Below are 288,358 nucleotides of genomic sequence, written 5' to 3'. Positions count from 1 at the left end.
CTCTTTTATGGAATTTTAGTGCCCTCCTGGTGCATGTAGTTTCAGTTGTAAAGTCATTGTCTTGGTCATATAATGTATCGGTGCCCGCCTCCATGGTGTTGAAAGTCTATGCCAAGTGTATGTTTAGTTTGTTGAGAATTAGAAATGAGAACTTGGTGTCTTGTTTCAATGCCAAATGTGTGCCAAAGGGAAATGAGGGACTGTGGCAAAAATGAGACAGTGGGAACAATGAAGTCTTGCCAAGTGGTAGTTTTCCCTTTGACAATTTGACAAACTTTGGAGGAGGGGACAACCACTGAATGTTGGAGTAACTTGGGATTTTACAAATGAGATGGGGAAATAGGAATGATAGGGAATTATGTGACTTAGGGATAGGAAAAAGGGGCTTAGGAGTGAATGAGGGAGCTTTAGGGTTAAGAGCTAGGGTTTGGGATAGTGGGAGTTTAGGAATATAGGGTTAGTGAATTTAGGGATATGGGAATTAGGGATATGGGGATGAAACTAGAAAATGAATGTGGGAAATAAAGAGTGTAGAAGTGAGGGAATGGAATTTGGCAACAAAACACCAACTACAAACACTAAGCACTTGTTTGTGAGCACAAATTGCAAGGTATTAGGGTTTGAATTTTGTTTTACACAACCACCATAAATTGCATGAAAAACTCCTTCACTAGCAAGGAATAGGGCTTAAATTACTTGCACACTAGAAGAGTTGAGTGATTTTAGAAATTTGAGGGAGTTTTTGAGAGAAATCAGGCTTTTTAGCCCAGTGCACCGCGCCTTCCCAGTGCACCACGCCAGTGTAAATTTACACTGGAAATTACTGCCCAATGCGTGGCGCCTTCCTAGTGTGCTGCGCCTTTTTCCAGGCGACCTTTGAAGGCCTTGCCGGTGTCCAAATTGGGTGCATGATAGCTCGTTGGAAATTTCTTTGAGTCTACTTTCCAACCCAACTGGAATTTTTCAATTTGGAGTTCATTTTCCCTATCAAAAATCAAATCTCCCAAGACTTGTCAAAATGTGCCAAATGAGGTTTTCTCAAGGCAGAGTGCTGTTGCAGTCAACTTTTGAATGCCTTCCTCAACTCCAAATTGAGCTCATGATAGCTCATTGGAAATCTCTTTGTGTCTAGTTATCATTTGACTCATCAAACAAGTCATTTGGCCAACCAATCTAGGAGAAAACTTGATTTTCCCAAGGTCACTTCAGAGGTGCATCAATTCTCCCAAGGAAATTGTATTTTTGACATTTCTCTAAAACCATGACACCTGTGTAAAAATTGAAGGAATTTTTTCTTTCTTTGCCTATTGTGGAAAAAAATCTCTCTCACTTTTTCCAAATTCATCTTTCCTTGCTCAGAAACATCATTTGAGTAAAACCTACCCCAATGTGTGGAACAGGGGATTTTTCAAATGAAACGAAATGAAGGGGATAAGGGGCTTCTAAATTCTTGAGAAACAATTTCTAGGTGGGGAGGTATGTTAGGAAGCAGGGGAAAGTGGAATTTCATAGATTGAGTGAGGGGAAGGGGTCAAAAATGGCAAAACACAGGTCTAGCCTAGAAAATTGCCAAGTTATAGCAAGAAACTAGGGTTTGTGCAAACATGAAGAATTTGAGGGATCTCAGTGAGGGGAAGTTTTTAATAAGGTACATTAAGGATAGGGGAAGGTGTATGAACATCAGGATACAAGTTTTGCAAATGATTTTACCATCCAAGAGAAATTAGCTTCAAAACCCTAGGAGAGGGAAATGACCTTACCTAGGCACAACTGAAGCATGAACAAGATGTAAAATGACCCATTGGAACTTGACATGATGATAAAAACCCTCTGAATGATGGTACACTCAGCTGAATGATGACATGGACCGACATTTGGACAACTTTGGAAAGATTGAAAACAAACCCTAGACCTAACACCTAGTGACCAAATTTTACTTGAAGACTCACTGAAATGATAAAATTTGACCTTGACACCTTAAAATCACTTTGTAAGAGCATGTTTGATCACTGGAGGAAGGTTGGAAAGACTGACACTAACAACAGTCTCTTACCATGAAATCTCCTGCATCATATTTCCATAAACACATCGCTGTGAGTGCATATATAAACATAACAATACATGATTTACCTTACCTTGTTGTGCCAAGCACGTTTCTTGCAACTAAACACATCCATGCCATCTCTTAAGGGACTCCAATCCTTTGAAAAATCTAGCCATAACTAGAACTAGATGTTATACCTGTCAAATACATATTTATGAATATAACACATATCGTCATAATGTCAAACAAATTCAAGGATAATAAGACTTCTTATATGCAAATAATTCATTCGTTTGGAATTGTGGTTTCCGAACATATCCAAAGTAATTTTCACCCAATTCCTTTATTTTTCTTTTCCCTTACTAAAATTGAGTCATACTATGCACTAAAACATCGCCCGAATGTTAGTTATATAAACACATCAACTATTACCTTGTCAAGCTAATACCAAGCATGTTTCCTTGCAACTGCTCACACATGTCAGTATCACGTTCCAAAGATCAAGACATCCTATATATTAATTTGAATTCAACCTTTACCAAGTCTAACAACCATGTCATACTCAACAAACAACTCACATTCATCATTCATAAGATATAATGCTACATTTTTCACCTACTTACACTCAATTACATATCAGCTATTTCAACACATATGTATTAGTACAAACATCTTAAAACAATATCTTTCGGAAAGAAATCTTATAGACACATACTCATATCATGCATTTAATCAAAATTCAAACAAACTCTAACTCACCATCTTAGATAATTCACCTAGATGACATAATAAAACACTCACACACCAATAGATGACTTAATCAAACAGTCAAGTACCACGTATACAACATAAACAAAATCATAAATTGATGTATCTCAGGGGAGGTTATCTTGTCTACATGATCAATCCATATTAGCACGATATAACTTTACAACATATTAGCTCGAACATAAATAAGGTCATGATATCCATACTAGTCACTAGCTAACATGTTCACATCATAAACTCATAAAAAATTATCATTCGTACATAATAATCAAGTCTGCACAATCATTCTATATTAGTATGACATAATATCACATCACATCAACTCATACCTTAATTTCATAACCCTAACCATTTGGATAGACCAATCCAACTTAGTATGATACATATAACATCAAGATCTTAATGTAACAACCCCAATCATCAAGTTACTAGTGTATAACAACAACAAGTTATTTATCATGCTCATCAACAACATATAACCTAATCATCAAGCTAAATGTCATATAACAAGAGCAACTTAACCTATAACATACTCATGAATAACATATAACATAAGCATCAAGTTATCTTACCTAAAACAACAATAGTAACGCATACCACCACAGGTTACTATCATTCATGACTATTTGACACATGAGCATATGGCTACACTAATCAACTAAAATCTATTATGTATGCAACCATAACATTAATAGAATGAAAGAAATACACATAACCATCATGCATATAACAATCCTTAACCTACAAACCTGCATGCCAAACACACAATACCTATATGACGATCTGCTCTTATCCGCAAAGTCCATTGTTGTAACTTCACTTTAATGATCTTCATCTCCTACTCTATCTCATCCAACACATTAGCATCATAACATACCAATATCATCATAATGACCTAATTGCATATAATGACCTGGAAATGGATCTCTAACCTACTATACATGCAAAACCCTAACCATGACAATGCATGTAGAACAACATATAGACACCAATATGCATAAAAAATGCATATACAACCATACACTCATGATGACACATCCCACAACAATGCCATCAACCTTCACATGGAAACATCACTATAACCATGATCAACACCATGCAAATGCAACAAACACATGTACTACAAGCATATGGAACACATATGCAACCTAGATGAATGCATGACCAACACACTGCCCATCCAGTTTGAGGAGTGACCCATGCTCTGATACAACTCTGTGATATATAACACCCAAAGTGAACATAAAATAAATACCACCCAAAGAGAACGAAACTAGAAATCCCCCAAAGAGAAAGGAGCCCAATCTGATAACATTTTGTGGTATCAGATATGACCCAAAGAGAGTGCAACTTGGCTCTGATACCACTCTGTAATACCCTCATTGCACATCTACGCAAGTAATTGGTCAAACAGGGTAAACATGCGATGGGAGGCTACTATAATGGGATTCAGCCTCGTAGGTGACCTTAAGGAAGTGGAATCGACAGAAAGACACCACACATACCTTCCAAATCAAAAACAGAACTCCTCGGAGCCAACCCAACCACTCAGGTAACCAGCCCTTAAGACCAACCAAAGTTTTAGAAAATTAAACCCCTCGACGCTCCCTTCATATGGGAAATCATGTGTTGAAGAGGCTTCAGATGCTCCCATAACATGGGTATGCATGCGTCCAAGGACTTTTTTTACCAATGTTGTGCCTCTCTCTCTAGGATTTGAGCCACTTTTTAAGGCCCAAAGCCCAGGTCATTGCCCAGAACTCAATGACAATTTCAAAACTGAAAGATAGTAATAGAATAAGGATTGAAATGCAATTACTTGAACAAGAACTTTACTGGACCCTTACTAGACATGATAGGAATTTCATCAAACATGTCACAAATGTGTAATTTGCACGTTGAAACAACATATCTGAGCATAGGGGTCTCATACTTATCTGAGAATTGCTAAGAAACATTTCTCCCTTATATTATTAGCTGCATTATCATCTATTAGGTAATATATGCATTGTTCATTCATTTACAAATCAAAACATGAGGAGAGCCATACATCATCATTGTCATAATACATGTTTATAACCAATATAATAACAACAAAAATATCAAGGATGCATCAGCCATAGAATCCACATATAAACCTGTACATTTACACATAAGTTATCAAGGAAAGAACCTCTTACTAATGAATGCAAAAGCCAATCCAGTATGGGACTACCACATTCCACCCAACCATAGATTGGCTGACCTAAATATCTCTTCAACCAATCGCCCCCATGTCATATTCCAAGCATGAATGTGGGACTCAAACCAAAAGAATCAACTAGGGCATCTTGAGTCTAAACAACCCCACCCTCATCAATAGAAACCAGACTTTACCACAATCCACACCAGATCACTAGGCCAAAAAATAAACATGTAATAGCAAGCTTTAATATTATCTCCACCAAATCACTAGGCCAAAACAAGAACGGACACCACTAGATTTCTCCACCTACACCATGAGGAATTTTCTTGTCTCCTAGTCTCTTAGGCTTTACCACAATCAATAGTCTAATCTAGGGATCAATAGGCCCTAAACCGAGACTGCACCCTCTAGGATTTACCATATATCTTGCCATTCATCGGCAAGGATTCTTAGCCCTAATCAAGGGCAACCATGTATAGGCTTTATCATATATCATGCCATTCACGGGTCGAGGATTCCTAGGTCCATCGACACAACTCAAAATCCAGCTTTACCACAACCCACAGTTTGGTTTAGAGGTTACTAGGCCAATGGATTTATTTCATTCCCTAGTTTGCTTCAAGGATCACTAGGCCATGTGTTCTTTCTTTCAGAGACCCACCTCACTCAACCTCGAATCCATCCGAAATTCCAGCTCAACCAAAACATGAGAGCCCCCTCACACCATGGCTATCTAAAAATGGAAAGGCTAGGATGAAATCACTATCACACCTAGAAAAACCCATGCCATAATAAGAAAGAACCACATGCAATACCATGCATGCCAAATATATTAAGGAAAACACACATGAAAATCGATACCTATAAAGAATCATGTTGTAGCTTCTTGATCTTGCTCTTCCTTGCTTGCTCCTTCCTTCTTGTTGCCTATTTTGCCTTTCTTGATCTAATACCAAAGTACTACATGAAAAATCTAAGTGTCCAAGAGTGAGAGAGAGAGAGAGAGAATAATGAGAGAGCTCCAAAACTGAACTGAAAAAAGGTACTGATTGATCCTAAGAAACCTTTTAATAAATAAGGGTTGTATTTCTTCTTTTTCCATTATTTTCCTTCAATTTCCTCCTTGCATGAAACCTATGACCTTTCACCTTCCTTTTCTCCTAATTTCCATTAATTTCATAAATAAATGTGCCAAAAATGTTATTTTTCCTTTCCAAATCCCCTTCCATTGCCTTTCCAAGTTTCATTTAGCCATAATAACTGAAATGAACACCCACTAGGATGTTTTTCCCACCATTCATCTTGGAATATGTTTACCATGACTGTGGTATTATATATTTTTACATGGATTTTTAACCATAACTATTACATAGGGCATTAGCTCTTGCTCCTCATAGCCTACCATTACAACAAAATTTCCATCCTAATGTAACACCGTTGGTAAAAAAACTCATGTAAATAAAGTTAATAAGGAAAAATAATAACCAAGGTCATGGGGCACGTATTCCAAGATGAATGTTGGTAAAATCACCCTAATGTGGGTGTTCATTTGGTTTATTATGGCTAAGGAAATTGACAAAGGTAATGGAAAAGGCTTTGGAAAGGCATGAGACATTTATTAACATTTATTTATGAAAATAATGGAAAATAGGAGAAACGGAAGGTGAAAGGTCACAGGTTTCATTTGAGGAGGAAAATGAAGGAAAATAATGGAAAATGAAGTAAATAAAATCCTCATTAATAAAAAGGAGTCTTAGGATGAGTTGGTACCATTTTATCAATTTACTTTTGGAGCTCTCTCTATTCTCACTCTCTCTCACACTCTCGGACACTTAGAGAATTCATGGAGCACTCTAGCATTGGATCAAGAAAGGTAAAGGAAGGAAAAAGAGGGCAAAGGGAAGCAAAGATCAGCCAAGGAAGAGAGGGTTCAAACAACTATAGCAGAATTACTTGTGTGAAAATTTCAAGGTAAATTCTATTAAAACAACTTGTATTATTTCTGTTGGAAATAATACTGAGAGGGGGGGTGAATCAGTATTATCAAATTCTTTTCAAGATTTATTCTTTAATTGATTCTTCAGATATTGATCATTAACTTGTAGGTCAGTACCATATAATAATGAACAAGAAAATGAAAAATATACAGGCACACAAAAGAACACCAAATATAAGGTGGAAACCCAATGTGGGTGAAAACCACCTGCTGCAATATGTCTCTATCTTCTTTCAATTAGAAACTTACTTTACAAGGATTTTGTACTGGTGCAGTCCTTTACCAGTACGCAGGCTGCAACCTGCAGAGAGCTACAACTCTCTCTCGTTTTCCAGTCTCTCTTGGAAGGGAGCTACAACCCCCTTTGCTCTTTTACTTCTTTAAGGACCACGTTTCATTAATTTTCAGACTGGATCCAAGAAGATCAAATAATCATCAAGTACATGAGAATCACCCAATCTCCTTATACAATCAACCAATAAATCACGAACTTCTCAGAATGTTGTAAACAGAAAAGAATACCAGAAATCCAAACCTAGAAATCTGCAGTAATAGATAAAAGACAGCCAGCAAATGTTTCAAGATAAGTCCGCAACTTCACCAAGCAGGGCCTGCGAGTATCCGCAGTTCTTTTGTGTCTAACGTGCGTAGATGCGCACTGGTTTGTTCTCTGCTATGCGTACCTCCGCACAGCTGGTTCTGCTTCCCTGCGTGCCTCAGCTTAGATCCGCACCTACGCTGTCCATCTAACAGCGCACCTCCGCAACTGGTTCTTCTGCTTCCCGACGTATCTCCACACTGTGCCTTCTTCTGCACTGCGTACCTCACACTGTGCCTTTTGTTGTACTGTGTACCCCCGCACTGTGCCTTCTTCTGCGTTGCATACCCCCGCACTTGCGCCGTGAATCACCTGCGAACCTCTGGTTAGGGCCAAATTAACAGTCCTCCAATGTGCCACAGACAGTGAGATCCACAGATCTGATCATGTGCCCGAGAGATCACGAATTATCAACAGATTCGCCTTGAGATTACTCCTCGATTTAGATCTAGCTTTTAAAAACAATAACCCAATATTTCAGATCTAAAGATATTCAGATTTCACAAGTGTCTAGCCAAGTGATTTCCTTTCCTTTTTATAGGCAAGCCCTTATGAAAACCATGAACGAAAACCATAGAGAGCGAATACAAGGGACCCAAAACCCGGGGGCTCAATAATTTAGATCTTATACCACAAACCAAAACCATAGGATCATGAATGATGGGCTAAATACCATGGGCCAAACATGAGAAAACCCCACGTGAGCGCGCTTCTCTGCATTGGAGTGAGTGAACTGGGGTCCGCACCTTCTGAACGGGGAACCTACAGGTATGTCCGCACCTGTTGGTCAGGGTACCTGCGGGTCCGCACCTTTTGAACTATGCACCTGCGTACCTCTTATTTTCCATCATTTTGAGAGCCTGATCAGAGTTTTGCCACTTGAATGAGTTGCCATCAAGTACAACACTTGTACCATAGAGCCAAACCAGAATCATAATGCCAACAATCTCCCCCTTTGGACTTGATGGCAACCTCAAGATCCTCAATGTCATTCTCCCCCTTTGACATCAAGGGCAAAGGGTTATGCTCCCCCTGAGAACATGCTCCCCCTGATTATAGACCAGATCTGCAAAAGAATAATCATAATCCACCAAACACCATAAATGACCATGAAAGAGATAGAGACATATTGTAGCAATATTTAGATCAGCATCTATGATCTCCTTTTGCACTTCCTCCAAGATCTTCTACCATAATGCCAACAATGCATTATATGCTCCCCTGAACCTATGCTATTCGATCTTCGACCAATCCATAAACCAGAAAATGTACGTGTATACCCCATATGAACCTCACGTACAACCAACAATCTCTGAAACAGATGAGATTCAACAACAAGATGATGCATCAACAACCCCCAGCTTTTGCCTGAGGTATTCAAAGGTCTCCCTTGGCAATGTTTTGGTGAGTATATCAGCAACTTGTTCCTTAGAAGGAACATACTCCAACTTGACCTTTTGTTCAAGCACTTGTTCCCTGAGAAAGTGATACTTGATCGGTATGTGCTTGGTCTTTGAATGCATAACTAGGTTATTTGAAATGCTGATTGCACTTGTATTATCACATAAGATGGAGATAGGTGGTGTACAAGTGATTTGAAAATCCTGCAAGGTCTGCATCATCCAAAGGAGTTGAGTGCAGCAAGATGCAGCAGCCACATATTCCGCTTCAGCTGTAGATAAAGCAATCGAACTTTGTTTCTTGCTGAACCAAGATACTAATCTGGAACCCATAAAGAATGCACCACCACTTGTGCTCTTCCTATCATCCACGCTTCCGGCCCAATCTGCATCTGTATAAGCATGAAGAGTGAGATCTGTATCTCTAGGATACCATAAGCCATAGTTTTGAGTTCCTTGAAGGTACTTAAAGATTCTCTTCACTGCCTGAAGATGAGTTTCCTTTGGATTTTCCTGAAATCTTCCAACTATTCCCACTGCATGCATGATGTCTAGTCGGGTACCTGTCAAATAAAGTAGACTTCCAATCATAGATCTATAGGTTGGTTGATGAACAGCTGTTGATTCATCATTCGCACTAAGACTGCATCCTGTAACCATAGGGGTACATACTAGTTTTGAATCTTCCATGCCATACTTCTTCAGAATTTGCTTGAGGTACTTGGTTTGAGACAAGAAGATACCGCCTTCATTTTGTTGGATTTGCAATCCAAGAAAGTATGTCAGTTCTCCAAGCAAGGACATTTCGAATTCTTTCTGCATCTCCAAGGCAAAGCTTTGACTCATAGCTTCTTCGTTGCTGCCAAAGATAATATCATCTACATACACAACAAGTATTAGAAATTTGTCATTTTCAATTTTTATATAAAGATTGCTATCTGCTGATCCTTTTGAAAAACCTTGTTGATGAAGGTATTTGTCCAAACGGTAGTACCAAGCCCTTGGAGCCTGTTTAAGACCATAGAGAGCCTTCTTTAGTCTGCATACAAGATTTGGATCATTCCCAAGAATGGAACCGTCTGGCTGCTCAATGTATACTTCTTCTTCTAAGTCTCCATTCAGAAAGGCTGATTTTACGTCCATTTGAAATACTTTAAATTTTTGAAAGCTTGAGAGAGCAAGGAACATTCGGATGGCCTCAAGTCTTGCAACAGGAGTAAAAGTTTCTTCAAAATCTATTCCTTCTTGTTGGGCATACCCTTTATAAACAAGTCTAGCCTTGTTTCTAATTACTCCCCATTTTCATTAAACTTATTTTTGAAGATCCATTTTGTCCCTATGACATTCTTATCCTTTGGTCTAGGAACCAACTCCCAAGTGTTGTTCTTTTCAATCTGCTCAAGTTCTTCATCCATTGCTTTGACCCAACATTCATCTTTGCATGCCTCTTTTGCATTTTGTGGCTCAGTGGAGGAGAGCAATGCCAAATAGCTTGAGGCTTCTGCAATTGTTCTTCTTGTTTGTACACCTGCCTCTTTTTGCCCCAAAATCTGAGATTCTGGATGATTCTTCTGAACGTACCTGGATGGAGTCTTTTCTTCTATCCTTATCTGTTCCTCTGGTGCTTCTTGAGGTTCTTCTTCATCATCAGTCTGTATTTGAGGGTAGTCTTCATCCTCTTCGATATTTTCATGATTTACTTGCCTAGGAATGTATCCTTTTTCATCAATCACTACATCAATGCTGTCAACAATTCTTCCAAGCCTTTTATTGTAGCACTTATATGCTTTGCTGTGGGGAGAATAACCAAGAAGAATGCCTTCATCTGCTCTAGGTTCAAGTTTTCCAAGTTGTTCATCATTATTCTTAATATAGCATTTACTCCCAAAAATTTTGAAATGCTTTACTGAAGGAGTCTCACCATACCAGAGCTCATGAGGAGTTTGAGTGCTGTTCACTCGGACATTTGTTTTGTTGAGAATAACAACTGCAGCAAAAGCAGCTTGTCCCCAGAAGGTTGCGGGAGTTCCAGACTCATCAAGCATAGCACGAGCCATTTGTTGAACCATTCTGTTCATCCTTTCCACCACTCCATTTTGCTGAGGAGTCCTAGCTGTAGAGAATTCCCTTCTTATTCCATGCTCTTCACAGAAATCGAAAAATTCATTTGAGGTAAACTCCCCACCTCTGTCAGACCTAAGGCACTTAATTTTGTGATCTGATTCATTTTCAACCAAGGCTTTGAAGGATTTGAATTTTTCGAATGCTTCGTCTTTGTGCTTCATGAGTCCTAGCCAAACCATCCTGGAGAAGTCGTCAATGAATAATATAAGGTATTCCTCTCCTCAAGGTGTCCTTGTCCTAAATGGACCACATACATCTGTATGGACAAGTTTGAGAGGCCTGCTGGTTGATCCTTCCTTCTCAGGGAAGTTAGTTCTGGTTTGCTTACCAAATTGACATGATTTGCATATGGCGTTGTCTGGAATTTTGATATCTGGAAGACCACGAACTACCTGGTATTTGCATGCTTTCCTTATTTGTGTAAAACTTAGATGCCCTAACCTTCAGTGCCATAACCAGTGTTCATCATCCTTGCTCAAATAGCATTGTTGTTGACCTTCTTCAAATATGCATAGATTATTTGGAGTTCTTCTGCCTTTGATCACTGTTTCTCCTGTATCAAGATCACGAACTCTGCATCCATTTGATCGAAATATTACCTCGGTTCCTTGATCGCACATCTGACTGACACTCAGTAGATTATGCTTCAATCCATCAACATACAAAACATTTCCAGCTTTGACCTTTTCTTTCAACTGAGCAATACCTTTTCCTTTTATGGCTGCAGGAGTATCATTTCCAAAAGAAACTTTCTTTCCCTTTTCTAAAGCAGTATATGATTCAAGTTTTTCTTTATCACCTGTCATATGTTTCAAACATCCGCTGTCGATGTACCATTGATTTTCCTGTCCTTCTGCATAAAAGGCTATTCCACATTTCTCTGGTCGAGGTTCCTTTATTCTCCATGTTCTGGTGCTTGATGTTTGTTCCTTTGTCTGTCAAAACATGCTCCTGCATTCAGAATCTTCATGACCAAAGTTATTACAAATAGAGCATTCAATTTCATTTTCAAGGGAAGAAAAGTTGTTATAGGTCCTTTTCGTAATCCCAGTCATACTTCTTTGTTTTTGAGCTTCTCTAGTCATGATTGTCTTATAGGCAACACATTGAGCTGCTTTGTGACCAAAGTTATGGCAGGAAAAACATTGGCCATTGAAGAAACTTCTGCGATTATCAAAATTTCCAGCCATATGATTGTAGTTTCTATTGTCATCCATTCTTGAGGCAAATTGAGAAGATCTTACCTTGTTGTTCGCCCTTAAGGTGAATTGTCCCTGATTTACCTGGTAGTCTTTGTTTATTCTTGATGGAACTTGTCCTTGTTTTACTTGGTGATCTCCATTTGGCTTTTGTTCATATCTCCTTGCTGCATCGAGATAACTCTTTGAGGTGGATGCTTGAGATGCTTCTCCATTATACCCTAGAGTTGTCTTGATTAGTGGAGAGAGCTGTACATTGATGATCTCATCCAAAGTTTCAGATCCTTTAACAAATTTAATATTAAGGGCCTTTGTTTTCTCAATTTCTTTTCGAAGCCCAACAATTTCACATTCTAACTTTTCAAGAGATTGTTCCTTTTCATCAAGTTGGATTTGCAAAGAGTCAATGATCATATTCTTTTCTTCTAAACATGTTTTGAGTCTAGAAATCTCTTCATAAAAACTATCCACATCAATAGCATCCATGTAATCATCATCTTCAAAAGCCATTAAAATTTTGTAGTCATTACCTCGTCTATCTTCATCACTATTAGATAGTCCATCACTGTCTTCATGAGTGTAATAGCTTTTCTTATGTGCATTCTGTTTCTTGTTCCATCTAACAGGTTCCTTTCCTTTGTCAATTTTATCCTTATGAGGACATTTGGCAGCATAGTGACCTACTCTTCCACAAGCAAAACATTTGAAAGGCAACTTACCTCTGAATCTTCCAGTACCCCGTTGAAGATTTCTGACAAAGTTTGATTCTTCTTCTTCTTCTAACTCATAGTATTCTCCTTTGCCTGAAGCCTTGAAGGTAGCCTCTCTCCTGTCTGATGGACCTCCTTTCCTCATTTCATAAGCGGTTAGAATTCCGTGCAACTGTGACATTTTAAGGTTTTGGAGATTCTCTTTTTCTTCTATAGCAGAAACTTTAGATTCAAACCTAGAGGACAAAGATCTTAGAACTTTTTCAACCACAACAGCCTCTTTTATTTCTTCACCCAAATTTTTCATACAGTTAACAATCTCATCTACATGAAGAAAATAGTTAGCCACACTTTCATCATTATACATCTTGAGATTTTCATACTGAATCCTGAGGGTTTGAAGTTTTGCTCATTTTACCTGATCATCTCCTTCATAGCTCAGAACAATCTTGTCCCATATTTCTTTTGCGGATTTATACTGCGTAACTTTGACAAATTCTGATTGCGATAGACATCCCAATAGAGTATTGACCGCCTTTGCATTTGTTTCATATTTCTTCTTCTCAGCCGGATCTGTAGGAGTTGCTGCCGGAAAAGTATACCTTGTATCTATGATATCCCAGACTTATGTACCCAGAGATTGAAGATAGGCAGTAACTCTTACCTTCCAATATACGAAGTTTGTCCCATCAAAAAACGGTGGCTTGATTGATGCTTCCCTCTCGTAGTTGCTCATGATGAAAGATCTTCCTTTAAGCGATCAAGCTTCTTCAGAAGGACCTGCTCTGATACCAATTGTTGGAAATAATACTGAGAGGGGGGGTGAATCAGTATTATGAAATTCTTTTCAAGATTTATGCTTTAATTTCTTCTTCATATATTGATCATTAACTTGTAGGTCAGTACCATATAATAATGAACAAGAACATGAAAAATAGACAGGCACACAAAAGAACACCAGATATAAGGTGAAAACCCAATGTGGGTGAAAACCACCTGCTATAATATGTCTCTATCTTATTTCAATTAGAAACTTCTTTTACAAGGATTTTGTACTAGTGCAGTCCTTTACCAGTACGTAGGCTGCAACCTGCAGAGAGCTACAACTCTCTCTTGTTTTCCAGTCTCTCCTGGAAGGGAGCTACAACCCCCTTTGTTCTTTTACTTCTTTAAGGACCATGTTTCATTAATTTTCAGACTGGATCCAAGAAGATCAAATAATCATCAAGTACATGCAAATCACCCAATCTCCTTATACAATCAACCAATAAATCACTGAACTTCTCAGAATGTTGTAAACAGAAAAGAATACCAGAAATCCAAACCCAGAAATCTGCAGTAATAGATAAAAGACAACCAACAAATGTTTCAAGTTAAGTCTGCAACTTCACCAAGCAGGGCCTGCGAGTATCCACAGTTCTTCTGTGTCTGACCTGCGTAGATCCGCACTGGTCTGTTCTCTGCTCTGCGTACCTCCGCACAGCTGGTTCTGCTTCCCTGCGTACCTCAGCTTAGATCCGCACCTGCATTGTCCATCTAACAGCGCACCTCCGCAACTGGTTCTTCTGCTTCCCTGCGTATCTCCGCACTGTGCCTTCTTCTGCGCTACGTACCTCGCACTGTGCCTTCTGTTGTACTGCGTACCCCCGCACTGTGCCTTCTTCTGCGCTGCGTACCCCCACACTTGCGCCGTGAATCGCCTGCGAACCTCTGATTAGGGCCAAATTAACAGTCCTCCAATGTGCCACAGACAGTCAGATCCACAGATCTGATCATGCGCCCGAGAGATCACGACTTATCAACATATTCGCCTTGAGATTACTCCTCGATTTAGATCTAGCTTTTAAAAACAATAACCCAATATTTCAGATCTAAAGATATTCAAATTTCACAAGTGTCTAGCCAAGTGATCTCCTTTCCTTTTTATAGGCAAGCCCTTACTAAAACCATGAACCAAAACCATAGAGAGCCAATACAAGGGACCCAAAAACCTGGGGCTCAATAATTTAGATCTTATACCACGAACCAAAACCATAGGATCATGAACGATGGGCTAAATACCACGGGCCAAACATGAGAAAACCCCACGTGAGCGCGCTTCTCTGCATTGGAGTGAGTGAACTGGGGTCCGCACCTTCTGAACGGGGAACCTGCGGGTATGTCCGCACCTGTTGGTCGGGGTACCTGCGGGTCCGCACCTTTTGAACTATGCACCTGCGTACCTCTTATTTTCCATCATTTTGAGAGCCTGATCAGAGTTTTTCCACTTGAATGAGTTGCCATCAAGTACAACACCTGTACCATAGAACCAAACCAGAATCATAATGGCAACAATTTGTTCTAACTGATAAATTACTTATTCAGTTTATTTCTATGGCAACATCAAAATAAACATACTGGAACCTTCACAAATAAAATTTTGTGGAAAACAAATAGTGCTAAAAATTGGGAAAATACTAGCACACACACATAAAATTGACACCGTTATTTTTGGACAATTGTCCCCTCAAAAACCAAACTTGGGAAAATCATTACAATAGTAAGGGCTTTTATTATTATGGAGCAATGCAAATCTGAGTACAATCTAGATGCCTGAAACTGGCAATCCACAACAAGAAAAAAAATAAGTGTAAAATTATCCAAGGGAATTACCCTTCCTCCACAAGCAATCTCGACAAAAATTCTCGTCAGAAAACTTGTCCTCCTGGAAACTTTGCGTCAGCCTTTGCACTTCTTTGTGTAGACCCTATGACATCAAGCCCCCAATCAGTTTCTAATGAAGTTGTTATTCCTACATCTACTGATGAAATCATCTCTTCAACACTGTCGATCCTATGCTCGGCCTCTGGAGCTGAGAAAAAGGTTTTTCTCAAATAAATCAAATTGCCTTTATGAAATAACTGTATAGTCCTTTGCACTGCCTCACTGGGAATAACTTGACCATCTTGTTGTTGCCTCTCTGGATCTAGAAAACTTCCACTAGATCATTGTGCCTACTAATGGGCCTCTAAATTAGACACAAATTAAGGTCCATCTAACCTTTATTAAGAACTTTAAGGCTATATTAAACTTCTCCTTATACACTTAATATTTTTTTTTGCTTTAATATGTTCTTAGGAAGGTTTAGTGATGATTGCATATTATGTGCCTAACAATTTTATTTTCAAGCATATTGTGGGAATATAGGGCAGATTACGAAGATTTGGAGGAGACGATATAGGTACTTTCTCCCTACGACAGGAGGATCAATATTGGATAATAAATGAACAAAATATCATGAAATGATTGACAAATTTTGTAGCTCCAGTGATTGAGAAAATATAGGAATTTGTTCCCTATCATTCAATGCAGATTCTTAGTGTTGGGAACCAAATCCACTATTTGATGGATTTTGGAGGGGAAATATTTTCAAGGATAATTCTTCCTCATCATTTTTTATAAGTACCAATTCGAAATTTCCTCTAGAGGTAGGTATTTCTTACTCTTCTTGTGGAGAAAACGTGTATTTTTGCAGGTCCACTTTCATTTCTAGCAGGGATGTACTTGGATTGATTCAAATAATGAATTTTGGTGTAATTTTCAGCTTCTAAACCTTGGTATCCTTCATAGGAATCTAAGTATCCTTTGGCTTGGCCATCCCAAGATCCTCAAGGCCCTTTTTTATAATTTTGTTTTCTTCTTTTTAGTTCTTATTCTCATACATCTCTTATTCTTGTTTTTCCTATTTCTGCATTTAGTATTGATGCTTATTTTGAGGTAGAATTGGGTTAAATGATTGAAGTAAGTTATTTTGTAGGTTATTTAAATATTCAAAAGCATGATGCATCCTTAGAACAGCTCTGAAAATTCATATTCATCAATGAGCTACTTGGATTGATTTACTAGTTAACGAATCTAGAATTTCTGGAAGTCCCTTATAACAAAATAGTAGTAATTTTATGCCATTTTTTAGAATATTTTAATGAGATTAATTTGAGTTGATTCCACTTGTATTGGGACATAATTAAATTAAATTAAATATCAAAATTCACCGCTATGAATTTTCACTTAATTAGGTTAGGAATTTGATAGGTTAACTAGCTCACTAGTTCTTGAATTTCCAGTTTTTAGAGTAGTAATTTTCTGCTATTTTTTAGTGCGTACTAACAAGGGTATTTTGGAGTGCCACTTGATATGGAGACCCAAGAAATCCTAATTAATAAATAAAAAAATTCATCCTATAGAATTACTTGGGAATTCAACAATATTCTCGATCTTTTATAATTACAAGCCTCCTATAGCAATTACCTGTAGCAAACATGTAGCATCCCTTTCCTTCACCGGTTTTGATCCCCACTGCAATTTTGACATTGTCTAGATGAATAATGACCACTATGATATAAATAAATGATTGGGGAAGACTAAATACCACTTAGGAGTTTCCTTTTTACCCTTGCAACACATCTAAACAGTTTAGGTTAATAGACAAATTTATGAATTAGATAGCATAATAATGATTTCCTTGATTGTGACATGAAGTATATAATGAACTCTTTCAATGGATCTAACCACTCTGGAATGAAGTGATTGATTACATTATCTTTCGTTCATGCATGCTAGATTACTTGACTTTCTTTATTCTTAAGTTAATACTGGGTTAACTTTTCAATGCAACTTTTACATCCTGCAATTAGGCTAGTGTTTAATTTTCATTTCGGAAATTAGGATTAGTGTTGCATTTGAGAAGGTAGAATTTCCATTTCTACAATTAGCTTAGATTAGAATACATGATATTCACTTCATTGCATCAAATGAACGAAAGAAGGACACATTTCATGTTACACATATAGTGTCAACACCTCTCAAGTTTGTACAAACCCCGACTTGATAATTTAAGTTGGTAGCCTTTGGAGTTGCAACATTCTTGTTGCAATACTAGGGCTCATAACCTACCCCTCACTATCTATTTTGCCTCACTAAAGCTCAAACTCTCTAGCAACTAATTGTTTCTACTATAGAAAATTGAATTCTCCAAGTGACTTTAGTGCATTCTCCATCACCACATCGATCCATTCTTATGTCTTCCTATTGGGACTTCAACATCCCCGATTAAATCTTAATAAATTACTTAGATAATTTATGGATCAATCCATGTTAGTTTCTATATTATTCTCACCTTATCTCAATTAATAGAATTAATTAAACATATTCCCTAAGTTTAGACTTAGGAAATATTTAAAAATCAGTTAATAATCTAATTGAGACACTTCTAGCTGGAATTTCCAGAAATGGCTTCTGAGTTTTATAGATATCATGTATTCTAGCCTCTCCACTAAATTTAGTGGCTAAAACACATACGATGCTACAAAAACTAACACTCTCTCTTAGTGATGAATGTGTTCTAGTGTTGTACATCCTATCACAACACTATGTCACTGTACCATCCTATGGCACATTGTCAATCTCTAGCCATAATTCCCATAAACCACTGCACAAATATGAAGCTGCATATGTGTTGTTGTTGACTCTACTATATTGCTACCAAAACTGTATCTTCACTGCAGCTGTGTTGCTGTTGCAACAAAAAACATCCAAAATATTGAATCAATTGTGTTAAGTATGATGCATATGTCCTCTGAGAATATGATTGCTACTAGAATTTGCACCATCACTGAAGAATATGCATCATTGTTGACTCCACAATGTGCCACCTACACTGCTTCTTGCACTGCACTCCCCAACATCAAACTTCTACTAGTCTCTATAATTGTCAATATGTCATCCGACTACATCAACTACCACTGATCCATCTTCCTACTAAAAAGTGTTGTCCCCCCATAGCTAGGTAATGATCCAAGAGGTGGACTCCTCAAGGACCCTACCCAAACTCTATAGCTCTATGGGTCTACAACTCCAATTCACCCCGCCTCACTCCTTGATGTATGTGGGAAATCATAACAAAGTCTTCCTCTAACTTGGAGAACAACCTATATATCTCTGCTTGAGTTGCCACTTGGTCCTATTTCTTCTCTTTTTCCTTCTTCCTGAGAGGACACTAGGTACTATAGTGGCCAAAATCGCCACACTTGAAGCACTTGACCTTGGATAGGTCATTATTCTTCTTTCTTTTCTCCCCTTGCCCCTGACTGGGACCCTTAGATGTGAGGGCCACATTCTCCTCCTCCGTTACGATCTTTTGTCCACTGCTACTACTTCCACTGATGGAGCCCTTTAACAAATATCATCTCAACTCCTCTTGTTGCAAATCTTCCCACATTTTGTCCCTTCCTGGTAGTGTGTCTTTTCCTAATATACTTTGGATGAAGACTTGCCAATCCTCAAAGACATTATTGAGTTCCAATCGTACTAGATCTAAAGTTTGAGGTGCTACACCAACAACTAACATCTGGTCTTGGACCTCCTCAATCTTGATAAGGAAGGGATATATGCCTCCCCCCTTCTACATATTGATGCATCTCAGGTTCTCCTCTAGGAACATGTTTTGCTACTCGGGAGTACCTTGTTATAACATGGAGAGAGCATCCCACATCTCTTTGGTCATTCCCCTGGCCACTATATGTGAGAATATATGGTTTTGGAATCCATATAGGATCAATTGCTTCACCCATTCCATCTCCTTCATATATTCCTTTAGTTGATCTCCATCTTGAATAACTTCCACTACATTATCAATGTAGGCTTTCAAGCCATATTCATCTAGAAGGAAGGACCTCCTAGCGTTCCAGATGACATAGTTGGAATATCCTGTTTTGATATTTAAGTCCCATAGTTTCCATCTCTAAATTTGTTGAAAACTCCCTCCTTCCATGTGCTTGGTTGTTGTTCTTCTATTCACACTCCTTTCTAGAATGTGTGACTTATCTAGTTGCTAATTCTAATTTGCAACTGGAAATTTGAACTTTCGCAACTCAAAGTTCCCTCAGGAAAATTTTCCATCACTGTTTGTGCTTTTCCCTTCCACCTGATGTAGATTCTGCTTCTGCAACCTGCAACAAAACCCTCTATTTCTAACCAAGGAGTATGCTCAGTGAAAATTTGAGTTGCATCTGCTCCCTCTCACTACTAGAATCACAAATCTGGACAACTTGATTTTTTTTCCATCCTATAACTAAAAATCGAACGGTTTCCCCAGCAACTTGGCCTACTTGCCAATGGACTACACCGTCCCTAGAAATTTTGGTTTGATGCTCTCATTGAGCAATGAAATCCCTTCTCCACTTCTAAGTTTCTTAGCTGATCACTTTCACTATGATACCATGTGAAAATTTCAAACTAAAATCCCATTGCGACAACTAGTTTTATTCTTCTAATCGATAAACTAATTATTTAGTTTATTTCTATAGAAAAATTGAAATAAACACACTGCAACCTTCACAAATAAAATTCTACAAAAAATAAATAGCACCCAAAACCCATAAAATACTAGCACACACACATAAAATTCACACCATTATTTTTGGACAATTGTCCTCAAAAAAAACCAACTTGGGAAAATTAGTGTAGCAATGAGGGTTTTTATTATTATCCACCAGTGAAAATTTGAGTACACTATAGATACCTAAAACTAGGAATGCACGGAAAGAGAAAAATATCTGGGAAAAATTATCTAAGGGAACTATCCTTCCTCCACAAGAAATCCTAGCACAACTTCCCTTCATAAATCTCAGCCTCTTGGACCCTTGGCATTAGCCTCTGTGCTACTTTTTCACAAACCCTAAGATGTCAAGCTTCCAACCAATCTCTGATGAATTCATTCTTCCTACCACCACTGAGGAAATTGTCTCTCCGACACTATGGACCCTCTGCCTAGCCTCTAGATCTCAGAACGATTTTTTGCTCAGTCGAATCAAACTACCTTTCGGAATTAACTGCGAAACCCTCTATGCTGCCTCACTGGGAATAACTCGGCCCTCTTGCTATTGCCTCTCTGGATTTGGAAAGCTTCCTCCAAATCACATTCGCTACCCCTCACAATCTCTATTGCATCACTGAAACTTGAACTCTCTTGCAACTAATTGCTACTACATAGGAAAATTGAATTCTCCAAGTGACTCTAGTACATTCTCAATCACCATAATCGATCCCTTCTTATGTCTTCCTGTTGGGATTCCAATTGCCAAGATTAAATCTTAATCAATGGCTCAGATCATTTATGGATCAATCCATGTGAGGTTTTAGACTATGCTCACCTTATCTCAATTAATATTGATTAATTAACCATATTCCCTAAGTTTAGAATTAGGAAATATTTAAAAATCAATTAATAATGTAATTGAGACACTTCTAGGTGGAATTTCCATAAATGATTTCTGGGTTTCGGAGATGTCATGTACTCTAGCCTCTCCGCCAAATTTTGTGGCTAGAACGCATCCAAGGCTACAAAAAATAACATCTTTTAGATATCCATTTAAATGTGTGATTTCCTTGCTAGAGTTGGCATGCATGGTACATGCATCTCTGGTTTTGGTTCTCTTGTTGTCTGCTAGGATAAAATTCCACCCCCCTAGTTAATTTTTTCTAGGTATTCCTCTCTCTTAAATTTAAATCATAGGGTAGGAGACCCTTTGTAAAGAGTGATCATGTATACAAGGCATATCTCGGTTAATTGAAGATCAATGTCTAACAATCGGCCATTGCACCCAAACTAATGCGTTATTTCCCTTCTTGAAAATCCCTGAGGTGCTTAAGTTTCACTCAATTTCCCAATCGATCGTTAGAAAAGATCTGATCTAACCTCTCACAGGTGCACTCATGGCATGAATAACATGCATGTTAAACATGGTTGTTTAACCCTATCATCCTCCACTATTTGATAGCTTTGATTCGACAGCTTTTTGGACCTACTACACTCAGACATGCCTGTGAGTTAATGTTACCTCATAGACTTAAGGATGTGACATTCATTGATCACCTCTAGATCAATGGTCTTCACACTTGTACCTGCGCGCTACTTAATCATCGAGTCGCATGTGATGAGCGGGACCCACCTTCTGAAGTTGGTGGCTCAACCAATGAGAATAAGACACTTACGTGGTGCATTAATTATCTTACTAATTTCTCCTTAGACCTATTTCCCACCATTATTTTTCCATTCTCCATCACTGGTTTAGCTTTCTGGACACTCTCTCATGAAATGCAGCCATGGTTGTTTTGAAATTGCAGGGAAACTCTCTGGTCAATGCACTCGCCATTGTTGGTCGATAAGTCATTCCTTCTATCCACTTATTTTTACACCTGCAATATGATCCTACTGATAGTTATGGCTGAGCCACAAAGAAAGGAAAACCTAGTGAATGAGATAACAGGGGTTCAGGACACTAAGGTGTGCCTGATCGACATCCTGACATTGAAGACGACACTTACCCCTTCAATTGCCATGAAGACTAACGACCTATGCCTTCTAAGAACTAGGATTTTCCATGCAACTCTCCCTCTAGACTATTTCGACCTTGACTCGATTATGTTATTGGTCGAGAATTTTGACTCAAAACAACTAGTGATTTACTTTAAAAATAGTCGTGCATTGTTTCTTAGGGTAGATGAAGGGGTACTAGCTAAGGCGTTGGCTATCCCATCCCAAGGTGCTAACATAGCAGAGAAAGGATTAGACATTGAATTTGTAACTTGGGCTGAAGAGGACAAGCTTGAGTTCCTTAATACCCTCTTTGGAACCCATGACCTTGAGCTGAAATTAATCTTTCCCATTTCTACTTTGTTGCTTAAAACTTTGTACCAAACCCTGAATTCCCTCCTTTATGTCATTTTTGGTCTCGCGGACGATTCCCAGTTGGAAGATTCGATGTTTTTGGCCATTCATCTTATCACCCTTCATCTTGACCAACAAACCATATATTTTACAAAATACTTAGCCTGCACCCTTACAATAGACTTATCGAATGCCCTATGTATTAATTCCTACTACCACTGTTCTTACCTTCTAAATTTGGTCCTTTACAATTACCCTGCATATTTCATGAGCCTTAAACTTGTTCTGTGCACCACCGACACTAATGGTAAAGAGAACGAGGTATTTCATTTGACAGATGAAATCTACCCTCAACACCTCCCTTTAGCTTATTCTTAGTATGTTGATTGTTTTTCTTACCTCGTAAAGGCAAAATTAACGGAAAAAAATGTAGGTAGAATTTCTGAAGAGCAGAGCAAAATTATAAGATTGACTAAAAATAAAGCACTAGGAGCTGGTTCTTATTTCGTAATTATACAACGTTACTCCTGTATGAATTCGATAAGCCACCTTACCAGTTACCTAAGTATGTTTCTCCTTTGCTATTTTTGTATGAAGTTTTAAGGAAAAAAATTTGTAGTTAATGAATTTTATTTTGTTTCCAAAATGAAGGGAGAACTATTTAGTTATCCTTATGTTATTTCTCCTTCAATTACTAAGAATAAAAGTGACATTGATACTTTGGAAAGGGAGATCTCTTATTTTGGATTTCGTGCAAGATTACTGGTGGCACTATGACCCCTTGGGTTTCATTTCACAGCTTAAGAAGTTTTTCTTGTTATCAACTTACATTCACAAAAGCAGGCCCAAGTTGGAAAAGCTTGCAAACTTAACAGTACTAGCTAAGGAAAATTTATAGCTAGCGTCATCTACATGGATGACTAAGATAGTTCCACAAATTGACTCTAGTCAACCCCAGATTCAAAGAGGTGTTGAAGAAATCTAACCCATGGTGTTGTGTTGTATTTTTTCTTCCATCAAATGAAAATCTGAAGGCATGACTCAGTTTGATATGATTTGGTGGGTGAAGCACAAGGAAGGTGATGTAGATGTCAATGTGTTTGACCAAGGGGTCCAACAGTTGGATGCAAAAATCATGCAGAGTTTGAATGGTGTCAAACCAAAAGACTCAGGGGCACTATCCCTAACCATCCAACACTCATTCATAGAGTAGAGGTAAGTGATAGCTTATGGAGCATAATTGACCATAGTTCAAGAGTAATCTCCATCCACCGATACCACACACTTAGAGAAGTGTTACCTGTAATAGGTCCTTGTTTTGTCTCAACTACTAATTTTAAGGAAAATGTCTTAAATCTTAGAGTGGTTAAGCCCGAGATAGGGGGGAACCAATAGATGTTTGGATCCAAGACTGGCGCACTAACTATAAACTTGGGAAAGTTATCAGATATTGTGTTGATATATTTACATAGATAGGAAAGTGAAATAGTGGCGCATAGAGTGCTAGACTCTTCAGCAGGAAACACGAAAATGCAATCTATGCTCGAAAAGGTATCTTAACAGTTGCATATAGCTTGGTTAGCCTTACCTACCAAAACCAACTGGATAATAGAATTGGAATATATCATCATGTGTCAATCTAGAGAGCCCCAAGATACTTCTCCTCTAAAGCAATTACTGGAGGAGAGGGATAAGGGGATCAAAGCACTACAGCTGATCCTTAATATCCTCAACCATGATCCTCATGTCCTAATACAAGATTTTGAGAGGAGGGACGATATCAAAACTAGTCTCTGATAAATGGAGGTCTCCTTGTAGATTAAGGAAGAAGAGTGATAAGATGTTTTCAAATAGTTAGAGACTCTCAAGACAGAATCTTATGAAAAAGAAGAGTGACACCTGCAGTTAGAATATCCCAAGTTACCACATGTAAATATCACACAATTAGAGAAGGATCTATGAACACACAAAAGAAAGGGCATAGGTGAATCTTAGGGCTGAAGCCGCAGCAAGGCAAAAGAATGTCAAACTTGAGAAACTTCAAGCTACTCTAAAAGATAAACATAATGAGGTAAAATATTTGTAGGAAGTCCTTCATGCCACTATGACATGAAATAATATACTCGTACGAGCCAAAAAGGAGATATGGAGAGAGATTTGGTAGAATATCATTATGGTTGAGGCATACATGAGGATTCCTAGGGACTGTGAAAAAGCCCTAATAAAAAGTGTTATACTGGAGGCCAAATATAAAAATGAAACTCTAGATAAAAGACAAGAGCACCTTGATGCCATTATAGATGTGGCTAACACCTTAGAAGATGATTCCTTAGAACAAATGGGATTACCTACTACATATAACTGCATCTATTCTATGTGTACGTTAAAAGAAAAATGGATTGCTTTCTAGGTTATGTGAGGCAAATTTGATAAAGCAACCAAGGAGATAGATCATTTAAAAATTGAGTGGAACTACCTAGTAAGATTCAGTGTGACTTCATTCTGGAATAAATAAAATTGGGTGATGTCCTGACAGACTTTCTCTGATCAACTGAAATTAACAGAACATGATTTAGGTTGTTTGAACATGCTGGGAGAAGAGAGAATCAACCGTTCCATATTTGTCAGTGGTCTTTGATGAGACTTTACTATTCTAGCTAGGATAAACAAAATGATAAAAAACCTACCCACTACCAAGTACCAGATAATGTCGCGTTCGGTAGTAGTGATCACCAAATACAAAACAGTTCCTTGGTTAACTACTATCGAGTGGGACAAACTAGTAAAATTAAAGAATAGCTTCAAACACAACATCGCAATAGAGCAACTCACTACTACCTCACATTCTGCTAAGCTTGTTCAACCTATGCAGTCTGTTACAAACCAACCTAAGGATTGGGATGAAATCCCCTTGATTAAAACACATTGGCCAACTATCAGGATATGAGGGCACACACACTCTCTCCTATGGGGTTCACTAAGAAATCCAAAGCTCCAAAGTCATGATGATTCAAAAATGTTTAATTATTTTATTCCCAGTATTTCATTTTATTTTATTTTATTTTATGAAATTTGAATGTCGGTTGTTTACATAAATATTGTTACAAAAAATAGTTATATTTTGAAGATTATTATAAAAATCCCTATTTCCCATTATGATGGTGTTGTTGGCAGAAGAGAGAACTTATTTTATACAAAAGTTAATTGTACATGTTACATGCTTTTTACTTTCAAAAATGAAATTCTATTCTGGTGATATAGTGTTTCTTTTTCTTGTTATTTTAATTTACAATCACAAAGAACTAAATCCAAGGCTTTCCCTCATTTAGACATTAGATTTTTTAATTTTTGTGTTCTGATATTTATACTATCGGAATAAATGCTAAATGATCAACCATGAGTTATGGATAAGTAAAGGTCGAATTTTCATTTTACATAATTCATGTCTCCTTTGTGCTTGTAGAGTTGTTTATTACGTTCTTTATTTTTCTAAACGTGTTTTATTAGTATGCCTTTGTTGTTCTCCAAAATCATGAAATTCTGCTTTTCTATTAGCACTGCCAGTCATGATATTTACTATTTACTATTTTTGTTTACAAACTAAAGAAAAATAATGAATATGCTTGTACTTGATGCACAGGTTATGGTTTAAGCTTGGTGAACAATCTCCATGCTTCTATTCTCCTATTTTAGCTTTTCTTTCTTTCCCTTTCTTAACGACCGCTATTATTGCTTCAGTCCAAATTTATAGTTACCCTTTATGATCGCTCAAATTATGATATTAGAATTGAGATCCATTAAGTTGTGTTCCTCTCTTCTGTTAATGACATCCTTTATTACAATAACTTATTATCTTGATCTGGCCTAATTCTATTTGCCAAATGAAAATTAAATATTTCATATTCCCAGGTTACCCCCTATAGTGTGCTAGAGATCAGCAGTGACACCTAGAGTTGGAGGATTGATTAGTCCTCAGTGAATGTGTACTTAAGTCATTTATGTGGGAATGATTTAAGCACCAACATTCTTTTGGCACCGTTTGTGGGGAATATTAGCATAAGGTTGTGGATGACTAATTCTAACATGTTCAACCACACATTTTATTTGGTTTAGCTTATGAATGAAATGTCCTTAATGGATTATATGAACTGTCATTGCGGGTTTCCTAGAATCATCTAGAATTACAATAACCCTAGGAGGTCTTAGAACAAGAAGACGAATGGGCCTAACCAAACCCTAATGTCCCTAGACAATGAAAACCTTGTAGAGTCTAAAGGTTACTACTGAAGTGCACATCTGTCATTGGTGAGGTACTCTATTAGATTTATGATTGTATTTTTTATGAATTAATTAGAAGTTGATTTATCAATGGATGTAGTTTAAAAAATTATTTGTTTCCCCTTTTATTCTTTCTAAACCTGGATACTCCTTCAAGGTTAACTAGATTGACATCTTAGATCAATGGCCCTCTTTTAGATGACCCCAAAGTGCTTGTTACTATCACAAATAGGATGAAACATCTTGACAAATTCAAATATAATTTACCATTTTCCCCTAATCCTTAAGCGACTAGAATTTCTAACCCGCCGCGTTCAAGTTGTCAAGATGCAACTTCATCATCTTCCTCTCAGCCTAATTTTTTGATTTCTCTTGCACCATCCAAGCCTTTGAATAGTCCACCTCCTCCCCCTAACCAGTCTCAATCTTCAACTCCTATTCTTCTTGTTCCTCCACCGCCTCCAGTTATAAATTCCTGGGTTAGTGCCCAGTATAAACCCCTCGATTTCCAAGGGGTTTTACACTATTTTCCCCCAAAATATGATTGAAACCTCCCACAATTCGATAACAAAGGTGATTGAGCCATCGAGGATCATGTAATCAAGTTTCAATATTATTGTGAAAATTTAGGTGTTGAATATGATGATCTTTGCATGAGAATGTTTGTACAAATCCTTGAAGGGGAACCTCGCAAGTGGATTAGAACCCTCGCTCCAAATAGCATTAAATCCATGGACAATTTGGTTTCATTATTTATACAACAATATCGGGTTAAAAAGAGTAATTAACTTTGACTTACAAAATTTTCACTTTCAAATTGAGATTAAATGAATCTGTGTCAGATATTAATAAAATATTTATTGTGTTATAACCACCTCCCACTTGCAATTCTCCTTTTCGATATTTCCGCAGTCATGGCATTCACTATTGCACTAGACAATGACCTGTCATAGACTCTAGGAGGAAAAGAGCTTGCGACATTAGTTGATGCATAAGTTGAATCTTACGTTTGTGAGGGAAATATCATCGCTAAGAGAAAAAGGTTTTCCCTAGATACTAACTCTGAAGGTAAGAAAAATGGTACAGATGCCTCCTAGCATCTCTCTGCCTCTTCCTCTTTACAAGAATAGAAGCTTGAGGAAATGTCAAAACTTATTAAATCCCTTAACAATAAGATTCAAGGCTTACAAGTGGGAAACAAACCTGTTCCCCCTCCACCTACAAATCGTTTGGTTTAACCAAATTTCCATCCCAATTCGTGGAATCATAATCCAAATTTTCCCCAGCGCAACCATGCTCCTTTTAACCATCCTCATCTGCAACAAATGTTGCAACGAGGACAAAAGCCTCATGAGACCCCATGAAGAAATAATGCTAATCTTATCGAATAATATGATGATGACGTAATAAGCCAGCTAATGAACTTGGAAGAAGGAGAACACCCCAATCCAGATTCTATTAATTCCTTTGACATAGCATCCCTCAATTCTCTTGAGTACCTAGAACCAGAATTCTGGGATCCCCATCTTCGATGATTTGCGGAACAGTTGGAGGCTCAAATTCAGCATAAATATAATCTTAGGCCTAGGAAGGGGCCACTACCTCATAAGGAAATCAATCCTCAGCCTCCAATGGCTAAGCCTAGTACCACCTTCTAAGAAAAATGCTTCTTTTTCTTTTAAACTAAATTTTGAAACAACCAATAATATTGCCAAGTATGAAGCTCTACTCCTCACATTAGAAACTACACACAAACTTAACATCAAGAATTTATCTATATTTGGTGACTCATAATTTTGAATTAAGCAGGCGAAAAACAAATTTCATACCAAACACCCTCATTTGTGTGCCTATAGCAATCAGGTTTGGGACTTAGTTGCTAATTTTTTCTTAGCAATTAATCAACTACGGTCCCCCGCGAAAAAAATAAATTAGCTGATGCTTTGGCTATTACGACAACCACTTTTGTCCCACCACCTAGACTTAAGATTAAGTTTGAGATAGAGGTCCTTTATAGAGCCTTCATACCTAACAACATCAAGCATTGGTAGGTGTTAGGGCCTAAATCTACCTCAGGCTGAGAAAGGTGGGTCTAGGGTAACATCAAACCATGCTTAACCTGGTAGCTAGCCCTACTAGGACGGGAGAGGGCTCTCTCCTTGTCAGTCTCAATGAAAATTTATCAAGGAAGGCTTGAGATGACTGATATAAAAACTAATTTTAGGTTAGGTATGCTTTCTCATAGGAATTTGATTGAATTTAATGGTTGGGTTGCTGGATCAGATGGGGAAGGCAGCTTTGGGTCCGGGAAATGAACACAGATTTGCAGAGGTTGTTGTGGGGCGAGGTAGGAAAGTGTTTTAGCACTTTGAAATGGGTGTAATGGTGAGTTTAAATACTAGTGAGGAGCTGGAGAGGGCATGCAAGTGTCATGAGTCCTCTTCAAATAGTAGAAAACATATAGAACTAAACAAACCCCAAGGTAGAGCATTGAAATACCAATGAATTCTACCTTTTCAAACTTGATTCATTTAGCTATGCAGAAAGAGAGAGATAATGGCATACATAAACATAATATCACTGAATAACTGAGAAGAACATAATGCTAAAGCACATTACCACAAGAATCCCACAAAATGCTGCAAAACCTTGGTTTATTTCCTTGCCAAACTACAGAAATGATGTACAATAGAGCTCAATGCATCCATAAGAGTCCAACCTTGACAAATGACTGAAAAAACACATGATATAGACCTCCAAACCACCTATGATATCCATCAGGGGTTGAAGCCATGAGAAGAGGGCCGGTTTCAACCATACCTAAACTAGGAACACAAAAATCGACAGTGGAACAACTTGCCTCTAAAACCTAGGAAACTGATTCGTTCAACTCTAAACTACCTACAACTGATGTATCTACCTTATCAAGTCAATTTTTATTATTTTTAAATAATAGTACATCAATTTACATCATTTCACATCATGAATTTGACCATAAGAGAGAAAAATTCAAACTAGAAGAAAACTAGGCGAAAAACAGAATTTTTGAGCAAAATTGGCACTTTTTCATCCTGTGCATAGCGCCATTTTTTCTGTGCGTAGCACTTTTTCCAAGCTGAATTCGGAGGCCTTCCCCTTCACCAAATTTTCTCCAAGATTTCTTGTTGGAAATCTCTATCTGTCTACTTTCTATGAAAAGTGTACCTTTTGAATTTAGTGTCCATTTGCTCCTCCAAAATTGCAATCTCCCAAGACTGCTTCATGTGCGGCCAAAAAGTGGCAGAAAGGGCATTTTTGAGGTGTTTTTAACTCTTTTGGAGACCCAAAACTTGTCAAAATTTCCTAGTAATTTCTAAGCATGCATAACTTTTCATAAGGAATCCAAAAATGCCAAGATTTCCTCAAATGGAGGTCCCTGTCGAAAGCGAGCGTCGGAGGTGCTAAGCACCTGCCGGAAAAACCTGTTTTTTGCCTGAAAAATTCAAAAATGCCAAAAAGTTCTCCAAATTTCTTGAAATTTGGCATGAGTGATCTATGTTAGGTGCTATGCTGGGCCAATGAAGCTTCAGCCAAGATTTTGAGCTTATCTTGCTCTTTCTTGCTCCTCAAAGTTCTCCTTAACTTGGCTTTTAGGCTTCTTATTCTCGTTTTACAAATTTTGTTCTGGGCCAAATAATGATGAGCCATGTGGCACAACATATTTTTCTCCTTGTTGGCCTTGTCTAGAAACTTTTCAAGGTGAATATTGACTCTTTCCAACCATGATTCTCAGTCGGCCTCTATTTCTTGCTCTAGTGAAGTTAGCTTGATTTTCCTCTTCTTTGCCAATTGCCCATTTTCTCTTATGTTTTGTAGCTCCATGATTGTTTGTCTGTCTTCTAGTTGTTTGTTCCATTGCTCAAGGTAATTAATAGTCCATTTAGCACTCTCAATTTTAATTGATAGGCTTTTTATCTTAGTTTCCTACTCCTTGATGATCTCATCCTTGAGTGAGCCCAAATCAGTGTCCTTGTCCTCAATCAAAATGAAATCCTTGTCTTGGCTTTCAGAAGGCCCTTCATCATGCAATGGTTTCTTTCCTCTATCCTGTATCTACTCTCCTAAATAAGAAGGCAAAGCCCCATTCACCCGGGGTGAAGATAGCATTTGCCTGTTGTCTAGTGAAGGAAACGAGACCCCTTCCACCCAGGTGGAGATAATACTCGTTTGGCAACTACAAATAATCTCCTTGTGCCTTTTTCATAAGTAACAAATACTGGCACTCCTGTAGCTTGAGTCTTATGAACCTATAGCTGATTTGAAGGCCCTCCTTCCTCTTGAAACACTGATGGGGTCACCTGAGGGCCTTTGAAAACCTCATGTGAAATGAAGGTATCCCAAGAAATATTCAGCAAGCTCAACTGATGCAAAACAACAATTTTGATCAATGAAAAATGATAAATGCTATTAAATTGTTGAGGAGGAGGTTTCCTTTGCACCAATGTAGCCATCTTCTCAATATTTCTGCATATGAAATAGGGGAGGTTCATCATCCTCACTCTAGTAAAGTGCATCAACAATCTAACATGGTAAGTGTACAAGCAAGAAAACCTCCCTTCACAGGTGAAATATTTGATAATGAGCTTCATGAGCAGAGCATAAGTGTCCTGTAGGTATCTGAAAGGAAAGACCCTATTGATTTGCTTTTGATAACTAGCCTTGACATAAGGCTCATAATACTCTTTGCCCACAAGCTGTCCTTTGTTCCACTGTTCACCCACATTTGGAATACCTGTTGCTGCAGCTATGGTTTCAGGTGTCAAAGTGAAGGAAACACCTACTATGTTCACCTGGCCATTGTGAAGATGAAGGACAAATAGCCTGGCAAGTTCATGGTGGTATTTCACCCTCTCCACCATCTCACAAAACTAGTAGCAAGACTGATGTTTAAAACATGTTACTACAAGAGGACAAGCTAGTAACTTTGTGAGTGTGGTGGGCTCCTCCCGGATGTGTTTTCCTCCCTTATGTGGTTTTCTTGGTGCATGAATCTCTTGGGAGGAATCACTCATAGTCTCCTCATCCCTTTCATAAGCTGAATTTGTTTCCATATTTGCCAATGTATGGTGTAAAATGATGAGTATGAAGAGATGATTGTTGTTTTCTCCTTTGGGATTTGATGAGTGGACTGAAAATATAAGTGGAAAGGAAGGTTTTGATGCTGGCTGTAGGGTTACTAGGGAGTGATAGGGTTTTGGGAATGAAGATTAGGGTTTGGGAATAGTGGGAATTAGGTGTAGGGCTTAGGGTTTGGGGATAGGGGGTAGGATGAGTGTCAATGAGAGAGGGAAAGGGGAAGAAAATTAGGGAAATGTAGTGGAGAGGGATGGGATATGGAAAAATTGTGCAAGGGATTATAAACAGCAAGAATGACAAAAACCCTACAAAACCCTAGACAGTTTTGCAAGACAACTGTGCAGCAATTTAGGGTTTGAATTTTCACCTTTCAAAACACCATCAAGGATGACTAAATCTCTTTTTATGGAAAATGGGAGGGTTTACTTACTTGAAGGGATGGTATTTGCAAAATTTGGAGCTTTAGAAAGTCGATTGAATGAGTTTTGAACTTGGTTGACTGGTGCGTCGCACCAACGCCCAGGTGCATAGCGCTTGGCAGGTGCGTCGCGCCCATTAGAAATCCTTTGTAAATCCTACGCCTGGTGCACCGCACCTAGCAGGTGCGCCGCGCCAATGCCTAGGTGCGTCGCGCCAAGGAAAAAACTTGAAATTTGCTGCGATTTGTCCTTTCTCTCCTCAAACACGATTTTCCTCCTATTCTTTCTTTCCTTTGCACAAAATGATGTCTTCTACACAAATGATCTCTTTATATACAAGTGACTTTAATTTTTCATTTAGAAAACCCACTTTCTAAAGTTTGCTTTTCACTTTGTTTTTTTAAAAACTCTGTTTTGCAGTTTGGCTCTCTTTTTTGTCATTTGATGGACTCATGCTTGGATTTTCTTGTCTCTTTTGCAGGAGCTAGAGTGCTGGAGTTTGGCAAGATAACCCAAGGCTGCAGATGATGCTTTATTACATATGAAACATTAAAATTACATAAATTTGTACATGAAAATAGAAAAACTATGTTTTCACCTAAAATGCATGAAAAAGGAGAATTTGATCACTGATGGAGGAATTAAGATACCGACACTAATAGCATGTATTTGAGGATGAGTAAGAAATTAATAAGTTTATCCAATTTATTGGAGAATTTTTAGACCATTGCATTGATGAAGATGATGAGGTTAATATGCCTCCAATGTGTGCCTCTAATTTACATTCTAGGATTGAAAACCATGATGTTGTTCAAATAAAAAATAATTGCATCCTAAGAGGATTGATTCCTTTGGAGAAAACTTTTGATCATAATGACGTTGTTTCTTGTCCAACCCTTAATCCTCTGAATATTGAAGTAGAGGTTGTTGACATCTCTGCTACATCTGAGAGAAAAATCATTAATTTATCTAAGCTCCTCCTGTCTCATATGAAAGAATGTTATATTCATCTTCTCTCAAAATTTGTTGATGCTTTTTCCTGGTCGTATGATGACCTCAAGGCTTATGACCAGAATATAATAGACCATCAGATTCCCTAAAAGAGGGAGCTAAGCCTTTTAGATAGAAGCTTCGTCATGTTAACCCCCTTTTACTTATGACTATTGAGAAGGAAATAAAAATGCTGATAGATGCCAAGATTATAGTTCCCTTGTGATATTCCACCTCAGTCGCAAATTTAGTACCCATCACAAAGAAAAGTGATGAAATTAGACGTTGCATAGATTTCAGGAATCTAAATAGAGTGTCCTTGAAAGATAATTATCTCCTCCTAAAAATGGAAACCATTCTATAATGAGTAGTGGGCGCTTCTCACATCTCCATGATGGACAAATTCTCCGGTTACAACTAGATAGTTGTCCATAGGGATGGCATGTATAAAAATACTTTCACTACTCCTTGGGGTATGTTCATGTACTAGAAAATGCCTTTCATGTTAATGTATGTTGAAGCAATTTTTCAGTGGGCGATGGATATTGCTTTTGATGATGAAAAGGGTTGGTTCCAGGGTCATCTATTTATATGACATGGCTTCCTTCTCTTTCGATGAGGACCAACACCTTAGACACCTAGAGGTTCTCTTCCAGAAGTATCGCAGGTTCCACTGGTTGCTAAATCTAAATAAATCATTCTTTTCGATGACAGAAGGGAAGATATTGGGGCATATAGTATCTTGCTATGGCATTAGGATTGATCCCGAAAGAGTACAGGAAATTCAAACTATTTACTTCCCTCACACTAAGAAAGAAGTCCAGGAATTTCTGGTGAAAATAAATTTTGTGAGAAGATTCATTCCCAATTTCGCAAAAATAATCAAGAATATTACTCGTATGCTAAAAAAGGGTAATGGTATTCAATGACATGAAGCATCAAATCATTCTTTCCAATAAATTAAAAGAGATATTATGGAGGCTCATTTTATCATCAGCGAAAATTACATGAAGGATTTCATGATTTTACCATTCACTTTCGAGCATACTATCATTGTAGTCTTGCTGAAAAAGAGCCAAATATGGGTATGAACAGCCCATTGCCTTTTTCTGTAAGTCCCTCCAAAATGCTGAGTTGAAATATAATATTATAGAAAAGAAACCTTACACCCTTGTAAAAACCCTTAAGGAATTCAAAGAATACATTATGCTAGCTAAAAATAGTATATCTCCCTCACCCTGCTATATAAGATATACTCGTACAACATGACACCGATGGGAGAAAGGGAAAATGGATTGCTAAAACCCAATAATAAGATCTAGAATTAAAACTTATTAAAATCATCAAATGACATAGGTTATCTAAGTTACTAATGGAGGAAAAATTTGATGCATTCAACATCAATTTTATTGCTCTTGAGAGTTTGGTTGCAGAAAGGGAAGGTCAATAAGATAAGCAATCATGGTTGCTGCTACCTCAACCAAATCCTACTATCATTCGTTCTAAGCCAAGTGGTACAAGGATATTATTAGTTACCTTCAGACTATGGAGTTGCCTAATTCCTTGAGAAAAGCTGTGAAATTTTCTCTTAAATTAAAATCTATTAGTTATTGTATTATAGATGGTAGTTTATACTCGAAACATCCATCAGGTATCATGTTAAACTATGTTCTCTCATCTGAGGTCGATTATCAAATCACTCAACATCACTACAAGGTGTGTGGTGGCCACTATGCTTGGTGGGCTATGACCCATAAAATTTTAAGAAGTTACCTTTATTGGGCCACCATTTTTCATGATCTAAATAGGAAAGTAAGGTATTTCCGCCAATGGCAGATTTTTGCAGGGAAGCAAAACCTTGCGGCACTGCCCCTTAAGCCTATCATAACAGAGGCACCTTTATAGTAATCGGGTCTAGAATTCCTTTGGGAAATTCACTCCCCTTCTAATACTCAGCACCATTGGATCATCACCGCAACTGATTATTTTACAAAGTGGGTGGAAGTTGCATCATTGAGAAAGATTAATGATAAGGCCGTAATGGAATTTTTAACTGAGAATATCTTCTCTCATTTTGGCTGCCCCCAGAAAATTATAGCTGAAAATGCTAAGCCCTTTTGTTTAGCCACATTTCATAATTTTTGCAATAACTACGAAGTTAAATTGGGGCACTCGACAACTTATTACCCTAAGGGGAATGGGCTCACTGAATCCACCAATAAGAATATCATTAAAATTTTGAGGAAGTCCTTGCATTCAAAAAAATGCAACTGGCATGTGGGACTTAAATATGCAGTCTGGGCTGATAGGATCAGCACCAAAAAGTCCATTGGTACTTCTCCTTTTCAGCTTGTTTACGGGCTAGATGATGTGTTCCCCTTGTACCTAGGTACTAAAGTTATGAAAATCCTCCAAATGATTAATGAGGAAGCCAATGACATGTAGCGATGAATTAATCAAATGATCCGACAGTAGTAAGAGAGAGAGAGATCTGGTCTTTGAAAGAATAAATCAACATCAGTATAGAGTCAAATGGTATTTTGAAAAACAGGCTAAGAACAAATTTTTTTTCCCTCGTGACTGGGTTCTAAAATGGTACAAAAGGAATGAAGAGCCCGGGAAACAAGGGAATTTTGATAACCTATGGATAGGACCATTTGTTAATGATAGAGTTGAGGGGGAAAACTCATTCTCCCTTAAGAAATTTGAAGGAGAGGAAGTTGGTCGTGCCATCAACGGTCAATTCCTCAAACATTACATTACCTACTGAAGCTTTTCCTTTAAAAAAATAAAATAAAGAAATAAATGGATATATATATATATATATATATATGAAATATAAATAAAAAATAATAGTAATAATAACTACAAGAAAGAGTATTCAATACATGACATATATATTAGGATAGAATGCGTATATAAACCAAATTGAAAACAATAATGAGAAATAACGAGGAAATGAAATAGTTATAATCAGATAATTCTTAACTAATAATAGTTGAGATGTAGGAACAAAACTGTAAACCTTATAAAATCTGAAAAATACTAAGAGAAATTTTTAAAATCATGTGACTTTTCTTTTTCACATTTAGAAGTAATTAAGTGTTGAATTTTCTATTGTTGATCTATTCATGGTTACCTAGGTGGTTCTTAAGGACAATCAACTTTAATGTTATGTGATTTGTACACAAAACAAATCTGGATCCCAGTTGATCCCTTGCCTTGTGCCACAGAGATAACCTTATACGTATGCATATTTGTAAGTCCTTTGAGACCCTTTTATGTTGGAAACATCAATAACACAAGTCGATAAAGAAAAATATTTTCCTCTTGCACGAAAAAAAATTGTCACGGTCTGTTCTCACTAATATTTAGCCCACCTTCTTAAGGTGGGGTATGCTGACAACTTCATCGGCTCTATAGACGCTCGCTGGTAGCAGAGCAAGGTCAATGGTATTGAGGAATTAAAAGCGCAACCTACCCATTCCCTACATTTTGGTTAAAGAAGGGTATGTTGATGACTTCACTGGGGCTATAGACGCTCGCTGATAGCGAAGTGACATCAATGGCATTGGAAACCTCCAATGTGGTTCTTCCCACTATCTCATACAAATGGAAATCTATGAAAGAAATCAGTTGAAAATATGATAGACCTTAACGGTTTGGACAAATAAGAAGCAAAGGTAAATCTTACTAGCGAGGCAACGAATGACTCTGTCGGGGCTATAGACACTTGCTAGCAGCAAAGAGAATTTCGATAGTAACTTTTATACACGGGTGTCCTAAATATTGTATCTTAATTTTTTCCTTGTCTCGATATCTATATCTTTGCAATATGACAGTCACCTCATAGGAAATATTGTTACATAAACTTTTATCAAATCTCGGCGAGACAAAATTCGCCTTTCGTATCCCCTTTTATCTCTTCAAATTTTGTTTTTCATCACCTAACACATAAAAGTTGGTTTGTGAAGGGCTTTGGGGTTACCAATAACAAAATCGTTGTTCATTTGGCATACACATACATAAGGGAAAAATAAATATACCTTAAAATAGATTAAATAATTATTTATGTCCGAGAACATTGAAAAGAAATTGAAACGATAACATAAGGTTGCATCTCAAGCTTCCTTTCCATCCGACATATTTTAAGAAAGTAAAATGAGAATTAACCATTTCATTTTAATAAAATTGAGACTTCTACATTTCATCAGGTTAATTATATAAATATGAGTAATACTTAGTCCACAAACATAGCCACAGAGCCTTCGTGCTCTGCAATACTTAAAAGTTGTACACAATGATACTTCTAGCAGGCATCTGGTCAAAATTGAGTTAATTACCTTATTATAACTAGCTATCAGAAACCTGAATTATTTCCTTAATAGGGTTGGAAGATCCTGCAAGATGAACACTGCCAGTTGGCTCCCGTGATCAGATACTATCCATTCCTTGATAAATTCTTCATAGCAGTGCTAGTTGACCTTAAATTCATTCTATACACATCTCCAAGACTCTTAGAAAGTGTATAACCCTATCTAGTTTGTCCTGAAGAGTCTCACAATGACCCTTGTTACTGCTTTCCAAACTAGCCATTGCAGCTAGCTCTTTGTCGCAGATGGTCTAGGGAATCATTATGAGTTTCCCTATGGTGGTGATTATATCCTTTAATTAAATCTCATCGATTCTTCATTTATTTTCCCCTTTAATCAATCACATCACAAATATTACCCCTATGTTGTGTCTATATGGAACTACCTTGTTGGGAGCCTACGCCGTCGATTAGTTGCGACTCCATAACCGAACCAGAAAAAGTACCTAGCACAGATTCTTGGGTCCTCGCATCGAGAAGCCATCCCCAGATGGAGCCAATGTTGGGATAGAATCTCACCCCCTAGTTAAATCTTTCTAAGTATTCCTCTGTGTCGAATTTAAATATGAGGGTAAGAGACCCTTTGGAAAGAGCGATCAAGTATACAAGGTGAATCATGGTTAATTGAAGATTGATGACTAGCAATTTCCCAACGCATCCCATCTAATGCGTTATTTCCCTTCCCAAAAATCCCCAACATGTTTAACACTTGCTCAATTTCATGATCGATCATTGGCAAAGATTTGATCTAAAATCTCATAGGCTTGCTCAAAGCATGAATAATACATGCATTAAACGTTGTCTTTTAACCGGATCATCCTCCACCATTCGATCCCTTTTGATACGAAGACTATTTGGGCCTATTGCACTCACACATGCCTGCCAATTAACATTACCTTGTAGAAATGAGGATGTGACAGTCATTAATCACCTCCAGATCAATGGTCATCACACTTGAGCCTGCGTGCTACTTAACAATCGGCTCCCGTGAGATGAGCGGGATCCGCCTTCTGAAGTTGGTGGGTCAACCAATAAGAATAGGGAAATTACCCACCACATTAATTATCTTACTAATTTCCCCTTAAACCTCGTGTTGTCCATATTTTTGTCATTCTCCCTCAGTGGTTTAGCTTTTCGCATGCTCTCTCATGAAGCATGACCATGGTCGTTTTCAAATTGCATGGCAACACTTTGGTCGACGCACTCACCATTACTAGCTGATAAGTCATTCCTTCTATTTGCTTGTTTTTAAAACTGCAATTTGACCCTACTAACATCTATGGCCGAGCCACCAAACAAGGAAGGTCTCATGAACGATTTGGTTTGGGTTCAAGACACTAAGGTGCGATTGACCGATATCCTAACGTTAAAGTGGACCCTTACCCCTTTAACCGCCATGATGACTAAAGACCTATGCCTGCTTAGAACCAGTATTTCGCATGTAGCTCTCCCTCCATTCCATTTCGACCCTGACTCGATTATGCTATTCATCGAGCATTTTGAATCACATTAACAAGTGATTTACTTTAAAAATAGTCAAGCATTGTTTCTTAGGGTAGACGAAGGGATATTGGCTAAGATGTTGGGTATTCGAGCCCAAGGTACTGATATAACGGAGAAAGTATTAGACAAGGAATTTATCACTTGGGGTGAAGAGGACAAGTTCGAGTTCCTTAAGACCCTCTTCAAAACCCCTAACCCTGAGTTGAAATTACTCTTTCCCATTTCTACTCGATTGTTTAAACCTTTCTACCAAACCTTGACTTCCCTCCATTCTATCATTTTTGGTCTCGTTGACGATACCCAATTAGGCGAGTCAGTATTTTTTTCCATTCATCTTATCACCCTTCATCCCAAATAGCAAACCATAAATTTTCTAAAATACTTAGCTCACACCCTTACAATAGACTTATCTACCACCCTTCCTTTTCGTTCTTGCCTCCACAATTCTTACCTTGTACATTTGGTCCTTTACAATTACCTGTATATTTCATGATTCTTAAACTTCTTCTGAGCAACACCGACATGGATGGTAAAGATAATGAGGTATTCCATTGGACAAATGCAATCTACCCTAAGCACCTCCCTTTATATTATTCTCAGTATATTTATTTTTTTGCTTACCCCCTGAAGGCTAAAATAACGGAAACAAATGTGGGTATAATTTCTGAAGAGAAGAACAAAATTTTAAGATTGATTGAACAAAAAAGCACCAAGAGCTGGTTTGTATTTCCTGATTATATAGTGTTATGCATGTATGCATTTGATAAGCCACCTTACCAGTTACGTAAGAACATTTCTCCTTTATTATTTGCTTATGATGTTTGAAGTCAAAAAATTGCAGTTAATGAATTTCATTTTGTTTCCTAAAAGAAAGGAGCATTGGTTAATTATCCTTATGTTATTTCTCCTTTAATCGCTAAGAATAAAAATGCAATTGATACATTGGAAGGGGAGATCTCTTCTTTTGGATTCATGCAGGATGACTATTGGCACTCTGACCCCTTGGGTGTTATTTTACCACTTAAGAAGTAAGCTAGGTTAAAATCTTACATTCACGAAAGAAGGCCCGAGTTGGAAAATATGGAAAACTTACTAGTACTAGCTGAGGAAAATTTGTAGCTAACAACATCTATAGGGATGACTGAGACAGTTGCACAAATTAACTCTAGCCAATCCCAAATTCAAAGAGGTTCCAAAGAAATCGAACCCATGGCATTGTGTTCTATTGTTTCTTCCATCAAATGAAAATCCAAAAGCATGACTCAACTTTATATGATTCAATGGGTGAAGCCCAAGTAAAGTGATGTAGATGCCATTGTGTTTGACCAACAGGTCGAGAAGTTGGACGCAAGAATCGGGTAGACTTTAAAGAATGTCAAAGAAAAAGACTTGAGGGCATAGGCCCTGGACATCCAGCACTCATTCATGAAAGAGAGGGAAGTGATATCTTCTGGAGAATATTGAACGTAGTTCCAAAGCAACCTCCATCCACAGATACCTTAACAATTAGAGTAGTGTTACATGTAAGAGGTCCCTATTTTATCTTACTACTAATTTTTAGGAAAATGTCTTGAATCTTATATTGGTTTGGGCCGAGATAGGGGAGAACGAAAATATTCTCGGAGCCAAGACTGTCGCCCTAACTATAAACCTAGGTAAGGTATTAGATATTGAGATGATAAATTTACATAGAGAAGTAGGTGAAATAGTGGTGTGGAGATTGCTAGACTCCTCAACAAGAAACAATAAAATGTAGGCTATGCTCGAAAAGGTCTCTGAAGAGTTGCATATAGCTCAAATAGTCCTATGTAGCAAAACCAACCATATCATAGAATTGGAAGATATCATCATGTGATAATCTAGGTAGACCCAGGATACTAATCCTCTAAAGAAATTACTGGAGGAGAGGGATAAGGAGATCGAAGAGCTATAGGCGATCCTTAAAATCCTTGACTACAATCCTCATTTCCTGATGAAAGCTTTTGAGAGGAGGGAGGAGATCGAAACCAGTCTCCGAGAAATGGAGGTTGCCTTGCGGATTAAGGAAGGAGAGTGACAAGATGCTTTCAAACAGTTAGAGACACTCAAGAGAGAATGTCATGAAAAATAAGAGTGACATTTGGAGCTCTTGACAATGTATAAGGTGGAAATTGACAAAGACCTTAGTTCAGCACTAATTGTTGAGTCAGAAGATCCCAATTTACTACATGTTAAGATCACTCAATTAGAGATGGATCTACGAACACTCACAAAAGAAAAGGCACAAGTGAATCATAGGGCTAAAGACGCAGTAAGGTGAATGAATGTCGAAATTGAGAAACTCAAGCTACTCTGAAAGACAAACATAACGAGGTCAAATATTTGAAATAAGTCCTTCCTGTCATGATGATGAGAAAGACTATACTCGTATGGGCCAAAGAGGAGATATGGAGAGAAATTTGGTAGAAGATCACGATGGTAGAGGAATACGTGAAGATTTTGGGGGACTCCAAAAAGGATCTAATACAAAGGTATAAACTGGAGGCCAAATATACAAACGAAGCTCTAGATAAAAGACAATAGCACCTTGATGCCATTATAGATGTGGTCATAACCTTAGAATATGCTTCCTTAGAACAAATGGGAATACCTAGTAGGGATAACTGCATCTATTCTCTCTGTATGTTAAAAGAAAACACAATTTATTTCTAGATTATGCGAGATGAATTTAATAAAGTCATCAAGGAGATAGATCATTCCAGAACCGAGTGGAACTACCTGGGAAGATTTGGCATGCATTCATTCTAGAATAAATAAAATTGGGCGATATGCTTGCATACTTTCTCTGATAAACTGAAATTAACACAACAAGATTTACGTTGTTTGAACATGCTAGGAGAAGAGAGAATCGACCCTTTCAAAATTGTCAATTCCCTTTGTCAAGACTTTACTGTTCTAGCTAGGATAAACAAAATTATTTAAAACCTGCCCACTACTAGGTACCTGATAAGGTCGTGTTTGGTAGTAGTGATTACGAAATACAAAAGCGTGCCTTGGTAACCTGCTGTTGAATGGGACAAGCTAGTAAAATTAAAGAATAGATTCAAACACAACTCATTACTACCTCAGATTTTGTTAAGCCTATTCAGTTTATGAAATCCGTTACCGACCAACCTAAGGATTGGGATGAAATCCCCTTGATTACAACACATGTCCCAACTGTGAGGATGAAGGGGGAACACACACTCTTTCCTATGGGGCTCACTAAGAGAGAGAAATCTCCAAAGTCATGATGATTCCAAAATGTTTAATTATTTTATTCCCAGTCTTTCATTTTATTTTATTTAAGTTTATTCAATTTGAATGCCAGTTTCTTACGCAAATATTTTTACAAAAAATAGTTATATTTTCAATACTATTATAAAAATCCCTATTTCCCATTACGGGGGGTTGTTGGCAGAAGTAAGAACTTCTTTTTATACAGAAGATGATTGTGCATGTTACATAGTTTTTTCCTTTCAAATATGAAATTCTATTATGGTGATCATGTGTTTCTTTTTCTTGTTATTTCAATTTACAATCACAAAGAACTAAATCTGAGGCTTTTCCTCATTTAGACATTATATTGATTTGTTTTCATGTTCTGATATTTATACTATCATCATAAATGCTAAATGATTAACCATGAGATATGGATAACTGAAGGTCGAACTTTAATTTTACATAATTCTTGTCTCCATTGTGATTGTAGAGTTGTTTGCTTTGTTCTTTATTTTGATAAATGAAATTTATTAGTTTGTCTTTGTTGTTCTCCAAAATCATGAAACTTTTATTTTTCGTTAGCACTTCCAGTCACGAAATTAACTATTAATTGTTTTTGGTTACAAACTAAAGAAAAATAATGAATATGCTTGTACTTGATGCACATGTTATGGTTTAAACTTGGTGAACAATATCCATGCTTGTATCTTCTTATTTTAGCCTTTCTTTCTTTCCCTTTCTTAATGACCATTATTATTACTTCAATCCAAATTTATAGTTACCCTTTCTGATCGCTCGAATTAGGATCTCAGAATTGAGATCCATTAAGTTGTGTTCCTCTCTTTTGTTAAATCCATCCTTTATTACAACGACTTATTATCTTCATATTTCCTAATTTTGTTTTCCAATTGAAAATAAATATTTCAGATTCCATTGTTATCCCTTATGGTGTGCTGGAGGTGAGTAGTGACACCTAGAGTGGGAGGATTGATTAGTCCTCAGTGAATGCATACTTAATTTGTTTATATGTGGGAACAATTTATGCACCAACACTATCATTGGCATGGATTTTTCTAGGTGTGACAATGTTCTTCAACCTTTCCTTTCCATTTCTAGATAGCCATGGTGCGGTGGGTTCTCTTGTCTTTGGTTGATTTAGATTGCCAGATGGATTTGAAGCTGAGTGGGGTGGTCTTAGGATTATTCAGAAGGCATAGGAATCCTGGGGTGGGATACACGGTAAAGCTTGGTTGTCAACAACTCAATTGAGCCTAGGAACCCCAACCAGTGAATGGTGAGATACATGGTAAAGATTAGAGGTGAATACCCTTGATTGAGCCTAGGAATCAATGACTTATGAATGGCAAGATACACAGTAAATCTTAGAGGGGAGTACCCTTTATTAGGCCTAAGAATATGTTGAGCAGTGATGGAGGGATAGATAGTAAATCTCAGAGGTTGGAGACCTCACAGGCCTATAATTCCTTAACCAGTAGTGGCAGGATACATAATAAATTTGAGAGGTTGAGATGAACAAATTTCTCACGGTTTAGGTGGAGAGATTCAGAAGCATCCATGGTTGTTTAGGGCCTAGTGATCGGTGTGGATTGCGGTAAAGCCTAGTTGTATTGATGAGGGTTGGGGCATAGCGATTCAATGGGGATTGTGGCAAATCATAAGGAAGCCCTATTGGTTTTATTTTTAGTCCTACACTCATGCTTGGAATACGAGACAGGGGTGATTGGCTAAAAGAAAGTTTTGGTTCACCCCAGTCTATGGTCGGGTGGTATGTGAAAGTCCTAGACCTGGTTCCATTCTATATATGTTAATAAGAGTTATTCTCCTTGCTATTTCATTTGTAAATATATTGGTTCCTATGAGATTTTTATGGCTATTAAATCCTTGTCATTTTTGTTGGTTATATGTTTTATGAGTATGTTTTATGATAGAATTGATGTATGGCTCTCATCATGTTTTGATTAGGAAATGAATGTACAATTAATGTATGACGTAATATATTATAATGCAACTATTTTGATATGGAAGCAATGCTTATTTATGAATACCATATAATTATGAGACCCTTACACTCAGATATGTTGTTATGACTTGTAGATTACTTATTTGTGATATGTTTGACGATATGCATGTCATGGATAGTATGGGTAAGATCAAGTAATTGTACTAGTGGTTGCATTATTAGCTTTGTTCCATTGTTATTTATCATTTTTGAAGGTTTCATGGAGTTATGGGCACTAGCCAGAGACCTAGCCCTGAAAAAGTGGTTTAGGTTCTAGGGTCACTGGCTTAAAATTGCTTAGAAAATTTCATATTCGTTGGCATGCCTTGCTGTGGGAGTGACTAAAAGGCCTAAATCACATGCATGGCTTGTCACGGGAGCATATGAGGGACGAGGTAAATAAAATGACAACTTTCCTCAAGGGTTGATCACGTGGAAGGGTTGGTGGACTCCAGAAGGTTCTATAGCAAGTCTGGAGGGTCAGCTTGGTTTGGTTTTGTCAGTTCCACTTACTTAACTATACATGGGGAGTTGAATCACATAATAGTAACCTCTCATCAAATGTTTACTCCAGTGGACTGGTTATCTTTGGTAAATGTGGGAGGAGGGTGTTACAGAGTGGTATCCGAGCATGGTTCACCCCTTCGATGGGATGGGCAATGTGTTGGTCATGCATACATGTCATTTGCATATGTGTTATTTATGATTTGGTCTATGTGCTTGTTGTGTATTCATGGTGGAGGTCATGGTTGCAGTTGTGTCACCATTGTGAAAGTTGATGGTGTTATTATTGGATGTGGTTGTCATGAGTATATGTCGATTATGCGTTGGTTACGCATGTTAATGTTTATATGTTGTTATGCATACATTGAGATGGTGATAGTTGTTGTGCATGAGGTAATGGTATGTGGTTGGTATGGTCATGCATTAATAACTACACAATGGTTGAAATGATGTGTATATGTTGTTATGATTATGATTATACATGTATCGTGCTAATCTAGTTGATCTTGCAAATGAGATACCCTTCCTTGAACTATAATGATGTATGTTGAGTATGTTATGTTTTGGTTTAGCTAACATGGTAACTTGTAGGAAAGAGACCAAAGATCACTAGCAAGATGTTAGACTACATTTCATGAAATTCTCCCAATGGGTAATATGAGCAGCATGGTGGTGAGAATTCTTCTTTCTTAGCAGACACATTGAGAAGCTTGAAGGTGGAAATAAGAAGTTGCACTATGTATAATGATAGAATCATGCAGGCACAGGAGAAAGTAGTAGAAGTTAATGCACTAATCCTTTAGAGTTTGTCATAATTGTAGAGTTAGGGACTGCCTCGGGTCAGCCATGGGAATGAGGATAGGGCTAATGGCACATATGGCAGTAGATATGATGGTGGCAACAGGTCAGATAGAGATGACATGATCAGATATGGCAGGCTCTTGGATACTCTTGATAGGAGAAGTGATGGACACAGGTTCTATTCTAGTTCTATTTATGACAAGCACTATGATAGTCATTGTTATCATCTTTACTAGATGAGTGACATGGGATATTTTCCAAATGAGTTAAAGAAAGAAATGCCTCCTACCTTTGATGGGGATTTGAAGAAGCCAAATCATGGAGGGGCATGGTTACTTGGGATGAATAAATTCTTTGAGTTGCATGAGTACACAGAGAATATGAAGGCCAAAATAGCTATCTTCGGCCTCAAAGGGAAAGCAAACATCTGGTGGGAAGATGTGAAATGGGTCAGAGACATTAGGAAAAAATACTTGAGTTGGCATGAATTCAAGAGACTCTTCGGGAAGAAATACTTTTCAGAGTGGTACTATGATAGCAAGACTAAGGAATTCTATGAGCTAAATATGGGATCGATGACATATGAGTAGTATACGACCAAGTTCCTAGAGTTATTGAGGTATATACCATATGTTTAGGATGAAAAGTCTAAATTTTAGATTTTTTTCAATGGATTACCATTAGCATTTAGAGATTGTATTTAGTATGATGAGCCTTAGTCACTTGAGGAAGTTATTGCAAAATTGAAAGACTGTTATGAGCAGTCAAACTGTAAGATAAAATTGCAACATGGTTGGAAAGGGAAACACAAAGCTAAAGGTAAATGGAAGCCATAAAGAACAAGGCCCCATGATGTAGGTGAGAAACAAAATGTTGCATCTTCCAAGAAGTTCAACATACTTGGAAAGGGACATGGGTCGCAGCCTAGAAGGCATAAGAGTAAAGGTGATGGTATGGGACCATTGCAGTGTTGGATATGTGGTAAGAAGCATCTCAAGAGAGAGTGTCTGCACTATCAACATGGTAGGTATCAGATCTCAAGTTCACAGGAGGCACAGACAGGTGGAGATGTTAGACAAAGCATTCCTCATATATGTGCAACATTGGATAATAGGCAAGAAAATCACCAGGCATCTATTATTGAGATGAACATTAAGCTCTTCGATCAAGTTGTTTCTATTTTGATTGACCCTAGATCTAATTACAATTATGTTAACCTTGACTTGGGGGATAAGTTTCTTTTGAATAAAGAAGTGCATGCAAGATCTTGGTTAGTTTAGTTGAATATAGGTACAAAGAAGAGAGTTCATCATTGGGTAAGAGCTTTTCCATTTGAGTTGAATGGCATGCCTACATCAGTGCATTTGAATTTATTACTGTTGGGATTATATAGTATGATTTTGGGTATGGATTGGATATATCTTCATAGGACCAAGGTGAATGGTTATGACAAATCTATCGAGTGTTTGGATTGAAATAGAGAACAAAGGATCGTGCAGGGTAAGAAGAAGGAAACATCAGTTAGAATGGTGAAATATATCCAGGAAATGTGCGATTGTAGAAAAGGGTGTATGTTATTTGTAGTGGTTATTTCTAGTGACAAAGGTGATCCAAGGATCTTTTGCTTATAGATGTATGAAAAGAATCACATGTAGAAATTGCAGCTTAACATAGAAATTTTATGTGCACATGAGGAACGAAGAAGAAACACATAAAGGCACAAAAAGAAGACAAAAAGGCTTGATAACGAAGTTAATCCAACTTGGACTACGTCTCTAGGCCCTGATCAAACAATGGGGAGGCCTTCATTCATTAAATGGCATGAAAAGAAGAGAATACAATCATCAGTTACATAAAAAAGAGGCTTATACGTACATTCTGGAAGATGGCTGAGAAATGGAAAGCTCAAATGGAGAAATGGATAGCACCACTGCGTCCATGGCATCGATAAGGGCTGAAAACATATAAGATTTGTCCAATTCAGACAAAATGCACTATTGGCCCTCCTGCAGTGCTCCTGCCTCGAACTGCGTGCCAAAATCCTCTTCCCTGTAATTTTCCATGTTGATTGGGTTTTGTAGCACAAAGATTCTTACAAATCGGGGGTCTATTTGTTTATAATACAAGCCATTTAGATGGAAGGATTTGCGGGTGCAACAAAACCCCAAAAATAGGCCTTTTTCCGTTACACAAACAATACACAGAAACATTGAAAATTCCGACCACAAAGCCTTTTGCCAAATCTCAAAATATATTAAATCTACCTTATTTACTTGTCAGGTTTGCGCTTATTGCAAATCGCTATCGCTAATGTCAATGGCCATATATATAGGGGGATCCCCAATCGTCGATCACCAATATGCTGATATGCTGATCGCTGATCATCGATCGCTAATATGCCAATATGCCGATCATAGATATCGCTGATTAAATTTGGACCGTTGATCTATTTTCGATCCGACGGTTGAGATTGCACATCGCCATCAGCATATCGCATCACTATGGCCCAGGGGTCTTGCCTTTGGCATCCACCAACACTGATCGCCGATGTCAATCGCCCACGCCAATATCGACAATCGCTATATCACATGTCACTGGTTCTAAAGTCCCGATATCACACATAGCATGCCCCCAACTCTGATTAATCGGAGATCGCTAATCAGGGGTTCCAGTCATCTTGCCTTAAGTTCACCCCTTTGGACCCTCTAATTTCCATTTTCACTTTTAAGGCTAAAAACCCATTTTTTTAAGGGAAAAGCCTCATTTTCAAAAGGAACAAGGCAATCTTCTTTCTGCCATAACTTCATCATCCAGACTTGGATTGGAGAGTCATTTACACCGTTGGAATTAGGGTGACAAGCATTTCAATCTGATGTCAAGATACTTGTTTTTTTTTCCATTTTGAATTTTGAGCTTTTCAATGCCATTGTATCTGAACATCCACCTGGATCAATCCTCCCCATTGAGGAGATTTTGGACCTCCAAAAGCTTTTATTAGTCAATTATCAAGTGAGGGAGTTGTTCCCTCACCCTTTCCTTCTCCAGCCACTTTGCCTTGCTAGGGTGCATCCCCTTGAAACCAACTTGAAGTTATTACACATCTCCTCCCTGTCCTAGTTCTTCTATCAACAGTGATGTCTTTAGGTAACTCATCAAGATATTCTGGTGCAAAATCATCAACTGTAGGAATTGTGCCCACCTCCTCGGTGTCCATAATCAATGGTGGTTCATACATGTTTAAGTTCTCCACTTTCACAACGAAGTAAATCTGCATATATATCAGGAAATCAATATGAAAGGCATTGTTTCTAATCTTCTCCAAAATGGTGAATGGACCATACTGGATTGGTCGCAACTTCTTCCCTTCTCCCTTCATCCTGTCCTTATTGATGTGGAACCACACTTTTGTCACCGACTTGGAATTGATGGTCGACTTGGTGGTTGTCATGTAGAGCCTTGTAATGGGCTTAACTTTTCTCCAACTGCTCTTGTACTACTTGGTGAATCAACTGGATTCGCTGAATAAACTGTTGAGATTTGTCCCTATCATTACGTCCACTGGAGTCATCTTCCCTTCCAAAGACCATATCAAAAGGGTCCTTTGGTAGGTGACCAAAACATGTCTCAAATGGTGAACACTGTGTAGATGAGTGCACTGCTCGGTTGTAGGAATGTTGCACATATGGGAGATGCTCATCCCACAACTTAGGATGTTTCCCATAATAGCCTCGTAACAAGTGTACCATGGTACGGTTGACAACCTCTGTCTGTCCGTCAGTCTGTGGATGAAATGTCGTGCTTATTTTCAGCTTGGTGTCCATCATCTTCCACAAGTTGGTCCAAAACTCTCCGAGAAAGAAAGAGTCTCGATCTGACACAATCAATGTGGGCAGCCCAAAATGGAGCCAAACATGCTGAAAGAAAAGATAAGCAGTCTTCTCTACAGTGATCTACTTTTTACAGGGAATTAAAATACACATCTTACTAAAATGGTCAATGATGACATACAAATAGTTGTGACCCTTTCTATACAAAGGAAAACCTCCTACAAATTCCATCGACACACTTTGCCATGGATGACTCGGAATAGGGAGTGATGTGTAGAGCCCGCATTTTCTATTCGAGGGCTTTGAAATAGAACACATCACACAACCCTTTACATAGCGAGTCAAAATGTTCTTCATATGAGGCCAAAAACAAAATCCTTTTACATGACTTAAAGTCTTTTCGACACCAAAGTGTCTAGACACAAGAGAGGTGTGGGCCTCTCAGATTACATGTACTCATTCCCCTGTGGGAATACACAATTTGCCAAGGTGATACAACAGTTTCCCCTGCAAGTGATAGTTGTCCACCTATGAACCATGGGTTAGTTTTGCATAAATCTCCTTAAAGTCATCATCTTTAGCATATTCTTCAGCATAAATCTCAAAAGACAACGAAGCATTATGTGAAATAACAGAAGCAGAAATAGGAGGGTGAGATAGAATATTAGCCACTTTATTGCTAGTGCCCTTCTTATACTTTATTACCCGATGAAACTGTTGAAGAAAACCCATCCACCTGAAATGATGAGATTGCTGCAACTTGGTCTGTGACTAAAGGTACTACAAGGGCTGATGATCCATATGGATGATGGTCTCCTTGCCGATCAGGTAGTGTTTCCACCTTTTCACACTCTGCACCAAGACATAAAGCTCCTTGCCATATGTGGGATAGTTTATCACAGCTTGAGAAAACTTCTTAGAATGGTAACAAATCGGCTTATTTTGTTGCATCAGTACAACTCCCATGGCATAACCACTAGCATCAGTTTCAATCTTGAATGGCTATTGGAGATCGGGTAAGGCTAAGACTGGTGTGGTGCTGATCTTTTCCTTCAATGTTTCGAAGGACTTCTGTTGTCTTCCTCCCCATTGGAAGACCTATTTCACACTTGTCAATGTGTGCAAAGGTGCTACAATAACAGAGAAATTGGCAATAAATCTCCTCTAATACTAGACTGCACCTAAAAAGCTATGGACCTTGGTTACATTAGTAGGCTTAGGCCAATTTACAATTGCTTTGACTTTAGAAGGATCAATTTTTAACTAACCATGACCAACAATATGACCTAGGTAACCCAAAGAGGTTTTCTCGAACTCACACTTTGACAACTTTGCATAGAGTTCTTCATTTTTCAATACATCAAGCACTTTCTTTACATGACACACATGTTCATTCCAACTTTTACTAAAGACAAGGATATCATCTAGATACACAAGAAAAAATTCATCAATGAAAGGCTGAAAGAGATCATTCGTGACCCTCATAAAAGTGGTTGGAGCATTACAAATTCCAAATGGCATCACCATCCATTTGAACAGCCCCTGTTTGGTCTTGAAGGTGGTTTTCCACACATCCTGCTCTGCAATTCAGACCTGGTGATAACATCTATGCAAATCCAATTTGGTGAAATAAAAAACATTCTTTAACTGATCTAATAATTCATCAATGCGTGGAAGAGGGTAGTGATTTTTCACCGTGATCTTGTTTAGTGTGCAGTAATCCACACACATCCTCCATGTGCCATCTTTCTTTGGCACTAAGACAATCAGTGAGCCACACAGAGAAGTGCTCGGCCTGATGACCCCTTGGTCCAGCAATTCCTGCACCTGTTTCTTGATTTCCTCCATCTCAATGGTCGACATCCTATACATGCCAATATTTGGTAAAGGAGCATCATGCTGCAAATGGATCTCATGTTGGATTTCCCTCTTTGGAGGTAATCCCTTTGATTCCTGAAACAACTCATCATAATTAGAAATTAATTCAGATAATTGTTATTTATGTTCCTAATCACAACCCTGGAAAGCGTCAGCTAATTCTACATATTTTCCCCTTACAACCATAAGCATGCAACCCTTACTGGAATTAACAAGCCTTTTCATTTTTCCAACACTTACAAGGCTAGCATTGATTTTATTTTGATGAGCCCTTACTATATATTCTACCCCATATTTTGTGATTTGGTATTTGTTTTCATCACGGAAAAAGACTGCCTTTCTATCATATAGATACAGACTCCCTAACACCATGCCACATATATCCAATGGGATCACATCCAGTTCTACTTCATCCACTAGTTTAGAAGTGATTACAAATTTTACTTTATACTGCTTGGTTACATTCAGTTTTTCTTTATCATGTATCCATCCAAGTGGGTAAGGTTTCGGATGTGGTTTTGTTTCTAAGCCAAGTTTCTTTGCCAAGGATTCTACAATTAAGTTTTCTTGGGATCCAATATCAAACAGAGTTTCAACTTTAGTATGATTTACAACAACTCTACTATGAAACAATTCAATTCTCTTTCGATCATTAGGAAGGGACTCATTCACAGAACTAGTGCCTTCATGCAATTCATAATTAACATGAGGTGTAAGAGTGCATTTTGTTCCTATTGCTATGATTAATGCTTCATCTCCATTACCCGATCCAAGGTCTTGCTGCGTAGTGGCCACTGTCTTCTGCTTCCCATTTCCTCCATACTTCTTTGGATGCATTTTTGGGTGATGTTTCCAACAGTGATCATCATTGCGGCCTTCCTTTTTGCAGTGATTGCAATACAACCTTTCTCCTTCTTTGGTTGCTGCCATTTTCTTCTCCTTTCCTTTCCATTTCACTTTGGATTTGCCGTTTTGAGGTTTGAATGGTGGTTTTATGGAATGATCATCTCTTTTTCTTTTGTCCTTGTTCTCAATATGAATTTCCTTCATGCTGGCTGACTCAATAGTGGTTGGTTCAAACAACAACAATGAATGCCTAATGTAGCTATGCAATGAGCCAATATACTTAGTTACTACTTTAGGTGTATCAAGTGCAATACCTAGATTCAGTGCTTACTTTCTAAACTCCTTTGTAAGACTCTGAACATCCTGACCTTTTCCTTGCCTTAAATATTGCCAATTCATTAAAGATTTTTGCCTGTAAGCCAAGGGATAAAACTGTTCCTTTAACGCAGAAATAAAATGAGGCCATGAGGAAAAGAGGTTACGCACATTCTTACTGCTCTGCAATTTTCTCTCCCACCAAACGAGAGTGGCGTTGCTCAGTCGTAGAAAGGCTAGCTGAACCTTTGCCTCATCCTCCACGATGTGTTGAATCCTACAGTAGACCTCAATCTGCCTAATCCAATTATTAAGATTTTCTGCATTACTTTCACCATTAAACATGGGAAGATCAAATTTAACATCTAATTTAAAGAAAGGTTTCTTAGATGCATCCCTTGAATTTCTACGATTATGGTGGTGAGAGGAAGAAGAACTTTCACTTGTGGAAGGAGAAGGAGGGGGTTATTCTCCACCATTTCCATGCACTTAACCTTGTTCTTCTGGTTTTCTCCCTTCTACTCTCTCCAGCCTTAAAACCAAGTGACCAACATTCTTTGCCATTGAATAGAAGGTCTTGCGGAAATTTCGCTCCTCTTCAAGATGAGCTTCATCTTCTGCCACGTTTCTCCTTCGATGTGCATGCCCCGCTTCAGGATCGAAAGGCTCTAGTTTCCCTTCACCTCTTTGGAGCTTGTTTCTTTTTAGCATACAAACATGCAATTCACATCTAAAAATACCTTCTCTAATACCATTTGATCCAGGGATCTTTTGCTTATAGATGTATGAAAAGAATCACATGTAGAAATTGTAGCTTAACATAGAAATTTATTGTGCACATGAGGAAAGAAGAAGAAACACATAAAGGCACGAAAAGAAGAAAACAAGACTTGATAATAGAGTTCATCCAACTTGGACTACGTTTGCCGGCCCTGCTTGAACAATGGGGAGGCCTCCATTCATTAAATGGCATGAAAAGAAGAGAATATAATCATCAGTTACATAAAAAGAGGCTTATACCTCTATTCTGGAAGATGGTTGAGCAATGGAGAACTCAGATGGAGAAATGGATAGCACCACTGCATTCATGGTGTCGAGAGGGGCTAAAAACATATAAGATTTATCTAATTCAAACAAAATGCACTATCGACCCTCCTGCATTGCTCCTGCCTCGAACTGCGTGCCAAAATTCTCTTCTCGTACTTTTCCATGTTGATCGGGTTTTATAGCACAAAGCCACTTAAAAATTAGGGGTGTGTTTGTTTATAATAGAAGCCATTCAGATGGAAGGATCAATAGGCGCAACAAAACCCAAAAAATAGGCCTTTTTCCATAAAACAAACAATACATAGAAACATTGAAAATTCCGACCACAAAGCCTTTTGTTGGAACTCAAAATATATTAAATCTACCTTATTTGCCTGTCGGGTCCGCGCTTATCACAAATGTCTATCGCTAATGTCAATAGACCTGTATATCAGGGGATTTTTGATCGTCGATTGCCGATACACGGATCTGTCGATCACCGCTATGCTGATATGCCAATCGCCGATCGCCGATATGCCGGTCGTCGATTGCCGATATGCCAATCGTCGATCGCCGATATGTCGATATGCTGATCGCTGATATCGCCAATTAAATCTAGATTGTTGATCTGTTTTGGATCCGATGGCTGCGATTGCATGTCGCCATCGGCATATCACATTACTACGGCCCAAGGGTCCTGCCTTTGGCATCCACCAATGCCGATTGTTGACGCCGATATTGGCAATCACTATGTCGCATGTCGCTACTTCTAAAGTCTCGATATCACACATAGCATGCCCCCGACTTTGATTAATCAGAGATTTCTGATCAAGGGTTCCTATTCGCCTACCTTAAGTCCACCCCTTTGGACCCTCCAATTGCGATTTTCCCTTTTAAGGCTAAAAACCCATTTTTTTAAGGAAAAAGCCTCATTTTCCAAAGGAACAAGGCAATCTTCTTTCTGCCATAACTTCATCATCTAGACTCGGATTGGAGTGCCATCTGCACTGTTGGAATCAGGGTGATGAACAATTCGATCTAATGTCAAGATACTTGTTTTTCTTCCACTTTCAATTTTGAGCTTTTCCATGCCACTGTATCTGAAGATCCACCTGGATCAAAAGGTAAGGAGGATGACAATGTGGAGGTATTAAACAGGTACCTCATATTGCAACAATTTCAAGATTTGTTTCCAGCTGAGGTTTCAGAGTTACCACCTCACAATAAAGTGGATTTTTCTATTTAGTTGGTACTAGGGCCAACACCAACATCAAAGGCACCATACAGGAGGAGCACTCCAAAGTTAGTGGAGTTGAAGTTGTAATTGAAGGAAATGATTGACAAGAGATACATTAGGTCAAGGGTATCACCGTAGGGTGTACCAGTGTTGTTTGTAAAGAATATAATGGTACTCTCAGGTTATGCATTGATTACAAGCAGTTGAATAAGGTAACCATCAAGAACAAATATTCATTGTCGAGAATTGATGACTTGTTTGATCAGTTGCAGGGAGAAACAATATTCTCAAAGATTGATTTGAGACTAGGATACCATTAGGTAGGAATTAAAGAAGAGTATATTTACAAGACAACTTTCTTGACTATGTATGGGCATTATGAGTTTGTTTTAGTTCTATTTGGTTTGACTAATTCTCTAACTACCTTTATGTGCTAGAAGAATAGTGTGTTGTGCCCTTATGTGGATATGTTTTTAATTGTATTCATTGATGACATCTTGATATATTCTAGGGATGAGGAAGAACATGTTGAACACTTATAATCATTATTGAGATTGTTGGGCAAGCATGAGTCGTATGCTATGCTCAGTAAATGTAGTTTCTTTCATACAGAGGTACATTACTTCGGACATGTTGTTTCCAAGGAAGGCATAAGAGTGAATCTAGAAATTATAAGGGCTACCATGGAGTGGGAAAATCCCAGAAACGTGGATGATGTAAGATCATTTATTGGGATAGCAAGTTATTACAAGAGGTTCATAAATAACTTCTCTCGGATTGGAAAGGTAAGAAATTTGAATGGATAGAGGAATGTGCATCTAGTTTTGAACAATTGAAGTAGTTGTTGCTGAATGCTCCAGTGTTAAAGATTGCAGATTCAAAAGATGAGTTTGTGGTGTGCACAGATGCTTGTAAGAGAGGACTTGGAAGATACCTTATGCAGGAAGGATAGGTAGTATGCTATGTGTCACAAAAACTAAATGAGAATGAACAAAATTATCTCACACATGATCTTGAGTTGGAAATGATCATCCCCACATTGAAGATGTGTAGGCACTATCTTCTTGGCAGAAGCTTTGTATTGATGAGTGATCACAGTGGAATGAGATATTTATTTGACCAACCAAATCTAAATTACAGGCAAGCTAGATGATTGGCCATGATTAGTGAGTTTGAATATGAGATCGGGTACAACAAGGGTAAAGAGAACAGGGTTGCAGATCCTCTTAGTAGGAGGATACAAGTGAATCATATAGTGGCTATGAGTTCTTATGGGAGAGACTTACAAGATCGAATCTTACAAGTAGCACAACATGATAGAAGGTACATGGAGTTTAGGAAACGTTACAAAAGGGTACAGGTGAGAAGGATGTAGGATTATCACCTTACAATAAATGGTTTGATCATATTTAGGGACAATATATATCTACTAGACAATAATGAGCTCAAGAAGACTATCTTGCGAGAGTTCATGCAAAACCATATTTAGGGCTCCCATGATACCAGAAGACATTGATAGCAGTGAACAAGTTTTATCATTGGCCAAATCTAAAGAAGGACATGGAAGAGTTTGTAGCTAGATGTTTGGACTGTTAGCATGTTAAAGTAGAGTGTAACCATCCAGATGGATTATTATAGCCGATTTTGATTCTAGAGTGGAAGTGGGAGGTCATTTCCAGAGATTCTATTACATGTTTTCCAAGGACATCTATACAACATGATTTCATCTTGGTTGTGGTGGACAATTTGACAAAGGTAGTACACATCATTTTGGTAAAATATATGTATTCAGCTAGTGACATGGCACAAGTATTCATTAGATATGTGGTAAGGTTAAATGGTATTTTGAAGAATATTGTGTCATATAGGGATGCTAAGTTCACTTCTAGGTTCTGGAAAGATTTATTTGTAGCCTTAGGGACAGAGTTGGCCTTCAGCACAACTTATCATCCACATACAGATGGAAAAATAGAGAGGGTCAACATGATATTGGAGGACATGTTGAGGATGTATGTGATGCATCATCATAAGAGATGGAAGAAGTACCTTCCATTGCTTGAGTTTTCTTACAAGAATGGTTATGAGGATTCACTTAGGATGAGTTCATTTGAGGTGCTCTATGGGAAAAGTTGTAATACTCCCATCAATTGGAGTGATATGGTGAACCAGGTGTTGATATGACTGGATATGTTGAAAAAGATGGAACAAGAAATGCAAGTAATCTTGAAGAATCTTAAGGCAACACAGGACATGTAGAAAATTTATGCAGATCAAAATAGGATTTCTAAGGAGTTTCAGGTTGGGGAACATGTGTACTTGCACATCAAGCCCATGAAGAGCTCCTTGAGGATTGGATCATGTGGCAAGATGACACCTTGATTTTGTGGACCTTTCAAGATTCCTGAACGGATTGGACTAATAGCCTATCGACTTACACTTCCTTTGACAGTGAAAGTCCATGACGTTTTGCATGTGTCATTTCTTAATAACTATGTTAAAGATGTTTATCATGTTACTAACTGGTATGTATTGAAGGTGGAGCAAGAAGGATAATTACAACCATAACCACATTGTACTTTGTAGAAAAAGGTGATCCATTTCAATATTCTTGAACGGATTGGACCAGTATCCTATCGACTTGCACTTCCTTCAACAGTTAAATTCCATGATGTTTTGCATGTGTCATTTCTTAATAAGTATGTTAAAGATGTTTATCATGTTACTGAATGGTATGTATTGAAGGTGGAGCATGAAGGAGAATTACAAACATAACCACATTGTACTTTATAGAAAAGGATGATCATTTTTCGGAACTGATAAATCTAGTAGGTTAAAGTGCAATGGAATCACTTTGGGCTCGATGAAGCTACATGGGAGATGGAAAATCAGATGCGGGCTATGTATGCTTCTATATGCACCAGTTGAGTGAATGTTTTTGGTATATGTTTTGGTGTGGTGTTTTGGTATATGCACATATGTATATCGGTGTAAATACTTCCATGAGCTATGTTATAAAACTCCAATAAGAAATATGGGTGTCATGTCGTTATGGTTTTTATGTTGTTATGTTTTTCATGTTTGTTTAATTCAACATTGGTTGATCATTGTAAATATTGCAATGAGATAAGTTATAAAGATCCATCGGAAGTATGCTTTTCTTTCAACAGTCTTGTTGGCTGTACGTGTCATTGGACACCGAGGATGGTGCTCCCCCAAGGATAAGGGTTCTGTGACAACCCTGGTGAAAGAAAGATTTGATTAAGCCCAATCTATGGTCGAGTTGTACGTGGAAGTCCCAGACCTAGTTGCATTTTTATGTTAATAAGAGCTACTTCTCCTTGGTATTTCATTTGTAAATATGCTGGTTCCTATGAGATTCTTATGGCTATTATATCCTTGTTATTTATGTTGGCTATATTCTAGTTATGAGTATATTTTATGATAGACTTGATGTTTCACTCTCATCATGTTTTTATTAGTAAATGAATGTACAATGAATGTATGACCTAGGAGATGATAATGCAACTATTGTGATATGGAAACAATGCTTCTTTACAAATCCCAGATAAGTATGAGACCCCTGTGGTCATATTTGTTGTTATGACATGTAGATTACTTATTTGTCACATTTTTGACGCAAATTATTGTCATGGATAGTACGGGTCAGATCAATTAATTATACAAGTGATTTCATTAGTAGCTTTTTTCCATTTTTATTTAGCATTTCTGAAGGTTTCATGGAGTTCTAGGAAGTGGTCTGAGACCTAGCCCTAAAAACATGGATCAGAATCCATGGTCGTTGGATCCAAACTGCCTGGAAAAGTGTCAGTCATTGCCATGCCCTGTCGTGCGAGCAACTAGAATGCCTCAGTCACATGTGTGGCTTGTCATGGGGGCAATTGAGTGTCCATATCAGTAATATGACAAGTTTCCTCAAGGGTTGGTCACCTAGAAGGGTTGGTCACCCTTATAATCCTCATATTTTTCTAAGGGGATAATGGGTAGACAAACCCGCCATCCAACCTCCATTGAGAAATAATGCCAATCTTTTAGAAGATTACGATTATGAAATTCCTAGTCAACAAATGATCCTTGAAGAGGAGGAACACCCTCTGATTATCTATGTCAAACCACAAGCTAATTTTTTCTCAGAACCTACCCATTATATTGAACATGGTTTCTGGACACTAGAGCTTCAAGGCATCAAAGAACATTTGGAATCTCAGTTTTAGCATAACTATAATTTGAGACCTAGGAAAGACCATGTGGTTCAAGACAGGAGACTGAACAAACATCTTCCTCCATATGATAAATTTCATGATAGAACAAAGGAATATGATCTTCAGGACACAAACCCTCGAAATGTCCCTAATTTCAGTTTCCAAAATGAGCTAACTAAATTAAAATCAACATGATTTTAACTCAAATTATTAAAGTGCCCACTCACAAGTGAGAAATTAATAGATTTTTTCAAAGTACCACTACCCTTGTTCATCAATTAGAAATCATTGATATGATCAATATACAAGATGGCACACCAAATATTACTATTAGACCACATCTAGAGAAAGAAGACAATTCAATCCTACCATTTTACGTTAGTTTAAAAATACATGATTGTACCCTTCATAACTATATGTTGGATTCTAGGGCCTAACATAATTTCCTACCCAAAGAAATCATAAATAAATTAGGATTGGAAATTTCTTGAGAATATAAGGATGTCTATTCTTTTGATTCTTGGAGAGTAAAATGTCTAGTGGTGATTAAAGACATAGTGGTACTACTAACCTAAGTGCCAATAAAAAGCATAGTCATAGATGTGGTAATGGTAGATGTCCCACCCGAATACGATATGCATCTGTTGAGAAGTTGGAAAGCTAAATTAGGTGAATTTCTACAACTAGATCTATCCTATGCTCTTATTCCTATTTTCGAAGGTGGTACTCATCGCCTCTATAGAGAGTCACAACTAACTTATACTAGTAGAATTGTTGCATATGTTTATGCGTATGATGATAACCTAGGAAATTTTGTCTTAACCTTATCTGATGAAGAGAATGATTTGATGCACATGAAAGAATGCACACTGAAAATACACGCATATACTAATTCTATCTGGAACTTGTTCTTTGAAATTGCATCATATAAAGTTAAATTTAGAGTGGGAATCATTTTAATTCCTCCAAATCAACAAAATGTGACCTTCCCTTTCAAGTTGAATTTTAAAACCACAAACAATGTTTCAAAGTATGAAGCTCTGGTTTGAGGACTTGAGACGACTTGGAAGTTTAATTTCCAAAACTTATCCATATTCGATGAATCTAAATTAGTGGTTAAGTAAGTAACGAATAATTGTCAAACAAAACATCCTCGATTAAGAGCTTATTGGAATTAGGTGTGGGATTTAATCGATAAATTTTTCTCTGCCATAAATTTTACCATTATACCTAGATAAAAAACAATTTGCTGATGCTTTTTCCATAACTGTGGTGACCTTTATCCCACCTACTAAATCAAAATTGAAATACGAGATTCAGGCCTTGTATTGACCTTCCATCCCTAACAGTGTTAAACATTGGTAGGTGTTTAAGGATGACTAAGAAATATAAAGATTCATCGAGATTATGGGAGAGTTCTCTATACAAGGCATAGACGAGGGACCCAAGGATAGTCATATAGATATCAATACCTCTGAATTCATAAAAGATATAAGGAAATGTCATATTTTCCAATTTAAAAAACCTATATTCTGTGAGGATTTATTCCCTTAGAAAAGAATTTTGATTGAAATGCATACTAGACTCTCAAGCCCTTACACTTAGAATTTCAGCAATTAAATGTTGCGAACGAAGGTCAAACCAAATTAATTATTAAAATTTTGACCACACTTGCAAAACTTGATTTTCATCACTCATACATGTCATCAAACACTTTACATGTAAATCTTTCTTCAAATTCTATGTATACAACCAATTAAGTAGTCATTTTTTTGTAGACATTTTGCAAACAATTTGCATTAAATCAAATAAAAAGCATTTCTCTGATTCCACTTATAACATACCAGCTTAAATATACCACTCAATCTTGTAACTATTGATTTCTTTCTTTTGAGGTATTTTATCAAATAGTTTGTCTACGAATTTTAATAAAACCCCTTTTAACAAATTTCTTCAAATGCTTTGCATTAAAATATGCATAGATTATCGCCCCCGATCGGGGTGTGGAGAAAAGTAGGTGAGGGAGGGAGGCAGAATTATGATCATGGCAAGACAGAGGGGCTAACCCATATGTACGACACCATCCTTCTAGCCAGAGCAATGAAATGCATGTCAACACACTTCTCAAAAAACTGGAGTGGGGGAGGTGGAATGAAAGGGATTAGTAGTAGTGGCGGTGGTAGTGGAAGAGAGAGAAGGACAAATGTATTGTATTATATGAAGGTCGTGAAGTTTAGAAGGAAGGGTAAACTACACTGGGAGGAAGAGGAGCAGGGCGCAGCGCAAACAGAAGGAGCTTCCAAGGTGATTAGCGATTCTGAGATAAGGTAAAAAGTAGGATGCTGCGCTCGGGTCGTGGCAACGGGCGTGGAAGTAGAGGACGTCCAAGACAAGGGAATCAAGAGGACCAACCAAAAAATGATCCATGTAGCCAAAGCAGAGGGAGAAGATCTACTTTGACAGCAGTCCAGGATGCTGCCAGAGCTTATAGGGAAGGCACAAATTAAGATATTCATCAGATCATTCAAGAAATGGAAGCCAATGTGATGGAGGAACAGTCTGATTCCGAGACAGAAGAGTGGGTAGATGTGATCAGAGATTCGGGGAATACGAGAGGAAGGTTGACGCTATATAGGCAAACTCTTCACATCTACTGGGTGTTAAAATGCCTTCTTGCAAAGTCTCTAGAGTAGGTGGCGAAGGAAATGGCTAAAATTGCAAATGGCTTGCCAAACCTGCAAAAAGAAATGAAAAATTTCCAGGTTATCATGATAAGGCAAAATAACAAGCTGGAGGAGATGCATCAGTAGCTGTCCCGGATGGCTCATACAACTCCAAGTCAGGCTGAACCAATGGATACTCCCATTGATATGGACTCGAATACTGGTGGCAGAAAGGAATGATCCTTTAGAGTCTCTTATGTGCTTCAGTGAACCTTTTTTCTTTTATTGTTTTATGCATGCTAGTAGCTTACTAAGTAATTTTAGATGTATAGTGCATATCGCCAGGATGAAAAGACTTGTTAAATTTTGTTTTTGGAATGCATATAGCAAACTAAGGTGGCCAACAGACCTGGTTTCCCTTTGGGGTAGGTTGAGGCCACCAACACGATGTATCTGGTCTCTTTGGTTATTATAAATAGAAAAGAAAGGCACTACCTACATTTACAAAAAAAAAAATATGCATAGATTATCTACAATGTTAACATGACACAATATTATCCCTGTCCAGAAATCAACATTGACATTGGGGAATTTCATGAAATAGTTTGTATGTAATGGATCATTAGACCACTCAGGCATTTTTTCAAACACTTTCCATGCACACTAATATAACAACTTCCTCAAGGCATATATACTAAATTATAGCATTCCAAGTTCTTAAAATTAAACTAGAGGATTTATGGGATTTTTTCTCACTATGGTACAAGTTCCAACTTCTGGAACCTCGATTAAAAACATGTATAGCATCAATGTGAACATGACTTGTTTGATTCATTATTTCAAGAGCATCCAAGAATATCAACGTCCTCCAATCATATCTCCTAAAATATCATGGACCAAGATTTAGAAATTGGTTTAGATTACCAGAGCAATTTGCCCTCACTATAGTCAAAGTTTCATCTTCTGGACCCCCACAGAAGAAATGTTATAGAATAAATGTCAACATAACATGTTTAAATAAGAATTTAGGAAGCATAACTTCCTCTAATCATATTTCCTAAAACGTTGTGACCCAAGATTTAAAAGTTGCACTAGATGATCAATAGGATTTCCCCTTACAATGGTCTAATTTTCATCTTGTAGAACCTCTAATAAGAAATCTTGATAGAAAAAAATCCAATATGACCTCTTAATTAAATAAGAATCTAGGAAGTCCAACTTCCTCTCGTCATATTTTGTGAAACTTCGAGAGCCAAATTTGAAAATTGGACTAGACGGTCAATGAAATTTCCCCTCACTATGGTTCAAGTTTCATCTTCTAGCACCTCCTAGAAGAAAAGATATAACAGAAATGCCAACAAGACATGATTAAAGAATATTTTAATAAGCATATCTTCATCAACCTGTGTTGTTACAATATTTAATATATATAAAAAGCTAAAACGAAACAATATAATAGCTACTTCCATGATAAATTTGCTAAAGGCTAAATGCATGTAAATATAAATTTTCTAAAAAGAGAAATTAAATAATAATGCATGTCACTAAACCATCTATGCAAGAAATAAATACGCATGTATTGTACCCAAAAAAAATAGAAGTTGAAGTAGGGTGACCCACATTCCACCGCACCATAGGGTCAACTATGCTTCAATATTTTTCATAGCTAGCCACCCCTAAGTCAAATTTTGATGCCTTGAAAAATAACTAAACTCGATGATTTCACACCAAAGGCTTGGTTAAACAATCAAAATATGGAGCCCAATGGCCATTCTTAATTTCCATCTAGTAGAAAACGCCAAGGTGGTTTATCTATTGTAGAGAAAGAACCACAATGTGATTTATCAACTATACAACAAACACCTTAATGTGTTTTATCAACTATACAACAAGCACCACAAGCCAGTTTACCGGCTATACAACAACCACCACATGGTGTTTTCTCGAATCTAAATAAAGCACCACAGAGTGGTTTATTAGCTATACAAAAAACACCACTGGGTGGTTTATCATCTATACACCAAGCACCATAGAGTGGTTTATCAACTATACAACAAGCACTAGAGGGTGGTTTATTAGCTATATAGAAATCAGCACAAGGTGGTTTATTGGCTATACAAGAAGCACAACATGGTGGCTTATTAGCTATCCAACAAGCACCATAGGGTGATTTGTCAACTATACAACAATTAGTTATTTGTCATGATTCCTTTTTCCAATTGAAATTTTCTAAGTGAGAGAGTGAGATGTATGATTTTAATAGAAACTGGAGAAACTGAAAGCTTAAGAACCAAGAGGAAGAACACCTTGATTGCTCGTCCCACTTAATTTTATAATCACAGCTTGACCCTTCATCTTCCCAACATTTCAATTTCTTGGAAAGATTGACAATCAAATCAAAGGAAAATCTTCACCCAAGGTATATTTTTCCTCTTAAGTCAAGCTTTCATAGTCCTGAAGACATCATAATCTATTGGTAGTTCCTTTTCTTTAGCTCTAGGATTTTTATTAATAAATATAAACATCACACCATATAATAGAGTTTGACATCATAACATCAATGTTGGCAACTAAACATTATATATTCATAATTACATTACAAAATTTGTGGTAATGAAATGTATGTGGCACCATCGTTATAATGAACGTTTTGGTTGCAATAGTGATGAAGGAAACATGAAAACTATTTAAGGCGCTCCTAGGATTATATGATAGATTGCATTTATTCTATTTTAGAAATGCTTCAAATCACATTTTCAATTTGTTGCATTTTGTGTTAAGATTAGAGATGAAATTCTTAGGATTGAAGAACTTTTAGTGTTGTGAGATTTCAAAGACATGTTCCAAGAAAATGAGCACGAGGAGTGTTTACTAATTTTTTTAAATGTGTTAGATAACACATGTTGTAAGTATGAAATTTATCAAAATATTTTCCATCGCTTATAATTATTATAGTTGAAAAAAGCACATTAGTTTGTTCAAAAAATGATAAAGTAAGTCATGGAATTTATTTTTAGAAATTTGTAAGTTATACCATATGTGTAAAGAAGCCAATAAAGCTAATAGAGAAAAAAGCATCAACTAATAACCTTTAGAATATGTTACAAAAACTTTTGCATAATATTGAAATTTCTCGTTTTGGGTAGTTGTTGGGTAACAACTTGTATAGATGTATGAGTTTATTCTAAGTAATTATGAAATTCAAACATAATAAATGCCATAATGCTCCATGGGTGTAATTTCTATTTAAGGTTCTATGTAATGTTTCAAATATGTATTATATGTATTTCATTTATCTTATATAATTAGTTTGAGTTAGAAGTGAATTAAAATGTGCAAAGTCATGATCTTGGATATAGAGGTTAGAACCAATTTAATCACCAAAATATTTTACATATTTTGATATCAAAGTAAGAAAAATATTTTACAAATTATCTATTACTTTTCATTATGGAAGTCCACTAGTTATAACATATTCTTATGTGAAGAAAAAAAAAAATAAAAAAAAATTGATTATTTCATATAAGAAATTAATCCATAATTTTTTTAATCAAAATAATAATTAGCACATTTAAAAAAAATACTCAAAATTCATATACACCAAAAATAAAATAAATAAATGATCATCTAATCTAATATCGATAACTGCTTTATAAATTTTACGAATCAAAACATCGATAATATTTTGAAATTCCCATGATATATCTTGGACACTATATTTTCTACAAATAATCTATAATTTCAAAATACAATTCACCATTAAATTAAAACAAGTTAATATGAAGTCATAGACATTAATTACAAAATTTAATACACTAATTTAATACACTAACATAAAAAGTATATATGAAATAAAATTGCGGTATAGTGATATTCGTAAGGTTCAACATAATTATAAAATTCAAGCCCGATGCATAATGAGATTCCAATCTCAAAGGAGACAGGATTGACTTTAAAAATAATGATTTTAAAATCATCATTTTAATCCACTGAAAATAGGTACCTACAAGACGTCGAAATCCTTTGGACCATAGTTGTATGTTTTAGAAACAAAGTTATTCACATTACAGAATCGGACAACTTCTCTTTTTCTCACCTGATTCTTTCTTTTTTTCACCTGATTCTTTCTCACGTGCAGCTTTTTCGGCTGTCAACTGCTTTTCTGTGTTCTGCAATTTCTCATGAAGCTCCCTGATTTTTTGACCTGATTCTTTGCCAACCTGTTCACGTGCATGTTTTTCGGCTGCCAACTGGTCTTCAAACATTTTTGTAGCTATACGCAATTTCTCCTCTACCTGATGAAACGCAGTATGAGGCAGAGTTAATTTCAGGAAACGAGTTTAATACAAATTTAATCGGAGTCACCAAGAAGCTAACTTGCCATTTATGCAAAATCTTAACCAATCTTTATCCCTGGGCAGAAGTTATCTTAATTACAGGGAGACGTAAAATATGAAGAGTCCCCAACCAAAATATCCCCGGTGTGTTGAGATTTTCGGTTTTAGTCAAATAGGGAAAAATCTCAGTAGGTGACAACAATCTGATTTGGTTGCTATATTAGCTCTATTTTGTTGGGAGTGAGTTAATGCATCCTATATTTGTTGTAGGAGGATTTATGACACAGTTAGATCCTCTTAGCTATAAAACAGGTGTCCAGACGGATTGGGTTGTGTGCGTGAAAGTTTGTGAGGAATTGATTTATGTAATCTCCTGATTGATAATAAAATTTTGCCGATGCCTATGTTTGGTGGACGTAGCCCAGAATGGTTGGGTGAACCACGTTAAAAAGCTGTGTCTCCTGTGCATATTTTTTAATATCTGTGTATATGTTTTTTTTATGTTTGCTGTGCATCTGATCTCCAACAAGTGGTATCAGAGCGATGTTGGAGCGCTGGTGCCTGGTGCTGATTGCTGGCTGGCATATGACTATTTGTGCGTGCTGGAGGTGCTGAGATTGCCTGCTGGAGGTGCGTGCTAGAGGTGAAGTGTATTGCTGATTGGTGCTGCCTGGATTGCTGCGTGGAGGTGTTAAAAACCACGGATTGTTTCAGACCTGCATATAGGTTGCTGGGTTGCGTGGAGTTCAGAAGCGTTTTTCCGGAAACCGGTTTGCGTGCTGGAGGTGGAGCGCTGGTGGATGGTGGATCGTATTGCTGGTGGATGTTTGTGCGTATTGCTGTTGAAAACCTGTGTGGTGTATGCTGTCCAACCTGCGTGGTGACCATTGACTGCTATTGCTGGTGCGTGCGTATATTCATATATTCGCTGCCTTGGTGCGTGCGTATATCCATATATTCGCGTGCGTATGACCTTTGACTATCAAACTCTTGTGTATAATCACTGCTGTTGCGTGGTGTATTAAAAGCTGCGTGGAGCGCTGGTAATGTTTTCAATCATCGCTGTTGCGTGGATTCTTGGTGTCGCGCCAACCAACTGACATAGCGCGGAAACGAGTTTATTAATTGCGCCAATGCGCCAATTTTCTGGTTAGCGCGTATTTTAGAGGTATAAACGCGCCATTTTTGTCATCACTTAAAGTGATTTTTAAGTGGCGCGGTTCTTGTGTTCATCAACAAGCGTCAATTCATCAGCAAGCGCCAATTTTATTTACACTGTTTTTTATTGAGATTAAATGTAAATTGAGGCATAGGAATTTATTGAGATTAATTTTTTTTTTTTTAAATTGGAATTGGAGATTCTTTTATTTTTTAAACGAGATGGTGAAAACTCAGAGTGCCCGATTTGAAATCGAGAAATTTAATGGCAAAAACAATTTCGAGATCTGGAAGGTAAAGATGCATGATCTGCTGGTACAACAAGGCGTGGCGAAGGCGTTGTTAGGCAGATCCAAACTGCCTTACCCCCTGACAGACGATGAGTGGAATGAATTGGATGGAAGAGCCTTGAGCAGAATTCGATTGTGTTTCGCTGATGATGTTTTATTTAACATCGTGTCAGAGAAGACAGCGGCTGGTTTGTGGACGAAGTTGGAGAAGTTGTATATGACGAAATCCTTGACGAATCGGATTCTCCTGAAGCGGTAGTGATACAGTCTGCGAATGAAGGAAGGTACTTCCATCACTGACCATTTGAATGTTTTTAATACTTTAATGGTGCAATTAGAAAGCATAGAAGTAAAAATTGAAGCCGAGGATAAAGCCATAACTTTATTGTGCTCGTTGCCTGAGTCGTGGGATCATTTTGTCACGTCTATAAGTCTTAGTTCATCTGAAACCATTGAATTTGATGATGTCGTCGGAGCTTTGTTGTCCGAGGAGACCAGGAAGCGGTTGAATGCTGACACCTCTACATCAGAAGCAATGATGGCTAGAGGTCGTTCTAGAGAAAGACGCTCTGGTAAGTGCAGCGATTCGCGTTCAAAGTCCAAGGGTATGAAAAGTAAAGTAAAGTGTTGGTTCTGCGGCAAATCAGGGCATTTGAAGAAGGATTGCTGGAAGCGACAACAAACTTCTAAAGAAGCTTCATCAACAGAGAAGAAGGAAGCAAATACGACCGATACAGGTTCGGCATCTGGTTCAGGTATGAGCGAAGAAGTCTTATCAGTTAATTTGTCAAATCATGATCAACATTGGTTGTTAGATTCCGGTGCATCAAACCACATGTGTATTCATAGAGACTCGTTTAAGACATATAGATCAGTGAATGATGGAGTCGTGTACATGGGTAATGATGTAACATGTAATATTGTGGGAATTGGGAGTATACAACTGCAAATGTTTGATGGGACAACCAAAATGTTAACTGATGTAAGACATGTACCAGATTTAAAAAAAAATCTAATTTCACTGGGGGTACTTGATACAAATGGATATAAAACTGTCATTCAAGGTGGAGTCATGAAAATCTACAAAGGTATTTTACTAGTAATGAAAGCTAAGAAAGTAGGAAATCTATTTCAGTTAGAAGGAAGAACAGGGTCAGTTCATGTGTCTACGGTGTCTGAACATGACAGTAGTTCCATTCGCCTATGGCATCAAAGGTTGGGCCATATGAGCGAAAGAGGGTTAAATATTTTGGCTGATCGCAATATTTTTGGCTGTAATGGCATGTTCATTATCTTAGTGTTGTATGTTGACGATATGCTTTTAGCAAGCAAAAGCATTGAAGAAATCAACAGGTTGAAGACTCAGATGGTAAGGACGTTTGATATGAAAGATCTAGGAGCAGCAAGACAGATTTTGGGCATGGAGATTTTCAGAGACAGGAGCAATGGTAAGTTGTGGCTATCACAACAAAAGTATATTGAGAAAATATTTTTGAGGTTTGGTATGAACAATGTGAAGCCTGTGTCAGTCCCTTTAGCTTCCCATTTTAAGCTTTCTTCCAGTTTATGTCCTAATACAGATGAAGAAAAGGATTATATGTCTCGAATTCCATATGCCAATGTAGTAGGATGTTTGATGTATGCGATGGTTTGTACGTGACCAGATATTTCACATGCAGTTGGGGTTGTTAGCAGGTATATGGCAAATCTGGGTAAAGAACACTGGTCAGCAGTGAAATGGGTGCTTCGGTATTTGAGAGGCACAAGTAGTTATTGTATTACTTACAATAAGAGTAGTGAATCTGTTTGCAGGTATGTTGATTCTGATTTTGCAGGTGATTTGGATAAGAGAAGGTCAACTTCAGGGTATGTCTTTACTCTTGCAGGTGGAGCTATTAGCTGGATGTCAAAGCTACAAAACATTGTTGCTTTATCCACTACTGAAGCAGAATACATTGTTGCTTCGCATGCTTGCAAAGAGGCGGTTTGGTTGAAAGGTTTGCTTGGTGAGTTTGGTAGGTTACAGGACATCAGATTACTTTGTGATAGTCAAAGTGCAATACATTTGGCCAAGAATCCCGCCTATCATAGTAAATCAAAGCATATTCCAATTAAGTACCATTTTGTAAGACAGGTTATCACTGAAAGGGGAGTCTCTCTTGAAAAGGTGCATACAAAGGAAAACTGTGCAGACATGTTCACGAAACCAGTGTTGTTGGAGAAGCTGCGTTGGTGTTTGGCTTCTCTTGGCTTGCAGAAAAAATAAATAAACGATAAAGAAATAGGGCATCAGGCTAATTGTTGTCAAGGTGGAGATTGATGAGATTTTCGGTTTTAGTCAAATAGGCAAAAATCTCAGTAGGTGACAACAATCTGATTTGGTTGCTATATTAGCTCTATTTTGTTGGGAGTGAGTTAATGCATCCTATATTTGCTGTAGGAGGATTTATGAGACAGTTAGATCCTCTTAGCTATAAAACAGGTGTCCAGACGGATTGGGTTGTGTGCGTGAGAGTTTGTGAGGAATTGATTTATGTAATCTCCTGATTGATAATAAAATTTTGCCGATGCCTATGTTTGGTGGACGTAGCCCAGAATGGTTGGGTGAACCACGTTAAAAAGCTGTGTCTCCTGTGCATATTTTTTAATAGCTGTGTATATGTTTTTTTCATGTTTGTTGTGCATCTGATCTCCAACACGGTGAGCATAACAGAGAATGTAAGGTGCAAGAAACAAAATTTAGTAAATCAAAGTACCAAAAGAACTACTCCATGGACACCATCTTTATCTTTATCTTTTGCGATGTCAGTCAATACACTTGGAAAATCTAGTTTTATATTAGGGTGGAAGAGACCTATACAGGAAGGCTTCTTAACTTGGTCTATTGCCAATTCTAAGATATTTTATTCATTAAGACAACACATCCATAGTCCAACCCCCACACTACAGAATCAAATCGTGCAGGAAATCCTAATCCTAAATGCAAACACCTCCTAAACAAAACACTCATAGAAATGCAAACGCCTCCTTAAAATGGTAATAAAAAACAACATTATAAAATGTAAGTATAAAGAAATAGGTACCTACTATTGAGTTTTTATGGATATTAACCAAAATTTTAAGTGTTGAAGTTTATTTTAAAGTTTAGAAATTTTGGAGAATGTTACTAATCTCTAATAAGCAAATTGTAAAATATTTGGTAATATTTTTGTAAAAATATTTATATTTCTAATAATTTTATATTAGTCTATATAAAATTTAGGCCATTTTAAAAGTAAAATAATATTATACTATAAAATGTGAGTGAATAATTTTTAGAAAAAATGGATATTGGTGAATCTTGTTTTAGAAAAAACATTGAAAATTAGCCCACGTGCGAAAGTTAGCCCCTAAAATTTCCCTTGCATTATAATCTAATTGACTATTATAAATTCTTTTATCTTCTCAGTTAGATGTTCTACTCAACAATGGAACAATAACAATATTAAAATAAGCAAATCCGTTTTTGCCTAGTGGCCTAGTATGTAACATATTTTTATAGCTATATGGGGTTAGTGATAAGGGTTTTGCATGCATCAACCCTCAACTAATGTTAGCATTTTGGACCATCTAAAATCTTCAAATTCCATGTGTGACTAGCCCTACATGTGTAAGTAATTAGGGTTCACATTGCTTCCACTTGGTACCCTGTTGCTCAACAAGGTAGGTCAAATTATGAGGGGAATAACTTCCACATACTAACTCTGAAGGAGATGATTTTCGTGCCACCAAAAATATTTTGACATGTAGAACAACATTGAAGAACCACAAGCTATGCTCATAAAGTTTTGAACCCCAAAATAATTGCAAGATAAGCTCACAATGTTTTGACCCCTGAAAGTGTCATTTGATGCCTCAAAATGACCCTGAAAGGTTCCAAACCCCAAATTACCAAATTCAAGGCCTGTGCCTGAATGGGTTATATAACATAATTCCTATTATATTTCCACCCAAAAAGTGCCAAGATAAAGGAAATATAATATAATGGTCCATTTTGGACCATACCTCCCCAATTAGGGAGGTTTTATTCCCAAAGTATTTTGTTGAATGAGGTGAAGAAAAATTTCCCTCTATCTTCTCCCCGTAGGACCACTTGGCCCTCTTTAGAAGATGTTTCAACCTAACTTACCAAAATTCATTTTGTCCTTGTTTGGCGGTTATCAACTTCTTTCGCAAAATTGTATCTTTTGCAACTATGTGTAAATTTCTAGTGCTCAGTTCTCTATGGTAGGTGGGACCTACACTTTAGTTTCTTCATTCAACATGAAAGGTTCATAGAGTTTTAATGTTTCCATTGTTAACTTTGAGTAAATTCACATAAATAGGGGTAGATTAATTCTATATGCATTATTACCTACCTTCTCCAATACTTGAAAAGAACTGAACCGTAGATCCTTAATGTTCTTGACAATACCTTTCAACCTTTTATTTGTTCATATGCAACCAAATTCTACCTCCCACCTTGAATGTTTCTCAAATTTTTGTTAATCATGTTGGGCCTGATATGTTTTTGGTGACTTCCTCAATGTTTGTTATGCATGCAAATGGATTTCCATAATCTTTTCAATAATTTTTTTTTACATCAAACATTTCTCCTGTGATGCATTTCACCACTTGCCCTTCTTTTATATATGCAACATCTAAGGGAAATGGTGAAAAATACCAAAAACAAGTTTCAAAATGGGATTTTGCAGTAATTTGTTGATTTCTCTATTATAAGAGTGTTAAACATAAACAATTTTTCATGCTATATCTTTTAATATGTTTTGTCTTAACCCATCAAACTATGTACCAAGGTCTTATTTATTAATTGTGCTTTTCCATAAATTTGCATATGGAAAGTTGTATATTTATTCGAATTGGTGTCCAACTTCTTCCAAAGCATAGTCCAAAAGTCATTTAGAAAGGTTTATAGAGTTTTAGAGCTTCCATTGTTCCTTTTGAGTAAACTAACATAAATATCGGTAGATTAATTATATAGGCATTATTACCTACCTTCTCCAATACTTCAAAAGAACTGAACTATAGATCCTTAATGTTATTGACAATACCTTTTAGCCTTTTACTTGTTCATATGCAACCAAATTCTACCTCTCACCCTGAATTTTTTTCAAACTTGTGTTAATCATGTTGGGCCTGATATGTTTTTGGTGACTTCTTCAATGTCTGTTATGCATGCAAATGGATTTCCATAATCTTTTCAATAATTTCTTTTAGTTCAAATGCTTCTCATGTGATGTATTTCACCACTTGTCCTTGCTTTATATATACAACATGTAAGGGAAATGGTTAAAAATACCAGAAACAAGTTTCAAAATGGGATTTAGTAGTAATTTGTGGATTTCTCTAATGTAAGAGTGTTGAACATACACAAATTTTAATCCTATATCTTTTAATGTGTTTTATCTTAACCCGTCAAAATATGTACCAATTTTTTATTTATTAATTATGATTTTCCATAAATTTTCATATGGAAAGTTGTAGATTTCTTCAAATTGGTGTCTAACTTCTACTAAAGCATAGTCCAAAAGTCATTTAGAAATATGGTCTCCCTATTTGAGATTCTCCTTGCCATCCCAAAGTGCAACTAGAGATTTTACGCAACATTTTTTTTCCTTCTTTCCTTTAATGGGACTTTAATGAGGTATAAGAATGTGCATCTTCCATTTTACAAGGGATGGTATCAACCTTGATTTTTATTACTAGACTTTTAAGTATAACATAGTATGCATCTGATAATAAATTGAGATACATCTTGTTGCATCATATGAATACACATACCTATATGAGTTGCAAACTATCTTTTCAACAAAAAAAACTCCTACATCCTTGGACGTGTTAGCCTCTCCAATAAGCTACATTTTTTCACCTATAGGAACACATGTTTGTTTAGCTTGTAGAGCAACCCATTATAGAGATGAAAGTCATCCTTACCATCACCTTTGTTTATTTATATTTAGCTCTATATCTATTGAAACACTTCTTTATAATCTCTATTTTCTAGCATGGAAAATTTTAGGGGCTAATATTCGTAGGTGCGCTAATTTTGAATGATTTTTCAATAAAAACGATTCACCAGTTTCCATATTTTATAAAAATAGTTCAGACAAGTTTTATGATATAAAGTAATTTTACCTTAAAAATCACCAACATTATATAGAGACTATATATAAAATCATTACAAATTTTAATAATTTTACAAATATATCAATAAAGATTTTATAGTTTTCATATTAGGGACTAGTGAGATTCCCCAATGTTTCTAAACTTCAAGATAATTGTCCATCCTTGAAATTTCCCATGTCTTCTATGTATACATCATCAATAAAAGGATGCAAGTGCATATGAATTCCCAAACCTATAATCTTGTATATGGGTTGCCTTGAAAGCATGTTTGCAAACATGTCAATATTTGTCTTCTTATATTTCATAAGAGGATGAAATTTTTACATAGACCACTTCCACTTTTAGTGCTTGGTTTGTTGAATATTGCTTTGGGCATGAAATACTATAGTGGCTAGTGATAAATGTGAATAATGGTTTCCTTTTCCGCTAGATAATTCTTTCACTTCTTGACAACTTGAACTAGGTTGTAGAGTTCATTATCATACATGGTGTAGTTTAGGACTGCACCATGAAACATTTCAAAATGATATCATATTTACTTGTGTCCTTGTAGAATTATCATTACCATAACAAATCAACCTATATCATTCTTCACTTTGAAAGGCTTCTAAAAATTAAGTAGTGCAAGATATAGTGCTAGATGGATCCTCAATTTCACCTCATTGGAAGCTCTCTACTAATTATTTCCTACTAAAAACTATTACTACTATCTACAATGGAATGAAGTAGCATAACTATAGCTATGATGGGTGTTATAAAATTTTGTAGGTATTATATTGTGGCAATAAACTTCCTAACCTCAATGTCATTTGTAAGAACTAACTATGTGGAAATTACCTCCATCATCATGAGATCAATCTTGAATTCCTTCACAACAATCATATATTTAAAATACACAAATGTTTGCTAACCAAACTCACATTTCTTAAGGTTAGCTAGCAATTTATGATTTCTCAAATTCTCTAATACCTACATGAGATGTGAGATCTTCTCATCCTAAGTAGATCTATAGACCAATATATCATCTGCATACACTATCATAATGGATCTAAAAATAGACATAATCCATCATTCATCAAATGTGTGAATGTAGTAGTGCATTGCATAAAATAAAAGACATTATTATCCATTCATATAGGAATTTCCTTGTCTTGAAGGTATTATTCAAGGTTTCTTCTTTAACTCATACCTATTGGTACCTTGATTTTAGATCTAACCTGGTGAAGTATTTGGCAAGTCACAATGGATTTAACAAGTATGTCAATCCTTGGTGGAAGACACTGAATCTTGAGAGTGGCCTTACTCAAAATTATGTAGTTGATACACATTTCCTAAGATCCATGCTTCTTGGATACTATGATGATAGATGGCACACAAGGTGAGGTGTTTGGTCAAATTAGCTTGTATTGTAGGAATTGGTAGTACTAATTCTACAGTTCATCTACTTCTATGATGGATTCTTTTTAAACCCAATATTTGGCACTAGAGAGTTAGGTAGAAAATGTGTTTCATGCTCCACATCACTCTTAGGTGGTAACCCATAATTCTTCCGAAGAACTTCTTTGTGTGCCCATAACAACTATTCTAATTAACTCCTATTTAGAACATATCAAGAGAGATTCCTTTACTTTTCTTGATTTTTTAGCAACTTTTTTCCCTCTTAAGAAATAAATCACAAACATCCTACAAGAAATGATCAATCTCTTCACTTGGTTAAACCTCATGCAAAATACTTTTGGTATACCTTTGTGTGTATTAATGACGAAATTATTCCATCTTGGTATCAGTGATCATTTTCTTCTCTCCTCATATAGATTTCAACTGTCTATAAATTTAGGAGAACCAAAACACTACACCATAGACATAAATTAGTACTACATATACGTCCACTTCATCAATATATTCTGCACTTATAACAAACAAACAAAAACCATTATTTAGAGGCCTTGATTCGTACATTCTTATTTACCCATCCTAATGGATATGGGATAGGGTGATCATGAAATTCCAATCCATTATTTTTGAATTTATTTTTTTGTATGGGGTTTATGCATGAATTGGAACCAAATAGATCATGCACCTTTTTCTTCTTGACCTATATCGTAAGATGGAAGAGTTAAGTCATATCCTACTCTTCCTTATGATGAAGGATACTCAAGTTCACCTCCTTTTACACTATATTTTGACAATATATTCATCCACGTATGAGCTACTCTCCACTAGTTTTCCTAAGTCCATGGTTAGAAAGTTATTATTATTTGCCTCCATATTATTTGCCTCCATAAAATCCTTTGGATTTATTTCTGCATATAGCTTGCAATACTTAACTCTAATGTGATAATCAATATTAAAATGGTTGGAATGGTTGTTTTCATCCTTGTATTTATGTATTGTCTACATTATTATTTTCAATTGCTTTCCACTTCTTCTTTCCATCCATGGAAGCATATTGATGGCCTTTCTATTTGGAACCACTTAGTTTTCCTTTTTTTTTACCTATATTCTCTATGTCCTATGCTTGCACATTAACCTCATCAACCTTCCTAGGTTCACATAGCATCACTTTATTCTATGAATGGATATGTATACCTTTGAATACTTTAGGAGTGCATCTAGGCATTTCGGAGATATACCCAACATAATCACTAATTTTTCACCTAGTGGCTCATGCTTCCACAATGTTTCCTTCCCTTTTCCTAAAGTGATACCAATGAATCTAGAGGTCATCTACATAACTAATAAGGTCCAAATGAGACTTGATAAGGGTTTTAAGAACATATATTTAGTTACTAGTGCATCATTCTCTAGCCTAAGTATATCTATGTCTCTTTCCCATTGTTATCACTCAGGTTGTCCCTTTGGCTCCTTAAGGGATACGGCCGAGGTAACCACAAACCAATCTTTGGATTGCAAGCTCTAGCCTACTTGCAATCAGAGAGGGCTCTCTCTTTATGATTTAGCTTTGTTTTGCGTGATTTTAGGCTAGATATGGTGTACATGGGTTTTTTTTGAATTTGGTGGGATGGAAGATGATTCAGACAGAGTTAGCATGCTAAATGTGAGAAGTTCAGACCGTTGGGCATGGAGTCAAGGATTATGGGCTGCTGGGTGTGTTTTCTTTGGAAAAGAGGGACTACAGAGCAGGATAGCTACACATGGACCAATATTCAAGCTGGAATAAGGATGAAATGGAGGTCAGGGAATGAAAGGCAGTCAAGTAGCTTTCATTATGCTAACAGAGGGAAGGTGAGTGAACATTATATAGGAGCAATCAAGAATTCCTAAATAACATTCATATATGAAGGAACTAGTGCAAATATGAGCAGTGAAGTATTCATATTTATAACTAATTCAGAAGAAAACATAGAGAAATAACAGGAATTGAGCACAGAGTACAGTTAAGCAAAATCTGAGCTATTCTTCTTTCCTCCCATCTAGATCATGATACATTGATGATATAGCATACATAGAAACTGAAAACAGGGGAGAAAGACTTATTGATCCATGTAGAAGCACTAGAATTCTGTAATCTACTCTTCAGCCATCAAATCCACACCAGACAGTTCATAAGCCAAGCATTCCAGCAATCTTTGTTCATAAAAGTTCTCAGAAATATACAGCGCAAGTCTAGAATGAGGTTATCAACCAACCAACCCTTATTACATAGCTCAGGGTGGTATATATAAGCAAAATATCTACAAAAACATATCTGAGGGAAGATCTGAGGAAATAACTCTGTTTAACCTAACTTCTGTTGAAATAAATGAAAAAATATCTATCTAAATGCTGTGTTGGGGCAGCTGCAACAAAAATGAGGCTTTATGGTGTCCTCTGAGCTCTGCGCTGTCCATTTTGCCATAACTGTGCCTTAGAACCTGAAGCGCTGCTCTCATGTGGCTTTACTGCTTCTTAATCTGTTCTGGTGAGCCTTAAATGGCCTTTACTCCATCGCTGATACTCTTTGACTTGTTGGGGGCTCTTTATTGCTCATCTGCTTTGAAATTAAAGTCTTCCCATGCAAATCTTGAACTGATACTCTTTGCCGCTACATTGATACACTTTTGGCTGGTCTGATGCACTTTATCTGTTGAATCGGGACTCCTTTGCCCCACTGATACACTTTAACGCTGTTAAATCGCCCTGCCTACCACTTTATGGCACAAAATAGCTGCTGTTGCGCCCTCTGTGGCCTTTAGAGGTGTTTCGGCACTTGGCCGATCAAAACATTGCCAAAAAATGATGAAACACTGCAAAATGGCTGAGGATTGAGGACTGTAGGTTTGCTGGGGCCAAATCTTGCTGTTTGGAGCAATAATGTGCCGAGGCGATGAAAAATTATTGAAGAAATGACCTGCTTCCCTTGCTGATGGAGCGCGCGCAGGCGCCGAATAGAAACCATAAGGAAAGCCCTTTTTCCCTTTATAAGGCAAAAACGCCTTTAAACATGAAATTTCATGAAAAAATGGGGCAAGAGCGATCACTGTAGCTTTGAAAATATTAGGGCCGTTGGATCTAGCGCGGGCAGATCCAACGGCTGAGATTAATTTCGCAATATCGCAATCGGAGGGGACAGGGGGGCGGAGATTTATATATGCATGCGACCCGCGATATAGCGATCGCGATATTCATATCGACAATCGCATATCGGGGCAGAATGGGCGAAGGCCTTTATTAATGGGCGATAGCAATATATGGGATGCGACGAGATGTGGGCCGTTGATGCGGGGGCTTGATCGAACGGCCAGCGCGCATTCGGCATATCGCATCGGTGGGGAACATGGGGTATGTGCCTTTGTTCATATGCGCGATTCGATAGCGAAATAGCGATGAGGGCTTGTGTTGCGACAAAACATAAGTTTTGTGAAAAACTTAAGTTTTGCGGCAAAACTGGAGAAATGCGTTAAAACGATATATAATGATAAAGTGGAGTATTATGGGTAAAGTGGGGAATTGCGATAGGAATGCTTTGTGACGCGATATCACTTTCAGGTACGATAGCGATATCGCATCGGCGGAGGGGTCGGGGATACAAACTATATGCACACAAACTTTGCGACTACCGATTGTGAAGTCGTGATCGAAGGGTTTCCATCGGAGCATAACTATATGGGCCAACAAATGATCACTGCGACCTTCGACATCGATATCGCGTCAGAGGGGGGGGGGATGTAATTGGGAGGAGGATTTTAATGAATGAAAAAGGTTTAAAGCGATCGAGGGAGGATGCTTGCAATCGGAGATGGGTTTTAGTGAATCGGAGGAAGGTTTTTATGCCTTGGAAGGGGACCTTAATGCATCGAAAGGGGTCTGATAGCATTGGAAGGGGTTTACATGAGCAAAATGAGGGTTCTTACTAAGTTTCAAGCAAAATTAGTAATTCCCAAGCATTACTTATGGTTATATTTCAACCAGAGGAGGGGATATGTATATAAAAGGGATTTATAACATATTTTAGTAGGGGGAGGGGAAATAGATAGGGATTTACATAGTAGAGCTAAAAATTAATATGAATGTTGAGCAGAAAGTGCTAAGTATAGAAATCTTAGGCTACAAAGGGGAAATAGGACTTGTAGAAGAAATATGAGCACCCCTAAGTAAAGCAGATCCTTACATAGGCCAATGTTATGGAATATGATGATTTTTAGAGATATTAAGCAGATCTTAACGTCTTTAGGGGAAGTTAGTGAATGATTTGGGGAAAAAGGAAGAAGGGGAAGTTAGACATGCCTCTCTTGAGCTGCTCCAAGGGAAAACTGCTTTATACTTGTGATCTGAAGCAATATAAACACTTTGAAACACAAAATTGATCACAATTCATCATTCTGCAACCACAAAACTACCTACCCAGCCTACTTACCTAGCATTTTGTCCTCTTTTTGTTTGGGTGCACTTAAAGTAGCAAACCCAGCTTTTCTTCTTTCCTTTTGGCTATCCTCCTATCTAAATATACCCTTATATCTTCCTAGGGCTCAGATTAAGCTGTTGAGCACCCTTGCTTTTCTACCTATCTAACAATCTGCCAAGATTAAACAGTTTGGACAGGTTTTTATTCTCTATCTTCTAAAACAAGAAATTTAAACCTAGGGAAGCCAAGATTAAGTTGTTTGGCCTTCCCTTAACTGTGAAACTCTTCAAAAATGGAATAATTCATCAAAAATGGAACATAGTAGTGGCATTTGAGCTAGCACACTTTCCTGGCCTTTTGTTTGGGGTTCATTTCTTTCATTTTTCTCTTTGGCCCATTCATTGTTCTTTTTGCCCTTTGATTGTTCTTTTATGGCATACCCTCTTTACATTTTTTAAATTTTTTGAGTTTTCTTGGAAATATGGAACCTTTGCAACATGAAAAAGATGACATATTTGGCACTGTTAACTGTCAATCATGAAATATGAAAACCTATTGCAATAGGAGGCTAACAGTGGCTCCACTTGGGGATGGCTTTTCTAGATGAAAAGCCAAGAACAGCAGGTCAGAATGCCTTGTTCTTCAACTGTTGCTGTAAACTGAAACACTCCTTTTGCTGGCTGCTATATGATCTGACTCTTTTGCAACCTTTATGCAGCCCTTTTTAACTGAATTGCTGTGATATTTACAGCGATGTTTGTTGCTGACTGAGTGCTTATAAACATATTCATCTTTACCTGAGCACTTCTTTGAAATTAATTCAAAAACAGAGATCTGAGTGCTACATTTCCTTTTATCCTTCCTTCAAAATTGTTGCGCTGTTCCTTTTTGGACTGCAATAAAAATGCTGAGAAATACAAATATTAATGTACAAAATAATACAGAGCTTTGTTATATCCCTCAATAGGGATCATGATAGTGCTTGAGCATTCGGCCATTAACAGGGCCATCTTCAGCTTCTGTACCATCCAAACTCTTCAGAAAATAGGTGTTGTTGCCTTGTACAGCTTGAATAACAAATGGTCCTTTCCACAGGAAATCAAATTTGCCATGCTTTCCTTTATCTTCTCTCCTTGAGTCCCACCTAAGCACTTTGTTGCCTATAAATAAGTCTTCGGCCTTTGTTCTTCTATCAAACATCCTCTTCAGCTTTTCTTGCAAAATCTGAGCTCTATGATACACTTGCTCCCTTGTTTGCTGTAAATGGATTGTTTGACTGATCCTTCTTTGGATATCATTAGGCTCAGCTTGAATCTCTTGTAGCAATTTGATAACAGGGATTCCCAAAGATGAAGGGAATCTTGCCTCCATTCCATAGACTAACTCATATGGCTCATTCCAATGTATCTCTTGGTTGTCAATCTGTTAGCCCATAGGGCATTTACAAGCTTCTTGTGCCAATTCTTTTTGTTTTCCTCTAGCACTTTCTTGATGATGTTAATGAGGCTCTTATTGGATGATTCGGCCAGGCCATTACCTTGAGGGTAATAGGCTGTGGAGTGGCCTAAGGTAATGTGAAATTTGTGGCAAAAACTGATCATTTTCTTGGATTTAAAGGCAGCAACGTTGTCTGTAATGATCTTTTCAGGGCAGCCAAATCTGGACAAAATATTGGTTTCAAGGAATTGGATAATGGTTGAATCATTGGCTTGCCTACAAGGGATGGCCTCAATCCACTTGGTAAAATAATCTGTAGCAGTCAAAATCCACTTATGCTGGCTAGAAGAGGATGGGTGGATTTCTCCAATGAAGTCTAAACCCCATTGTTGAAAAGGATTCTCAGTTGAAATGGGCTTAAGGGGTAGAGGCAATAGCTTTCTTTTGCCTTCAAAGATTTGGCACTTATGGCATGAAACAGCAAACTTTTTGACATCGGCAAAGAGGGAGGGCCAATAGAAACCAGCCCTTAATATCTTATCAGCAGTAGACTTCCAATACAAATGTCCTCCACAGTCCCCTGCATGAAACTCTTTCATAACACTATCAGTTTCATTCATAGTTAAACAATTAAGCAATATGCCCTCATGATTTCTCCAAAACAGGGCACTATCTAAGACACAAAACTTTGAGGCTTTCATTTTTAAGAATCTCTTTTTGGTTCTGGACAACCCTAGAGGAGCACACAGGTTTAACAATATAAAACAAATATTAGCATACCAGGGGGATTGCAAAAAAGCTTGGCTGATCTGTGGAGTCGCCAGCTCCTGTTCATTGTCTAGTTGATTAATGTCTAGGGCCTGAAAATTGGTTTCGGTCATCAATTTGGCTAGACCTTGTCCTTTTATCAGTTTAGTGGGCTTTATCTCAATGTCATATTCAAGGATATTGGCAATCCATTTGCCCCTTTTGCCTTCAATTCCCTCTTGAGTTAGGATGTCTTTTACAACAGCATTTGGCACATAAGCAATTACATGGGAATATAAAATGTAAACTCTGAAATCTTTGACTGCTTTAACAAGGGCATAGGCCTGCTTTTCCATTATTTGATACTTCAAGGGGGCATCTCTAAGGGCTCTGCTGAAGAAAGCAATAGGCTTTTCATTTCCCTTGTCATCCTTTTGCAAAAGGACAACAGCAATGGTATTTTCAGATGCAAATGAAAAAATGATAAAATCTCTGTGAAATTGTGGACTTGTGAGGACTGGTGTTTGGGTTAAGGCAATTTTTATGCCCTCAAAGGCTTTCTTGGCTTCTAAAGTCCATTTTACTTTGGAATCCTTCTTTAACATGTTGTTTAGTAATCTTATCAGCTCAGCCAGGTTAGGAATGAATCTTCTTAGGAAATTGATCTTTCCAAGAAAAGCTTGCAGTTCTTTGATGTTTCTTGGATAAGGGACTTGAAGAATGGCTTGAATCCTTTCCGGATCGATTCTAATACCATCTTTTGAGATGATATGGCCTAGCAATTTGCCTTCCTCTAGGCCAAAGAGGGATTTCTTAGGATTCAAGGATATGCCATACTTCCTACAAGTTAGGAATACTTGCCTTAGATGTTTTAGATGCTCTTGATCAGATTTTGAAAATGGGGTAAGGTCATCAAGGTAGACCACTAAGAAATCATGGATTTCTTTGGCAAAAGCAATGTCCATGGCCCTTTGAAAGGTAGCACCTGTGTTCTTAAGTCCGAAAGGCACTTTCACATATTTAAAGGTTCCCCATGGTGTTGTAAATGTTGTTTTGTCCTGATCATCCGGGTGAACTAATATCTGATTGAAACCTGAGAAGCCATCTAGTAATGAAATTCTTGAAGACCCCACTACTCTTTGTAGAATATGATCCATCTTTGGCAATGGGTAGTGATATTTAAGGGAGACTTGGTTCAGATTTCTTAAGTCAACACATAGTCTAATCTCACATGTTTTCTTCCTTGTGGGCACTAGGTTGGATACCCATTCAAAAAATCTAATGGGTGCTATAACGCCAGCCTCAAACATTCTCTTTACTTCTTTTTCAATCAAGGGGAGAAGCATAGGATTTATTCTCCTTAATTTCTGTTTGAAAGGCTTTTGATTTGGTTTTAAAGGAATGGTATGCTGAATAACTGAAGTGCCATAGGACTTTAGGTCCTCATAACTCCAAGCAAAAACATCTTGGAACTCTTTAAACAAGTCAACATATTTTGGTTTTTGATCGGCAGGCAAAGACTTGGACAGTTTTATCATTTTGGGCTTCTCTGCTGTCCCAATATTGCAGTCTTCAATGGCAGCGTTTAAGGGTTGCATTTTTGGTTTTTTGGGTATATCATTTGCATCAAAAATATCTTCTAATGGAGTCAGGCTAGTGGGCAGAAAGTTATCTTTGACTTCAATGATCTCAGCTTCTGCTTCAGCTATTTCATCAAGATTGATTTGTTTCAGCTCTTGTATGTTTTTGTCATCAAAAATGGTTGGGTGCAGCATTTGATTTGCTGCTTCAGCTGTTATAGTTCGCTAATTTTCGCTCATTTGCTGTTGTGGGTCATCCATGGCATCAGTATCAATGTTTAAGCTTGAAAATTCTTGCTGTAAAGTCAAGAAATTATTAATCTGTGCATCATTTTCAAACACTTGCCAGGGTCTGACATTATTTGGGACAGCACGCCTGTGCTTTATTTCAGCAGTGAAATGGTGATTGGGCTCAAAAGGCAGCTTGCAAGTGCTAGCAAAGGTAGCTAGGCTATGCACATGGAGATTATGGCTTCTTGAAATTTTAGTAAGCTTGGATTCGGTGAAGGTATTAAGTATTTCTGAGGCTGCCTTCCTATAGGCCCTTAACCTATTGTCATTAGTGACAAAGTTGCCTTTCATTTGTTGAATAATCAGATCAGAGTCTCCTAGAATAGAAACTTTTGTTGCTCCTAGAGATTTGATCAGCTTAAGGCCTAAAAGGAGGGCTTCATACTCTGCCATGTTTTTGGTGCATTTGAAATTTAATCTATAGGCATGACCCTCTACATGGTTGGTTTGCCTATTATGGATCCACACTCCTACCCCTGCTCCTAACTTATTTACTGAACCATCAAATTCTAAATACCAAAGGATTTCTTGGTTTTGACTAGTATTGGGAGTTGTAATCATTTTTGGAGTGGGCAGATTTAAGTTTTCTGTTTCATGTAGTTTGTCTTGTGCACTGGTTGCATCAATTGTTTCAACAGTTTCAAGGTTTTGGGCAACCGATTCTTCATGTATGCACATTTCTTCCTCTAAAGCCAAAGGCTTATCATCAGTGGGAGTACTCATATTACCATTAAACAAGATGAAAGAATCCATATCAGAATGGATTGAATAGATAGGAAAGTTTTGGGGCTTTTCCTCACTACTTACCACATATTTCATCAATGTTTCCCTATACAGTCTCTTTGGTTGCCCAAAGATTGAAATAGTGGCATAAGAGAGGTCTAATTACAAAGATCCTTGGAGTTTGGCTCCCCAAGATCTTGATAACAACATGCCATATTTGGGTGGAATATTAGCTACCACCACATCCATTAGGATTGTTTTGTTGGGGTATTGGACTAAAGACACACATAAATATTTGATTAAGCCTAAGCACTTGACTTGACTAGAATCAAATGAAAATAAGTCTTTGTAAGGTCTAGTAACATCAAGGTTTAGCTTTTCCATTACAGCTTTGGGCATTAGGTTGTGTGAAGCACCTGAATCAAACATTGCATTGTGCAAAACTTTATCGTGGATGTGCAAGCTCACATAAAAGGGCAGAACAACTCCATTTGCTGATTTTCCATTGACTTCAAGACCAAAAAGCAGCTCAGGTTGATCATCTAGGACATTAACATCATCCCTGTTCTTTGGAATTTGTAGCGATATTTTGATTTGCTACCTATATACATCATGTTTATCAAGCTCAGAGAGAGGAATAGATATCTTTAATTTACCAATTTCTGCCTCTAAATCAAATGGTTTCTCTGATTGAGTTTTAGTCTTGTGAGTGGCAGATTTTCCTTTTTCCATTGGAGTTTCAGTGTTCTTCTCTTGATTTTCAGTGATATCTTGAGGTATTTCTGTTTTGGGAAGGCTTTCAAGATTGCTGTTTGAATTTTCTTTTGAGGGAAAGGATACAAAAGGCTAATTTTTAGAGGACTGTATGTCTGTTATATCTTCCATAGTCACTTCTTTTGGCTTTGGGACTGTTTTATCAGCATGTTCTATGAGGGCAGAATTTTCTTTTATCTTCTTGGGTTGTTTGGTATCCTTTGGCTTGATATTTTCAGGCACATCTATGGTTCTGGTCCTCAATTTGTATTACTTGTGCACCTCATACACAGCTGAATCATAGCCTTCTTTAAAGTCAAAAGACTCACCAAACTTGGTCTGAAATTGATTTATATCATGGTCATCTTGGTCTTCCTTGGTTAGGAAAACTTGTTGGTCACTCTTCAAACCCATCAATTTTATGTGAGTGTCCTCTATTGGTTCATTAGATGTTGGTGCTTCAGTATAGTTTTGTTGAAAAGGAGGTCTTATATCATGGTCGGGGCTAGCCCTTCCAACATTCGGGTTTTGGTTTTTCCTAAAATTTGGGTTTCTGATAGTATCATTTTGCTGTCCATCCCATGATGTCTTTCTTTCAATGATTCCCATTCTATCTCCAAGACTTTGCACGTTATTCATGATTGCATCCAGTTTTCGTTCAATAGCTGAAGGCTCTTCTTTAAAAGTATTTCTTCTCTTAGCTCTTGCTCTATTTCGTTTGGCAATTAAGTTTGCCTCCACTCTAACAGCTACATTCTACATGTCTTCCAGACTTTGAGGGGCTCTTTCCCTTAATTGATATGCCATGTCGGAATCAAAACCATCAGGGAATTTGTATAAAGCTAGATCAGGTGGAGGTCTAAGGTTCTGTGGGATTGCATTGTAAACGTTGTTAAATCTTGCACAATAGTCTAAGACAACTTCTTGAGGGCCTCTTTTTATGGTATCATATTCAGATAATATGTGCAGTGGGTCTTTCTTTTTCTCCCATCTGTTAAGAAAAGTTTGGTAAAGGGCATCTGGGTTAGCTATGGAATTCACAGGAAGAGCTCTAAACTAGGGCCTTACATCACCTGTGAGACTTTGGACAAAAATCTTCATTCTTACAGCATCCTCATCTATTTCATAGTTCTCGAAATAGTCTTGCATTTTCTTGGTATGTTGTAGGGCTGTGCAAGAACCAGTAGCATCAAAATAAGTGATTTTGGTCTGATAATCCTGAGGCATAGCCCCTGGATTTGCAGGCAGCTGTAAAGGGGCATATCTGTTAGCCATATTTACAGGTATAAGTGGAACAACAAGAAGAAATGGAACGACTGGAACAATAGTAATAACAGTGGTAATAGTAGGAGTATGTACAGTGAATGGAGGAGTATGAGAAGTGCTTTGAGAGGTGGATGAAGAACTAGGAGAAGATGGAATAGCGTGGAGTGAAACCTTAACAAGGGTTGGAATATAGCCTTGGGGAATTGCTTCAAGACTCGAATCGGTAATATCCTCTTTTCCCTCTTGTTTCCCAAGGATTTTTGGGATTAAATTGGGATTTTCAAAAGCAGCAGGGGGATTTGGGAATAGATTTGACCTAGTATAGCGAGATTTCCTCTTGGGAGCCAGCTTCTAGCTTGTTTTTTGGTATTTTCTAAGGATTTTCCCCAGCGGAGTCGCCAATGATGTTATCACTCAGGTTGTCCCTTTGGCTCCTTAAGGGATACGACCGAGCTAACCACAAACCAATCTTTGGATTACAGGTTTGTTGTGGTCACCAACAACCCCCCTTTCTTCACTTGACGTTATGCAATAACGTCAAGCGAAGAGGGGACCCTGAACGAAAATCCCAAAAAAAATATTTTTTCTAAAGCTTTTGTATTTCTCTCCCTATGGCTCAAATCGCATCGCAAAGAAAGGCCGAAGCATAACTCGAGCGCAAAAAACAAATACTGCGAAATTGCGATGCGAAGTTCATCGCGTCGCATACCTCACACGCGCCCCTTAAAAGAAAAACCTTCGAGCAATGCGATCGCCGATTTGCGATATCGCAAATCGCAAGCGTTACGTTATACGACGTAACCATTAAACGAGAACTTGCGATATTTGCGATTTGCGATTTGCGATCTGCGATGGCAGCAATCTGCGATCTGCGACCTGCGATCTGAAAAGACTTACCACACGATAGACCCATGTATTAAGCGCGCGCCTCGAAAGAATTTAATGACTGCATGCTTAAGTACCTAGGAATGATTGCGTTACATTTATCGAAGAGTCAAGTGATGATGGATGTCAGAATTATGTATTCATCAGAGATTAATGCTTTCACGTCAAGTCTTTTCATTTCACTTCTCCTTTGCATAGACCGCAAGACACGCAACTGATATAAGTTTATATGCAGGAAACATCTGAAGGAAAGAGGAAAGCGCCAATCAGCAAAAAGAGAATTCTTTCGCAAAATGGATGCCGCATGCAGCAGAACCGCAGATTCCAGGCTATCAGCCAACTGGCACTGATGAAATTAGACTATCCAGGACTCAGAGTCAAAGGCGCACAAAAGCAACATATTCAGAGAAGATCCTGAAGCTAAGACTTAGTAAAGCAGAGAAAGAAGCGCATGAGAAGGAGAACGCTTCAGGGAAACCTGGAACAAAGAACGGAAGAAATTCTCGACACAGGGAGTTGCCCATGCAGCATGACTCTTAACCCACTCAATCATTCGCACGACCGAAAACCGAAAACGGCAACAGCAAAATCAGTTCGAGAAGAAACTGGGACATGCTAAGTATACACGCGGCGAATACACCCAGCTAGAGAAAGGTTTTCGAAAATATCTTCTGGTCTGCCGGAAGGAAGTGCCAGCTCCTGCTATTTCCACTTTTATCTTCCGAGCGAAACAAGAAGGCGGCTAGCCGACTCTTCCCAGGAAAGCATTACATTGTTGACAACACTAAAGAGAATATACAGAAACGGTCAGAAATTAGATTTTAAGTTTAGAAATAAAGTTGCTTTTAGTAAAAGGGCGGTCATTTGAGGCTGATTCCCTAATTTCATGTAATTAAGATTGATTAGTTAGTAGTATTTAACCCTTCTCATGGTTTTTGGAGAAGGGTCCGGAAATCTGTCAAAAAACTTATCCTCAGAACATGCACTTCTGCACCCTCAGAGGAGGTTTTTGATGAATGGATGGATCGAGATTTATTTATGTTTGCATTTTAATATCTGTTACTGATGTTGCACTTCTGTACTCTTAGCAGATGTTAGAACAAGTAGAAATAAATCATTGTTACTTGAAGTTTATTAGTGAACTTAGTCATAAATGGTACTTTTATCTCTTGGCTAGATTCTGCTAATATTCCTAAAGTGATGTGTGGCTGAGTTCTTTATATGTTATTGCATGAATGTCTGTATTACCATTTGGCACTTCTGTACGGTGGGGTCATTTATTTATGTTTAACATATAGAAAACTGATTATGCGATATGTTGTTCACAACTACTCTGCCTAACTTCTTATGCAGAATGGTTTATCTTTATTGATTTATATTCTGATATCAGTTGAATGATCTTTATTACCGGCTGCTGTTAGAAATCTTTCTAGATCGCATAACAAAAAAGAAAAACACCCCGGGTTAGCGTAGATTAGATGTATTTTTCTTCATTAGATTACATTAGCATAGAGTTAATTTAGCAGTTAGAATTAAAACTATATTAGAAGAATCCTCCCCCCCTTCCTTAGATTAATACCATCAGACTCTACGCACACACACACACACCCATCACATTGGGAAACTGGTCCCATTACCCCCAGTCGGACCCGCTACTCCAAACGGGCAAGGAGCCGCCAACCAGGTTCCGGACCGGGTGGGTATCCCCCTTGTTGTTGACCCGACCTCGGGGCCCTCAACATTTCTGGCGCTAGAAGGAGGGCCACAGCTATGAATGGCACATAATTCAAAAACCAAATACCATTCTAAGAGCAAATCACCCTCACCAACTTCCCCGACTTCCCCAATACGACTAAGCTCGGAACTGGAAGTCGCTCGGACATCCACCGCTGCTATACATCCCGATACATCAGAACAACTTATTGCCGATCCCCCTGAAGTTCAAACCTTGATCCGTAAACTCCAGGGATTCTCTATTTTTAATCAGAAATCTGATAAATCTAAAGGCAGCTTGACTTCGCAATACAACCCTGCTCATCCCCTGACCCGATTGAAGAGTGAAAAGTTTGGCATTCAGCCAACTGAAATCCCTCTCCCCACTAGGAAAAGAGTAAGGAAAACATTTCAAGAGTCTGACAGAGAGACTCTTTCATCCACCTCATCCATTTCCACTCCCTCTCCGCGAAGTCGACCACCCACATCTCCACCTCAAATCACTCATCCATCTTCCGCGACTCTTCCTCCACAATCGTCAAAGATCATAACATCTCTATCTTCTCAACCTCAAAGATCATCTTCTACACTTTTACTAACCAGCAACTCAGCGATGGCACAATCTCCATGGAACAACCCTGGGGCGGTTCTAATGCCTCCACCCCTGAGTCCAATACCTGCCCATCCCGAGAAGTGGTTACCAAAGTTCAATCCAGAAACTGGAATGCTAGCTGAAGAACATATCAATAATTTCATGCTTTCTATTAATCTCAACGGAGTTACCAACGAAGACGCCGTGGTCCGACTCTTCCCCTATACGATGCAAGGGACGGCCGGGTCATGGTACTTCTCGCTACCCTCCGGATCTATCACCAGCTGGGATATTTTTCAAAATCAATTTCTCACTAAATTCGGTGATGATAGATCGACAGCGACATTGATCAATGATCTGTCCAATCTTAAAGCTGAGGCTCGGGAACCCATCAAAGATTTTAACTTACGGTTCAACAAGATCCTCAATAAAATCCCCGCTGCTTCCCAACCCAGCGAGGAAGTAAGATGTGAATGGTACATCACCGCCTTACCTTCAAACTTGGCCATCTTCATAGATAGGGCAAGCAAGACAACCTTAGTCGAAAATTTGGCTGAGGCATTAGCAGTCGAAAGACGCGTAGTAGCCCTAGAGAAGAGATCTACAATCGAAGAGCGTAAATCTAAGAAAATCTCTTTCAAAGAAGAAACCAAGAAGAAGCAAACGAAGGATCCTTTCGACATGGAAGGATTACAAAAGGTATTAAAGGCCATGTCAAATGAGATGATTGATATCAGGAAACAAGTAGCAGAATCGTCCCCAAGAAAGCCTTTTAGGAGTTTTAAGAGAAATCCTCCCATGGAGACGAAGCCACCTAGCGTGGTCTCTAACGTGGAATCTGAAGAAGAAGAAGAAGAGAACACCGCTGAAACGCATACCGACGATGAAGAAGTGGTGGAACTGCAAGGAATGTGGGATTTCATCCTCCCACAAGAGGAAGATCAAGAAGCACTTCCCGTTAGTACAAGAAGCAGAAATCAACTTGATCCTCCCCAGACTACCCCGAAACAGAAGGGCGCAATCCCTCCAGCAAGAGAAAAGGTCACAACAAAGAAGACAACCCCTAAAGCGACCTCATTTAGCCCAGTCCAATCAGAGCAATCGCCTCCATCAAAGAGACTAATAGTGTCGGATGAAATGGAGTATAACATCATCGACGACATGAAGAAGACTAGGGCTAATATCACCCTGTACGAGCTGAGCAAATTGAAACACCAACAGAAGATCATGATGAAAGAGTTACACGCCATACCTACTGCGCCTCTACCTACAGCTATAGCTTCTCATAATGTAGGAAGACCCTCAATCAATGCGATCAATAAAATCGATCCAAATGACATCGCCTTGATTGGAGGGAGGTCTAGATCTCACACTCCCCCTTTCCTCCTCACTTACGAGATCTTTAACAGAAACGTGCATAACTGCTTGGTTGATTCTGGTGCTTCAACCAATATTCTACCCAAGTCAATATGTGCCAAACTTAATGTTCAACCGCAAAAATCCGCAGTACGCATAGTTCAACTTGATCGATCACAAGTCGAAGTGATAGGTGAACTTAATCAAGTGAACATAAGACTTTCATCCAACCCCAAGGTGTGCCAGGTCATCGATATTCTGGTTGCTGACATCCCTGAATTTTATGGTCTAATTCTTAGCAGGGATTGGTCCGAGAAGCTACACGGATATTTTTCGACTGACTGGTCGCACATGTGGTTACCCTTCAACGGGAAGCCAAATCAAATAAAGGTTGAACGAGAACTGCACCAAAAGTACATAGTGACGGACCTGGAGGGAGAGAACGAAGCCATAGCATACAACAGCAGCATCATAGGCAACTATTCGGTAGACTCTTTCCTTGGAAATTTCAATGCTCACATATCACCATATTTAGAAAATTCAGTCGTGTCCCAAGTAGAAAACTTTTCCCAGACTGATGATTCAAAATGTGTTAGTTTCTTAGATAACCCTGTAAATACTTCTTTATTTTGGAAATTATATTTTGATGGCTCTAAGTCCAACGAGGGAGCGGGAGCAGGATGCGTCTTAATTAGCCCAGACGGAAACAAGACCATGCTCACATGCAGACTGGAGTTCGATTGCACGAACAACACAGCTGAATACGAAGCCTTGGTGCAAGGCCTATACAAAGCAATCGGCTCCAACGTCAAATATCTTCAAGTCTTTGGAGATTCCGAGATCGTCGTCAAACAGGTACGTAACACCATACACTGCCTGTCTAGTCATTTAAAGCACTACCAATCTTTAGTGCAAGATCTCACTGCGCATTTTACAGCATTTAATATTTCATCAATCCCAAGACCTCACAATGCAAGCGCAGACCTGCTAGCAAACGTAGCCTCCAGACTCATTCCCTCCGAAGACTTTAGTCCAGATAGGTTTTTGATAGAATTAATTTTTAAACCGTCTATTCCTGACAACATCACCAACTGGAGAGTATTCAACGATGACCCAGACATCGTAAGTTTCCTTACCTCCGAAGGATCCTACTCAAACCAGATAATCGACGAGGACTGTCATGACCACAAAATGCAACAAAGTAGCACTGATAACGCTATACCCAAATCAGTGGTCAAATTAGAAGATTTGTATGACTTAAAAAGTCGGTTCAAAAAATCAGCTAATGCCAAACTTTACAGTTCAACTCTGAACTACGAATCAGTCAACTTAGGAACCGACGAAAAACCCCAAAACGTCAATCTAGGCCAAGGCCTAGCTCCGGAAGAAAAATCAGGATACATCCGTCTTCTACGACAATACAAGAACGTCTTTGCCTGGAACTATGATGAGCTGAAAAATTATAACACTTCTATCATTCAGCACACTATCCCTATGATCGATAACGAGAAACCCGTCCAACAAAAGCTCAGAAAAATCCACCCCAACCTGGAAAATCAGATAAAAACTGAGCTGAATAAGTTGTTGAGAGCCAGAATAATTTTCCCGGTTAGACATTCCAAATGGGTATCCAATATGGTACCTGTTAGGAAGAAAAACGGAGATATTAGAATTTGCATTGACTTCCGGAATCTCAACAAAGCCTGTCAGAAGGACAATTTTCCCCTCCCACCTATGGAGCAAATATTACAGGCTGTAGCAGGCTCAGAATTGATGTCTTTCCTGGATGGATTTTCAGGATATAATCAAGTGCTGGTGCACCCAGACGATCAGCTAAAAACCACCTTCCGAACTAAATGGGGTACCTACGCGTATCGAAAGATGCCGTTCGGTCTGATCAACGCCGGCGCTACTTTTCAAAGAGCTATGGATATTGCGTTCAAAGGGTTAATCAATAAATCAGTAGTGATTTACCTGGATGATATAACTGTGTACTCCAAAAAACGAAGCGACCATCTCAGAGATTTGAAGCAAATCTTTCAAAGATGTTTAAGGTATGGAATCTCGCTTAACCCGAAGAAATATTTTTTCGCGTTGAGTGAAGGAAAATTGCTAGGATTCATAGTGTCCAAATCGGGCATTCACATTGAATCTGCCAGAATCAAAGAAATTTCCGAGATATCCATGCCCCATAACAAAAAGACCATGCAATCTTTCCTAGGACAGATCAATTTTGTGAAACGATTTGTCCCCGATTTTTCACGTATTATTTCTCCTTTACAAAAAATGATAAAAAAGAATTCAAGCTTTAAATGGGGTCTAGACGAGCACGAAGCGTTTAACTTAATCAAACAAGCCATCATCGACGCTCCATCCCTAGCAACCCAAATTTTTCAGAACCATTTGTCTTATACACGTTTGCCTCAGAGCATTCTTATGCTGTGATCTTGACCCAGGCAAACAAAGAAAAGGCAGAAGCCCCAATTGCATTCTTTAGCTCAAACTTACAAGGTGCTGAGCTAAAATATTCGGACGTAGAAAAACAGGCATATGCAGTCTTTAAAGCAGTCAAATATTTCAGACCCTTCTTGCTAAAGGCCCATACCAAAGTCATAGTACCATTCCCGGCGGTAAGAAACCTCCTGATTCAGAAAGACGTGGGCGAAAAGAGAGCGAATTGGATCACCGCCTTGCAAGAATACGATCTGGAAATCAAGCCGGCACACATCGTAAGAGGCCAAGGCTTCTGCAAGATGTTAGCTGGAGCATCGCAAATCCCCGAAGAATCACCTGAAGAGGTACACGCGTATGAGGTAAGCCTAAACGACGCAGAATCATTTTATGCCGACATCATTTATTTCCTAAAGAATGGATATGCTCCATTTCACCTGGATCACATAAAAAAGAGAGCTCTGAGGTTAAAAGCTAAACAATACCAGCTCGTAAATGATGTCTTATTTAAAAGAAATTATGATTCTGTGCTTCTTAGGTGTCTTGAGAAAACTGAAGCCGAAAAGGTTTTGCAGGAACTCCACGATGGACCAGCAGGTGGACACTATGTTGGAGAAACAACCGCACACAAGATCTTACGTGCAGGATACTACTGGCCCACGCTGTTCAAAGACTCGTACAATCACGTGAGAAAATGCCAAGTCTGCCAAACTGCTGCAGGAAAACAAAAGAAGTCATCCATGCCACTGCAGCCGGTTAACATCGACCAGCCATTCGGCCAATGGGGCCTGGACATAATAGGTGAGATCGTTCCTCACTCCTCTAAACAGCATAGGTATATCCTCACTGCAACCGACTATTTTACTAAATGGGTAGAGGCGGTTCCGCTCAAGACAGCTAATTCTGAAAACATTGTTGAATTCATAGATCAGTTTATCATTACTAGGTTTGGATTGCCAATGGCCTTAATATTTGATAACGCTTCATATTTTTCTGGAAATACCATGACTGAGTTCGCACTCAAAAGAGGGTTCAAACTGAAGTATTCCGCCAACTACTACCCGCAAGGTAATGGGTTGGCTGAATCAACGAACAAGAACCTAATCAGGATTATCAAAAAGACAGTTGACCAAAACCAAAAGAATTGGCACAAAGCGCTAGTAAACGCCTTATGGGCAGACAGAATTACCAAGAAAGCCTCTATGAGAACTTCTCCCTTTAATTTGGTTTACGGGAGAGAAGCAGTTCTTCCTACTCACTTACTCATTCCCTCTTTGTCCTTAGTACAATACATTGATGAAGTACCTACTTCTCCCTTACAACTAAGGCAAATGGAGATAATCAAGTTAGAAGAACGACAAGAACAGGCCAAGAAAACCCATGCTCACCACCAAGCGCTGATAAAATCCTCTTTTGACTCGAACATAAAGACCAGAAAAAACTTCCAGATGGGTGATCTAGTTTTGAAGTGGGATAAGGCTCACGAAGAAAAGGGAAAACATACGAAATTTCAGAAGCTATGGCTTGGTCCTTTTCAAATCGTAGAAGTCATAGGCCCGTCGACTTTTGTGTTGCAAGACTTGACAGGCAGAAGAGATTCTTTGCCTGTAAACGGACAAATCCTCAAAATGTATTTCCCATAGAAGGTCATCCTTCTGTTTTTGTAGGATAGTTTTAAATTTTCATGTTAGTTTTCATTTTTCATAGATAGGGCTGGTTGTAAATGATCATAAATAGTATTCATGATGAAACATACCATTTCTGTATCAGATTTTGATTTCACTTGTATAAATAGCAAAACTTATCGAAAAATCTGACTTTTATTATTGACAAATAGAGTTAGCTTTAACCTGAATATGATGTTGGTTTCAAACTTCACAAAGAAACCTGGGATGAGAGTAACTTTTGGCAAAAATTGTTTTATGCGAATGCTATGAAAGGTATCATCAATAGCAAAATAGGTATTCTCTGCAAAACTGCTGTTCTTAAAACTCTATTATTGTCGTCCAGAGCTTTCTTAAGGAAAAACAATGACTTCCTCCCTGCTAAGGAAAATCGCAGCATCCAGAGAGACAATACAAGAAAACACTATATCTCAAAGAATAAGAGGTCTCATCACAAGCCGGCTTATCATGATCATAGATATTATAACTTGCTGACTTTGCCACTACTGTCTACCAAAACAGGGCAACGACTCAAGATTGTGCAATCGAAAGACAAGGGGTCTCATCACGAGCCAGCTTGTTCAGCAAGAAGTATAAATCAAGTGAATGACTGTGTCATAATTTGGCCACCAAACCAAGACATTGTTCTTTAGAGAATAAAAAATCAAAAAAAAAAAAAAAAAAAGAAAGAAAAAGTGTCAAAAGGATTTTTCTCTGGAATGTTGTAAATGACCTCAAGCAGGAAAAAGGATCATTGCTGGATAACATGGTAACCCTGTCGAGGCTATGGACGCCTGCGGGCAGCAGAGGCTCTACCTGCGACAAATGAGCATACTTTACAAAGCCAGTACACAGAGAAGACCTTATTTTGTCTTTGACGAGACTGAGTAATGACTAGGTATGAATACAAAAAAATAACCCAGGGGAAACAAACAATCAGAATCAAATAAGAAGTTGTGACGAAGCATCATTAACAGGATAAAAGGTAATACTCTATCTCTCCATAACAAAATTTAGGCATAAGAAAACTTTTCTGTTTTGGAAGTGAAAATGCAATAGAACAAGCAGAGATAACTGGTTCTTCACAGTGAATCGCCATTGTTGTGGTCACCAACAACCCCCCTTTCTTCACTTGACGTTATGCAATAACGTCAAGCGAAGAGGGGACCCTGAACGAAAATCCCAAAAAAAATATTTTTTCTAAAGCTTTTGTATTTCTCTCCCTATGGCTCAAATCGCATCGCAAAGAAAGGCCGCAGCATAACTCGAGCTCAAAAAACAAATACTGCGAAATTGCGATGCGAAGTTCATCACGTCGCATACCTCACACGCGCCCCTTAAAAGAAAAACCTTCGAGCAATGCGATCGCCGATTTGTGATATCGCAAATCGCAAGCGTTACATTATACGACGTAACCATTAAACGAGAACTTGCGGTATTTGCGATTTGCGATCTGCGATGGCAGCAATCTGCGATCTGCGACCTGCGATCTGAAAAGACTTACCACACGATAGACCCATGTATTAAGTGCGCGCCTCGAAATAATTTAATGACTGCATGCTTAAGTACCTAGGAATGATTGCGTTACATTTATCGAAGAGTCAAGTGATGATGGATGTCAGAATTATGTATTCATCAGAGATTAATGCTTTCACGTCAAGTCTTTTCATTTCACTTCTCCTTTGCGTAGACCGCAAGACACGCAACTGATATAAGTTTATATGCAGGAAACATCTGAAGGAAAGAGGAAAGCGCCAATCAGCAAAAAGAGAATTCTTTCGCAAAATGGATGCCGCATGCAGCAGAACCGCGGATTCCAGGCTATCAGCCAACCGGCACTAATGAAATTAGACTATCCAAGACTCAGAGTCAAAGGCGCACAAAAGCAGCGTATTCAGAGAAGATCCTGAAGCTAAGACTTAGTAAAGCAGAGAAATAAGCGCATGAGAAGGAGAACGCTTTAGGGAAACCTGGAACAAAGAACGGAAGAAATTCTCGACACAGGGAGTTGCCCATGCAGCACGACTCTTAACCCACTCAATCATTCGCACGACTGAAAACCGAAAACGGCAACAGCAAAATCAGTTCGAGAAGAAACTGGGACACGCTAAGTATACACGCGGCGAATACACCCAGCTAGAGAAAGGTTTTCGAAAATATCTTCTGGTCTGCCGGAAGGAAGTTCCAGCTCCTGCTATTTCCACTTTTATCTCCCGAGCGAAACAAGAAGGCGGCTAGCCGACTCTTCCCAGGAAAGCATTACACTGTTGACAGCACTAAAGAGAATATACAGAAACAGTCAGAAATTAGATTTTAAGTTTAGAAATAAAGTTGCTTTTAGTAAAAGGGCGGTCATTTGAGGCCGATTCCCTAATTTCATGTAATTAAGATTGATTAGTTAGTAGTATTTAACCCTTCTCATGGTTTTTGGAGAAGGGTCCGGAAATCTGTCAAAAAACTTATCCTCAGAACATGCACTTCTGCACCCTCAGAGGAGGTTTTTGATGAATGGATGGATCGAGATTTATTTATGTTTGCATTTTAATATCTGTTACTGATGTTGCACTTCTGTACTCTTAGCAGATGTTAGAACAAGTAGAAATAAATCATTGTTACTTGAAGTTTATTAGTGAACTTAGTCATAAATGGTACTTTTATCTCTTGGCTAGATTCTGCTAATATTCCTAAAGTGATATGTGGCTGAGTTCTTTATATGTTATTGCATGAATGTCTGTATTACCATTTGGCACTTCTGTACGGTGGGGTCATTTATTTATGTTTAACATATAGAAAACTGATTATGCGATATGCTGTTCACAACTACTCTGCCTAACTTCTTATGCAGAATGATTTATCTTTATTGATTTATATTCTGATATCAGTTGAATGATCTTTATTACCGGCTGCTGTTAGAAATCTTTCTAGATCGCATAACAAAAAAGAAAAACACCCCGGGTTAGCGTAGATTAGATGTATTTTTCTTCATTAGATTACATTAGCATAGAGTTAATTTAGCAGTTAGAATTAAAACTAGATTAGAAGAATCCTCCCCCCTTCCTTAGATTAATACCATCAGAATCTACGCACACACACACACACCCATCACATTGGGAAACTGGTCCCATTACCCCCAGTCGGACCCGCTACTCCAAACGGGCAAGGAGGCGCCAACCAGGTTTCGGACCGGGTGGGTATCCCCCTTGTTGTTGACCCGACCTCGGGGCCCTCAACAAGGTTCTAGCCTACCTGCAATCAGAGAGGGCTCTCTCTTTATGATTTAGCTTTGTTTTGCGTGATTTTAGGCTAGATATGGTGTACATGGGTTTTGTTTGAATTTGGTGGGATGGAAGATGATTCAGACAGAGTTGGCATGCTAAATGTGAGAAGTTCAGACCATTGGGCATGGAGTCAAGGATTATGGACTGCTGGGTGTGTTTTCTTTGGAGAAGAGGGACTACAGAGCAAGATAGCTAAACATGGACCAATATTCAAGTTGGAATAAGGATGAAATGGAGGTCAGGGAATGAAAGGCAATCAAGTAGCTTTCATTATGCTAACAGAGAGAAGGTGAGTGAACATTATATATGAGCAATCAAGAATTCCTAAATAACAGTCATATATGAAGGAACTAGTGCAAATATGAGCAGTGAAGTATTCATATTTATAACTAATTCAGAAGAAAACATAGAGAAATAACAGGAATTGAGCATAGAGTACAGTTAAGCAAAATCTGAGCTATTCTTCTTTCCTGTCATCTAGATCATGATACATTGATGATATAGCATACATAGAAACTAAAAACAGGGGAGAAAGACTTATTGATCCATATAGAAGCACTTAGAATTCTGTAATCTACTCTTCAGCCATCAAATCCACACTAGACAGTTCATAAGTCAAGCATTCCAGCGATCTTTGTTCAGAAAAGTTCTCAGAAATATACAACGCAAGTCTAGAATGAGGTTATCAACCAACCAACACTTATTACATAGCTCAGGGTGGTATATATAAGCAAAATATCTACAAAAACATATATGAGGGAAGATCTGAGGAAATAACTATGTTTAACCTAACTTGTGTTGAAATAAATGCAAAAATATCTATCTAAATGCTGCGCTGGGGCAGCTGCAACAAAAATGAGGCTTTATGGTGTCCTCTGAGCTCTGCGTTGTCCATTTTGCCATAACTGCGCCTTGGAACCTGAAGCGCTACTCTCATGTGGCTTTACTGCTTCTTAATCTGTTCTGGTCAGCCTTAAATGGCCTTTACTGCATCGCTGATACTCTTTGACTTGTTGGGGGCTCTTTATTGCTCATCTGTTTTGAAATTAAAGTCTTCCCCTGCAAATCATGAACTGATACTCTTTGTCGCTACACTGATACACTTTCGGCTGGTCTGATGCACTTTATCTACTGAATCGAGACTCCTTTACCCCACTGATACACTTGAACACTGTTAAATCGCCCTGCCTACCACTTTATGGCACAAAATAGCTGCTGTTGCGCCCTCTATGGCTTTTAGAGGTGTTTCGGCGCTTGGCCGATCAAAACATTGCCAAAAAATGATGAAACACTGCAAAATGGCGGAGGGCTGAGGACTGGAGGTTTTCTAGGGCCAAATCTTGCTATTTGGAGCAATTATGTGCTGAGGCGATGAAAAATTATTGAAGAAATGACCTACTTCCCTTGTTGATGGAGTGCGCGCAGGCGCCGAATCGAAACAATAAGGAAAGCCCTTTTTCCCTTTATAAGGCAAAAACGCCTTTAAACGTGAAATTTCATGAAAAAATGGGGCGGGAGCGATCACTGTAGCTTTGAAAATATTAGGGCCATTGGATCTAGCACGGGCAGATCCAACGGCTGAGATTAATTTTGCAATATCGCAATCGGAGGGGACAGGAGGGCGGAGATTTATATATGCATGCAACCCGCGATATAGCGATCGCATATCGGGGCAGAATGGGCGAAGGCCTTTATCAATGGGTGATAATGATATATGTGATGCGATGAGATGTGGGCCATTGATGCGGGGGCTTGATTGAACGGTCGACGCACATTCGGCGTATCGCGTCGGCGGGGAACATGGGGTATGTGCCTTTGTTCATATGTGCGATGCGATAGCGAAATAGCGATGAGGGCTTGCGATGCGACAAAACATAAGTTTTGCGAAAAACCTAAGTTTTGCGGCAAAACTGGAGAAATGCATTAAAATGATATATAACGATAAAGCAGAGTATTATGGGTAAAGCGGGGAATTGCGATAGGAATGCTTTGCAATGCGATATTGCTTTCGGGTGCGATAGCGATATCGCATCGGTGGAGGGGTCGGGGATACAAACTATATGCACACAAACTTTGCGACTGCCGATTGCGAAGTCGCGATCGGAGGGTTTCCATCAGAGCATAACTATATGGGCCAAAAAATGATCACTGCGACCTCTGACAGTGATATCGTGTCGAAGGGGGGGGATGTAATTCGAAGGAGGGTTTTAATGAATGAAAAAGGTTTAAAACGATCGGGGGAGGATGCTTGCAATCGGAGATGGGTTTTAGTGAATCGGAGGAAGGTTTTTATGCCTTGGAAGGGGACCTTAATGCATCATAAGGGGTCCGATAGCATTGGAAGGGGGTTTACATGAGCAAAATGAGGGTTCTTACTAAGTTTCAAGCAAACTTAGTAATTCCCAAGCATTACTTATGGTTATATTTCAACTAGAGGAGGGGATATGTATATAAAAGGGATTTATAACATATTTTAGTAGGGGGAGGGGAAATAGATAGGGATTTACATAGTAGAGCTAGAAATTAATATGAATGTTGAGCAGAAAGCGCAAAGTATAGAAATCTTAGGCTACAAAGGGGAAATAGGACTTGTAGAAGAAATATGAGCACCCCTAAGTAAAGAAGATCTTTACATAGGCCAATGTTATGGAATATGATGATTTTTAGAGATATTAAGCAGATCTTAACATCTTTAGGGGAAGTTAGTGAATGATTTGGGGAAAAAGGAAGAAGGGGAAGCTAGACATGCCTCTCTTGAGCTGCTCCAAAGGAAAACTGCTTTATACTTGTGATCTGAAGCAATATAAACACTTTGAAACACAAAATTCATCAGAATTCATCATTCTGCAACCACAAAACTACCTACCCAACCTACTGACCTAGCATTTTGTCTTCTTTTTGTTTGGGTGCACTTAAACTAGCAAACCCAGCTTTTCTTCTTTCCTTTTGGCTATCCTCCTATCTAAATCTACCCTTATATCTTCCTGGGGCTCAGATTAAGCTGTTGAGCACCCTTGCTTCTCTACCTATCTAACAATCTGCCAAGATTAAACAGTTTGGACAAATTTTTATTCTCTATCTTCTAAAACAAGCAATTTAAACCTAGGGAAGCCAAGATTAAGCTGTTTGGCCTTCCCTTAACTGTGAAACTCTTCAAAAATGGAACATAGTAGTGGCATTTGAGCTAGCACACTTTCCTGGCCTTTTGTTTGGGGTTCATTTCTTTCATTTTTCTCTTTGGCCCATTCATTGTTCTTTTTGCCCTTTGATTGTTCTTTTAGGGCATACCCTCTTTACATTTTTTAAATTTTTTGAGTTTTCTTGGAAATATGGAACCTTTGCAGCATGAAAAAGATGACATATTTGGCATTGTTAACTGTCAATCATGAAATATGAAAACCTATTGCAATAGGAGGCTAACACCCATAATGTTAGGGCATAGCCCTCTAGTTTGATTTAGGAAAATAAAATATTTTACACTTATTTTATGTTATGGACAATAAGATAATTTTTTAACACTTTCACCTAATGGTTCAACTTGGTAACATCAATCTCACCTTGAGAGGACTTTATGTTCACTTTTGCTTCCATTTTAAATAAATAATGAGAAGAAGTGATGGAACTAGAACGTTGTTACTCTCTATTATGCTCTTTTCTGAGTCGATTTTCAGGGTCTTCATTATCTCACTTTTTCTTATCTAGTCCAAATTTTAAGTTAGAGCTACTAACCTATGTAAAAGGTACAGACTTGCTCACTAGTGCACACATGGATAAATCCCTATTTTAACAGATCTACCAACTTTTGCATCAAAATTAAAAAATCTCTCATGTGCCTCATCTCGAGGGTTGTTGCAATTAATACAATATATTATGGCTAGGGTTTTGAGATTTTCCTCTAAAGCCAATTATTGGATGCAACAAATTCCCACAAAACCCCCCAAAATGTGTGCTCTAACACTAATCTAATATGTAAAGTGCCATGTATATTCCACTACAAAAATCCACTACAAAAAATATTAAAATATTATGAAAATATTTTATTATGCAATCTATTACTTTAAATCTCATATTTATCCCAAAAAGTGTAGTCCTAAAAGTTATTGAAATAATTAAATCTAAAAAGAAAGAAATAAGAAAATGAGAATACCATAGAAATGAATGAACACAATATGTGTCATGGAAAACCTAATATGAGAGAAACCATAGATAGAAGGTGAGGCCCATGCCATACTCTATTATTCTTAATTACGAATTGTAAGTACAAAGAAAGGGGGACTCACTATTGAGTTTCCATGGACACTTTGGATAGAATGACTACTACAAAATATTCTACCTCATCTATTATTCTTCAACATCCCATTGATATATGCTCTACCAAATTATGGAACAATCAAAATACTAAATGAAAGGAAACCCTTATATCACTAGTAGCCACTTATTTAACATATATTAATAGTCATCTATGGTTAAGTTTATGATTTTTTGCATCCCTGAACATTCAATTAGTGCCGGTGTTTTCGATCCTTTAGAAAATTCTTGAATATCAACATGTAATTGTGATAAAAATCTTGGGGGAAATGAATTAGAAGGCTTCAATGCAGGGAGAGGAGGAATGAAAAATTACATATATACCATGAAAACAATCATAAGATCATTGATATAAATGAAAGAACTAAATACATCACAAAAATATGAAAGGGGAGAGAGAGAGAGAGAGAGAGAGAGAGAGAGAGAGAGAGAGAAAGAGAGAGAGAGAATTGGATGAGAAGTATCTCATTAAGAAAAACCATTACATGCAATGAGGATAATTCAGGGACCTCTCCTTCCTAACCTTCACTCTCTTAATATTGCCTTCTTATAAGGTGTCTTGTTGATGGAGTCAACCTTAATTAGGTTTTCACATTGTGAGTTACATATTTATGAAGTTCCCTAAGTTTTGGTTTGATCCCCCCTTTATAAAATAATTTTCCTCATAATATATCCATGTTAAAAAAGGAGTAACCCCATTATGTTTAATGTACAATAATGACTACAATATGTTATGAGAAAATGAAGAGAATGGTTTGTATGGTTCACCCATAACCATTGGTTGCTAGATTACCCATAACCATCATCATTACAATGTGCCACGTGAAAATGAAGAGAATGGTTTTATGTGGATAACCCATAACCGTGGGTTGTTGGATGACCCATAGCCAAGTTGGAAATGGAAAGCTTGGAGAAGGGTTTTCTATGGCCTACCCATAACCATGAGTTTGTGGATTATCCATAACCTTCATTTTTTTCATTGAATTTTTGGAAATGGACTTCTCACTCCATCTTTGTTGATAACTTTTGTTACAAGTGACGAAATCAAATTCTATTGAAGACCCAATTGAGGTATTGAAGATATTTGGTGTGATAAAATCATTCTTTAAACTAAATTTTCAAGCAGGCACGCTACTTTACAAACACATATAACTTCAATCATCTATATATCTGAACGAGAAATTGAAATAAAATTTTGTAAAAAACCCATTTGGGCTAATGGAAAATAATTCAAAATGACTTATCATGCACCCTCTGAAATTCTCTGTGGAGGTTGTGGAAGCTACATGAAGTTTGCTAAAGATTGCTCCACTACATTCCATTCAATATTGTGCTTCCAGGCATCCATGCCAGTATTGGATATCTAAGAAATGGTTGGAATGAAGTAACCAAAGCTTCTAGATGTAGCATAAATATTTTTTTAAGTTATGGCATGGTTTTATATATTTGTAATAATTGTGAATGTGAGAACACGAAGTGCATAGTGCCAAAAAGGATGCTAATGGTTTGTAAGAAACATGGTTTATTATAGAGGTCATGGAATCCTTTTGTTCCAAACCAATGCATGTAGTGAATCAATGTAAAGGTGTTCCTATAGTGTTGAATGAATATCTAAGGGTAGATAACCCTATAATTAATATCAGTTGATGGTGAAACTTATAATGTATGGTCTAGAAAATTGACTCCAAATGTTCCAAAATAAGGTTGGAGATCGCTGCAAAGCTTTATAAGAAAAGTATTATTCAAACCCTGGTTCCAATAGAGTGGGTAACCTACTTTGATACCAATCATGCAGATCTTGTAACAAATATCTAGAAGGATTGAATTCCAACATAGGATGAGAGAAAACACATAAATTTGCCATGAAACTAATAACAAGAAAATTATTAAAAATTAAATAAGGGAATACATAAAAATATATATATATATATGACAAGAGAGAGAGATAGTTGGAGAAGAAGGATTTGATTAAGAAAAATCATTGCATGCAATGAGGAAAATTTTAGGACCTATCCTTCCCAACCTTCGCTCTCTTCTTATTACCTTCTTACAGTGTGTCTTTTCTAGAGAGTCAAATTTAATTAGATTTTACCCCACCATTTAGGTATTTATTAAGTTACCTTTTACATAAAAATATGACTTAAAGACTTAAACATCCAAACTTAGACGGTAAGCCTCCTTAAGGATTAAATCAAATGAGCCCCGCATGTGTGATAAATTGGTTTGAAGTAGCATCAAGTTGGTGACTTGGTTATTGATAAGGTAGGTTAACTTATGGGAGATGTAACTGCAGTATTAGTATTCTAGTTGAGCTTACTATCACACCATTGGAAAGCTTGTAATGTGTATAGTAAAATTAAGAGGTTTTAAGATATGCTCACAAAATTTTGGCATGAAAACATTCCATTTGATGCCTCAAACTCGTAATGGAGGATTCCAAATCCCAATATCAAAAATGGTATATACCCATAAATTATGCCCTACAAACTAATTCCTCCACCTTTTCGACCTAGAAAGTACATAAATAGATGAAAAAATATATAATGGTCTATTTTGGATCATTCCATATGCCTCAACCTTTGTGTTAATGAATACATCCATGTATCCCCATATTATGTTTCATCTATCTATTCAATAAGGGTATCCCTTATTATCGTATCCTTATGTGTTGGTATAAGATTCCTTAGGCTAGTTGTCAAAAGTTACTCACATGTGGGAACAAAAAGGGATTTTTTTTCTTTTTCTTGATGTCCAAAAATGGTGGACAACCATTTTTTAGATGATTAAAATACTTTTTATTATGTTGACTAGGATTACGATGGATGGTGCTAGATATATATATTTTTTTATTTTTTTTGGTAAGGCCTTTGGGGAAATTTCTAGTGATCACAAAACTAGTTATTTGTTGGTGGGTTTTGCGATAGTCAATGTTGGATTCCCCAAACATGTAATTTTGTACATCTAGAAGTTATATTAATATATCTTGGAATTTCTTTTGGTATGGACCTTTCTCTAGTTTCCATGTTAGATTGGTGTTTGCAATTTTTGCAAAGCAAGTGCCTATACTAGCATAATAAATGCTTCCCATTTGTTCAAAATTTGATTAGGGTAGGTGAGTTACTCCAGGACTCCTATATATATTAACTATATTATTGGTTACCTAATAGAGATCACCTTCACAATCTGAAAAATCAAATATTATAGTCATATTTGTGGGCTAAACATGTTGGAGTTGAGATATTGTCATTGATGACATGGGATCCATGATTTTATTAAGGATGAAGGTAGTCTTGGTTTTATTGATGTGGAAAGTTAGGGGGAGTATTTTTATAGCTAAATCGATGTGGAAATACTTATAGGGATCTACCACATGGATATTATTTTTGAAACATAGGTTACACATTACACAACATCTTAGAAATATCTGGTATAATTTTGGATTATGTGATGTTGTTTTAATACCCCAACCTTTTTGTATCATTGGAAATTATATTTTCATGGTTATATGAACCACTTAGACAAAAATGTGCAATTTTTTTAGGTGGTATTTGTTGAGCAGTTTTTTTGGGTATGATCTGGTTTGAAAGCTAATTTTAAAGTAGATTTTTTAGGGTATGTATATCACATACATTCCTTGCTTACAAGCTCATTTGTTAAACAAAAATAATATTTTATACTGGTAGAATTTATGGGATGCCAATAATAGCTCTTTGAATGAATAGAAATCTCTTACTTCTAATTACACCCTTTTCCTTATTGATAAACCCATAATGATGCAAGTAATTGGCCTCATCCAACAAAAAGAGTTGTTCAGATAGAACACATTTGACATGAATGGGAGTGGAGTTATGGGAACCCCTTTTTTCTACATGACTCTCATAATTTCTACTCAATTTTTGGTAAACATCATCAATTTAGTCTAGTTCTTAAACTTATGTGAGTGGCATCCAATTCTAAGGCTTGATTATTTCATTTATTAGAAAATATATACTTATAGGGTGTCTTACAACCTATAGGTGTTGGTTTGGCTAGTGATTTCTTGAGGTCTTCCCTCTAATATTTGATTGTCTAAGAGTGGTTGCTCTAATAGTATTTTCCCATTATAATTAATGTTGGAAGAAATGAAGCATCATTATGGGGAATTTTTTTACATAAGGTTTATGTTTAAATAAAGTAGGCACTTATTCTTTGGGTAAGTCTACATTGAAAGAAATTTTGTTGTGTGGTTAACAATCATTAGTCTACTCATCTCTTAGTGGTATTTGGAATTGTTTGAGAATTTAAAATATGTTTGATCTTTGGAAGGCTGAGTTAAAATATGTATTTGAGAATGAAGTAATATATTTGTGTACCTTAGGTCATACGTGGAGATAGAGTTATGGAACCAGCTCACAAAATAGATGAAAAGATAGATCAACAACTTAAAAATTAGCCTCTTCGAGGGGGCAACCTCCTTTACATTACATAAATGGAAAATTCTTGGATGATATAAATGACAAGACCTCCTTTCTATATAGAGGAGTCTAAGGGGCCACAACATAGTTAGATCCTCGATAACAATAATAACCCAACAACACAACAATAACAATAGTGGGCTTCTATGGGGGACAATAATAACAATAAGGGGGCTACATGGGTACAACAATACCAATAAGGGGGTTACACGAACAATAACTATGAGGATCTACACTAGTATTATAGGGACCTAACATGCCCTTGTCCTTCAAAATATTGTTGCCCTCAATGCTTGAGTAGTTCTAGATGCTTCTATATAAAATTTTGACCCTCCCATGTGGAATCTTTAGTGGGTAAGTTCTTCCATTTGATGATATACTCTCAAATTGATTGATTTTTTAGTTGTCGGGTTCTTGTTTCCATGAGTGCTTTAGGTTCCAATATGGTTTTTCCTTCCTCATCAAGTTCAAGAAATATTATTTGAACTAGGATCTTGTCACCTATAACCTTCTTTAAGCATGAAGCATGGAAAACTGGGTGCACTCGGGAAGATGAAGGAAGCTCCAATTTGTATGCCATAGTACCAATATTTTGCAAGACCTTGTAAGGAACATACTACTTTAGTGATAATTTATCATCCTTCTTAGGTTGCTTGAGGTAAATTTGTTTGTATGGTTGTAGTCGTAAAAATACCCAGACGCCTGCATAAAAACTTATTTCGCTGCGATGGTAATTTTCCTATTGTTTCATTCGATTATATACCAAAGTGAGGATATCCTTTAAGTGTTGGAGAACTTGTTATTGATGCTCAATGTGATCTTCCACTACTTGAACCTTACAATTTTCTCATAAAGATGATGTGATGGATGGTGGATGATATCCATAAAGTGTCTTAAATGGGGTCATTTTTACTCACAGGGCCTTCACTAGGGGAGCAATACCATACCACATGAATTAAGGGGATATATATTGAGTAAAAAATGACATAATAAATTGAGCATATAATAGGGGGTAAATGGTTTTTATATTGGCAGGTATAAAAAATGGAGTTGAAAGTTAATGAAAAATATAAAGGGGAATAAAAAATGTTAAGGAAAAAATGGATACCTATAATATCTAGTGAAAGTAGGGGTTTTTTAAATTGAGAAGGTGTATTGGGTATATATTGGTAGGGGGTTAAACAATGTGATTTTTAAAGGCATTTTCCAATATGTAGTCAAATTAAGGGTATTGTTTAGTATGCCATCAACGCACGTGCTATGTCGGAGGTTCATTGAGTGAAGCCCCTGTGTTTTTACTGTAGTATGGAGGGAAGTGTTATACCACCATTCATCCACAGTTAACCACTTGACCAATTGTGTTTGTTTATCAGATACAAACAAACAAAGATATCATTCCAAACATTTATTCACTATCTCAGTTTGCCCGTTAGATTGAAGATGATAAGATGAGGTATGAGCTAATTGAGTACCAAGCCAAGAAAATAATTTTGTCAAAAAATTTCCAGTGAAAACGGGATCTTTATTGCTTACAATAATATTTGGGTTTCCATGCATCCTTTGAAGTGCTTCCATAAATGCAGTAAAAACTTTACTAGCTTTAAATAGATGAGATAATGCACAAAAGTGTGCATACTTGATAAGTCTATCAACTACCACCATGCTGACACTCTTTCCTTTGGAATTGGGTAAACTTGTGATAAAATCCATTGAAACCTTCTCCCAATGTTAACTTGAAATGGATAAAGTTTGTAACAAATGAAAGTTCTTAATTGTTTCCACTTTATTTTGTTGGCAAACCAAACATTCTGCCACAAAATTTTGAATATCATATTTAAAGCCATCAAAAAAAAAATTCCTTCCTGACCCTATAGTAAGTTTTTAGAAATATTGAGTGCCCTCCTAAGTGAGAGGTTTATAATTCCAAAAGAATATTTTGTTTGAGTTGGGAATTCTTACAAAGATATAAGTGATCTTTGTACCGTAATAAATCATTTTTCTAGTTAAATGTAGCAGATGTACAGGGATATTGCTGCAATGTTTGAATGAGTGTTCACACTTATTCATCATTCTTCCATTCATCCCTTGCTTCGGTTATCCAACTTGGTTTGATAATAGAAATGACACAAATGAATTCTTCTACATCCTCATCCTTTCTTGAGAGTGCATCTGCAACAACATTTTTCTTCTCTTTTTTGTAGATGATTTCAAAGTCATAACCCACTATATTTGTGACCCATTTTTGTTGACTCTTCTAAAGATAATATTTGTTTCAAAAGGTATTTAAGAATATCATGATATGTTTTTACCTTGAAGTGTCTTCCCATTAGTTAAGCTCACCATTTCTTTAGTGCATGTAGTATTGCCAACATTTCATTCTAATAAATAGGTTTTTGTAAATACTTTCCTTTGATTGAATGAATTTCAAAATAATGGGTCTTCCTTCTTGCATTAAAACAACAAAAATTCCATTTCCTCAAGAATCACATTCCACAATAAAGGATTTTGTGAATTTTGGCATAGCTAAGACAAGTGCTTGGCACATTTCCTCTTTAAGATCTTCAAAGGCCTTAGCTGCTTCTAGTGTCTAAGAAAATGCTCTTTATTTAATAATGTTGTTAGAGTTGTTTCTATTCTCCCATAATTATTAACAAACTTGCGATAATACCCTATCAACCCAATAAATCCTCGAAGATGCTTTATGGTTGTGGTGATTTTCCATTCCTTAATGGCTTTAATTTTGTTAGGGTCTATATTGAAACCCTCATGACATACAATATAACCTAGATTTTCCACCTCCTATACTCCTAAGAAACATTTCGAGGTTTCTCCATATAATTGTTTCTCCTCCAATAGTTTGAGCACCTTGTCAACATGTGGAACATGATCCTTTGAAGACTTGATGTAGATTAGTATTGTTAGCCTTGTTGGCAAATGGCCCAAAAAATGGATCCAAATATGCCACAAAGTCTCCAAACTTGCTTAAAATCATACCAAAGGATCCATATATGCTATTGAAGTCTTCAAATATTGCTTAAAATCATACAAAGATCAAAATAAGCACAAGAGGAAAGCCCTTGGAAAGGCGGAAAATCACTATCAAGAGGCGAAAACCAAAGGAAAACAGTGAAAAACCATGAATTGCAGGCTTCATCATAGCAATGCGTAGCAGCCATTAGATCTAGCCAATCAACGGCCCAAATCTAAGCGGAAAATCACAAATCGGCAAGCAAAGAGGACTTCAGGCTAGGCGGAAGGCACCATCGATCAGCTATCTCCGATGATCGGATCAGTGGGTCGCAATTGGTAGATGAAACTGGAAGGTATTGGCACAAACCAAGTGGAACTTGTGATGGCGATCAGTAATTCAACATGGATCGTCGATCAAGCGCGCAGATCGATGGACCATGTCACATCACGATATCACAGTGGGGAAAAACAAAGAGCGCTAGCACATGGGCCCTGGGCATAAGTGATAAGCGATTGCAATCAGATCACATCGCTATATCGTAGTGGAGCAACACCAAGGAGCGAAGCCTTTACACATCCATATGGGCGACCCGATAAGGTGGACCCAACGTCATTATAAGTATGAAATACATAATATTTTAGGTCCACGAGAAGGCCGTTTTTAATGTATTTCGATGTATTTTCATTATATAACGAAATACAAAGGGAAGCTTGGTAGCGTCGATTGCGATGAGTCCCAAACCAGAAAGGGTTTAGGAATGAAATTTATAAAATTTGAAGACCAGAGGATGGCCATTTTCAATGTATTTCCTGTGTTTTTATGTATTTCACAATACAAAGGGAAACATAGGGCCAGGACACTTGCAATAGGTGACAACGACCCAAGGGCGGAACCGATAGGAGAATAAGCCATATCTAAGAACTTTTTAAGTCTGAAAAGGACAGAAATGGGCAGGATTTTCACAATGTTGCTGTGTTTTCTGTATTAAATAGAAAACAATCACTCTAAGCCTTTAGAGGGAAAAAAAAAGGCCTGAATAGCCATTTTAAGACAGAGGCAGAAGGCTGGAAGGGGAAAGGCGATGGCCCAGCACACGCAACTTGTCCAAAAAAAACAGAAATAGAGACTGGAAAGGGAATAACAAGGACTACAACATGTGCAACTCATCCCTAACCGACAAAGCAGTCATGGAGCAGCACAGTGCAACACAGTACGATGCACCCCGAAACAAACAATCATGGAGCAGACAACGCTCAACCAAAAACAACAGAGCCAATTGTGGGGCATCTCTGGCACGAGGGAATTCCCAGACAGTGCAACAAACATATCAAAAAGCATTTGCTCTTCTGTCAGAAGAAGGAACCTCTGAGCCCATGCTTGGCTAGTTAGGGCATCAAATAGTTAAGGGACAGAGAGGATAGATTAAGACTTCGAGCCTTTGAGAGCTCAAGAGCATTGTAAAAGGCCTATAAAAGGATACAAACTAAATGTAACAAGGGTTCAACTTTTGGAGACTAATGAGACTTTGCTACTCAAGCTTCTCATCTTCATTCATTAGTAATACAAGCTTCTTTTGTTGTTATATGTTCAATGTTCATTTTCTCTTCTGTTCTAAGCTTGCACTTGAACAGGTTTTTCATGTTTCTTTTGTGTCTAATTCCAAATAACTGTCATCTTATCTCTGCATTGATGAATTATATTTGCAAGCTTCTTTAACGCCTATAGCTAGCCATTCATATGTGGTCATATATGCATCTGCCGATACAGTCAGTATTCTCCTTTGCTACCTGTAGCTAGCCATTCATTTATGTTTATGTATGCATCTACCAGTATGGTCAGTATTCTCCATCCATTCATTGAATCTACAAATTATTGAACATTAGTGGTCTAAAGCCTTGTAACCTAAGGGTTTTCATGCATGTCTTGAGTAAAAACAAAGTTGAAATGGTTATCTAGCTTGATCCAAACCATCATTCATTCTGATAGTTCTGAGAACAATATCGAAGATTATATGTTACTAGGCATCTCCGAGCTACAACCTAGGAGAGTTTCCTGGAGTGATAACATAATTGGCATCATTGTTGGGGAGAGGAAACTGAAGCTCAACTCCCCTGGGAAACGACACAGATCCAGCTTTGATGATAGACAAATTCTGGGCACTTTTTAGTTGTAATCATCTATCTGGCGACTCTACTGGAGGCCGAAACTCTTGGCGACTCCACTTCATAGTTCTGGCTCAGTTTGTGAGGCATACTCGGAGAAATCCTCAGAAGCCACAAGCTGATCTAGTACCTGACCCTGAAAAAAGAATCAAAGAAATAAAGGCATTGCAGAAAGGAGCATCAGGTTCTGGTAAACCTAAACAATCTTCTATAGCTCTTCAAGAAAATCCTGCAATAGAACAAATACATGTTGAGAGTATAGCATCTAATACTAGCAGTGAAGAAAAATTCACAGAGATTTATAAAGCTCCTTATTCTTTAGGTTCTCCTTTAGTTGTAAGCCAAAAGGAAACCTCACCTCCTATCCATCATACTCCTTTAGTCTTATCAGTCACTCCTCAACCCTCTGTCATTCAGACTGCCAATACTCTTATAGCCACCACAGTTATGGCAGGTCCACAAGCACCTACCAAAATGGAAAGAATAATACCTACTAGGTATGGACCTCTAGTACTGCCCACTCCTTTGAATGCCATGCCTAATGGAGAATACCAGAAGTATATGCCTAAGTTCACTAGGACTGAAGGTGTTTTAGCTGAAGAACATCTTGAATCATTCTATAGCTATGCTGATAACCTAGACATTAGTGAAGATGATGTCTAGATGAGAGTCTGTGTCCAAAGCCTCGATGGAGAGGCTAGAAATTGGTTCATAGAACTGACCCCAAGGTCTATGGCAGACATTGAGGCTTTAGATGATGCATTTCTAGAGCATTGGGGGGATAATAAGGATCTTCTCTATTACCACACTGAGTTTGGGAACTTAAAGAGGGAAAATGGTGAGTTGTTGTCTGATTTTAATAAGAGGTTTAACCGCATGTACAACAAGACACCAGCTGAAGTAAAACCCACCACTACCTCTGCTAGACTCATCTATGCCAGTGCCTTTGATTCTAACCTTTTTTACTATTGAGGGAGAGGCGATGTGCTACTTTGGCTGATATGCAAGATGAAGCCTTGGAAATAGAATCAAACATCATGGCTACAGAAAAGCTCGAAGGTAATGTTGACAAAAGGAGACAGAGGGATGAGTCTTCATCATCTTCAAATCCAAAGATCGATAAAATGACCAAGATGATAGAGTCATTAACCTTTGAAATCTCCAAGTTAAAGGTTGAGAAACACCCTGGGAAAGGAAGATTTCCTAACACCTTTGCTCCTCCAAATCCAAATCCATATAAAAGAGCAAATGAGTAGTTGCAAATTCTGAAAAGAAGCAAAGATGCCAATGAAGACCAAAGACTAAAGACCCCTTTTCAAAACACAGTCATGGAGGAAGAGAAATTTGAGGAAGATAATGTCATCCATTATTTTGAAGACAAAGGCAGTACCCCTTTTTTGACCTTTGCTGCCTATGAAAAGTCATTGTTCAATGACCAGATCAGCGAAGAGTTGGACGGTGAAGTTGTTCTACAAGCTGAAGATCAGCGAAGAGTTGGACGGTGAAGTTGTTCTACAAGCTGAAGATCAACAAAGATATAATCTAAGGTCGAAGATGAACAATGCCAATGAAACCCTTGTTCAAAGAGATGATGTCCCTACAATATAGCAAGCTAATAAGCAGAAGCAACCGGTAGTTGATCCTATCATCCTCAAAGCTCCAGCTCATGAGGAGAGAGGCCTTGACAAGTCTCCTTCTCCTTTCAGTTTTCAATCAAAAATTTAGAAGCTAAGAATACCAATTCCTATGATTGAACTAGTGAAGAATGAGTCCTTCAAAAGATCCATCCTCGAGGCTCTTGAGCCTAAAGCCATCCAAGCCTCCACTGACTATGTAAATTTGCAAGATGACAAGCCAGTTGTTATTCTTAGCCCAATGATTGAAAATTGTGCAGACGACTCCCTATAATTCTATGTCTCTCTGACTATTCATGATAAAATTCTTCACAACTGCCTTCTGGACATAGGAGCTAGCCATAATCTAATGCCCAAGGATGTCATGGATAAATTGGGTCTTGACATTACCAAGCCTTACATGACTTGTTTTCTTTTAACTCTAGAAAGGTGAAACGTCTGGGATTAATCAAGGACCTAGCCATCACATTGCCTCAACTACCCATGAAGAGCATAATGATTGATATTGTGATAGCAGATGTACCCCCCAAGTTTGGCATGTTGCTTTCCAGAGGTTGGATCAAGAGATTAGGTGGAACATTGCAAAATGATCTATCCTACACTATTGTCCCAGTTTTTGGAGGTGAAAATAGGAGATTGTACAGAGAGGCTCAGTTGGCTTATAGAATCAGTGATGAAAGGAATCCCACTAATCGTCCCATCTATGTTGTTGACACTGATTTTGGAGCTTGTTTTCTTCAGATTGAAGAATCTCAGTTGGCCTCCACGCAACTTAAAAAAATAGTTTGCCAGATCACAGAGGAAGAAGGGCCACTGATTTGGGACATGTTCTTTGATGGAGTTTTCTCTAAAGAAGCTGCAGGAGCAAGTGTAGTCCTAGTGTCCCCCACACAGGAATGCATTGATTCATCTTTCATATTAACTTTTCAGGTCAACAAAACCTTCCAAGCAAAACATCCAAGGCTGAAAGCATGCAAAGATGAGGTGAAATATAGACCATCTCTACCTGATAATATCAAATGATGGAAAGTTTTTGAAGTAGATGATAAAATAAATAAGCTTTTGCAAGTCTTTGATGATTTTTCTAATATACACATTGACTAAGAGAAAGAAACCTTTTATAGAAAGGAAAAAAGGGTCAATTTTTAGTTTGGTGACTGTTTTCTCAAAATGGACACATTAAAGGAAGGAGGAGATGTTTTTGATGGCCCAGTCAATGGGCAGTTTGTGAAACTTTATTTCATTTAAGGCTTTAAAGCCTTGGTATTGTAAATATGTTTTTCTCCGGTTTTTATTTCATTGCAAAATAGACTCCATGCCCAATGCAACGCTAGGAAGAATGCTTGATGTTGTTTTTTATAGGAAAGGCATTAATCTTTGGTTCTTGAAACCTCACGGGGAGAATTTCATCCCCAGAAGAAGCCAGTGTTAGCCTTGGTGGAAAATGGCCCAAAAAATGGATCAAAATATGCCCCAAAGTCTCCAAATTTGCTTAAATCATGCCAATGGATCCATATATGCCATTGAAGTTTTCAAATATTGCTTAAAATAATACAAAGATCAAAATAAGCGCAAGAGGAGAGCCCTTGGAAAGCTGGAAAATCACTATCGGGAGGCGAAAACCAAAGGAAAACAGTGAAAAACCATGAATCGCAAGCTTGAGCATAGCAATGCATAATAGCCATTAGATTTGGCTGATCAACGACCCAGATCTAAGTGGCAAATCACAAATCGGCAAGCAGAGAGGACTTCAAGCTGGGTGGAAGGCATCGCTGATTAGCAATCTCCGACAATTGGATTGGTGGGTCGCAATCGACGGAGGAAACCGAAAGGTATCGATGCAAACGAGGCGGAACTTGTGATGGCAATCAGCGATTCAACGTGGACCATTGATTAAGCATGCAGATCGACGGCCCATGTCACATCATGATATCACAGTAGGGAAAAATAAGGAGCGCTAGCACATGGGCCATGGGCATAAGTGATAAGCGATTACGATCAGATCGCATCGCTATATTGCGGCAGAGCAGAACCAAGGGGCGCAACCTTTACACATCCATTTTGGTGACTCGATAAGCCAGACCCGACGACATTATAATTATGAAATACATAATATTTCATGTCTGTGGGAAGGCCATTTTTAATGTATTTTCATGTATTTTCATTATATAATGAAATACAAAGGGAAGCTTGGCAGCGCCGATTGCAATGAGTACCAGATCCGAAAGGGTTCGAGAATGAAATTTATAAAATTTGAAGTCCGAAGGAAGGCCATTTTCAATATATTTCCCGATTTTTTAAGTATTTCACAATACAAAGGGAAACACAGTGCCATGCCACTTGCGATAGGCGACAGCGACCCAAGGGCGGACCTGATAGGAGAATAAGCCATATCCAAGAACTTTTTAAGTCCAGAAAGGATAGAAATGGGTGGGATTTTCACAATGTTGTTGTGTTTTATGTATTAAACAGAAAACAATCACTCTAAGCCATTAAAGGGAAAATAGAGGCACGAATAGCCATTTCAAGGTAGAGACAGAAGGCTGGAAGGGGAAAGGCAATGACCCAGCACACGTAGCTTGTCCAAAACAAACAGAAACAGAGACCGAAAATGGAATAACAAGGGCTATAGCATGCGCAGCTCATCCCTAACTGACAAAGCAATCATGGAGCAGCACAACGCAACACAGCATGATGCACCCCGAACCAAATAATCATGGACCAGACGACACTCAACCAAAAACAACAGAACTGATTTTGGGGCATCTCTGACACGAGGTAGCTCCCAGACACCGCAGCAAACATATCAAAAAGCAGTTTCTCTTCTGTTAGAAGAAGGAATCTCCGAGCCCATGCTTGCCTAGTCAAGGCATCAAATAGTTAAGGGACGAGGAGGATAGATTAAGACTTCGAGCCTTTGAGAGCTCAGGAGCATTGTAAAAGGCCTAGAAAATGTTGGAAATTAAATGTAAGAAGGAATCTCCGAGCCCATGCTTGCCTAGTCAAGACATCAAATAGTTAAGGGACGGAGAGGATAGATTAAGACTTCGAGCCTTTGAGAGCTCAGGAGCATTGTAAAAGGCCTATAAAATGTTGGAAATTAAATGTAACAAGGGTTCAACTTCTGGAGACTAATGAGACTTTGCTACTCAAGCTTCTCATCTTCATTCATTAGTAATACAAGCTTCTTTTGTTGTTATATGTTCAATGTTGATTTTCTCTTTTGTTCTAAGCTTGCACTTGAAAAATTTGTTCATTTTTCTTTTGTGTCTAATGCCATATAACTGTCATCTTATCTTTGCATTAATGAATTAGATTTGCAAGCTTCTTTACTACATGTAGCTAGCCATTCATATGTGGTCATATATGCATCTTCCGGTACAATCAGTATTCTCTTTTACTGCCTATAGTTAGCCATTCATTTATGTTTATGTATGCATCTACCGGTATGGTTAGTATTCTCCATCCATTCATTGAATCTACAAATTATTGAGCATTAGTGGTCTAAAGCCTTGTAAGATAAGGGTGTTCATGCATGTCTTGAGTAAAAACATAGTTGAAATGGTTATCTGGCTTGATCCAAACCATCATTCATTCTGATAGTTCTGAGAAAAATATCGAAGATTATATGTTACCAGGCATCTCCAAGCTGCAACCTAGGAGAGTTTCTTTGAGTGCTAACAAGTATATCATCAAAAAATACTAACACAATCTTTGTAAAGAAGAGTTTGAAAATGGAATTCATCAAACCTTAAAATGTAGAAGGTGAATTAGTAGGGCAAAAAGGCATGACCAAAAATTCATAATGACCATGTTGAGTTATAAATGTTTCTTTCACAATCTCTTTAGTATTGATTCTAATTTGATGATATCCTGAATGAAGATCCAACTTGGTGAAGTAAATTCATCCAAAATTCCATCAATGACAAGAATGGGAAATTTGTCTTTAATACTGAGCTTGTTGAGCTACCTATAATATGGAAACATTAGCCATGATCCATCCTTATTATGCACCAATAATATTAGAGAAGAGAAAGAACTTTGACTAGGTTGAATTATACCGGCCTCTAACATTTCTGCAACCATACATTCAATTCCACTCTTTTGAGCATAAGGATATCTATAAGGTCTGATGTTTGGAGGAACAATTCTTGGATCATGATCATGAATAGGTGGGAGGCCTTGAGGAGTCTCAAATACCTTGGAATGATTTCCCAAATCTTTTTGTAAATCGGGAGAAATAGATGATTTAGATTTTTGAACCTCTAGTGAGCATAATTGTGCAATTATGCCCCATTTTTTCTTTATTTACATGATTTTTTCATGCCATTAGAGATAATTGTATTTCCTAGTTTCCCTATGATACACCTTAATTCAACTTCCTTTCCTTCCCAAAATAATTTCAAGAAAAGTTATTGAAAATTTAAAGCTATAGTACCCAAATATTGTAACCATTGGACTCCTAGTACAACATGAGCACCACCCATTGGAATGGAAAGCACCCCATTGTCAGCTTCATATTATGGCACTTTCCAAAGAAATTTATAGTTTCTCCATTTGCAACCATCACTTGACACTGTAGTGATGGATATAGGAAGCAATTCAATTCCTTGGCTCTCTTACAATGAATAAAATTATGGGTTCTACCTGAATCAATCAAAACTATTACCAATTATGGGTACTACCTGAATCAATCAACACTATTACCTTTTTCTTCTTGATATGTCCTTCTATCTTGAAAGTTTGAGGAGCGGTAATTCCTTTCAATGCATTACAAGGTATGGTCAGATTCGTTTCTTCTTTCTCTATGGTTTACATATAAGAGGAACATATGAAGCTATTGGCCAATTTTTTTTGACTCGTGAGGCACTCTACAGCCCAGTATAGGGGAGATGTGTTTAATGTAAGTAATGTAATGTAAGTAAGTTTTATAATATTTATTAAATGTTGTCAAAGTTATATCTAGTAAAATAGTAAGTGTTGGTTTCATATTCAAATTAAAACATATATAAATGTAAAATGTAATGTAAAAGCTAAAATGAAAAATGTATAATGTAAAATATAATGTGAAATGTAATGAAAAATGGAAAGCATAAAATAAAATAAATTAAAATAATGATTTTGTAACCATGTCTAAATTTAATTGATAAACACATAAAAACTTAATAATCAAAATAAACTTATAATATAGAAATATTTTTAACCATGCATGTTAACCCCCACTTTAATTTGGCCACTATTAAGTTGGAAATAGGCTTTGTTACAATACCATGGGTCAATACCATGGATTATCAATACCAAATTCCCAAGAACCATATTTAACCCACTTTAATGTGGATACTATTAAATTGTAAATAAGGTTTGTTACAGTACCATGGGTCAATACCATGGATTATCAATACTAGATTGCCGAAAACCATATTTAAATTTAATTAATAATGGCATACAAACATAATAATTACACTAAACTTATGATACAACAAGGTTTTTAATGATGGATATTCACCCCCACTTTACCATGGCTATTTTTAACTTGTGAATAGGATTTGTTACAATACCATGGGTGATTACCATGTCTTATCAATACCAGATGCCCAAAAACCATAACTCATTTCACAATCAAAATAATTTAATTTTATAACATTTTTAAAATTAAATCTAAAAGAGAAAAGGTTATAATTACTTTCGATAATAATTTAATTTTCTAACATTTTTTAAATTAAATCTAAAAGAGAAAATGTTATAATTCCTTTCGATATATATTTAAACCCTATATCCTCACCAATACTAAAAATGTTTTGTAGATATTCCACACACAAAGGGAGGGAGAGAGATGGAGTTGAAGGAGGAGAAAGAGGGAGGGAAGAACAAAGACAAAGAGATAGAGGTGGAGAGAGAGATGGAGTGACAAAAGAGAGAGAGAGGGAGAGAGAGAGAGATGGCGGGGGAGAAAGGTGGAACATAAAGGGAGAGAGAGGAAGGAAGAAATATAAGAATTAAGAGAGATAAGGAGAGAGAGTGAGGGAGAGAATAGAGAGAGGGGCGAGAGAGAGAGGTTACTTTTAGATGTAAACTAGTGGAACATAAAGGGAGAGAGAGGAAGGAAGAAATATAGGAATTGAGAGAGAGAAGGAGAGAGAATGAGGGAGAGAATAGAGTGCAGGGGGAGAGAGAGAAGTTACTTTTAGATGTAAACCATATAATTTATTTGAGCCTTAAGAAATTCAAGCCTCAAGTGAAGTGACATTATTACCACTAGAAAGAGTTCATATAGAGTAAATGGATTCATTGTAATGTTCACACACACTTATAGAGCATATACATGTGGAAAATAAGGTTTATGATGCTAGAAGTTACTTTAAGATGTAAACCATATAATTTATTTGAGCCCTAAGAAATTCAAGCCTCAAGTGAAGTGACATTATCACCAATAGAAAGAGTTCATATAGAGTAAATGGATTCATTATAATGTTCACACACACTTATAGAGGATATACATGTGGAAAATAAGGTTTATGATGCTACATAATCATGTCGGATAAATTCTTCTCTAGTAAATTACAAACCACTTCAAAGTTGGAATAAATAACATTTAACTTGGTTATATTTTTTAATGTGTTTATGTATTGATGGTAAAATTGAAAACTAACAATCTTTTTTATTTATATAAACCAATCTGGATCCATTTTAACTCCAAATCTACCAAGCACGGAGAGGATCAAATCTCTTGAGGTGAAAATGCCTTTCAAATTGCGAAAAGATATGATCTCTGTAAGCTCTTGGTAGATACAAAATTAAGGTGAATCTAGGATAATTTAACAATTTGAATGCTATTATGTGTAGTTCCCATTCTTTGCTAACTCTACTTAGAGAAGGATTAAGAGATTAATATGAGGATTGACTAAATTTTTTTGAGAAAGAATTTTTTGGCTTAAAACACATGATGATATATTTGTCGACGCGTTTCACACCAACGAGTGTGGTTTATTGTTAGGACAAGTTGAAGAATCAGATCATGGCTACATGTTAAATACGGATAGTAGATCTTCCAATGGCTAGGTTTGAGTGGAAAATGACTATATTAGACTAGATTGGACAAACGGTTATAATGGACCCAGAAAACGGCTAGTTTTGACCATTTAAATTATTTAATAATAATAATATAATTAGATAAATAGTTATCTTAGGGTGGATATCATTATATTTTATAATGTTCTGGATTTTAATAAAGTTTAGAATGTTGTAATATTATTTTAATATTTTCTGGTTGGAATTGAGTGTTATTTTAAGTAACATGTTAATCCAATTTAGAGTTAAAAATAAATCTAGGGATATAATGAATCATAATGAGTAAAATGTTAACAAATAATAATAGATCTAGGGATTATAACCAATAGTAATTGTATGGATTTAATATTAAGTAAAATAATAATATTAATTATTATTATTATTATTATTATTATTATTATTATTATTATTATAACATTATTATTCTTATTACTAATGGTTAGGGTGACTAATTAATATAAATTTATTAGTAAAGTTATCTAATATGAGCATAAACTTATTACTTAAATTAATTAATTATCATATACTAGATAATTTTAACCCATTTAGATAGTCATGAAAAGGACTATCTCATAAACAAAAGGAAAAGAGAATGAGGGAGATCTCCAAATAGGACCAAAAACACAAATAAGAATGGATCAAGAAAACAAGTTAGATAGAAGCTTCACTATGGGAAAAAATGGAAATAAAGAGCAATTCAATAATAAAGGCAGGGGAAGGACGGGGAAGAAATGACTATGAAGAGAGGGCAAGGATCCAGCAACTACTGGTCTTCCAACCATCATCTCTATTGAGATTGCTTGGTCTTTTTTCAATCTCAATGGCTTCTCTAAATTTTCGGTGATGGAACTGTGCAACCTTAGCAATAACCTAGGCCTCCTCAATACAAACATGATGTTTAGTCTTCTCTGCATGCTCCGCTAGTGCAGAAGACTTGGTTCTCCCATGCTTTAGGTCTGTTGCATGCTCATTAATCCTTTGATTAATAGAACGACCAGTCTCCCCAATGTAGGGGGTTCCACAAGAACAAGGAATAATATAGACACCCTTCATGTCCTTAGGGTTGACAGGATCCTTCATTAATCGAAGGGAATTTAGAAAGGTGTTAAGGGGTCTAAAGGTCGATGGAACCAAGAAAGATTGATAATTTTATTATTTCGAGAGAGAGGGGGAAGATTATTACAATTCTTATTATAATCATTGTTTTTGACAAATTTGTTAATATATTTTGAATTATTACAGTTGTGAACAATTGATAGATTGTTATTCTTATTGTTACACTTAAGTGATAAATTATTAATCTTAGTATAATTATTATCATTAATAAGAAATAAATTATTATTATTATTATTATTAACGAATGTATTATTGTTGTTCTTATTATAATTATTATCATTCTTATTAATATCATAATTATTATTATTATTACTAATATTATTATTATTAACATTATAATTATAATTATTTCTATTATTAATATTATTACTATTACTATTATAATCATTATTATTATTATTCTTATTAATATTATAATTATTAATATTATTAATCATATAATTATAATTATTACTGTATAAATCTATTTCAGGTTTCAAAAAATCACTGTTATGGTTTTCCCTACAGTCGCCTTCCCCGCAAAGGCGAATATGGCTTTCTATATCTGCGACAGGTGAGAAGTTAGGATCCGGAAACGTTAAGATGGAGTGTCGGTTGATGGATTTGGAGGGGTTCATAAGAGGATCAAAAGGGAGGGGAGTACATTCAGTGGATTGTGTTGAACCAGCAGTAGATGTAATCCTACGAGAAGAGTTGAGATCAGGTGTGCAGCGCGATCCGTTGTCGGGGTTAGGCGGACTAGAAGGGAGCGGGAAATTCCCACTTGACGGGGATAAATCAACTAAACAACGTGAACCAGTGTCCAGGTCAGGTGGATTAGAATGGAGTGATGGCTTTTGATTACCTGAGGGGGCTGGTGCAATGGAAATTCTGAGGCTGGGTTCGATGGAGGAACGTGTACCCATTGCTATGTAATTATTTGTGAATGTAGTCATGTTGGACTGCGCTTGAGGAGTGAGGGAGTCGAACATTACTACATTCACAGATCATTACATAGCGGTGGGCAGGCATTCTCCATCAAACCCAGCCTCAGGATTTCCATCACACCAGCCCCCTCAAGTAATCAAAAGCCATCATTCCATTCTAATCGGCCTGACCTGGACACTGGTTCATGCTGCTCAGCTGATTTATCCTCATCAAGTGGGAATTTCCCCATCCCTTCTAGTCCACCTAACCCCGACAATGGATCGCGCTGCACACTTAATCTCAACTCTTCTTGCAGCACTACATTTCCGGTTGGTTCAGCGCAATCCACTGAATGTACTCCCCTCCCTTCTGATCCTCTTATGAACCCTCTGAATCCATCAACCAGCACTCCATCTTACTGTTGCCGGATCTTAACTGCTCGCCTGTCGTAGATGTAGAAAGCCATATTCACCTTTGCGGGGAAGGCGACTACAGGGAAAACCATAGCAGTGATTTTTTGAAACCTGAAAAAGATTTATACAGTAATAATTATAACTATATGATTAACAATATTAATAATTATAATATTAATAAGAATAATAATAATAATGATTATAATATTAATAATATTATTATTAATAATAATATTAGTAATACTGATAATTATAATATTAATAATAATAATAATGATATATCAATTTCTAAGAACAACAATAATAGATCCATTAATAATAACAATAATAATAATAATTTATTTCTTATTAATGATAATAATTATACTAAGATTAATAATTTATCACTTAAGTGTAACAATAAGAATAATAATCTATCAATGATTCGCAACTATAATAATTCAAAATATATTAACAAATTTGTCAAAAACAATGATTATAATAAGAATTGTAATAATCTTCCCCCTCCCTCTCGAAATAATAAAGTTATCAATCTTTCTAGTTTCTCCTTTCCCTTTTGTTTTTAAGCTTTTGGGTAGAGGTTTAAATTTTTCCCTGGCCCCTAAGAAGATCCCAATAGATGACATTATCTGTGACGTGGAATTCGGGATTAGAGGTCTACCCGATAATATTAAGGACACAATTAGACAGGATTGTGTCGTTGTCCTTAGAAAGGCAAATCCCCCTCGTAGCAACCTCAACAAGGAGGAGTTTGGTGCCCTCAGGTCCTTAAACTAGAACAAAGATATCGTTGTTCTGAAAGCGGACAAAGGAGGGGTTGTTGTCATCCTCGACAAAGAGGATTACCGCAAGAAGATGTTAGATCATCTGTATAATAGTGGGAGCTATAAAAAACTTCCCAAAAACCCTCTAAAAAATATTTCTAGGACTGTGGCTCTCGCCATCAAGTCCAGTAGCTTCGTGAGTTCCCTTTGCCATAAACTCATCAAGAGCAGTCCCATTACTCCAAGGATCTATGGGCTTCCAAATATTCATAAGGAGGGGGCTCCCCTAAGGCCCATCGTCAACACCATTGGTGGGCCTACCTACCTTCTAGCTAAATATCTTGCCTTAAAGCTTAAACCCTTAGTTGGTCGTACGGAGTCTTTCGTCAAAGACTCTGCTTCCTTTGTTAAAGAGCTCAAGAGCATAAAGCTTGACACAGAGGACATTCTTGTGAGTTTTGATGTGGTCTCCCTTTACACTTGCATCCCTATAAAGGAGGCCATGGAGGTGATCAACTGTCTCACGGATCCGGATACCACTCAGTTAGTTGAGATCTGTCTCACTTCCACTTTTTTCAGTTTTGAGGGTGACTTCCTTGAACAAACCTGTGGTGTTGCCATCGGCTCACCATTTTCCCCTGTTGTCGCTAATCTTGGAAGACTTTGAATCCAAGTCTTTGGCCTCAGCCCATCTGCTACCCAAGTTCTAGAAAATATTTGTGTACAATAATGTCATCTGGTCTCATGGCCAGAAGGAGTTGGATCTCTTCTTCAAACATCTCAATAGTCAATCCTCCGCCATTAAGTTCACCATGGAACAAGAGGTAGATGGTTGCCTCCCTTTCCTTGATATTCTTATTTCAAAGAATAGTGACGGTTCCCTCTCCCACCAAGTTTTTCGGAAGAAAACTCACACGGAGCAGTATCTGCATGCCAGTTCCCATCATTTCCCTACTCAAAAGTTGGGCATTCTCAACACCCTCGCTACTCGTGCCCTAAGGATCTCTGATGAAAAGAACTTCGATAAAGAGAAATCCCATCTCCTTAATGTCTTTGTTGAGAATGGTTATAGTAGACACTTGGGTCAGAAGGCTTTCCTAAAAGCCTACAAGAATTCGGTAGTTAAAAAAGAACCTAAAGATCATGTCCCAGGGGTCCATCTACCTTTTATCCAAGGGACCATTGATAGGATTGCTAGGATTCTTAAGAAACATAATGTTCCATCGACCTTTAGACCCCTTAACACCATTCATAATTCCCTCCGATCAGTGAAGGATCCTGTCAACCCTAAGGACATGAAGGGTGTATATATTATTCCTTGTTCTTGTGGAACCCCCTGCATTGGGGAGATTGGTCATTCTATTAATCAAAGGATTAATGAGCATGCAGCAGACCTAAAGCATGGGAGAACCAAGTCTTTTGCACTAGTGGAGAATGCGGAGAAGACTAAACATCATGTTTGTATTGAGGAGGCCCAGGTTATTGCTAAGGTTGTGCAGTTCCATCACCGAAAATTTAGAGAAGCCATTGAGATTGAAAAGAGACCAAGCAATCTCAATAGAGATGACAGTTGGAAGATTAGTAGTTGCTGGATCCCTACCCTCTCTTCCTAGTTGTTTCTTCCCCTTCCTTCCCCTCCCTCTACTATTGACTTGCTCTTTATTTCCTTTTTTATCCCATAGTGAAGCTTCTATCTAACTTGTTTTCTTTATCCATTCTTATTTGTGTTTTTGGTCCTATTTGGAGATCTCCCTCATTCTCTTTTCCTTTCGTTTATGAGATAGTCCTTTTCATGACTATCTGAATGGGTTAAAATTATCTAGTATATGATAATTAATTAATTTAAGTAATAAGTTTATGCTCATATTAGATAACTTTACTAATAAATTTATATTAATTAGTCACCCTAACCATTAGTAATAAGAATAATAATGTTATTGTAATATAATAATAATAATAATATAATAATAATTAATATTATTATTTTAGTTAATATTAAATCCATACAATTACTATTGGTTATAATCCCTAGATCTATTATTATTTGTTAACATTTTAATCATTATGATTCATTATATCCCTAGATTAATTTTAACTCTATATTGGATTAACATGTTACTTAAAATAACACTCAATTCAAACCAGAAAATATTAAAATAATATTACAGCATTCTAAACTTTATTAAAATCCAGAACATTATAAAATATAATGATATCCACCCTAAGATAACTATTTATCTAATTATATTATTATTATTAAATAATTTAAATAGTGAAAACTAGCCATTTTGTGGGTCCATTATAAGCATTTGTCAAGTCTAGTCTAATATAGCCATTTTCCACTCAAACCTAGTTGTTGGAAGATCTCCTATCCCTATTTAACATGTAGCCATGATCTAATTCTTCAACTTGTCCTGACGATGAACCACACTTGTTGGTTCGAAACGCGTCAACAAATATATCATCATGTGATTTATGCCGAAAAATTCTTTCTCATAAACTTGATATGGATCACAGAAGCCTCAATTCAACAAATGACTAAATGTTTTTAACTATTCTACATGTATGTGACATATGGAATATATTTGATAAACATAACAAATTTAATAGTATTCACCGTTAAGCTTATTATCATATATGTTATAATATATATATGTTTGGATCATGAAATAAACACTTGTGCTACGAACAAGTGTGAGTTGTTGATTGTTGTTAGCACCTATAGGTAGGTGGTGTGAACTGATAGAAGATGTAGTCTAATAAGCCAAGTGGCATAAAGGATAGGGGAAATAAATAATAGGGAAAAAGAAAAATAAATAGGTTCCTAATTTTACATGAAGTTGGTGAGGTGGCTAGCTTCAATGGGCCTATAAGTAAATGGGAAACTATAGTTAAGGTGCACTCTTGGGAACCTGGACTGTACAAAAATGCTACAAAATATTTCCTAGCAAAAATTAATTAACTAGAATGGTAAATGGGGTCTATAAGGGAGATAGTATTACTATTATAGATGTTTTGTAGCATGTAGTAAAACCTGTGACAATTATATTATACACTCAATATTAAATATGAGCCCACACATATTTGGGATATCAAGGAAATAAGGTTTCCTTGAGTGCATCTCAAAGGAAATTAGTTGGTACAGTGAGAGTTGAAAATGGAAAGTAAATTTGGAGTTCATGAAAGAAGTATTGATAGAATTGAGGATATTGCCTACCTATTAAGTATAATCTCATTTTTACCTAGATTTCAATGTATTGCCTACTTTGGTGTTTTATATAGTTGGTTACAGACTCTTAAAGATGCCCAAAAGGGATTTAATGCCTCCACATTTGTTTTACCAACCCATGCTTCTAAAGTCTCTATATCATTGTGCCAATGACATTGAGAACAATTCTTATATATAGTAGTAAATTTGTTTGTCAAAGGTGGGTCACTATTTCTAGGAATAAATTCTTGGCTCTTGTTTGCAAAATATTTTTCATAGTGAATCTAATATCAACGGGAGTTTTCTCATAAGAAAATAATATTTGGTATTGTTGATGATGATTTGCCTAATTACTAAAAATATTTGAATTCTTAACTCATATGAATGTTCAAATCAATGGAATGGTAAAACCTATTCACCATAAACATGCTGTGAAATTTTCATAATGAATATGGAATTATTATCAACTCCATATTAATTGTCATAACCATGTACATGAAATTTTTATTTTTATGTGCCAACAAATGCTTTTCTCTCTTTAGATTATAATACCATTGCATATGATATCTTGTGTATATGAAAAATGATTTTACCTATTTGTTGGATGTAATACGATGTATGTGATATGTTGGTTAGTATGTGCTAATGAGATTAAGAAAAATGTGCAATCAGAAGTCCAGAGCATATCGACATTTGACGATCGATGATCGAAGCTCCAATGCATATTGGCAATTGGTGATCGACGAATCACAAATGTTGTGATATGCGATGTTGCAATATGAAAATGTTGCGATATAAGAATAGTGTAATATGCAAAGTGCCAATAGTGTTAAAACTATCGAGAAAATGTCGATAGTATTAAAATATCGGGGAACGCTGAAACAAGTTAGGAAAGGATTTCATCACAAAGCCAAAGCTGGACGGGCCCTTTCTCTCTCCTCTGGTAGGACGCGTGTGGCAACATATGATTGGTTCCGATAAAGATACATGGCATCTAAAATCAGCATGACGAGGCAGTATGGAGGGACACATGGTAGATAATTTTGGAGTGTTGAGGGGTCCTAAGAGGAAAAACATAGGTGAAAAGTGTCACCACTCACGGGGTGCCATGTGGACTGATGACATCTTATCAAAGGTCGCATGTCAGAGGTTGAGGAATATCACAGCTCCAAAGTAAATCTTTCAATTGGAAAGTTTCGATGAGAGGAGCTCTAATATTGGGGATGACACATGGTTGTAACAGTTTAAAGAACCTCAGGCGCTAAAGAATTTAACAAAGAAAACACAACCCCCGATAGCGAATAAAATTCCTATCACCTCAAGGCTAAGCGGTAGGTCACAGTGCTCGGTCCTATGGTGAAGAAACATGGGAGGGGATAAAGCAAAAGGAGCCAAGAAAAAATCAAATTCATGTTAAGTTATGTTATAAAGGGCTTCTGATATGGAATTAACCCGATAGTCATTGGCCTAGTTATATAACAAAACGAAGGCAAAAAGAGCAAGTGCAAGGGGATAAGGAGTATTAGTGAAACAATAAGGCGGAAATTTCTTCGATAGCACCATACAGAGAATTGAAAGCATATGAGTCGGTAGTTGTTGAATCACAGGAAAAGAGGGATTGGTAGTTTTAAAGGGAAGCTCACAATTTTTGTGAAAACAACTCCAGACACTCCAGATTCAAAGGTAGAATATCAAAAATATTGAACCAATTTTCATATTTGAAGGCTAAAAATTTTCCAGCAGATTTGAAGAAGAATGAAGGAGCCATTTTGATGAATTGTTGCAAAGGGACCTGTTATGATAGCAGAAATGCTAAACTACAGTTTCAGGCCCTATTCTGCTTTCTAGGGAGGCATTTGACCAAATATTTATTTTGCTAAAATACAAGCATATTTTTCTATAGTTATTCTAGGAAAGAAAAAATATTTTTAATCTTATCATTGCATACATGAAGTTAAAAGATATTTAAAATATCTCAGTTTCTATAATTATGTGATGACTATTATTTTGCAAACTATTATGTAAAGCACTATATAAACAATTTATGAATATTGAAACAAGGTTGGATTTTATTGGAAAAACACTTATAGTCTAAATATATTTAAGAAATCTTGAATATATTCACAATGTTTAATGAGAAGTTAGCAGGAAATTCATGTGTTACTTCTCCCTGTTAGTATTTTCTCTGTTATATAATTGTCTTATTCAATTTTTGAGAATGTTATTTTATGAGATTGGATTTCATTGATGTTCCTCTCTTAAATCATCAGTCATTAATATTTGTTATTCTATTCATCTATAAACTATGTTTTCCTTGAGTGCTCTTTCTTCCAAATCTTCCAAAAAATCAAAGGACTTGTGACTTTCATGCTTTGTACAACCTGCTCATTGGAGTTGTGATATCATTTGTTTAATATTTGGACTCCATGACCAATGGTTTTGAAGATCACCTAACCAATTTATTCCTAGATCTAAATATGGCCACCTGAACTCAATTGCACAAAACCTTCTAATACAGTGACCATAGTGTAGTTGAGTTTTACGGAGAGATCGCTCTCTGGGTTGAAGGACCAACTTCAGCCTAAAATAGGTTTTGAGGTTACCTTAGGTTTTTTCCCTGCATCTAGAATTTTCCCTAAGTGATAACACTCCCTATACACACTCATCTAGTTTTCTCATTTATGGAAAAAATTGCAATCAAATAGAATGGAATCACATTTTCTCCGAGTGGATCGGTTATAGCACAACTCAATAATCTGGTAGTGGTTAAGGTTGACTTAGTCGAATCTTAAGTATAGTTACAATATCGACTCATATAGAGTCTTATCCATAATAATCACATGTTTAACCCTGTTTCCATGAATAATGGAGGCTAACATGGCATCCTCTTGAATTGTGGTGGTCAAAATTGCATATGAACTTCAATTGAAATTATTCTTGTGATGTTTGAAAGGTATCTATGTGTATAATAGTGATATAGTTTGGCTAATGAAAACAAGTTTTATCCCAAAAAAATTCCATTTAATTGCCTGAAATTGCTTCTAAAAGGTATGAAGCCCCAATTTTCTAAATTGGGACCCACCGGTAAAAATAGTCATGTGAGTTTATTCCTCCACATTTTCCACTTTAAAATCATATATATCAATGAAAAATAATTTAATGGTAAAATCCATATCACACCTCCACATTTTTCGAAGCTTTTGGTTGCCAAAATATTCTAATGAATTAGGTGAGAAAAAATTTCTTCCACCTTCACTCGGATGTACCATTTACCCTTTCCTACAAGTTATCCTTTTAGTCCAATATGCCAAAGGTCATGCTATGTATGTCTTGCAGTTGCGAACCTCTTCTAAAAAATTGTATCATCTATCAACTTTTCCTGAGCATCTAGTGCAAATATTCTGTAGAAGTTAGGAGTTATTCCTCTTCCTATTATAGAATGTAAGACTCATAGAGTTTGATATTCTTCACATACACCATTGCATAAATTTGCATGTATTGGGTTAGACTGGGTCTATAGATTTCATATCCCACCTTTTGCAATATCTCAAATGTACCATATCATAGAGAATTTATTTTCTTACAGAGACCATGTACCTACTTCTCATTTAATTGTAACCATACTTTGTCTCCCACCTTAAAGGAATTACGTGTTCTATGTTGATCATGCATGGATTTGTATTTTTCCTATGAGTTTTGTTATGTATCTCATAAATATATATAGATTTTCCTAATATTCTCAACCATTTTTTTCTTCCCTTAAGGAATCTATTGTAATATCCCCACCCATTCCTCCTTACTACCCATATGTAATATCCAACTGTGAAGTGAAAAATATCCAAAAAAAGTTTCAAATGGGGACTTGCTAGTAGAAGTGTGGACTATTATATTGTATATGCACTAGATTTTCATCGCAATTCATTGGATGTTTTTCATTGTAATCCCTCAAGAGATGCACCACATTCATGTTGAATACTTTTGTTTTCGCATATATTTATGGATGGAATGTTACAAATATCTTCATATTCTTATCCATCTTCTCCTACAATGTAGTCCAAAATGCACTAAGAAATCTTATGTCCCTCTATGCATGCCTCTTTATTTGCATCATGGATGAAAGGTTCCATGTGCATAAGAGATCCCAAAGTTGTGATCATTAGTGTGGGTGTCCTTGAAAGCATTTCATCCAACTTGTTTGTGTTTCCATTCTTATTCATGACCACTAAATAGAATTTATATATGAACTCCATTCAATTGTAATGCTTGGTTTCTTATAGCTTACTCTAGGCTTGTAGGTACTATAGTGGATAATCGTTTGTGTGGATATGATTTTCTTCTTTCCCATCAAATAAATTTTCAAATTTTTCACATCTTGCACTAGGGCATATAGCTCATTAGCATAGGTAGGGTAGTTGAGAACTATCCCATGAAATAATTTAGAAAGGTAGCATACATACCTTCCTCGTTATATCAAGACTACTCCATAACATACTCACTTGCATCTATCTCCACTTCAAATGACTATTGTAAGTTTCGTAATACCAGAAATGTTGTTTAATTTATTTTGTTCTTTAACTCCTCAAAGGCCCTTTGTAGACCCTTTCTCCACAAAAGAACTATTTCCACTTTCTGTTATGGCATGGACGAGTGCTACTACTAGTGAAAATGAGATTATGAATTTCCTCAAGTACGTTGATTTCCCAATGAAACTATTGACCTTAGCAACATTAGTAAGCATTAGACCGTTCATGATGACCTCCATATTTGTAGGATCTATCTTAATCTGTCCTCCACCTATAAAAAGGTCCTAGATGCAGTAAATATTATTGTGTAAAATCACATTTGTTGATATTTGCCAGTAGCTTGTACTTATTTAACATCTCTAGCACTTGCATCAAATGTGATGTGTCCTCCTCTCATGTAGCATTGTATTCTAGAATATAATCCACATAAAAGATAAAAAATGAATCTATAAAATGGAATAATATATCATTCATTAACCTCATTAATGTAGTTAGTGCTTTGCATATACCAAACGAAATGACTAACCACTCATAAAAGCCTTGCTTGGTTTTGAAGGTAGTGTTCCAGGTATCTTTTTCTCTGAGCCAAACCTGGTGATGTCATGACTTTAAGTCTATCTTGGTGAAGTGTTTGGCTTGTAGCAATTAATCCAATAGATCATCTCTCTTGGATAAGGGGTACCTATTCTTGAGTGTAAGTTTTTTTAATGCATTGTAATCAATACATATTCACCATGTCTCACTCTTCTATGACATAATGATGATGGATGACCCGTATGGTGAGGCACTTGGCTGAATGACACCTTGTTCCAATAGTTATTGTAACTACATCTTCATCTCACTTACTTCTATAATGGACTATCTATGCATCCTAGTGTTTTTAAATGGGGAGTGTGAGAGTATCTGGATCTTGTTCTCCACTTCCCTCTTTGTAGGAAACCCTTTAGGGTCTTAGAACGCCCTTGCCCGCCTATAAAAACTATTCCTTTTGGTTTTTTTGTAGCTTAGTATATCCATCTAGGGATGAATTTTCTGTCACTAACTATTCTACAGAGTGATTTTCTTTTAAAAATAGTAAAACATACTTCTTGTTAGAACCAATAAGATCATTGGCTTGGTTGGCACTTACCAATGAAATTTTGGACTTGCCTTTGTGCACATTCATGGTGAAAAAGTTTCCATCCTCGATAAAGACGTAGTAGTTGGCTCTCCAAATGAATATTGCATACTAAATGTACATAGAGTGGCTTAGAAACACCACTCCACATTTGTCAAGGGAGACATATAGTTCTACGTCATCAATAAAATTAGCATTGATAGAAAATCTAATTTTACACCATTTGGTTACCTTTATTTTGACATCCCATTTTACCCATCTGTATGGATATGGACTTTGATGATAACAAACTTCCAATTCCAATTTGTTGACGAGTTCTCTTGTAATGATATTCGTCTGTGATCTTAAGTCAAACAAAGCAGCATTTTTTGTTTGTTTCACCTGTACATTTATATGGAAGAGCCTACTCATTTTATTCTCTTCTAATTGCTGAAGGCCACTAAAATTCATCCACTTCCTCACCAATATACAAAAACTATTATCACCAACATTCAAGCTACTTTCAACCTAGTTGCTCGAACTGGTGGCCATGCAATTTTTGTAGGTTTTAACCCCGTACAGAAATTACCTACATACAAATTCTAAAACAAATAAAATAAACAATGCGAGAGCATAACACATAAAACACATATACACAGAGATTTTCCTCCGGATCCAAAAACCGGGACTACTAGCTTTACTTTTCATTATGTTCCTTTCAATGTTATAATACATATTTATACAGACCGAAGCATCCAATACCATGGACCGAAAACCATCCCATCCAAAAACATGTGTGAAAATCATGCACAAAACCATAGGTGGGTCTGCCCAACCTAACATAGGTTCCAAAACCAGAATTTTCCAGGGCATTGCCCCAGACCCTATAGAGTGGGGTTACCTGCACCCCTCAAACCCCCTGTGACTCCCCCTACTATGCAATCGAAACAACGAAGCGGGGGGCCTTCTAACCCCCCAGCTAACTACGTGGGCTAGTCGTGGAAAGAATATAACACAACCCAACATTCTCCCAATTGTTTTTTTTCTTTCCACAGGGGGCCACAAGAGAGCTAAGTCATTTATCCAGCCCTGCAACACCCATTGTTTCTCTACACCAAGAGAACTTATTAGAACTCACAGATTTTGTCAATGCATCTGCAGTATTCTTTGAAGTGTCCACCTTTAACAATAACACCTTTTTGCATTCTATCATATCCCTCACAAAGCGATATTGAACATTAATGTGCTTTGTCTTTGAATGATATGTAGGGTTCTTTGCCAAGAAAATTGCACTTTGGCTGTCATAGTCTATCCTTATAGCTCCCTGTACTAACCCCATACTTGAACACAATCTCTGCAACTGATCCAGGCAGATCGTCAGGAACACATACAGGACAAGGAGGACACAGGGATGCTCAAAAATCAAAGTCATCAGACTGACCTTGACCCAGGACTAGATCATAGATATCGTCATCCTGATCACAGAGGTGCAAACGGTTTGGCAAACTGAGCTCGTATGCAAAAGATAGAGCTCTTCAAAGTTTGATATAACAGGGAAAAAGTGGGGCCGACGGTTTGGTTGTTATAAAGAAACCAAAAAATTGATTGGTTAATTATATGTGTATTACATGGTCAAAGGGGTATATAGGGTATGGCTATATAAAGTTAAAACAACCAACCTCAATGAAGACCAATGTGAATCAAGAATACGCATTGATGAATGTTTTAAACCTCCGGATCCGCAGACAACTAAGTCACGTGACTTAAGGTTAATGGTTATTAAGAGTTTATGAAAAATATTGAAAAACAAACAAATAACCTTTAAGATCAACGGTTGGTGGAAGGCACATGGTCAGCGCATATGGTTTGGGGTGTAAGTTATATAAACCAAACTATTAACCAAACCCAGAAGCCTTCATGGGAATTGAGGATGGTGGGGTTTATTATTTAAAAGGGTAAAAATTATGGTTGTAATAATAACCAACTTCATTAAAAAAAAAAAAACAAAACAAAACAAAACCATGTTATTTATGGAGGGGTGAAATTTGACCACATAACCTCCACACTAAATTAACCATTTACCAACTATGCCAAACAGAGTTCTTGGTAACTCCACCAGTGAAAGTCATTGAAGAACTTAGCTTTTGCTAGCGCTAGAGGGAGAACGTCTGCATAAATTTTGAGACACGAGCTGGCACAAAAATTGAGGCAATTCAATAATTTTTTAAGGTAGGAACCATGAATTTTGCAACAGGGAAAAAATTTCAACTTCTTAGAAATTGACAAATTTTATATGGATTTTACACCTCTCGTCACCATGAACGCGATGGCACTATCCATTTTTCAATCTAATTTCTACATCTTCCAGTCATTTCAAGAATGCATGCAGAACCATCATTTCAAAAAAAACAGGCAGCGAAACCATGAACCATGAAATTCTCCCACGAAGGTAAAATTTCACTTTGTCAAAATATGGTTGAGTTTATACTTGTTTTTCATGGTTTTCCGTAGAGATCCTAATGATGAAATTAGATTTGACATCTGAGTAGTGGATTTTCAGTCCATCCCTGAAACAGAATCTTTGAGGAATCTTGAGGGAATCTAAAAGATTCCTTGAGCTCCTAATTTTCAACTTCTCATAATTCATATTTTGGACAGTTGATTCAGCACTACTTGGTGCCAAAAATCTGATGGTGTATTCATATTTGTCTTTTGCTCATTTTTTCTTTCAATTACATTTTCTAAGTGCTAGTGCAGATGTCCACATTCATGTGCAAGCAGCCATTTTCCTACGATCAATGCCTTGAGAGAAATGGTCCGAGCACCTTCAATAGTGTGACATCCACTTCTTTAGATGGCCCTTGGTTGTGAGGTATATGATGTATTCATGTACTTCTTCTTTCTGCATTATGTTGTACAGATCCATGATTGATGATTGATGCAGGATCTTGTTTATTACATGTTGTCATGATTCCTTGCTTGATTTGATGCGGAATCTTTCTATGTGATGTACTTTCTGTCATAACTCTTTATGTTATTCTTTGAGATCCCTTGTTGTATGTTGTTGGGATACTCTTGTTGTCGTCATGCATGTGTTTTGCTTTGACATCCCTTTTGTGCCATGTTGGTGTGATGCACACCATGTTTTTTTTTTTGTCGTACTGATAGAAGTCTTCTGATTGAGAGTTCTAGCTGTGGAACATCTCTTAGAGCCACTCCTGGATGAGGTCATTCTTCCTTGTATGATCGAGACATCATATCTATGTACATCATCTTTATTGACAACACATAATGCAGTGACCTACACCATCTTGACACGGGGGCTCGGAGACGTAGTCCTTCCTGGACAAACTCCATTATCAACGGCTTTTGTTCTCATGTGTTGATGATTGTTATGTTCCTCTTCTTTACAGTCTATCATTGTATTTGTTAATGTTCTTTTAAAATGCAATTTTAACACATCACAAAAGTAAAAGGTCTTAGAAAGGTCCTTCTTCACACCTGGACCTGGATCAGAAACCAAGCTGCTTCCTTGCTTGCATGAGTGGCTGCCATGTATCTACCTTTGTAGTTGATAGTTCCACTACAGATTGTTTCTTACTCATCCAATTGACTGCACCTCCAAATAGGTTAAACACATACCCACTTGTAGATCTTCTCTGATCCAAATCTCCAACCTAGTCTGCATCAACAAAGCCCCGAATATCCAACACTCTGTCCAATCCTGGTCTTCCTTGGTAGCACAAACCATAATCACTATTGCCACGCAAATACCTTAAAACCCACTTCACTATTGTCCAGTGCTCCTTCCCTGGTTTTGACATAAACCTACTCAATACTCCCACTTCATGTCGAATGTCTAGTCTAGTACAGACCATTGCATACATCAGGCTACCGATTGCACTTGCACATGGAGCATGGTACATGTCCTCTTCCTCTTCTTGTGTCATGGGACACTGTTTAGCAGATAACTTTACATCTACAGGAATAGGAACCTTCATCGATTTACTATCTTTCATATTAAACCTCTACAATATTGTCTTGACATACTTCCTCTGGTTTAACCAGAGCTTCCTCTTTGTTGAATCTCTTTTAATTTATATGCCCAAAATATAATTTATAGCACCAATATATTTCATGTCGAATTTGGAGGACAAATGGGTCTTCAAATCCTGGATAAATTCTTTGTCATTTCCAACTAGTAACATATCATCCACATACAAGACCAGATAAATAACATGGTCACCAATTAATTTAAAATACACACAATGACATGATTTGCTTCTGGTGAAGCCAAGTCCCTGTATGAGTGTATCAAATTTTGATATCACATCCTTGGGGACTGTTTTAACCCATACAGAGACTCCTTTAACTTGCATACCAGTTCTTTCTTACCCTTCACCGCAAAGCCTTCAAGTTGCTTCATGTAGATCTCCTCTTCCAGGTCCCTATGAAGAAATATTGTCTTCACACGCATCTATTCTACCTCAAAATTAAAAGCAGTAGAAACAGATAAAAGTAATATAATAGAAGTTACCTTGGCAACAAGAGAAAAAATATCACCAAAATCAATTCCTGACACCTGAGAATAACCTTTTGCTACCAACCGGGCTTTGTATTTCTCCACCTTTTCTTCTGCATTTGTCTTCTTCTTGAACACCCATTTGTTGTCAATGGGTTTCCTTCCAGCCAGCAACTCCACCAGATCCCAAGCATCATTTTTGTGCAAAGATGCCATTTCATCAACCATGGCCTCTTTCCAGAGCTTTCCATCGTCTGAATCTACTACTTCCTTTACAGTTCTGGGATCATCATTAGTAATAGATAAAGCAAAATTTGAACAAAAAGTAGATGGACTATACCTTTCTGGCTGCCTTCTTTCTCGAACTAATCTTCTCACACCCGAAGTTTGTGGCTCTTCATCTTCTGATTCCTCCTCTATTGTAGAGTCTGATTCTTCCTCCTTTGGCTCAAACTCTATCTTCTCAGGTTCCTTTTGTTGGACTTCATGTTTAATAACATATTTCACCTCTCTGAACACCATATCTAGGTTGTACACAACCTTCCTTGTTACTGGATTCCAAAGCTTATAGCCCTTTAAACCATCCTTATACCTAATAAAGATGCATTTTTCAGATTTACTATCCAACTTGTTTGTTTCTCCTTTGGAACATGTACATATGCATCAAATCCAAATACCCTCAAATGTGAATGAAAGGGTTTCTTACCAGTCCATACCTCTTATGGAGTTTTATCCTCCGACGCTGATGAAGATGATCTATTGACTAGGTAACATGCTGTCTCCACTGCCTCTACCCAGAATTCCTATCCTAACTCGGCACCACTGAGCATGTTTCTTGCCCTTTTCATCAACGTCTTGTTCATTCTTTCTGCAACTCCATTTTTTTCAGGTGTATATGGAGTAGTCTTCTGCCATGCTATACCACACTTCTTATAGAATTCTTCAAATTCCTTACTGCAAAACTCTCCACCGTTATCTGTCCTCACCACCTTTATCTTCTTCTCTGTATGGTTTTCCACCATAGCCTTGAATTCTTTAAACTTGTCAAAGACTTCAAATTTATTCTTAAGGAAATATATCCATGTATTCCTTGAGAAGTAATTTATAAATGATACATAGTACATAAACTTACCCAGTGATGGAACCTTCATAGGTCCAAACACATCACTATGCACAAGCTCTAATATATGTTTCGTCCTCTTACCACTAGAGGAGAAACTCACCCAATTCTGCTTCCCTATACATAATTTTCACATAAATCAAAATCCAAAGAGCTATTACTCATACCTTCTACCATACCTTTACCATGAAGTATTTGAAAGCCCTTCTCTCCAATATGTCAAAGCCTTTGATGACACAATATGGTCTTCTCTCTGGAGACCATTAGGTTTTCTACTCCACTTTCAGGAACCACTGAACTGTTGCACCCATCAACAACCGTGCTACCTTGCAACTTGTACAAAGTTCCAATCCGAACTCCCCGCATCAATACTAGTGCTCCCCAAACCATCTTGCAGGTATCCTTCTCGAACACTGTTTTTACACCTACATCATTCAACTTGCTTACAGAAATCATATTTATGGCCAATGCAGGAATATGCAGAACACTCAAAAGTGTTCTAACCCTTCCATCTTGCAACTTCAACTTTACTTTTCTACGAACAATGATTCTAGCTTTCCTACCATCCCCCAAGAAGGCATGACCACCATCATATTTCTCATACTTGCAGAACCACTCTCTATGGGGAGTGAAGTGAAAGGATGCACCTGAGTCAATCAACCATGCCTCATAATCTACATGTGTACTTGAAGAAGCCAAGTACATGTCCCTACCTTCATCTGAGGTGGTTTTTGCCTCTGTAGAAGGAGCATCATTAGATCCCTTTTCTTTATCAGGAGATTTAGATTTACAATCCCTTTTGTAGTGCCCTTCCTTTTCGCATTTCCAAAACACCATCTTTACAAGTTTTCCTGCAGATTTAGATCTCCCTCTAGATTTAGATCTCACACTTGATGACTTATTTTTGTTTATGTTCTGTGCCTGTCCTCGCACAGACAAGGCATCACCATTCTGGATCTCCATATTTTTCCTTCTCATCTCCTCTGTCAGCAAGGATGAGATTATTTCATCAAACTGCAAGGCAGTTGCATTGCTACCTATTGCAATAACTAGAATATCCCACGAATCTGGTAGCGATCACAACAAACTGATGCACTTATCTTGAACTGAAATTTTAATATCAACAGATGCTAACTGAATTACCACAATATTAAATGCGTTCAGATGCTCTATCACTGAGTCTCCATCTTTCATCCTCAGGCTATACATATTTTTCCGCAGGAGCAGTTTATTCACCAGAGACTTAGATTAGTACAAAGTCCCTAACTTGTCCCACAAAGCCTTCACTGTAGCTTCCCCTGATACATTTAGCAATACTGAATCTAAGACACACAATCGTATTGTGCTCTTTTCCTTCAGATCCAACTTCTTCCATTCTTCATCGAACACCCCTGTTGGTTTAGTACCTGGATCTACCGCGATCCACTGATATTTATCCACCAACAAATCCTCCATCTTGAGTTTCCACAACTCAAAACTCTAACTATTAAATTTCTCGATCTCTATCTTTCCAATACTCGCCATCTTCTTTCACCACCAAAATTGATCTCACAGATCTCCCACTGAACAGGGTCTACCACAGGCCGAGTGAAACCCCTCAACAACAAAGGCGTCCCCTTGAAGCCAAAATAGCTTTGATACCAAATGTAGGTTTTAACCCTGTAGAGAAATTACCTACATATGAATTATAAAACACATAAAATAAACAATGCAAGAGCATAACACATAAAACACATATACACAGAGATTTTCCCCTGGATCCCAAAACCAAGACTACTAGCTTGATTTTTAATTATGTTCCTTTCAATGTTATAATACATATTTATACATGCCGAAGCATCCAATACCATGGACTGAAAACCATCGCGTCCAAAACCATGGACCGAAAACCATCGCGTCCAAAAACATGTGCGAAAATCATGCACAAAACCATAGGTGGGTCTGCCCAACCTAACATAGGTTCCAAAACCAAAATTTTCCGGGGCGCTACCCCAGACCCCATAGAGTGGGGTTACCTGCACCCCTCAAACCCCCTGTGACTCCCCCCGCTATGCAATCAGCACAACGAAGGTGGGGCTTTGTCGCCCTTCTAACCCCCCGGTTAGCTACGTGGGCTAGTCGTCAAAAGAATATAACACAACCCAACAATTTTTTTAAAGAATATTTCTTTTTGTTATTCAATTTGAGACCTATTTGTAACTTCTAGCACTTGGCCTTTGTATGATCATTAATGTTATAATGGTTGCAATGGTTGATAGGATATTTGCACTAGTGTGTTTTAGTTACTATCTTTTTGTCATTTTCCCCTCTCCACTTCCTTTTCCCCTCTTTCAAAGCTTCGTAGTGCTTCTTTTGCTTTGACCAAGTTGATTGTCCTTTTTTCTAGCCTATATTCTTGAGGTATTGTCCTTGTACATAAGCTTTATCCATTAGTATGTGTTTGAACAACATCCTTTCTTTCACATATGGCTATGTAGACCCCCTAGGTACATGATGGGTAAATCTGGGTACTTTGGGGAGATAACTAGCATTATGGCCATGTTTCTAAATTTTGTGGTTTCCTTCAATACATGGTGCCCTTGCTTCTTCCTAAAGTAATGTCATCGGATCCACTAATCCTCTACATACCCAATACTTTAAAATTGTTATTTTATAAGAATTTTGAAATCCTCCCACTTAATCATAGGAGTATATGCCTCCAACCTTAAAGTCATCGTAATGATTTCCCATGAAGTTAGAGGATGGCCCTCTAATGTCAGTCAAACAAACAAAATATTAGTTTTTCCTCTATATGATGAACATGAAAATAAACTTCTAACTATAATAACTAATGATTTAACTTTATAGCATCAATCTCACCTTGATATGACTTGATGTCAAACTTTTCTTCCATCTTGAATAGACACTATTAATGGTTCATGGTACTTGAACTGGGTTGATCATTTTTGGGTTTTTCTTACATTCCTTGTATGCTTCTTTCTTATCTGTTGTTTCCCATATGATCTTACCTCCACATTATAACCTCTATCTTCTTTGAATAGATTAAGATTACTGATTAAGGCCACCATGAGGAGGCTCTGGTTATAGATTATATCTTCAACTTGTGTTTCTAGTTACAAAAAATTCTTATCTACGAGACATTGAATGTTATTAAGAGATTCATAGGCCACAGTTATGGTTGTATGACTTCGAGATTAATACATTAGGGTCCCTTGCAAATTCCTACAATATACCCAAAGAAATGTGCCATAAACTACAATGGTATTCCACTAGACAGTTCATCACAATAGATATCATAAATTTATATTAAATATACAAAATCTATACTAGGAGGGTTACTTTCCTTAGAATTCTAAATTTATTAAGTTACTATTTTTATGCATGTAATGTAGAAAATGAAAAAAAAAGAGAACAAATAAAAATACAATCACTTACAACCATAATAACATAGGATCTCACTTGGGAAACCCTTTCAGGAGAAAATTTAGTAAGAAGGCGACGCTTCTCTCCTCTCTCTTTCTCTGAATGGAAATGGGTACAAGTAGAAAGAAGTGAGACATGTTGCTCATGGGCTACTACAATGCATAAATCCTCTTTATTTTCTCTCTCCTTATCCACTCTTTTCTATTTTCTCATCTATGAAGAAAATGCATTTCAATAAAATGGAACCCCTTCTCCTCCTAGTGACCTCTTTACAACACAGTTTGATAGCCTATCAATTGTTAATTTGACTCCTTAAACTCTTAACTAGAGTTACAATATTGAATCTTCTAGATTTTTTTTCATTCCATGAATAATGGCGAATGACATGGCATCCTCTAAAATTATGGTGGTCAAAACAAAAAGGTCAACTTCCAGGTGGCATAAGTTTGTCATATGGACATTAATTAAGGCGATTTTTGCATTGTTGGTAAGGTATCTATGTGTAGAATAGGTCTAGGTGATGTTTCATTTATGAAAGAAATTTTTAATCCGAAAAACCTTATTTGATGCCTTAAACTACTTATGGGAGGGTTTAGACCCCAAATTTTCAACCACAAACATGTCGGTCAAAATAGTTCTATGAGATAATTCCTCCACCTTTTCCACCCTAAAAACATCACATGGATGACAAATAATATAATGATCCAATTTAGATTATTCTTGTTACAAATGTAGTTTCAATTCCATCATTGAATTGGGCTTAACTATCTACGTCACGATGATACTCTTACTATGCTTCTACATACTCTTCCACAAAATTTTCAATTAGATATGAGCTATTAAAATCTCTTGTTTTTCCTATTACAATGTTGGGTGTGGAGCATGATTATTTAGAGGCCTTCGTTTCAGCCAGAGGTATACCCCAGGAAGTTTGTACACTCCTCCACGTGGGGGGGTGCAGGGGGGACTTGTCCCCCCCGCGGGGGTTCGGGGGAGGAGTGAGGGGGGGGACGATCCCCTCGGGCTGGGGGGTCCGGGGGCCAGCAGTCCCCTGAAGCTAAAAACAAATGTAAAATTGCCTTGTACAAGTATAGTAATTTTAGTCAATCTGGGCCGTTCATTAGGCAAATGATCTTATGGTAGAACTTATGTTTAGTTTAGGGTTTTTTTCCTTAGAAGGCAACTCCTCTCTTTGTATGAAGGCGTTGTATTAAGGTTGTGTAATACATGTGTATTCTCCAAACGAGAAATAGAGAGGTGAGACTGTGAGAGAAAACAGAGGATATTACAGCGAATCTGTTGTAGGTTGTCTCTTCATTTTGCTGGATAATAGAAATGAAGGATTGGTTGTTCGGGGTGGATGTAGCCCAAACTCGATAAACCACGTATATCTGTGTCTCTCTGGTTTTATGCATTTTTTTTGTTTATATTTCTGCAATATTCTATGTGTTCCATTACTCTGTAATATATAATTTTCTAACAACTAGTATCAGAGCCGAAGGTCTATTTGGCTGATAAACTTGCAGGAAAGAAGGGTTCCTTGTTCGAGTGAGAGAAATGGCGGAAGATGGTAAGTTTAGGGTTGAGAAATTTAACGGCTAAAACATCTCACTGTGGAAGATGCAGATGGAAGATTATATGTATCAGAAAGATCTGTACCTACCATTGGGCAGGAAAACAAAGATCCCGACGGGTATGGCAGATGAAGAATGGAACCTTCTCAATAGAAAGGCACTCAGAACAGTACAGTTGTGCCTCGCAGCATCAGTCGCCTTCAACATTTCGAAGGAAACAACGACAAAGGGTTTGATTAAGGCGTTGGTGAAACTATATGAAAAACCCTCGGCCTCAAAAAAGGTATTTCTTATGAAACGGTTATTTAATATGAAGATGTCAGAAGGTGGATGTGTTGCAGACCATTTAAATGATTTTAATACTATTACAAGTCAGTTAAGTTTTGTAGGGGTAAACTTTGAAGATAAAGTTAGAGCTCTGTTATTCTTGTGCTCATTACCAGAAAGTTGGAATGGTTCAGTAATGGCCATTAGTAACTCTGTTTCTGGATCTAGTACTTTAAAGTTTGATGATGTTGTCGGTGATATCCTTAGCGAGGAAATGTGACAGAAAAGCTCCAGTGAGACATCGGGTAATGCTTTGAGTGCAGAGTCTAGAGGAAGGAAAATGAAAAGAGGAAAGAGCTTAGTATATCACAGTAAATCAAGGAAAGGAAGATCCAAGTCCAGATCGGGGATAGTGTACTAGAAATGTGGAAAGAAAGGACATCTAAAGAAAGAATGTAGATCTCGGAAGGGAAAAGAAGGAGATGCACGGGAAGAAAACAATCATGAAGAAAATGTGACAGGTGAGGTGTTACAATATGCTTTGATTCTTTCTTTCGAAAATATTACTGATTCCTAGGTGGTAGATTCAGGGGCCTCATTCCATGCCACACCTGATAAGAAATATTTTCATGACTATGTTCAAGGAGATTTTGGACAAGTTCGTTTGGCTGATGATAAACCCTATAAAATTGTTGGAATGGGTAAGGTTCTTGTAAAACAACAGAATGGAAACCAATGGCTACTAAAGGAGGTAACGCATGTTCCAGATCTGAAGAAAAATCTGATTTCAACAGGGCAGTTAGGCAGTGAAGGCTGTGTGACAACTTTCACAGATAAAGCTTGAAAGGTCACCAAAGGAGTCCTGGTAATAGCAAAAGGCGAAAAGGTTGGTACATTTTGTTTATGTAATGATATTTCTAACTCTGTTAATTCTTTAACTTCCAAAGGAGCAGATGTAGCATTATGGCATCATAGGCTCGGACACATGAGTGAGAATGGGATGAAGATTCTTCACTCAAGGAATTTGTTACCGGGTTTGAAGAATATTGATTTGGACTTCTGTGAGAATTGCATTTATGGAACACAGAAGAGAGTCAGATTTCTTAGAGTTGGGACAGAAAAGAAGAGCAAAAAATTAGAGCTTGTGCATATAGATGTATGGGGACCTGCTCAGGTATCATCTCTCGGTGGCTCTTGTTATTATGTTACTTTTATTAATGATGCAACTAGAAAAACTTGGATTTATTGTATTAAGAATAAATCTGATGTATTTGATACTTTCAAGAAATGGAAGGCTTTGGTTGAGATTGAGACAGGAAAGAAATTGAAGTGTCTCAGATCAGACAATGGAGGTGATTATTGCAGTAAAGAGTTTGATAGGTATTGTTCAGAGCATGGAATTCACAGGGAGAAGACAGTTCCAAGAACATCACAAGAAAATGGTGTGTCAGAAAGGATGAACATAACAATCATGGAGCATGCAAGGTGCATGAAATTGCATGCAGGATTTCCTTTACAGTTTTGGGCAGATGCTGTAGATACTACTATTTATCTAATAAATAAAGGGTCTTCAAGTTCCTTGGATGGTGGTGTTCCAGAGGAAGCATGGACAAGTGAAAAGGTAAACTACTCTTTTTTAAGTCCTTTTGGTTGTGAGGTCTTTGTCTATATTAATAAAGAAAATAGAACAAAGCTTGAGGCAAAATCAAAGAAATGTACCTTTATTGGATATGGTGTTAATGATTTTGGTTATTGCTTATATGATTATGAAAATCACAAAATCATTAGGAACAGAGATATAATATTCAATGAAAAGGTCTTATATAAGAATCAGTTGTAGGAAAAGAAACAGGAAAAATAAAACAAGGAATACACAGTTCTTGATGACATCACTGAAAAAGTAAAGGTGCCTAAAAATAATAATAATCAACAACCACAACAACAACAACCACCACAACAACAATAGGCACCCCAAACACCTGAAAGTGGTGTTAAAAGATCTACTAGGATAAGTATACCCCCTGAACGATACTCTCCTTCATTATATTATTTATTGTTGACTGATTCTGGTGAACCCGAATGTTATAAAGAAGCAATGCAAGTTGAAAGCAGAAAGAAGTGGGAGCTTGCCATGGAAGAAGAGATGGACTCCTTAATGCATAACCAGACTTGGGACTTAGTCAGGTTGCCTGCAGGAAAAACGACATTGAAGAATAAATGGGTTTACAAGCTGAAGGAAGAAGATGGAGAAAAACAAAGGTACAAAGCTAGACATGTGGTGAAAGGGTTTGCATAGAAGAAAAGTATTGATTTTGATGAAATATTTTCTCTTGTTGTCAAAATGACTTCAATCAGAACTATTTTAAGTTTAGTAGTAGTTGAAGATTTGCATCTTGAGCAGTTAGATGTAGAGACAACCTTTTTCCATGGGGATTTGGAGGAAGAGATATATATGCAACAGCCACAAGGATATGAGGTGAAAGGGAAGGAGAAACTAGTGTGCAGGTTAAAGAAGAGCTTGTATGGCTTAAAACATGCTCCAAGGTAGTGGTATCTAAAATTTGACAAGTTTATGTCTGAACAAGGTTATACTAGATGTCACTTTGATCATTGTGTTTATCTTAAAAACAAAATGATGGTAGCTATATTATATTGTTATTGTATGTAGATGACATGCTTGTTGCAGGGTTTAACATGCAGGAAATAAATGTGCTCAAAAGAAAATTGGCAAATTGATTTGCATTGAGGGTTTTGAGAGCTGCAAAACAAATACTTGGTATGAGAATAACTAGAGACAGGAAAAATCACAAATTAACATTGTCTCATAATGAGTACATACAAAAGGTGTTGAAAAGATTTAATATGCACAATGCAAAACCAGTTAGTACACTTTTTGCTAGCCATTTCAAGCTTAGTAAGGAAATGTGCCGAAAGACCCAAAAAGGCATGGATTATATGTCTAATGTTCCATATGCATCAGCAGTTGGAAGCTTAATGTATGCAATGGTCTACACAAGGCCTGATATTGCACATGCAGTGGGAGTTGTAGGCAGGTACATGAAGAATCCAGGAAAGGAACATTGGATGGCAGTGAAATGGATTCTTAGATATTTGAAAGGTACTACAAATCAAGCATTATGCTTTGGTGGTTCAAACATTTCTCTACAGGTATATGTTGATGCAGATATGGCAGGTGACACAGATAATAGGAGGAGCACTACAGAATATGTATTTACTTTAGGTGGAACAGCTGTCAGTTGGGTTTCAAAAATCTCAAGTGTTGTTGCACTTTCAACAATAGAAGAAGAGTATGTTGCTGCCACAAAGGCTAGTAAAGAAATGATTTGGTTACAAATGTTTATGGCTGAATTAGGTAAAAAGCATGATATGGGCACGTTATATAGTGATAGCCAAAGTTCCATTCATATTGCAAAGAACTTAGCATTTAATTCTAGGACTAAACGCATACAGCTCAAGTATCATTTCATACGATCAGTGTTGGAAGATGGAGAGCTGAAGCTGGAAAAGATACACACTAGCCAGAATCTTGCAGATATGCTAACAAAAGTTGTAACGAGGGAGAAACTAAGAATATGCTCAGTTTCAATTGGTCTTCAAGGATGACGATGAAGATGAGAAATAGCCAGGTCCAAAGAGGAGTCATTGTCCAACAAATGAAGTAGCAGTGGAGTTGCTACAATCATTCTCCAAGTGGGAGATTGTTGGGCGTGGAGCATGATTATTTAAAGGTCTTTGTTTCAGCCGGATGTATACCCTAGGAAGTTTGTACAGCCCTCCACGCGGGGGGGTGCAGGGGGGACTTGTCCCCCTGTGGGGGTTCGAGGGGAGCGGGCCGAAACCCCCCTGGCTGGGGAGTCCGGGGGCCAGTGGTTCCCCGGTGGGGGTTTCGAGGCTAAAAATAAATGTAAAATTGCCTTGTAAAAGTATAGTAATTTCTAGTCAATCTGGACCGTTCATTAGGCGAATGATCTGACTGTAGAACTTATGTCTAGTTTAGGGTTTTTTGCCCTAGAAGGCAACCCCTCTCTTTGTATGAGGGCATTGTATTGAGGCTGTGTAATACATGTGTATTCTCCGAGCGAGAAACAGAGAGGTGAGACCTTGAGAGAAAACAAAGGATATTACAGCAAATCTATTGTAGGTTGTGTCTCTTCATTTTGTCGGATAATAGAAAGGAAGGACTGGTTGTTCGGGGTGGACGTAGCCCAAACTGGGTGAACCATGTATATCTGTGTCTCTCTGATTTTATGCGTTTTTTGTGTTTATATTTCTGCAATATTCTATGCGTTCCATCGCTCTATAATATATAATTTTCTAGCATACAATAGCAATTTCATTAACAATTGCAGCACTCTCGTGAATGGTATTTCTTCCTCTTTCACTATGTCATTTCCAATTTGTTAAATAATAAACAAAGTTGTTGAATCGTTCTTCTTGTTAATTTTGAACTAATCATTTAGATCTTTCTTCCTCTTTCACTATGTCATTTCCAATTTGTTAATTAAGAAACAATGTTGTTGAATCATCTTTCTTGTTCATTTTAAATGGATCATTTAGATCTTATATCATAACCTCATAAGTTACTAAACTTGAAGATTCCTCAAACTCATTTAAAAAAATATTCCATAAATAATATATCCATAATTCTCATTTTAATTGTCCAAAATCAATAATCTTTATCTAAAAGTTAAAATATTGTAAAAAATAAAAAAATTTAAATAATCCATATTCATAAATCTTAAAAAAAACTTGATCACTCTAAAAATAGAGTAACAATAATAATAATAAAATAATTTTAATATAATTTTTTATTTTTTATTTTCTGGTTTCTTTTTTCTTTTTTAATCTTTGTACTGTGCAATCACTTATTTTATATTTTCTTTATACTCCAACTTCCAAAAATATCTCCAAACAAAATTTGAATGTGACCTGCATTAATAAGATTATGAATAAATGCTTTTAAATGATCACGAATTCGACGCTTTAAATTTCACCCTACGACATACTCGCTCCTTCGAGGGCGGGAGGATAATGGGTATGCAAGTGGCACAGCGAGTTTGTTTTTTTTCTCTTAACGGCAGTGGATTTACAAGTGAAAGATTAGAAGAAGCTGCTCTGATACCCATACAAGGGATAAAGGAGGAAATCACATGATAAAACAATAATAGGGTTGCATTTTTCTAAGTAGAATTCATAGATTTAGTTTTTTTAAATCAGGTGGTGATCCAACAGCTATGAGGGTTGGTCAAAATTACCGATATTTTCACTTGAAAAAACTAGATGATTAAGTAGACTCAAAACTACTCAGAATAAGTATACTAATCTCGCGTATGTTCCTGAATTTAAACTTTATCTGGTGGCGATGATACGAATAAAATGATTACCAATTCTGTTGATTTCCTAAGCTGTTCAGCGTGCTGTTTTTCCAAACTTTGCAGTAAAATCTGTATTTCTTTCTTCGAATATCCAGCTGACTCGATTTCCTTGCGCTTCTTTGACCATTCCTGTATAAATAAAACATAATCAGCAATGACAGCGCGCGCGCGCACACATATATATACTCATTTCCCGTCCCAGTTCCCGGTATTCTGAAATGTGTAGACATACCTGAGCTTCGCGGAACATGTCATTAGAATAAGGATGCCCTCCATTTTGAGCAATTATAACATCTATCTGCTTCAGCAATTGCTTTACTTGTTCTCCTTTCACCGCTTCTGATTTGGTTTTATTATCGAACACGACCATTCTATTACTGCACTGCCGTAAAAGATCCTGCACGCATCTACATAGGTTAAACGTTTACATATATGAAATTTAAACAGGTCATTTTAGTAGCTTAGCTAATACATAACATCTAATGATATATGTGTGAGAAAATAAAAAACATATTATTAAAAAAAACTAAGGGCAACAAAATTATTTTTCGATATTCATATTTTAAGTTGTGTAAACCGGTGTGTTTGTGTCGGGGTAAAGTTTTGATCTATTCAAATTCCATGTTTAAATATTATATGGAGAAATTAAGAGTAGGAGTCAAGTGTCTGGGTTAAATCACATAGTCTTCGTAAAAACATCAGGCATTTAGGAATATAGTACTTCCATCTAACATTAATTAGACCTTTCTCCTATTCAATATTTAAATTAAAATAACAAAAAAGAGAGTAAAGAAAAGACACATTTACATAGCTAGAAAAAGACTCATTTACATAGCTAGAATATCAAAGAAACTGAAGAGCCTAGGAAATTGCTGCAAAAAGACTTTTCAGGAATAAGGTAGAAGCAAAATAGGAATTTATACCATAGCTACTAGCACTTTAAACTTCAGCCGGCAACTTGAATCTAACGAAAAGGCGGCTATTTGACATTATGAGTCAATGAGAGAAACATATAAGGTCAAAACATGGGTATGCCGGAATGTGCTATAGAACAAAGAAAGGAGCCAAAATAAAATGGTGGCCTTGTTTATTGATGTTATAAATTTGTAAAATTGGTAGTTTTCTGAGTGTAAATAAATTTTAAAAAACCAAAATGTTGGAGTGTTTAATTGTTTTTTAATGGTGAAAATAGATTTAGTACATTTAAAAATTCTGGGCACTCAAAATCTTGAATTTTGACAACTATAATCCATATTTTCAAAAATTTCTACAGGATTTTATCATAATCCTAACATAATATTTATTATTTTCCAAACTAGATTGTAATTATTTTTTTAAACTAGCCCAAAATAAAATAATATAATGTTTCACTTCTCCTGTTTTCTTTGCATCAATCGTGGTTTAAGACGAAAAGGCTGTACTGAATGAATAACTATTTATTTAGGCATATGGTATTATCTTAATAAAATTCACTTCCCATCTCGGTATGGAAGTCGAAGGACATCGCTGATTTTCTCAAAAACAATGCTTGCAAAGAGAGTTCATTACTATGTCATTTTTTTGTGAACATCAATTACAGAACTTATATTAGGAGATAATCCCTAATCATGAAAATGTTAGAGAAGAACCTTTTGGTAAGAAAAGTGAAAAAACTAACCTGAAGCATAGGTGAGCTGTCCCGCAAGTACTCTTCTATTGACTGTTCATTGTCAGCCAACTCGTCACCCCCAGTAAAGACAACCACCATGTAATTGATAATTTTCTCACCAAACAACGTTTGCAAGGTCTCTAAAGTGCTCGCTTCTTCTTTAGAAAATCGATTTTTAATGGAAAGTACCAAAAGAACTCCATGGAGTCCCTCTTTTGCCAGGTCGATACATTTGACAATTTCTGGGCCTAGAAAGTCTAGTGTGACAGCAGGGTCAAAGAGACCTGTAATGGAAAGATTCTTAACTTAGTTTATTGTTAGTATTACAATATTTTATACAGTAAGACAATATATTCATAGTACAAACTGCACACTACAAAATCAAACCGTGGGGCAAACGATGCTGAAGAAAACAACCATAATAAAACACCTAAAAGTAATAAAAAAATAGCCTATAAAGAGCAAGTTGAAATTTGCTTCCAAATACATTTAACTCTGCATAGGAGGTGATGGAGTACACTGGACAAACTAACTCGTTTTAAAGATTATATTTTAAGAAAAAATATAATCATATTTATTTCGTTTACAGGGTGAACAATTTGTTTCTCTGAGTAACGAAGTATAGTGGATTTTTGAGTAACGAAGGATAGTGGATTTTTAATTTCTATTAAGAATCACAATAAAACCTTTATTATATTTTTAATTTTTTTTATTGAGTATTTTATTATTTTAGATTTCAGATTTATGATTAATACATTAGTCCTTGGAATTATATAAATGCTAATCAAATTAATGAAGGCACCATCTATAGAAGTATAAACAGGATGTGCTACGGGAAACCCACTATGGGAGAATAGTCATCTAAAAGGTCATGCCTATGCTCTACTTTCTTTTCTTCATTTACGAAATGCAGATTAAAAGAAAGGGATACTCACTATGGAGTTGACATGGACATTCTTGCATGAATAACTACAGTGAAATATTACAACTACCGTAAAATATTTTACCTCTTATATTACATTGCAGTAGCTCACTCCTAGACACTCTATTCAACTTTGGAAAAATATAGAACCCCTTGTGTCTCTAGTGGCCTAGTGTTTAACATTCCTTGGTGGTTGTCATCCAGGGTTAGGGCTAGAGATTTTGCATGTCGGGTTAAATATTTTGCATGCCTCAACCCTTAATTAGTGTGAAGGTTTTAATTCCTCCATAATATGCTTGAAAGTCTACACATAACTAGCCTTGCATGAGAAAGTAATCAGGTTTGATGTGCCATCCACTTGGTACCATAATGGTTAATAGGTTTACAAGAGGCATAAACCACTTGGTACCATAATGGTTAATAGGTTTACAGGAGGCATAACTTCCACATACAAACTTAGATTGAGGTGATTTCCACATCTTGGAAATATGTTGATGTGTAAAACAACATTGAATGATCAAGAATTATGATTGCAAAGTTCTTACCTCAAGGAATGTCATTTGAAGCCTCAAATTAGCTCTAGAAGATTCCAAATTCCAAATCATCAAATTGGTACATACCCCTAAAATGGGAATTGTAGGCCAATTCCTTTAGTTTTTCCACCTAGAAAATGTCATGATAAATGACACATTATATAATGATTAGTTATAAATAATAACTTCCCATTTAGGCCCAGTTTTTTGTTCCCAAAATCGTTTATTGAATGAGGTGAAAAAATGCTTTCCTATAATTTCTCTGTAGATTACCATTTAGCCTTTGCAAGAAGGTGCTCTTTCAATTCAACCTAACAAATTTCATGCTTCCCTTATCTACTAGTTCTAGAACTAATTTGCAAAATTATATCTTCTACCAACTCTTCCTAAAATTCTTGTTTTATGTCCTCTACGATAGGTAGGACATACTCCTTTGTTTCATGATCCAATGTGGAAGGTTCGTAGAGTTTTGAGATTTTCCAATTCACTATTCAGTAACTACACATATATGGGGGTAGAGTCAATCTATAAGAGTTATCATCCACCTTATTCAATACCTCAAAAGGACTATCAGCTAGAGCCTTGATCTTATAAGGAACTTGTAGCCTTTTATTTATTCAGATGTAACCAAACTCCAACTTCCACCTTGAATTTTTTCTCAATTTTATGTTTATAATTGTTTCCTTGTAATGGATCGATTAATATTTTCAACAACTTTTTCTACTTTCAATGGATCTATTTTGATGTTTTTAATCAATCCTACTTGTTTCCCATATACAACATCCAAGGAAAATGGGACAAGTTACCAAACACAAGCTTCAAAAGGGGACTTACAAATATCAATATGGATTTGACTATTATAAAAGTGTTTAAGATAAATCAAATTGTCATCAAATGACTTTGGCTACTTCTAGTTATAGTCTCTCAAAAGTTGAATCAATTTTATATTGACTAATTGTGTCTGAGCACCTACCAATGGATGGAAATATGTGGATCTCTTCAATTTAGTGTTCATCTTCTACAGAAGTGTAGTCTAAAAGAGATTGATAAATCTAGTATCCCTATCTAAGATATTTTTCCTTATACCAAATTTCATCCAAACGTTTTCAAAGAACAATTTTTTTGCCTCTTTTCCTTTGATGGAATAAGACTTGACATTTTACTAAAACTTTCAATTACCATAAATAGATAGTCATGTCTATTTATAATTGTTAGCAATTCACCCATAAAAATCCATGCAGATGTTATCTTAGGGTTTAGTGGTTATAAATAACAGATGGTATAAGCCTTGATTTTTATTATTAAGATTATTCATACAATAAAGTATGGATTCCCTAATAAATTGAGCCACATGTTCTTGAATTTTCAGTCAATACACATTCCTTTATAAGTTGGAAACCATATTTCCAATACCAAAATATAGTACAACCTTGGAGTTGTGAATCTCTTTGATAAGTTACAATATCTTAACTTTAGGAACATAGATCTTGTCTTCCTTGTAGAGTAGCACATTTTGGAGATGATAGTAAATATTATAGTCACATTTTTCTAAACGAATTTAGCCCTATTGAAACAACTTGTTAAGGTCCTTGTCTTCCATATATTCCTCTTTGTATACGATATTAATAGTGTTCCCTTTCTTATATTTGATTACTAGATGATTTTTTTAGGAAAACCGCATCAACTTGTAGTGTTTTGTTTGTTGAAGCTTACTTTAAGCCTACAAATACTATAGTGATTGGTGATGAGTGCGAATAATGGTTTCCTTACCCATTAGATAATGCTTCCACTTCTTAAAAGCTTGAACTAGTTCATGAAGTTCTTTATCATAATATTTTAGTTCATGAATCCACCATGAAACTTTCCAAAATGATAGCTTATAAGATTACATATGTTCATTAATATTTCTCTCATAGAAAATCCACTTGCATCCTACTCCACTTCAAAAGAACTCTACAAATTAGGCAATGCAAGAACTAGTGCTTAATTGATGTTTCATTTAAGTTCATTGAAATCTTTGTAACAATTCTTTCCCCACTAAAAAATATCACTATTGGTTGTTAAAGCATGAAGTGGTGTAGCTATAGCTAAAATGGATGATATAAAATTTTGTAGGTATTGTGTTATCCTAATAAATATCCCATCCTTAGTGATGTTAGTAAGAACTAGCCACTTATGATGGTCTCTATATTGATGAAATCTATCCTAAATTCCCTTGCACAAACCACATACCCTAAAAAAATGATTGTTAAGAAAACTCACATATCTTAAGGTTATGCATCAACTAATTACTTTCCGAAGTTTCTAACACCTTCATGAGATGTCAAATAGTATCTTCTAAGCTAGAGATATAAACCAATATATCACCTATGTACACTATCACAAGTGAATCTAGAAAAGGTTGTAATGCATTATTTATTGAGTGCATAAATGTAATTAGTGCATTACATAAAATAAAAGATGTTACCATCTCTTCATGTAGACCTTTCATTGTCTTGCAAGTATTCCTCCAAGTTTCATTTTCTTTAACTCATACCTACTAGCATCCTAATTTGAGATCCAAATTGGTGAAGTACTTAGGAGGTTGCAATTAATCTAATAATTCATTGATTTTGGGAAGCAAGCATTGTTTTTTTTTTCTGGTCATATTAATTAAATCTCCATAGTCAATACAAATTCACCAAGTTCCATCCTTCTTTAGTATTATGAAGATACATGACCCCAAAGGTGAGGTACTTGGTTGAATTACTCCTGACCTGGCAACTACTACAACAATTCCTTCACTTTGTCTACTTCTAGGATAGACATTTTTTACAACCAAATATTTGGAAATGGGGAATTAGTTCACAACTATATCTCATGCTCTACTTCCAATCTTGGTGGAAATACTCTATAAAGTGTACCCAACTCCACACTATCTTCCACTAACAACATTTTATGCTTTGCACACACTAAATTTTTGTTTTTTCTTTATCCTCGCTCATATAACTCATAAAAAATAACTTTGATACCATTTGATTAATTGTTCCCTCCATATGCACAAGATGAATTCCGCAAATTCTACATTAAGATATATGCAAATCATGATTAATTAGTAAAAGCATAAATATAGCATAGCCATTAAATGTTTAACGTAAATTGCCATATATAAAATACACATGAAGATTTGCATTAACACATAAATCATAATAGAACACTTATATTAGTGAAATCCACGAACTGGTTCTTGAATAAGGATGCCCTTATTCCCCTTCTAGCCTCAAGCAGTATTATAGGCCACCCCTAAGTTGGGGCTATAACACCACAAGCCCCAGAATGATCACTCTATCACTCAAACCAATACATTATGTTACACAATTACCTTACTAATACAACCATCCCAATCACCATTTTTCTTTTCCACCTTAGCTCACACAAGCCAAGATGGGATACCATTTCTCTTCAATTGTAAGCTATCTAGGAAAATATCTATGCTAGGACACTAGAGATGATCCTACTATAATTTTTCACTAGATTCCACATGTAACTTAGTTTCTATCATGTTTATATAAGTTTCTTACTCCCAACACACCAGGAAACCATATGAATCAATAAAATGAGTAGGTAGGAATGAACAACCAAACCTACCCTCAACTCACAAATTCCTCACTTTTATATTCATGGCCTTAATTTGACACATGCAATTATCTCAATTACTCCCACATAACCTAAGGTTTACTTTTAATAGAGTTAATGAAATTATAGTTATACTAACTAATATTTATCTTTATCTCAATTACTCCCACATAACCTAAGGTTTACTTTTCATAGAGTTAATGAAATTATAGTTATACTAACTAATACTTATCTCATGATTTTGACTTTGATGCTTATAAACCTCCCTAACCACTCTTGTTTCCATTTTCTTGATTCATACCCCCCATACCCTTTTTGACCCTATGTCATGTATCCAATGATCTTGTCTATTATTATCATTATGTACAATAATTTCATTACATATTGTGGCCCTATCATCCAACCCAATAACCTATATCTTTGTCATGTACAATTTTCATTAAAAAATCAAAAGTATTGCATTCCCTTGAAGGGAAAATTTTAGGGACTAATATTCGCAGGTGGGCGAATTTTCCACCTTTTTTTCAAAAGAAATATTCATTAATTCCCATTAAAAAAAAATGATATTCCCACATTTTATAATATAGAATTATTTTACCTTAAAAATCTCCAAAATTTTATATAGACTAATATAAAATCATTAGAAATCTAAATATTTTTACAAAAATATTGCGAGACATTTTACAATTTGCATATTAGGTATTAGTAAGATTCACCAAGGTTTCTAAACATTAAGATAAACTTCCATCCTTAAAACTTTCCTTGTTCCCCTCCCCCTTATTTTTTCATTTTCTTTAATGCACATACTATGTAGGGTTTACTATATAAATTATACCTACACAAAAATGATCAAAACGAGTATGAATTTTTTCCCACATATCCTCTTCGAGCTCCCACACAGTGTTCTCAAGGATATAATAGTGATAACAACTCCATCAAGCCTTTACCAACCCTATGGATTTGTTCCAAACTTCCTTCACATTTTTTTCTAGGATATACACTAGCTCTACTTGAAATTCCCTTTTGGGTTCAACCTAAATCATGTTCCAATCAATAGTGAGGTTAGGGTCATCTACATGATTTTTCAATACTATGGGTATGCATGCAAGCATGCAAATAATGCAAGTTCATACACAACTAGACCAATCTTACAAATATCTCAAATAACCCACAAATTTCTTATCCTAGACATTCTTTAATTTTTATTTGATTTTCATTATTTGTTCTTCCATTTCCTTGAGCATATCTAACCCAGAACTACTTTTTTCATTCGATGATCCCAACTCACTAGAGTATTACATTTCCAACCATATAATTTCTTGTATGGGATCACCTTTAATGGATCCTAATACCCATTATTATAGGAAAATTCAACTACGTGTAAATACTATTCCCATTTAGATGGTTTGTGTGTCACCTGCATCCTTAGAATATATTCAATGAATTGAATTACCATCTATATCTACCCATTTGACTCTAGATGATATGATTTAATGAGGTTCAAATTAGTTTCAAATGCCCTAAATAAAAATTTCCAAAAGTTTGATGTAAAATTTGGATGACTATAAAATGATTTTTTAGGCACTCCATGTAACCTAGTAATTTCGCTCATGTATATTTATGTAAAGCTGGTTGTGTTATATGTTGATTTTATTGGAATAAAATAGATATCCTTAGTGATCTTATCCACCATCACCATAATGGAATCATATTACTTCATAGTCCCATAAAATTTCTCTAATAAAATGAACCGGAATGAATTATCACTTCCAATTTGGAATGGACATTGTATGTAGTAGTTTAGTTTGATGCCTATGCTCATCCTTAACATTTTGGCACTTGAAAATCATATCTATATAATCAGCCACTTTCATTTTGATACCTAGCCATAGGTATTGATTTTAGAATGTTTAAATTGTCTCTTCATACCCTAGATGCCCAACATAGGGTACATATATAAAATTCACTTAGCACTATTTTCTTTAACTCCTAATAATTTGACACATAAATCTTTCCTCTATTCATAAGGATTCCATCCCCATTCAACTCATAATTATTATTGTTGTTTTAAATTACATTTTGTAGCCTTTATTTAATTTGCAAGGACAACTGATTTGAAATTTCATCCTCTAAAATAATGACTTTTAAATCAAATTTTCTTATACTTATGGCTATAACATGTATTCTTATAATGCTTACATAATCCACCTTCTTTTCTTTTCCACTTATTTTCTTTGTTTTTAATTTGTACTCATAAATAAATTTTAGTCATTTCATTTTCCTTGCATTTAGCATTGGTGGCTCTTTTTCATTCCACTATGATATATTTGCAACTCAAACCTCCTTCACATGAGGTAGTTTCGACATATTCTAAGGGCATGCATAAAAAATTTAACTCCAAGTCATGCATGGCATAATTATCTTTGCACACCTTGCATTTCCTAGATCCATAAAAGATCTCATGGCCAATTTGCATAAGTTATCTATCAACTAGTTCCATGTATGCATCAACGCACACAACAAATTCCTCATTCAAAACAAAAAGTTTGAAAATTGGTGCTCTTATCAATAAATTCTTTAATTTTTCAAATATCTCCTGACATTTTTCTTTCAATTCAAATTATGTTCCCTTATTTTGAAAAGTGATGGGATGAGAAATTTTTGAAAGGCTTTTAATAGATATTATGTAGTAGACTACAATTTCCATGAATATCTAACTTCATTAATATTTCTTGGTTTTATCCAACTACTAATTGATTCTATCTTCTCTACATCCATAGCTATAGCTTCTTTTAACATGATATTCCCAATGTAATGGATCTAATTTTTGTAAAAAGGAACATTTAGTAAGTTTGTCATATACTTGATTCCCTCTTAATACCTATAGCTCCATCCTTAATTATTTCTAATGATCTTCCTCTAATTTGGAATAAGCCAATATGCCATCTAAAAATAAAATGTAAAACGTATCCAAGTATTGTCTAAAAATTCCATTCATTATCTACTCACATAAATAATAAGTGCATGGTACTTCCATAAATTCATAGTGTCTATATCTTGTCCTAAAGGTTGTTTTACTTATGTCCTCTTATTTAATTCTTACTTGAGGGTATCTTGATCTTAGATAAATCCTATAAAATACCTTGGTTCCTTCTAACTAATCACATAAGTCATCTACCCTTGGCAAGAGATACTTGTTCTTGACTATTACCTTGTTCACTTGCCTAAAATATTTGCACAACCTCAATCTACAATCTTTCTCCTTAACAAAGAGAACAACGCCTCCCTAGTGTGATGCACTTGGATATATGTACCCTTTCTTTAAAATTTCATCTATATTCACTTCTAATTCGTTCAAATCTAGCGTACTCATTCTATATTGATTTTTGGATATTGGGGTAGCTCTAGGAAACAAATTGATAAAAAAATATAAGTCCCTCTTTGGCGGAAATCTCGTATTTTCACCAAACATGTCCTCATTTTCTATTATAAGTAGGTGGTATTCAATACTTGGTACCTCTTGACGGTGCTGGAACCACCAACAATCAGGGGATCACCCTGGTATGAAGTCCCAACTAGATCTCACAGTGTCTGGTGGGGAGTCCCATTCAGTATGATGGCCCAGTTGCCATTATCTTAAGGATTTACCTCAACGCTTGTTTGTCAGCATAGAAGAGTGGTCTGCTTTGTCTTCTAGAAGTGAGGTTCATGTGCCTGGTGAGTATAAGTGTCACTAGTGTCAATGGTTCTTTCACTACAGAGGGAGAGGGTGAGAGTGAGTCCCAAGTCGATTGGGAGAAGTCCCAACTCTGCTAGGAACACACAACACAATATGACATGCATAGCTGCCGATGGAGCAGTCTACACGGATGTGGTAGTCACAATACACAAGGGAAGATAACATGTATAACACTCAATGGATTAGTTTACACCAGTGCAATGGTTGTTACAACAAGTTTTATGTGAAAGGTGTGTTTGATGTCTGGGAAGATAGCCACCACGGGTGAGACAATGTTAACCACATATACATCACATTTTCATTAATAGATTATGTATTACAACAAGTGAAATAGCTCAAATGTGAAACAAAGGTTAAGGAAACATGCATCACAAGTGTCAAAGATTAGTCTTACAACAATTATAGTACATGTGTCAAAACGTGTTGGCCTGTTAGTGGGCTTTTGAATCAAGTGAAAGTTCCAAGACATATCGTTACACCATACATCACTAACCACGTGAGTGGGGCATTGGAGCCACTACTTACTCCTCAAAGAAAATATTATAGACTGTCTTGGCTATGTGGGAGGAGATGAGGTGAAAAAGTCCTTTGCATGTACAAATGAGGGGGTATTTATAGCCAAGGGTGAAACTAACCCTTGTGGCTTTTCGACTACCCTCATGACTATTTGACTTCCATGAATTTTCGATGTTACATGACTCTTTGTACAACAAGTGGGTCTCTTGGAATTCCACGTTACATTACATTAATAGACAATATGGCCCACAATAAAGATTTTGATGACATGAATCATAACTTCACTCAACATCACAGTGATGGTACCTTCGTGCTACTATTGGTGTGCATGTTGAGATGCAGTGCTGCTGGGTGATGGATATCCTCATGGTGTGTCACAGCTTCACCTCCATATGGCAAAGTGCACAGAGTCTTCGATGGTCGTTGGTTCGCTTGATGTTGTTTTTGCATGTTGCTCCTTTCTTGTATGTTGGAAGGCTTGAGAGGTTCGTCTGTTTGTGAAAGGTGCATGTTCATTCGTTCATCTGTCCATGAGTACATCTTGCATGTTTTCTCATTTGTCTTTCCACGAACACACCTTTGTGTGATCATCCATTCACGAGAACCTCTCTTTGCATGCATCATTTGTTCGTCCATTGGTGAACCTGTCCTTTTACATGTGCCCCCCTTCATTCATCTAGTTCATCATTGCACCATGTTTGTTTGTGTACCTATTCCTACAGTCACTCATGATGAAATGACATCAAATACAAAAACTGCCTATTCTACCATGATGCATGATCATTTCGGATACAGGTGATTGGGAGAGGCAACAAGGTTACGAGGCGGGATGGAGGCTCCGGGAACTATTGATGAAAACTACGCAAGAGTCACTAGGCGATGGAGATGGGAAATCTGGATCGATAGTCACTGTTCGCGAGGTCTGGCCTAGCTGGAGGGGAAAACTGCGCATTTTTTTATGGGAACAATCTAGGCTCGAGGAAGGTTGGGCAGGAAAAATTTGTGCAGTTTCCAAAATGAGCGGGCAGTGAGGCTTGGCAGCAAAAACTGCATAATTTTTTGGAGGAATAGGCCGGGCTGCAGGGAGGCTTGGCAGACAGAAATTTTGCAATTTTTTGGACGAACTGGAAATTGGTTGTTGGGTCACTTAGCAGTAGAAACCACACAATTCCTGGAGGGAACTCGCAATTTGTTGCTGGGAGCTGCTGACGAGAGAAATTGCACTAATGCTAAGAGTCCAACCTGCTAATCATCTGTGCGCAATTTCTGAGCTGAGTGGATTGTTGGGCAACAGATGTCCTGCTCATGAAAACTACACAATTTTCTGGATGAGCAGTCAGTCGACTGTCGGGAGGGCTGGCTAGAAAAATTGCGGAATTTCCTAAGAGAGACAGGGATAGGCACTGGGTCTCTATCTGACCTATCTTTGCAATGTTTTCAATGAGTAGAGCGAGCAATTCTTGCAGCCTTTGTGAAATTTTTCAGGGGATTCAATCCCGGGGTGGCTTCCTGGTCAAACTCTTCAGTTGACCAACATGGAGACTGATTGATTTGCTTGCTAACAGCATAACCTTAAATGACTTGATTGGTGCTCCTGCGTTGTTTTGGGTGACAGTCAATAGAGTCGATGGTGGGCTGATGGTTCAACTATCATAGGGAAGTTTGGTCGTCAAAACTTCAACAAAATGACTAAGTGTGTGAACGACTGGAAGATGCATATGTGATCTTGCAAACACACACTTTCATGACTTGACGATGAGACAACTCAAACCATCCAGACATATATGTACAACATGATTGACCGACGATGTAGGCGACAACCACGACACTTGTGCTTGATTTTTGGTCGACCATGATGACTCTTGCACGACAGTGAATGTGACTCCATGTGTGAGTGCAATAGATGATTTCATAGTGAACACAAAAAGTACACATGAAGCGAAGACTTTGAGCATAACCAAAACATGTTCGCAAGCATGACCTTGACATCAACATGCAATACTTGGTGAAATGAACAAGCAAGGAGAATGCAAAGACTCATGCTAGCTCACGGAGTGAACCCAAGTGCATGCATTGATCAAGTGAAACTCTCAAGGAAGGCTCTAAAATTGGGTACACGCCAAAATTGTGGAGGGTGGTTGTAGCCGCTACAACACTTGGTGACACATTGGTAGACTTCCAGTTTCTCTGTTTTAGTTCATTGCTATCACAGTGCCTTGGTCTTTCGGGGAGTATTGAATCGTTGTGTAGGTTACTTTGACCTCTCTAATTACCCCATGGACATACATGATTCACATTTTCCCAACTTAGTCAAACACAATCAAAAGTTTTTCTTGATCACATTGTTTCGAATTCGGGAAGGGTAGTTTAGCTGGTGAGTTGAAGATTTTCAGAGTATGAGTTTTCATCTCTGGTGTTTCTCTACTACTAGCAAGCCTAGATAGTACCCCGACAGAGTCACGCAGGAACACAAACATGGCTCCACTACCAATGAGCCTGGTCAATACCCCAATGGAGTTGCATGCTTCACCTCTTTCCGTAGGAAGCCTTTCTCCTTTTTTGGCTTTGTATTTTTCAAGAGGACCATTCATAGGCACTTATTTATTTTTGGGGCGGAAGAGGGATCTCTAGTTATTGAGAGTAGAAAAGGTTTTTCCTTCAGAGAAGCATGTAAGACCTCTGACATAGGTTTGATCATTTATATTTTCCTCTTCTTCGTTTCTACTAGTTGGATGAGCTTGAAAACACAGAACAGAAGGCTGAGTGTAGGCATGAGGCTTCCTAGTGTGGACATAGGTTCATGGTTGGACCAAAACTACCTTTGTAGATGGCTCATATTTTCCATGAAGACTTCATTGGCCGAAGGTTGTAACCAATAACAGAGAAGACGGACACAAGATTTTCTAAGTGGTTGTAGTGTCACAAGTGTCTTCAAATTTCAACCACATACTTTATTCAAATGTTGGAACGTAGTAGTTGGTAGCACTCATTTCCAAAAACAAAAATAGCAATATATCATTCAAACAAAACAAACGTAAACAAAAATAGTAATTAGAACAAACAAAGTAAAATCAAATATAGTAAGCAAAGCAAACAAGATGAATACAACAAGAAGTAAGTAGACTATGTGATTGCAAACGATACATGTGTGGATCAAGCTTCTCATCGACTGTGTATAGACCAATCCACAAGGACTCGAACTTCGTATGTTTGCTCTTGTCTTCATGGGGCTTATCCCATTTTAGAACTAAGTCTCCAACATCGAAGTTAGCATTCCCTACAGACTTCTTATCGAACCATCTCTTGATACAGTTTTGGTGGATTGTGAATTTTTGCTTTTTCTTTCATCGTTTCTTCCTGAAGCTTATGGAGAGCATCCATCCTACACTGAAGTAGCTGGCAAGGCTTGCCTTGGGATTCCTAGGAAAGTTGAACTGTAGACAAGTAGATATTTGGTGGAAGGATGACTTCTTTTCCATAGACATGGAAGTATAGTGAGGTATTTAGAGAAGGCTTTGGTGTTACACGGTCATCCCATAATGAATTCGTCAAGGCCGTATGCTAGTTGCACTGCTCAGAGAAAACGATCTTCTTGATTATATGGATGAGTTTTCTATTCGTGGACTCTGTGAGACCGTTTTCTTGTGGGTAATAGTTAGATGAATGCTTTAGCACAATACCATTCTATAATGAAAATTCATAGAGTTTCAAAGACCAAACATAAGTTACATTATCAAAAAAAAGTGATACCAAATTGTCGAAGTTTGAGATGATGTTTTGTTGGAGGAAGCTGATGACCTCCTGGTCATTCACTTTTTTATGCAGAACTACTTTTGTCCACTGCGTGAAGTAATCAATTGTTGTTAGAATGTAGCGATGTTACTTTGAAGAATGTGGGAAGATTTCCCTAATGATGTCCAGTCCCCACTGTTGGAATGGTTTGGTCACTGCAATGGCGTGCAGTGGGGTTGTTGATCTCTGTGTTCTGTTGGTGCATCACTGATAGTCTGGGCATTAGCAGGCATAAGCATGTGCATCCTTGAATAATGTGGTCTAGTAGAAACTGGCTCGTATAATTTTGTGCGCAGTGGTGTTTCCTGCAAAGTGACCCCCGATGGGTCCGTCATGTAGTTCTTGAAGTACCTTCTCTCATTCATGTGCCTGTAGGCACCTTAGAAAATCTCCATTACTGTGCTTCTTGTAAAGCACTTCGTGCACCGACAGATATACCAAGGCTTTAAGGCACAATTGCCTCTTCTATCTAATGGAAAAGTGAGAGGGTATGGTGTCGTGCTCAAGGCACTGGCGCACATCTGCATACCAAGAGGTTTCGTCCTCAGTGGGTGTGGCTTGCCTTATATCATACATCTCAATTTCCTACTCCTAGCCAGCAGGCTCTTCTTCACTCTCTGGTGCATATACCGCTTCAGTTGTAAGTCTGCAGATCCCATGTCCTTTGATCGTGTGAACTGACTTGATTTCAAGATCATACTCTTGCAAGCCTGTCATCCAGTTTGCACGTCATTCACCCAATTTTTGTTGTACAAGTAATGTATGAACTGCTGGGTGAGGGACGAAGACTATGCAATGGTGCTTTAGCGAGTAGGGCATGAAGTGTTTCATCGCCTTATAAATTACATAAGTTTGCTTGTCAACAAAGAGATATTTGAGTTCTAGTCCCTACATTCTTGTCCTCATAAAGGATATTGGGTGTTCATCATTCATCTCATCCTTCTAAGTGAGTGCTACAGCTAATGAATCATAGGAGGTGAAGGTGTATAGCAGGAAATCCTTCTTGAAGTCTAGGTTGTAGAGTGCAAGCATTTGTGTAATGGCTTGCTTGATCTGGGTGAATGCATACTTTTCCCTCTTTCCCCAGTTGTAGACTACATATTTCTTGATGATGTCCTGCATGGACTTAACTATCTGCGCATAATCTAAGATGAACTTCTGAAGGAAGTTTATCTTGCCCAAGAAGGACTACATAGCTTTCTTGTTGACTGGGTAAGGGATCTATGTAATTGCCTGGACCTAGTCCGGATCCACCTTGATCCTGCTTTTGGCGACAATGTGTCTGAGAAGGTTCCCCTCAGACATTGTGAAAACACTCTTTTTGGGATTTAAGGAAATCTCATATCTCCAACATTGCTCAAAAATGTTCTTGAGATGGCGATGTGGACTTCTCATCTTTTTTAGAACACAGTCACATCATCGAGGTATACCACTATGCTCTGTCCGATGAGTCCATGAATAGCGATGGCCATGGCATGTTGAAAGGTTGTGCCTGCATTCACAAGACCAAATGACATTCATGTGTAAGTGAACGTACCCCACTTGGTACAAAAAGTAGTTTTAAGTCTGTCAGGCTCTGCTACCAGAACGTAATTGTATCATGAGAAATCGTCAAGTAGAGAAAACATTTGTGCCCCATATACTATTTTCAAAATGTGGTCCATAGACAGCATGAGTTAGTTGTCTTTGTCTAAGGCATGGTTTATGTTCTGGAAATCGACGCACAAGAAATTTTTCCCAGATTTCTTACGTACAGGAACAAGATTTGAAACCCATGTGGAATGACGAACTTTGTATATGATATGCGCATCCAATAGCTTAGTCAACTCTTTCTGTATGAGGGGTTCAAACAATGGATGTACTTTCCTCAGCTTCTGTTGATATGGCTTGGCCCCTTCTTTGATCGGGATGATGTGTTGGATGATCTGAGTGTCATAAGTTTTCAGATCATCATATGTCCATGCAAACAAATCTCAATACTGTTTGAATAAGAAGACAAAGGCTTGCCGCTCTTTTTGTGTACAACATGTACTAAGATTGACAAACTTCATATCTTTCTCTATTCCCAGGTTTTTCAGTTTGTGTCTCCTATTGGAACTATGGGTCTTGCTGTTCCTTGGCCCCTGAAAATGTTCTTGCAAGTCATAAGTATTTTCCAATGTTTCCACACTTTTCATGATAAGGTGGCCTTTCTTGTCACCAACTTCTTCTTATAGAGAGAACTCATGCTCATCATCATCTATCAATGCGTCTTTGAAGACGTCAATGTTGGCTATGAAATGCAGTATCTGTTGATCATCATTAAACACTCGTAAATTAGTTATGTTATTCGGGATAGATTGTTTGTACAAAATTTCAATAGTAAATCTATCCCTAATTGGTGACATTCTTGAATCTCCATTTGCTAGAGCATTGGCAACTACATTACATGTACATGGTACAATAATGATGTTAAATTCTTGGAAGTTTGAGATTAGTCACCATACCTCTTGCTGGTAACTTTTGAGATGTTGTGCCAAACAGTGAATGGTGTTATGTACCTGCCATACCACGTTGATGTTGATGGCCTTCTGCAAGCCTAACACGAGTGCTTCATACTCAGCAACATTGTTCGTGCACTCAAACTCCAAGCGACTTGAAACCAGATGCTTCCTTTTGTAAGGGTCGATAAAGACACATCCGGCTCCTAAGCTGTCCTGTGTCTTTGATCTATCAAAGTACATGGTCCACAACTTGTCTATACACAGACTGCTTGATGTTCCAGTACTAATTCTACTACTATTGATGTTACTACTGCTACTATTGGTACAATGTACTGTACAAGTTTCATTACCATCAGTTGGGCAAGGAAGGAGTCCTAACTGTGTGTCTCGTGGGGTTGGAGTTGGTCGTGTGGGATAACACCCCAATGTTATTTCTAGGAGATAGTTTCCAAACATGAGTTCTGCAGCATTTTCCCTTATACGGAAGCCACATGTGAGACTAGTCTATAGCAAAATATTCATCTAGCTTGTTGGACCAGTCTCTGTTGAGTAGTAGACCGTATGCTTTCGGTATGTCCACAACCACTATTTTGATGCATTGGTGGACTCCACCGTCATGAGATAATCGGATGATCATGTCTCATAGTTCACCAATGCTGGTACCGATGTTCAATCAAGTTGTATGATTCACGCGGATGTGTCGCTCCATTGTGCATTGATCTTTCTCGCAATGAAGAGTGGCATGATGTTGACTGCCACACCAGAATCAACCAAGTAGTTGTGAACATTGCAATTAAATATTTCAAATGATAGCAGGAATGGAAGGCAACTTGAGATTGTGTCTTCCATCAAGAATGTGTTGAGCATGGTGGAAAGTGATCCAAGAGGCGTACTAGTTCCTTTAACGGTATAGGTTGCATTGTCCATTTCTGTTTGTCCCAATGCACGCAACAGGATGTCTCGCTGACTCTAGAGCATGGATAGCTCAAAAAAACTGACGTTCCCTTGATTTTTCTTCACGTCATCTACAATGTTGTATTCTAGAGGAAGTAGACTCACTGAGGTGTCCCAGGTAGAATGGATGTTCGTGTCGTCTGGCGGAGTGTTCTGTAGCTTGCTGCTCATGGATGTACCATTGTCCATCATTGTCTTCTAAGACTTGTTTTTTGTTTTCTTCTTTGGGGCAGCTAGTGGATTGGCCTTCCTCATTAGTAGTCTCATCTTTTCTTATGCTTCCCCAAGTGTAAGGGGAGCCCCTTTACTCCTAAGATTGTATCAGTCATTTTTTTTGGGGCTACTTCTCGATGTTCATCTTCATCAAGTGAGAACTCTTCATCATCATCAATGTCTTTCGACTTCTCCTACATATTGTTTTCCACATTGAAAGTATGACTGCATAGAGAGTTCGTGACTTGCTTCGAGTTCGAACAAGAGTTCTTGGGGTGATTTTCTTCATGGTATGAACAGAATTTAGGATCTTCACACTGTCGAACTTGGAAGACAGAGCTCTGTTCAGTTTTTGGAGTGGGTCAATTGCTGCTTGATGAGCTGCTTGCCTATCTCTACCTAGGTGGATGGCTACTTGCAAATGTGTTAGTTTTCCATTGTTTGAGCTCAGACACTTCCGTAGTCAAGTTCTTGACAAGGCGAGTGAGGGTTTCAATACCAGTTGCTTCATTATCTCTGCCCTTGATCGCCATCGCTCGGGACTTCCTGCTCTCATATTTGGAGTCCTTTGCTGATTCATCATCCTTGATGACTCCAATTGCGTGTAGGTCTTTCTCAACAACAATAGCCTCTTCACAGTTTTCTAAGAGTGTCGGTTTCGCAGCTTGTTTGACGAACTGTGCAATGCTGGTTGCCAATGCGAACATGTAGTAATCAATAGTGGAGTCATGAGGTTTGGTGTCTACTACAAACTTTTTCAATATGTGTGTAAAACTTTGATTGAAGTCTTTTACCTTTTCTTTTCCCTCCATCTTCAGGCTTCCCAATTATTTGAGTAGCATGGCTGGGGTCTTGTCATCAACAAACTTTTCAAAGAACATGTGTTTGAAAGCACCCCAATTCTATATAGATTTCGGACGAAGGCTGTGATACCATGTAGTTGCACAAACATCCAAGGTACATTGAAACAATCTACATGCTACGTCGTCATACCGTACCTCAAGGGTCTGCAACTACAGGTAGAAGTTTCCCAAGTGATCTTCTGCCTTCACTGTGTTGTCAGGGTTGAACATGATGTTCGTTCTCTTTGCTTGCTTTGGAATCTTGTGTAGAACATCTGGTAGAGCCAATGGTCCCTGAGTCATCCATTCCATATTTGGGTCAGCCATCTCTTCTTCTTCTTCATCCTTATCCTCTCTTTCAGAATCTAATGGTTCCAACTTTGGGTCCATTGGTTCGTCTCCACCTCCACCTACTCTGTGGCCTTCCCCTCCGCCTCCTATACTGGAGTCCGATCTCAAGATCACAAGAGTGTCTTGTTCACCTTACCAGAAGATTGGGCATTCCTCTCCATATTCAATAGCTTCTGGGAGACCTTCAAGTGTGGCAAGGAATACATCTTCCACCAATGATACAACAACTACTATAGGAGTGGATTTTTGCTTTCTTGATGCATATGAAAAATGTTGTATGCCTAGGATCTATCTGACTACGAAAAATGGAGCGAAGTTGATGATACAGAATCTTGTGTTCAATCCTAGGAGGTGAGGAGTAACCAACTGTAGAGTCACGTGTAGGTGAGATGGAGTACGAGTTACTGTATTTAACAGATGGTTGATGAATGAGTGTGAGAGGATATTCATCCATATACAACTGGCTTCCCTCCTTCTAGTGCCAGAAATGTTGATGGTGCTAGACCTACCAACATTCATGGGATCACCCTGGTATGAAGTCCCAACTAGACGTCAGAGTGTTTGGTGTGGGAGTCCCATCTATTATGATGGCCCGGTTACCATTATCTTAAGGATTTGCCTCAACTCTTACTTGTCAACACAAAAGAGTGGTATGCTTTGTCTTTGAGAAGTGAGGTTCACGTGCTTGGTGAGTGTAAGTGTCACTAGTGTCAATGGTTCTTTCACTACAGATGGAGACGGTGAGAGTGAGTCCCAATTCAGTCAGGAGAAGTCCAAACTCTACTAGGAACACACAACACAATAGGACATGCACAGCTTCCAGCAAAGTAGACCACACAGATGCAGCAGTCACAACACACAAGGGAAGATAACACGTATAATACTCAGAGGATTAGTCCACGCAAGTGCAACAGTTGTTACAACAAGTTTTATGTGAAAGGTATGTCTAATGTCTAGGAAGGTAGCCACCATGAGCGAGGCAACGTTAACAACATATAAAAAACATTTTCATTTGTATATTATATATTACAACAAGTGAAATAATTCAGATGTGAAATACAGGTTAAAGCAACATGCATCACAAGTGTCAAAGATTAGTCTTACAACAGTTACAATACATGTGAGAAAATGTGTTGGCTTGTTAGCAGGCTTCTGAATTAAGAAAAAGTTCCAAGACAGATCGTTACACCATAGATCACTAACCCCATGAGCGGGGCTTTGCAGCCACTACTTCTCAAAGAAAAGATTACAGACTCTCTTGGCTATGTGGGAGGAGCTAAGGTGAAAAAGTCCTTTGCACGTACAAATGAGGGGTATTTATAGCCAAGGGTGAAACTAACCCTTGTGGTTGTTCGATTACCCTCATGACTATTTGACTTCCATGAATTTTTGACTTTACATGGCTCTTTGTACAACAAGTGGGTCTCTTGGACTTCCACCTTACATTACATTGATAGACAATATGGCCCACAGTAGAGATGTGGATGACATGACTCATGACATGACTCAACATGATAGTGATGGTACATTCGTGTTGCTATTGGTGTGCATGTTGAGCTGCAGTGTTGCGGGGTGATGGATGTCCTCATGGTGTGTCACAGCTTCACCTGCGCATGGCATAGTGCGTAGAGTCTTCGATGGTCATTGGTTCTCTTGATGTTGCTTTTGCATGTTGCTCCTTGCTTGTATGTTGGAAGGCTTGAGAGGCTCGCATGTTCGTGAAGGGTGCATGTTTTTTTGTTTCTCTCTCCATGAGAAAATCTTGCATCCTTGCTCATTCATCTGTCCACGAGCATATCTTTGCATGATCGTCTATTCGCAAACACATCTCTTTGCATGCATTGTTTGTTCGTCTGTTTGTGAACCTATCCTTTTGCATGTGCTCCTATTCATTCATCCCATTCGTCATCATGCCATGTTTGTTTGTGTACCTGTTCCTATAGTCACTCATGACAAGATGACACCAAATCCAAAAACATCCTATTCTACCATGATACATGATCATATCAAATGCAGGTGATTGGGAGAGGCAACAAAGTTGCGAGGCAGGATGGAGGCTCTAGGCACTGCTGATGAAAATTGCACAAGAGTCACCGGGTGATGGAGATGGGCAATCCGGATCAACAGTGACTATCCATGAGGTTCGGCCCAGCTGGAGGACAAAACTGCATAGTTTTTTAGGGGAACAGTCCAGGCTCCAAGAAGGCTGGGCAGGAAAAATCTGCACAGTTTCTGGAATGAGTGGACAATGGGTCTTGGCAACAAAAACTACACAATTTTTTGGAGGAACAAGCCAGCCTGTGGGTAGGCTTGGCAAACAAAAATTGTGCAATTTTTTGGATGAACTAGTCGAGAGTTCGCCATCCTAAACTGCGCAATTCCTGGAGGGATCTGGCAGTTGGTTGTTGGGTCACTTGACAGCAGAAACTATGCAATTCCTAGAGGGAATTGGAAGTCTGCAGTTGGGAGCTGCTGGTGAGAGAAATTTCACTGATGCTAGGAGGTCAACCTATTGATCATCTCTACACAATTTCTGAGCCAAGCGGACTGCTGGGCAGCAGAGGCCCTGCTCATGAAAAATGCACAATTTTCTAGATGAGCATGTAGTCGACTATCGAGATGGTTGGCTATAAAAATTGTGCAATTTCCTAAGAGAGAGAGGGACGAGCACTAGGTGTTTGTCTAGCCTGTCTATGCAATTTTCTTAGTCAACAGAGTAGGCAATGCTTGCAACCTCTGTGCAATTTTTCAAGGGAGTCAGTCCCGGGGTGGCTGCCGGGTCAAACTCTCTAGTTGACCAACATGGAGACTAATTGATTTTCTTGTGGGCAGCACAACCTGAAATGACTTGCTTGGTGCTCTTGTGCTATTCTGGGTGACAATCAATCGAGTCGATGGTAGGGCAATGGTCCGGCTATCAGAGGGGAGTCTAATCGTCAAAAGTTCAACAAAATGACTAAGTGTGTGAATGAGTGAAAGATGCATATGTGATCTTCCAAACACATGCTTGCATGACTCGACGACGAGACGACTCAAACCATCTAAACATATATGTACAACATGACTGATCAATGATGTAGGCGATAAGCGTGACACTTGTGATTGATCGTTGGTCGACCGTGATGACAGTTGTGTGACAGTGAATGTGACTCTATGTGTGAGTGAGACAAATGATTTCATAGCGACCACAAAAAGTACACATGAAGCAAAGACTTTGAGCATAACCAGAACATGGTTGCAAGCATGACCTTGACATCAACATGCAAGACTTGGTGAAATGAACAAGCAAGGCGAATGTGAAGATTGAAGCGAGCTCATGGAGTTAACCCGAGTCCGTGCAGTCCTTAAGTGAAACTCTCAAGGGAGGCTCTGAAATTGGGTGCAGGCTAAAATTTTGGAGGGTGGTTGTAGCTACTACAACATTACCTCATCCTTAGCTTCCTTTCCCATATGAGTTGCATAAACTTGACACCCTTTTCTAAAGATCTACTTCAACTGTATGGTTGATATTTCTAGGATGGAAACAGGTCTTGGAACCTCTTAGACCTTCTCTTCAGAGGCTTCCTTATTAGGAAAAGAAAATTCCTTATTGGAAAAATCTATGAAAGGATGAAACTTTTCCAACCAATTCATGCAAATAAGAATGTCGTAAGAACCCAAATAAATGATGTTTAACCCATAAAAAATTATGGGATTGTTACCTAGAAAAATGGATGATCCCATGGGAGAAAACATGTCTCCTACATTTAGAAGCTAGCCAGTTAGAAAATCCTTGGTATTCCCTTCTTGATGATGGTATGCCATGTACCTCTTCCATTTGCATCAACGATACATCTCTCACCATCCGAAATTGTGAAAATTTCATCTAGTGCAGAACTAAAAATTATTCTCCTAATTGTAAATTTAATTATGCAGTTTATTGGCAACAACAAACAATGAATAAAATCACAAACTACAACTATCACCATAAAAAATATTGTGGAAAGTAAAATACTGGAAACAGAGAAATTCTACCACACACACAAGAATTTTGACACAGTTATTTTTGGACAATTCACCCCGGAAACACCCAATGTGGGAAAATGAGTGTTGAAAATGAAGGTTTTATTATTATTCTTTAACAAAAATTGTGAGTGCAATAATTTAGATCCTCCACCCACAATATAATATGAAGAAAATACTGGAAAAATTATTGCGAGAAATTTTCTCAACCCATAGCTAATTTATTCCCTTGAAATTGCCTTAGTAGCCACACCCTGATCCTTTTGCATCAACCTCTATGCAGTGCTTGCACAAACCCTTTGGGAATTTCATCCTTCCTCTTATTTCCTCTCTCAGAAACTGAAACACTTCCTCATGAAACACTTCTAACCTCCTCTGCCACTTGCTACTCACCCACTAGCTCTACCTTCTCTGCTAAGTTTCTTTTACTGAGAAAATCAAACTACCTAGGAAATTGAGTATTTTTGCTGGTATATAATCCATCACCACATCAATGCCCTCTTATATCTTCTGGTTGGGACTCCAACAGCCAATATTAAATGTTAATTGATGGTTGGATGATTTCTAGATTGATTCATGTGAGACTCTAGAGAATTCTCACCTTGACTTAATTAATTCTGGTTAATTAATCAGTTTTCCTAAGTTTAGACTTAGGAAAAATTAAAAAATAGGTTAATAATTTAATTAAGTCATCTCTAGGTGGAATTTCCAGAAACTATTTATGGGTTTCTGAGATCTCATGTTTTATAGCATCTCCATCAAATTACATGTCTAGAACACATATGGTGCTACAAAAAACTAACACTTTGCCTTAGAGAGGACAATGTTCATTCTAGTACTTCACAACCTATCACAACACTCTATCTCTTTATCATCTCCTGTCATGTTGTTGATGTCTAGTTGTTGTGTCCCACCAAATACTACAAAACATCAATGATGTGGTGCATCTTTGTTGTCAGTTGGCCCTGCTGAAATGCTACCAACACTCCATTTGCACTACAACTCCCTCTCATCTGTTGTCATTGCAACTCCAATGAATGTAGTTGTAATGAATGCAACTGAGAAGTATCTAAAATAATTTGTCCCTGCTACTAAAATTTGTTCTCCACCATATCCATTCGTTCTTTGAAATAGATAAACTTAGCTCTCCCTAGAGTTTTCGTGAGTATATCTGCAACATGCTATTTTGTGGGAACATACTATAGTTGGAATGCGCCACATTGTACACAATCTCTCATGAGATGGAATCTAATATCTATATTTTTTTACCTGTCATGAAACGCAAGATACTTAGATAGCCTGATGCAACTCTAATTATCTCAATAGATACTGGTCACCTCCATCGTCTGCCTGAACAAACTTACTATCAGCTTCCAAATCCATATATCTCCACACATAGTTGTGCTTTCTATCATGTACTCCACTTTTGGAGAGCTCAGTGCTACAAAATTATACTTCCTACTACACCACAAAACTATCCCTGATCCAATGTTGAAGCAATACCCCAAGGTACTTTTCCTATCTACTAAACTGCCTGCCCAATCTGCTTCTATGAACCCACATAGTCTGACATCATCCCCTCGGGTATATCTCAACCCATACTCGAGTGTGTCACACACATACCTGAGAATGTGCCTTGCTATTTCCAAATATACCCTCTTTGACTTTACCATAAACTAACTGAGGGTATTGATTGTGAAGAAAATATCTAGCCTAGTGTTGACCAAATACATAAGATACCCAATAAGTTATTTATATGATGTGGGGTTGACATCCTTGTCATATGATGCATCTATCTTCTTCCAGTTGGTGATCATGGGTGTAGACATGGGTCTACAATCCTACATTCTAAACCTCTTTAGAATATTTATAATGTGTCTTCCTTGTCTAAGGAAGATCTCCCCATCCTTTTGGCACACTTCCAACCCTATGAAATAGTCCATCAACCCCAAATCCTTCATATCAAACTTTGCTGCAAGGATTCTCTAGTAGTGCTCTATGAGCCTTAATGATCATGTCAAGAAGAGATCATCCACATACAATACTAGGATGAGTGCCTCACCCTCTACCATCAAATAGTAAAGGTTGGGATTTGTGTCACTCTTGACAAATCCCATATATTACAAGTAGCTATCAATTCGACCATACCATGCCCTAGGAGCCTGTTTAAGTCTATATAGAGCTTTCTTCAGTCTAAGCACATGAGTGCACCTTTCATGAGTCTCAAAGCCCTTTGGATGTTCTATGTACACCTCTTCCTCTATCACCTCATTCAAGAATGTTGTCTTGACATCCATCTAGTGAATCTTCCATTCTATCTCAGCTTCTAGGGATATAACTGAGTGTATAGAAGTGTGTCTGGCTATTGGGGTGAAGGTCTCCTCATAATCTATCCCTTGTTTCTATATAGACCCCTTTTCCACAAACCTAGCCTTGTATTTTTCCACACCTCCATCTGCAACATACTTGATCTTGTAGATCCATCTATAACCTACAATTGACCTATCCTCGGGCCTTGGCACCACCTAACAAACATCATTCGCCATGATAGAGCTATAATATTCTACCATGGAATCTACCCACACTTGATATTGTGCAACCTCCTGAAAGCTGGAAGGTTTTGCAACCTAAGCCACCAATGCTTGGTACTTTTCAAGTTGTCTACTATGTCTCTTGTTTGTCCTAGGAGATACAATAAACTCCTCTAAATCTCTCAATGTTTGGCAAAATTATCTATTAGCTCAACCACTAGTGGTGGGAGGTTTAATTAGCTCCTCTTGATCCTGCATTTATTTCTCTGTATGCTGTGAACTCTAGGGATCTCCTGCACCTGAGGAAATACTCGTACTAGTCACTATACTCAATCCTTGTGACTGTCCTATTGCTCGTTCCAATAACTGACCGTATGGTTGCCCCTAATGCTAGACCAAGGGAGCATCTCTTGACTAATTCTGATCACCTACAGGCATTTCACGAGATCTTCGAAAGCTCATCCCCCCATGAACTTCATGTCTCATCTAAGCACAATCATCCTACTACTAGGATTGTAGATCATGCATACCTTTGACATTTCGTTATACCCAATGAGAGGCCCATTATCTATAGTCTGATCCAATTTGGTATGCTTTTCTTCTGGAACGTGGAAATAAGAAAATGCTTCCAAAGGTATTGAATTGACTAACTTCTAGTTTCTTCCCTGTGAAGACCCCTTTTTTCGTTTATGTTAGAGTCGGTCTAGTAGCCCTCCACCAGAGATCAAAGCTCTTTGCATTTCATGATTAGGTGTCCCATCAGTGTGATCATGTTGCATTCCGTTAGGCATGCCATAATCCTGGTGGAGGTAGTTTGTGTCTTTTTATTCCCCTCTTGTTTGGCACTGCTGGTTCAGATTTGCTTAAGTTAATAAAATCTTCAAAAGGTCATTCATCTTGTTTTAAGTTTCGAGGTCTTAGGTCTAGGGTTGAGTCAATTTTTGTCTTGAGAGGTCATAAAGGACCAGCAAGCCAGAGGGATGTCCTTCATTAAACATCATTTCAATAATTCTCACTATTGTACAGCAAAATTTTCACCTTGTTTTCAAAAACTCTGTTTTTGAAAAACAATGGTCATTATCTCATTTTTGTAAAAATTGTCAAAATTTTAAATTCTTCAAATGTTGAAGCGCAGCCTTGGTCTCCTTTGCCAAAGCATCTTAGAAGCTATCCCTGCAAAAATTTTCAGAATAAATCATCATTTCAATCAATTTTTTCAAAGAAAGGAAACCAGAAGTCAGAGCCAATTAATTCAAAAAAGTGTTAACACTCAAACATTATAAAGTGGGTTTTGGGCAAATAAAAATCTAAAGGAAGCCTATAAAAGCACATCACTCTTCATTAGCAACTCATTTGCGTCTCACAAGCTAAGAGAATCCTTGCAAAGGTTATTTTAAGAGTCATTGAACAAATTGGGCAGTTTCAGAGGCGCGCTACGCATCAAGGAGGGCGCGCTACGCATCAGGCTGCCTTTCTCAGAGCAAAATTGCACGTGCGCTACGCGTCAGAGGGGCGCTACGCATTGGGCCAGGTGCGCTACGCATTGGGTTTTTCGCCCAACAAACTGTCAGCAAGCTACCAAATCCACTTTTCTCTCAAGTAAATTGCAGGTAGGCCTCTCCTCCATGGCTAGATTTGGTTTTGCAATATGAATGACAAATTAATATGTTTAAATGCCATGAAAATGAGAAATCAAAACCCTACATTGCTATGGAAGATTTAAAGTCTTAATGGTGCTAGGGTTTCAAATTTGTTTTGCTGTCCAAGGTTGCCCATTTGTGATCACTCTTTTCCCTTATTTCCATCAACATTCTCCTTCAAATTTTCCCATAAAATTTCATAATTTTCCTCTCTAAAATCCATAAAACCAACTAAATTCCCAAACCCCACTTCCACCTTAAAGTCCCACAATATTATGATTTCCCATGTTGCCTTCCCTAAATTCCTTATTTTTGTTTATTGTCCCTAATTCCCTCATGTTCCCCTTTCCCTAACAATCCCCTTGTATTTATGTCCCCTTGGTGACAGCATTTGAAAAGTCAAACAACAGTTAATTGGGTGCAAAGTCAGCATTACATTTCAGCCATCTTGCCTTCAAAACCATGTCAGAAACCAAATCAGATTATCAGCAGAGTTATGACAGTGATTCAACACCAGAGGTAGAAGTGCCAAGGAGGCATCACAAGGGTGGGAAAGGTGGTCGGCATGTCAGGGAGGAGCCCACTTCTTTGGCTCATTTGCAAGCTTGTCCACTTGCAATGACATGTTTTCAGTATCAATCATGCTTTGGATATTGTGAGAGGATCTCACAAATGCAACACCACAGAGAACTAGTCCGCTTGTTTGTCCTACATTTGCACAATGGTCATGTGAACCTTGCAGGAGTGGATTTCACCCTATCACTCGAAATTGTTGCTCAAGCCACCGGGATACCAAATGTTGGGGAGGAGTGGAACAAGCACCAGCAGCTGGACAGATTTCATTATCAACCATATATCAAACCCGGGTGTATGAGGCACCTTACTGCTATTTTTCCTTTCAGATTCCTAAGGGATGAGTATGCACCCTTGATGAGGCTCATTATGCGCTATTTCACTTGTGAGGGCAGATTTTCATGTTTATATTCGTACCATATCCGTTTGTTGATGCATTTCACCTGGGTACGAATGATGAACATCCCATTTTCATGTGCCGAAATATAGAGAAAATGGTGCCCTTAGTGCAAAGGAAGAACCCCGCACAGCAGCTCAAAAGTATATATCATTATGCACTGATCGAGATCATAGTGATGCATCAATTGGCACAGCAGGGTATTGCTTGGGAGGATTTCATTTCTCGCGACTTCTTCATGGTGCCACAGCCACCTCCTGAGATTGTCCATGATGAGGGAGGGCCTTCACATCAGTTTCAAATTCGAGAGCCCGACCATGTCAGCACTCCAGCATGTGTTACATATCAGAGAGGCCACAAGGCCTTATTTGCATCTGCACGACGAGTATTATCTCCACACCAGGTGGAAGGGGTCTCACCTTCTTCATCAGCACAACGAGTGTTATCTCCACATCAGGTGGAAGGGGCCTCGCTTTCGATAGCAGCACAGGTACAAGAGAGAAGCAAGCAGCCCATGATTGATGAGGGACCATCAGGTGATCCGGAAATAGACATCATTGACCTTGACATCAGTTCTCCTAGTTCGGAGCCAAAGGAGATCATTCAGCAACTAAAGGCTGAAAATCACTTGTTGCAGCAAAAGTTGGAAATGGAAAATTGGAAAATCACATACTTAGAGCAGCGCAACAAGTAGTTAGAGGATGAACACACTCTTGATGAGTTGCGGAGGATCCGAGAAGACCGGAACTTGGCTCGCAAGAGACCAGGTGATTTGACACCTATTGAGCAAGGGTCTATGCTCATTCAGGTGAACACTCATTTAGAGAAGTTGATAGCCAAGGCAAACAGGGACAAGGATATGCTCTGCCACATGAAGAATCATTATTGGGCCCGCATGCATGTGTGCAAAGCGAAAATGAAGGTACTCAAAGCACGCTTGGCCAAGGCACTAAAACGGAGAAAAAGGCCCGATCCACTTCAGATTTTGGCTAAAGCCACCTTAAAGGAGCATGGTGCTCAATGATACACCCCCAGCTCAAAATTCAGAAAATTTGGAGCAATTTTGGTCAATTTTGAATTTTTTTTGCTAAAAACAGGTTTTTGCCCTCAATGCGTAGCGCGTCGCACGCTACCCTGAAGTTGGGGAAGTCCATTTCACAAAAACTCAGCATTTTTGGATTTTTTATGACAAATTACACTTGCTAAGCCACTGCGAATACTTTTCATGGAGATTTGGGCCCCCAAAAGGTCAAAAAACAAGCAAAAAATGACCTTCTGCCACGTTTTGGACACACAAGAAGCAGTCTTGGGAGATTGCATTTTTGGAGGGGTAAATGGCCACCAAATTGAGAAATTCCACTTGGGCTGGAGAGTATACTTCTAGACCTTTCGAACAAGCCCTCTTGCGCCTCATTTGGATGCCTAGAAGTGCCCCAAAAGTGGGCTCAAAGGCGCGCTACGCGTTGAGAAATGGCGCGCTACGCATCAGGACATTTTCTCTATTTTTCATCATCAGCTCAGGAAAATGCAACATTTGACCAGTTTTGACTTTTGGTGGGATTTTTCACCCTCCTTGATGTAACTAATGTAATTTTCATGATGACATGACACTTTTTACCTATTCTAGAAGATTCATTCATAAAATAGCAAAAAATTAATGAATGAATTGGTTTCCTAGCTTATAGAGGCAAGTTGTTTTGATTGCCTAGATTATAGTGCTCAGTTTAGAATTGGTTGAAGCAGCTCCTAGGATAATGAGCTCGACCCCTAGAGGCAAGGAGATGTGTTAGCTTGCCTATATTATGTACTTTCTTAGTCATTTTTATTGTTGGACTCTTGAGGGATAAGCTTAGACTGTATTACTCTTTGTATCTCTGCAATTTTGGCAAAGGAAAGACCAGGCTTTTGCAGCACTATTTGGGATTCCTATGGTGATTTGTGTTGATGGTGTGTTTCTCTCATGTACTTGTAAGTTTGTTATGTGTATCATTTTCCTACTCTTCTCTTCTGCAAATTAAGTAAATGAAGTGTTAAGGTAGAATTCATGGTTTCTATGCTCTGCCTTTAAGTTTGCTTAATATCTATGTTTTCATCTGCTTAAGGAGAAATCTCGATGGTTTCTTGCTCTCCTTAGCTCCTCACCGGTCATATCTATCCATTCACTTATTTCAAAGGCATCAAGACAATCTCCTACCTTTCCCCAAAAAGACCTCTGCAAAAACTGTGTCTCATCCCCGCACCCAAAATTGCCGTGCTCAGTTTTCCAACAAAACCCTAAAAATTTAAAATCAAACTTTCCCTATCAGTTTACTAGCCTAAAATCAATGTTCTTTATTGGTCATCTCAGCCCTTTGAAAACCTTTTGCCGAGATAGACCCGGAGAGAGCCCTCTGTTGTCCCCGTAGGGCTAGCTACGAGGCTAAGTGGTTTGATATTGCCTTGGATTTTGTCTTTTTCAGCCTGAGGCCAAATTCAAGCGCTAACATATTGGCGACCATACTGGGGAGAAAAACTTGTTTTCGGGTTGATGTGTTTATTTCATAAGTCTTAGACGGAGCCTGAAGTTATGCCAGGTAGCCTTCGAAACGCTTTTGCTTTGCATAAGCGGAAGTAGATAAACGTTGCTTCAGTCAATCTCCGTGAGCTTGTGAATACAACACTTCATTTGCATTTTACCCCAGTACATTTGTAAACTCTGAACTTTTGATGATAAGTTGAGAGTTTTCACAGGCTGATTGGCTATTTGTTCCTTGATATTTTGAGAATAACAAGCTGGCTTCAGATCCTAGTCATATATTCAAATCTCACTCATGTCCAGCTGTTTTTAAGTATTTTGAAGACATTGATTTTGACGAGAGCTTCGAGTTGTCCCTGTTCAAAACCAAATCTGAAAGTGCACTTGATTCTCTAGTTCCCAACCCTGATTTTGCTGCTGCCCTTGAAATCAAGAGACACAATAAATTGGTTGAAAATTTCATCCTAAGACACCTTCAGATAGATATCCAAGTCACTAATCTTGCTGATTTCCTCGAAACTATATCTGGCAATATTGGATCTACTATCACGGCTTCAGTTCCGCACGAACAGACCAACCCTCCTTTTATTTCTATATCCCCTGTAGTTACACATCCTGAATCTACAGTCAATTCTCCCTCTTCATCTCATATCGCTTCTCCTCCGCCTACACCTCCCTATACCCCTCATACTACAGCTACACGTACTCCACCTACTACTCCTAGACCCAATCTACCTAAAGCAATGGTTGCCCGGTTTGCCCCTCTTGCTCTTCCCCAAAATATGCATGATATGCCAGCTGATTATCAGAGTAAAATTCCCATGTTTGATGGCACTCCTCAAGGTGTTTCCGCTCAGCAGCATATAGACAAAATGGCAACTTTCTTTGATCTATATGAGATAGATGAAGAAGATGTAACTATGCGTTTGTTTGTGCAAACATTCGGAGGAGAAGTAAGAAAATGGTTCAGAGGTTTGACAGCTAGAAGCATACCCACATTGGAAGAACTTCAGAAGCAGTTTCTAGACTGATGGGAGATCAGAAAGGATCCACTTCAGATCAATGCCGAGTAAAACAATCTCAAACGTAATCATGGTGAGTCTGTCCAAGATTACATTATTAGATTTAACACAGTTTACAATGCTATTCCAGATGATTTAAGACCATCTAGAAAATCAGCTCTTCTCAAATTCCCGGATGGCTTTGATCCGGAGATGGCTTATTCATTGCAAGATAGAGATCTGCCTACCTTGGAGGATATGCAGAAAATCGTTGTTAGTGTTGAAGCGAATTTGAATGATAAAAGAGCAAGGATGAAAGCTGAAAAACGAGTGACAATCAAAGAAGAAGCTTCTACATCATATCAAGTCCTTCACAAGGTAGAAAGGGTAGAAAGGATGCTCGAAAAGACGCATCTCGACAAGCCGGAACTGCAGATTCGCAATCCTAATTTCCGAGGTCCACAGCAGCCACAATACAGAATTAAGCAGCGTGAAACAAGGGCACAAGAATCAACAACTGAACAGCAAATAAAACCTCCTCTTCAGCAGAATTTTGTTAGCCAAGAATCCGAGGATGAAGGTGATACTATAGGGGAGGAAAATCACTTTTTCACTCCTGATGATCTGCCTACCTATATTACAGAAGAAGAAGAATTCGTGAGAAACTCCATCATCCATCAGGATGAGAATTATATCTTATCAAATGATGCAACACTTGAGGAAGAATCGGAGGAGTACCAAAGAGGATATCTCAATGCTTTGTCCGCTCAGCAGAAACAATTAAGAAATCGAGCTGTTCCCATAAATCCCATTCAGAAGAAGAAAGATACTTCAGCAAAAAATGATTCAGCTTCCACACAGAAAAAAGGAAAAGAGATAATTGATCCCCCAGCAGGTCAATCATCTTCAGCTGATATGGTAAATCAGCCACCAAGCACAATGAGGGATAAAGTTGAAAGAAGAGAAGTTCCGGCCAAAGAAGGTGAAAAGGTTTCAGCATTTAGTTTGGAGAATGAAATTTCAAAACTGAAATTGTCTATTCCATTGACTCAAATCATGAAAAACACCAGCTACCGAGGTCAAATTTCCAAAATTTTGAATATTGATCCAATGCTTGACACGGTAAATGTAGAAGATGATCAGCCGGAATTAATTTTTGGGCCTGCTTTAGATGGTGAGTCTCCTAAAAGTGATGTTCCTCCCTTTTGTTTCAGTTTGAGGTTGCACGAGTATGTTTTACATAATGCTATGTTTGACTCGGGTGCTTCGCACAATTTGATGCTGAAAGCAATCATGGAAAAGCTGGGATTAGACATCACAAGAAAATATCATGATTTGTATTCATTTGATTCCAGCCGGGTAAAGTGTATCGAATTGATCAAAGACTTGGTGCTAAGCCTAGATCAAATTCCAGCTAAGAATGTCTTGATGGATGTGGTTGTGGCGGATATTCCTCCGCGTTTTGGTATGTTGCTTTCAAGGTCTTGGGGAGCTAAGTTGAAAGGTACACTTCAGCTAGATTTTTCTTATGCTACAATTCCAGTCTTCGGTCAAATGAGAAAGTTATATCGGGAGAAAAAGATGAAATACATGATAACTAGCAAAGAAAAGCCAATAAATCATCCTATAAATTATGTACATACAAATTTGGAGTCGTTTGTTTTGTTTGCTGATAATTTTAATGAGATAGATAGTCAGTTAGTTCAGGCAGAGGATATATCAGAGATTACTGAAAATTTTAGAGAAGTTCTACAGAAGGAAAGAGAAGAAAAGCCAGCTGCCATGAAGCAAACAGCTGAAGTTAAGGGGCAGCAAACAGAAAAAGCAGAGGCAACACAGTTTCAGCAGTTGGAAGAAGATGAAGATGGTCTTTGGACCATGGATTTTGATGGCGCTGTGGGCAGCGATGGTGCTGGTATTGGTGTGTGGATTCGAAGTCCCTTTTCTGCCCGAGACAAAGTCCCAAGCAAGGTGAGAGTGTGTTCTTATAAACTAGCATTCGATTGTTCAAACAATGAGGCAGAATATGAGGCTCTCATTGCTGGCCTTAAAATTCTTCACAAGCTGAAAGCAAAGAAGATTGCAGTTTATGGTGACTCCGAGTTGGTGATAAAGCAAGTTAAAGGTGAGTTTCAGGCCAAGCATCCTCGCATGAGGGCATATCGAAATGCTATCCTAGATATTTTGAAATTATTTTCTGAACATACTTTGACATGTGTTCCCCGCATACAAAATGGTGTTGCTGATGCATTGGCCAAGGCAGCAAGTAACTTAAAAATTCTAATGAATTCCAGCAAAAAAATTGAGATTTATGTGAAACACCGCCCCACAGTTCCGGATAATTAAAGATGTTGGCAAGTCTTCCAGGATGATGAAGAAATTAAAGATTTGTTGCAAATTGAAGGTGAGTTTAAAGGCATCTCCATAGATACTGAACCAGATGAAGTAAATCAAATGGATGTGCTGCAACTTAAGGACAATTTTATTCCTAAAGGATTGATTCCTTTGGAAGAGTTGTTTGATCAAGATGATGTGGCCCGCAAACCGACATTGAGACCAACTGAAGAAGGTGTTGAAGAGGTAAACATTGGAGCAGCTGAGAATCCCAAGATGGTAAAGCTATCAAAGTCATTATCACCAAAGGTAAAGAAGGAGTATGTCAGATTGTTATCTTCATTTTCTAATGTCTTTGCATGGGATTACTCAGATCTGAAAACATATGACACCAATATCATTCAGCATACTATTCCTATAAAGCCAAATCAGAAACCTTTCCGTCAAAAGTTGAGGAGAATCAATCCTAAATTGCTTCCATTGATAGAAAAAGAAGTGAATAGGTTGTACAAGTCTGGGATCATAGTGCCTATTAGATTTTCTGATTGGATATCAAATTTTGGTGCCCGTAAGAAAGAAGACCGGTGAGATCCGTTTATGCATTGACTTCAGAAATTTGAATAAGGTGTCTTTAAAGGACAATTATCCGCTGCCCAAAATGGATCATATATTGCAGCGAGTAGTTGGAGCATCAAGGATGTCGCTACTCGATGGCTATTCCGGGTACAATCAGATTTTGGTGCATGAGGATGATCGTGACAAAACTGCATTCACTACTCCATGGGGAACATTTCATTATGCAAAGATGTCGTTTGGTTTGAAAAATGCAGGTGCCACTTTTCAGCGTGCGATGGACATGGCCTTTGCCAATGAGAAAGATGTCTTTTTGGTTGTTTACCTTGATGATTTAACTGTATTTTCGAAATCTGATGAAGAACATTTATATCACTTGAAAATTGTTTTTCAAAAGTGCAGAAAATATGGTATTTCGCTGAATCCAAAGAAGAGTCTTTTCGCCATGAGTGAAGGCAAGCTCTTGGGCCACATCATTTCCAAAGACGGCATCCGTATAGATCCTGCACGTGTTGAAGCTATTCAGCAACTTGAGCAGCCTCGGAACAAAAAAGAAATACAGTCCTTTAATGGTAAGTTGAATTTTCTGGGTCGCTTCATTCCAAATCTTGCCGAACATATTAGAGAAATCACAAACATGCTGAAAAAGGACAACCAACTAAAGTGGACCGAAGAGGCGGTAAAATCTTTCAATTTGGTAAAGTTGGTTCTATCTTCAGCCCCTACTCTAATCAGTCTGGATTACGCACAAGATTTTATTTTATTTTCATTTGCTTCTGAGCACACATTGGCAACTGTACTAATGCAAAAAAGAGATGGAGTTGAGAAGCCTATTGCTTTTTTCAGCCGTATTATAAGAGACGGAGCATTAAAGTATAACATCATTGAAAAACAAGCACTTGTGCTTGTGAAGGCCTTGAAGGATTTCCGTGTGTATATATTGCATTCCCACATTATAGCATATGTTCCTAACGCGGCAGTAAAGGATGTTTTGGTACAGGCAGAACCGGAAGGAAGGCGGGGTAAGTGGATTGCTGCATTATTGGAGTATGATGTGGAAATTAAACCCACTAAGCTGATCAAAGGTCAAGGTCTTGCCAAATTGATGGCTGAAACAAATCTACATGTCCTAGACATCAATTTGATAGCTACCATGTCCTATGAAGATGAGGAGAATTCAGCACAACAAGTATCTGACATCTTTGTTTCTTCTCCTTGGTATGCTGATATTATATATGTACTTCAAAATTTGTCTTCACTTCCCGGGATGCCTCGAAATAAAAGTAGGACATTGAAGTTGAAAGCAGCCAAGTTTTGCATTCTCAAATCTGCACTATATTGGAAAGACCCCGGTGGAATATTGCTGAATTGTTTGGTCGAGGAGGAAGCCAAAACAGTTGTGGAAGATTTTCATAAAGGTGACTGTGGGGGCCATTTGTTTTGGAAGACTACAGCAAATAAGATCCTAAGGGAAGGTTTTTATTAGCCTTCATTGTTTTCAGATGTATATAAAGCTGTTAAGAATTGTCATGAGTGCCAAATTTTTCAAGGGAAACAGAAATTACAGCCATTGCCTCTCAAACCAATTGCAGTCAGCGCACCATTTCAGCAGTGGGGCTTGGATTTTATCGGTGAGATTCATCCGGCATCATCAGGACAGCATAGATGGATATTGACAGCTACATATTACTTCACAAAATGGATTGAAGCCATTCCCACCCGGCAGGCCACGGATGCGGTAATTATTTCTTTCCTTGAAAATAATATACTGTCACGTTTTGGTTGTCCAAGTAAGTTAATTACAGATAATGCAGCAGCATTCAAATCAAAGAGAATGGTTGACTTTTGCTACAAATACAATATTAGCTTGGGGCATTCTACCGCCTACCATCCACAAGGAAATGGGTTGGCAAAATCTTCCAATAAGTCCTTGGTAAATATCATTAAAAAGTTGCTGGAAATCAATAAGAAGAGCTGGCATAAAAAGTTAGTGAATTCACTGTGGGCTGATAGGGTAAGTCAGAAAAATTCAATTGGCATGTCTCCTTTTGAGTTGGCATGTTTCCTACTTCGCTTGCTATTCCGATGGTCAAATTGCTTCAAGAAGCTGATAGTGAGGAAGATCCCATGCAGAGGCGGATTAATCAAATGATTCATTTACAGCAGACACGGGAGGAGGTTCTTCACAATACTCTCAAGTTGCAAGAGCGCATAAAGAATATTTATGACAGGAAAGCAAAACCAGATGATTTCCAAATAGATGATGTGGTTTTGAAGTGGGATGCTCGGAATGAAGACAAAGGGAAGCACGGCAAATTTGATAATTTATGGAAGGGTCCCTACAAGATCGCAGCATATCATGGCCAAAATGCTTTTCTTCTCAAGGAAATGAACGGAGATGATTATCCTGGTGGGTTGGTCAATGGTCGGCTGCTAAAGAGGTACCATGCCTGAGCATTTTCTGTTCTTGTCACCATCATTGTACATACCATTTTACTCTTATTTTATCGCATGTGTGTGCTGATATTTCATCCTCAGTCTGGGGCCCACAGTGAAGGCTATAATTCTAAAGATGAAGGTTGGTTGGGATGAGGTTTGTCAAGGTGTTTTTATCAGTCCATTTTCTGTCCACAATTGAGTTAGTTTGGGTCAAAGTTGTGTCCAATTTTCAGTCAAATCTGCAGTCACTAAAGCTGTCAGAGCTTGTGTCAAATGAGTAAATAATGACTCCATCACCTAATGGTTTAACGCACTGATCTGCTCTCCCAGATGTATGAGGTTCTTGGCATCTCCAAGGAGCTACCATCCCCATTGGAGCCAATGTTAGAGTCGGTCTAGTAGCCCTCCACCAGAGATCAAAGCTCTTTGCATTTCATGATTAGGTGTCCCATCAGTGTGATCATGTTGCATTCTGTTAGGCATGCCATAATCCTGGTGGAGGGAGTTTGTGTCTTTTTATTCCCCTCCTGTTTGGCACTACTGGTTCATATTTGCTTAAGTTAATAAAATTTTCAAAGGGTCATTCATCTTGTTTTAAGTTTTGAGGTCTTAGGTCTAGGGTTGAGTCAATTTTTGTCTTGAGAGGTCATAAAGGACTAGCAGGCCAGAGGGATGTCCTTCATTAAACATCATTTCAATAATTCTCACTATTGTACAGCAAAATTTTCACCTTGTTTTCAAAAACTCTGTTTTTGAAAAACAAAGGTCATTATCTCATTTTTGTAAAAATTGTAAAAATTTTAAATTCTTCAAATGTTGAAGCGCAGCCTTGGTCTCCTTTGCCAAAGCATCTTAGAAGCTATCCCTGCAAAAAATTTCAGAATAAATCATCATTTCAATCAATTCTTTCAAAGAAAGGAAACCGGAAGTCAGAGCCAATTAATTAAAAAAAGTGTCAACACTCAAACATTATAAAGTGGGTTTTGGGCAAATAAAAATCTAAAGGAAGCCTATAAAAGCACATCACGCTTAATTAGCAACTCATTTGCCTCTCACAAGCTAAGAGAATCCTTGCAAAGGCGATTTTAAGAGTCATTGAGCAAATTGGGCAGTTTCAGAGGCGCGCTACGCATCAGGGAGGGCGCGCTACGCATCAGGCTGCCTTTCTCAGAGCAAAATTGCACATGCGCTACGCGTCAGAGGGGCGCTACGCATTGGGCCAGGCGTGCTACGCGTTGGGTTTTTCGCCCAACAAACTGTCAGCAAGCTACCAAATCCACTTTTCTCTCAAGTAAATTGCAAGTAGGCCTCTCCTCCATGGCTAGATTTGGTTTTGCAAGATGAATGACAAATTAATATGTTTAAATGCCATGAAAATGAGAAATCAAAACCCTACATTGCTATGGAAGATTTAAAGTCTTAATGGTGCTAGGGTTTCAAATTTTTTTTGCTGTCCAAGGTTGCCCATTTGTGATCCCTCTTTTCCCTTATTTACATCAACATTCTCCTTCAAATTTTCCCATAAAATTTCATAATTTTCCTCTCTAAAATCCCTAAAACCAACTAAATTCCCAAACCCCACTTCCACCTTAAAGTCCCACAATATTATGATTTCTCCATGTTTCCTTCCCTAAATTCCTTATTTTTGTTTATTGTCCCTAATTCCCTCATGTTCCCCTTTCCCTAACAATCCCCTTGTATTTATGTCCCCTTGGTGACAGCATTTGAAAAGTCAAACAACAGTTAATTGGGTGCAAAGTCAACATTACATTTCAGCCATCTTGCCTTCAAAACCATGTCATAAACCGAATCAGATTATCAGCAGAGTTATGACAGTGATTCAACACCAGAGGTAGAAGTGCCAAGGAGGCATCACAAGGGTGGGAAAGGTGGTCGGCATGTCAGGGAGGAGCCCACTTCTTTGGCTCATTTTCAAGCTTGTCCACTTGCAATGACATGTTTTCAGTATCAATCATGCTTTGGATATTGTGAGAGGATCTCACAAATTCAACACCACAGAGAACTAGTCCGCTTGTTTGTCCTACATTTGCACAATGGTCATGTGAACCTTGCAGGAGTGGATTTCACCCTATCACCCGAAATTGTTGCTCAAGCCACTAGGATACCAAATGTTGGGGAGGAGTGGAACAAGCGCCAGCAGCTGGACAGATTTCGTTATCAACCATATATCAAACCTGGGTGTATGGGGCACCTTACTGCTGTTTTTCCTTTCAGATTCCTAAGGGATGAGTATGCACCCTTGATGAGGCTCATTATGCGCTATTTCACTTGTGAGGGCAGATTTTCACATTTATATTTGTACCATATCCGTTTGTTGATGCATTTCACCCCGGTACGAATGATGAACATCCCATTTTTCATGTGCCAAAATATAGAGAGAATGGTGCCCTTAGTGCAAAGGAAGAACCCCGCACAGCAGCTCAGAAGTATATATCATTATGCACTGATCGAGATCATAGTGATGCATCAGTTGGCACAACAGGGTATTGCTTGGGAGGATTTCATTTCTCGCGACTTCTTCAGGGTGCCACAGCCACCTCCTGAGATTGTCCATGATGAGGGAGGGCCTTCACATCAGTTTCACATTCCAGAGCCCGAGCATGTCAGCACTCCAGCATGTGTTACATATCAGAGAGGCCACAGGGCCTTATTTACATCTGTACGACGAGTATTATCTCCACACCAGGTGCAAGGGGTCTCACCTTCTTCATCAGCACAACGAGTGTTATCTCCACATCAGGTGGAAGGGGCCTCGCTTTCGACAGCAGCACAGGTACAGGAGAGAATCAAGCAGCCCATGATTGATGAGGGACCATCAGGTGATCCGGACATAGACAACATTGACCTTGACATCAGTTCTCCTATTTCGGAGCCAAAGGAGATCATTCAGCAACTAAAGGCTGAAAATCACTTGTTGCAGCAAAATTTGGAAATGGAAAATTGGAAAATCACATACTTAGAGCAGCGCAACAAGTAGTTAGAGGATGAACACACTCTTGATGAGTTGCGGAGGATCCGAGAAGACCGGAACTTGGCTCGCAAGAGACCAGGTGATTTGACACCTATTGAGAAAGGGTCTATGCTCATTTAGGTGAACACTCATTTAGAGAAGTTGATAGCCAAGGCAAACAGGGACAAGGATATGCTCTGCCACATGAAGAATCATTATTGGGCCCGCATGCATGTGTGCAAAGCGAAAATGAAGGTACTCAAAGCACGCTTGGCCAAGGCACTAAAACGGAGAAAAAGGCCCGATCCACTTCAGATTTTGGCTAAAGCCACCTTAAAGGAGCATGGTGCTCAATGATACACCCCCAGCTCAAAATTTAGAAAATTTGGAGCAATTTTGGTCAATTTTGAATTTTTTTTGCTAAAAACAGGTTTTTGCCCTCAATGCGTAGCGCGCCGCACGCTACCCTGAAGTTGGGGAAGTCCATTTCACAAAAACTCAGCATTTTTGGATTTTTTATGACAAATTACACTTGCTAAGCCACTGCCAATACTTTTCATGGAGATTTGGGCCCCCAAAAGGTCAAGAAACAAGCAAAAAATGACCTTCTGCCACTTTTTGGACACATAGGAAGCAGTCGTGGGAGATTGCATTTTTGGAGGGGTAAATGGCTACCAAATTGAGAAATTCCACTTGGGCTGGAGAGTAGACGTCCAGAACTTTCCAACAAGCCCACTTTTGCCTCATTTGGATGCCGGGAAGTGCCCCAAAAGTGGGCTCAAAGGCACACTATGCATTGAGAAATGGCGCGCTACGCATCAGGACATTTTCTCTATTTTTCATCATCAGCTCAGGAAAACGCAGCATTTGACCAGTTTTGACTTTTGGTGGGATTTTTCACCCTCCTTGATGTAATTAATGTAATTTTCATGATAACATGACACTTTTTACCTATTCTAGAAGGTTCATTCATAAAATAGCAAAAAATTAATGAATGAAATGGTTTCCTAGCTTATAGAGGCAAGTTGTTTTGATTGCCTAGATTGTAGTGCTCAATTTAGAATTGGTTGAAACAGCTCCTAGGATGATGAGATCGACCCCTAGAGGCAAGGAGATGTGTTATCTTGCCTATATTATGTACTTTCTTAGTCATATTCATGGTTGGACTCTTGAGGGATAAGCTTAGACTGTATTACTCTTTGTATCTCTGCAATTTTGGCAAAGGAAAGACCAGGCTTTTGCAGCACTATTTGGGATTCCTGTGGTGATTTGTGTTGATGGTGTTTTTCTCTCATGTACTTGTAAGTTTTTTATGTGTATCATTTTCCTACTCTTCTCTTCTGCAAATTAAGTAAATGAAGTGTTAAGGTAGAATTCATGGTTTCTATGCTCTGCCTTTAAGTTTGCTTAATATCTATGTTTTCATCTGTTTAAGGAGAACTCTCGATGGTTTCTTGCTCTCCTTATCTCCTCACCGGTCATATCTATCCATTCACTTATTTCAAAGGCATCAAGGCAATCTCCTACCTTGCCCCAAAAAGACCTCTGCAAAAACTATGTCTCATCCCCGCACCCAAAATTGTCGTGCTCAGTTTTCCAACAAAACCCTAAAAATTTAAAATCAAACTTTCCCTATCAGTTTACTAGCCTAAAATCAGTGTTCTTTATTGGTCATCTCAGCCCTTTGAAAAGCTTTTGCCGAGATAGACCCGGAGAGAGCCCTCTCCTGTCCCCGTAGGGCTAGCTACGAGGCTAAGTGGTTTGATGTTGCCTTGGATTTTGTCTTTTTCAGCCTGAGGCCATTCAAGCACTAACAGTTTCCTTCCCCAATTCTCTATGAGGAGTCTTATTATAAATATATACTATTGTGTTAAATGCTTCTTCTGATAAAAACATGGAAAAATATTGGTCATATAACATATATTTTGCAGCCCCAACTATTGTTTTGTTTTTTCTCTTCGCTACCCCATTCTTCTATGGATTATATGGAGTTGCCCATTCCCTTCTGATGTCTTCCTTCGTGAAAAAATATGTGAAGTCTTTGTCATTATATTCTCCACCATTGTCTGAGTGAAGCACCTTTATCTTCTTCCTTGTCCAATTCCCCACGAGAGCCTTAAACTATTTGAAATGATCAAAGACCTCATCTTTGGTCTTCAAGAAGTAGATCTAGGTTTTCCTGGAATGATCATCAATAAAGGTGACAAAGTATTCAGCACCCCTGAGAACTCTGGTTGATATTGGGCCAAAAATATCTAAATGTGTAAGTCTTGACACACCATCTGCTCTGTTGTCACTTCTTGAGAATATTTCCTTATCATAACTCCCAAGTGCACATCCCATGCACACATCATCATGTTCCGTGGTAAGTTATGGAACCCCTATAACTATTTCCCTGAGCATATTGAGCCATCCATGGTGTAGGTGCCCCATTCTTCTATGCCATAATTCATTTAGCTCTTTCCCATTCCTACTTTCACTTCCTATTAGTGCCATTAGAGAGTCGAACTGCAACCTCTATAATTTGTTGCTTTGAACTCCAATCTGTCTTGCCCCCTTCCAACTTGAGTGTTTGACAAGTACTTTCTTCCCTACGAATTGGATATCATATCCCTTATCTTGTAATTGGGATACTGAAATTAGGTTCATACCCAATCCTGGCACATGAAATACATCTGTAGTGTTTGTTCTTACTCCTGACTCCCTCTGAAAATCGATGGTACCTCTCCCTATTGGAGTACACTTTGTTCTATTTCCCATTATAATATATAAGTCATGCTCCTCCTCTTTGTAGCTAGAGAAATATTGTTATACCCCTATCATATGATTTGATGCTCCATTTTCTATATACCAGACACCTTGTGAAGTTGATCTTGATAAGAAAGAAAAATCATCATGCAACCTAGAAGACAAATAGGAAGCCTCCTGAATGTCAATTATGCCCATGGTCATGTTGAAGAATTTACAATTTGTTATTCCTCTTTCCACCTAACATTGGTTTTGAAACTCCAAACTGTTGTAAAACCCTCTACGTCCAACCACAAAATCTGCTCTGCGAAAAATATGAGCTATTGATGCTCCCTTTGGCTGTTGGAATCACTCTCTTGCAAAATTCGACTTTTTTGCAACCCTGTAACTAATAATCGAATTCCTGCCATAGAAACGTGGCCTTTCGGTCAAGGAACTTCATTACTCTAGAGACTTTTGGCCTGTTGCTTCCTTTTTGCAGTGAAATTTTCTCTTCCACTACCAAGCTTCTCTTGTGATCACTTACACTCCGATACCATTTGAAAATTTCATCTCTTATAGTAACTAGAAATTATTCTACTAATTGTAAATTTAATTATTCTGTTTATTTTCTACGACAAGAAAAGAATAAAATCACAACTGTAATTTTCACCATAAAATATACGTGGAAAATAAAATACTGGAAACTAAGAAATACTAGCACACACTCAAGAATTTTGACACATTTATTTTTCAAAAATTTTCCCCAGAAAAACCCAATGTGGGAAAACCAGTGCAACAAGTTAGGGTTTTATTATTATTCCTCAGCAACAATTTTGAGTACAATAATTTAGGTGCTCTACTAGAAATCTAATCTAAGCAAAATACTGGTAAAATTATTGTCAGAATTTTTCTCACCCCAAAGCTAATTTTCTCACCACAAAATCTAGAATCATCGAATTCCAAGTAGTCTATGTGTAGAAATTAATTTTTTGAAGATAATGAGTGGGTTTGGTCAAGGTCAGATAGGAATTTAGAGACCTTCTGACAAGTTGTCAATGTTTTAATGGAGCCCTCATATTTAGATATAAATATAAGGTGAGTGAGACTCATTTGTGTTGACGGTGCTGGACCCACCAACATTCAGAGGATCACCCCGGTATGAAGTCCCAACTAGACTTCACACTATTTCGTGTGGGAGTCCCATCCGGTAGGATGGCCCGGTTGCCATTATCTTAAATATTTGGCTCAACTCTTGCTTGTCAACATAGGAGAGTGGTTTTCTTTGTCTTCGAGAAGTGAGGTTTGCATGCCTGGTGATTGTAAGTGTCACTTGTGTCAATGGTTCTTTCACCGTAGAGGGAGAGGGCTTGAGTGAGTCCCAAGTCGGTTGGGAGAAGTCCCAACTTTGCTACGAAAACACAACACAACAAGGACATCCACATCTTCCGACGAAACAGTCCACACAGATGCGGCAATCCAAACACATAAGGGATGATAACATTTATAACACCCAGAGGATTAGTCCACGCGAGTGCACGGTTGTTATAACAAGTTTTATGTGAAAGTTCTTTTTGATGTTTGGGAGAGTATTCAACATGGGTGTGACAACATTAATAGCATATACAACACATTTTCATTAACATATATGTATCACAACAAGTAAATTAGTTCAAGTCTTAAATACAAGTTAAACCAACATGCATTACAAGTGTTCAAGATTAGTCTTACAACAATTACAATACATCTGTGAAAATGTGTTGGCTTGTTAGTAGGCTTCTAAATTAAGAGAAATTTCCAAGGAAAATCATTACACCATAAATCACTAACCCCATGTGAGCGGCGTTGGAGCCACTACTTACTCCTCAAAGAAAAGATTACAGACACTGAAGGCTATGTGGGAGGAGCTGAGGTGAAAATTACTTTACATGTACAAATGAGGGGGTATTTATAGCGAAAGGTGAAACTGACCCTTGTGCCTGTTCAACTACCCTCATAATTGTTTGACATCCATGAATTTTTGACTTTACATGACTCTTCATCCAACAAGTGGGTCTCTTAGACTTCCACGTTACATTACATTGATTGATAGTGTGGCTCACAGTAGAGATGTCGACAACATGACTTGACATGACAGTGCTGGTACATTTGTGGTACTCCTGGTGTGCATGTCGAGCTGCAGTGTTGTTGGGTGATGGATGTCCTCATGCTGTGTCACAACTTCACCTCCTCATGGCAAGGTGTGCAAAGTCTTTGATGGTCATTGGTTTGCTTGATGTTGCATTCACACATTTCTCCTTGCTTGTATGCTGGTAATATTGAAAGGTTCATCCATTCGCGAAAGGTGCATGTTCATCCATCCGTCCGTTTGTGAACACATCTTGCATGTTTGCTCGTCTATCTGACTGTGAACACATATTTGCATGATCATCCATTCATGAGCACATCCCTTTGCATGCATCGTCTATTCATCCATTGGTAAAATTGTGCCTCTTCATGTGCTCCCTTTGTTCATCCCATCCATCATGCACCATTTTTGTTTCTGTAACTTTATCTGTAGTCACTCATGACGAGATGACATCAAATCCAAAACCCTCCTAGTCTACCATGATGCATGATTATTTTGGTTGCAGGTAACTGGGAGAGGAGACATGATTACGGGTTGGGATGGAGGCTCCGAGAACTGCCAATGAAAATTGCATAGGAGGCACTGGGTGATGGAGATGGGTAATCCGGATTGACACTGACTGTCTGTGGGGTCTTGAGTAGTTGGAGGAAAAAACTGCGCAGTTTCTGGGAGGAACAGTCTGAGCTATGGGAATGTTGGGTAGGCACAATCTATGTAGTTTCCGAAATGAGCGGACAGCAGGAGCTTGGTTGCTCAAACTACGCAAGTCCTAAGGAGAATTGGCAGTCAGTTGTTGTTGGCTTGAGGGGCCCTAACCTAGGTTCAATGTTAGTTAGCCAAGCAAATCCCTACACTACTGGACCTTTCAGCATCAGTCTACAGAGTGCGGACAGAAGTCTCACCCAAAGTAGTATGGGGGGATGTAGGAACCAAGTTTCTGCACCCTGAGATGGTCATGATGTCAACTTTATACCTTAAACCCTTCCTTTATGTAGATCGATAAGCCTTTAGGGCTTATCGATGTATTTTCTCTTTCGTCTCTTAGAACCTCCGGGAAGGTATACAATTTTCCTTCACCCAACCCTAAAAGATGATTCAGGCACTTATGCGCCTTTGTAAATATGTTACTGTATAATTTATTGAATTATCTTTAGTGTTCGTCGAATTTACCATGCAATTAAGATTATCTTCAAATAAACATATATCATTATTTTCATTCATATAATAGAAAGAAACATATACGTTCGCGCATCATATTAGCATTATAACAGAAACCCAGAACTTAACATAACATAATCACATGCGATCATAGAGGAAAAAGACACAGTAATTTTAGAATACTTCTCTTTATTTATGATTCAGATTTTGAATACAGACTCTATCCGCTCTGCACACAAAGCTACAGGGGTCCGCACAATTAGCTGCAGACTTCTACCCTAGGCCTCTGCGCACTCAGCTACAGAGCCTCTTCCTACACTAAGATTCTCACTCTTAACTCTTTATAAACTCGTCAAGCACTTCTACTTCCTTCCCTTTTTCCTTTAGACTACTCTAAGGCCTCCTTTTTATACAATCCCATGGTCCTCGAACCAAGGGCAGATCTTTAAAGCTGAAACTACCTATCTAGACTAAGGGGAGAAAAGCCTTTTTGATTCTTGATATCTTCACGCTCTGCGACCACAAAATGCGGAGACTTTACATTTCTTTATACAAACTTCGGGTCTTCTACCCCAAAACATAGGTTTTTAACCCCAAAATTGACCCCCAAGGGACTCGTTCCCCACAGTTCCCAACACAAACATGGTGACTCGCCCTCGAGTCACTTTACTGGTGGGGAGATCTTGTTGCAAATACCTCCCAACTCAACTTGGACAACTGCTACCTTGGCGGTGCACTGTGTTGCCACCTGTTTCATCTCCTCGACCAACTACTCTGCCACTGGCCCTGCGTTATCTGACTTAATATTCTACTAAGTCTCATGCAAACTAGCCAACTTGCCTTCAATAGTGGCCATGATCAAGTAGGGCTCGTCCAACCAAGGCTTCAAGTGAGCCTTTAGCACGCTTCCTTGTTGAGCTGCATCTACCTGCTCTTTCAATGCCTTGGCTTCCTGCAGCTTAGCTAACCTCTGCGTGATGGAAATAGTGCACATTGTTGCTTTAACTTCATCATAGCGCTGTTGGAGCTCCCGAGCTTCTGTTTCTAGCCTCTCCACAGTTGCGTCTTCCTGCAAGCTAGTGACCACCTCTAGCGACTACTCGAAGAGTGTTGTGCAGTCCTTCACTGTGCTCTCTACTATTGCTGCTGCGTCTTTCACAACAATCTCGTGTTGCTCTCTGAACTCTGGCAGAGTCGAAGGCTGGGCCTTCAACTACAACTCTACAATTTTGAGGTTCAACTCCAGTTGAACCTTTGACAATTCATTTCGTGCATTGCTCACTCCAACAGTGAGCTTCTGAATCCTCACATCTATCAGCTTAGACTCAAGAATGCCTAGCTTTGGGATAGTCCTACACACTTCACCCACAATTATGGCAATGCATTGGTTTTTATTTGTAATGTCTTTTACAAGGTTAAGGGCAGAGTCTCTCTGCACGGTTACCTAGGCATTGTTGACCTTCTATTCACTGTTCACTGATCACCTACAACGCGCGCTATTCACGGGAATGAAATTTCGCGATCATGCCATCCTACAAAAGGTGAAGTGCCTCACTAGGAAGTGTATCCAGGTTGAGTCCAACTCTCTTGAGGGCACTAACAATGGGTTTGTTAGCTTCAGTCTCTATTGTCAGTGCTCCATCCGGTTGCACTATTGCTCAGGGATCCCTTGCGCGCAACATCGCTATGGCTTCTAAGGTGCCATGCACCAAACTAGTTGATGCTGTGCTGGTCTGTATCTATGATCCATGGATCTGGAGCTTATGCAAACCCTTCTGTATAGCACCCAATGCCTATTGTTGTTCCTGCTTGAACTGCTATAGCAGTTTCGTGGTGGCATCCCGCACCATATCACTTATGTCATTTAAGTCCCCCCTATTAGGGTGACTGGGTCCAGAGACATCTTGCTAGCCTTGGACTTCTTCCATGGACCTCCTTTCTCTGTATCTCTAGTGCACTTGGTGCGTAATAGATTCATCTCTAGGTCCACTCCTCCCTGCTCCGTCTGATCATCTTCTTCTTCAATCTCTGGGGAAGGTGACTTCTGACTCCGGTCAGAGCTACGCTCTTCTTCCTCTGCTTGCCCACCTGTCCGCTTCGTGGTAGCGCGCTCTACCATTGCCTTGTCCTCGGCCTCCTTTATCCTCTTCGTGGCCAACTGTTCCTTCTTCAGCTTGGCTTCTTCCTTCTTCCACTGTGCGGTGGTCTTGCTAGATCCAGCTGTCGAGTCTATGGCATTGTGCCAATCTACTGGCCAGCAGTTGAGGATTGCTGCAATTGCATCATCTGTGGCTAAGTATGGTAGGTCATGCCACTTCTGCTCAGGGTCCTTCCATGCTCGAATTGAGACATGTTAGAAGTCAGCCTTGAATTCCACGCACTCTTGCCACTTCTCAAAATTTGTAGGTGTTAGTCGTGGCTTGCAGTTGATGGCCATATGGATGCTCATTTCCATAAAGATCTAGAAGATCTTGTTGTCCTTTATCCGTTGAGTATCCTTCATCACCCATAGCGAAGTGAACTTCACTGCCTTTGGTAGGTCTGATGCGACCAGAGGAAACTGGCTATCTTCAAGTGGCTCCCATGCAACCACCACTATGGAAAGAAAGAGCCATGCATAGTGGAAAGTCTTACTGTGATCTTGTGCCTCGCAGTAGTCCATGAGGAACTCACCGCAAAGGTAGTGTGCCCAGTTAAATTAAACTCCCTCTGCGCACTGCGCCGTAAAAGCTATCACTGGTGCCGGCACTTCATCGACACGATACTTCTACATGACCTTCCCTGCCAAGACTTGTATTGCCACTTTGACTGTGGAGTCAGATATACTTGAAATGGTGTAGCCACGTGACTTCTTTATGAGCTTGAAATTTTACTTCACCACCTCGGCAAGCACATGCTCACCAGCCTTTCCACCAAACACCATGGTCGGATTTTCTCCTGTGTACGACAACCGCATGATCCTATGGATCATCATTTCCATGATGGGTATCGGCTCCTCCAGCCACAGACACCCATTGTGCACTAAGCACATCAACTGCTTGATCACTACCATCATGATAGGTGCACAGTTGTAATGCGGCACCCATAGTAGGTTTAGCAAGCTTGCCTTGGCCACACCATTCAGCCACCTCCTCGGCTCCAAAGCGGTCACTCCAATATTTTTGTGGAAGACACGGTGCATAAGTTGTTCTATCGCTGAATGAGGGAAGTGCTCCATTTCACCTAAGTCCCAGTCCTCCAACTTCAAAATGGGGACATGCCCCAAGCATGGTCCCTTAAAGACAATTTGGTCCAGTAGGAGGGGTGTATGTAGGGTGACCTTACTCTCATCAATATCTTTGGGCACCTTCGTCTTGCCCTTGCGCAGATGAATGTATTCAAGCAACTTAGAGATGGGGTCCGACCCCTCAATTTCAACGTCCTCCATTTCCATTACAATATCATCATCATCCATGGGGATTTATTCGGCCTCTTCTTCTGGCTCTAGGTTAATCATTTTGGCCTTTTTTTACACGATGGGTCTTCTCGACTGTGGGTGCTTCCAAGGTGATGCACGCACCGATGATTGCATTTCCTTCTTCTCCTTCTTCTTTTTTGGACCCTCTTGGGTTGGCATAGGCCTTGGCCTGGGTTTCCTAGGGGATTTAGGCACTTTTGCCGATACTTCCGCAGGCACAACTTCGGGGGTAGCTCCCTCTGCTACCATAACTGCCTCTGGAAGAACTCCTTCAACTATCCTTTCTTCATTGCTCATAGCTTTTGTGGGCATCAACATGGTGCTATGGAACAATTCCTGTGTCTCCTTGGGCAACGTCTCAAATACTGAACTTGCTATCAAAACTTCAAAGTTTTCATGGTTCATGTGTGACTAAGAGCTCAACACCTCAATTCTTGAAATGCCAAGTGTTTTTTACTGGGCAACCCTTTGCAATTTATAGGCATTTTCGAATTCAAATCTGACTGTCCCCCCAAAATTGGTTCATTAATGCGAGATTGGCGACAAATTTTCAAAGACCTAGTCGATAAATTTCGACTTAAATGCAACCCCCGCCCCGCTCCATTTGGTCGTTTTTTCATTGTCAAATCATGAACAGTGACTTCAATAGTCACTTTCCGATTTCCCTGTATAGTTTCCCCCTCCGTAGCGCAATTATCTACATGCTATGTTGGACCCTGTGACATTCCTTTGTTCTGCACAGTTCTCCCCTCACGCAGCTCCCCAACGCGGGCAATGTATTTTATAGTCCCGCGCGTCCTTTCTGCTGCCTAGAGCGCTAAGACTGTGCTTCCCTCATATAGTCACCTAGATGGATAACCGGTGTATGGCTTTAATCGGCTGCCATTCACCTTCCCTGAGAAGGGTTCTCCATTCAATTTGACCAGCTGAACTACTCCACCATCGATAATCTCCTTGATGACATATGACCCTAGCTAGTGCATCCTAAATTTCCCTAGAAATTTATCAAACTTGCTGTCATATAACAAGACCAGATCATTTACCTTGAAGGTGCATAGTTTGATGTGCCGATCATGCCATGCCTTTTCATGCTCCTTCTAAACATGATGAAATCTAGATAGAAATTAGTCCTGCTCAAGATCTGTCAGTTGCGCGAGCCTTTCTTCCAAGGCTCCGAAATCTGCCATTCCCGTGAGTGCTGCTGTGCACAGACTAGGTACAATGTATTCCATTGGCATCACAGATTCAATGTGCTAATTGTTTCATTAAGAAAGTGTGTATCAGGATTGCTCATCAAGATCTTTGGACAGCCAAATATTGTCAACACATATTCAAAAATAAACTTTGTTGTTGTCGCTCCTATACAATCCTTCATAGGTTGCGCCTCCGCCCACCTGGTCAATTACTCAGTCGAGGTGATGATGTACCACGCACCCATCTTCTTTCCTTGAGGCTGAATTGGACCCACAAATTCAATCGCCCATTTCTTAAATGGTTGTAACATCACCTGCGACATCAAAGGTAGTTCATCGCTCTGCGATGGCATGCCTATCCTTTGACATGCATCACTTGCCCTACAATATGCTTTCGAATCCTTATGCAAAGTTGGCCACCAGAACCCAACATGTAGAATTTTTTGCACTGTCGCTTTCCTTACATAATTTCCTCCCGTAGCTCCTCTATGAGCCATAGTGAGGATTTTTCTTCATTCAAAGTCAAGCACATAATGACGCAATATTTTGTCTGTCCCCATTTTGTACAAGTGCCCTGTAATGATAGAAAATTCTATTGTGTGCACTACCAGTTCCTTCTTCTGTTGGATTGTATAACTTTCTGGAGCCGATCCTATCGTCAAGAAGTGGATAATATCTTCAAAGTGTCTGTCCGTGACGTGCAACATAAAGAGATGTGCATCAGAAAGTCCTTCCTCCAAATTAGTAGGTCCGTCTCCAGTTTCAATGCACGACACATGATCAAGTCCTGTGTTTCATCGTCCTGGCTTCACAATAACTTCAAAGTTGTACTCCTCAAACAATAGCAACCATCTACATATTCCCCCCCCCAACACAGGCTTGTTGACCAGGTACTTCAACACAGAATGATCCGTATACATCTTAAAGTGTCTGCCCAACAAATAGTGCCTGAAATTCTGGAGTGTGTACACCATAGCTAATCCTTCATGCTCTATCATGGAATAATTTTTCTCTGCTTTATACATCTTCCTACTTGTGAATGCTATAGGATGATCCAGTTCTCCCTCACCAAATTGTGTTAGTATGGCCCCTAGCGCAATACATGATGCGTCCACGTGCACATGAAATTCCTTCTTCAATCCAGGAAGACTAGGATCGACGTGGTGACCATTTTCTCTTTCAGCACATCCAAGCTCTTCTAACATTCATCATTCCAACAGAACGTAGCATCCTTTTTCAACAATTTCTCCATAGGCATGGTGATCTGGGCATAACTCTTGATGAAATTCCTATAGTATCCGGTATGCACTATAATTGCGCGCAACTGTTTCACATTCCTTGGTGCCTCCAAGTTGATTATCACCATGATATTCATGGGGTCTACCATTAATCCTTGTCTACATACCACATGACCCAGCAAGACCCCAAAAGGGACACAAAACAAACACTTCTTCAGATTGAGCATGATCTCGTATCTCCTACATGTATCTAATATCAAGCGCAGACTCGCCACATGGTGCTTGACCAATCCAAGCACTATGAAATTGTCAAAGTATACCTCCAAAAATTTATGAATGAAGTCTTTGAATGCCATAATGACTACGTACGAAAATATCGCTAGCACATTCTTCAACCGAAAAGGCATTACAATGTACTGAAAACGTCCCCATTCAATCGCGAAGGTCCTCTTGCTTTTATCCTTAGGCACGATTTTGATCTGATGGTACCCAGAAAACCCATCAATGAAAGAGTATGCTTCTTGGCTGCCTACATTATCTAGCACCTCATCGGTGAATGGGGTCGGGAAAGGATCATGCACACAAGTGTCATTCAATTTCCTGAGATCTACACATATCCTTATTTCTTCCTTATGTTTTTTTTCCTGAACCACTATTGGGCTTACCCAATCAGATTCTTCCACTAGGTCAATAATACCTGCCACAAGCATCTTATCTAACTCACCACGGACCCTTTCCTTATATTTCGGATTACGGAAGTAAGGTCTTTGTTTCACAAGTTTCGCATCTGGTTTCAAGGTGATCTTCATGACACCCAAGTATCCTATTATTCCCTTCAGATCAGAAAACTTTGTGGGAAATAAATCATGAAATTCCCGGAGGAGCTCAATGACCTTATCTACTGCCGCATCATCCCAATAATCCCCAATATTCAAAAATTTCGGATCCGCCTCTGTGCTAATACTGACCTCTCTAGTTTTCTATTGTGTGGTTATGTCTAGACTCTCTATCTGTGGTCCTTCAACCTCGCGGTGACACTCAGTTTCTGGAATATTAATATTTTTTGGATCCTCGTCTTCTCCTTCAATGATCACATTATAGCATTCCAGCGCGTGGCTCAACTGGGTAGTCCAATCAAGTTGAATCAGGTCCAAATGATCCTATTGTATCCTAAAGATCATTGCTTTAACCTCTTGTAGCGTCGGGCCAATACAGTAAAGCCCATCCTCAAAGCTAAATGTCATTATAAACCCCTGGCACAAGATGTCCCATTCTTCAATGCCATGGCAGAGCTTTGTTTCCAAGTACCAATTCATTGGCATGACATCCAGGGTATGAAAAAATAGATGCACCCATTCAGGGTGGGGCTCTATTCGATAAACCTTAGTCCATTTGGCTAGGTGATCCCATGGATCATTCCTTCCATCATACTTGTGTGTCATCCGTTCTTTCAGTTGTCCAAAATGTATTCTAATCATCCTCCTATATTAGTGCCAATCACTAAAATTATCCTTGTATGTGCCCCACCATCTTGTGGGTGTAGCGTACAATTCCCAATCCAAGGCCTAGAAGCGATGCTTCTCTGGCACTTCTCTTTCAAATGCATCCAAAAATATATCCACATCAGTCAACCCATCATAAGAAGGAAAATTCCTTATTTCTGATGACACGCAATGCAACGACTTGGTCATCATATTACAGTGCAACTTAGACACTTCATGTAGCCAGTTCTGCCAGTGCTCTAGTTCTTCATCCAAATCTGATGTGAAGGAGCTCTCGTGGTCCCATGCAATATGTCTGTCTGTTGTCGGATTTACCCAATCCTAGTTTCGAGCCGTTATCTTGTAAATCTAGTCCAAACCTTCATCACTTTCATAATCATGGACCAGTTCTGTATAGCAGGGTCCTTCTGTAGTATCCAGTGGAACCACTACACAGAGTTATTTCTTTTCAAATATCATCTTTTGCTTCTTCAGGTTTATTACCCCATTCATGTCAGTGGCCCAATCGATCCCAAGGAGCACAGGGGAGGGATTTCTATCATCCACAATCTCTATTACTTCAAAATCTACCAATGCACTCGCGCCTTCGATGTCAACTGTTACCCCTACAGCCTCCCCATTAGGATAATTTTCTATTGATTCGCCATCCTTATCTTGATCAGAGACCACCGAAGTGTAGGTCTCCCCATTCTTTCCCATGTTTTTTTTCTTGGGTGTGGAGCCTGATTATCTTCTATATTCAAAGAATTCAGCCAGATGTATACCCCAAGAAGACTATACACCCCTCCACGTGTGGGGGTGCAGGGGGCACTTGTCGCCCCCGTGGGGGTCCAGGGGGGTGAATCCCCCCTCGGCTATGGGGTCCAGGGGCCAGTGGTCCCCTGGCGAGGGTTTAGGGGCAGCACCCCTGAAGCTAAAAATAGATGTAAAATTGCCTTGTAAAAGACTAGTAATTTCTAGTCCATTTGGGTCGTTCATTAAGCGGATGATCTGACGGTAGAAGTTATGTTTAGTTTAGGGTTTTTTCCCTGGAAGGAAACCCCTCACTATATATGAGGGAATTGAATTGCGTCTATGTAGATCTGTATTCTGAGTGAGGAAGAGAGAGGAGATTGAGAGCGAAGAGGGTGTTACAGCGGCTGTTGTAGGTTGTATCTCTTCAGTTTGCTAGATAATATAATAAAATAAGGACTAGCTATTTCTCCGTGGATGTAGCCCAAACTGCGTGAACCACATATATCTATGTCTCTCTTGTTTTATATGTTTTCTGTGTTTATATTTCTGTAATACTTTATGTGTTCCATTGCTTTGTAATATAAAATTTTCTAACATTTTTTGGCAAAACATTCGTGTTGGACCCAAGATCCAAGATAACTTGGTCCATTTTGTATTTCCCTACTTGTGCGGCGAGCCTCATCTCACGTCCCATCCTCACCTTATTCTTATTGAGCTTTCTGACTATGTGCAGCTCGCTAGTAGTGTTGTCCTTGCCAATGCACCGATTGATCATTTCCTGCAGTCCCTTCACAACTTTACTATCGCGGAGTAGTTTCATGCAGGTCTCTAACAACGTGGTAATCATGGATGGGTCCATTTCTTAATTTGGTTTCTCCTAGCTTCCTAAGGTAGAGGCCTCAATGAAGCTTTTCTTTTCTTCCATAAGTGTTTCTTTTGCGCGCTCCAGATCAAACCTAGTCTCCTTTTCTGGTGCTTTGTAGACCCACTCACATTCTGCAGGCTACTTCCCTTTATCCTCGCCAGTCGTCGTTCCACTCCGCAGCATAATGTTTATCTTAGGGTCTTCTTCATGAGGATCAATGCTCATCATCTAGAGGTTCTGCGTCAGCTACGGAGGTTGTGCTCCCTTTTCACGAATCTTACCCAACAGTATAGGGTAATCCTCAGTTACATGGTCAAACTAAGTACACTAGCGACATGACAGTTGTGTCGGATTTAGACAGTCTCTTGCGTAGTGTCTCGGTCCTCCACAACTGTAACAAATAAGTTGCCCTCGGCCTCTACCAGGCCCCCCTCCACCTCGACCTCAACTGCGCCCCTGATACTCACCTCGCACTCCTCCAACATCATGGTCTAGAGGTCGTGCTTCTACTTGCACCCTTTATGCAAGTGTCCTATCCATCATTAATTCATAACTAAGGATATGGCGATCATCATGACCTACTGATTTATAGAAATTGCAAAAAGGTTATTGTGGTGTGTGTACGAATTTCTGTAGTAAATGGAAATTGTCAGTCACATGTTTCCCAGGTACCTGGCATATAGCACACCATAGGACAGACCTTGCACTTGGCCTTGGCAAAGCCTACGGCCTTAGAGGCATTGGTCCCCCTGCTGCAACATAATTCGCAAAGACTAGACAATGATCCTTGTCATGCCCCTAACCTTTGCATTTCAATCACCATACCTCTTCGTGTGCCTTCGGCCAAGTTGTTCTATCTTCCTTCAGACATTGCATTTTGAGGCACAGGTTCTAAAACTGCGCATGAATCTGTTGAACCCCCAAATTAGCATCCTGCGTTGGTGTCTCATGCAGTCTCATCATGATTTCTAGAGCGTCTACCTGAGTCCCAATCTTTTGTTGTGATAGTGCAACCCTTAGGTGGGGCAGGAGCAAGGCCACAAACCATTCGCGGTGTTTCCCATCAGTTAGGTTCATGTTGGCTTCATGGATCGTACAATTCAATATTTGATCCAAATCCCAAGGCATCTCCCTAGGCTTCATCATGATCTCCTTCAATCGCACAATTGATTGCGCTTGAGACTTAGGTCTACTGAATTCTCTATTCAACACAGTCTCGATATTTGCTAACACGGACATTGGGTTATCAGTATTATACTTAATGTACCACATTAGTGCGCAGTCCTACAAAGCACTAAGCAACGTTACTTTCTTCATTTGATCATTCGTGATACCCTCAGATTCCCATACAGCCTTCATAATGAACCAAAACTAGTTCGAATCTTCGTTTCCTACGCCCTTGAATACAGGTAGCTTTATGGAGTTCGCCATATTGAAAAGTGGTGGAGGTGGCAGTGGTGTAGGCGATGGGGTGAGTGGTGGAGATGAGGATGGAGGTGGTGTGGATGGATGGGATGAGGATGGAGGTGGTGTAGGTATTCATGGGAACCCTTGTCTTATCAACTGAACAATGCTCAGTGGAGAAGCTTGCGCTACTCCCTCATCACCACTCAAAGGAGGCTCAATTAGCGAGCTATACTCAGGACCTTTTCTTCCTCCATCACTAAAAGACCTTCCACTTTGCGTAGCTTCAAACATCAAGGTAACTACATGACCCACTTGTCACACAAGAGCATCTTAATCCAAGTATTTAGTTATTTCAAATACTTACCTCGCGGTCCTTTGAAGAATTGGCACTCTGCTTCGTTGTAGTTGACCGAAGTATCAACCACAAATTCTATCACAAACCCTCCTATGATACGATCGAGCTAGTGATCGACAACACGCACGATCTTATCTTCAGAGGCTTCCAATATCCACAATAACTTCGAGGTCTAGACAATCAGATCGTCGAGCCTCCACCTTCCCTGGTTGTCTTCCAACTTCGTGATCCACTCATATAATTCAACCGGGAAGGAATAGAAGAAGATTTCGTGAATCTCAATGTACAAATATCTGTCCAACCACTGTTCCTTAGTCAATCGTCGGTTCCTTTTTTCTTGCACCGTGAATTCGTAGATCTTCCTATCCAACCAATCTTCAATCTCATTCTTAATTGGATTCCAATGATGCGACATCACACATCTCGTTATGCAAATCCCGGTCTTAGCAATAGAACCATTTGTTGGCTTGAGGGGCCTAACCCAGGTTTAGCGTTAGTCAGCCAAGAAAATCCCTACACTACTGGCCCTTTCGGCATCAGTCCATGGAGCGTAGACCAAAGTCTCACCCAAAACAGTATGGGGGGATGTAGGAACCAATTTTCCACACCCTGAGATGGTTGTGATGTTGACTTTATACCTTAAGCCCTTCCTTTATGCAAATCAATAAACCTTTAGGGCTTATCGATGTACTTTCTCTTTCATCTCTTAGAACCTTCACGAAGGTATACGATCGTCCTTCACACAACACTAAACGATGATTCAGGCACTTACGTGCCCTTGTAAATATATTACTATATAATTTCCTTAATTATCTTAAGCATTCGTCAAATTTACCATGTAGTTAAGATTATCTTCGTGTAGACATATATCATTATTTGCATTCATATAACAGATAGGAACATATACATTCGTGCATCAAATTATCATTATAACATAAACCCAAAACTTAACATAACATAATCACATGTGATCCATAGAGGAAAAAGACACAGTAATTTCATAATATTTATCTTTATTGATGATTCAATTTTTCAATACAGACTCTATCCACCCTACGCACATAGCTGCAGTGGTCCGTGCACTTAGTTGCAGACTTCTACACTAGGCCTTAGCACACTTAGCTACAAAAGCTCTTCCTACGCTAAGAATCTTGCTCTTAGCTCTTTATAGACTCATCAAGCACTTCTACTTCTTTCCTTTTTTCCTTTAGACTCCTCAAAGACCTGCTTTTTATACAATTCCATGGTCCGCAGACCAAGGGTAGATCTCTAAAACTGACACAACCTATCTAGACTAAGGGTTGAAAACCCTTTATGACTCTTGATATCTTCATGCTCTACGACCACAAAATGTAGATACTTTACATTTCTTTATACAAACTTTGGGCCTTCTGCCCCAAAACTTGGGTTTTTAACCCCAAAATTGACCCCCACGGGACCCGTTCCCAAGAGTTGCTTGGTTCTTGGCAGCAAAAACTATGCAATTCTTGAGGGGAACTGGTGGTCAGCTGCCAAGAGCTTAGCAGCAAAAATTTCACAATTTCTCGAGGGAACTGGCAATCAGCTGCTGGAGCTTGGCATAAAAAACTACGAAATTCGTGAGGGGAACTGTCAGTCAGCTGTCGAGAGTTGTTGGAGGGAAAATTTATGTTGATATTGGGATGCTAGCCTGCTGGTCACCTATGTGCAGTTTCTGAGCTGAGTTGTTTACTGGGCAGCATAGGACTTGCTCATGAAAACTACGTAATTTTCTGGGTGAGTAGTCGGTCGACTGTTGGGAGGGCTGGCTGGAAAAACTGCACAATTTTCTAAGGGAGATAGGAACAGGCATTGGGAGTCTGTCCAGCATGTCTATGTAATTTTATCAGTCAGTGGAGCAGGTAAGGTCTATAGCCTCTACACAATTTTTGAGGGGAGTTAGTCCCGGGGTGGCTATCGAGTCAAACTCTCCAGTTGACCACCATGAAGGTTGATTGATTTTCTTGCAGACAACGCACCTTGAAAAGGCTTGCTAGGTGCTTCTACACTATTTTGGGTGACAATCGATCAAGTCGATGATGGGGTGATGGTCTAGCAATCACAAGGAAATATGGTCATAAGAACCTCAACAAAGTGATTAAGTGTTTGAACAAGCGGAAGATGCATACGTGATCTTGCAAACACACACTTATATGATTAGACGATGAGAAACCATTTAGACACACATGCTCAACATGACTGACCGACGGTGTAAGAGACAAGCACGACACTTGTAACTAATTGTTGGTCAATGATGACGACACTTGCACAACAATACATGTGACTTCGTGTGTGAGTGCGACAGAATTTTTACATAACGAACACAACAAGTACACATGAAGCAAAGACCTTGAGTACAACCTGAACATGGTCGCAAGCATGACATTGACATCAACATGCAAAAAACTTGGGTGAAATGATCAAGCAAGGTGGGTGAAAAGACTCACACGAGCTCACAGAGTGAACCCGACTGTGCGTAGCCATCAAGTGAAACACTCGAGGGAGGCTCCGAAATTGGGTGGAAGCCAAAATTTTGGATGATGGTTTTAGCCACTACAACACTTGGTGACACACTAGTTGAACTCTAGCTTCCCTGTTTTGGTTCATTGATAGCACAGGGCGTTGGTCTTTCAGGGAGTATTGAATCACTGTGTAGGTTACTTCAGCTTCCTCACTTACCCCATTGAAATACATGGTTCACCTTTTGCCAACTTAGTCAAACACAATCAAAAGTTTAGCTCAATCACATTGTTTCGAATTCGGGAGGGGCAGTTTAGCTTGCAAGTTGAGGATTTTCAAAGTATAAGTTTTCATCCTTGTTGTTTCTTCGCTACTATCAGGCCTCGATAGAACTTCAGAGGAGTCATGCATGAACACACGCATTTCACCACCACCAATGAACTTGGTTAGTACCCCAGTGGAGTTGCATGCTTCGCCTCTCTACGCACGAAGCCTTTCTCTTCTTTCGCCTTTGTATTTTTTTTCAAGAGGACTGTGCATAGGCACTTATTTATTTTTGGGGCGGAAGAGGGATTCCAACTTATTGAGAGAAGAAGAGGTTGTTCCTTCAGAGAAGCATGTAAGACCTCTAGCATAGGTTTGATCATTTAGATTTCCCCTTCTCCATTTCTACTAGTTGGATGAGCTTGAACACAAAGAGAAGACGGCTGAGTATAGGCATGGGGCTTCCCAGTGTGGACACAAGTTCATTGTTGGACCAAAAATTCCCTTGCAGATGACTCGTATTTTCCATCGAGACATTATCGGCTAAAGGTTATAACTAAGCACAGAGAATATGGATACACGACTAGCCAAGTGTTGTAGTGTCACAAATTTCTTCAAATCTTAGCCACATACTCTATTCAAAAGCTAGAACGTAGTAGTTGGAAAAACTTATTTCCAGAAAGAAAAATAGTAAGGTATCAAGCAAAAAACACAAACGTAAACTAAAATATTAAGCAAAATAGACCAAATAAAAACAAAGATAGTAAGCAAGGCAAACAAAATGAAAACAACAAGAAGCAAGTAGATTATGTACATGGCACAGGGCATCGCCCAACCTACTGGAAGTGATGCTCGAGATCTTGGCCATTGATAGGAAGGTTATCAACCCTCCCGTCAAGTGATTGCAGATGGTATGTGTGTGGGCCAAGCTTCTCATGGACTAGTATAAGAATATCACGTTCCACTATTGGAACCTAGTGGTATCTCGAAAGACCTTTATGTGAAAAGGGCAATACTGCTTCCGATATTAAGTGCAACATAGGCTCTAATGATGGAACAAGGTAGTTGTTTTTATTCTAAGAATGGTTTAAGTTTTTGAAATCAATGCACAAGCGGATTTCGCCATATTTCTTATGTACAACACTTAAATTAGAAACCCATGTATGGTGATGAACTTTGTAAGTAATCCTAACATTCAACAATTTATTCAATTATTTCTGTATAAGAGGTTCAATCAACATATGTGTTCTACCTAGATTTTGCTACAATGGCTTGGCTCCTCCCTTGCTTGGAATCTCGTGTTGGATCATTCGTGTCTCATTTGTACTCAACTCATCATATACCCACGTGGACACATCCCGATATTGTTTGATCATGTAGTCAAAGGCTTGCTGCTACTACAGTGTGTAGTTTGTACTAAGAATCTTTGGATAGTGATTGGTTCCTAGGTTGCTCTATTCATTCATAGTGGTGGAATTGTGGGTTCTGCTATTTTTTTCCCTTAGCAACAGTTCTGCAAGTCATAGGGCTTGTTGAGAGAAATCACGCCCTTGGGGATGGGGTTGTGTTTGTTGCCATCAGCTGCAGTTTTTAGGGGTTGCTCATGCTCATCTTCATCAGCTGTCATGTCCTTGAAAACATCAATTTTGTCCATGGAGTGTAGTATTTTTCGACCATCACCAAAAATGCATAGCTCAATTGTGTTATCAGAGATAGAAGGCTTATATAAAACTTCAACAGTACATCTATCCCTAAGTAGTGATATACTAGCAGCTACGTTTGCCAAGGTAGTGGCAGCTGCAATACGTGTTCTCGGCAGAATAGTGATATTAAATTCTTGGAAGTTATAGATCAGTCGCCATACCTCTAGCTAATGACTTTTGAGACGAGGTGATTAACAATGAATGGTGTTACATACCTATTGTACTATTGTTTCCGAATCACCTACCACTGTGAGTGAAACCACGTTGAGGCAAATGGATTTTTGTAAGCCCAACATGAGTGCTTCATTGTTTCTGCACTCGAACTCCAAGCAAATTTAAATCATGTGTTTTCTATTGTTTGGATCGACTAAGATGTATCCAGCCCCTGAGTCGTCATGTGTATTTGATCTGTCAAAATACATTTTCCACAACTCATTTGTACACGGACCATTTGACACTCTTGTACTGCTGCTACTACTATTTCCACTGATACTACTAATAATGTTAAAATGTGTTATACATGTTTCATTTCCATCACTTGGACAAGGAAGGAGGCCCAACTATGTGTCTGGTGGGGTTAGAGCTGGCCGTGCAGGATAACACCCCAATGTTGTTTCCAGGAGGCAGTTGCCAAACATGAGTTCTGCGAAGGCCAACAATTCATTCTCACCGTTAAGGGGAGTGACATTGTGGTTCTTATACCTCTTGGATAGCACCCAGATTTGGTTGCATTTTCCCTTGTACAGAAACCACATGTGCGACTAGTCTATAGAAAAATATCCGTCCAGCTTGCTGGACCAGTCTATACTGATTAGTAGACCGTATGCTTCTGGTATGTCTACAACAACTATGTCGATGCATTGGTGGCCTCGAATGTCATGGGATAGTTAGATGATCACATCCCATAGTTCACCAACGGTTGGTACCGATGTTCAATCAAGTTGGATGATTCACATGGATGTCTCGCTCCATTGTGCATTGATCCTTTTAGCAATGGAGAGTGGCATGACGTTGGATGCCATGCCAGAATCAACCAAGTAGTTGTGGACATTGTAGTCAAAATCTTCAAATGATAATAGGAATGGAGGGCAACCTAAGTTTTCTTCTTCCATCTGGAGTGTGTTAAGCACAATGGAAAGTGATCCATGAGGTTTGCTCGCTCCCTTGTTGGTAGAGGCTACGATTTCCTTTGTTGTCTATCCCAATCCGCACAGTAGGATGTCTCGATGACTCTAGATCTTAGCTAACTAGAACAAACTAATGTTCACTTCATTTTTCTTCATGCCATCTACAATGTTGTAGTCCAGAGGTGGTAGGGTCTGTTAGTGTCAGTATCTTCATCCCTCCATCAGTGATCAAATTTCTCTTTTTTGCATGCATATTAGGTGTCCCATATAATCAGCTGCATTCCATTATGTCATGGATCAACTGATGGTAGTGGTTCATTGTCAATTTCCCTCATGGAATTACCTGCTGGCCTGTTTTCACATGTTTAGGTCATTTATTGTCATTTTTTTTTCCATTTGCCAAAATCAGTTTTAGGGTTTTAGTCTCACTAGTCTAGGGTTTGCCACCATGGTCATTCAAAACTCAATAAAAGGTCAACAGGCATATGAGGAGGTTTTATAAGTTCATAAGATTATAAATTTACTGATAATATGCTCAATAAATGGTTTTTACCTCAAAACAAAACTGAGTTTTTTTTATTTCTATGTACAAATTTTATGTAATTTAAAGTGTTTTCCATATGTAATAAGTTCCAGTTGCTGCCCTTGGTCACATTGCCAACTCTAGCCACTACAAAAAGAAACAAAAGCGTCAATGCATTAGTTCATCAAGTGATCAAGAAAACTCAATTCAAATGAAAAACAGAGTTTATGAGCAAAAGTGACTTTGACATTATAAAAGTGGGTTTGAAATAAGGAAAAATCAAAAGGCATCCATATATAAAGTGAAAACATGTTAGTTATCTATTTCATTGTGCAAGACATCCTTGAGGAGCTAAAATCGCGATTTGGAGGCAAATTGAGCAAAAGGAGGTGAAAACCTTGTTTTCCTAGCAAATTTTCATGGCATTGCGCATCAGAGGCAGTGCGGTACACATCAAAATGGCGCTGTGCATCAGTGGGTTTCTGCCAGTGTCAATTTACAAGGGTGCTGCGCATCAGGAGGGCATTGTGCATTGGGCCCAGTGCACTGCGCATTAGTCCAGAAGTTGCCAAAACATTCCAAATCACTCAATAACCCTCAAAAACACTGCATTTCTCTTCTACAAGTAAGTCCTCATTACATTTGAGCTGAATTTGATCTCTTACATGTTTTCTTCATGAGTTTTTCATTTCGAAAATTAAACCCTAGCTATTCTTCATCATTTTCCATTTCATTGTACAACTTTCACTCCATAACCCAAAACCAACATCATTTTCCTGTTTTCTATCTTACATTGCCTTAAATCAATCCATTAATCCCATTTTCCATATCCCACTCCCCTAAGACAACTCATTCCCTTCATCAAACCCTAAATCCCTCACAAAACCCTAGTTTCCTAAAACCTATCCCTTCATTCCCCAACTCCTTTTCTCATTAGTAAAATCTCCTCATACTCATCTCCCTTGTCCTCCCTCATTATCATTTTCCACCATATTATCATCACATCACTTCCCTAAGACAAGCACCATGACAAGAAGTAGTGAATCAAATTATGAAGAAGAAACACTAAGTGACAGCTCAAGAGAAAGAAATGTACAGCCTAGGAGACCTCATAAGGGTGGAAAAATTATCAGAGAGGAACCTATTAACATGACTGAACTCCTTGCTTGCTCCCTTGCCACCACTTGTTTTAGATACCAGTCTTTCTTTGAGTTTTGTGAGATGGTTGAGCGGGTTAAATACCATCATGAGTTGGCAAGGCAATTTGTCATAAACATGGATAATAATGTGGTAAACCTTGCTGGGATCAATTTCACTCTTTCACCAGCTATTATTGCAGAAGCTACTAGAATGTCAGATGTAGGGGAAAGGTGGAACAAAAGGCAGAATATGAGTAAGCAGCATTATGAACCATATATTAAGGCCAAATATCATGGTAAACTGAGCAGGGTGTTTTCTTTCAAGTTCTTGGAGGACTGGTATGTTCCACTTATGAAACTTATCATCAAATACTTCACATGTGAGCGTAGGTTCTCTAGACTCTATGCCTACCATATCAGATTACTTATGCACTTCACCAGGGTTAGAATGATGAGTATTCCATATTTTATATGCAAAAACATAGAGAAGATCACTGTGATTGCAAAAAGGAAATCGTACCCACAGCAGCTCAACAGTATTTATCACTTTGCTGTCATCAAAATTATTATTGTGCATCAGCTCACTCGGTTGGGAGTGTCATGGGAAACTTTCATTGCCCATGAAATCTTCAAGGGGCCTCAAATTTTTGCAAATCCTCAAGAGGAAGGTGAACCTTTCGGGCAACAAAAAGAGCCTGAAAGCAAAACTGAAGAGGCTTACATTCCTATGTTTATAACTTATGAGAAAGGCACCATGAGGCATCTTGTAGCTGCCAAATGAGTATTATCTCCACCAGGGGTGGAAGGGGTCTTGTTCTCTTCACTGGATCATAGGCAAATGCTATCTTCACCTAGGGTGAAGGCGGTTTTGCCTTCTTCTTCAGCTGAATAGGTACAAGACAAAGACAAAGAAAAGCAACAAATGCATGATGAAGGGCCTTCTAAAGGGCAGGACAGGGATTTTGTTTTGGTTGAGGAAGATGACACTGATTTGGGCTCTCAAAGCTCAAGACTCAAGGATATGATCATCAAAGAGAAGGAGGCTGAAATTCAAGCCTTATCACTTGACCTTGAGAGGGCCAAATGGATCATTAACTTTCTTGAGCAAGAGAACAAGCAACTAGAGGACAAACAAGCAATTATGGAGCTACAAACAATTAGAGAAAACCGGCAAGTGGCAAAAAGAAGAAAAATCAAGATGACATCACTTGAGCAAGAAATTGAGGCTGATCGAGAATCATGGTTGGAAAGAGTGAATATCCACCTTGAGAAGATGATTGATAAGGCTAACAAGGAGAAGAAATTGTTGTGCCACATGGCTTATCATTACTTAGCTCAAAATAAAATTTGCAAGACAAGGATAAATAACCTAAAAGCTAAGTTAAAGAGAGCCTTAAAAGCCAAAAAGGAGAAAGATAAACTTAAAATTTTGGCTGAAGCTTCCTTGGCTTAGTAAAGCAATTAGTAAGCTTTCCACTTGCCAAATTTGAAGCAATTTTGAGAAAATTTTGTCATTTCACAATTTTTAAATGCAAAACACGGGAATTTTCAACTGATGCGCAGTGCCATCTGCACTGCGCATTGAGTTGGCTAGGAATTTTGTAAAATGGCTTGCATTTTTGGATTTCTCATGGAAAAATAATGAAACCCATAAGTTTCATAATTTTTAGAGGAGATCTGGGTCACCTAAAGGGCTAAAAACACCCAAAAGATGCCCTCTCTGCCACTTTTTGGACCCACAGGAACCAATCTTGGGAGAAATGATTTTTGAAGGGGCAAATGGTCTCCAAATCCAAAAATTCTAGTTGTCCTAGAAAGTAGATAGGTAGAGCTTTCCAAAAAGCCATCTTGAACCTAATTTGGTGAAGTGGAAGGCCTTCAAACTCATCCTTGAAGTGGCATTGCGCATCAAGCTCAAGGCAGTGTGCATCAAGCAAAATTTTGCCAATTTTGACTAAAAACTCAGAATTTCGGCTAGTTTTCTATCAGTTTGACTTTTATTCTCTCTTTGGTAAATTCATGATGTAATATGATGTAAATTGATGTACTATGATGTAAATATGATGAAAAGTGACTAGAGGAGGTAGATACATCAGTTAGAGTTGCTTTGAGGATGAATGAATCAGTTTCCATAGTTTTAGAGGCAAGCTGTTCCACTGCCTATTTTTCAATTCCTAGTTTAGATCTTGTTGAAAGAGCTCCTTGACTCATAGATTCGACCCCTGATGGCTAGCATAGGTGGTTTGATGCTGATATCTTGTACTTTCTTAGTCATTTGTCAAGGTTGGACTCTTGTGGATGCATTGAGCTATTTTGTACATCACTTCTGCAGTTTGGCAAGGAAATGAACCAGGGTTTTGTAGCATTTTGTGGGATTCTTGTGGTAATGTGAATTACCATTGTTTTCTCTTCTACTATTTAGTTTATATTATGTTTTTATGTGCCATAATCTATCTTTTTTTGCATAACTAAATGAATCAAGATTAAAGGGTGGAATCCATTGAGGTTCAGTGCTCTGCCTTGGAGTTTTATTTAGTTTTAAATGTTTTTTTTTCTGTTTGAAGAGGACTCATGAAACTTGCATGCCCTTTCCAACTCCTCACCAGTGTTTAGACTTACCATCACATTCATTTCAAAGTGCTAAAACACTTGCCTACCTCTCCCCACAGAAAACTCTGCAAATCTGAGTTAATTTCCTAGACCCGAAGCTGCCTTCCTCATCTCATCCAGCAACCAACCATTAAAATCAATCAAATTCCTCTGAGCATATAACTAGCCTAAAATTTGTATTCATATCAGTCATCTCAAGCCTTACTTGCCATATTTTCTTTGAGATTGACAAGGAGAGAGCCCTCTCCCGACCTAGTAGGGCTAGCGACCAGGTTAAGCATGGTTTGATGTTACCCTAGACCTGCCTTTCTTAGCCTGAGGTAGATCTAGGCCCTAACAGGGTCACCGAGGTGTCCAGGGTAGGACTGATGTTTCTGTTGTCCGGCAGAGTGTTCTACAATTTTCTTCTCATGGATGTATTCTTGTTTGTTGTTGTCTTCTCGGAATTTTTTTGTGTTTTCTTCTTTGGACCGGCTGGTGGATCAGCCTTCCTCATCGGCAGTCTCATATTTTGTTGTATTTTCCCAAATGTAAGGGGAACCCCTTTACTCCTAAGATTGTAATGGTCATTTTCTCTTGGGGACTGCTTCTCGGTGTTCGTCTTCAGAATTTCTTGCGAGCACTGATATGCATTCACCACATGCCTATAACTTGATCCTTCATCAGGCACAATACCTTCATCATTATCTCTGTCATCCGGCTGCTCCTGCATACTACTCTCTACATCTAATGTATGGCTGTATACCGAGGATGCGACTCACTTCCAGTCCGAACAGAAACTCTCAGGGTGATGTTCTTCATGGAATGAACATAACTTGGGGTCTGCGCCCTGTTCGAAATTGAACACAGAGCTTTGCGCAGTTTTTTGAGCGAACCAGTTGCTGCCTGATGAGCTGCTTCCTTGTCTCTGTTTGGGAAGATGGCAGTTTGCAGATGTGTCTGTTTTCCATTTTTTGAGCTCAAAATATTCCATTGTCAATTTCTTGACAAGGCGAGTGAGGGTTTCAATATCATTTTCTTCCTTGTCTCTACCCTTGCTCGCCATTGCTTGGGACTTCCTGCTTGCATCTTTGGAGTCCTTCACTAGTTCATCATCATTGATGACTCCAATCACCTGCAAGTATTTCCCTACAACAATAGCCTCTTCACTTTTTCCAAAAGCATGGGTTTCACAACTCCCTTGATGAACTTTGCAATGTTGGTCGGTAGTGCGGACATGTAGTAATCAACAATGATGGAGTCATGAGGTTTTGTGTGCACTGCAAATTTGTTCAATATGTGTTTAAAACTCTAGTTGAAGTGTTTTACCTTTTCTTTCCCCTCCATCTTCATGCTTCCCAATTCTTCAAGTAACATGGTTGGGGTCTTGTCGTTAGTAAACTTTTCAAGGAACATGCATTTAAATGCAGCCCACTTCTGTATGGAGTTTGGTGGAAGGCTGTGATACTGTTGAAATGTGGGAACAAGAATATTCCAATTTTAATTTGTCCTTGAACTAAAATTGAGAATTAAAATTCGAATTTAGTCTCACCTGCTGCTTGAAAAATAATTAATTAATTCACCTTGAGTTAACTAGTTAGAGAAATTCAAGCTAGAAGTCTTTGTGAAGTCATGCAACAATTATCCCTTAAATTAAGGAGATTATTCCTTAATTAAGGAGATAAGGATGAGTTATATTTGAGTTGTAATTAGTTAGCTCAGTTAACTGAGTTAAGTCCAGTTAAATTAGTTCCAAACTATTTGAGGAACTAATTGTAAGTTCAGTCAGTTAATGCATGCATGCATCCAACTAGTGTACTCTAGATAATTGAAGATTCTCTCATCAATAACTCATGCATGTCTATTCGAAGAAAGACCCAGTTGAGATTAAAGATAGGGACAATGTACTATCAGTTGCATGAGTTTTCCTATAAAAAAAACTCATGCATGTAGAAGGAATTCATTCCTTGAGATTTGCGCATATTTATAGGGTGTAAGATTAGTGTCACACTTGGTGATAGCTGGATCACTCAGGAGAAGCTGCAAAAGGAAATAGGAGCTTGGAGGGCAGAGGAGAAGGCATATGAGCAGTCTATTTTTTCTGTGAGCATCAGTCAGGGATTGTACTGAGAGCTAACTAGCCGTGAGAGCTAAATCTTTGTGTAATCCTAATATGTTTCCACTTGTATGATAATACAGATAGTAGGGTTTTTCGTTGAGGCTTTCCCCTGAGTATTCTTCTATGTTTCATGTGCATTGATTCTGCTTCTGGTTATATGTGTTCTGCTTGATCTTGCTTAAATCTATTAAGCTTCCACAAGTTTGATTATAGAAGTATATTAAAGTATTTTTCTTTAGTTATATTGCATTATCAGGTTAATCTACAATCGTAATTTCTACGTGGTATCAGAGCAAAGGTTATCGAAGCTGTGAAAAGTGTACAAAGAAGAGAATTTGAAGTTTGAAGTTTGGGATTGCAGGTACAAGTCGAATTCATCTCATACTTCAAGGTGGTCAATGGCATTCTATGGCTTGAGACTCGAATATGCGTTGGAAGGCAGCTCGAATTACATAGCATGGAAAGATAGAATGGAAGTTGTATTAGAAGACAATGGTTTGAAGGATTTCATTGAACAAGAAATCCCCAAGCCAGTTGCAGCTAATGCATAAGAATTGTCTTAATGGAAGAAGTGTGTGGCAAAGGCGAGAAGGATTCTTCTGGAGGGAGTTTGAGACCATATTGTCTCGAGTCTCCATGGGAAGGATTCTCTGTTTTCAATGTGGAAGACATTGAAGGACCTCTATCAGAACAATAGCGACCAGAGGAAACTAGCGCTCAAGGATAAGCTTTGGAAAATCAAGATGGAGAAGGGTGATACTATTTCTACATATCTTAACAAGCTCACCACCTGTAGAGATGATCTTGGTAGTGTGGGAACCACCACTGCCAATGATGATATGGTGAGCCTTTCTCTCCTCAGTCTTCCAAAGTGTTGGAATAGCTACCAGAACTCTGTGAATGGAAGAGAGAAATTACCGGATTGGGAACGACTATCGTCAGATCTCATGCAGGAGGAGATCAGGAGGAGCACTCGAGATGGTTCTTCATCAAAGAATGACGATGAAGAAAATCTCGCCTTAGCGAGTAAGGAAGGGAAAGGGAAAGGGAAGGCTTCCCATTCCAAATCGAATTCTTCTCATGGAGGGAAGAAGAGTGACAAATCTAAAGTGAGATGGTTTAATTGTCATGAGATGGGACATTATGCAACTAATTGCCCATCGAAGAAGTCCAAGAGGGGATCCACAAAAGAATCAGAAGGTGAGGCATTAGCCTCTCAGTTTGAAATGGACTTTACCCTCATCACATGTATGGTTTCATTGATGGTGGGTTGTGTTTGGTATCTTGACAGTGGAGCCTTATTCCACATGACCGGCGATAAAAGTTTATTCAGTACCTTGGAGGAGAAAGACCTCAAGATGCGCATAGAGATGGGTGACGACAGAAAGTACAGTGTTTCAAGTGTGGGCACGGTTTCTTTTTAGAGGGAGCATTGAGCTCCTCTCACCTTGACAAATGTGAAGTATGTGCCTGGACTGAACAAGAACTTGGTATTGTTCATGATGGTGGAGGACAAATTCTATGATTTTGTCTTCAGTAAAGGAAAGGCATTCTTGAGACACATAGCCACAGGTCAGACAAAGAGGATTGGGATTCAAGTGAAGAATCTCTATAAACAAGAGGTAGATGATTGTGCTGCATTGAGTTCGAAAGAAGAATTGGTGCAAAGCCAAGACATTGGCGAGTTATGGCATAAGCGGTTGGGCCATTTGCATCATGGGGCCTTGAAGATAATGCAACAGATATCTACAAGACTTCCCAAAGGTAAACTTGAGTAAGTTGACACATGCAAAGGCTGTACCTTGGGAAAGTATGCCAAGTTTTCCTTTCGTGATCGAGACAGTCAAGAAGAAGTGATCTTAGAGTGAGTTCATACTGATTTTTGTGGACCATTCTCGATGATATCCACCATGAAGCAAAGGTATTATGTGATTTTTGTTGATGATTATTCTCGTAAATGCTGGATTTATTTCATGCAGAAGAAGGATCAAACCTTCTCAAAGTTTTGTGAGTTCAAAGCTTTGGTTGAGAAAGAATCAAGGAAGAATATCAAGGGCTTGAGAAGCAACATTGGTGGAGAATATGTCTCTCAAGAGTTTAAGGACTTCTATGCAGTGGAAGGAATTAAACGGGAGTTGACAGCACCTCATAACCCATAGCAGAATGGGGTGGCCGAGAGGAGGAACATAATGATTGTAGGGGAAGCACAGGCGATGTTGCATGACCAAGGCCTATCACTTCATTTGTGGGTTGAGGCATGCAACACAACAGTCTATTTGCAGAATAGAAGCCCACATCACATACTTGGGATGAAAACACCAGAGGAAGCTTTCTCTGATAAGAGACCAGATGTGGGTCACTTTAGGATCTTTGGCTCATCGGTATATTTCCATGTGACAAAGGATGAACAGAAGAATATTGAGTCGACAACTGAGTTGGGGATACTTGTGGGGTACACTGATACACCCCACAACTATTGGGTGTACTTTCCTACTAGTCAGAGGAAATTGGTCTACAAAGATCTCAAGTTTGATGAGCAAAAGGCCATGCGAGTTTCCCTTGAGAGGGAGCTCCAACTACAGGCTATGGAGGAACTCTTGGTTCCTAAGGAGGAGGAGCCTCAGACTGATGCATAGTAGCTGCATGCATAGGTTCTAAGAGTGGAGACATCCACTCAAGCAGAGTCTTCCAGAGATGGACAGAAGCACACAAGAGAAGCTAACAGATTGCTGTCATATGTGAGAGATAATGTGGGAGAACCATCTTCTCAACACAGATAGAGGAGGTCACCTGAGAGGTACATTGGATACATGGCACTTGTTGGGGAATGTGTTGAGACCAAGCCATCTTCCTTTGAGGAAGCAGTGTAGCAACCGATTTGGGTTGATGATATGGTCAAGGAGTATGACTCCATAGTTCGGAACAGTGTTTGGGATGTGATTCCATGACTGGAGAACAAGTCAGTTGTGAGTTCCCGTTGGCTTTACAAGGTAAAGCAAGTTGCTGATGGTAGTCTGGAGAAGCATAAGGCAAGATTTGTTTCCCATGGCTTTTCTTAGGTTGAAAGGATTGATTATGATGAGACTTGTGCTCTTATCTCAAGGTACTCATCTATCAGATCGATGTTGGCACTATCGGCACAGATGGGTTGGAAGATCCATCAAATAGATGCGAAGACTACCTTCCTCAATGGCAATATTGAGGAAGAGGTGTACATAGAGCAGCCACAAGGGTTTGAGACCTTTGATCTTGAGTCACATGTGTGCCATGTCAAGAGAGATTTCTACGGGCTGAAGCAAGCACCTTGTGCTTAGTACACTAGGATAGGAAACTACTTCACCGAGTTGGGCTTCATAAAGAGTGAAGTGGATGCGAACCTATACCACTTCATGGTGAAAGGTATGTTGTTGATCATTGTACTTTATTTTGATGATCTCATATTGATAGGTGATGATCAGTTGATCGTGTCTTGCAAGGAGGACCTTGAAAGAGAATTCAAGATGAAATACATGGGTCTCATGCACTACTTCCTTGGCATGGGAGTGTGGTAAAAGGATGGGGAGTTGTTTGTGTCTTAGGGCAAGTATGCTACTGAGATACTCAGGAGATTCCACATGGAGAAGTGCAAGCCCATGCAGACTCCTCTAGCAGGTAACTGGAGGAAGGAGAATGCAACTTCAGGTGAAGCAGTAGAGGCTACTGTGTATAGGCAGCTTGTGGGTTCACTGATGTACTTAGTGAACACACAACCAAATTTGTGCTATGTCGTGAACCAGCTGAGTCAAGCAATGGTTCAACCTACCAAGATGTTTTGGAAGGCGGCTAAGCAGGTTTTGAGATACCTCATAGGCACATCTCAGTATGGATTATGGTATAAATGGATAGAGGGAGTGAAGCTACAAGGCTTCACTGATGCAGATTGGGCATGGAGTCCATCAGATTGGAAGAGAACATCAAGTGGAATTTTCAACATTGGGTCAGTGGCAGTTTCTTTGTACAGCAGGAAACAGAGGTCAGTTGCACTCAGCACGGCAGAGGCCGAATGCGTGGCTGCAATTCAGGCAGCACGTGAGGCCATCTGGATGAGGAAAATTTTAGCTGGTTTGTTTGATTAGAGGATGGATACAACTGTGATCTATTGTGATAATCAGAGTTGTATCAAACTCTCTGAGAATCTAGTATTTCATGACAGGTCCAAGCACATCAACATTCAGTATCATCATCTCAAAGACTTTGTGGCGAGGAGTATCATGTTGTTTCAGTATATTTCAACCGAGGAGCAAGATGCTGACATTTTGACTAAGGCATTGTCAAAGTGTAAATTCGAGTTCCATCGCAACAGGATCGGGGTGACAGATAATCCCTTTCTTGTTGAGAGGGGGTGTTGAAATGTGGCAACAAGAATATTCCAATTTTAATTTGTCCTTGAATTAAAATTGAGAATTAAAATTCGAATTTAGACTCACCAGCTACTTGAAAAATAAATAATTAATTCATCTTGAGTTAATTAGTTGGAGAAATTCAAGCTAGAAGTCTTTGTGAAGTCATGCAAAAATTATCCCTTAAATTAAGGATATCATCCCTTAATTAAGGAGATAAGGATGAGATGTATTTGAGTTGTAATTAGTTAGCTCAGTTAACTGAGTTAAGTCTACTTAAATTAGTTCCAAACTGTTTGAGAAACTAATTGTGAGTTTAGTCAGTTAATGCATGCATGCATCCAACTAGTGTATTCCAGATAACTGAATATTCTCTCATCGATAACTCATGCATGTCTATTCAGAGAAAGACCCAATTGAGAATAAAGACAAGGAAAATGTACTATCAGCTGCATGAGTTTTCCTATAAACAAAACTCATGCATGCAGAAGGAATTAATTCCTTGAGATTTGTGCAGATTTACAGGGTGTAAAATCAGTGTGAGTGATCAGTGTCACACTTGGTGACAGCTGGATCACCTAGGAGAAACTACACAAGGAAATAGGAGCTTGGAGGGCAGAGGAGAAGGCATATGAGAAGTCCATTTTGTCTGTGAGCATTAGTGAGGGATTGTAATGAGAGCTGGCTAGTTGTGAGAGCTAAACCTTTGTGTAATCCTGATATATTTCTGCTTGTATGATAATACAGATAGCAGGGTTTTTAGCTGAGGGTTTCCCCTGAGTATTCTTCTGTGTTTCATGTGCATTGATTCTGCTTTTGGTTATATGTGTTCCACTTGATCTTGCTCAAATCTATTAAGCTTCTGTAAGTTTGATTGTAGAAGTAGATTAAAGTATTTTGCTTTAGTTATATTGCATTATCAAGTTAATATACAACTAGAATTTCTACAGATACCATGTAGTTGCGTGACTGTCGAAGGTACATGGAAATAATCTACAAGCTACGTCGGTGTGCCTAGTGATTGTAAGTGTCACTTGTGTCAATGGTTCTTTCACCATAGAGGGAAAGGGTGGTAGTGAGTCCTAAGTCGGTTGGGAGAAGTCCCAACTCTACTAGGAACACACAACACATCAAGGACACGCACAACTTTCGATGGAATAGTACACATAGATGTAGCAGTCACAACACAAAAGGGAAGATAACATGTATAACACCCATCGGATTAGTCTACGCGAGTGCACGATTGTTATAGAAAGTTTTATGTGAAAGGTATGTCTGATGTCCGGGAGCATAGTCAACATGGGCGAGACAGCGTTAAAAGCATATACAACACATTTTCATTAACATATATGTATTACAACAAGTGAATTAGTTCAAATGTTAAGTACAGGTTAAAGCAACATGCATTACAAGTGTTCAAGATTAGTCTTACAACAATTAGAATACATGTGTGAAAATATGTCGGCTTGTTAGCAAGCTTCTGAATTAAGTGAAAGTTTCAAGACACATCATTACGCCATACATCACTAACACCATGTAAGGGGTGTTGGAGCCACTACTTACTCCTCAAAGAAAAGATTACAAACTCTCACGGCTATGTGGGAGGATCTGAGGTGAAAAGTCCTTTGCATGTACAAATCATGGGGCATTTATAGCCAAGGGTGAAACTGACCCTTGTGGTTGTTCGACTACCCTCATGACTGTTTGACTTCAATGACTTTTCGACTTTACATGACTCTTAGTACAACAAGTGGGCCTCTTGGAATTCCACATTACATGACATTGATTGACAGTATGACCCATAGTAGAGATGTGGATGACATGAAACATGACATCAATCAACATGATAGTGTTGGTACATTTTTGCTGCTGCTAGTGTGCATGTCAAACTGCAATGCTACTGGGTGATGGATGTCCTCATGGTGTGTCACAATTTCACCTCTGCATGGCAAGGTGCACAGAGTCTTTGATGGTCATTGATTTTCTTGATGTTGCATTAACACATTTTTCCTTGCTTGTATGTTGGTAAGATTGGCAGGTTTGTCCATTTGTGAAAGGTGCATGTTCCTTCGTCCATCTGTTTGTGAAAAGCTTGCATGTTTTCTCGTATGTCCATCCGTGAACATATCTTTGCATGGTCATCCATTCACGAGAAAATATATTTACATGCATTGTCTATTCATCCGTTGGTGAACCTGTCCTTCTGCGTGTGCTCCCTTTGTTCATCCCATCCGTCGTTGTGCCATGTTTGTTTTTCTACCTGTATCTACAGTCACTCATGACAAGACGACATAAAATCCAAATACCTCCTAGTCTACCATGATGCTTGATCATTTCGGATAATGGGAGGCTGGCCTGTTGGTCACCTCTGCGCAGTTTCTGAACTAAGCAGACTACTGGGTAGTAGAGGACTTTCTCATGAAAACTGCACAATTTTTTGGGTGAGCCATCGATCGACTGTTAAGAGGGTTGGCTAGAAAAACTATGCAATTTTCTGAGGGAGATAAGGACGAGCACTAGGTGTCTGTCTAGCTTGTTTGCACAATTTTCTTAGTTAGCAGAGCAGGTAAGGTCTGTAGCCTCTGCGCAACTTTTGAGGGGACTGAATCCTAGGGTGGCTACTGGGTCAAACTCTCTAGTTGACCAACATGAAGTTTGATTGATTTTCTTGCAGACAGCACATCTCGAAAAGGCTTGTGTTGGGTAGTGGATCCCCCCATAGCAAGTATTTAGGGCTTAAAGCCTGAGGTTTGGTCAATGTAATATAAAGACCACACAAAATGTGGGCGCGGAGCATAAGAGTCTAGGGTTGTCTACCCTAAAACAATGTAATTTAATGAAATGTGGGTCGGCCTACTCATGGTCCACGAACCATGGGATTGTATAAACAGAGCAAGGCTCTAAGTGTAAGGTCAGTTAGATAAGTTTGGGATGAGGAATTAGCTCTGAGTCTGTAAGTCTGAGTCTTGGGTTGTTGTAGTGGTAAGAGGCTCTGCAGCTAAGTGCGCATAGGCCTGGTAGAGTCCATAGCTATGTGCGTGGACCCCTTTAGCTGAGTGCGAAGGGCGGAGTTGGGATTGTACTTGGACAGATAATTAATAAAAGATAAGTTGATCCTGTAATATTATGTGTCTATGCTTCTATTATTTTTATGCATCTCTTTACAATTTTTTGATTGTGTGCACTTATTATGAAGGTTGAATGATTAATGAGAATATTGGGCTAACATAATTAAGTTAAGATCTATAATAATAGAATAGTAAGGAATAAGGATCTAGACAACACCTCTTCGTGCTCTTTACAGAGCTACGCGGAAGCAACTGGACAAGTTGTGAAGGACACACAGTTGTGCGGAGCAGTGCAAGTGCGCGGGTTTGGTTCGCAAACTTCCAAGACCCTCATCAGACATCCCCAGGGTGTGGAAACCTGGTTCCAGCACCCTCCCATACTACTTATCGTGAGACCTCAGTTCGCGCTCTACGGACAGTTGCTAAAAGGGCTAGTATTACCAGGATTTGCTTGGCTAAATCACTTTTGAACTTGGGTGAAGCCCCATGTAGCCAACAAATGGTTCTATTGCCAGGACCGAGATCTGCTTAAGGGATGTCTAATGTCGTGCCACTAGAACCCAACAAAGAAGGAAATTGAAGAGTGGCTAGACAAGAATATTCACGAGTTCGCAACACAGGAAAATAGGACTTCATGAGTATCTAAGGAATAGTGGTTGGATCACTACTTGTACACTAAGATCCATGAGGTTTTCTTTGCATCCTTTCTGTCGAAGCTATATGAGTGGATCGCGAAGTTAGAAGACAACCTAGGAATGTGTAAGCTTGACAAACCACTAGTGTGGACTCCAGAGCTAGTGCGTAGACGAGAAGCCTCAGAGGATAAGCTAGCACGAGTTGTGGATCATTGGCTCGATCAGATAATAGGAGGATTTATCACTGAGTTCACAGTGGACACGATTGTGAGCTACAGCGAGGCAGAACGACGTTTTCTCAAGGGACCATGAGGTAAGTATATTAATTCTTTGAATACCTAGATTAATATGATGTTATGTGAAAAACGGGTTATATGAACACATTAATGTTTGGGACAATGTGGAGCGGAATTATCTATAAAGGTAGCGGGGAATTAGGAAACAGTCCCTTAATTTCACCTTTGCGAGAGAGCGAGGAAGAGCTTGCTAAGGTCTCTACGAGAAGCGCGGTCAGTTTGATAAGACAATGCATTCCACAGTTACCACCTCTACCCACGCCACCACCTACTTCACCTCCCTCACCTCCATCTCCACCCACTCCACCTCCACCAACCCCGCAGTTTGCATGATGAGTGCGATCAATCTTTTTGTATTCAGAGGATTAGGGAATGAGGATTTGGACCAGTTCTGGTTCATGGTAAGAGCAGTATGGGAAGCACAAGGGGTCATGAATGACAACATCAAGAAGGCTACACTGGTGAGCACACTGTAGGATCGCACGTTGACATGGTATATCAAGCACTCTAACGACCACCCAAACGCATGAATAGCAGAGATCCAGAATGAGTTGAACAAAGAATTTAGCTGGCTGAAATCAGAAACACAGTCAATCATCGGGTTTAAAGATATCGTGATCCTCTTGGCAGAGACTCCCTGGGATCTAGATCAATAGCTGAAGGGCATGATCCACGAAGCCAAATGACGTTGACAGATGGACAACATCGCGCATGGCTTGTGGCTTCTCTGACACCACACCTAAGGATGACATTGTCACAATAGAAGTTTTCAACCCAGGCCAAAACGTTGGAAATGGCAATGAGGTTGCATGGGACCCTGATACAAGACCCTGGGTTGGGAGTCTAAAAAATCCACGCACAACTACAAAATCTATGCTTGGAGATGTAAAGTTTGAAGCAAGATAGGGGACCACAACCAGAGGTGCACGAGGAAGTATGGTGTATAAAATGCAAAGGCCAAGGCCATGACAAAGATCACTATCCGATATTCACGAACTACTTGGTAGGAGGGGGACCGATGTCATTCAGACGAGAAGCACAGGCAGGGCTGATTACGACACCCGTGTTATGGCGCGCGATTTGTGAGATAGGAGGAAAACACACGACCGACAATTGTCACCTATTGCAGAAGTATACACAAACTCCACAACAACTGTTTTGTAATTTTTGTAGGTCGGTATGCCACGACGAGCACACTTGTCGCCGCTATGAGCACATGATTGATCGGACCCCAACCTATCAGATGTAGACACAAACGCGAGCCCTAGACCCAACTGTGAGGATGGCGCATGTTGGATTTCAGGGGTGAGGTCGAGGACGAGGATGAATGGGACCATGGGTAGGCTGACACACATCCTCGACACAGCTAAAGTGGTTGCACAGTACAGAACAAACAGGGCCCCAGAAAAAGATAAAGGCTTCCAAATTAGATGGGGAACCTATTACACTGACCGAAGGTGACCTATATGACATCGTCGACACAGTTCGCAAGGTCACCAGGGAGGTGCTCCAGGAAGAAATGACGGAGCAGAAGACTATGTTGGGGGCACTTAGGGCAGGACTCCAAGAACTTCAGGTGTGGCCCCCACAGAAGGGAACGGTAGCCATCTACGAGACTACGAGTACATCAACAACAAAGTAGTTGCTGTGGGCCAAACTGGCTAATACCGTCGTGCTATCGGTAGGAGCAATGACAGCAGAAAACACGAAGGACAGAGCTGTGGTAGGCTGGATCAAGGGACTTGGAATAAACTTGCCTACCCTTCCGCAAAAGATATTATACCAGCTGCAGGACAGAGCAACGACAGAGCTCTGCTGTAGGGATGGACATGCAGTACAAATGCTCAGTGAACAGCGAATCAACATCGAGCAACTAAGCCTCCAACGTGATGAAGCCATAGCACAGACTCAGCAGTTGGAGCAGATTGTTGAGGAAGCATGTCGCCACATCCCCGAGCTAGAGATTGTGACAGACTTACCAGTAGGAGTGTAGATCCACAAATTTGCCAGTGGATTTTGGGAGGCAAAGGAGGAAGAAATAAGGATACAGCTGGACCTCAACTTGCAGATTATGAAACTGTGGCTGAAGGCGTAGCCTTCTACACTCCCAGAAGTTAGAGAGCAGCGCCACCACACTGTTCAATCAAGGTTGGAAGCAATACAACACCGCATACAGGATTGCACAAGCTTGCTAGATCAGTCACTCTTCACGCTCACTTCACTGCAAGAAGACCCAACAATACAACGTTTAGAGACAGAAGTGTGGGAGTTGTAGCAAGCCTATGACAATGTCTAGGGGACCATGCTAACGATCACCCTTACTCAGTGACTGGCCAAGATGAAGGAGGCTCAGGCTCTCAAGGAATAGGTGGATGCCGCGCATCAGAAAGAAGCAGTGCTTAAAACACGCATGCAGTCGTGGCTCGAGGAAGCATTCATGGTCACTGCCAAGGTCGAGGGAAAGCTGGCACACATGCATGGACTATATGCACTAAGGCAAGAAATTTCCCTTGATAATGATACATCGGAGATACGAGCACAACTAGTACAGTAAACAGTGGAAGAATATGTTGCGGATGTCAACGAAGCACAGAAGCTGTTGGATGGACTTCACGCAAAGATCATCGCACCAGCCAAGTGACTTAGGACGAGTCACAATGATTGTGTTGGGGGCCTGTTGGGCAGCGGATCCCCCCATAGCAAGCTTTTGGGGCTTAAAGCCTAAATTTTTGTCAATGTAATATAAACAACCCGCAAAATTCAAGCGCGAAGTGTGAGAGTCTAGGGTTGTCCGCCCTAAAATAATGTAATTTAGTGAAAAGTGTGTCAGCCTCCCATGGTCTACAGACCATGGGATTGTATAATTAGAGCAAGGCTCTAAGTGTAAGGTCAGTCTAATAAGTTTGAGATGAGGAATTAGTTCTAAGTCTGTAAGTCCGATTCTTAGCTTGTTGCAGTGGTAAGAGGATTTGCAACTAAGTGCACAGAGGCCTGGTAGAGTCCGCAGCTGTGTGCGCGGACCCCTGCAGCTGAGTGCACAAGGTGGAGTTGGGATTGTACTTAAATAGAGAATTAATAAAAGATAAGTTGATTCTTGAATATTTTGTGTCTATGCTTCTATTATATTTATGCATCTCTTTACAGTTTTATGATTGCGTGCACTTGTTATGAAGGCTGAATGATTAATGAGAATATTGGGCTCACATAACTAAGTTAAGATCTATAATAATAGCACAGTAAGGAATAAGGATCTAGACAGCACCTCTTCGTGCTCTTTACAGATCTACGTGGAAGCAAATGCACAAGTTGTGAAGGACAGAGAGCTGCGCGGAGCAGCGCAAGTGCATGGGTTCAATTCTCAAACTTCTAGGACCCTCATCAGACATCCCCAAGGTGCCAAAACCTGGTTCCAGCACCCTCCCATACTACTTCAGGTGAGACCTCAGTCCGCGCTCCGCGGACTGTTGCCGAAGGGCCAGTAGTACCGAGATTTTATTGGCTAAATCACTTCTGAACTTGGGTCAAGCCCCACGTAGCCAACAACTTGCTAGGTGCTTCTGCGTTAATCTGGTTGACAGTCGATCAAGTAAATGTCAGGGTGATGGTATGGCTATCAGAGGGGAATTTGGTCATCAGAACCTCAACAAAGTGACTAAGTGTGTGAACAAGTGAAATATGCATACGTGATCTTGCAAGCACTAGACGACGAGACTACTCAAAACCATTCAGACACACATGCTGAACATGACTGACCGACGATGTAAGCAACAAGCGCAACACTTGTGATTTATCATTGGTCGATCGTGATGACGCTTGCATGATAGTGCACATGACTCCGTGTGTGAGTGCGACAGAAGTTTTACATAGCGAACACAACAAGTACGCATGAAGAGAAAACCTTGAGTACAACTAGAACATGGTTACAGGCATGACATTGACATCAACATGCAAAAAACTTGGGTGAAATGATCAAGCAAGGTGGGTGTGAAGACTCAAACGAGCTCACAGAGTGAACCTAAGTATGCACAACCATCAAGTGAAACTCTCGAGGGAGGCTCCGAAATTGGGTGCGAGACAAAATTTTGGAGGGTGGTTGCAGCCGCTACAATAATTTGATACATCCATGTGCAACAATTCATTGAGAAATCATATCTTGTGGTAGCCGCAACATAAGAAGGTGAGGGCCAATGAGTATCAGGGTTGTTTTGATATTTGTTATTTGTGTTTTATAAGGCGGAGTTGTAACAAAAACAAGTTGAGTGACTTCTGGGCAGTTTGGTGCAAGTTTGACGGTGGTTCTTCCATGTTTCAATAGGTCACATGCCATGTAGCCATTACAGAGGCACCACAGGCCTTTTTTAGGCTTGTTGGAGGGGTCCGAATTCCTATTCCCTAGTGCATAAAAAAAAGTGACAAGCAGCGTGGGAGGAAATAAGGAAAAGGAGGCAAGATGAGTTAGAAAAGATGATTGTTGGAGGGATTAGAGAGGGTTGACATGGAGCTACAGGAAGCACTAATAAGATTGAAAACCTACAACAATTGCACCAAATCAGAGTACAGGTATGATGGTGGTTTTATGTTAAATTATTTCTAGGGAAGTGTTTCAAGTGTGGACAAATCTGGTAACTAGTGGAAGCCAAGTGGTTGGGATAACTTAAAAGGTTAGTAGCCTTAGCCTAGGAGTAGATTCTACAGCGATTTTTGATAGAGGTATTGGGAATCTTTGGATTATTGGAGGAAAGTGTGTAAATGTGAAAAGTAGCCCTTAATCGACAGTCATAAAGTGAGTTTGACCGCTAAAGGTGGGTTAAGTTTTTGGAAGCATATGTGGCACTTTGATGGACTAAAGTCATCACTAGGAAAGGCAGTTTGTAGCTCAGGTATTGCCCAACCTAGAGGAGCTGATTCGATAAGCCAAAGTTCATTATAGCATAAGTGACTTGTAAGAGTGATAGCAGACATCCCTTCTAGAGTCTCTATGTGTTGTTCTTTGATGGACTAAGGAGAAACTAGTGAGTAGATTGACAGCAGAAGCACCAGTAGGTTACAGGGTATGACAAAGCAGACGTGAGGTGCACTAGATCAGCTAGGCCATCAGATTACCTTATATTTATATTCTTGTGCTTATGGATAATTTAGGTCCATTATCCCTAGTATGAGATCCCTAGACTTTTGTATTATTTACTTGGTTTAATATAACGAAGATTGGGTTGTGGTACATACTTGTATAAAATTGCAAAACATTGTGTATATTTTGTGCACTAGTAGATTTACTATTGCTTATATTCCACTTTGCAAGGTAGATTTGTTGATATTCTTGGTCTGGTAGCATCAGTGATGTAAGATTTTATCCTATATTCCAGGATCGTCGAAGTTTACCAATTGGTGTCTCAAGTAGATTAATACCTACAAATTTTTGTAGTGGGAGGTTGATTCCCGCAAAGAATTATAGAAGGAATCTTTATGGTTTTCTCCCAAAATGGTTATGATCTAGGTCACTAAGTTTCCATCTAACTCTTCCACTGTCTCAAATGTTCCATATCTTGTTGGCATTTTTTCTATGACTTTTTGGTCCCAAACTTCTAAGGTTGTTTCGAGTCCCTAAATGATTTTTTTTGGAAATTCGATGAGCTAAGGGCTATCATTGCATTTACTAGCCTTGAAAGAAATTTTTTATCATTAGATATTTACTTTCAATGAGTTATCATGTTCCCCAAATGGATATTGTTTGCAAAATTTGTGCCCTTCGGAAGTTGATGTATGAACTAACTACTTCAAGGCCTACAAACCTTTTGGCATGTCATCTTCTAGGGTTAGGGTTTTTTACCACTACGGTTATTTATTAATGTTAAAAGGTCACTCTTGCAATCACTTTTGCAAATGCTCATACTTGTAATCTGTCTCTACACATGGATAAATACCACAGCAACTAGTTTGAGTTCTACAATACTCTACTATTTCATTTATTGATAAAATTTGGGTTTTCACCATATCACTGTTTGTTATATTTATTTGTAAGTATTTCATTTCCTTTGATTTCATTCCTTATACATCCTAGATCAATGGTAATAGAGAAATCTTCTCTTTGTTATTTCTTAGTGCATGTCCCTAATAGGATCAGGGGATAAAGAGTTGGATCTCAAGCTAGTTTCACCTAGGAACAACTACTTACATCAACTGAAGTGGCCTCCCATTGCAAAAGAAAAGAGGCACGATGGAGAAATAAATTCTATCAAGTTTTTTCTTAAGGAAGCACTTGCACGACAAAATATTTTCATGAGGGATAATTTTCCTCTTTTTCTTCAATGCCTTCCAAAAGCATCCAAGGCACATTAAACTAGTGGAAATTTCAGAGGTGTGAAACCATTTAATTTACTATTAAATTGTGACATCCCCATATTTTAAGACTAAATAGATGCACATGATTTGGATAATTAGTGAAATATATTTGAGGGATATTACTCTATCAAACATTTTTCTAACAAGGAAAACATCACCTTTGCACTCTTAAAATCCCTTCCCCATGTCAAATATTTGTTGGAAGGTTATTGGGAGAGAAAAAATGAAGATGAGTCTACAATATTAAATGCCGAAACCACTTTCTAATATTTAATTGACTCCCTTAAAGAGGAATTATATGTTCTAGGAAATTATGATAACTAATGCAATATGACGGAGATCGGATAGTGCTAGAGCACACTAATACTTTCCATACCTTCCACTCAAAACTAGGTAATAGAGACTCTAAAAGGCACCTAGTTGTAAGGTACCATAATAGTATACATACATATGTCCAAACTGATATGGAATTCTTGGAAATCTCCTTACTAGGAGATGCATATTGATATACTATTAAAATTCAACAAAAAAACAAATTTAAGAAGAAGGGAGAGTTTGATTCTAAAAATACACTACAAAATAAGTTTGGAAAAGGTGGGAAAAAATCACAAAAAAGGGGACAAAGAAAGGAGAGATAACCTTAAGAAAACCATCCCAAGCCACACACAAATAAGGGAAATGGGAAATTTAAAATGAACTTAAAAGAGTTATGTGAATTCCATAAATGCACACAGCACAAAATTGATGAATGTTGCTTGAGAAATCATTTTTGGTGGATCTTAAAGAAAATGAAATAGGCTTTCATTTTGATTCTGATTTTGAGAAAGATAAAGGAAATTAGATCATTAATCCAAAACCTAATGTTACGATGACAAATACAAAGACCCAACTAAAGGAGACATAGAAGTCTGAAGAGGGTGAGCACCTCTTACATTCACAGGTGTGGGTGAAGGGGAGCCCCCTACATCTTATTGTTGACAATGGAAGTGAAAAGAAGCTGATATCAATTAGTGTCATCAAGAGATTGAAGTTATCGGCAATGTCAAACTCCCAACCATACACCATTGGTTAATTTATCCATGGATAAGACATCCATGTTAGCCAATTGTGTTGCTTATTCTATGGCCTTAATCCCTTGAAACATGAGGTATTGTATTATTTTTCCACACTTGAACTTTGTGATGTATTTTTATGACCTAAGGGGAAATATATAGATTCTCCTTTCGCTAATGGACCTTGTCCTTGTTTAACTAATGGATACATATATAGATGCTCTCTCTTGGAGAATTCATGATCTCATATGAAACAACCAAGTTTGGTCAAGATCCTCACCTTGTGAGAGTCCAAATATGTTGGTGTAGAAAAGGATGGGAAATGGAGACCTCTTATTTATTATAGAGCAATGAAAAGAATCAATGTCAAGAAGAGATACCTGATCCCTAAAATTAATGATATTCTTGACCAACTTAAGGGTGCCAATACCTTTTGTAATATTGATTTGAATTCATGCTGCCACCAGTTTCTAATTGAACAACTTAATATATGGAAAACAACATTAAAATCTAAGGAAGGCCTTCTTGAGTGGTTTTCCATTCCCTAACAATGTTCAAGAAGTTGATAGATGATATTGTGTGGTCATTCAAAAACTCTTTTTTGGTTATATATTTGGATTATGTCGTCACCTTTAGTAGATTCTGAGCATGTTTTGATCACTTTATGGTAACACAAGTTGTATGTCAATATAAAGAAATGAAAATTTACATGCACAAAATTCAATATTTTGGATACATTGTGCGTGAACATGGGGTGCACGTAAACCCAACCAAGATCTAATTCATTTGATATTGGAAAACCACGAAAACTCTAATAGATATCCATAACCTCATAGGCGTTGCTAACATCGAAGGTTTGTGTTGGGGTTGTCTCATATCACTTGGACCTTAAGTAAAGTGACCAAGGGTGGAGAAAAATAAAAGTTTCATTGTTGTGAGTCACAACATAAGGCATTTGAGAATATGAAACAACACCTTTCCCATACACCAGTCCTTGCCCTACTAGACATGCAAAAGCTATTTAAGATTGGGACAATTACCTCTTACTATGTTATCAGTGTAGTCCCTTCTCAACCAAGACATCTGGTGGCCTATCATAATGAAAAATTCCTTGATACTATTTAGAGATGCCACTGCTATGAAGAGGAGATTTGATACATCGTGTAGGAATACCAAAAAAGGAAGCATTATATTTTTATAGGAAGGGATACAATCATCCACATTTACAACAAGCCCCTATAACTAATGTATAGACAAGGGAAATTACCAAATATACACTATAAAAATGGTCCACATGTCTACAACATTTCCATTTGAACATCAAATATAAGAAATGTAGCACTAATCATGTCATTAAATACCTCAAGTAGCCCCAAGGCCTAGCATGAACTATATTTCTTAATTATTGTAGGAACGAGTCCTTTAGGTAGCCAAAATTATATGATAATGACTATGATATCATTTCCCTATGCCAGATTTTGATTGTTGAAAAAAAGGTTCAATACTTCCATCTCCAAGATTTTCTCATGTGCTACATGAGCCGCCTTTGTGTTCCTTAAAGAAATATTCCAAGTTGATCTCGGACACACACTACAATCATTTGATAGGGAACTTTGGTGTGGAGAAGATATTAGTACTTAAAAAGTATTTCTGCTTGCCAAAAAATCAACAATATGTCTAGTGATATATCATATCATGCACTATATGTGCCATTGTTAACCCAACAATAAATAATTAGGGGTTGTACACTCCTATACCGACTCGAGATAAGCCCTAGGAGTTGGTCTCCATGATTACATGTTAGTTTTTCCATCCACTGAGAATGGTAATGATTGTGTGCTTGTGTTTTTTGACCTGTTCCCTAAGATATCCATTTTTTCACCATGCAAGAAGAATATCATAGCTAAATTGATTGCTAAAATCTTCTTTGAGCATGTTTGGGTTCATTTTGGGCTACCTAGGAACATTATTTCAGATAGGGATAGAAGGTTTCTTAGCACCATTCGGTCCAACCTATGGTCTTTGATAGATACCAAGTCAACCATATTAACCTCCTTTCATTCCCAAATAAATTGAAAAAAAGTGTTCAAGAAGGATATTGTGCATATCTTGTGCATGTATAACTCCAAGCATTTGAATACATCAGATAAAATCCTTCCATATGTTCAACATAGCTATAATAGATTCCTCCACATCTATATTGGCAAAAATAATTTTAATTTGTGCTTGGGGTTCTAACCATTGGCCCCATTTAATGTATCTATACCCATTGCATATTTACCAGTAAATTCCTCCCAGGCTCAAGTCGAGGAAGATAGAGAATCGAAAATTTTCAATAGATCCAACACCTCGAGTAACAACTTCATGATATCCTATAGAAATCCAATGCCACATACAAGCAATGACATCACTAGCATATGGTTCCACACAAGTTTTAGGTTGGTGATAAGGTGTGGTTACATTTACATGAACAGCATTGCACAAGCCCCCATAGGAAGCTAAGACCACTTTGATACGACCTCACTCAATTGTAAGGGTTTCCAGATAATTGTCTTTGGAATTAAGTATTCCTCCTTTCCTTGGCTTGCACCTAGAATTTAATGTGGAGTTTCTTCAACCATATTTCCCATGTTTGTTGGACACCTTAGAGGTAACTAAGTAACTGGCTCCCATAGAAATCAATCTTGACTACATTGAATACGCTACAATGGATCAAATCATGGAAATGAAGGTAAATAATACTTGTCGGCAAGACATAAAACTAAAATGGGTTATCCAAGTAGGTAATCTTCTTCACCAAGGCAAGTGGCTCACTAGTAGCCAAATTCATAATTATTTCCCCATCTAATGAGGGGCATTGATGTAATGGAGACCATTTCTTTGTATTGTTAGAGGATTGATCTAGGTGGGTATCGGTGGACACCCACCTCTTCCACTATCTCAATAGTTCTCTATATTCTTGGCAGTTTGTCTATGACTTTTGGGTCCCAAGCTTCTAAGGTTGTTTTGAGGCCCTAAACATTTTTTTTGGAAATTTTAGTGGCCAACGGTTGTAATGGCATGTCCTAGCCTTGTCCAAAATTTGTATTCCTCACAACTTATTTCTAATGAGCTATTGTGTGCCTAATATAGATTTTGTATGCAAAAGTTGCATTCGCAGGAAGTTGATGTTGCAATTAACCATCTCAGTGTTCATAAACCTTTTGGCATTTCATCTTTTAGGGTTAGAGTTTTAGACCTCTAGTTTTCTCTCTTTATGTTAGAATCCCATTAATTTTCCCTATTGTAGAAGGTTTTTCTAATGTGCATAGACACCATCTCTCTTTATTCATGGATAGTTACCACCATTCTAATTAGTGTGTGTTCTAAAGTATTCTAGTATTTCATTTATTAATAGAAGTTGGGGTTTCACAGTCTCGTTATGCTTTCTTTTATTTCTACGTGTGTGTGTTTCATTTCGTTTCTTGTCTTCTTTTTCATTCCTTGTACATATCGGATAAATTTTCCATGTAAATATTATTTTCCACATTGTGTAACTAACATAACTCATTTGTGACTGATTTCTTATGGTTCATGAAGAAGTGAATATTGTCTTATACAAATTCACCCTTGCCAACCTATCAATCTGAGTGTGTGCTAAACATCCACTCCATTCCTTATTATATGTCATACACAAAAGTATTATTCTACATTGTGGTTGGCCCAACCAACATGTATGGGTGGGATTAAGACATATTAACACATCAGTCTAAATAATTAGAATGTCCATATGATTTCATTAGGTAATATGGATCTTGACGAAGTTGAGTGTGATTAAGTATGGTGAAAATTGAGCTCCCAAAGAAATGGACTTTAATTTTTTTCTAATCTTCATGTAACTAAAGATTGAGATACGATGAATCCTACAGAATGATGGAATATATATGGCTATTCTATCACACATTTGAATAAATTCGAGGTGAGGGTTCTTTGACAAGTTATGAAAACTTATTCTATGAAGAGGTGTTGGATCACCTACAACTCCATCCATAATGTGAAGAGAAACATCTCCAATGAACACCAAGCATACAACTTGGTTTAAATGTGCCACAACTTCATGTCGTTGTCCTATTATGGTGAATAAATGAAGAATAATAGAACATATATGACCTGTGAGAACATTTTATTGTAGGGTAGTTTAGAGAATGGAGTCATAGCTTTATAGCTCTTGGATATTGTACTTTTGGTTTACGGTACTCATAAAATTAAACATGCAACACAGATTTTACCCTAATACACTACCAACATCAGTACTAGTGGCATTCTAAATGTTGTAATATAAACTTCATAACCTTCACAATTGCATGGGTTTCATGTAGCCCATGGTGGCACTCTTTCCTTTGTTCCTAAACTCTTTCCACCTACTCTTATTATGAGAGGTTTCTTGTGGCAAGAGGAAATCTTAGCAGATAGGAACATAATTTGTCTTGAATCTTTATTGTGCCCTATTTTGTAGGCATTATATGATGGTTTAAGGATGCGGTTTGGACTATTTATTGCATATTATAGCTCTTTCATCATGTTGTTGAAATCATAATAGAGGGGGGTCAAATGGAACCACCATAAACAACAAAAGTTCAAATTAATTGAAAGAAAATACTATTAAGGAAGCACACTCGTTGAAGAGAAAAGATGGCCTACTATCAGTGCACAAGAGAGTGAATTTTTTTTATAATAGAAAAGGTAACCAAAAAGAAAAACATTAGTGTTGATCACAAGTGGAATAGAGGGAGATGTTTCTCATAGGTTAAAAAATGATCAATGTCCAAATAGGATTATTTACAGATGAATTTTAACTGTGTATATGTACACTAATCAAGAGGTAGTACACCCTCTCAAAGTGGTATTACACACACTTGTTTTAGTAAACTAGGTTAGTGTTAACCGAAAACTACTATTATTACAATAAAATGTACACTCATGCCTAAACACATTAACTGATGGAAAAGTCTTAGATTGTCTTGGAAAAATGGGAGGATTACACCATTCTGAACAACCCACCTTAAGTTAAATAGGGGGCATAGAGAAAAATGATGAAATAGAAATGCTAGTTGGATTTTGAATGTCAAATTCAATATAGTTGACTATGGAAAAAATGCAAAAGTAAGTGGTCGTTTTAATACCCAACTCAATTATGAGAGTGAATTTTGAAATTTTAATATGGACTACAATTAAGGGTCAAATATAGATACCTCAAATGTAACTCACTTAATCAAATATGAGAGAGTGTGTGTATATCTAACTTGAATATAATTTCACCTTGATGAGGACAATACTATGCATAGAAAATTTCTCAATAGGTGTGCTTTATGCACAATTATAGGGTGCTTTCATGGTGTTTCAAGCACACCTGTTTAGTTAAATAGGTGCAAACAAAGTGCAACTATGGAATATAGAATTGATTTCCGACACCATGGAAAAGAGATGGTACTCGCTAAATAGAAAATGAACCAACGAATTTGATTGACAAATAAGATGTGCAAAAGGTGAGTGGAATTATAGATACCCAACTTGAATATATCTCACCAAATACATGTGATCGGTTTTATCAATACCCATAGCAAAATAAAGTTATTCCCATGCATACCACCCCTCTTTAATTTGAACCTTGGAAAGAGGGCATTGCGTCAAAGTTTACCCCTTTAATACTAAATGCAATCCATATAGTAAAGAAGTAGTCTACCTTAAATGTGGTATCTTTGACACCAACTAACATTTCACAATTTGTTGAGGGTAGTGTCAAGTAAAGGTATAAAAGAAAGATCCATTCAAACATGTTGATCAACTAAATATATAAAGAGTGGCACAAGATATCTCCAAAGTTGATGTTACTAAATGTTGTACATCTTCTTACCTCCCGAATTTGCACTTCGAATGTTACAATGTCCTCTAAGAAAGAATAATGCTAGGAGCACTTATGAATATTTTCCAAGGTAACGATGCACTAAAAAAGATTTTTTTGGATGGCTTACCTAAAATAAAATGGATGGAAAAAATTATGGAGTAAAAAAAAACACTAACTAGTGGTGAAAAGTATAAGGGATGCTCGCACCCAATGCAATACCATGTTGAGATTACAAGAGGGAAGCATCAAATAGGACCACCAACAAACCTTAAATCTTGTGATAAATTTAGAAACTAGTAACATTAAAGAAAATAACTCCTTAGAGAGAAAATTTGCCATAGCCAAATGTGTCAAAGAGAAAAAATTTTAATAACAATAAAGATAATCGTAAAAGAACAATATGTTACAGCTATTCAAAAGTGAAGTAAGGAAAGAACCCTAAAAAAACAAGAGAAACATTCCCATGAACTATAGACTCTAGAGAACAAAACACCAAAACTATTAGTAAACTTAGACATAAATCACTTTATAAAAAAAAAAGATATTCATAATTAAAATGACAAGCTTATTATTAAGAAATAATGCTTAAATATATATTCATATAAAACTCAACTAGTAAAATAATCTCACCAAACAAAATTATTAACAAACCTAATAAACTTTAATAACACTCCTTAATATAATTCGCTAATAACAAATATTACTTAAAACTAAATATTATAATTGATCTTATAATAAAAATATTATAAGTTAATAGTTAATCCTATTGTTAGTTTATGCCTTTAAAAAGTAAATATTCCTTATTTTCTTCAACTATATACATATACATATATATAATTTAAAAAATATACAATCAGATTTATACTGTTGCTTTGTGTTGGTTTTGGGTCCAGATGTGACTCCATAGTGATATCTTAGATTTATGCCATTGTTTCGGCGAATGGCTCCTCTAGCACGATTTTGTTGCATCGTTATATTAGATAAGGGTGTCGATTAAGCCGTTAGTTGTCGATGCCTTATGCTATATGTCGGAGGTCACTAGAATTCAAGGGAAGATCAAGCAAAAATGATCTGAAAACCATGAGTGTCGAGAGAAGAATATATCAAGTTCATTTTCTCACCCCCACTTCCGAAAAGAATCACAAGCCATGGAACTTGCTTTCATGGTCACCGTCTAAATGTTACTATGACATTTTATAAAAGTTTTTAGGGAGGAAAATATTTAATTTTTAAAAAATATTATAAGCTAGATACTATATTGGTATATGAGATTTTTTTGCAGAACAAGAAATTTATTTCTAGATAGTTATTTCACTGCTAAATCTAAAAAATTAATATGACATTTTATAGAACTTAAGGTAGGAAAATATTTAACTTTTAAAAATTATTACAAGCTAGACACCATATTGGTGTATGAGACCCCTTTCTTTGTAAAACAAAAAACTTACCTCGAGGCAGTGATTTAACTGCTAAATCTAAAAAAGCATACATATACTACCTCTCTTCTTTTGAACTTATAATCTCTTAAGAGAAAACAAATACTCTTAACCATTAAACCCACTCAAATGGTATACATAACAAACCAAATATTCAACAACAAGAAAATGAAAATAAATAAATAAGTTCGCCACCTGGCGTATCCATGACATTCACTTTTCTGCCGCCATTCATTTGGACTTGTTCCAACTGACAAGTGCCTGTAACAGCGGAAGATCTGGAAAGAGACTTAAAGGCCTTGCGCCCAAGGATGGAATTAGCAGTAGCACTTTTACCATTGCCCGTCTTCCCCACCAACACCAGATTGATCACCCCACTGGTAGGTGTTCCCTTTCCTTCCATTCTATCTTTTCAAGGTGCTGGATATTTGCTTCAGCAACCAATGACACTGTGAACGTCAAAACGCAGTGTCCCTTAACTCAATACAAGGTAGCAAATCAGTTTGCAGCCCAACTGCCCTTTATAACGTTCCCAAGTTCTCCGATTGAGTACGTCGTAGAGAGCGAATCACTTTGTAGGGAATATGATGATGTGCCGAATCACTTTAACTGAATACGACGTTGCGAATCACTCTGTAGCGGAATCGCCCTTTATAACATTCCCCATTCTTTAACTAAATACGACGTTGCGAATCACTCTGAAGCGGAATCGCCCTTTATAACATTCCCATTCTTTAACTAAATATCTTCATAACATTCCACACTCTTTAACTGAATACGGTGTCGCGAATCGCTTTGGAGCCCATTTGCTCGGATTCTTTATCTGAATACGACGTAGCGAATCACTTTGTAAGTTAAATTCACAAATGCCATAAACACATATCAAAAACTGAATGAAGTACGGGTTAAAGAAATTAAAAAATATTGAGTAGCTTGCCAGATTTGTTTTCGTTAACCATTGTAACTTCATTTTCATCTGAATGTCAGCTTCATATTAATGTCCACCTGACATCCTTAATTCATTAATTGAGGTTGAAAAATTAAGGGGAAAATACAATTAAAAGATTCACAAAAACATCTTAGGTTTTCTTTTTACGTGTATCATCTGTGAACTCCATAAATTTGTGATATACCGTGAGTCACTCTAAATTTCTGATATACTATGAGTTTACATATTTTTTTACATTGAGTTGTAAAAATTACTAACAAATAAAATACTTATTTACTAAATATTAAAGGAATTACTTACAGATAAATTACTGATTTACTAAATACTAAAAGAATCATATATATTTTTACATTGAATTGTAAAAATTACTTGTAAATAAGAAAATAATTTATTTTTTACTATTATGTAAAATATTTTACTTATATTTGTATAAATATTCAAATTATTATTATTGAGATAAATTTATTTGAACCGAAGGGATCAAATTTTTTTATGTGCATAATATACTATAATGTGTAATTTTTGGTTGTTTAAATTATATTTTTGAATGTTATATAAAGTATATATAGGACTAAATAAATATTTTAACCATAAAAACTTATTTGCTCAATTATTATTCTATATTAGTGAGAGTGCATCTATTATTATTATCAGTGGAAGAATGAACAAGTGACTTAACATCCAAGAGATCCTTAACCACTCATCCAATAATCATCTATCCAAAATCTCTTAAACAACATTACAACATTCAAATATTTTATTATAAACCACATGGAAATATTTTTTTTTAATTAACATTTTTTTGAAAATCATCTATCTATTTATATTAAAAAAGAATTTAATATGCCAATCATACTTTTTGTAAAATGTTTAAAAAAAAAAACCGTGAAAAACAACATTAGAATAATTCTTTTTCTATGAACATACTTTTGAAAAAAAAAAAAAGCATTAACCTACTTTTGAAAATTTGATGTCTATCAATATTTAAAAGGAATTTAATATCTCCATCATATTCTTTGTAAAATGTTCTATTCTGTGTAAAATGTTCTAGAAAATAACTTTAAATGTATTTGACTTTTTCTTTTATATATATGTATATGTCGAGCTTATTATATTTTTTTATAAACAAAATATTGAATGTTCACTTATTATAAAAAAAAATTGATTGATTATATATAGTAAGAAAAAAAATCATATATTTATTAAAAAAATTAAATGCTTTACAATCCAGTATAAGAGTGTAATGTAAAAAGAGAATGTCAACATTTTTAAATGTCCACAATATCCAATATTAATTGGATAGAATGTCAATATGAAGATATATAGATTGAATAAAGAAGTGTTCCAATATTTATAAGGAAGAAAAAATTGTTAGAGAGAGTAAAATAATTGGGTATATAGCTTGAATAATAGGACTGCGATTGGCTTCTTCAAAAGTTTGAAAAGAAGTTTGTACTATCAGAACACAAATGGTTATCTATAGGTGGCTGACTCATCATGGTAAAAGTAGTCCAACGCGACATTTTCAATTTACTGGATGCACTTGTACAAACTACCCTAATCAATAATCAAAAGAATTGATGTTTTAATTGGAAACTTCCCTTGGGATGGTACAAGGAAAATAAAAATATTCCATTTGGTCTGCCTCGAGGTTATTTCCAGGGGTGAGGTAGATTGCGGATTGCGGTTGGGGTATTAGAGACACTGACCCCTTTAACTAGCCTTGTTGACTACAAATCTCTGGATAGATTTTAAAAGAGCGGGCTTATGGCGGAATATCATATGGGAAAAATAACTTAGTAACTTCAACCCTCACGAATGGATTAGAGTTGGAGCTCTAGAAAATAAAAATGCCTCACAAATATGGATAAGTCTATTATTGACTAGGCAATGGATTTGTGGCAATATTAGATAGGAGGTTGGTAGGGGGAACAAAGTTGTTGTTGGTCTTGACACCATCAAGGGTATGGAAGGTTGCTATTTATTATGTGAGCCTATAATTCAGTTTTTAAATCACAAAGGTTTACATTTCATGAGTCAGCTTACCTGCCAGTGTGTCACCTTGCTCTCTGTTCCTAGATGGGTGAATTCTAATGATTTAGGGTTTTTGGTGTCCCGCGAGGTAGAGTGTAGTATTTTAGGCATAACTTGACCAATGTAGGCATGATGCTGTCTAAGGAGGAATATTTTCTTACCTAGGGTGGGAGCGAGAAGGATGGGAAAATATTTGCTAAGGAGACCTATAGTTACATCTCTTAGGGATTTAAACTCTCAACTGGCTTGGGCGACAAAAATGTGGAAATGGAAGGTTCCCCTTAAACTTAAATGTTTTGAGGGACATGGTATGTGCTCATTATGTGGTGTGGGAAATGGAACAATAATACACCTCTTCTTACCATGCCCATTCATTGTATCTACTTGACATGAGGTATTAATTTTCCTCAAGATTTATTTTTTCCCAGATTTCTCCTCAATTGATGCATGTATTTATTAATGTACTCTCCCTTTATACATATGTTCGGGAAATTGGAGGTGTCAAAATGAAAAAAAGTTGACCAATCCCCTCCTCATGTGATGAAAACTAGGCTGAAGATATTGGCTCTCTTTCATGAGATTGGACCTAGGAGGCCTAAAAAACAAAGCATCAATTGTATCTACAAATAAATTGGATCAATAAATCCGATATGCTTCTTTGACGGAGCTTCATCTGAAAAAGAATATAGATGTGGCTCTTACATTGTTCTGTAGCTGTGACAATCATATTGCGTTAGCTATTCCAGGGGAGCTTGAAAAAATAGTAAAGAATAAATGCTTGCTTTGTGGTGTGTCCTTCAATGTGCCAAATGGGTGGAACTTAAAGACATTGACATCGTTTAGGATTCTAAAACTATGATTGAGCGGGACCAGGGTCTCTCTAATTTTGGGGCTCCCTTACTCTTCCACTGGATGGTTAAAATTCGGGCTCTGGTGGCTTCATTTGATCACATTTCCTTCACCCACCTCTATCAGAAACAGAACAGAGAGGCTGACCACCTTTCCCAAAGAGGTCGACTAGCACACCCGGATGTTATCAGTTACTCGGCTCTTGTACATGGCGTGCCTGGTTGCTCCCTCAGTGTCATGTTTTAGAGGCAAGGGGGACCTTCAAATCTCCATTCTAGTTGTTAGTTTTGGCTATCGCATAGATGAGGCAGACAGAAACATCTGTTTCCAGGTTAAGGAATTTATTTAGTCTATGTTTTGTGACTAAGACCTAAATATCTCTTTGTAGTGTAGTCTTGGTTTAGGTAGTTGTGACCTTTGTTTTTTCTTTGGTTGGATATGCTAAATGATGGAGCATTTTGTCCATGCTACAAAGAGACTCTCTTATTTGAGCTACAATGTATCCTCCTTTTGTTTTAGGTAATGAAAGTCATGTTTTTTTTTCTTTTGAAAAAAAATATATATGGAATAAAACTGTGTGCCAAGGTTTATAAGGGTGAAAACATTACATCTTGGATTAGGGAGAACACACTCACGTGAGTAAAATGATTAGGTACTTTGATTCACATTCTTTTCATTGTTAGAAATTGTAATTACTTTGGTATGTGGAGTTGGCTAAACATAATAGTCAGTTAATTTAGTGATTGAGTGATTGAGTGTTTAAATGTTGATTCAAGTCAAGTTAAGTGATATACGACTTTTAATGTGTGGTTTCATGTGGTTACATGTCAAGATATTTTAGGCAAGTCACTAGTTGGAAAAGGATAAATACCCTTCCCCGGGTTCATTGTAAGTATCATGTTTTGTGTGATCAATAGAAGAGCAACAACTCATGTTTTATGTGTGAATTTATGCCTTGTCTCCTCCGCCTTTCCAACAAATTAGTATGAGAGCTAGGTTAAGCTAGAGCTTTCAAACCGAGAGAGCCTGCTTGCAGAACCACACCGTGTAAGTTAATTCACACCGAACGAGAATAACGAAGTATTTTTAGTTTGTCGTCGTAAAGAAAGGAATGTGTCATCTCCACTGTCCTGAGCCAACAATGGAGTCACCGTCAACAGTTTGTAGAGTCGTAGCTGTCGTTTTTTTTTTAACAAAGTGAGGGCTGAAGCCCCGATCGTGTAAACCATCATTGTTATGTTCTCGTGCATGTGAGTCGCCCAAGTGTTCGAAAAAATTTAAGTTTTTGTTAAAGTCAACGTTATTTCAAAGTTTTTTTGAGAAGACGAAGTCAAAGTTTTTAAAATGGGCATAGCCAAGGTTTAATTGACAGGCTTTTATTTTGAAACGGCCGCCCAAAATTTGGAAGGGGCATAGCCATGGTTTAATTGGCAGGCTTTTATTTTGAAACGACCGCCCAAAATTTGGAAGGTTTATTTTGGTTGAAGTTTAAGAAGGAATATGTATTTAAGTTTAAGTGCATTCAAAAGTGTGAATGTTTTATGAGCATAATTAAAAATAAGGTTCATACATAAAGTAATTTTTTATTTTCACAAAAAGGAAAAAGGTTTTTTATTGGAAGTCGTGTTTACGGTTTTGTCAAAGTTCATTTGCTTGTAAAAAAATATTGTTTTGTGGAGATTGACAGTTTTTGTTGTGAAGATTGTGCCTTACGGGGCATATATCGAAAAATATATTCTTTTTTGGAGGTGATATGGAAGACAACCTCATGCAATCAGCAAAGAAACTGTAAGAAAAGGAAGGACAACAATCATGGGTTGCAAAGTGTGATTGAAGCATATTAAGAAAAGAAATTAAAAAATAAGAGGCAAAGATCATTGTCATGGTTAGACAGGTTCAGGCTGAAGCCGAGGAACTCAGAAGTCTAGAAAAAGACGAAGAAGAATTTGGTGCAAGTGGGAGTGACATGCATCAATAGGTTATGTCGCAAGAAAATAAGTCAGCCACAGATCTGAGAGTAGATGAGAAAGACTTTGAGAGGAAAATAGAGCTTGGAAAATCCCACTCAAAAGTGGATGATGGTTGTCAAAACCATAAAATTGAAACCCATTATGAAAGCATGCATATGGATGAAGAAGATGCACAAAGATTGCAAAGAGAGAAGCAGGAGGCTCTGTGTGTGAAGTAGAGAAAGAGCATATAAATGCTCAAGGAATCCACTGTAACGTGGATGATGCAGATGATGGTGAATCCCACTATGATGAGACACATGTTGATGATGACTGCAAAGTTATATGTGAATTGGTGAATCCAACCAGAGCTGATGGATTTTGTGAAGTTGAAATTGTCAATGAAATTGACAATGAGCACATGGATGCTCAAATATCCCACCATAGTGTGGATGAACATTATGTTGATGTTATGTGTGGCTTCTTTTTGAAATAGAGATTGATTTTGGCAATATAGTAAGCGCAATTTTTGATGAAACACTCAAGGTTGAAGTTGCCACTATAGCAGCAAGATATGAAGTAATTGGAACTGCTCATGAAGTAGTATGTCATCTAGTAACGGTTGATGATCAAGAACATGATAAAATGATTCAATATTTTTTATGAGAATATCCACTAACAACATAACAATGGAAGACAACCTCCATGCAATTGAAAATAAGGCATATGCAGAGCAGGAAGCTCTCACTGAAGAGTGTAATAAAGATGTTTTTAAAATTGTTTTTGAATATACAGGTGTTCAAAATAGCATAGACGAAAAAGTTGAAAACAAGGTTGTTAATAAATCTGATGCATATTTGAAGGTCATCAAAGAATGGATTCAGAAACCAATAGAACAAATTGATGTGAGCCTTAAAGTAGCAACTAGAATAAAATAATTGAATGAAATGGTGAATAATGATCTTGAGTGTGCAGATTACAAGAAAAAAGAAACAGTACCTGATGATGAAAGTGAAAATAATGATATGGATGTTTCTGAAGAGATATGATTCTGCTATCAAGAAATATGGCAGAAAGAAACTCAGGAATATAAAGCACAAAAAGCAAAGCAAAGAAGAAAGTTTGAAGATGCAATGTTATGGGAACACTGTATAGTTGAACGAATATTTGAAGAGGGAGTTGTAGAATACATGATCCAATTGTTTTTCAGAACAATTTCAAAATAAGTCAAAGAAAAATTGCAACAACAACAAGTGAATAAAGCCTACAACAAGAAATTTCAACAGAGAATCAAGCAATTTCGAGGATTTACAATTTTGAAGAAGCGAAAAAAAAAATGCAAAATTGTGAAAGTCTTGAGTCATTGTAAGCCTAGCTGAGACATAGACAACACGCATGGTTAAGTGATAATTGAGACAATTTTTGTTGTAAGCTTAGCAGACAAGGTTGACTTATGTTGATTCATATGGCCGTACTTAAGCAGGAGTGTTAGAAATTGTAATTACTCATGCATATGGAGTTGGCTACTTTCTTCATTTCTTGGTGCAGGTCTTCCATTGTTCAAGGTTGTCTAAGCATGTCGTGGACTTCTATGATTTGTATGTGGACCACTGCCACATGCAATCTTTTGTTATGTGATCTTCATCATCAATTTGCTACAACATAAGTTTATAATAAAAAAATATTTGTTCATGACTCCACTTCATGAAAATATCATTAATGTTTTCATCATTTATGTTATCTTCAACATTCATTTCTGCAGCTTCTATGCATACATTTTCAAGACATTATGTTGCAAGTCATGCTTCAAGGAATTTTAACTCTTCATAATCATTTTGTGTGCCTGCACACTAGAAATCAATGTTATAATTAAAAGTATTTGCAGAACCGCATTGGTTTTGTTCCTTCTACTCTGCAATGACAACTTCCTTCTCTACCTCTAGCTCTCTCTCTATCTCTGTCTCTATTTCTTTCTCTTTGTGGGATTCCTTCTTTGCCTCTGTTTCTTCTACTGCTTCAAGGTGGATTTCTTCCACTTAGTTTGTAGACTCTAGTGGGATTCTCTCACCATATAACCTGATGTTGATATCATGTTTGTGTTGCATCATCTGCAACCATTCATCATTAGCCAACAATTCTTTAACAATTTTTACATCAACAATATTAATTGTTGGATTCACCATAGCATTGACTGTTCTAATGGAAGCTTCAGTGTCATCAGCAAGCACTGTTATTGGATTCACCAAATTTCAATCAACAAGCTTTGTTGCTAGAATCACCAAGTTGTTATCGACAAATCTGTTACTAGAATCACCAAATTTTCATTCGCTTTTTCTTGTGAACAGTGGTGTTCACTAGCATCTGTGTGCTCCTTCTTTGCTTTTTCTGTAAATTCTTCACACATCATCAACTTCTGGCTGAGCATAGTGGGATTCACCAAATTCTTTATCTTCAACTGGATTATTCCCCATTACACGAAAACTCCTCTTAAGAGTATCCCAAGCCTCATTAGTTGTCTTTGCTTCATTAATTCTAGTTGTTGCTTCGACTTTCTTAGTCTCTTGGCTTCTCCCATTTGTTGAGTGTTGACTCAACAAGAAAAACAAAATGTAGACATAGTTGTTACCTGCAATAAAACATCTTTGTGATGACTCCTTTGTTCAACTTCTACAAAAAAAACAAGTCTACAAATTCTCTACAGAAAAAATATTTTCACAAACCCCTTTTATATTAAAAAAAAATAATATTACAATGCTAACCTCCAACAACACCACCCCTTTATTTAAAAAAAATAAATTATATAAACTCTATAAACTATTAAAAAATAACATAGACTTTTTTTAAACCATAACTTGAAGCTCACTTTCTTTAAAGGAGAAAAAAAAATATCTTCGAAATAAAAATCCCTTTTTATTTGCACAACCAATCTTCTCTCCTCAAACTTTGCATAATCCCCTTTGAAAAATCTTTAACCAGAGCCCTTTAAGTAAAGAACAACACTTTTAAAATAAATCCTTTTTAAACGTACAAAACCACTTAAAATTTTGAGACGAAGGCCCTTATGAAATTCTTTGAAAAAGAATGGACGTTTATAAAAGCGTCGTTTTTTAACCAAAATGTTTGTCGTTTAGTGCAGAACCGAAATGACCTTTCGGACCTTAAAGAAAAAAATAGTTGTTTTTTTTTCTAAACTTTGTTCGTGTTGAAAATTTTATGCTCAACAACTTGACATACAGCGTTTAGTTGTAAATGGTCAACACACTTACTGATGCTAAATGGCAGCGCTGAATCGCTCTTTTCATGAATTTCGTTAACTTTTCCAAGTTCAAGCCACGAGCTAGGAGAGCAAGTTATGATCATTAAAAAAAAATGTTTTTTTAAGAAAAAGAAAAGCGGAACTGCCTAGCTTGCATGTTGGGTATTTTTAATGGGAAAATACCAAAAACCAAGATTCAAACACACAGAGGCAATGCTCTGTTTTACTTTACTCCAGGGTCTTTTTGTGCACAGGAAGACTTAAAAAAAAATTCACTGAGAGACAGAGTATTTCACCACCATAAAAACATTCTATTCATTAAAAACTGATACAAACTTCATCCTCTTTTACTGAGAGGGATTTACCACTGTAAAATCCTTTTTATATTCACTGCTGTGAAAAACAACTTACTGCTGTAATAAAAGTTTACATATGCATTCAAAAATGCGCTCCACCATTTTCTTTATGCACTGCTGTGCAAAACCACACATGGTTTTTCTTACACCTCTGTTTTACAAAAAAAATGCCACTCTACACATTACAACCTTGTTCTTGTCTTTTTACACACTGCTGTGTGTTTCACCTTTTACTGCACCATCATCATTTTACGCTGCTGTAAACACCTATCTATATTTCCTCCCGTGTGCAACACATAATAATAAAGTCAACACACAAAACAACGAACTTATTACATACGATTTTTGGTTTTAATACATGCCGTATAAAAAGTATATATAAAAAACATATGTTAAAATGTGCCCATACCCATATTAAAAAGGACCACCTAAATCTACGTAGCAGCATTAAATTCCATGACTATTCTTCCACGGCGGTCAACCAAAAACTCTTTCACTCCACGCAACTTTGATTTGATGTTGGTCGTATGCAGGTGTGCAGCTTCGGACAATCAACGGTTGAAGAAGGTGGAGCAGATCGAACGACGGATAACGATATCGGAAGACACTTTGTTGCAGAGCTTTACCACCCGAGAAAATTACGTTGGCTTACGTCAGGGGTGAACCACGCGTCAGCTCCAAAATTTCTCGGGTTCAAACATTCGGAAAATCCCTTTGCCGGAAACTGGCCCGAGAACTCTCCGGCGGGTCTGCTGAACGTTTTCTGGCATTGGTCCGGCTGCGTAGTTGGAAATTAGATTTCAACACTCCCCTTTAATTTCAACTACTGGGCATTCTGTCATACCCAGACACTTCCTCAAAAATTCAAAGCTCTTCTGATCCAGTGGCTTTGTCAAGATGTCTGCTACCTGTTCTTGAGTCCTGCAATGTTCTAGGACAATTTCTCCATTGTTCACCAATTCTCTGATGTAGTGAAACCTGGTATCAATGTGTTTCGTTCTCTTATGAAACACTGAATTCTTTGACAATGCAATAGCTGAGCTATTGTCACAAAAAATCACTGTCGCTTTTGCCTGCTCTTGGCCTAAGCTTCTCAACATTCTTCTCATCCAAACTGCTTGACATGCTGCTACTGTAGCTGCCACATATTCAGCCTCTGCTGTAGACAATGCTACAATGGACTGCTTCTTAGAAGCCCATGAAATGGCTCCTGAACCCATATTAAAAACATAACCGGAAGTGCTCTTCCGATCATCTACACTTCCAGCCCAATCACTGTCAGTGTATCCAACAAAATCTGAATGTTCTGAGGCATGATATAAAATTCCAAACATTTTGGTACCTTTGACATACCTCAAAATTCTCTTTGCTGCCTGCCAATGTGCCTCCTTTGGCCTCTCCATGAACCTGGAAATTAAACTAACAACATACATTAAATCAGGCCTAGTTGTTGTTAAATACATAAGGCTGCCCACAATGCTTTTGTACAGGCTAGGATCAAAATCCTTGCTGCTGTCCTCTCTGCTGAGTTTTAATCCCATCACTGAGGGAGTGATGGCAACCTTGCATTCTTGCATGTTAAATCTGCCCAAAACTTGATTTACATATCTTGCTTGAGATATAAAAATTCCTTTTTCATTTTGATCTACTTCTATGCCTAAGAAGTATCTCAACAAACCCATGTCAGTCATTTCAAATTCATCCTTCATGACTGATTTAAAATTCTCAATAAGATAAATATCATTTCCAGTGAAAATAACATCATCTACATACAAGACAACAATTAAAATTTTACCATCCTTTTCTTTGATGTAGACTGTGGGTTCTCCTTCACATTTGTCGAATTCATTATCCAATAGATAAGAATCTATCCTGTTGTACCATGCTCTTGGCGCTTGCTTCAGCCCATAAAGAGCTTTCTTCAACTTGCACACTTTGTGCTCTTCACCTTTCTTCTCATATCCGAGAGGCTGTTCCACATAGACCTCTTCCATTAACACTCCATTTAGGAATGCTGATTTCACATCCATTTGGTAGACTTTCCATTTGTTTTGTGCTGCTATGGACAGCACTGCTCTCACTGTTTCCATTCTTGCAACCGGTGCGAAAGTCTCCTCATAATCTCTCCCATACTGCTGCTTGTAGCCTTTGACAACCAGCCTTGCTTTATGCCTTTCAATCTTGCCTTCAGCATTGCTCTTGGTCTTGTAGACCCATTTCACACCAATGACTTCTTTGCCTTTTGGTAGCTCAACCAAATCCCATGTTTTGTTTCTCTCTATGGCATTCATCTCCTCATCCATAGCTTCTATCCATTTCCTATCTTTAATTGCATCTTCGAAATGAATAGGATCATCAACATGACAATACAAGGCAAATAAGGAATTCATTCCTTCATCATAAATATCACTTAGATTTCTAAACTTCTTACCTCGTTCACTTGGTGTGCAAGTGCTTGAAGATGCACTTGAATTTCCTCCTTGTGGTGTGCTTGGAGAAGCACTTTCATTAATCCTCAATGGTGTACCTTGTTGTTCTTGTGTTGGTGCTGCTGTTTGGGGATTCATTTCAGCCACCTCCTCTTCATCTTCATCATGAGACAAACAGTTCTTGACATTCACTGTTTTCTCTATGCTTCCATCCCAAGCTTCTTCCTCAATGAATTGAACATCCCTGCTTACAAAGAACTTCTTGGTAGATGGGATGTACAGCCTGTAGGCTTTGGATTCATCACTGTATCCAATGAAGATGCATTTCTCCCCTTTGCTGTCCAACTTCCTCCTTAGCTGATCTGGTATGTGTGCATAGGCCACACACCCAAAAACTCTCAAGTGGGTGACTCCTTGCTTTCTCCCACTCCATGCCTCTTCTGGCACTTTGTTCATGACTGCTTTTGTAGGACACCTGTTCAATATATAAACTGCACAATGTACAGCTTCAGTCCAATACTCATTTGGCAAATGCTTTGCCTTCAACATGCTCCTTGCCATCTCCATGATGGTTCTGTTTTTCCTTTCAGCAACTCCATTTTGCTGCGGAGTGTACCGAGTTGTGAACTGTTTATGTATTCCATTTTCTCTACAAAACTTTAGGAATTCATTTGAGATATACTCACCTCCTCTATCAGTTCTCAATACTTTTATGTGCAGCCCGCTTTGGTTCTCCACAAGTGCTTTGAAATTTTGGAATTTCTCAAAGACTTCACTTTTGTTCTTGAGGAAATATATCCAAGTCTTTCTTGTAAAATCATCAATGAATGTCAAGAAATATAGGCTGCCAGCTAATGATGGAGCTTGCATTGGTCCACACAAATCTGAGTGGATAATCTCTAAGGGTGTCTTTGCCCTTATGCTTTTCCCTGATGGAAAACTTTCTCTATGTTGTTTGCCCAATATACAACCTTCACAAAGGCTGTCCGGCTTCTCTATCAATGGTAATCCCTTTACCATTCCTTTTCTGCTCAATAAGTTTAGACCTCCAAAATTTAGATGCCCGAATCTCAAGTGCCATAACCAGTTCTCATCCTTTGGCACGCTTTGGAAGGCCTCTTGGGTGACTGCTGCCATTTCCCTTTTGTTCTTCATGTCTGCCCTGATCCGGAGAGGGAACATCCTGTTCCTTGTCATCTTCACTTCAGCAATGCATCTTTTGCTGGGTGGTATATCCATGATGGTGCATACATCATTTTTAAAGAAAACATTGTACCCCTTATGGACAAGCTGTCCAATACTCAAGAGATTACATCTCATTCCGAGGACATAGTATACATCTGCTATGGTTTTCCTTTCTCCTTGCTTTGAAAATATTTTTACTTCTCCTTTTCCCATAACAGACACTTTACTATCAGTTCCTAGTGTGACTTCTGATTTCACATTTTTATCTAGGGCAGAAAAGAAGGCTATGTTTCCGGTCATATGGTTGCTGCAACCTGAGTCTAAAAACCATATGTCCTCACTATGTGTTTTAGCCATGTTACAAGCTAACAGGACATTTTCTTGACTGCTGTTTTCTCTTGTAACATTTGCATTTTGTCTGTTGTTCTTATCATGCTGTTTCTTTCTACAATCACTAGCATAATGTCCATACTTTTTGCAATAATAGCATTGAACATTAGATTTATCATACCTTTGTCCTTGAGCCTGATACTGATCTCTTTGTTGGCTGCTGCCTTGACCTTGGTTCTGATTTGGATTGTTGCCTCTTCCTTGTGCATTTGATGGGCTGTTCCTTCCACCTCTGTTCTGGCTTCTGCCTCTTCCTCTTCGGTTTCCTCTTCCTTGACCTCTTCCTCTTCCAAAGGACATCTGGGTCTTGAAGGCTTGCTCAAGAGATGAGTTTTCATTCCTACTCAACCTCTGCTCATGTGTTATCAGTGATGCATGTAGCTCATCAACTGAATAGTTTGAGAGATCCTTTGTCTCTTCAATGGTGGTGACTATGGCATCGAACCTTGAGGGTAAGACCCTCAATATTTTCTCCACTATCCTTCTATCTTCAATGGTTTCTCCATGAGTTCTCATTTCTGTGATTACACCAATCACATGAGTGAAGAATGAGTCAATGTTATCTGACTCCTTCATGTTCAGATTCTCAAAATCCTTCCTCAGCAATTGTAGTTTTGCTGTCTTCACTCTCTCCATGCCTTGATAGGCTGTCTTAAGGGTTTCCCATGATTCATTTGTTGTCTTAGCTGCTGCTAACCTTGGAAATATACTCTGGTCTACTGCTAGATACAACAACACACGGGCTTTTGAATCCTTCTTCCTATTGCTCTTCAGCAGATCCTTCTCTCCCTGAGTTAATGCATTGAACTCAGTTTCATCTGCTGGTTCTTCAAAACCATCTTCAACTATTTCCCATAAGTCTTGGGAAGCAAGCAAGGCTTTCATAGTTATTGACCAGTAGTCATAGTTCTTCCCATTAAACTGTGGGAGCTGGGTGTTAAACATACCCATACCAGTGCTTGTGCTGGCCATTCCTTGCATTCTGATCTATGCATCTGAATCCTTGACTGTATGTTTAAAAACAACTGACTGTTTCTTCAGCAACACAAAAAAAACTTGTGAAATACCTGAATCCTTTGTTGACTGAGTCTTCTGTCTGCCTGAGAAGTTTTGCTGCAGCAACAACCTTCTCCCTTCAGCTTCTTTGTCACCTTCAAAGAGCCTAAGCCTGCTCTGATACCACTGTTGGGTATTTTTAATGGGGAAAATACCAAAAACCAAGATTCAAACACACAGAGGCAATGCTCTGTTTTACTTTACTCCAGGATCTTTTTGTGCACAGGAAGACTTAAAAAAAATTTCACTGAGAGACAGAGTATTTCACCACCATAAAAACATTCTATTCATTAAAAACTGATACAAACTTCATCCTCTTTTACTGAGAGGGATTTACCACTGTAAAATCCTTTTTATATTCACTGCTGTGAAAAACAACTTACTGCTGTAATAAAAGTTTACATATGCATTCAAAAATGCGCTCCACCATTTTCTTTATGCACTGTTGTGCAAAACCACACATGGTTTTTCTTACACCTCTGTTTTACAAAAAAAATGCCACTCTACACATTACAACCTTGTTCTTGTCTTTTTTACACACTGCTGTGTGTTTCACCTTTTACTGCACCATCATCATTTTACGCTGCTGTAAACACCTATCTATATTTCCTCCTGTGTGCAACACATAATAATGAAGTCAACACACAAAACAACGAACTTATTACATACGATTTTTGGTTTTAATACATGCCGTATAAAAAGTATATATAAAAAACATATGTTAAAACGTGCCCATACCCATATTAAAAAGGGCCACCTAAATCTACGTAGCAGCATTAAATTCCATGACTATTCTTCCACGGCGGTCAACCAAAAACTCTTTCACTCCACGCAACTTTGATTTGATGTTGGTCGTATGCAGGTGTGCAGCTTCGGACAATCAACGGTTGAAGAAGGTGGAGCAGATCGAACGGCGGATAACGATATCGGAAGACACTTTGTTGCAGAGCTTTACCACCCGAGAAAATTACGTTGGCTTACGTCAGGGGTGAACCACGCGTCAGCTCCAAAATTTCTCGGGTTCAAACATTCGGAAAATCCCTTTGCCGGAAACTGGCTCCGGCGGGTCTGCTGAACGTTTTCTGGCGTTGGTCCGGCTGCGTAGTTGGAAATTAGATTTCAACATTGCAGTGGCTTCTCTTCGACTTTGATCTGCTCTTGAAGTGCCTTCTGCGAGTCTCCATCCTCGAGCTCCTCTCGAACTTTGTATTAAAAAAAGTTCAAATGTTGTTTTCAATATGGAACTTTATATTAAAAAAAATTCAAATTTTGCTCTCAATATGCAACTTCCTCTTTTCTCTCTCTTGATGTTCTTTTTAGGAAACTTAAGTAGACTAAGCTCTAATGTCATGACAAAGAATGAAGAATAACATGGAAAAGAGATTGGTTTTCTCAATATTATGAATCAGTTAAATAAGATTATATTGGAGACATCAACATTAAATGATTGGAGTGACACTGAATTAAACTGGACTAATCGAAATTGAACTAGGACATTTGGATGGACAGATCTAGCAGGTGGTTAGAATTAGATTCGCCAACGCCAAATAAATGTAATTTATGCTTTAGTAGCTATAGTATTAATCCTTTTACTGTGAAGTGTCTTTGTACTTCAGTGAACAATTGTGAGAATAATTTGGTGAACACGAAATTTTTCAATCTGATCAATATTATTTAAATCATAACCACAAGAAAAAATTCAAGAGTGTACATCTTACAAATATTCAAAAATATTATTTTTCATAGAAAAAAAAACTCATGAATTCTCCTGATATTTAAAATGTTATAGAAATTTAGTTTAAAATAATGAAAAACAAAATATATAACTTTATTAATATTCCATGATATAAAAAATATAAAACAAAATTTATTAATTACAAAAACAAAATCTCAAAAATCTAAATATAAAAGATAAATTTGAAATGATCCACATGTTCACAAATAAATTTATCTCTCAAGTATTAAATAAATTCTTATAAATTTAGATAGTATTAAAGGCTATCTCTAACTTATAGCATTTAGAGACCATTAACCCATATAATATAAATTTATTCAACAATAATATCAACAAATTAATCTCTTTAGCGGTGATCCATTAAATCATGTGGGTGGACAGAAATGTGATAATTGTGATCTAGAATCCAAAAGATTTTTCACCAAAAAGTAAAGTAAGCTCGAGTAAATATGTTATTTTTTATTTTTTTCATATTTTTAAAACAAAAATATTTGATTTTCAGACATTACCGTACCGTATTCAAACCTAAGTATTAGTCAACGAAGATAATCGTATCACTGAATTTTCGTACTTTTTGTGCGAATTCGGCGAATTTATACGAAAATGAGGTTGAAAATGGGATGGTGAAACACACTTGTTACTTGCGAATTCTCATTTATAGGATTTTTTAGTGCCCTTTTATGATACTTTTCTGCTAGATTGTGGTCCATTGTCGGTTCTTCTTCATTGGATGAAAACATACTTGTTAACTTCGAGTATACATTAATTAAGATTTTTTCATGCCTATCCTATAATGATGCTTTTATGTAACATGGTTTTGAATCAATGAGAATTTAAGATGAAGAAGCTATGGTTGAAGGAATTTTTGAATTGTAACTACTTGGTCGTGATGAAAATAACACTGAATTATTGTAATTGATTTGCAATTTTAGATTGAAAATATCAAATAACACTAAATTATTGTAATTGATTTGCAATTTTGGATTGTTTTCAACTTAGTTTTGAATATTTAATATTAAAATTAGAGATATATATTTTGTAATAGGATAATAAAATTAATTCAATTTAATTCATAATTTCTATTTAATAGTAAGATCAAAGATTTATTGTAGCTTTTAATTTAATTTGGTTAACATTGGATACATTGAATTTTTCCCATCTATGTATCAACGGCTGCATATCATCTCTTAGATCTTGGAGCATGCCATAATAAACCACTTGCGATTTGGACAGTATTCCATGTCATGTGGGATTCTCGACATCCACCCCAAATCTGTCATGATATCATTTTTATCTCACAAATACTTATTATCTTGTTTTGGGCGATATTGTGCTGGCGTCTCCTTAAGTGGCATGATATTATTCTTATATGACATATACTTTTTATCGTGTTTTTGGCGATGTTATGCTGACGTCTACTTAAGTGGCTTTATTCCATGTACGTCTACTTTCTTTGAAGCTCGTGTTTTATGTCAGTCTTGCATTTGGGTGGGTCATCGGATTTATCTCTCTTTATTCCGTCCAACTACTTCTTGTCCTTCTCTCCTTGTATAAGACATCGATTACCCGCATCTGTCATATCTTTCATATCTGTTGTGGTTTCCTGGGTCGAGGGGTATGGATGTCCTGGATTCCAACACGTCACCCCAAGAGGCCTTTATCAAGGCCACCATGGAAGCTGAGTCACGTAGGAAAATTGTATATGGAGGCGGGTGCCAGAGTGGCACTCAATCACTGGACGACTGGCACAATATTTTAGGAGATGTTTCTGTGCCAGATGTCGACCATGCATCCCTTGATTAGCAGGGTGGTGCATATGCAGCGAATGAACAACGATCCAGGCATCGGGTTAGTTCTATTAGGACTTCATCCTCGCCACCCGCCTTGGTTTTCAACATTGAGAAGTTGAATGACTGCATAACCAGTCTGCAGAAATGCGCCCTTGTTGGTCGTTGGCATTTTTTGGAGCGGTGTGATGCAGAAATGAGAATTTGGGTGGAAAAGAAGTGGAAAACAATCATGGGCTACGTCCCTATTGTTGTGCGGTTGCTTTGGGGTTGGTATAGTTTCCATTTTCTTAGTCAAGATGACCTGTAGAAGATTAAAGCAATCTCGTGGATTGATGGACATAGCTTTTTGGAATTACATTCCTGGTTTATTGGCTTTAATTCCCTAAACAACACCCCACAGAACAAGTTAATATGGGTGAAGCTGCCTTGTCTACCTATCAAGCTCTCAACAAAGCAGGCCCTGATGGACATTGGTAATACTATTGGGAAATTTGTTTATGTGGATCCTCGGTGTCTAGGGGCACTTGATAAACAGGTCGTGTGGATCCTTATTGAGAAGGAGTATCAAGGTGGCTTCCCGGATCATATAGCTTTCCACTATGGGGATACTAATTTAACTCAGCCACTGGATTACTGGGTGGTACCTTTCAGATGTTCACTATGCCATCATACAGGACATGTACTCGCTCATTGTCCTCAGCACCTGGGTGGTAGATTTCAAGGTTGGAACTGTATGGGGGCGTTGGTGAAGTCTCAACATGGCATTGCTCATTATCAAGGTAGAGACCCTCGTCGGAACTCAGGTATGCAATATGATTCCCATACTTTCCATCAATCTGTACATGATTCCTCAATATATGGCTCTTCGCCCATCACCATTCTATCATCTCCTTTATCATCTATGAAGTCTTACCTACCTGAACCTATCTGTCCTAGCCAGACCATTCGACCCCCTTTGTCATGCCCCCAATTCTTTTTTCCTTAAATTGGCCGAGTGCGGCACCGCCTAAGTAACCAACATCCTCCATTGTTAGCCTACTTTGCGAACTATGCCTTAACATTCATCATAAACATGAATTATTATATTAATGTGTGGAAACCATTAATAACAACATAAGGGAACAACAACTTGAACACAATCATATGCAAGATAAATCTTTTTATTATATATGAAGATTTTGTACAATGACCGGGAGGTGGGCTCAACCGGCGTTCATACCCAAGTCGGGCACCCACTCGTGCAAGGGCGCACGGTGGTCACACCTCGACCTCACCCAAAATACACAACGCGAGTTTCCTTGCCCGAACGGGCGGGCGCGCCCGTGCACACTCGCGCCAACCGCAATCCAAACTCGTTTACAACGCCCAGCGGGCGGGCGCCTTAGCTCGCCCTCCACCAGCACATCCAACCGCCCTTACAACCCTTGTGCGACCGTGTATACCGCCTGGCTAGCGGGTGCATCTCCTGTGCCTTGAGCTGCGGCCTTTTCCACTTATTCGCACTTCTTGTTCGAACGTTTGAAGACCGATGAGCGATGGCCAAATGCTCCAACTCCATCGCGTGTTTATACTCTTCTTCATGTGGAGGTCGCGCCCATGGCCGACCCCTCCACAAACTCCCAACCGACGCGTCCACAAACAATAACAAGGTCGGCTCGCTCCTTTGTTTGTCATCGCACCCTGGTCGGCTTGCCTACACGAGTCCTCCTCAACTCGGCATATAAGTGGAATGCCATTCTTCCCGCGCATATTAGTATATCGCCTCATCCTTGGTCGTCCCATGCGTGGTTTATGCCTTAGTCACATTTTGGAGTAGGTGGAGCGCACGCCCGGTCGCTCAATGACCGCAAGGCGTTATATCCTTCCCCACTCGAAATCATTGTCACCCTCGACAATCCCGACTGCCTCAGTATCTTCCGTTCATACTTCGCAATCTTCTTCTTCCATCTCCAAAGTGAGTCCTCCGATTCCCAGCTCTCCTCTTCCAGTGCATTCTTCCATCTGACAAGATACTCCCATTTTGATGTGGCAACCAATCCCTGTAGTTCTGTAGCTCAAGATCTTATCCAACTCTAGTCCTGGCTTGTCCACAATCCCGGTTGGTCCTTTCGACGATTCAGCTCTCTCTGGATGATCAGCATCAAGTCTGCATCTCTTCAACTGACTCATATGAAAAACTGGATGCTTCATGTGCATATGGTGTGGAAGCTCCAGCTCATAAGCAACTTCCCCCACTCTCTTCTTCACTCAGAATGGTCCCTCGTACTTCCGTGTCAGTTTGCTCACAGTCCCCTTAGCTGGTTGAAACTGCTCCCCGGTAATCCTGAGAAACACCATATCTCCCACACTGAAGTGCGCATCCCGTCTTCCTTGATCAGCATATTTCTTCATTCTCCTTGCAGCTTCGTGCAAGCGCAACCGTGCCAATTCCAAGGTCTCATCCCAAGCCTTCATGAACTTCTTTGCATGAGGACTCCTCAAGAAACCTCCTGTCACTACGGTATGCGGTGCAACCGGCATCTGTCCATTCACCAACTCAAATGGACTGTACCCCATCGCAGAACTCTTTTGAATATTGTAACTGAACTAAGCAATATCCAAGAGTTCAGGCGAATTCTTCTGATCAGCCATCACATAATGTCTCAAGTAGTCCTCTAGCAATGCGTTGATCCTCTCGGTCTGCCCATCTGTCTGTGGATGGTGACTCGAACTCATCAACAACTCTGTCCCGACTAACTTGAACAATGTGGTCCAAAATCTGCCTGTAAAACGCGGATCCCTATCCGACACAATGCTCAATGGCATCCCCCAATACTTCACTCTATTCTTAAAGAACAACTCCGCAGTCCGCTCGGCTCCATAAGGTATCTTTGTTGGAACAAAGATAGCATACTTGGAAAAACGATCAACCACGACCATTATCTCATTATACCCCTGAACCTGTGGCAACTGAGTGATGAAGTCCATTGAGACACTTATCCATGGCCTCTCAGGAATCGGTAAAGGCTGCAACAGTTCTCCTTGCCTCTGAGTATCCGATTTGTCCTGCTGACAAATGATGCACGTATGTACATACTCCTCTACATCCTCTCGCATCTTCTCCCAAAAGAATCCTCTCTCCAACAATGCCAAAGAACGACGCATCCCTGGGTGGCCAACCCATGGCGAGTCGTGGCACTCCTTCAAAAGGTGCCTCCTGAGCCCAGATGACTTTGGAACATAGAGTCGGCTTCCAAAGAACAAGAACCCGTCCCGTAGAAAAAACCTTCATGTATTCCCCTCCTTTATCTGCTTCACTATATTCTGCGCCAAAGTATCAGTTTCAACACTTTCCTTGATCTTATTCTGCATCTCTTCTGACATCTGAACTCGACTCCTACTCCTAGCTGCCTGGTCTTCTCCCTCCAATGCTGCAAGTTGTCCCTTCCTGCTAAGGGCATCTGCTACCGCATTGTGTCTTCCCGGTCTATACTCGATAGTCATGTCGAATTCTGCCAAGAAGTCCTACCAACGAGCTTGCTACGCAGAAAGCTTCGGTTGTGATGCAAAATAACTTGCTGCAACTTTGTCAGTCTTGACAACAAACGGCTTCCCAATCAGGTAACGCCTCCACACATGAAGACAGTGAATGATTTTAGTCATCTCCTTCTCATGGACCGGATACCTCCGTTCTCTATCCTGCAACTTCCGACTCTCGTACGCCATCGGATGCCCATCCTGCATAAGAACCCATCCTATGGCAAAATCTGAAGCATCAGTGTGTACCTCAAATGGTATCTCGAAGTCAGGCAACTTCAGTATCGATGTTGTAACCATCCTCTTCTTCAAATCATCAAATGCCTTCTGACATTTATCCGTCCAACTCCACCTCTTGTCTTTCTTCAATAGGTCTGTCAGTGATGATGTTACCTTGGAGTACCCCTCTACGAACTTCCATTGGTAGTTGGTCATGCCCAAGAACACCCTCATCTCATGGACATTCTTCGGTTCAACCCAGTCTTCGATCGCCTTCACTCTTCTTGGCTCCATCCGTATGTACCCTTGACCAACAATATGCCCAAGGAATAGAATCTCGGTCTGAGTGAACACACACTTAGACTTCTTCAAGAACAACTGATTTGCCCTCAGTGCCTCGAACACCATCGCCAAGTGCTTCTTATGATCCTCCATGTTGTCACTGAACACCACTATATCGTCCAAGTATACTACTATGAACGAATCCAAATATGGCCGTAGGACATCATTCATCAAAGTGCAAAACGTAGCAGGAGCATTACACAACCCGAATGGCATAACAAGGAACTCAAAGCTACCATACCTTGTTACTATCGCGGTCTTCTTCTTGTCTCCTTCAGCTAGCCGCACCTGATAATACCCATGCCTCAAGTCCAGGTTGGAAAAAACTCAGGCTTTCGCAAGCTTGTCAAAGCAATCAGCAGCCAATGGCAAAGGATACCTATTCCTTACCGTCTGCTTGTTCAATGCACGGTAATCACAGCACATTCGTAGCTCATTCGAATCCTTCTTCCCCTGGAACAATATCGGAGCTCCATAAGGGGACCTTGAAGGTCTGATGAAACCTGCATCAGCTAACTCCTTTAGCTGTCGTTTCAATTCTTCCAACTCAATTCCTGACAACCGATAAGGTGCTTTAGCCGGGGGTTGCTTTCCTGGCTCAAGCTCAATGCTATGGTCCACTGCACGCCTTGGTGGAAGCTTCTTTGGTAGCTCATCAGGCATCAAATCTGCATATTTGGTTAGCACCTTGGAAATCTCGGCTGGAACAGGTGTCCCCACTCCATCACCTTCGACATCCTTGAACATCAGCACATATGTCTCCATATCTGACTCCTTCATAGCCTTCTCCAAACTCAGTGCCGAAACATGCTGCACCCTGACTTCCCTCCTTTGCCTATGAGTGGGCAAAGTCCAAGTTTGTGACTGTCCAACCAGGACCACCTCATCATAGAAGGGGACAACAATAGCCATGTTTCCCTTCAAGAAATCTTGTCTGAGTATCATATCAAAGTCATTCATCTCCATCACTGTGAAGTCCAATTGACCCTTCCAATCTTTTATCTGCACAGGCACTTCGTATGCCAAACCCGTCACTTTAGCTCTAGAGTTCACTGCCTTGACTTCCACATTCGATGGGAAGATCATCAGTCCAACCTCTTTTGCTAACCGCGTCGTCATGAAGTTGTGAGTGGCCCCCGTGTCCACCAGAGCTTGAATGGTCTTGCCATGAACCATCAAGTCCACGAAACCCAGACTGTTCATCCATGATTTCTCCATAACTTTTCCCTGCATACATGTATGTTCTCTGCGTTCATCAAGCATCGACTTCACCCCCTGTGAACCTGCTCTGATACCAGCTGTCATGCCCCCAATTCTTTTTTCCTTAAATTGGTCGGGTGCGGCACCGCCTAAGTAACCAACATCCTCCATTGTTAGCCTACTTTGCAAACTATGCCTTAACATTCATCATAAACATGAATTATTATATTAATGTGCGGAAACCATTAATAACAACATAAGGGAACAAAAGCTTGAACACAATCATATACAATATAAATCTTTTTATTATATATGAAGATTTTGTACAATGACCGGGAGCTGGGCTCAACCGGCGTTCATACCCAAGTCGGGCGCCCACCCGTTCAAGGGCGCACAGTGGTCACACCTCGACCTCACCCAAAATACACAACGCGAGTTTCCTTGCCCGAACGGGCGGGCGCGCCCGTGCACACCCGCGCCAACCGCAATCCAAACTCGTTTACAACGCCCGGCGGGTTGGTGCCTTAGCTCACCCTCCACCCGCACCTCCAACCGCCCTTACAACCCTTGCGCGACCGTGTATACCGCCCGGCTAGCGGGTGCATCTCCTGCGCCTTGAGCTGCGGCCTTTTCCACTTATTCACACTTCTTGTTCGAATGTTTGAAGACCAATGAGTGATGGCCAAATGCTCCAACTCCATCACGTGTTTATACTCTTCTTCATGTGGAGGTCGCGCCCATGGTCGACCCCTCCACAAACTCCCAACCTACGCGTCCACAAACAGTAACAAGGTTAGCTCGCTCCTTTGTTTGTCATCGCACCTTGGTCGGCTTGCCTACACGAGTCCTCCTCAACTCGCCATATAAGTGGAATGCCATTCTGCCCACGCATATTAGTATATCGCCTCATCCTTGGTCATCTCACACGTGGTTTATGCCTTAGTCGCATTTTGGAGTAGGTGGAGCGCGTGCCCGGTCGCTCAATGACCGCAGGACGTTACACCCTTCCTCGGGAATCATTTTCCCCTATCATGATAATCCCAACCTATTTCTGCCTCATGGCGTCCCCTCTACATCACATGTTACCTATGTACCAGCTCCGTCACCTCCTCGTAATTCTAATCGATATCAGGGCCACCAGAATAGTAATACCCCACCAAATACTCCACTGGAGCCCCCTACAAACTCCATGGGTAGTGATTTGGATTATCTCCTCCAGAGGAAGACTCTTGACATGCACACTCTCACCATTCACAAGCTGTCGGGGCCACCTTCTCCACATATCGGTCCCACCTCAGCTAGAAACATAATTGTTCGCTGTAAGAATAACCATGGAAGTCACCATTTTCGGGGACGGGCCAGACAAAATACTTTTAATTCCCCTATTAACCAATTTTTAATTGATGTGCCTATCGTTGATGTACCTACTTCTCAGGCCCTTGGAGCATGGATGCCCACACAAGGTTTTCCATGACTTCCATCTTATCACTTAATATTCGGGGTTTAGGGACCCCCTCAAAGTTCCTGGCTCTTAAACACCTTTTCCTCTTTGTACATCCCTGTATTATTCTACTACAAGAAACTATGCATTCGATTTCACATGTAATTATATATTTCCGGAAAATGTTTCTAGAATGGCATGCTATAGCTACTGTTGGTTTATTTGGAGGTCTTGTGGCATTATGGGATCCCCATTGGGTTCAGGCTAAGGCATTCTCATGTTCTGTGGGGATCTTACTTGATGGACATATCCATGGAAAAAAGGATCATATCCACATCTTGAATCTGTAAGGTCCATATAGAAATACGGAGGTTTTCTGGGACAAGTTGTTTTTGTCTGGGATTATGGATCTGAATTCTCTTATTATAGCAAAGGAATTTAATTACACTGTTGGCATGGATGAAGTGTGGGGAGTATCCAGAAAAATTGACCCACTGGCGGGTATGATTCGTGAAGAAATTATTGATCACAACTTAGTTGATATATGTCCACAAAAGATGGTTCCCACATGGGACAATGGCAGAAAGTTTTCGACAACGTGGAAAAAGGGTTGGATCGGTTTATTTTACATGAGAGCTTCATGGAGCATCTTGGCAACATCCATACAGAGGTTATCAATAACCATTTCTTTGATCACAGGCCTATTACTCTACAATGGCAGGCGGAGGTTTTTAGACACGGGATGCCATTTAAATTTAATTGCACTTGGCTTGAGTACCGGGATTTTAACTCTTTTCTACACAAGATATGGACCCAAGAGCATATATTAGGAATATACCCTATGGAGCACATCGTGTAAAAGTTGTCTATTCTTCGAAGGGAAGTTAAAGCATGGTAGAAAGAGAAGGCTAAAGATGAGCAGAAAGGATTATCCGATATTCAACAAGAACTGGACTCATTTCTGCCCTCGATGATTTCTCATGTACTTCCTGATGATATCAGGACTCGTATCCACGAAATAGAGCTAAAAAGAAGGGGATTTTATCTACTTATGAATCCACATGGCGCTTGAAGAGCAAGGCTCTATGGATTAAGGAAGGGGATAGAAATACAAATTTCTTTCATCGGTATGCTAACCATAGGCACAAAATAAATACAACTTGGGAAATATATGATGAAGATGGTCAGTGTTTTCAGTTGCACGAGGATATAAGTAGGGTTATTGTCGCATATTTTCAAAATGCATATGATCGTAAGGGGGAGGCCGATGGGGGACCCATGCTATGGGTTGTGGACCTATACCCCACTATGTTTGATGATGCTGATAATGAAAATCTATTTAAAGAAGTCACTTAAGAGGAGCTCCTGGAGGTCTTAAAATCTTTTAAGGGGGCCAAGATTCCGGGTCAGGATGGATGGTGGGTTGAAATATTCACTCACTTTTTCAAATTTTTAAAAGATTCCTCCTCAATATGGTGGAGGAGTCGAGGATCATGGGAAATCCACCCGCACATAAATTCAACTTATATCTCTCTCATCTCGAAGCGACGATCCTCCACGGTTTTATCTGATTTCAAGCCCATATCTTTACGCAATCTTATTATAAGATCATCTCAAAAACTATTGCCACTCGGATACGGACTACTCTGTCCCGGTTTATTTCACCCGAACAATATGGATTTCTACAGGACCGGGAAATCCATGATGTCGATGCCATTGCACAGGAATGTATGCATTCGATACATACCAAGCACTTAAATGCTACCATAATGAAGGTATATCTTCAGAAGGTGTATGACTATTTAGACTGGGGTTACCTTAGATTGGTATTGTATAAGATCGGGTTGCAGCCCAGAAGCATGGCTTGGATCATGGCTTGTGTCTCCAATATAAATTATGTGGTGATTATCAATGGATATCCTACCTTCTTTCTCACGATCGGACGGGGATTGAGATAGGGCTACTCACTATCTCCACTTTTATTCATCTTGGCTATGGATGGACTGAGCTTGCAAATCAAAATAGAGGTCAATGATGATCAATTTTAGGAACTGGTAATTGGGAACAACATCAAGATTTCACATGGTTTTTTCATCGATGATGTACTCATCATGGGTATGTTGAATCGTCTCGCATGGCTGAATCTTTTTCATATTTTTAAAATTTTTGATAAAGCAACTGGGTTGAATATGAACTTGCAAAAATCTATTGTATATCATGATATGAGCAATATGGAGGTCATTGATTATATAAGGAACCTATTTGGTATTCAGGCGGAACTGATGCAAACTGGTATGAAGTATCTTGGATATCACATTAAGCCAAGTGGTTATAGAAATATAGATTGGCAGTGGCTAGTAGACCGGTTCTTCAAAAGAGTTTCTGGGTGGGAATATCAGTGCTTGTCTGTGGGTGGATGCGCTATCCTCCATCAGGCTGTTCTTACCCACCTAGGGGTTTATTGCGCTCACTTATTTTATATTCCACAAGCCATCATTAATAGTATTAATCGTATTATTGCCAATTTCATTTGGGCGGGTTGTAATGGACAACATAAATACCACTTGACTAAAATGTCTCACATAACTTGCCCAAAAAGAATGGGGGGTTGGGGTATTATGAACCTCAGGTTATTAGGTTGTTCACTACTAATAAAATCCTTATGGCAGGTTATATTTGGATTAGGTATATGGAGCAGAGTGATTCAACAAAAATATTTAAAGAACCAAGATTTTCTATGCTGGTTCCGAAAGGATAGCATTGGCATTCCACGTGGGTCGGCCATATGGCATAGTCTTCAAAGGGTTGCTAAATTTTTCATACAACACCTGGTATGGAATATGGGAACGGGTCACTCTATTATCATTGGGGTGGATCACATTCTGGGAGCCGACGGGGATTGTTGTATATCTGAGTTTCTCATTGGTTTTTTATATGGGAAAGGCATATACTTTTGGAACCCACTGATATCATATTGGAGGGACCAATCCCCTATATGGAAAACCTCACAAGAATTGCATCTGGCTGGAATATTGGATTTTGAATGGAAACATATATTTGCGGGCTTAAAAGCAGTGGGTATATGCCGAGAGGCACAAAGTGACAGTTTGGTATGGTCGGGGAGAATGAAAGCTGGTAATATTATGGTTGCTGACATATATACTTCTCTTTGTGGAAGGGATTCCCGGTGTGTGGAGAACCTAATTTTATACGCCTTCTAGAAGACTAGTATTCCTATTAAAATCATTTTGTTCTCTTGGTTGGTATATCACAACAAAATTCTTACTTGGGAGAACTTGCAAAAACGAAATTGGCACGGACCCAGAATATGTGCAATTTGAAAAAAGGAAAGGGAAAGAAACTTTTATTTGTTCCTCAAATGCCACCACACGATCTAGGTATGGGATAAGTTGGCATTACATTTTGGTTTCGCTTATAATCAATTTCATGACATTGCAGATTGTATGCGGTGGTGGAGCAAACATAAGACAACATGGAGGATTATTCTCCCCCTCTTTTTCTAGGCTATATAGAAATGGAGGAATAACCATATTTTTGAGAATTCTACCGAGAATTTCACATGGGTATATGAGAATAACTTATCACTATACTCATTGTTTCATGTTCATGAAAATAAGCACAAAGAACATCAACAAAGGGGAAAAATCCCACAAATGGTGTACCCGATTGGATTCTTCGATGGAGCGACACAAACAATATTTGCGGATGTGGTTTCTGGATAGCGATGTCCAAGGATTTACAATATAGAATTCAGTGGAATGTCGGTATGGGCTCGAATAATAAAGTAGAAGTGATGGCACTATGGGGCATTCTATGGCTCACAAGTTTTCTCAATATCCCCGATATTCATATATATGGGGATTCAAAGATTATTATGGATCATATCAATGGCAAGGCACACATCAAACAATCAAAACTTCTTGGATGGCTAAGTAGAATAGTAAATCTATGGACACAACTTGGGAACCCTACAATCATGCACACTAGCAGAGAACATAACCAGCTTGCAAATGATCTCTCAAAGAAAAGGCTTCAAGGAATGGTGGGAGAAATGCACATGGATATATTACTAGAGGGCAATGTACTAAGCGCATTGGATTTCACATTCCCCAGATAGATGCTCATATACTTTCTGATCTTTTTTGTATATTTTTGTCTCATATTTTGTATGTAATAGGTAGAACAAATGAAACCTACTAGCGAAATGGCTTTTTGTATGATACACTATGAATGAGGGATGATATTGTTTCATCTCACGATCATTATGATTGAAGTAGTTGTTCCAGTGATCTCTCCAATATCTGCTACATGATATATGCAGATCTTTCTGTTTATGTACTCACTATATGCATATATGTTTATATGGACACTTTGATGGGGTTTGCATGACCACGCAACCCAGATGTTATTTCTATGATGTTATGGGTACATGAAGTAGATATAATGTACATGTTCCTTATGATAATATAAATATAGCTTTTTTCTTGCTGAAAAAAAAAAAAAAAAAAAAAAAAAGAAAAAGAAAAGAAAAAAACTTGAATGGCGTGGGTTTATGCCTTAGCCATGCATAATCACTTTGTTTTTATTAGTGTAAATATTTTGGGTTAGGATATATAAAAATAAAATTAATAATTAGAATAATATTGAGGTAAAATAGTTAATTTTATTTGGTGGTTTTTGGCTTCCATTATAATTTTATCAAAGATATTTTTCTGAATATTTATTTATTTATTTTAAACTAATTTAGATCCATCTTAACTCTAGATATACTAAGCTAACAAACCAATTTTAAATTGAACAACCATTTTTTTATTTATTTTACACCTATTATAACGGAGATATATAATTCTATGTTCAACTTTGAGTTGAAACAAAAACCAAAATATAAAATATAAATATAAGTGTAAGAAAGTTTGTCAATATTCATTAAATGCCTTTATATTCAAATTAAAACATATATATAATGTAATGTAAAAGCTAAAATGGAAAATGTAATGCAATATCTAAAACATAAAATCCATATAAATTAAAATAATGATTTTGTAACTATATTTAAATTTAATTAATGATCACATAAAAACCTAATATTTACAATAACCGTACAATATAACAAGATTTTTAACCATGGATATTCACTCTCACTTTACCTTGAATATTATTAACTTGTAAATAGGTTTTGTTACAATACAATGACCCAATACCATAGCTTATCAATACCAATGCCCTAAAATCATATTACATAAAACTTAATACTTCCAATAAACTTACAATATAACGAGATTTTTAACCATGGATAATCACTCATTCTTTATGATAGATATTATTAACTTGTAAATAAGCTTTGCTATAATACCATGGGCCAATACCATGGCTTATCAATAACTCGATGCCCAAAAACCATAACTCATTTCATAATCTAAATAATTTAATTTTATAACATTTTTAATTAACTCCATAAGAATAAAACTTTAAATTACTTTCGAGATATATTTAAAGCCTCTATCCTCACCAACACAACAAATATTTCATAGATATTCTAGAGAGAGAGAGGAGAAAGTGTGGGAGAGAGAAAAATATTTTGAATTGGGATGGAAAGGGAAGAACAAAGACATAGAGAGATAAAGGTGAAGAGAGAAAGGGAGTGAAAAGGGAGAGATGGAGAAAGAGTGAGGGAGAGAGGAGAGGGAGAAGGAGACAAGAGGGAGAGGGAGAGAAAGGGAAGAAAGAGAGACGTAGAGAGAGTGAGGGAGAGAGGAGAGTAGGAGGGAAGAGAGGGAGAAGGAGACGAGAAGGAGAAGGAGAGAAAGGGAAGAAAGAGTGAGATAGAGAGAGGGAGAAGGAGAGAAAGGGAAGAAAGAGTGAGATAGAGAGAGATGGGGGGAGACAAAGAGAGGTGAGAAAAGTGGGACAAAAGAGAAAGAGAGTAAGGAAGAGAGAGAGGACCTGAGAGAAAGAAGGAGAGAGAGTGAGGGAGAGAGGAGAGCTAGAGGTTAATTTTAGATGTAAAGTACATAATTATTTGAGTCTTAAGCAATCCTATCTTGAAGTGAAGTAACATGATTACCACTAGCAGGAGATATCATAATGTTCGTACTCATGTATAGAGGATATACATGTGGAAAATTAGGTTTGTGATGCTAGGTAATCATGGGTGAGTGCACAATAATGTATATCATGAATTGTTTAGTGGAAAAGACTTCAAAATTCAAAAAAATAACATTTAAACTCATTATCCTTTTTTAATGTGTTTATGTGTTTATGTAAAACTAAAAACTCACAATTTTATTTGTTTATATAACCTCCTTTAATGGTCTAGTTAACTTCTCTATCACTTTTATCATGTTTATTCCTATCATCTTCCATTCTTAGTGAATAACACCATCTTAGATTCATCTTAACTCCATCTACAACGTTCACCATCTTAGATTGATCTCAACTCCATCCACAAAGTTCAGAGAGTGATCAAATTTATTGAGGTGCAAACCTCTTTTAGTGTCCAAGAGTAACTCATCCCTTTCTGGCTTGGTATATCCAAAGTTAAGTTAAAATAAATCTAGGTTGGTTTAATTATATTAAGGAAAAGAGAGAAATCTAATGTTATTATTGTTAGAGTTACAACTCTTACTTGTCTTAGGTGTGATTTTTTCTAAAAATAGGAATTTATTCCTAATCTTTAAAGAAATTGTCAAATCTAATTAGATTGAGAAATATTTATATTCTAACGTTATTAGATTATGCATATTCTCTTTAATGGATTAGCCCAAAACTGGCACTTTACTTAAAAAAACCATCCCTACAGATCTTTAGTACCAACTTTGATATTTGGCATATCTCTACGAATTGCCATGCAAATCCCTATCTGCATCTCCTAGCTATCAATTTTGGGTTTATATTCAATTGCAAGGTGTTTCTGAAAATTTCAAGGTGCCTTCCTTAGAAATACATAATGCCATTTTCTACAGGTTATGAAGCAATTCTTCATAATGCCCTAACACCAATTTCACAAGGCTTATTAACTAAAGAAATATCTCACCATATATAAAAAAAAACTACTATACATACCTAATAAAATGTAACATACTTCATGAGCACTTATTATCTCATCTCCCACTAATCTTCTTTTATGAATATATTCATACGTTGGGTTTTTATTGTTTACAAGGTACATGTAATATTCATATCATACATTAAGCTAATCGTGAATTTAGTACATGCTACTACATTTAGTGGAGGGAGCATGCTTCAAACCAAAAAGCATTACGTTCCATTCATAATGTCCTATAGGAACACTGAAAGTAGTCTTGAATTTGTCCTTCTCAGAAATGGCGACCTACCAGAAACCTGATTTTAAATCAGATTTTGAAAATACTTTTTCTCATGCTATCCTTCTTATAAGATCTCCTTTGTGAGGAATAGGATAGGTGTTATCATCAAGGACAAAGTTTAAAGGTTTATAATTTATCACAAGTCTTGGAATACCCCTGATTTTCTCTGACCTTTTATTCACATAAAATCCATAGCAGTTCCATGGACTATCAGATTCTTTGATAAGCTTCCTATCCGGTAACTGCTTGATTTCTTGTTCACATAGTTCTCTATACTCTTTATTCATTGGGATAGCTCTGCTTTTACAAGGCTTTCCAATGTATTCTGCTTTATAGGGTAGTTCAATTGTGTGCTGCATTCGATGCCAGAAGGCATTTGGCTCTTCTAAACAACAATCATCTTCTATCCTTTTTTTGAGATCGACTACTTTCTTTCTAATCAGAGGATTTTTCAGCTATTCTTCTACCTGTATCGTAGATTTCAAATCTTTGAGATCTGTCAATTTAGCTTCAGCTTTGTCCAGTTCTTTGATTGTCTGGACCATGGTAGAAACTCTTGGATTTGAGATGTATGGCATCTCAATTCTTTTTGAACTTCCTTTAGAGGTTGGAACAGTAATGAAATAGCCAGCGCTATTTCCTTTCAATCTTACTGAACCATGTGGTTCAACTGCAGCCAAAAAGATATTTCCAAAAAAACAATCTACTGGAATGTCAATGTCTGCAACTGCAAACTTTAATTTTATACAATGTTGGTCAAAACAGATAGAAGCTTTTGGAACTTCATACCTGAGTGTTTTGTTTCCCAGAACAACTACCTTTCTATTTGCAGAGATCCAGTATTTTGCTGGAATCACTTTAATATTTAATATATTCACATTTGCACCTGAATCCAATATTACAGTTAATGAAAACATTTCTCCTTGTATGTAAATATTTACCTATACATGATGTTGCTGATATTCAATGGCCAAAATTCACATTTCTCTGAATCCTATAATAGGATCTTTATTTCCTTCAATGATCCCAACTTTCGGCTCTTTGAAGTTAGCTACAACATTCCATTCATTTGCATCTGTGTCTACGGGTTGTTTTCCTTTCTCTAATTCTACCATTTTAGACTTTAAAACAGAGATTTCAGTTTTGAGATTATGTATTTCTCTGCTTATCTCCCCCAAGGTGAGTGAGTGAACCTTAACCTGCAGTTGGTGCTTCTGAAAAGACTTGGTGTTTTGCTCAAAGGAGGCATCCATGAACAATGGTTTTTTAGCAGAACTTTTAGAAGAGATGGAAGAACGAAGTTGATCCATAAATGCTTCTGTGAGTCTGTTCTTCATTTCGCCTTCTTCCATGGCGCAAATTTGTGAAAGGATTTTCATCTCCTCTTCTTCTCTCTAGGCCATCAACAACTTTTCTTTTTGTGGTGCTGCATAAATTTCCTCAATAGAGGATTGACTGTAGTCATCAGAATCAGAGTCAGAACAAACTTGGCATTTACAATTTTTTGAATCTGAACAATCACAAGGTTGCATATAAGTATTTAATTCTTCTACAGATGAAGAATCAGAATAGGAGCTATATGAATCAGCAGATGATTCTTCTAGCTGTTGCTCTTGCATTTGTTCTCTGATCACTATGTGAGGACAATGATCTGTTGCATGACTTCTTGATCCACATTTCATACACTGTATTTGGGTCTCAGTTTTGATAGTTTTACCTCATGTGAATAGAGATTGAGATTTCTTACCTTTGTTTTTCTTCAATTCTTCTCCTACTGGACATTTATTAGAAGTGTGTCCAGTCTTACCACAAAGCCAACAAGTAAGCTTGTTCCATTTCTCCTGTTTGGAGGTATGCAAATGTATATCAAAAGGCTTGTAGTAATGTGCTCTAGGGACATACCTATAATATCCGTTTCTGGGCCTTGAAGAGGCCTTGGGTCCATTGGAGACCTTTCTTTTGCCTTTGTGATATTTGATAGTTTGTCTATATTCTTTCTTGGCTTTCTTTTTAGCTTTTCTCCTTCTTACCAGGGGATCATCAATGGTTAGACCATATTTACTACAGATAGATTTACTATCTGGAAGCCTTGAAAATTTTTCTAAGGACCTGTTTACCTAAGAGCTGGTACACAAACTGATCAATGCTTTTGTGATGAGAGAATAAATTTCTCCCCAGGTATATGATTCAAATTGTAGTTGAAATACTTCTTGCAGTTTGATATAATCAACAAATCTAGAAGGAAAAGTTGCAAGATATACCTGTTTCCATAGTAATTTTTTTGAATCTTTCACCTCGTAGATTCTCTGCATCTAATCTCAGTGAAAATCTTCAAACTGTGACATCTTATTACATTTGAGGTTCATCAGTATGACCTCATGCTTATTAGAAAACTCCGTCTAAGAGCCACACTAGTGCTCTAAGATCATTGAAGTTAGAGCTCCAATCATATTGCTTTGAGTTGTCCCATCTAAATTATGTATAATATCCCCTGCTTCATCTTTTAGTACTTCACTCTCCATTTTTACAAGCAGAGCTGGAGATGATTTAGTCTCCCACCATCTGAGAAGTGTTCCAATAAAACACTGAATGATAGTCTTACATTCTTCAACTTCATTCTTTCCTTTGAGACACATTAACTTGTATTTTGTGAACATCATATTGATCATTTGTCTGATTTGGCCAACACTGAGATTATCAATGTTCCATTCTCTGTGTGAATTAGGGAAGAATGTGTGTGTTTTTGGAATCTTACCTTTTCCATCCAAGCAGAAGCTGGATATTTATTGAACCAACTTTCCAATGGTTCATAGATGGGAACAATCTGAGATTCTGATTCTTTCTCCTCCTTAAATAACGAGGCAATTGAAATTTGTTCTGTAGCTTCAGATTTATCTAAGGAGGTCTGAGCTACTTCTTTTGGAAACAAATTTGGGAATCTGTCAACAGGTTTGACATGATTCTGTATCTGCACATTTCTCTTATATAAGAAAGAAGTAGGGACTGGTTTATCTGTTTTTGACTGACTTATTTTGTCAATCTTTTCAGTTAAGTCTGTTAACAATCCCTTAGTAGTATCAATGTGGTCTACCATTTTTTCTTCTACTTATTCAATCTTATTGAGAGATTCTTTAACATAAGATTTTACAATAGAAGATGAATACTGTACATCATTAAGACACTTATTTACATCATTAAGAGAAAATTGGACAGTATCAAAATGTTCTTTTATTTCAACTAACTTTGCTGTGCTCATTGTAGAGCCTCTAACTTGCACCTAATTATCTATCATTACCTACAGCTTTTCCTCACTTATCCCTCTCTTTTGCCCTATTTTCCTCATAAACCTATCCAGATCATTACATTTGATGTCTTTAAGCATGATTGGTTAACTTTGCTAATGTTTGACTGTTTGTCTAGATTTTTGACATATGCACAGAGATTCCGCAGCTGTCTGGCAATTCCGCAGCCATTCAACAATTCCGCAGCTATCTAGTCATTCCGCAGCCTTTTCATTGATCTCTATGTTCCACGTGTCATTTTGAAAAACGAATCACATGGGCACGTGGGAATGAAGGTGTTAAAGGTTCCTATGCTATTGGTTCGGTCAGCAACGCCACGCACACCTCCGGTCAACGTGGATCAAACTTCGGTCAACAAAGCCAGCTCAAACGGTGCTGCGTGAGCTGATAGGTCACGTCACTCCAGATGGCGATTCCTCCACGCTATGCAGGTTATGGGAGACAGGATCCAACCTTGGATTCAACCTCCATGACGACCGTACCCTCCAGATAACACACGGACCTGTTTACGTGTTGCTGTACCATTTAATTAGCATGACTGTCAGTTAATTTCTAGTTTCATGTTTTACGCAGTAGGCAGTTGTTCATACGCCTATAAAATCCAGCGTCTGCGCACGCTTAAGAGTTAGTTTTTAGTTGCTTTGTTTATGTAATTGCTACAATTTTAGTGTGTACAGAAACTCTGTTTTGAAGCTGCTGTTTCAGCACTTTTTACTGTAATTTCTGCATATGAGTTAATAGAAGACTGTGCTGTTTTGACTCCTTCAAGTAGCTGATCTTTCCTTGGGTTTTGTGGATGGAGGGCCCCCATTCATAACAGCCTTTGTACAGTAAATTTACCTTTATGTTCTTGCCATTTCCTTCTTTTGAATTCAGCAATTTTTCTTTTCTTTAATACATGTACAGTTTTGATTTACTTTCACTGTCATCTCATTTCCAGCATTTACTTTAACTGATCAGGATTGTTTTCTGCAGGTGTTAGCCTGGGATTGTGTGTCTTTGTTGTATTTGCTTTATCTCTAATGGTATTTTCAGTTGTCATATTCATAGTTGCTGCCTTTACTCTGTTTTTCTAGCTTGATTTCTAGTTTAGTTTCTCAAGTTGTATGCTAACATATTGATGGCCTCCTTATCATAAGTTGTTCATCTTTAAGAGATCAGAATACTAATAATTCACAGCTTGCTTTGAGTAGTTTTTGACTTATATCACTAACTCTTTCTTCACTTGTTACACATTACAATGTATGTTGGAAGCAGAATGTTGGAGAGAGGCAAAGTGGTGTTATAATTTGTCATCTTAGAGCTTGATTACTTTTTAGACTTATATCTAACTACTTCTTAATCGTGTTTCACATAGTACTATATGTTGGAAGCAGAGTGTTAGGAAGAGATGAACATTATAATTGGTCTTTAAAGTGGTTTTTCTTACCTTTTTATTGCAGCAGCATGAGTAGTGACTAGTGCCATTAGAAAGTGGTTTTTTATGCTTTGCTTTCAGTTTCATTTCAAGTTATTTCTTTCAAGCTCTTTCTTTGCAAGTTTAGAAGGTAGTTAGAAACCACCAGTTACACACACTCACTCATTTAGAAACCACCATACACACACAAATCACTCATTTGTTTATAAAATCATCACTCCATCTTAGGAAGTTAAATTGACCACAACACCCCCAAACGACAAAAAGATCTAAGAGGTTACTTAAGTATATACTGTACACCTTCACTTCATCAGCTTACGAGCCCCGGGTTGACAATTTATGATAGCAATTTAGACAACACTAAATTGACTAAACATTTTGGCGTCGTTGCCGGGGAAGTGAAATTAAGTAGCCATATTCTTAGAAAAAAAAAAACATAAAATTTCAAGAAAAGAAGTTGATAACCTATCAAAGTATGCTCTCCTCTTGCACTTCAAAGTGATCTGGAGGATCAGAAAAGAGAAAGTTATTGATTTAGTAGTTTCTTGAGTATGCTCTCTTCTTGCACCTAGAGTGACCTGGAAGATCAGAAAAAGAACTATTAACTTGACTTGAAGAAAAATAATAAAAAAAATGACATGCATAGAGCTAGAGATTCTAGGGGAAGGTTTTTAGCTAGAGCTCGAAGTTCAATTTTTACAAGTCCATCTGCTTCAAGGAATAGACAAGAGACACCTCCCTCATCTCCAACCGACACTCCTAGCCCTAGAATTCCTGGAATTCAAGAGCCAAGAATTGACTCTCCCACACCTTCTATTGAATTTGAACCAGGAAGAGACCCTTCTCTTTCTCCTACAGAAAGACCAATTGTAATTGAGGAAGTAGAATCATCTGAAGAAGAAGGAGAAATCTCTTCTCATTCACCCTTTGTAGAAGAACCAGAAGATCTTGAAATCCCTAGGGGAACCATCATGGCAGAGGAAGAAGGAGGTGGTAGAGGTAGAGGTAGAGGAGGAGGAGGAAACAACAATGGAGGAGGTAGAGGTCCCCTTGGAGGAGGAAATAGAGATGGGGATAACTCATTTGGGTTTCCTATTGTTAATGAGGATTCCGGGCTACTATGAAAAACATATCGCCATCTGTCCTCCCAAATTTCCATGGGTTAAGAACTGAGGACCCTGAAACATTTTTATTTGAGTTTGAAGTTGTGTGTCGAACTTATGACTATCTGGATGACTCTCAGAAACTCAAATTGTTCCCTTCAACATTAAAAGATCAAGCTTTGAAATGGTTCATGGGGTTACTCACTCAATCCATTAGGTCTTGGGATGAAATGAAACAAACATTTTTGGATAGGTATCTGGACTATTGTATGCCTACTAATCACAAGGACGAGGTATTTAAAATGATACAAAGAGAAGATGAGAGCTTAGAAGATTTACTTGAAAGATTTCAATATAACCTGAAAAGAGCAAAAATGAGTAACTTGGATGAAGAGACCTTAAAAGCCCTCCTATTAAAAGCCATTAGAGATGAATGGATAGATATCTTGAACATGATGGGGAAAGGGGATATATCTCAACTTTCACTCAGTGATATAGCAGAACTATGTATCCATCTCTCAAGGGGCAAATCAAAAACTCAAAAAGGGCCTAGAGATCCTTCTCTCCTTAGAGCAAATAAATCTGCAACGGGATCAGTAAGTAGGGCTGAAATCGGCAATATGCTTGATGAATTCAAAACTGACATCTTAGGGAGTCTTAGTGAACAATTAGATACCCTTAAGATTCACAATAAACAAAAAGCAGAAGCTGAGGCTTTGGCCATTTTTTGCCCGAAATGTAGAAAGAAACATGCTTTAAGGGAATGTCCCTTGGATGCACACGTTGTAGAAACATGCGTAATTTGCTCAGAAACTCATGAGACCAAGGATTGTCCTTCAATTCCTGGCCTCAAAGCAGTCTTTCAAGAAGATCCAAATACACTTGAATCTCTCTGTTTTTTTGCAAGGAGACCTTGGCAAGGGCAACAGAATCAAGGGTTTAACAACTCTATGAATTTTCAACCCCAACCAAATTGGAATCCTTGGCAACAACCTTGGTCTCAACCTCAAAATCCTTTTCAATCATGGATGCAAAGCATGCAAAATCCTTATGGGAGATTTGCTCAATTCTATCAATATCCTCCATCTTTTCAGAACCAGCAAGCTCCACAACTTCCAAATCAAGGTCAACAACTATCATTGCCATACCCTCAACAACAACAACCTCCTCCACAAAATCAAAATTCTCAACTCTTGCTTCAATCCCAACAGAAGTCAAATCAACTTCCCTCTCAGCCATTACCAAATCCCAATAATAGGAACCCTCAAAATGCTTACATGATGGAAGGTCAACCATTTCCTACCTATATGATTGTTCCTCTCAATGAAGTACAACTCAGATCAGGTAGAATCCTAGATCAACCTTCTATAAATGTTCAACAGCCAAGCATTTCTGAGGAAGAATCTCTTAAAGTCAATAAGGGTTCTGAAGCATCACTTCAAAACCAAAATATCCAAAAAGGAAAAGAATCAACCCCCACAACTCCCATAGTTGAGCAACCTACATCTTTAGCTACACCTCCTTTTCCTGAAAGATTACAAATTGACAAAGGAGTGGAAAAGCAAATTTGGTTGCCTGACTATAATTTTCTAGATGAATTGAAGAATGTCTGTATCAAGATCCCCTTGTTACAAGCCATTAAGGAAATTCCCATTCTAGCAAAGACAATAAAGGAGTTGAGTTTGAAGAAAACAGGAAAGAAAACCAGAGATACCAAAAGGATCCATCTGGTTGGAAAAATTGCAGACATTATGATGGGTAAGATTACCATGCAAAAATATGTGGATCCCGGTAGCCCTATTGTCAAAACTCATATTAATGGGGTTGAAATCCCAAATACTTTGATTGACTTAGGAGCCGCTATCAACATCATGAGTAGACAGACCATGGATCAGTTAAAGCTTCCTAACCTTCTCTTTACACCTACTTTACTGCAACTTGCAGATCGATCAATCATTAAACCTGATGGTGTATTGGAAGACATTCCAGTCTCCCTAGACTCTTGGGAATATCCAGTTGATTTTATGATTTTAACTCCCAAGAACAATCTAGGAGGACATCCTCTTATCTTAGGAAGACCTTGGCTAGCAGCAGCTGATGCTTTTATCAGTTGTAGGTCTGGGGACATGTATATATCAGATGGTAATTCCACCAAGAAATTCAACTTGTATCCTCCAGCAAAGGCAATAACAGAAATAGGAGAAGATGAGTGGGTCGATGATGAGGATACTATACAACCTGTTCTAACCATCTCTGAGATCAGTGAAGACAGTCAAATCCTAAATACATTAGAAAATTTTGAAATATCTTTAGAATATGACTCTACACAGTTTCAGTTAGATGCGGACATTGAATATCTCTCCTCTAGACAGATGTCTCTCTTCTCAATGGAAGAGTTTGGTAGTTCTACAGTTGAAATCCTTCCAGGAAAAACATTGAACATTAATAGAAACTTGGAAAGACCACAACAAGAAAAATTAACCAAACTTTTGCAAAAACATTCTACTGCATTTGCATGGGAATACACTGACATGAAAGGAATCGATCCTAAGACTTGTATTCATCACATCTATATTGAAGAAAACAGCAGACCTATTAGGCAACCGCAGAGAAGGATGAATCCAAACCTTAGGGAAATCGTGAAAGAAGAACTCCAGAAATTACTCAAGGTAAACTTCATTTACCCCATTTCAGATAGCCAATGGGTTTCTCCCTTGGTTATAGTGCCCAAAAAGAACGGTAAATGGAGAGTTTGCATTGATTATCGAGAATTGAACAAGGCAACCTTAAAGGATCATTTCCCTCTACCTTTTATTGATCAGGTACTAGACACTTTAGCAGGTAAAAAGTATTTCTCATTCTTGGATGGTTTTAGTGGGTATAATCAAATTCAGGTGGCACCTGAAGATCAAGATAAGACCACATTCACCTGTCCATGGGGAACTTTTGCCTACCGAGTACTCCCTTTTGAATTATGCAATGCACCTGCTACTTTTCAAAGGGCTGTATTAGGTATCTTTTCAGATCTAATCCATGATTGTGTAGAGGTCTATATGGATGATTTTACAGTTTACGGTAATACATTTGAAGAAGCTTTGGAAAATTTGGAAAAAGTACTGATAAGATGTAAGGAAACAATCTTTCTTTAAGTCATGAAAAGTGTTTTATGATGTTTACTGAAGGGATTGTTTTAGGACATCATATTTCAGGAGATGGGATTAAGGTTGATAGATCCAAAGTTGAAGTCATCTCTAAGTTACCGATTCCAAATTGCCAGAAAGATGTTAGAAGTTTTCTTGGGTTTACTGGATATTATAGAAGATTTATTGAAAACTTCACCAAGATAGCATCTCCTCTCTTCAAATTACTTACAAAGGACTGTGAATTCAAATGGGATCCTGAATGCCAATCTGCATTTGAAGCTTTAAAAACGAGAATATCTGAAGCACCCATTCTAAGAGGGCCAAATTGGAAACTTCCTTTCCATATTTCTACAGATGCTTCAGATACAGCTCTAGGAGCTGTTTTGGGACAAAAGGATTTGATCCCTTATGCCATTTATTACACCAGTAAAAATTTGACTCCCACTGAGTTAAATTATACTGTGACAGAAAAAGAATTCTTAGCTGTGGTACATGCGATCAATAAGTTTAGACACTACATAACCGGCTATGAAACTTTTGTTCATACTGATCATTCTGCCATAAGATATTTAATGAACAAACCTGTTACTAATGGCAGAGTCACCAGATGGCTCTTACTTTTACAAGAATTCAATATTACTGTGTTAGATAGACCAGGAAAACAAAATACAGTAACTGATTTCTTGTCTAGAATCCAAAATGCTAACGAAGATTCTCCTGTAGAGGATAAGTTTCCTGATGAGTATTTGTTTGCAATAACTACTAAAACCCCTTGGTATGCAGATATTGCTAATTATTTGGTCACAGGGAAACTACCTCCACATCTTTTTCCTAATGAAAGGAGAAATATTATTCAGCAGAGTTCAAGTTATTCATGGATTTCTAATGAATTGTTCAAAACAGGGCTAGACTGTGTGATTAGAAGATGTGTTCGGGAAGATGAGATGCCTGACATCCTTAAGGCATGCCATGACGAGCCATGCGGTGGACACTTCGCTGACAAGAGAACAGCCTATAAAATCCTTTCTTTGGGATATTATTGGCCTACTCTTTTCAAAGATGCAAAGCAATATGTCAGAAGGTGTGACAGCTGCCAAAGAATTGGGAGACCAACTCTTTCAAGTGAGATGCCATTGCAGCCACAGGTACTCATCGAACCTTTTGAAAAATGGGCTTTAGATTTCGTTGGACCCATTAATCCGCCATCTAAACAAAAGAAGTATATATTGGTTTGTACTGACTATGTTACTAAGTGGGTAGAAGCAAAAGCTTTGCCTTCTGCCACTGAAAATTCAGTTGTTCAATTTCTTTTTGAGGATATTTTCACTCGTTTTGGTGTCCCAAGAGAAATTGTAACAGATCAAGGAAGCCAATTTACATCTAATCTGATGGAGAAGCTGATGGAGGAATACAAGATCAAGCATAGAACATCTACTCCTTACCATCCGCAAGCAAATGGTCAAGTGGAATCTACAAATAAAGTCCTTGAGAATATAATCACCAAGACTGTTCATCTGCATAGAAGAGATTGGGCTGAAAGGCTATCTGAAGCTTTATGGGCCTATAGAACTACATGGAGGAGTACCACAGGATATTCTCCCTATGAACTTGTTTATGGGAAAGAAGTCCTGCTCCCCATTGAGTTCCAAGTCAAAACTTTCAAGATGGCAGTCCAGTTGGGGATGAATCTTTCAGAAGCCCAGAAGCACAGAATGGAGCAGTTAAATGAACTAGATGAGATAAGACAAGATGCCATTTTAAGAACCGATCTAGTTCAGCATCAAAGAACAAAATGGCATGATAGATACATCAAGGAGAAGAAGTTTCAGAAAGGAGATTGGGCTCTATTGTTTGATTCAAAGTTTAAAGACTTCAAAGGAAAATTTCAAACTCATTGGCTTGGGCCATATGAGATTGATGAAGTCTTTAGCAATGGAGCAGTTCGAGTGAAAACTATTGATGAATTTCATACTCCTCTTATTGTGAATGGCCATCGCTTGAAGATCTACCAGAAGCCACTCTCAAAAGAGGAATTTGTCAAGTTGTTTAAAGAAGATTCTGCAATCAGGTTGGTGGAGAAGGATTCTTCTCCTCCATCAGCCTAATCTTTGGTTTTTGAAAAAAAAAAAAAAAAAAAAAAAAAAAAAAATACAAATGTATAGGCCTGAAAACCAGTCTCTGATTGGCAGTCCTATGCAGAAAATCTGAGGTGAAAATCAGGGTCACCTGACACCTCACATTTTCCAAATTTTTTTTTTTTTCTCTCTCCTCCTTGTTCCATCTCATTTCGCCCACTTCATTCACCATCTCATTCATCCAATCACTCTCACTCCACCTCATTTCTTTCCATCCATCCATCCATTACATTCTATCTCACCAATAAAGTCATTGTCAGATTTATTTCACACAGCTAAAGTTGTTTTGTGCAGACAGAGGGTATCACTGCAGTTTCCGCAGCTGAGGAGCAATTCCGCAGCCAACATCCCAATTCCGCAGCCGATACACTTTCTGCACCTGCATAAAAAAAAACACAGTCTGTTTTAAGAAGGAATCTGCAGTCCAAAAGTCATCAGCAATAATTGAAAAAAGGTCATGTAGCAGCAATAAACAATGAAAGGTTAGTGTCATATGAGCAAAAGGAATCAAAGCGCGGATACATAAGGTATGATCTAATTTCTAAACCTACGGTTATAACATTTTGCATGGTTTCCGGATTGTGTTTTTAGCCATTTAATGTAATGATTACCAATCCTTTCCATTACTCGACCGGAAATCCACGTATCTCTCAGCCTTAACGGTCCCTACTCATTACAGTTTCAAACCCAAACACGGCTGCTCTTTCATTAAAACTCTCATACCAGAGTGACGTATACAACTGTACTACGGCACTCTGAGTTATAATTCCGCAGCCAGATGTACACCAATGACCGACGTCTATGGGATTTAACCGTTTTCACCCATTACTCGTAACCCTCCTACGCATACATAATTCCATTCCCGCTGTTGATTCACTCCCTCATTTCCATTGTTCTTCACTGCTCTGTCTTATTCACTATTCTGTCCACCGTAAGCACTCTCTGTTTCATTTTCTTCTCATTTCTCCACTAAAACCTTGACCACTGTTGTAAGTGCATCACGGCTATTTTGCTGTAGCCGTAAACCCACTGTCTAAACACTTTTCTCCCGTATAACTCTTTCACCAAGTGTTAAAACAGTGCTGTTAAGGCAGCCAGAGAGCTGATGGGTAAGCTATTGAGGGCAGAGCTTGAGGGCTCTAAATTTTTAGAAGGCTATCCCCAAACTAAAGACGCTTTGCAAAAGGCCAAATGGCTCCAGTTCATTCAAAAATTCAAGGGATACCATAAGGAAGTCACAAAGGCTTTTGCTCGTTCTTTCAAAGACAACAAAGTGGAGATTGGAGATCTGAAATTTATAGTTACAGAAGGCAGTTTAGCACAAGCAACTTCATTACCTCAAACTGGGGAAAGGTGGTTCAAGAATCGATCAGTGAAAGACCAGGAATGGAAGCAAATATTGAAAAATCCAGGTATGAACACTAGTATTTTTACAAAGGGAATCCCTGTTAGTCTTGTCAAAGAAGAATGGACAGCTTTGCTTCTGTTAGTATAGAAATTCTTTACATGTGAAGGAAGATTCGGAATTTTGTATGTTTACCATGCTAAAATTATGATGCATTTCATGGGTGAGCATGACATTAATCTTCCTTATTTTCTACTATCTAGCCTTAGAAAAATGTGCTCAACAGTCCAAAGAAACATAAATAATATTGAGCCACATTTATACCATCACGGGCTTGTCAAAATGCTAATTGAAGAACAGTTAAAGGCCAAAAGGGATACATGGAAAAGATTTCTTGTGAGGAACCACTTCCAAGAGGCAGGAGAAGCCTCTGGTAGTTCACCTAAAGTGCCCAGAAAGAGTAGAAGAAGAAGAAGAGAAGAGGTTACCCCAGAAATTGTTGTCCAAGTAGAAACTGTCCCTGAAATTGTTGTCCAAGAAGAAACTGTCCAAGACCTTGTTGAAGAAGAAATTGCTGCCCATAACTCTGAGGAAGAAATTGACCCTGAGCTTGCTGCAGATATTGACCAAACAGCCCAAGAAATCATTACAGAAACCCTGCAAGAAATTGTACAAGAGGCTGCTCAAAAGAAAAAGGAGAGTAGGAAGAGACAAAAGAAGGATAAAGGAAAAGCTATAGCCCAAGAAACCTACCTTACTCCTGAAAATTCCAGTGAAGAGGACACTCAGCCATTGGCACATAGATTGGCCCAATTTCATGAGGCTGCCCTTTCCAAGAAGATGCAAAAACAAAAGCAGAAGCAACAAAAGGACAAACAGAGCATCACCACCGTGAGGAGGAGCAGCAGGCTACAAAGCAAAGTGGGGGCCACAAAGAACAAAGAGTCACTCTTTATTGACTCGAGCACACCTGAAAAGGTTGCTACAAGACTTGACTTTGAGGCAAGCCCACCACATGTTGAGGTTACTCCTCCACGAGAGGAAAGCCCTTTTCAACAGGAGCATGAAATCGAATTTGAGCGTGAGCCTAGTCCAAAGAGGTCACCAGAGATTGACCCAGATCAGCAGAGAGTATATAACTACTTGGAGACATTAGAACAAGCTGCTGCTGGTCCAAGCACTGTTCTACCTCTTGAACAGCAAGTTCACTCACTTAAACAAGAAATTTTTGAGCTTGAAGTTTTAAACCGCCACATCACACAAGAGAATGAAGCATTAAAGGAACAAGGTAAAGTGGACAAAATGGTCCACAATAATACCATGCTTCATCTGGGCCTTTGGCAAAGGAAAAACAGAAAGCTAAAGAAAAAATGCAGGAAGCTAAGCAGAGCTTTGGTCAATTTAAAATTCAGATGCTTGGTGAGGAAACCAAGAGTCAATGTGGCTACACAGAGGAAGAGGAGAAGACTAGATGTCCTAGCAGAGGCATCTCAGCAGGTGGATTAAACAATGTTTTAGTTGCATGAGGACATGCAACACCCTCGTAGTGTGGGTATGTAGAGCCTCTAACTTGCACCTAATTATCTATCATTACCTACAGCTTTTCCTCACTTATCCCTCTCTTTTGCCCTATTTTCCTCATAAACCTATCTAGATCATTACATTTGATGTCTTTAAGCATGATTGGTTAACTTGCTAATGTTTGACTGTTTGTCTAGATTTTTGACATATGCACAGAGATTCCGCAGCTGTCTGGCAATTCCGCAGCCATTCAGCAATTCCGCAGCTATCTAGTCATTCCGCAGCCTTTTCATTGATCTCTATGTTCCACGTGTCATTTTGAAAAACGAATCACATGGGCACGTGGGAATGAAGGTGTTAAAGGTTCCTATGCTATTGGTTCGGTCAGCAACGCCACGCACACCTCCGGTCAACGTGGATCAAACTTCGGTCAACAAAGCCAGCTCAAACGGTGCTGCGTGAGCTGATAGGTCACGTCACTCCAGATGGCGATTCCTCCACGCTATGCAGGTTATGGGAGACAGGATCCA

General features: G+C 38.2%; 1 protein-coding gene across 1 annotated transcript; it reads right to left on the bottom strand.

Annotated features, from left to right (window-relative positions):
* Positions 1-65,826: 65,826 nt before the first annotated feature.
* On the bottom strand, positions 65,827-242,323 carry LOC149180729 (immune-associated nucleotide-binding protein 9-like). The gene is made up of 5 exons (XM_089416249.1): positions 242,016-242,323; positions 151,098-151,372; positions 149,673-149,837; positions 149,450-149,569; positions 65,827-66,279 (listed from the first exon to the last, which is right to left on the bottom strand). Exons 1-5 carry the CDS (start codon positions 242,221-242,223, stop codon positions 66,049-66,051), a joined length of 999 nt encoding a protein of 332 aa, XP_089272375.1. The 5' UTR covers positions 242,224-242,323; the 3' UTR covers positions 65,827-66,048.
* Between the last annotated feature and the right edge of the window lie 46,035 nt (positions 242,324-288,358).

Source organism: Pinus tabuliformis, chromosome 3_2, assembly GCF_031772625.1.
Source record: "Pinus tabuliformis cultivar Carrire ecotype Pingquan chromosome 3_2, CPIR1, whole genome shotgun sequence".
Taxonomy (NCBI): domain Eukaryota; kingdom Viridiplantae; phylum Streptophyta; class Pinopsida; order Pinales; family Pinaceae; genus Pinus; species Pinus tabuliformis.
The sequence above is the reverse complement of the archived record's forward strand: the minus strand, read 5'-3'. Positions and strand labels throughout refer to the sequence as shown.

Bases quoted from the DNA above. Each gene is read 5' to 3' on its own strand.
- LOC149180729 (XM_089416249.1), bottom strand. From the start codon at position 242,223: ATGGAAGGAAAGGGAACACCTACCAGTGGGGTGATCAATCTGGTGTTG. The intron at 151,373-242,015 runs GTGGCGAACTTA...TTTCCATTACAG, and splicing joins GAATGTCATGGATACGCCAG to GTCTCTTTGACCCTGCTGTC. The intron at 149,570-149,672 runs GTATGTCTACAC...TTATTTATACAG, and splicing joins ACATGTTCCGCGAAGCTCAG to GAATGGTCAAAGAAGCGCAA.